This window comes from Eucyclogobius newberryi, unplaced genomic scaffold (genome assembly GCF_026437365.1).
Source record: "Eucyclogobius newberryi isolate DKJ021-1_F unplaced genomic scaffold, fEucNew1.0.hap1 SCAF_10, whole genome shotgun sequence".
NCBI classification, from domain to species: domain Eukaryota; kingdom Metazoa; phylum Chordata; class Actinopteri; order Gobiiformes; family Gobiidae; genus Eucyclogobius; species Eucyclogobius newberryi.
The window spans coordinates 26,626,910-26,836,603 of record NW_027315724.1 but is presented as its reverse complement, the minus strand read 5'-3'; the positions used below and the strand labels follow the sequence as shown (position 1 = coordinate 26,836,603).

Below are 209,694 nucleotides of genomic sequence, written 5' to 3'. Positions count from 1 at the left end.
GTGCGCGTCTGCTCTCTCTCTCTCACTGCGTCTTCCACACACGCATCTTTCAAGCCAGTGTCGAGTTGCTCAGCAAATCATGGCAGCGCCGGGGCTGGTCGTCAAAGCAGGAATGTCCCTCCCTTGCCTGCCCCACGGATCCCGGACAGGGGAGGGAGGGGGACACGCGGGGGTGTTGCCCAGAGACGCTGCATTAACAACTTTTTTTTTACATCTATAACAAGGAGAGAGGCGTCCTGTTCTACTCCGACCCGCATGACAAATCGAGCAATAACGAGTCTCAAGAAAAAGACCAGTTTTTGCTGTAGCAGACTTCATTATAGCCTGCAAGACAGACAAAGAAAGGAATAGCATAACATATGACCAAAAAAACTGTAATTCTATGCACAGTAAATCAATAGATTTTGCTTTTATTAATGGGACTGATCATTTATTTGATTTTGCACAAATAAAACGATCTGATTCATGCACCTCAGTCGGCTTCAGCTGGCACTAAAAGTCGTGCATGCATCTCAACTGAGTGGCTTTTAAATTATTGTGTGTTTATTTTTATTATAATTTACATGTGCATGACAAATCGAGCAATAACGAGTCTCAAGAACAGGCCAGTTTTTGCTGTAGCAGACTTCCTTATAGCCTGCAATACAGACAAAGAAAGGAATAGCATAACATTATGACCAAAAAAACTGTAATTCTATGCACAGTAGATCAATAGATTTTGCTTTTATTAATGGGACTGATCATCTATTTGATTTTGCACAAATAAAACGATCTGATTCATGCACCTCAGTCGGCTTCAGCTGGCACTAAAAGTCGTGCATGCATCTCAACTAAGTGGCTTTTAAATTATTGTGCGTTTATTTGTATTATAATTTACAGATGTTTGTTCCATCCCTGTGTCCCGGGGCTGTATAAAGCATATGTTCTGGTGATGGCAGTGCCAGCCTCGCAGGTGCAGCTCACCATCTGACAGCTGAGCACGTCCAAGTCTCCTCAGGCAACTCAGTCCAAAACGAGCCGAAGCCAACACAGCAGAGAGCGAAGGAGAGGATGAAGACAGACCAGAGCTGTGCCAGGACTATTATAGCTCATTGTAATGACTGTGTGTTTGTGTTTGCTTGTTGGCATCTGAAAGTCAATCAAGTAATCATCGACGTACCAATTTTAACACCTCGAATGGAAAACCTCACACCATTTGTGCTTGTAAAATGTGATGGAGCTCATCCCCTCCTTATCTCAAAGTGTGATTTTGCTTTTATTAAATTGAACATTTTGTTACTTTGACATAAACATTACTCGATCAAATTTGGCTCCTCTGCCCAACAATGTTTGCCATTTGACCATATGAAAGTGTGTGAGTGTCCCTGTACTTGTGTCTGCTTGTAGGAGGTGGTCAGAGCTGGAGACGAGGCCCAGGGTTCAGAGGGGGGTGAGCCGGGGATTGGACACAGTCGCATGTGAAAGGCCACTGAGCGGTGAGTCTACAGGGAGCTGGGCCGGCACACAAAAGCCCAGGGAGGGGCAGGTTGGAGGTATGAGAGGGCTGGGGGGCTCGCTGGGAACCAAAGCTGACAGGAGAGACACTTCTCATCCGCGGAGCACTGGGCTGTCTCTGGCCCCCTGTGGTCCGGACTGTTGAGCTTCAAAAGGCGCTCACACGAAGGAGCAGCAGTGGTAACATTAGGCCCCGCACAAAGCCCCACTGACCCCTGGCCCACATTTTAGGACAGCTTTTGTGTCCTGGAAAGATCAGGTACGGTATCGACAGGTCACAATATAGAACCACATTCACAGTGACTTAAAACTGTCCTCTGATGTTTGAAGTCTAAAATATAATTCACTCTAACCGCAAATGCCCAGTGTTCTTTTTAAAAGTGCAGTGACTGTGAACCTCAGGGCAGCTGTGGCTTCAGAAGACCAACCCTGAGTGTGGGGAATGTGTATGTTGAACAAAATTGTAACGTTTTGTGGCTTGAACTGCTGCTCCAACAATCTGAAACTGAGACTTTTGATGACTAATAATCAATGATCTTTGCCAGTTCATAACACGGCCACTAACACTACAGATGATAATATTATGCTTAGTGACACCACAAGGGAAAAACTGAAAGGGAAGCAGATTTCTTGTGTGACGTCATACTACCAGGGCTTTTCAGATCTTCAGCTGGGATTGTTTGCATTAGGGGCGTCCGGGCTGCTGTCCTGTGCTCTTCAGGACTTTAATCCTTGTCCCACTGTCAACAAAGTGTTTATGACCTGCAAAGCAGAGCACTGTTTTATTGACTCTGTCAGCAGGGGCCCAGGGGGTGCCTGACTCCCAAAGCTATTAAAAGACACTTCAGATAAGACCAGGAGGATCTTAGTAGTTGAGCTGCTCTGGTTTTGTGGATTGGGCTGGAGCTTCACTAATTACTAGACTTGAGTGTAATAAATAGTTCAGTGTGAGTACATTTTCCATACTGGAAACAGTGGATTGGCGTGTAGAGCGAGCGGTTCCCGTTTGACAGGCAGTTCAGTACAGTAGGTTTTTGGACGATGCTGATTAAGTTGTCACTTCTTTATTTTACCTATGCCATTCCTCCCTGTGTCTATCCGTGTGTCTATATTTTCTATGCCATTCATTATTAATGACAGCCTGAGACATTTGTGTTTAACTTTTCATAATCCATTATAAACATAGAAAACATTGGGGAGGGAAACACATACACAAGTGAGAAAAATCACAATATTTTAGAGGGCAGACTAAAAGGATTTCCCCTTGGAGGACTGTATATCTCTACGCAGGACAGGTGTGTGTGTCTAGTCCACCATTGTTGCTGTCTCTAAGCTGCAGCTGTGTGTCTGTTCACCGATGTGTAATGAAGGAGGGGAAGCAGCAATGTACCGGCACCCCTCTCCATCTGGTTTGTGCATCAGCGTGGTGGGATCAAATTATCCATCGTGGGCTCTCTGGGAATTTCATCGGTCTGTAACATCTCACTCATTCACACATACTGGCCGACTTGAACATACATCTATCCCGAGTGCCCCTCTTGACATGACGTTGACCCTGCACATCCTCTGTCCCGCTTTACAGTGCAGCTCATCTGATATGTCTCCTCTGGCAGACCTGTACGGGGCATAAAGCTGTCAGGAGTTTGCTTTCACACGCTCGCTGTTAGGCCTCAGCTGCGCTCCAGGTTTCAACACAACTACTGCTTTGTACATCAGCAGAAAAAATATCCATGATGAACAATAAGGGAGAGACATTATGTTAAATAATGTAATGTAATATCTTTGAGTAACCATGCATTGACCTGCATTTGTCTCGTGTACCCCCCAAATAATGTGGTTACTATCTCTGCCCCCTGCTCTGTACTTACTTGTGGATATTTAAAAGACTACATACAGTATGTGTAGGGTCAAAATGTCACAGCCAACTATAGTAAGTAAAAAAAATGTAAGTGACAATACACCGCTTGCTATGGTGAAATGCCACAAAGAGGTGGGACAGTTCTGCAGCTTTGAACAGGAAGTCATTGAAACTGTTTCTATTATTGAGCCATTTTAGATCATTTTCATTACAACGAAAAAAAAAGCAAAAATAATGACCTTTTTTAATTTAATACGTAAAAAGGGAAAACAAGCATAATATGTCTTCTGTAATTATCAATTTAAAGATCGAATTTCTTCTATATCTACCTCTGTATCTACCTGCGTTGCATCAATGAAATTTCCCCATGTGGGACAATAAAGGATTATCTTATCTTATCTTATACTAACTTACATTGATTGCTTGAAGATGTACTTGTTCTAAAATAAATACACATTATTTTAAGATAATTTGTAAGAAACTACTGGACTATAAATACAAATCATTAGTTCCTTTTCTGACTCCTGCTGGCTGTTGTGAGAAATAGTGGGTCTGTCTAACAATCCGTCAATGTCGCGAAACAAATGGCTCACTATCTTAAGATGTGGAAAAATAGGTTGGTTATAGATGTGACTACAATCTATAGTGCGTTGTGGTTTAGACTAAAATACTATTCATTGTATAACATTTAAATTCAACTTATGTTGCACCAAAATATATCAGAACAAATTGGCATTGGCCCATAATTGCGTTCATAATTCTACCGAGAGTCTCTTTTAGTAGACTTCCTGTCATGTACATAAATATGAATGACTTTGGGTCCAGTATATCACTTGACCTGGGATTTTTAAGAGTTTCCCAGATTGTCCGGGGATGGTCTTCCGATCTTATTCAGCCTGTGATGTGGAGTTGTCACAATAAAGAATCCGGGAGCTGGTCGTTGTGGGCAGCTGGGGAATAGTGAGCAGGAAGGAGACTCGAGTGAAATATCTATTACGGCTTCACACTGATGTCTCCTTTAGTCCCTGTGGCTCACTGCGACCTTGTGATTTATGAAGGGGCTTTAGAGCAGGGGATCAAAATTCAGCTGGCCCAAAACATGTGTACACCAGAACTAACATTTATCTTCTACGCACAATATTAGAGGAGATTTAAAGCTTCACTAGTGCTTTCAAGTGTTTTCATGATTTTCTAATTATTATTTTGCTTGGTGGGATACCGGTGGTAAATATTCCTTAGTTTTGCACCAACCAAGTCGCAGTTTATGAATTAAATGTAAATTAAAAAGTAAATAAAGTTGTTGTTGTCTATTTACGCAATGTTGTTCTAAAAATAAATCCCTCTATTTTGTCATTAAAGCACAAAATTAAATAAAGAATTCAAGACAGTGGTGCCCACATGATTTACTGAATGTCTTCCCCAATAAATTATAAGGGCAACAAATTATTTCACACACCAAAAAAATGTATTTAAAAAATCAGACAATTTCACACACAAGAAACAGTTTGACAGTTTAAGCGCTCATTTTACAAATTAAAGTTATGTATATATTTTTTTAATTAATATTTTTTTTAGATTAATGTGTAAATTATTGTTTGGTAGCAGTTATGGATTTACCTATACGGTACTTTATGTCACAGCTGCTCCTCATCCTGAAAGTGAAATAAAGTTATAAATGTGTTAAACTAGCAAAATGTTAAATACAATCACGTTTACTAAGTTTGAGTAAAAGTTTAGTCATGCATACTTTAACTTTTCTTCTGTCTCGGTTCTTGCTTCTAGGGGTGAAAGCAGACAAATGTAAACTCCAAATTATATGCATTAAATCCACTTGTCAGATTTTTTTTAAGCTTTCAGTTCTTGTAAAAAATAATTGTCACAGTCTTATGCCGTTTCTGATACAAACTTCTTGGAAAGAAAAAACACTTTGGATGCTGTTGTTAACCTCTCTACGCCTTAAATTTAAAACATGGCGGACAAACATTTCTATAGAAAAGGAGTACATAAGTTTGCACTTCCTACTCCTTTTTGAGCACAAATACACATGCAGCTCAAAAAAATACATTAAAATAAAAAAATGAAACACTTTCAAATAAACAACTCAACACTGTGTAGCTAAAACACTTATCTTATTACATGTGTACCGATATAACATCAAATAAAAACGTGCCGTTGAAAACAAAAATCAAATTTCAAAAGATCAAATTGATCAAATTAATCAAAAGTCAAATTTGTTCATCTAAGTCTGATTTCTGCACCAAGCCACACTGGCTCTCAGTAATTAACCTCTTGATTAATAAAACCCAGGCATCATTGACAACTATAAATTACATAATCCTTATCTGGATTAAATGTGATTAATTGTGCTTTCCCATGTTATGAAAAGAGGTCAGATCTTTACGAAACAATGGGCCTATCTTGTACTGGCAATGATGTAGTGTTGCCATTTCCTCTTAAATTTCAAAGGTAAAAGAGATATCACTTCCCCAGATCATGTGCGCAAACGGGATAAAACTTTCCTCCTCTCTTTGTCCGCCTTAATCTTCAAGCAGCTCTTATCTGGCTATTATTCCCAAAAGAAAAGCACTTATTAACAACATTTCTCAAAGGAAATCCTTGGATTAAGCATCATAACATCTTAAGCTCAACACTGGCTTTTCCAGCTCAATTTGAATGGCATGAAGTGATGTAGAAAATCAGCCAGATGAAGAGGATTCGAACATCTCGTGTAGCACCAGAGCGTAGCCATGGAAACAGGAAGTACGAGGCAAGCGTTCAAGATGGCCACCCGTTTGTGAATGGGTGCATTCCTCAACAGCAGGGCGTCAGCGTTCGGGAGAAGGGGCGAGCCAGTGTTTACTCTGAAAAGGGACTATATAAATACTTACTGCTGCTGTTTTAAGGACTTCCTGTCACTAGGTATTCCATAAAACAGTAGTTAAATAAACAATCAGTTTCCCATTGGGGCATGCCCTATCCATATACTGCTGTCAGGGTTCATGCCGGGATCCCCAGTCTGCAGTGAGTGGATTTAAAAGGGCCCAGACTGAAGTCATGGAGCTGTTACAGGTCACCACACTCTCTTTCACTCGCATCCGTCTGGTCGTATAACCTCCGCACACGCTAACCCGCCACGGAGAGCCTCATTCAGCATGTTATTCTCAGCTCTAAAGGACTTCCCACTGACTCTTCAATGAGCCTTTGAAACACTTTTTGGTCTGAGCGGTCAAGAATTGAGCAGACAAGAGTGATCTGAGTGGGGCATCCCTGTTCAGAATATTAGCTGGGTTGGAGAATGTGGTAGAAAAAGAACCCCTGTACTGAGATATGTCGTAATGTTGTTGACCTATTACACGTACCCACCATTTTTAAAAGTAAGTATTAGGAATGTGAAGTGAAAGTAAAAAGTACTACTGTTATAATTGCTGCAGCTTGTACCACAAATCTGTTAAATGTTACATAAATGCAGTAGTTGATGCTCAATTATCTGACAAATGTAAGAACTATGTAAAATTAATCACAGAAGTGCAGAATTATCACCATATACCCTTATTTACGAGTTTGCAACATACACATTTTGTCACTTTTATTTAATTTGTTTTCAATTTTAATTTCCAAAGCAGCATTCACAATATTATCAAAATTTCTATATATTGCCTACCTTTAATTAGTACTAATACAAGCTATTGTGACAAATTGATTGATTTAGAGTCAAAATGGTGGATTTTGTACTTTATAGAGTCTCAATGGTGTTACAGATGGGTAAAATGAGCAATTTGCATCAAATTGCTTGGTGATAAATAGCATCTTGTTCATGGCATGTACAGCTGCACATTTTTCTTAGAAACACTATATGGTTGTTTTGGCTTCTGAATGTGGGCTGTGGTGGACAGACCCAAGATTTGCTGGTCCAAACCCCTCAGGAGCGACGCTTCCCGGAACAGGATGAACTGGGAAATGTCCGGCAGATGTGAAGTGAAGGCACTGATGTCTTCATAATCATGTGTGTTTTCATGCTGCTATCTCCCAGGCTCTGCCCCGTCGTCGCCTCGCTCTCCTTCATGCCAGAGATATGACTAGATCTATAAACAATCTCCAACCATCCCACAGGCCACTCTGCTCTCTGCGCCCCATAAATCTCTCCTCTCTGGGGACATAGACACTGCACAGGGAAGGATAGAGCTGTCTCAACTTCCAAGGACAAAACTCTTCAAAACATTGTCCAGAACTTTTTACACCTTATCATATTTTTTTCTGAGAAATGCTGCACATGTTAATGCAGTAGCTGTGCTTTTAATCGAGATTGAGATTCAATAATGTCTTTATATATATATATATTTTTTTTTTTTTTAAATCAATTTGTATTTGTTTTTCATAAGACAAAGTCTATTTTTATTGGAAAGTGAGATAAATCAACAATTATTGATTTATGTATTTATTTATTTTAGGGCCATTTATTGGCAGGACTTGCTGTGGCCATATCAGGCTATATTTGAGACTCTTAAACGAACTGTGTATCTTCACCATGAATGTTCCAGATGAGCTTGTATAGGTCAGTGCAGATAATGTTCTCTGAAGGAAATGGGGCGCAGTGAGACAGGGAAGTCAAATGTCCTGAATCCAAACATGGAATTTTAGGTTTACAATCTGAGAGAGGTTTCTTCACAGTGGACTTCTTTTGTTTGGTCTTCTCCTTTCTACTGATTTTGACAAATCTCGGAGATTGTGCACCTTTAACATTTAATTATAACAACATTTGAATGAAAACACAAATTAAATATGGTAAAATAGTTATAGCTGTGGCTCAGATTGTAGAGTTAAGTATAAGGATAATGGTTTGAGTCCAGCTCCCACCAGAGAATTCTGTTGTAACTTTGCTAGTATGTGAGAAAGTAGATTGTCATGGCCCCTTTTTATTGTTTTTATATATTAAAAAAAACAAAAAAACATAACAGACACAGAGAGTGAAAATGCAAAAAGAAAAAAACAATTTCAATAGAAAGTCTGTAAAAAAATATGGCCCTTTTGTACCTCTCCCATTTGTGTTAAATGTCCAACAAATTTACTGCAATAGTTTTTCCGTTTTGTGAATATTCAATGTTTCCTTTCCTAGTTATTGTTTTTTTGGTCCAACAAAAGTACATTCCACAGGTATCCATCAATCATTTCCTTTGTTGAAGTTTTACATCCATCCGAGATTGTTTTACATAGTTTTAATGTTTAAAACTATTTGATATTGACACTGTTGCATCCACTGGCCCCTTTTTTCTTTACCACAAACACTCTTTCATGTCGCTGGGGAGGTGTCCAGTGCCGAGTTGAGTTCCTGTGCCTGAGGGCATCTCTAAGCAGCTGTCCGTCATGTTAAGGGACAAGCGGTTTGTTCACACCTGCATGCAACTTGGGTGATCCTCAACAACAGGTAAAGCTCTTGCACATCATTTCACACCTGGCTCCGGCTGTGTCCTCCGTGACCACTGAAACGTCTGACTCTGTGTGCGAGTAAACATGCAGTTATGCCAGGCGTGCAGTAAGCTCCTGTTACCTGTAAGTAAGGTCAGGCAACGTTTACGCATAGTTTGGACGGTATTCACAACTCACATTGTGACATCCATATCATGATTTGTTTGTGGTTTTGATTAGCAGGAACGTTCAGGAATTTAACCAATCACAGTAAAGTGTGAACTCTCAGAAGCAGCACTTTGGTTACCACTGAATTGCAGTATAAAGTTGGTAAAAAAATGCAAAAATGCATTGTGATCTGGCGGAAGAAAATGTTAATATTAATTTAATGTTATCGTCCATCTCTATTTGAGAAGGTTTAGGCTTATTGGATTGCGCTGTTAGACCTGAGCTTGAAATGTCCAATTCTAGGCATTCATTTCCAATTGCTAGTAAAGCTATGAGTCAATGTCATGTTATGAAACAAACTAATAACACATTTTGAATGCGCTGTGTGCCTCAACTTTGCTCTGAAGAATTTCTCTAATAGCACATCATTGCGTTAATCTGCTGTGTTCAATCATCCTGATGGATATTAGAAGCAGGTCGTTCGGGTCTGGTCCCATCACCTTTGACCCTGGCTGTAATCCGCCTCCCCATCAGCTCATTAAGACCCGGGACTTCACACCTCACCCCATGTTGGCCGCAGCTGTGTACCCCCGGTGCCAAGGTCCGGTCCAGGGTGTCAGGCGGGCTCCTTCAAGTCGGGCTCCTCTGATCTCTGCCTTAAAACGTTATAAATCACAGAACTGAGGTGATGGTCCAAAGTGCTCATTAAAAAAGGTCATTATAATATACGTGCAGAGAAGGAAAGGGCCTCAGTCTACCTGTCAGCCTGTCGCTCATAATGAGACTAGCCTGGTGCAGTCCGCTAATGGCCCGTGATTAGGAAAAGTCTAGATGGGGTGTTAACAAACGTTTAACTACACGGGCAGCAGTCATAAAGATTTCACAGCCATAATAAGCTCCATAATAGCATGTAAAAAGTGCGTTGATGCATCCTGTGTTTTTAGTTATGTTTTTGCAGACCCTAAAATGCCCACCACTGTTCTTTCTTTGAAGCAAGTTTATCTATTATTGTATATGACAAGTAAATCTTTATGTTCATACTTAGCTCCTCCAAAGAAGGTTGTTGTTGCAGTGTTCTTTTTCCAGCATGATTCTTCCACTTTATAAATATGTACTGTTTTTCTTGACTAGGGATAGAGCTGCGTTCAAATGTTTCCGTGCCTGCATTTGCTTAGTTGCCAAAGATGTCTTCTTTTTAATGTACGTTTAATTGCACTCCACAAATGTATGTATTATTAGATTTATATTAGCTTTTTTATCATTTAAATCAAGAGAAAGAAAAAGAGTACATCTATCACTCAAGATGAAAACTCACATATACACTCACATAAAGCTGCCAAGAAAATAGTTCACCACTTGAACTCAATGAATGTTGAAAATTCATAAGGGTATAGACTTTCAACTAAAGAAAAAAATGTAATAAACCCATCATACATTTGTATATACTGTGATGAATTGTTGATGTTAGTTGTTCAGCTGAAAGTTATAGTGGTCATTTGTGATGATTTGATGTTTTGCTTTTGATGATGATGTTTTGCTTTAGAAGTTAATTTGTATATTTAAAAAAGTGAAAATGTTATCTTTTCTTTTATTGGATTCTACTTTGCTTATGGCGTAGGATGAGTTAGTTCTGTTATACAATTTTGTACAGTGTGTCTAAACTATAACACACTTTTCAAGCTTTCAAGTTTTGTTTTGCACTCATTTATTTACCCGTAGTGATAGATTCAGTCTGAAAACAAAAAAGCACAAGCCCAACCAGCCGGTCTTTATCTTCTATCATCCCTGTCCAGCCATTTGATGTCAAAAACCTTAAAAATCAGTTTGAATAAAAGCCGGACACCAGGCAAAAGAAAAAAAGGAGAGAAGTTTGGTCTTGACTGGATTAGCAGAGGTCTGTTTTCCCTCTTCGTGTCAGTGCTCTCTGCTCTGGGATGGATAGATAGTGACGGACTGCCAGTTGGTTTTCATTACGTCCTGTGCACTTCAGACCTATACATAAAAAATGGCATCCCTCCCTCTTTTCCTCTGTGCCCCCCTTCTCTGAGCGTACTTTTCCCTCTGAAGAAAAAGGTACAAAATTGGTCCTGAACAGAGTTGCCAGAGGGGACTTTTTCCAATGTATTTTTCTAATATCCTCTTCAGACTCGCAGTCTCCCCATGTGCATGCCTCTTTACTTTTAAGTAAAACCCTGTCATCTACCCTGTGGGGGCTACACTGGAATTCTCCTTCAATATACGATCTGTACCTATGCTCACAGGGGAGAGGAAGGCCAGTACAGGGCGGAGGGCATATGGGAACCAGTAAGAACCTTGCTTTGTTTGTTGCCCCGTCCTGCATACCGACTTCAAAATTGACCAGCAATAAAACAAGGTACAGATGTGCATTACCGGCTCAGACTTCAATTGTCCGCAAACCTGGGTGGAGGCACGGTCAGATGTTATTAAGCAGTGAACTGTCTGACTCCGTAGGGCAAGTTTATCTCGACAGTATGTTGCACTGTTGGATACCAGAATAATATAAGTACAAGCTGAACAGGGCGCTGTTAACCCCGCTCTGCCGCAGTCACGCAATCATACACCGCTCACAAAAGAAGCAGGCAAGTTGATCCTCAGTGGATAAGACAACCAAATGTCTGTTGGTTGACCCCTTTGACTTCTGGACTGATAATCCTCGACTGTTCATTATTTAAATCAATAAGGCATTCTTTCCTATGTGCACCTCCTGTTGTAAATCACCAGTACTCGCTTTTAAGAGCACAAACCAGTCTGGATACTAAATCAAAATGTCCAACAATGGAATTTTGAATCAAAATTTTCAACAGTCAAGCGGTTCAATGTATCGTTGAACACGTATTAAAAGTAAATGCTAATGGTAAAAGTAGTTTAAACATTTATACTACCACCCCGATCATGTCACACTAAGATTATGCTGCAAAACTACTCCTACTTTTACCACTTCATTCATTACAGCTTAGCAATATGCTGATTTGCAAATTACTTGTTTAAGCTTGTTTGTTGTAGCTGCATGGATTCCCACTATTAGTAAACTATATTTCTACTATTACTACAAACCACCCGTCATGTGCCTATTGGTTTCACTCTAATCAAGTGGGATAATTCAAGCACATAAACCCAGTTTTGAATATGTTGTTAAGCCTGAAGGGGAATTATTCAGAGAAATTACAGAAATGACACGTCCTTGTTTTTTATATTTTACTTTCATTATAATATATGTATATTTTGCGTACAATCTGGATAGTTTAAAGTGGGCCTTTAATGCTGGCTATGGGAACAGTTCTGCTGTGTTGAGTTGTGAGTTGTGCTCCCAGACCCTGCAGATTTCCACAGATATCTTATCAGCTGCACTTACTCTGCCAGATGGTTGTGTGGGACCCAGAGTCCTCAGCAGCATCAGTCTGTAGTGATGCAAAGCAGAGCAATTGCAATCTCTGGACAAGTTGTTGCCTTTTCAAAAGAACGGTTTGTAAGATTAGAAAGGCTGTTATTTATAATGAAGTTATTTTGCTGTTGTCACAGAGGCAAAGAACTACAAGACAATGATAATCTGTAATCTAAACAAATTTGTTCTAAGTATTCTATGTCACACAGTGCTAGTCTTTTACTGATGCTACTTCACTGAAGTTCAGATAACGTGTACATCAATCCAATGATCAAAGTCACAAATAAATAAAACAAATACAATTTCCAACCATCATTTCACAAAGATAACCTGTTTAACGGATTGTAAACTTAATTTTGAATATGGTGGCAGGAAAACCTCTCAAAGCTACATATTTGAGACAAGGACAACAAAAGGTCATAAAGACGAAACATTGCACATAATATAACAGTTAAGCACTGATAAAACATACCGGTAGTTAAGTAAAAGTCACATTAAAAGAAGCTCTGCATTTGTAGTTGCTTTACCTCTGCCTGAACGTTAGTTTTCTTTGAAGAATAATGATTGAGATTTATTCTTAATCCAAAGGTAGTGCGGTGAATAAAACAGGCATCAGGTTACAGCATGTTGAAAATAGAACCTGTAGTTACCAGGATTTATCTGGTATAAGGGGCAGATGTAAATCCATGTTAATTACACTTTGTATTCTTCAGTAGGAGTGAAACTGTGACCCCGAGACAAGATGTTTAGCTAACCAAGAGTGGTTTGTTTCATGGTCATTAAGCATGCATAATGCATTCCTCGAGCAAACATCGTTCAGAGGAAGAGCGCTGGTGTGTTTGTGTCTTTGGGAGTCAGACGAGTGGTGCTGTGTGATACAGGCTTGTGATCTGCTGCTGTGTGACCCGTGTGAGAGAGAAAGTGGAGCTGGACAAGTCCTCGCCCCCCACTGCACCTCAAACATCTGCCCACAGACACCACCAATCACAACACAGCACTACAGGAGCCGTGACCAATTGCCTGTTCACTGATCTTTTCAGGAGATCCTGGTGCAGGGCGAGGAACAAAAAGCCAACCCCCGCCAATATGAAGCCCCTGGCTCCATCCACCCGCTCCATCCTCCCCGCGGTCCTATGGCTTTGATATGTTAGACCCCTGCATAGAGGGGTAGCCTCCATGGCTCTCACTCACACACACCCACCGCCTGATAATAAGCACATGGGTTTGATGGGAAAATGATGATGGTTAGAGTGTACTGGCACGGCACTCACTGACATGGATCTCTGCAAACCCTCATGTTTTACCTTCACAAGATTCACTTTGTTGGGTTCAGAGACAGCGCCCGATCAAGCATCTTATATCAGATGTGGTCAATTATAACTATAGAAGCATTTATAGTTATATTTCGTCTTTGGGATCTAATTACAGTGACAAATAGAAGTAAAAAACAGCAGCCAGAATGTGACTTCTTTTTGGGTTCTTCTATGTTGAGTGTAGTTTTCAACATATCTTGCTGAATGGGCCTATGCGTTTTAGTTCATGACAGGTTAGCTTAAATCAGGGGTGTCCAAACTTTTTTCACCAAGGGCTGCATTTTGAAACTTAAACGGGGCAGAGGGCCACAAACAACTTGACAATGTCAAATTTGTAGAATGACAAAGTGACTCATTCAAAATTTTGCATTTGATGTCATTGCGATGATCCTCCACACCTTTAAATATACGTAGAACATGAATTAGGTCGGTATAACATCAATATGCCTGAATTTTCCCAATTTCACAGTAAAAAGTACTACTTTTTGTTGTTTGGGCCAACATAGCCGAAGCCGGATGGCCAACAAAAATTGGTCTGAGGGCCGCAATTGGCCCCCGGGCCCTAGTTTGGACATGCCTGGCTTAAATGATAGAGTCAGCAATTTTACCTTTGAGAGTTAATATCTTTGACATAATTGAGAAGGACTATTGTTTTATTTTGTCTCTTTTGCAGACACACTTGGGTCAGTGGTGATACAAGTTCACTCGGCCACTGCTTTTGGACGGCAGCAGACTGTCCAGACAGTCAATCCCTTTGGCCCGATGGCCTCAGCGGGTAATGACATGGCTCTCTATGAACATCTGAGGGTCTGGCAGTGAGGCAAAGAGAGGATTGGGTTTACTGAGTGAAGAGCACAGTCATTATGGGATAGAGCAGACACAGGAGACACGGGGCACTTGAGAGGACGTGGCATTGTGCCCGTTGACACAAAGGGTACCCGCACTGGGATGACATCTTCTCATCCACTTGATAGGCCGTGACCAGCTCCAGTTACCCCCGTGCTGAAATATGCCCCCATGCACCTCGATGCAGGCTCATCTGATCTGCCCCTGTCTGAGGGCCAAGTTAGAAATCAAAGGAACAGCTGAAATGGACAAACACAGATCAATCATAAGACATAAATCTTTTTTTTTTAAACTTTTCAATGTTTCCCATAGTGCTTTTTTAATTAACCTTTTATAGCTACAATATTCCACAGGTGAAAGAGGGTCCAGCTGTAAAACTTCTTCCATATCTGGGGCCAGGTCACAGGTCCTGACAAGTAAGGTGCAGTTGTGGCTTTCTGGGCAGTGCTCTGGGGAAGACTGACTGAAACATAGCTGTCATAAAAAGTGTCTTTCCCAAAGCAGGTCACAATGTCAACGTTTATAGGCATCAATGCAGTTCTTACTTAGCACGATAAATTCATGCAATATTGTGAGAAACACCCAAGCATCCATTCTCTCATGCTGTTGTGTTTGAGCAGAAATAGAGACTGTTTTTTTTGAAAAAAGAATAGAGGATGTAGAACTCCAGATCCTACATTAATTACATTAAGAGACCGCAACCTGCCAACCCATGTGAATCCTCTCTTCACAAGACACTATCTATTTTATAGTGACTTTTTGTCCCAACCATCACTCAAATTTATCAAATCATACTCATTAAGTACTATGAGCTATGTTACACTACAAACACAATTCCCACTTTGTTCTGGTGTCAGGCTGCAGTAACATTAGATTCTGTCTGATCCTTTCATCTCACTTTGATGCGGTTGTCATCAAATAAACACAGAGACTTCGATGCTAATTGTAGCTCTGGTTTCGCGGCAGATGTGGCCTGTATCAGGGATCACCAGGTGAAGTCTGGGCCTCCTGCCACAACAGGTGTCTAATGGCTATAAAACTTCATCTGCTCATCCATTTCCACTTTGAGAATCTGTGTATTGGTCAGTTCTCTTCTTTCATCCTCAACTCTGTCACTTCTTATTTATCTAATTGAAGCTACTGAAGAGGTACTGACCCGCCAACCTCCGCTCCGCCCCCCCACTGCGGCCCCCTCTGCTGTTAGACCTCATGTCTCCGGCGTCATACATGCAAAGCCACAGCCTTTATGCACTTCTGCACATTGAACTCTGGTTCACCCTCGCCGGTGATGAGCTCAGGATCATCACTACTGACAGATCAGACAGAGCTGACCATCTCACTGCTGAGAGACCCAGGGGCCCCGAACCTTTGGACTCCAAAGGAAACTCCACATAGTTCATTTGTATTCATGCTGTTCGAATGTATATAAATGTCAAAGGACTGAGGTCATTCACATTCAGTCAGTGGGTATCTTTTACTATGTTTTACTGTATTTATATAATACAGATGACAGAATGTAAATAATCCTTATGGACTGTTTCAAATTGTGAGCTGTTGTGAGCTGAGACTTAAATCTTTTGTATTGGTATTACAGTAGCAAATATTAGATCCTTCATGTAATATACGTTGATTATTTTCCGCTCAGTTTAACAAGCAATTGCTTTCGGAATTGCACAAAGCTAAACAAAACTCTAACTTGTAACACATTCATCCTTTCAAGTTCATCCTTATTTCCCTCGTATTGTATTTATACATTTAAATGCAGTATATGCTTAAATGGCACATATATTCTAATTGTGTTATAACAGTGCCACCTCCTTATTAACTTACGCCCACTGCCCTTTACTTACTCGCTATTATTCACAAGATTCAGGCTCTGGATCATACATGAGTTCTAAAATGTCACATGTTTTTTCAATATTGCAGCTTTTTTACAGTGGAAAAAAAGTTAAATAATGATTCACGTATGTTAAATAAATACTAAATTACCAAAAAAAGCACAACATATCTTCTTTAACTCAACTTAGATGGACTATGAACCATTATTACTCTTTGTAATTGTAATCATTACAGAAGCGCAGGCACTTTCACATCTATGGTTTGATCAAGATCATTGACAGACATGACAGGTAGACAGGAAGTAAGGAAGAGCAAGCGGAAGCACCGGCCTAACTCCACCATGTCAACACTGGAGGGAGCTTCAAATGGTTAAAGCAGAGACATGAGCCGCGGCAGCCAGCGGAGGGAGGGGAGGAGTCGGGTCAATGGCCTGAGAAACCAAAACAGGCCTAGTGAAAGAAAGAGTTTCAGTCAGGAAGGCACAGTGGCTGCTGGGTAATTTATAGCACAGAAAGGCTTGTAGGGTGAAAAACATTATTTTAGCGGCCCCCACATCCTAATAGAAACCAGATGTGGAGGGATTAACAAAGACCGTTCCCCCTTCTCCTCCACCCGCTCCAGCTCAGGTCCCCTCTGTCTCATTTTCCTCTCTTTTCATACTCAATCTAAAGCTTTGCTCTGCCACCATTGCATATTTTTCCTTCAGAGTGCGATGTGCTTTGGGAATACGAGGCCAGTCAACACCTCAGTCTTTGAGGTGAGACGTTGGAGAGCGTCGCCGAGCCTTTACAAACAGATCCTGTGTGTCTGCTGGATGTAGTAACAGAAGCTTGTGGTTGATAATGTCACCTTATAGCCCAGAGGTTGGACTAAATGCTGCTGCACCACACGTGAGCGGGCACCAAAGCAGGCTGGCACCAATAATACTACTCACTACAATTAACGTGGCAGTGTGTTACCTTGAATTGCTATTTTGACTGTGGAGCTGTTATTATTTAAAGTTATTGTAGTTGCAGTTGACTGAACATGCTGCTGAATAATGCCCCTGCCTAAAAAGTTACAATGACAAAGGTTATGATTGACTTTTGGAGTCAGATTAGATGTAAAGTAAGGATGTCAGGAGTATTCGGTAATTGATAAATGTGATTATTCAGGTCACAATTTTAGAAGCATGAAAAGTAATTTAAATTCAGTCTATTCTACAAAAAGTAAACCTAAATAAATTGAAGGGTGCACTTAGGTCTTCAATGCTGGCCCTAAACTTATCCCTTGCATTTATTCAATTGGAGGTGTTTGTATTGCATATAAATACCTTGATAAACATACATTCTAACGACTCTCCGTTACCTGAAGTATCACAAAAGCACACACAGCACCTGCCAGGCCCGAAAAAGAAGTGATTCACCCCAAAGTCCACATGCTCAGCCAATAGGATCTCCTCTTGAGAGTCACGTGACAAAGAGAGGCAGACGTTTGAAGGTTGTTTGAAAGCATTAATGACTAAAATGTATGAGCCAAAAGGAGCAATGAAAAACTTCTGCATTCCTTCCAGAAGATTTGTATCAGTTCCAGTGTCAACACATTATGTAAATTGCACAAGATTACTTTCATTCTTCCTTCGACGCTTACATCATCACCTGGGAATAACAGTTAGATGTTTCAGCTTCAGAAACCATTCATCTCTGCAAGGCATTTGGTATCAAGGGAACTTCCAGGAGAAAATTTAAATGTTTCAAGAGAAAAACAATGCACATTGGCAACGATTAAGGTTTTGCTCAAGTGCAAGTTATAAATTAGTGTAATTTCCTATAATGTAAAATTTTCCTGAGAACGATCAGCAATTCATAGGACTTAACAGGAATGTATTATAAATCATGGTAAATAATGGGAATGAACCTGAAACACTTTTAAAGGGTTTATCTTAATACATTTGACATACAAAATCTTAAAAGCCGGAATCTATGCAAATACACTCAAATATATGTGTTTCACAATAAACCCAATGCCAGATGTGATTACCAGCTTTATGAGGCCTCCATTTCACAAGTACGGCATTTAAGCAGACATAGACTTGTCACACAGAGTGTCCATGTCAACTGATATCCTATTGTTGTTGTCTCCAGCAGCCTCAAACTGATGAAGATCACAAAGTATAATTTATTTGAGATCAAACAAAACAGAAGCAGCACTGAACTTATTTAGGCGACCCTAATTAAAAGTAATGCGTTTTGGACTGAAGTCACTGAGATCTGACAAAGTTCAAACACACGGCAAACAATCATAACAATCCAGCTTCAAAACACTTTAAGAATGTTGTTTTGTATAGTTAAGGTGGAAGGGGGCACTTATTGTGTTCACTGTATGAATATGTCCAAAAACATATTTACTTGTTCAAATAAGCATCTTGGTAGCACTTTCATGGTATTTTTTATTTTAATGTTTTTTTTTTTATTTTTATTTCTACCTCCAGCTTTGAAGTAGACAATTTTTGTTTCAAATTCTGCATCACAAGACATTCAGAAACAAAGAAAGGAATTCCATCAAAAGCTCTGAGCATCAACCAAAGTCAATCTGAAGCGTTTTGTGGACAACAGTACTGTCCAGATGGTGAGCGGTCTGACGGGTGATGTCACATTGATCTTGTGTTGAAGTTGATGCTTTTTCTCTTTGTGAATGTGCGATCGCACCAGGGGCAGATCCTCTCAGAGTGACAGGGCAGTTGTGGCGGCGGCAGCGCTGAAGCCTCTGATCTGGAGCGTCCTGCCTCCCAGCTGTCACTGAGCCGCTGGCATGCCACTTGGCCCACTCCCGCCCCCATCACGCCTCCATCCTGCCCCCGTCCAGCTCTGTCTGAAGACCACTGCCCAGGAAATTGAAAACTGAAAGACAAGAATGAAGAGAATATTTCTGCAAAAAATAGATCAAAAGCAGCAGCCATTTGTTTGAAAAATGGTTGGATTAATATAGAGTTAAACTGACAATACATTTACGAAAAAAGCACTGTATGAAAATGTGTCCATATCTAAAGCAAAACATTAGATTATTGCGTAGTTAATTAGTTATGCTGCCTCCTTTCACAGTCTAAAAGTCAAACTACTTCACAGATTTCTATTAAACAAAGGAGAAGTTAAGGCAGAGATCAAAGATCAAACTGTATAATCTTTGTTGCAGATCTATAAATATATTTAATGATTTTACCTCCTGGAAAAGACAGTCTTTAAATGTTTCAAATGGTGATTCGTTACCTTTGACAACTTCTGTCCATAAACTTTGTGAAACAATGATGTAGTGCTTTTCCCGGTTTATAAGTCTTCTTCTAAAAGCATTAGCCTGTAACTCCTAAGGATTGTTTCTTATGTCACATTCTTACGATGGGCTTGTTGCTGTTGATCCAATTTATGTGTTGATTCTGAGTAGTCTATATTAGTTTGGTTCTAATAACATTGCATAAATATATAGACCATAACAAATTTTGGTTGCCCCATTGCCCTTTCCATGAACATTTAATAGACAGTTGGATGAACAGGTGGGTGTCACAAGGGCAAGAGCAGCAGAAGATCATCCGCAGCCGTTTCTTGGCTCTGAGGCTGATGTGAGCGGTGGGCCAACAATAATGTCCGCCTCATTTGCTCTCCGTACCACAAGCCTGACCAGCTGTCCCAAGGAGGAGAGCTTATGAGGTGCTCCTGCTCGCCACTGTAAAGTTTACAAATGCAAGCACCGGTTAACACACTCTTAAATCACTGCACTGGGAGCTTGAGTTACTACGGTGAGGAAGTGACAGCAGAAAGCACCAGTCTGAAATATGCATAAGTATGCTCTAGATTTAAATGACAGGGGCTACTTAGACTCTTATAACATTTTTACAATAAAAACATGACAAATCGATATTGGTATAATTGTTGTTACACTATAGCCTGCTGCAACTCATTTTTGTCCATAGCATGAGAGCCTATAGCTATGAATGTGGCACTGACCTTTGCACTGCTCATAGTCTCTTTTTGTATCCCTATAAAAACCTATGGAGCTATGCAACTAAGGCAGGGATTTGGGCAGAAGCCAGGTGACACACAACAAACATGGCAACACTGATTTATGGTGGTTGACTTCACTGAAATACAAAATGTATTTTTGGAACAACATGAAGAAGAATGTGCATTTGAGAACTGGAAAGATTGGAAAGATAAAGTAGATTTGCATAGATTTTTGGACTGACCGTTCTGCCTTTTCTCTACCGCATTCTATGAGCGCAATCCCAGACCGATAATGTTAACGTGACTGTTGAGTTCTGCACACACTGGCTTTTGCCTGGTTAAGACTTCCACAAAGAGACCTGTGTCTATTGTTCTCATTTGTAAATAAGTACCAGTACTGTTTTTGAAGACAAAAGAACTCTATGGCATAATCTTACAGTGCTTTGATAGGTTATATTTGGAATAGGACTAGTATAACTTTATTACTAATCTACAAATGTTGTGGTTTGTCCAAATACAGACCATGTGGAGCCACACAGAGAAACATTAGTACAGCTTTACTCATGAAATATGTCCAACATGTGCAGTAAAAGCCTTAGGTTTTCCATTTCCTGGCTGTAACATGAAAAGAAAGATATCATTGCTTGTAAAGAGGGAGTTTTTCTTGTTGTTTGTATTATTCTAAAATATTGAGATAGTTCTCCCAGGTTTCAGTGGATTGTAAAAACATTTGGCAGCAGGGGATTCAAGATTTGGGTTCAAGACTGGCAACTAATCCTAAATATGACACGTATTATTACTACTTGGATCTTCTCCAAGGAGCTTTTCAGCCCATTTTAAGGAACGAGGACAGAGTTCTGATACTGTTACACTGTAGCGCCAGTAGGACCCAAATATTTGCAAATGTAAACCAGAACACAGTGAGATAAAACGTCTAACCGTGTAATTATGTAGTTATAGAGCCTTAAGGTCTGAGGGGTTAAATCACAGCCCAGGACTTCTCTTCTTTCAAACTACTTGCCGCCATTGAATAAGCCATATTTGCGTTTTTATGACATCTTGAACGGGAGTATTATGAAAAGGAAAAATTTAACTGGCTGATTTCGCTGTGGCCATCAGATGTGCCACATAAAACATATGGAGGTGTGTGCAGACAGCTAACAGTGTAACTCTGGCTCCCACAAAAGGTGACAAGTTCATAACCTGCTCTTATCACCTTCATGTGTGTACAAGCTATGTGTACAACTTGGAAACCATAGAAACCAGTCTCCATTGTAAAATATATGGCCATATTTGACAAAAGGGATTATACAAGGAAAGATTATAGCATACATATCTTTACGGCAAGACATCACTGTATTTTCAGGTGTTATATATACTGTAATATTGTGGGATAGGGCCATAGACAGGTTACGATTTCTACCACAAAAGTTTATGTTGGTCTGTAGCAATTGTGGCTCTCATCTTATTTTTCTTAAATCAAGAAGTAAAGGAAGTCAAAAACATAGCTTTCATGAGGCAGGTATTAGGTAAATTCATTGCATTTATTTTCAGCTGTAAATTCTAGTTGTATTTTATAGAAAAGTAACTAATAAGCATTTTAAAGGTGGCGTGTTTTACAGACCTCGGATTTAAAAGTGAGCCATAAATTAATGCTGGACAGTTCTTTGGCATTTACAAGTGGTTTTGTTGCAGAGCCTCTCGTGATGCTTCTATCCATAATAACCGTACTGAAAACTTTCAAATAAAAGGTCCATGCGTGCACATTTAAATAACGTTAGCTTTGCAGTTGCATGTTTGTTTGTACCTGCTTCAAAGTGAGGGGTGCAAGATTTGTGCCCTGATCCCAGGTGTGGAGGTGAGGGTCACGGTTTTATGGCCGAGCAGCTGGGGGTCACGACCTCTGCTCCGAGGAATCTGGATGTCACCATAGCGATCACAATGGAGCGGTGAGAAAGACAGGTATCCCCCGGGCTGTAAATAACTGATATGCTCTCATACTTCAGGAGGGGAGGCAGAAGGCAGCTCAAAGCCTGCTGTAGCCCACAACAGGAAATGAGAATGAGAGGGACAGACAGGGAAAACAAAAACAGACAAATGGGAAACATAATTGCATTTCTGAAGTAGAGGAATGCTATGAGCTGAAAGATAGTAACGTGTATCCTGTAAACATGGAAAAGGTAAAAGGCTTGTGATAAGTGACAGGAAATGTACCAGTTGTTCTTATATCTACAGATTAGTCAAACTAGAATTAAGGTTAGTAACATAAAACCACTTCTTAGGGAGACCTGATTCAAATGAGCTTTTAAACCCCTATTCCCAAATCCAGGCAATTTTAAGTTGATTTGATGTTTTCAGCGTAAAGAAGAAACATGTCTGCCTAAAAACAAGTAATGTAACCAAAGCTCCTTGTTGTCTCGACTTGAGTAGGACCATGAAGAAAAGGGGCTACAACAAATCGATTCTTTTTGCGTGATTGTACTTTTTTACTTTAATAGAATCATAATTGTACATTTTAGTGGATTTTTAAACATATACTTGAATTTGTAAATTACTAAAATTCCATGTAATTGCAAAATCGTACATTACAGAGAACAGAAAAGTCCCAATCATTTCAATCCTCTGTTGCCTTTTATATCCCACAAACACACACAACGGCACTGCACCTGATTGGCCAAAGCCCAGAGAAAATACAGATTGCTGTTTAAAACAATTTAATTCAGCTTTAAAAAGTTGAATTGATCAAGTTTTGTGCAACAGATTGATGAAAATGATCCTAAAACTGTGTTAAAATGTAACAATATATTTATTTTCTTTGTTCATGCATACTTTTTACTTGCATTAGTTACAGTTTTTCAATGATACCTATAAAATGTGAAAGCCTCATCTTCACTGAAACTCTTTGGAGTGGCCGGCAGTGCTATAGATCTGTGTTCCAAAATGTGCTGGAAACATGAACCGGACGACTCTGTGCTCTCAGTGCATCCGGGGAAGAAAAGGGACTCAGGTGTATACAAAATAAAGAAATGGGGAGAAGGGGCATCTTTAAAGGGGAGGGAGTCCTTCATCCACCCCCGGGGTAGGTCACAGTCCCTGACCTCTGAACCCACTCTGAAAGAAGTGAATGCTGGGAAGGCAGAGTGAAGCATGTCTGAGCAGAGCAAGAACGAGAGCAGCTCGGCGAACAAAGACACAAGTTTATTTTTAACCATGAATCACAGAAAACAGGTGTGGTAGGAAAAGATAAAGTAAAGTAGAGGTAATTTTATTCTTGTTCAGAGGAGGGTCAGATAAGAAATCATTTACTGTATGTGTAATGGCAAATTGGAGGTTTACCTGAAAATCCAGGGGTGGTCTACTTTTTTTGAGGTATTGGCAGAAATACAAACTTTTAAAGATAAAGTATTTATTTGTTGGTATGTTTTCTTTAGATGTGACGTTCTGAAGTGGAATGGATTAGTCTTAGTATTGGATAAGTGTGTAATCGTAAACTTGCCCTGTCTCACATATGATGCTGGTTTGAGTGTGACTTCATGCTGTCCGGCCTTGGATCCACTTAAGAGTTTGTTCATCTCTGTTGTTCCTCACGTTTGACTTTGGGCTACATCTAAGGGCCCATGCAACCTCTGACCCCTCCCACATCTGTCTCTGCTGCCATGTGCCTTCCAGATGTGGCCCTCATCCACAGCTTAAATGAAGCAATGCACTGAGGCAGCTGTAGGTGGCAGCACGATTTTTAGTGATTTTTGTAGTGATCTTTTTTTAAATATTTAAGGTGGGTGTTATTGCTTTGCTTGGAATGTTCGTAGTATGGCAATTAAGGTAACTATTGTGCGTTTATGTAATCACAGGGGTTATTATCGATCAAAAAGAACTTTAGAACCATGCATTTGTTATTGTTAGCTGGTTCGCCACTCCACAGAAGTGGCCTGTATCTTGCCCTGGTGGTGTCACCTGCCTGTCTCCATGGAGATGGATTAGTTTAATGTCATGCTGTGGAACATTTCAGTCAAAGCAATAAGAGCTATTAAGTGTAGATTCATGTTTTGTATTTATTTTAGTTTTTTGTTTTGTTGCTGCTATTGTTTCTTTTGCTTTTTTTAACAGGACATAACTTAACAAGAATATAAAAAAATAATGCAAGAAAAAGAAAAGCTACATCATATTTTTCTATAGAAACCTTTGCCCAAAAAAGAAAACAAATGCACTATATTGATTGAATATGAATTTCCCATTTGGACAGATCGACGACATTATATTTCTCAACTCAAGTTATCCAGTTAGTTTTGACTGATGTGGAACGTGACCTACAAACCTACAAGCTTCACTCAGAATGACATTTGCTTGTACAGTCCTACGGTGGCGCTCCCATCCTCCCTGTTTCTGTTGTAACCTGTCTGTTCTGGAGCTGGTGTCAAGCCCAATGCACCGAGCTATTCTCTCTGACACACGTGAGGAATTTCAGACCTTACACATGAGCAAACATAACATTCTTAACATTTAACCTGTACACGTCTCCACTCTAGATTTTAGAGCTAGTTTAGATTATTTTTGGAACGTTTAGACATTAAAACAACTAGATTATTCCTAGCTATTTCCATCCGTAATCCCTAAATTGCAGGAATAAATTATACAATGCAATTATCGTACACCCAGTCAACAAAAAGAAAAAATTACTATGTCTTCTCTCTGACCCAAACACATCACACAACATTAGACATGAACAATACAACCACACATACAGTTTCAATCAGCTATAAGCATTATGCATTTGTCTTATAAAATACGCATTTACCTTTACTATATTACATAAGTTCATATATTGTATACCAATCTATATCAAATATACCATACATTTACATATTTCACAATGTCATTACACAATGCATCACTCTAAAAAACATAAATCCACAAAATGTTGTGTCTAAGAAAATCAGCACTTAAAGGTCAGCTAGAGAAGTATTGTAGTGAAGGCAATTTGAGTGTAAAAATTATAAAAGCTATTTTGACCATTGCAAGATAGGAGCAGTGACTTGGTAGAGACTTTGTTTTATTTTTATTTTACTTTGTCATATTCTGTACAGATTGTTGTTGTTGTTGTTGTTGTTGTTGTTGTTGTTGTTGTTGTTGTTGTTGTTCTTCTTCTTCTTCTTCTTCTTCTTCTTCTTCTTCTTCTTCTTCTTCTTCTTCTTCTTCTTCTTCTTCTTCTTCTTCTTCTTCTTCTGGGTTTTATGGCGGTTGGTATCCAAGTGTTACGCAGTTACTCACATTAAAGAAGCCTTTGTTGCTGAAAATGAGTACTCGGTCAATTATAGATGCGCTGTCAGTACATTTTCAAGTGAAGTGACCTCAAACCCTAATCCCATTGCAACTATATGACTTACACTCACATACGATAGCTTAGCACGTCTGAGCAAACTGTTGCACTTCTAAAGCTGCTTACGGCTTTGTCACAGCGCACCTAGGTACTGACCCAGAACACTCCTGCTTTTGGACCATTTTTTCCAGTCCCCAACCCCTGGCTCCGGGTTCCTCGACCTGAGCCAGCGAGGTAAGAGTGCCAGAGAGAGGGCCCTGTCTTGTTGGAGGGGGAATGTTGAGAACAAGCCAGTCTGAGAAAGGAGGCCATTGTAGGGGGCTGGACCGGGGACAAGTCACCCATTCAGATGCGGCCAGCCATGTACAATGGCTAAACTAACATCACTGACATTTGGAGTTGCCCATGCTTTAGAGCGAGAGGAAAAGGGAGGAGTAATAAGGCAAAGGTAAGAATGGCACATAATCAAGATGGAAGGGAAGATACACTACCCAAAAAATGAATTTCAGTGAATACCGTGCAGCGTTCATGTTTGAGGACACATAAGAAAATAAAGTGGAGATGGTCATTGGTAATGGGGTGCTTTCTTTTCTATGTCCCAGTGGAGCAGAGGCTATACACACAGGGCAGAGCAGGCAGATGCTGGATCAAAGCTCTCAGATAGCACAGTTATACACCGGCATTTAGTGACACGAGGCTTTGATTAATGACAACACAAGCAGCTGAGTGGCCTCTATGGCAGCTACTAATGACTCTCTCAACTCCGTCTGACTGATATAAATGAGGTCTGGTGCCAGGAACTGCTACAAACATGCCTGGAGTGGACATTATTTATTGAAGAAAATTATGCATGAAAGCTATGGTATTAAAACTATGACCAGATTTGCTGTGATGCATCAATAAAAAAAATAATTAAAAAAACACATTGACAAGTTGCTGAGTAATGTGTATAGGCAAGGCAAGGCCAGTTTATTTGTAGAACACAGTTTGTAGACAGGGCAATTCAAAGTGTTCCACACAACAGGAAAAATGCATTAAAATCACAGAGACATTAAAGAAATCACAAAACAGTTTAAGACATAATCTTAGATTTTTATCTTAGATTGGAACATTGCTAGATTAGAGGCTTGTCTCACATCTTTAGGAAGACTGTTCCAGATTTTACCTCCAAAAAACTGAAATGCAGATTCCCCATGTTTAGTCCTGACTCTGGGCACCAGCAGGAGGCCGGTCCCTGAGGTCCTCAGAGTCTGAGATGGTTCATACGGCACTAACATGTCCAAGATGTTCTTTGGTGCTAGGCCATGGAGAGACTTGTACACAAGCAGAGCTGCTTTAAAGTCTATTCTCTGAGCCACAGGGAGCCAGTGCAGAGACCTGAGAACAGGACTAATGTGATCATACTTCCTGGTTCTAGTCAGGACCCGAGCAGCAGCGTTCTGGATGTACTGCAGCTGTTTTACAACTCGTTTGGAGAGACCAGTGAGCAGGCCGTTACAGTAGTCTAATCTACTGGAGACAAATGCATGGATAAGTCTCTTCAAGTCTGATTTAGACACTATATTTTTGATTTTGGCAATGTTTTTAGATGGTAAAAAGCTGCTGATGTTATTGATTTGATGTGGCTGTTAAAGTTCAAGTCTGAGTCCAATAGTGACCCCAGATTTCTAACTTGATTTGTAGGTTTCAGAGCGAGACTCTGGAGGTAACCACTAATACTTTCTCTTTGTTTCAGTCTTGTTGAGTTCAGCTGGTTAAAAAGTTGTTTTGCATCAACACACTGATCTGTTGGATGCCGTGAACCACTGGTCAATATATACTCCATGACCCAAATTTTTTTTGATTTAGGAACACTTTGCGCTTTGATGATTATGGTGTTTATCTAATCCTGCATCTAATTTTCCCAAATATAACATTTGCCTTGTGCTTTTTTATCGTATTTATTAAATATCAGTCAATGTACAAATAATTTGGGCTGGAACGAGTGAATCTATTAACTACAACTGATACATTATTGAAATAATAAATAATTTAGTACACAAAATGATTGTTTTCTGAACTATACACACAAGAGGGTTTATGATTCATAAAAAACCTTATGCTTCATCCAAGGCAAATTTAGTAAAAATCGTATTCATGGGCCTTTTGCGATCTAAACAATTCATCGATTAACTGAAAGTAAATAATCTACAGATGAACCAATTCCCATTCCCAATAATCGTTAGTTACAGCCCTGCAAATCATTTTATTCTCGCGTCACTTAAATACCTGGGTGGATAAACTGATAAATTGTCTCTTTTTTCTCAGTCAAAATGTTTACTTCCTTTGTTCTAATTCATCCATGCTGTGTTTACATTTTTAGCACAAATCTGTATCCATCCACACTATTCTACAGCTGATAATGAGGTTTGACTTCCAATACTATTAGATCAATTGCAGTTATGACGTTGTTTTGCCTCCTTTTTGGCCCAGTGTTCCTCAGGTCAAACAGCTGCGAGCGTGGAGCCTACACAGGTCGGTGTGCTCCTTGCTTAGGCCACATCAACACCCGGCTGCCTGATGACGTCCACAGTCAGGAGAAGCTTATGTAGGCAGCCGCACTGTATAAACACACATATGCTGCAGCTGGAGGGGTAAACAGGCCCGGACCACCAGGCCTGTCGAGCCTATGCTGCCAGTTTGAGTCGCCTGGCACTGAGACTGACGAGTCCTGGCATTACATGGTGTAGTGCGGGGTACAGGCCATGCCCTCTTTTCTGTAACACCCCACTACTCAGGTTTTTAAAGTGCAAAGGGATAGTTAAGTTTTCTCACTGTTTTGGTTGATTTTTATCTCCCATCATTTACCATTGTCACATGAGTTAACAAAAATGCTAATGCGTTTAAATGGAAAGAAAGAAAAAAAATCTGTAAATTATCATTTCAAGCACAATACAGTAGTTATTTAAAGAATAAAGTATGAAATACACATTTGTTATGGTTGTCAGAATAAAACTTCTGAGGCCTCTGAGAACCTGAGTGAGAGACCCAAACCTATACTACGTTGCTTTAAATCTAGTAACAGCTGCTAAATCAACAAACTGTGAACTTGAAATACGCTCTTCCTCCGCAGGACTGACCCGTGCCATGAATCAGTGCGGGACAGAAGGGACTTCGGTCTCTTTGCAGCAACAGATGAATTAGTGCCAACACGTGTTTCAGAAGGATGAAAAATTACAATAGCATTTAACAATTTAAACTAGATATTATATCTTTTGAAAGGGGAAAAATCCTCGCAATGTTGCTTATAACAGGAAGTTGGAAACCAACTGGTCCAATTATTTTCTTCAACTGATACCAGTATCCAATATTTGACCGATAATCGATATTTGCTGATACTGATTTAAGATTTTAAAATCCATAGCAAATTCAATTATCACCTTTATAAAAATAGTATGCATAATTGCATACAAAATTGTTATTTGGACTCACTATAGTCTGTTGTAGGCATCTGATGATGATGCACACAAGCCAACCCTGATTCAGCTATTTTGGGTCAAAATGTTTTCTAGTTGCAGAGCGAATGCTTCTGGTTTGATTAAATGCAGATGAGGTTGATCTGGCTTAGAAATTACATTGTTGCTGCGCAATGTTGTATTTGTTTTTGAATACAGTTTTTCCTCTGTGGTTCAGTATTTGTTCAGTAATGTATCACAATAACAATGTTCCAGACTGATGACTGATACTGTATATTTATTTCATTATGCAAAGAAAAACAGATGGCTCGAATAAACATTGACTCATTACACTGTGTGAGGATTATATCATATTTGCTCCTTTTTTGCTGGCTTAAATAAATCAAACCCCTCCCCATATTTTGGTAGGCCTAAGATTCAAGTATGTCGGTGTAATCCCTCATTCGTCCAGGCGTGTTCCATAGTAGAAAAAGCTTCAGTTGTAGTCATCTGGACTCAGTTAGAAAAAAATAGACGTTTCGACTCTCATCCAAGAGTCATTGTCAATAACGATTGATTATGATTATTGACAATGACTCTTGGATGAGAGTCGAAACGTCTATTTTTTTCTAACTGAGTCCAGATGACTACAACTGAAGCTTTCTCTACTAAGATTCAAGTAATGTTTTTTTTTGAGTATTTTGGCTAATTCAACTTTTTGCCTTTTATTTTTCACAAATTAACGTGACTTGGTTGGAGTTTTTTTAAGTCATGGCTTGAGAAAAGGTGGCCTGAGTCGGGTTTGTTTTGTGGGTTTTTGTGCTACTGTGATCACTTTACCTTGAATATGCAAGTCTGTGTAAAACCAAACTTGATTTAATTGATTCTGGTGCTCTGCCTTCAACATGGGAGACCACTGGAATTAGGGGGCTCAAACTTGATTCAAACATGTTACAAGTGACTCAAACTTTTGATGCACACATTTCCAGTACCATGATATGACTTGACTCCATTTGGAACTGTCTTGAGAAACTCATGTGGAGGCTCAAGTTTAGAGCTTCTGTATTAAAATACAAGGGTTTGGTCTTGTACCAAATATGCCAAAGAATACACTGTTTAACTCTTTATTAAATAATCATTTCAAAAAGCTTAACATAACAACTGAGTCAGACAGAAAAGACCAAAGATAACAGGCAACTGAATAAGATATAGAAGCATTCATAGAGATCTGAAGCCACCACTATCACCTCAAAAGTGTGATCCTGCCTCCTTCAGGCCGTCATATACATAAACATACATTACCAGGATGCACTTCTCCTGTCAGCAGAGGCGGGGCTCGTCTACACCACAAGTGCCCATGTGATTATGACTGTGTTAAGATAAGGAACCACACAGGTTGTCTGGGTGGACAAAGGCGGGCCTGTCCCTGCTGCCCCGGAGAGGCTGACACAACCCCAACTGGAACACACTGCACATTTACCTGGGCTTGGCTCCAGCTCACCTTCTGTGTCCCGGAGGTGAGGGGCGCAGCGATGTTCCCCTTGGCCAAACGTGGACGTGGCAGTCCCACTGATACACACACACTGCACAGTCCAGCTCATAGTAGGTGCTGCAATGGCCACCCCCTGAGCAAGGCCACCCAAAGGACCATTGATTGGAAATTTCAAATGTTAAAACGTTTTTCCACTTGTTGTTGTTTGCGATCCGTGCGTCCCCCTCAGGATTTGAATGTGCATTTTCAATTGGATATTACAGTGTGTATGGAGGGAAATGAGTAAAACATACTTATCCTTCAGAGATAAACTGAAAACATATCTTGCCAACACGTAATTTTATCTGGCATTGACATACAGCAGTAAAACTTGCCTAAAGAAATTAAATAAAAAGAAACCTTTCAGCCCATGATAATCTTCTGGAAGAATATAATGCTCTGTGTCTCCTGCAACATTTTGATGTCATAGAGAGGAAGGAAGTCCAGCCTCCAAACGGCAATTTCACTGCTAGGCGTATATTCGGTGTCTAATTTTTTTTTAAATATATATTTATATACTTGGCCACGCTAGAGCATCAGGTGTGAATGTCTATATAGCATTAAAACTCCAGAAAGTGCAGCATGGTTTACCTCTTTGCACATTCAGGCCTGTGGGTTTTATGGCTACATCTGTTGAGGACTGAAGCCGTAAAACCGTTTATATTAAGCCTTCATACTTTAGTGACTTTGAGAGCCAAATAAACGTTGGCAACATTCCTGATTTCAAGGGTAACATACAGCGTGAGTGTGGACAACAAGTTTATCATGTTTAATTTACTGTTTTTTAGGATATAGTGTAGTTGCAGCAAAAAGTTATGGATATTCAATGCTCTGGAACATGACGTTTACGTATAAAGTGTGAATTATTTATAGTTAGGAAATTCTCTTCGATATTTATTGATCATCAAGCTTTATTTATGAAAAATGTTGTTTTATTTAGTCAGCTCTGTCAGAGTTTACGTTACTATACGCTATGTTAAAAATAAAAAAACTTCTTTAGGACTATTTTACCACCTTCGTTAACTGAAATTTGCCCCAAACGTTTTCGTCTGTCGATTTTTCTCTCGATCTCAATCAATGCCGCTATTATATATTATTCCCAGATATTTTTTCTCCGTCCACTCTCTCCCAACAACATAGCTCAATTGTCTTTTTATCCAGTGGCGAATGAATACGCTCAATAGTAAATCACTGATGTAGCGTGTCATCCTTGGACCGTGGTGAGGCCAAGACGACTCCCTGAGAGCTGGGAGGAGAGTGCGTGGCTCCTCTCTCCATCGCTGCCTGGTGCAAATCAAAATGCAATCCTCTCTGAAAGGCCAAGCATGTGCTCAAGTCATTTGAGACCCTGAGAGGAACAGGGGAAAATACAACTCCCAGTCACATCTATAAATTTACAAACAAATAAAAAGTGTCCTGTTGTCAGTTCAAGGCTGCATTTGGTCTTCAGACTTGCACAAGATGTGGTACGGCAGTATTTACTCGGAAAAGCTTCAAGTACGTTTGTCAGTTTGTACAGAGAAATAAGGTGTTGAAAAATGAGAAAAGAAACAATGCAATGCTTTGTGTATTGCAAAGGTGTGTGACAGTCGGCAGACAAAATATGAATTAAAAGACAGCATTTATCATCATTATTATTCATCATTGTGCCGTTCCGTAAAAGTTTCTCAGTATTGGTATGTCCTTTTGAGGCTTTGGATGGGTGGCATAACGCCTGTGGTAAATATGATCATAATTTTACATCAATCAAGTTACAGTTTGTGATAAATTCAAAAAGAAAAGTTGAAAATTACAGGAAGCAGTGCTCAGTTACAAAACAGAATCCCTCTGTCACTCCAAAATTCAAATCCACAATGAAGGTTTTATCGGGTATTATTATTTGTCAAATCATAACTTTTGTGTAAATTAAATGGATTTTGGCCCTTGTTTACAGTAAGTTTGTTACGTAACAATTATCTGCGCTCAGGTCTGGAGAAAAATAGGCAACATTTTCAGAGGAATCTTAAATATAATCACGTTCACAGCATTTCAATTATTTCTGTCGTATAACTCGTCATATGCACTTGAGGGCAAAACGATGGGTAGACGGTGAGTGCCTGAAGTTGGAAGAACATCCAGTGAGAACGTGCAAACTACAATAAAAGACTTGAGCAATGTGACTTCCTTCCTGCAGCGCTATAACCACTTACCCTACTTGCCTGATAAAGCAAAACAGACAATAAAATATATCCTTACTTACAGTGCACCTGCTGTGATGCTTCCAACATCAATCCGGATGATGCGTGCCGACATAAACCTATTAATGTTGCCCCATTATGATAGCTCTGTTTGTAAGTCTGCATGCATATTTGTTTAAACGCCGACTATGTGTCAGAAACAGATGCAAGTGTTTTGGTTGGATAAATAAAGCGGTGGGAATTTTCATGAGCTACATTAGACAAACAGCTGTGTTACAGGTGGAAACACACACACATACACGCACGCACACACTTATTATTGTGCAAATTGGACTTTAGGGGGCAGTACTTTTTGATATGACAAACTGAGCACAGCATTTTAATGGATACGACATAAAACTAAATAATTGCAAGTAATGGCAAAAAGGGATTTGCTTTTGATCTGCTTTTGGTCATGGCTTTTGCATCTTCAGTGCGCTTGGATAAACTGTGTCCGTTTCATTCACCATTGTTTGAAGATATATACCATTATGAAAGAAAGATGTACACAGATCAATTACCTCAACTCCTGGCTGTGCTCTTAATGAAAACCAAACTGTTTCCTTCAAGTGAACAAACATGACAGGCGCTGAGCAGAGGAGCGTTTTTGTTTTTTTCACTCTTGCCAAAATATTAAGTGACTACAGGTGCTCTAGGAATGTCTCTGAGCGTGGGGGTAATGCAAAGCTTGACCTTTATCTCTCTCTCTCTCTTTCTCTCTCTCTCCCCCCCTCTTTCTCTCTCCCCCTCTCTCTCTGTGTGCATGCCAGACTTTATATGTGTGTTTATTTATGCATTTGCACATGTGTTTCCTCCAAACGCTAACTATTTTCACGCTTGCTTTGGTTGCACGAAAGAAGCACCCTGAAGTTTGTCTAAGCAGCCGATGCTACAGCTTGAAGAGGAGGAAAGAGAGAGAGAGAGAGAGAGAGAGAGAGAGAGAGAGAGAGAGAGAAAAAAAAATGAGCAAAAATAAAAATGATTGTTGCATTATTCAGGAGAGGCTAAAAAAAGGGGGGCTCTAAACAGCACCAGATGCAGGAGTCTTGAGACAGACCGAGGAGCACCATCAGAGCTTCAGAAAGTGATCTGCAGAGGCAACACTGGGCACTTCGTGCAATATTTGATGCAAAACCAATTCAAGTTCTCTTCTTTATGTTATTCAATGCTTTTAATTATATTTTGTAACTCAATTCTACCTGAAAACTTAGTAATTCCACACAACCGCCACTTTGTATTGGTGGATATGATGGCAGATATCATCAAAATATTTGGGGTTTAGTAGTAAAAGTTTCTGGTCCCAGAAATGTCATGACCTGGCTCTGAGGCCACAACAGCAAACAAACAAACAAACTCAAAGTGACACAAACAAACTAATCTCATTGGGTCAAGATCAGTGCTTTATTTGTGCATATTTTTGCAAGGTCCAAGCTTTTACGATGTGATTTAATATTTATTATATCAAAGTGTCTGTTTCATGTATATGCAAATTTGCGACGGGTCTTGTTTTTGTCTTCTTTACAAACAAGGACAAACGTCTCCAACGAATCTGATTGAAGTGAAAGCTTTTATTTGTCACATCTCTGACAAAACCTCAACATGACAAGGCAATTAAGGCAAGTTTATTTGTAAAGCACAATTAAGAAATTCTAAGTTCTTCCCATAACAGGAAAAGATGCATTAAAACAATATATTCTAAGGGCAGACACATTTTTGATCACTTTTGCCTCAATAAAATGACAGATCAGTGATTTAACCTGTACATGGAGCTGATCCAGGACCTGAAGCCTGCACCCCTTTGGCCTTTGGTGCAACTGCAGGATTGGTCACATCTGCCTCTCACATTCCTCCTGAGTGGCTCCGTGCAGGGTTAGGCGTCTTGGCACAGCGCTGACGGGGAATTTTCCACCGGCCGACAGTGAGAGGGGCACACAGGCGCACCTTTGTCTCTGCCCACTCGCTGCCCTCCGCCTGCAGGACAGCTCATTGGGCACAGTCAAGGAGTCAGCGAAGACAATAAACCATTTTACACAGGGTGGAACTGGCTCAGGTGACAAAGTGGTACCATAAACCTTGCTGGTTAAAATCTTTCTCCAATCCATTCTATATAACTGGGTGAGCGATATTTACAAAAATAATATATTTTAATATTTTCTTTGGACTTCCTGATAACGTTATTCTGACGATATTATGTCAATCCAACAAAAATGTGTTAAAACACGTAGTTGCGGTTTAATGATCAGATACATTCTGTCAAATTAATCACATTTTGAATTGTCAAGAGATGCTATTTTACTTAAAATTATTTTATGCATGCGCGCTGTTATTTTTTTCCAGTATTGTTTTAAAAATATATATATATCACAAAAGTACAAAAATATCACCTTACACCTTTCACTTTTGTTTCATTTTTATCTTTAATTTAATATTAATATTTTTGTTTCATTTTTAATATAATACAAAATGTTGGTATATTGATATAAATTTTGATATATTGCCCACTCCTATAATACAACCATAATACTAAAGTTTCAACTTTTAGAGTTTAGACAAAAGATTGAGAAGTTCAAATACATTCAGAACAAATCTCACTTTAGTCTGCATAAAAAGTTCCAGGGATTTATTTTTCCATAAACCCACAGAGGTATTCTCCCACTGCCCGCTTGTTACCCGCTGGGTCAGAGGGAGGCCTCCTGGTGGTGGGGTAATTAAAGTACCATAGCTCAACCAAGCTGCAGTAACTCTCCCAAATCCAGAAAGAATGACCGGAGCTGTGGGTGCTCCTAATCCTGTTTGCGGCCATCGGGAACCACTCCAGTCCCAGCCGGAAGACGGGCAGGTTTAGCACAGTGGACAAAGGCACAACAGTGGGACAGCAGTGGGACAGGGAGGGGAGGGGCTGTGGTAGGAGACTCCAAACCTTCAATCTACGCACCAACACATGTACGGCCCTGTTTATTTGATTTGTAACACACTTTGCAGGCCATAATGTAATTGATTTTTTTAAAAGTTCACAGTGAATTTGAAAAGCAATGTAATACACTTCTTGCATGAGACACAATTTTACTGAGTATGAGTAGGTTACATTTTGTTTTCCTGATACAGTATAAAAGCAGCACTTTGTGGCTAAATCAGACCACTGTGCGCTATTATATCATCATCATTTTATCGTCTGCAAACCCGGAAGCAATAGAAACACTCTAATTGGCTGAGTTTTGGCAGTCCGCCTCATTTTCACTTTGTTGTCCGGAAAAGCTGTTCCAAAGATGTGAGCGTTTGTGAGAGTTAGGAACTGGATTCAAATGCAAACTTTCTCCTATTGCGGTTTGAAAATCAGGCATCCCAGCTTCAGATTTGAATTTCCACATCTGACCTACAGATTACACTTTTGGCCTTCACATTGAGAATATTTGTAGCCTCGCATGATCTGCTCTTTATCTAAATCATTCGAGCTCATGAAACACTCTTGGTCTCAAAGTGACAATAATCCTTGCCTTGGGAACACACTTTTGGAGAGAAAAGGGCACAGTGGTAATCCGGTCCGCAGGTCTGCCCCCTCGTATCCTCTCTCCTCTGGGGGTGTCCCGCGCCCCACCCCAGTCCCTGATGCCCCAGCGCCAACCCAAAAAAAACATTTGAAACCTTCATTAACAGACACAGCAGGAGGCGTCCGAACAGCAGCTAAGGCCTGCACATACACACATGACGTGCACCTGTGTGTCGCCCCATAGTGAGGTGTAGAGAGGAGGGGGGTGTCCAAGTCTAACTCCAGTTTGTTGACTCATTTTTGCCCAAAGAAAAAGCTCACAGTCCCATACAGCATTAGCTTAATTTGTGTTTTCCATGATGTTATGCCCCAGGTGGATGGGTATGACACTGTTTACCGTGGCACGCCGTTACAGCGAGCAAAGTGCCTCACTTTTGCTCTCATCAGACTCAGTGGTTGATGCAAAGAATTACATAGAGGTACATGGGTAAGAGCATATGACATGTTTTTATAGTTTTCTAATCATTTCCTTGCTTGAGAGGAGAGAACCTGTGGTAAATATTTATCAGATTGTTTTATATCAGTCACGTATGACAGGAAATAGAGTTGAGTTTGAAAAAAAAAAAATCCATGTCACCAATACACAAAATTCCATCCAAAATGCAGAAACAATTGAAGGATTTTCTGGTGATCTGCACATGAACTTTATGGCAATATCAAGTTGTTAAATAAGAACTAACGGGTAAATTAGACTTTGGCCCTTTTTTACAGCATGTTTGCTGGGTAACAATAGATTTACCTATATGTTTGTCATGTCTAACTAATAAGTGAAATTATGAACTTCACCATAATTGTCAAATTGTCAAGATTTTTTGTTAAATCTTGAATATATTTCAGTTAACGACATTTTAGTGGTCAGTTCTAAATGCTTCCCGCACCTTCCCCCTCTGAAAGTGTGACTTTGACTGGATGGGACACCAGGGCTGTGTCAGTGCAAACTGCCTCTGTTTTACTCTTCCAAACGTCCACATTCCTAAAAAAAAACAGCAGAATCAACAGGCATAAAATTCATTTTTCACATGGTCACATCTGCGCCTCCTAATCATAACCTGCTCTGACGTTTCAATCCCGCACTCCACCGAGCGCCGTGTCTTCCCCACAACCTCATCTCCCCCTCCGACCTCTGTGCTTCATTACACCCACCAAAAAAAACAATTAACAATGCCAGCTATAATTACTGTAATGGCCTTAAGAGAACCAGTGACCTGCTTCCCTTGTTGCAAGGTATGGGGTGCACACTGGTTTGGGGCGGGGAGCGGGACCGGACATGGTGTCGGGATGTCTGAGCTGAGCTGACTAATGGCTGGTCCGGGCAGTGATTAGCCTGTGAGAAGGTGGAGGAGAGGAGTGGGGGGTCCGGTTTGTCCCCCAGTGAGCAACACACAGCCTAATTCATCATCCATGGCCAAGACAAGTACAGAAGTGATGAATGTGTAAAGTCAGGTAAATGACTGAATTAGAGTAATGGCTGATTACAGCAATTTGGCCCGAGCAGTGCCAGAAATATTACATTCCAGGGCACAGCAGCTCACGGTCCGGGCTAATCCCAGATGTCTGAGCCTGTATGTGAAGGAGGGAGGGACAGGATGCAGGTTCTGGCCAGTGAGGGCCCAGCAGAAACTTAAGCAAACTACACATGTATCTGAAAGATTTTATATAAACAGGATGAATGAAAGGTATAGTCATAGCCACCTAAAAAATAAATAAAATATTGGATGTATCAAGACAAGTACTAGACAAATGTAAAGCGGCCCAAACAACTGGTAGAGCAAATCAAACTTGAACTTCTCTGTAAAGAAAGAATCTATACGCAGCCTGAATATGGTGACCACCTTCCCCTCTCTTGGTTGTTCTGCACAGCCATTTAGGCCAATTCTCCTCATCCCACTAATTTAGAGAATGTCCCACTTTTTCATACAGACTTTTTCTGTACTGTTTTTTAGGTTGTAATAAGTTTGCACTTATTGGTATTCATAACTCTCTATGTGCGTTATACCATTGATAAAAACGGAACATTTGGAATTGTTATTACACCATAAAATTTGCTTATGGTATATTTCCTGAGTCCGCACCTCCAGGTCTCACTATATTCAACAGCTTGTCCCTCTTTACAATTTGAGGTGGTCACCCTAAGACTGAAGCATCGTTTGAGAACCATTCGTACAGAAAGAAAGATAAACTCTCGATTGCATTGTAAATGTTTGGGTCTGGGTTAGCTTTAGCTTCTCTCTGAGTGTCTGACTGAGGAATATATTTGGGATGCTTAGCTTTTGTTTACGGAGCAATCTTTGGGAGGAATTGCACCGCCAAAATTACCGTCCACTTTTGATGACTCAAGTGAAAAGACGCACTTGTGAGAGAGCTGAGCTAATTAAAGTCAGTCGACTTGTTTTTGATAAATAGCTGTCTTCGCCATATGCCTCCCTTAGCGTCCTCCCCTTTTCTGTTCTTTAGACCTCCCACGAAACTTACTACTGACACAAAACAGAGTGGAGCAGGTAAAATGGCTCAGAAAGCTCCTGAGAAGTAGTCGAGGCACGAGTAGAAATCATTGCTTCTCAAAGGGTCAGCGCAAAAGGAAAAGCAAGAAAAAAAGACCATTTTTTTTGTGATGGAGGAACAGTAGAAGTTAGAAGGTCTCTCTCTCCCTCATTCTCTACCGCTCTCTCTCCCTCACAGGTTCCTACTCAGCCGCTCCTTGTGTGGTCCGTGGCTCGAAGTCATTCCCAAACAATCGGCATTAATCCAGGGAGCGAGAGGCCTGGAGCACAGCGCTGCCAGAGGAGCTGATGTACAGTACTGCGCACACACTGTGGCTAATCACTCTCAATGCAACCACACAGCCACATCATGCAGCCAGCGCCAGCTTGGTCCACGTGGAAAATATAATGCATGTAAAGAAGTAGTACTATTATTAAAACGTTTGAAAAGATGCAGTTGCGCTCTACTTCTTGAACGGGTGGCTTTAGAATGAGAAATATTCCTGGATATTTACTTAAAGGGCATATGACAAGTGATCATGCTTTTCAAATTTTTAGTTTGTTGGGATATTGAATGAGATGAATATGTATCAGTCAAGTTGCAGTTTATGAGGAAAATATTTGAAATGAAGTTGACCATTATAGGGAGTAGAGCCGGGTCCAGAAATAAAATCCCTCTCTCTATAATTCAGGGGTCACCAATGCTGTGACCTTTTGGGGCTGTCTCTGTCGCCCGTGTGGACCTGTTCTAAATTTAGAACAGCTCCGCCAAAGTCTTATTGTTTCGCCAAAAACGTTGTTAGGCCTGTTTACATGAGAGCTGGACATGTGGAGACGGCAACAGGCGAGATAACCAGCTCCATGTCACTTTTTATTTTTTCATCCGTGAGAGAAGCCATGTCGAAAGCATCCTACAAGTGTGCAGGGACTGCGCTGGATCTGTGGCGCGACGCGCGGGAAAGAGCTGTATTTAGATTGTGTCAGCAATGTTTTAATTTAAAGACAAGCAAAAAACAGACAAATTGTGCACAATATCTTTGTGGATGTTAGGAGTAGGCTGTTTCAGAGAGCAGAGGAGGAGCTGTCAGCGCAGGGCAGGACCACTATCAGCACAGGACACACGCAGAACTAAACCAGGTCTAACATGCAAAGTTCAAGTTTAAATCAAGACCACTATCAAACCAGGACCAACCCAGAACTAAACCAGGTCCAACCCAAAGCAGGACCAACCCAGAACTAAACCAGGTCCAACCCAAAGCAGGACTCACACAGGACTGAACCAGGTCTAACCCAAACCAGGACTCACACTGGACTAAACCAGGTCTAACCCAAACCAGGACTCACACGGGACTGAACCAGGTCTAACCCAAACCAGGACTCACACGGGACTGAACCAGGTCCAACCCAAACCAGGACTCACACAGGACTGAACCAGGTCTAACACAAACCAGGACTCACACAGGACTGAACCAGGTCTAACACAAAGCAGGACTCACACAGGACTGAACCAGGTCTAACACAAAGCAGGACTCACACAGGACTGAACCAGGTCTAACACAAACCAGGACTCACACAGGACTGAACCAGGTCTAACACAAAGCAGGACTCACACAGGACTGAACCAGGTCTAACACAAAGCAGGACTCACACAGGACTGAACCAGGTCTAACCCAAAGCAGGACTCACACAGGACTGAACCAGGTCTAACACAAAGCAGGACTCACACAGGACTGAACCAGGTCTAACCCAAACCAGGACTCACACGGGACTGAACCAGGTCTAACCCAAAGCAGGACTCACACAGGACTGAACCAGGTCTAACCCAAAGCAGGACTCACACAGGACTGAACCAGGTCTAACCCAAAGCAGGACTCACACAGGACTGAACCAGGTCTAACACAAAGCAGGACTCACACAGGACTGAACCAGGTCTAACCCAAAGCAGGACTCACACAGGACTGAACCAGGTCTAACACAAAGCAGGACTCACACAGGACTGAACCAGGTCTAACCCAAAGCAGGACTCACACAGGACTGAACCAGGTCTAACACAAAGCAGGACTCACACAGGACTGAACCAGGTCTAACCCAAACCAAGACTCACACGGGACTGAACCAGGTCTAACCCAAACCAGGACTCACACGGGACTGAACCAGGTCTAACCCAAACCAGGACTCACACGGGACTGAACCAGGTCTAACCCAAACCAGGACTCACACGGGACTGAACCAGGTCTAACCCAAAGCAGGACTCACACAGGACTGAACCAGGTCTAACACAAAGCAGGACTCACACAGGACTGAACCAGGTCTAACCCAAAGCAGGACTCACACAGGACTGAACCAGGTCTAACACAAAGCAGGACTCACACAGGACTGAACCAGGTCTAACCCAAACCAGGACTCACACGGGACTGAACCAGGTCTAACCCAAAGCAGGACTCACACAGGACTGAACCAGGTCTAACACAAAGCAGGACTCACACAGGACTGAACCAGGTCTAACCCAAACCAGGACTCACACGGGACTGAACCAGGTCTAACCCAAAGCAGGACTCACACAGGACTGAACCAGGTCTAACACAAAGCAGGACTCACACAGGACTGAACCAGGTCTAACCCAAACCAGGACTCACACAGGACTGAACCAGGTCTAACCCAAACCAGGACTCACACGGGACTGAACCAGGTCTAACCCAAAGCAGGACTCACACAGGACTGAACCAGGTCTAACCCAAAGCAGGACTCACACAGGACTGAACCAGGTCTAACCCAAACCAGGACTTGCACGGGACTGAACCAGGTCTAAACAGAGCCTCAGGAGGAGAAACTGTTGGAGGTTAAGGTTAAATCTACAAAATTAAATTAAGACTACGGTATGTTTTTCTTATATTTGCTTTGCACTTCTGCTTGTATTCTGAAATAACATTAATTCACTCATGGAATGAGTTAGTGCAAGGTTCAATACAAAGTTTTTAAACTGCTATTTTGTTCTTATCACTCACTGATTTGAATATTTTCTCAAATATTTACTCATTGTTTCATAGTTATGTGAAATGGTTATGAATGTAATTAAAGGCCCATTTAGGCTAATCGAACAGGTGGCCCTCGACCAAGTCGTGCTCATAAAGTAGCACTCGACCCTAAAAAGGTTGGGGACCCCTGCTCTGTATCATCTATAAGAAACATCTAAATCATTTCATCTAAATTTCATCTAAATGCAGGGGCAATTTACACACAACCGACACCATTTCATGACAGTTTAAAATGTTTAAATGTAAAATATTAATGATTTTAGATTCTTATTTTGAGGCTTTGTTGCATGAATCTGATCTGAGTACACAGTAGTAGGGTGAGATAGGGGGTAGGTATAAACAGACATTTTCTGAGCATTCAAGTCTTGAATAAAGGACTATATTAGATTATATCACTCAAACATGCAGGAATCAATCAAAATGTTGAGTACATTAATGATGCGGAATACTGTTCAAAGCTCATTAAAGTAAAATACAGGCAGTAAAGGATATTTAAATGTAACACAATTAAGCCCAAAAGACTATCTATTTCATTTTAACCCATGATTCAACTTTTTATATGGACTATGTTATGATTTATAGTTAATTCCTTAATGAGAATTGAGTCAAGTCTTGTGTCAGTCAATATGCCAAACTTGAAAAGACATTGCATTTAAATAGTTTTCGTTAGCGGTGTGGTGAGGTCAGGTTTCATTGTGTCAAGTTCAAGTCGAGGTTTGGGTCCAATACTGAAAAGCTCTTTCAAATACCTCAGACTCCGAATAGTTTTAAGCCTCATATCGGCATTCTTGAAACATATTGAATAGCACATGTTCGTCCTTACGCCTGCATTGTGGATGTTATTTTAACCCACTCTGCAGTAAAAGACATCCTGCCAGAGAAAGGCAAAGTTAGACTTTGTTGTCTTTGTAAAGAAAAAAACACTGTTTATATTATTATAATGTCGAAATATCAGAAGGTTTCAGATATTTTAAGAAAAGATAAGAATTTGTTTAAATGTTTAATTGATGTTATTGCCACATGATAGCAGAGATTAAAGGTGCACTGTGTAACTTCAGTGAGGGTGAGGGGTCCTTAAGAAAAGCATGGAATTAAACATATCAATCTATTATTCAGTTACATGTTTGCTTTATTTCTCAATGAATATGTAAATAAATAGATAATGGTCCCAATGGCGTCACCTGCTTGTCACCATAGAGATACTGGAGTTAATGCTATACTTCAGAAATGTTTTCATCTCAACAAAACATTATGGCGCCACTATTGATCCCAAATTTCTACCAAGGCCAGAAATGTCACAGATATTTCTTTTAGAGTATTACGTATGATGACCATGTGCTTAAAATGGATATCAGAAAAACCAGGCGAAAGCTAGAGTTTTTAGATACCTAGAACCCACTTGTCTAGTCATCTCTATTACTCAAATCATAGTCTTTGGCCAAACTCTCTACCTCTAATACAAAATGTCCACAAAATAACCGCTCTGTTACCAAGGTACAGGATGAAGAAACTTCCCTTGTCAGTGTGTATGTTCCGGCTGTGGAACTGTGGACTCAGCACCAGTGTCCTCAGGTGGGACAGTGACAGGCCCGAGCTGAACGTAGAGCTGAGTCCGGAGCTGGCACCAGACTGACAGCTGTGTTTGTGGAACGGCTGAGTCTGAGCAGCCCAGATGCTGACAGTGACTCGATAGTGTTCATGTGGGAGTGCCGCATAAATCAAACTGTTGTTATTCCTCGTGTATTAAAACCAAAGAGGAAAAGACCAATGTGGACGCAAAGTAAGCAAATAGAATGTAAGTATTTCCCAAGAGATACGGATTTGCGCAAATGGAACCAACGTCACACCTCGGTTTGATTATGACGTCTCATGGATCACTCCCCGTCAATATGAACCAGTCCAGCTGCATTTGGAATAGGCCCCAAAAAGCTAACGGCCCTGCTGGGACTTTATATATATGGTATTATTATTTTTATTTTTTTAATAATCAGAAACACTAGTCAATTGTATTTAAATGTCTTTATGTAAATCAAAATGTATTTAAAATAAAGTGTTCTCACTTCAACATGGTTAAAACAGTTATTAAAAGGAGACTTAGCATAGGGATTACTTTGGTGGACTTTCATATACACATAAGCCACATGTAAGGACCAGTCACGTGTAATGTTGTCTCTGGTTAAGGGTCACAGTTGGAGTTAATTTAAGACTTCAGGAAATGAATGCATGCAATGGAAAAACTGTGCATAACTGAGCGGTCAGATACTTCATGTAGAGTAGCTTTATGTCAAAAAGCTTGTACATTTAAGAGGCCATGTGCACTTATTAAAATATAAAAGTAAATGAACCCTTCTGCCAAATGCCATGACTAATAAAGTGGACATAGGGACATTAGTTTCATGAGTCAGCATTAGGTGGAAAATCAGGTGCTGTTTAGCTGGTCCAGAATATGACAATATTCTAAATCACCTGTAATCATAGGAGTGTGCTGTGCTGACTGAAGTTTTGATTAAACTATTATCCCACTAATTATGTCACTTCCATTACTTTTCAGGTTATTAATGTTGTAACCCAAGTGCTTCTATTTTTACAAATGTTTATATTGCATTTGTTTTGAGCATGTCACATTTGTCCTGTTTTACTCTTTTCCTATAGATTCAGTCATGCCTCCCCTTTGTCCACAGTCAGAACACACCCCGTTACACCATAGGCCGGCTCGGTCCGAAGCAGCTGCCAAGAATAAGACAGGTTGATGTGAGGGCCCCAGGGGGAGGCCCCGCGCTGCCGGGCCAGTGCTGCTCCAGCCCCGCGCTCACTCTCAGTCAGGCCACTTGACTGTGTTTATTTAATATTCAGTCAGCTGTGGGGACTGGGGTTAGCCGCAGCTTATAAAACTCAGTCAGCATGACCAAGACATAACCCCCTCCCTCCTCTTTTCTGCAGTCACACGTGCACAAGACACACACAAACATATACATACACAGAGATGTAACTCCAGCAACATGATGCACTTTTATGTCCACACATGCCCTTTCAAGATGCAAAGTCTTCCCATCACAAAGGGGCATCTGAGAGCATTATAATGTAACAGATCTCAAATTAATATCAAATCCTCACAGTCAAGATGATGAAGAGGTCTCAGAAAGAAAAAAATCAATGTGCTGTAATTTTTTAATACCATCATAACTCTTTACTTTACTTTACTTTACTTTACTCTACTCATTAAGCTAGAAAACGGTCTTTTAAGTGAAGTTGCAACCTATACATCTACAATTCGATAATTCAAGCTCAGTTTATATATATATATATATCAAGCTAGGAATATATATCAGTTAGAAGAAATATGGTCTAGCGACCATAGAAAGGCAAATTCAAAAAGAGCCAGTGTCAACAGTCAAAACAATGTAAGGTTTACATTAACTTGAGTCAACCTAACCTATAAGACTGGTTCAGATACATTTTTCCTGCTTTACATTTGATGTCATAATATTGATTTACCCACATTTGAAGTGATGACGTTACTAAACTAAAATAAACTATTTGGATCCTATGTAAACTATCACACTTCTAGTTGTGATCAAAGCAGGACTCTGGGATGTAAAGGAGCTTATTCGACTGACTGGGTTTGAAGTGACAGGGCAGGGAAAGAGCAGGAAGTCAAGGCCCAACAAGTGAGCGGTGGGTTCAGAGTAGCATGAATATAGATTGAGTATGTGGAAGAGAAGTGTAGGGGGAAGGGTGGCTTAATATTTCCAACAGGAGCCTGTATTGAGTCCGTCCCGCTGCGCGCAATCCCAGGATGCCCCTGTGTCCCTCGACAGGAAGGCTCCATGGAAACCTCTGGGGTCACAGGTCGCGGGGAAAGGTTGCTTTTATCTGCTAATGAGGTCGGTACCTGGGGCTGTGTGTGTCTCTGCTGCTCCGTGGAGGCAGGGGGCAAGCGGGCCCTCAATGCAAGTGTCTGACACTGATGCCATCCTCACTCATCTCCACTCTTTCATTGCGGAGAGTGAGGGGCAACCAAGTATTAGTTTCTGCCCTGTAGGGAAGATAACAAACGGCTCAGAAATTGCTGTCACCCAGTCTGGCTCCTCATTGTGCAAAGCGTTCACATGCAAATCGAGCAATCGCCCCACAAGAATACAGCAGAAGGCCGTCCCCATAACTTCATTTGAGGAGTGTGATGGATGGGCCGTACCGCAAGATGGTGTGTGAAGCTACTGTTAAAGAGGTAGATTAATGTCAGGCTATACGAGCTTCTTTTTGTACACAAATCTGCTCGGATAAAAGACCAATGACAGAAAAGTCCAACATTATGCGATTAACACAGACTGTTTCCTTTCACTGACCATTTGGAAAGGGTAAACTTGGAAATATTGCCTCCTAGAATAAATGTTATTTAGATAGAGTTAAAGTTAATGTGGCACATTTTCCAATTTCAATCACCCTTCAATGCTTGTTAACAAACACTCAAGAAATTTGGTATTTCGTCTGAGGAGAAGCATTATTCTTGTTGTTTTCTTCTAAATGTTCTTTGAATTAGTGGTTATGCTAGAAAGATCATCACTTTTAATTTAAATAAGATTAGGGCTAAGATTGGGGTGAAATATAGGAACGGGACTCGGCATGTTTCAAAAGGCCAAATATAAACCAAATGAACTGTTCCTAAACCTAACTCTAATTCTAACTCTAATTCTAATAAATAAACATTTGCTGGTAACATTTGAAAGAATTTGAACCCTAAACTAATATAAAATGATGAATATTTAGGGAATAGTGCTTTTAGAATTTAAAAGGTCATCTTGTTTGCCTAAATGTTATTTAGACTATTGTGTTTTGTCTTCCTCAAAATCTTAAATTATAATAGAAATAAGGTTGGCTTGGATTATCTGTCATGATTTAGCTTTAAATATTTATCCAACTTAAGTGAAGGCTAAATATTGCTTTAATTAAGGTGATTGACAGGTGTTAGCTTCTATATATACATACATCTGCTGTAGTGAAAGAGCAGTGACAGAATTAGTCAAACACATTTACTGTAATTAACATTTTCATTCACAAAGCCGACACTAAGACGGGGTTTGCTGTGACTTGTGGACTTTTAAAACAAATGTTAGCTGAATGAGACAAGCTAATGCGACTCAAACACACTTCCCTTGCCAGTCAGCCACACTACATCACATAAGACTCTTTGGCCCATGTGCCCTGTGAATGGAAGTGGTAGAACATGCACCCTCGCCAGCCCCAGTCCCTCACACACCCCTTTACGCTCATACACACGCCCCCTGTCATGTTCGCAGCACTGCAAAAGAAGTCCATTAACTCTGATTTAGTGGCAGTGTCATGCGGTCCCCTTTTGTGAGGCGGTGACATCCAGTGAATGGGAATCAGCGCTGTCTCCCCTCCTTCTCCTCCATCTTGCCTGGCTCCTGGCTCTGCTCTCGGGACAGGGGCGGGAGGAGTATATGTGCGTGGCTGGAGTGGGACAGGGGGTTTGGTGGAGGGACATTTTCTCGGAGTGGCAGGGCTCTTTGTGCGGGGGCCAGCCTGTTTGTTTAGCCTTTCCTTTACAAAGCAGCTTCACACATCAGGGCTTTAAACTGATCTGAACTGACACCTTCGAGGTACTGGAATGTTGGGGGAAATATGTTGCTATATTTAAAAAAGCATCGTCAAGGAACTCGTATTCAAGTATTCCTATAATTTTTCGTCTTTTCAAATTATTACACAACTTGGCTGGTCTTTTAACTCATGTCAGTTTATTATAAAATGCAGTGCGCAAGATAACTTGGAGTGTATTTCTCAATAACAACAAAAAAAGCTTAAAAATAGCATGAGCCAGAGTTTAAATATAAAAGGGAACATTGCATAGCCAAGTAAAAACGTACGATTGGTGTATAAAATGGTCTGCTGACAGTGCAAAGTCATTAAAACTATTATGTTCATGTTCATGGTCAGGGAAAAGATGTAATCAAGGAAGTTACAGTAATGTCAGTAAACAGATTTTCCTAATATATATATTTTTATATTTTCCTAATCATATAACAGGCAAATTTAGACTCATATAACAGGCATATTTAGACTAGAATTTGTCAATGGCCACTGGTTGTTGAAAGTTTTATTTTACATATTTATTTTTCTTTTGTTTTCAGTTGATGTTATTATCTGTCATGCGCGTGCCATGTTTAAAAATCGCCACTGACCCTAAAGACAAACAATGGCGTGAAGGCTTGAAGGAGTGTGCTGGTCAAACAATAAAAGGTTTATTAGACATTCCTTTGAGTGACATGTGGCCGTTAACAGGTAACACACCGTCTCATGTTTCCACAGATAAACATAGAAAATATATTCATTTGGGCAGTTTTGGCATTGATTAAAACTGAAAATAGACCATAGAGAGTCTCAAAATAGTTTAGTTTTATTAATTATTGGATGAATGTAGTATTCTATTTATTTTAAATAATTCGACCTATATCAAGAGTTAAATCTGTTTTTTTTTATTGTGGGTCATTCACTATGTTAAATACTTAGTCATGTTCGCAATAATTTATGTTTTTTAAGTTGAATTTTGTTGAAACCTGTTTGTATAAAGTGTATATAGATTTGCCAGTGAACATTATACACATGTATGATCATCACCATGAAAAGTCATCTGTGTTTGTTAAGAGGTTTGTCAGTGTGTCAAACCTTTTCTTAACACAATTTGACCCGCTGGGAGATTGAAGGACTTGCTGAAGTTTTAAGGATATTATCGGAAAAAAAAAAATAGTGTTGAAAGATATATTGAAGTGTTTGCGTTTCCAAAAAGCCCAGAGCTCCAGGAGGGAGGAAAGCTTTACACTTCAAACTCAAATATGTTCCTTCACATTACATTAAATCAAGCAGTACTTTAATCTGATTTAAAACCGTGCTAAAGGTCATGCAGTCCTTGACAGAGCAATGTCTAAGCCAGGCACAGCTGTTTGCTATTGGTATCAATAGCTGTCCCTTTGACCTTTACAGAAGGGTCCGCGCTCCAGAAAACGCTCAGTGGCTCTGTCTCAGTGTTCAGGCACAAGGTGAACCAGGTCCACCGAGCGTCCCGTCAGGAAACAGGGGGTCAGCAGGGTCAGCCATGATTGTTGTAGCCTGTCCTCTAGGAAAACAAAATAAGCAAATATTTACACCAACAGGAAGCGCAACACTAATGACATTTAAGTGATGCGCTGTCAATCACAGCTGTGTATGCAAAATAACAAAGTAAATGTATTTATAGAGGATTATTTTTACTTTAACAATTAAATCACCTTTCTATTTAAAAACAAAACGTTTTTAGTTAGCAATTGTATTCAATTTAACTAGCAATATTATATTTCTAAAGCAGAGATGATTACCGGTAATATACATCTATAGTTTCAACAAGCGTCATAGCATCTGTTACAATAATATAATAATTAAATGTCATTGATTGGTTGCTCACAGTCTGAGATAATGATTGATGAGCAAATAGAAAAGTCTGTAAATCTTTAAGATGACTTGGTAATGGTTTAATAGTGTGATAATCAATGTCAAAATGTCATAAATTCTCATTTGATCATCTAATAATCCCATACTGAAGTTCATTTTATGAAACCTTAGTTTATATAAGCTGAGTGTGACGCACCACATTGCAACTGAGGTCATCCCTAGCCTCTGCGATAGTGCATCTTGCAATTAGAATTTCCTGCAGCAAAATACAATTATTTCCAAGATCCACTCCTCAACAGGAGATATCAGTTCATGCCACACACATGACCTGTATGCCACTGGCCGCCATCCCAGTCGCCAATGCAAGCAATTGCAAACCCCAAAAGAAATCTGCCCAAACTGCTGAAACAACAGAACAGTCCCAATCTGCACCTTCAGCTGCAGCCAATATCTGTACAATTCACACAACTGCAGCTCAGAATGCCAACCTGGCTTTGTTGTGGGGAGCCATGCACCAAATGCCAATCAATGACCAGCACAATGGACTCCAAGAAATCCACCAACAACGGAAACATGGCCTGCATGTGTCCGAAACCCCCTGGGTGCATGGCAACAGTGTACCAAATATCAAGAATGTCCCTGCCAGTTCCAAGTCAGTGGAAATCTGCAGAAAAGCTGCTCAAAAGCTGAAAACAGAAAGCTGCAGAGAGACACTTTCACCCTGGTCATCCAAAAAACAAAAGCAGCATATGATCAGGTCATTTGCATGAGAGAGATCACTCTGAACAGCCTAAACATGCCTGGCAAGAATTTGAGTTTTTTTTTTTTTTTAAAGTTGCAAATATTTTAAGAGATAGACAATTAATTTATCATTGTTAATTTTTTTATGTTGCACCAAATCACCAAAGCAAGTTCCCATGCTTGTGAATTCTGTTCAATGACAATGGCAATAAACCTTTTCTGATTCTGATTCTGCTACTGATGCAATGATATACCATCAGGAAGAACTACAGTTACTAAAAAGGAAGTCCAAAACTGAGCAGATAAGAGAGAAAGAGGCCTGCCAAAATATGGAACGGGAGTAAGAGGTGCTGCCCGGAGGTCGAGTGGTTGGGGTATGCCGGCCGCGGTGACGTGGGTCCCGACTTCGACGGTTTGCTGCATGTCCTCCCTTCGCTCTCCTCCTACATTTCTCCCCTTTCTTGTCTGATAAAGCCTATGGGCCAAAAAATCTTTTTTTTTTTTTTAAAGAATGGGAGAAGGAGAAGTTGGCTTTCAAGAACACCATCAAATATCTCAATGAGACCATGAAGTGGAAATATGTGGTCTTTAACTCTTTAGCTTTAAGCCATTGTGGAGCAGAGAAGGAGCAGAGCAATGGAAGGCAAAATTACAGATCTAATGGCGAAGGTGGACCAGATGGAGGCAGAAGGAGCCCAGAAGTCCACTGCCTGGAAGGAGGAGATAGGTGGCTTGAGGGTACAGTTGAGAGGAACACAGGAAGAAAATGACAGGAGGAAAAGGTCCATTTTTTGGAGCAGATGAGAGCCAAAGAAGCTCAGAAGTCATGAAAGCAGAAGGAAAAGATGATCTCTCTGAAGGAGGAGCTGAGAAGAGAGCAGAAGAAAACACAACTCATGTGGAAGGTTCAACTTTTGGAGCAGAGAAAAAAAAGTGGTTCAAGAGGCTTTTTTCACACTTCTCACAGACCTCCGCTTAACCGTATCACACGCAGTTACAAAAAAAAAAAAAAGATTGTGGATGCAAGTGGGTGAAATGAGTTTCCTCTGCAGGGTGGCAGGGCACTCCCTTATAAATAGGATCAGTCACATGGGAGGAACTCGGAGTAGAGGCACTGTTCCGGGCAAGTCCCATCTATCAATAACGGGGAGGTTAATGTATTTGCCTAGCTATCAGTCTTATTGTTTAATCAATGTTAAACATAATATGTTTATAATGGAGGAATTCTTCCCTCCAGAGACCCGTACCTCTGGACCAGTGTGCTGAAAAGAATGAGGCATTTCCTAAAAGGTGAAGTAAATGAGAAATTCCATTTGAGTGCCGACTTCGAAAATACATGGGGGAGTTGTGCATTTGAAAAGATTGTGTCAAATGGGAGTGTGTTTACAACATGGCGATAAGGAGTTGGTGACTGTCAGAGTTTTCCACGAGGCTGTCAAAGACTTGGAAGTAGTTTTGTTTTTTGATTGATATGGGTAAGGATCAGCTAAAGGTGTGTTTTGGCATTGATTCTGTTCTAAAACTACCCCCAATATACTATAGCGTAGATGTATAGATATTGTAGTTGAGTTGCTAGAAAATAGTGAGGTGCTTCATGTTGCTTACCATTTTTGTAATGTTGACAGTGAGATCCAACAGAATTGAGTAGTTATGGAATTGATGATTTGAACCAGTTGTAAGTTGGAGATGTTGAGATCATGGACAATAAATAAGTGATTAGTTAATAGTATTTTCATCTTTACAGCAGTTATTCTTCCAATTAGTGTCAGGGGTAACTTTTTACAACAGCTTAGATTGTCTTCTATTTGTAATAGTAATAGGATGGAGCTGAGGTAGAAAAGCGAATTGAGTTAGTGGGATTATTATGGATTTTGACAAGTTGTTTGTATAATTGGAAAAGGGTGCGGAAATCATTGATAACGGAGAAGATTTTGTCCTAATTGCAGTTGCAAGTGGTTCATAAATAGTGAAGAGTGACGGCGTGAGAGGGCATCCCTGTGGCATTCCTTGGTGGAGTGTGAAGCTGTAGGTTATATAATCTCATTTGTGGTTATTGCAGCCCTGGGTGACATGTATAGTGTTTGTATTCAATAGATGAAGGACTCTCCCAAACCAAACCTTTGCAACCTTTTAAACCAAAGCTTACCTTGTCAAAATTGGGCTGGAAATTGTATTCTTAATTTATTCTTTATTTAATGTCTTTCAGTTCTTTTCCTTTGCTTTTAGCCAGTAAATTAAATATTTTTACCGGTAATCGGTAAAATGAGTTTAGGTATTATGTAATTATGGTTTGTTAGTGACATAAAACCATTAAACGAGTAAAATATTGAGTAATCTTCCCCCCAAAAAATATAATACTTAGTTGTTACATCAAGGATATATAGTTTGAAAGCATATTTTAAAAAAGAGGATTCAAATATACTTTCATTAAACATTTTCCGTGATTACTGTGTGTATATATTAGAAATTGAGTCTTCCCTCCAGCCTTCTGTTTGTTTACAGTCAGTATATATCTCTATATAGATTAAACATGAAAGGTTTTGAGGCTTTTTGAACGTTATAACTAAATGCAGCATGCAGGAATTTTCTTGAACCAACTCAAAGCTCATTAATGTTGATTGGCTTCCCTCCAGCCATGTTAGATCAAGCACAATAACTTGTGAGTTTATGGACCTTTGCTCCCCAAATGTCTACCATGTTGCTAATTGCGTACATCTGAGGCTAGTGTTTTGATGTTTTGTCTAAATGTGCAGCTGTCCATTTGCTTTCCAACAGCCTCTGGTTAAAAGTGGCCTGTCCGAGTGCTATCAGTGCCCAGCTTTTAATAGCAGTCATTTGAGGGGGTTTTATCATGCATCTGGGGGCCATCACTTTGTTACAAATCTTAATCTTAAAACTTACACAAGCCAGTTTGATGTCTAATGACTGAAAAGCAGCATGTGTGTTACAAAAATACAATAACAAAAAGCAAATATTTTCAAGTTTTTGTAAACATGTATATTTTTGAACAAGCAAGTTACACTGTTGTTCTTCATTTATCTATGTAAATAAATATAAACATTTACATACAAAGCCAGGTTTAGACAGTCCACTAATTTTAGCTTTTAATTGTTATTAAGTTCTAAATGATTATGTTTGCTTAACACATCATTTACCATAGATCAACTGAACTGGTCTCTTAAACCTGCTGCAACAGTCCAGTGGTTTGTTTGGATCAGATTGCGGCTGTCTTTACTATGTGCTGTAGTGTCATCACACGAAGGATCAGTGTAAATGTGCGCTCTGTGGAAATCAGTGAAACACGATCTTGAGTAATTGTTGGGATAAAACGAGGGATTGACCTCTGCCATTAACCGTATTTTGTGAAACAACACACACTTGAGCTGGCTTTGAAATGTCTCTCCTTCAGCACTGCTGCAGCCTTTGGAAAGTCATCAGATGTTAAGAGTAACTTACCAAAAGCCCTGCTAATGTGAGAAATACAGGGTTCATTTGGACTGCACTGAGATGCTGTCCAAATACTTGCTTTTTCATTTAAATGCAAAAACATCTACCCTTTTTTGGACCTTGTTGTTCCGTTACTGAACTTAGTAAAACCAAACATTTGTTGCATGTGGCTATTGTTATTTCATGCCTACATTCAATGCATTTCTTTTTGGTGAATTGAAAACCAAGCCAGAAAGGTCATCCATATTCATGTCTGAACAGATTTCTGTGGCATAAGCAAGCTTTTGTCAGTTTCTTCATGTGAGCAAACACACGGCAATGTCTGGTGTGTCACACGTGTTTGTGTGGAGCTGTTGTGATAGTTTGGACCCTGCAGGGAACATTCCTTTTATCCAGGCTGTGGCCCACCTCTCCCTGTCCCTGCCCCGGTGTGAGGAGGGCAAACAGATGCAGCTATGGCAGATGGCGCCTAAGTCAAATCAAGTCCATACTTCAAGTCCAATGTCCACTGGCCCAGAGCCTGTCCCCTAGCACAGTAATTGAGTTTAGATCAAAGTCATTTGTGCCTTACTAAAGGTCTAAGTCTGCTCAGATTTGAGTAATAACACAAACCCGCCACCTTCCTCTCCCGCCAAACCCCAGCATCCAAACCTGCCTTTAAGGCTTAAATCGTCACTCACTCAGTCATAAACTCAGGATGAAACTTTACTAACATGGAAACATTCCCTTATTCACAGGAAGACAAACATAAAATGCATTTATATGTAGCCCCATGTAGATTTTTTAAATCAGTCTAACTTTAGCAACAATATACATTATCAAAACAAAATGTACCACCTTCTATAAAAGTAAATCAAATATTTATTAAAAAACAAAATACATATGCACTAAAAATAATGCCATAGGGAATGAATCTTCATTATTCATATTTTGGTAAGGGGCGCCCCCTTGTGTTCATGAAATGTAAACTTTCTTTATGAAACTGAAAGTGTTCTGGAGTCCGTGAAATAGAAAGGCAGCAGACTGTAAAAAGTTCAGTCACTATTAAATATAGTCCAAATAAATAATTACTTCCTCCTCCATGATTTGTTCAGTCGTCCGAAGGTGGTGAAGGGCAGAGCTGAGCGTTCACACAGAGACTGTCGAGTGTCCTCATTGTTGTCCTCATCCACATTAGCAGAGGATAAGGACAAAGAGGAGGTGTCACTCAAAGACTCACTCTGGACCTGAGGACAGTCCGGCAGAGATGCTGTTGACAGAGAGGTCTCACTCTCCTCACTGTCTCTGCTCAGCCCCTCCAGATGAGCCTGGAAGGACATGGTCTGCTGCTCCACATTCACAAAACCCTCCTGCAACTTGTCAAACTGAGCAAAAGAGAAATATTTTTAATCGTTGTACTCCAAAAAATGTATTGAATGAACCGCAACTAGTATAGTGCTACTATCACTACTAGAATATTCACCCATGTAAAGTGGTTAGGTTGTTATATTCTGTTTAAGCCAATTCAATTCTGCTGTGTATAAAACAAACCTGTTCAATGTTGGACTGAAGCAGCTTCTCCGGCCACACAGACTCAATACTGCTATTCACAGTTTGGCTCACATTAGTATGGCTCCATGTCAGATCCTTGAGACAGACAGGGCATTAGCCAAGTCTTTCAATAAATAATGTTTTTATCGTCACAAAAGACTACACCTGCAACACTCTAATGGTGTCTTCTAGATGAGACTGGCAGCGCTGGAGTTTGCTCCTGTACTCATCCACATCTCTCAGCATAATCTGTGGAAAAGAAGCATTACCGGCAATTAAGTTGACAAGCAATATCACAGGCAGACAGAGCCCTGTAACTTCAATACTAGTCATTTATAGTTTCTATAATATTCTGCATGGTTTATTTGAAATGGTAAATTATTCCCCACAGGCCTGCATCCATCTGGTCCATCTGGTCCACATGGTTAATGGCAATTATTTAGTTTCATAAGTGCACCTCCGGCCCCTAAGGAGCACTTTGGTGTAGCTGTGAGACATGGAAACCCCAAGAATAAAGAGGGCAGAAAATTGGCAACAGGCAGTTGCAGATGCATATGGTTTTTGAATGTGTAATGAATTCCATTATTGTTATTATGGAAAATGAGAGACAAATAAACACATTTTAACAACTGAACCTAGCTTCATGGAAGACATACATGCTTTAAGATTTCAATATACTTTCAACCTGTACTAGCTATTTGCTTGGAGCAAATTAGTCTCCTCACTATCATAATTTAAGACTATTGAGTCCCCAATGTTTCCCTGCTTCACAAACTTCCTAGTGGAAGAAATGTACTGCTTATTTGAAACCTAATTCTAATCTTTCAGTTTCATAGATTGCAGGCCTTTATAATTTTAACCTTTAACCTTTATAATAGCTATAAGGGTATGCTTATGTGATGTGTTACCTTGACATCTGCCTGGGCGGATGGCAGCTCTCTGCATTCCTGGACCCTCTTCTTGGAGAGTGTGACCCCAGTGTGCATCTCTTCCAGCTGAGCCCACAGTCTGTTCAGACCCTGCTGCACATCACAGACACTGGACTCCAGACTGGACTGAGCCGCCACCAGCTCACTCAACAACAGTACCCTGACAATACAGCAGAGGGTTAGGATTGAACCTGCCTAGTCATAACATTTACAGACAAAACTCACCTCTGCTGGAGATAGCTGGAGATGAGCCTCACCTTCTCCACGAGAGTAAAATCAACCTTCTCTACTGTTTCTTCTGGGTGAGTGTCAGCCTTCTCAAGAGTTTGAGAAACTAACTGAAAGTTGAATGAGTTGGAAGATTACATTTTACATTAAGTACTTGCCAAGAGATACAGCACTGGTACTTCAGTGACATTCAAACATTAACACTCTCTTTCACTGGAGGCGACTGAGATTGACAAATGAAATCATAAGATTTACAGAGTTATTTGATGTCTTTTCATGTTCATGATTGCACTAACAATTGGCTAAAAACAGGAATTCTTACAACATTAATTTAAATACTGTCAAGGAAGTGTGTTTTGTGGAAGAGGCTCTAAGACACTCAAATGCTTAAACCACCAACAGAAAACATAACTTGTGACAGAAGTCATGCCTCTGCTCTACATGAATGAATGAATGGAGATGACAGGTGTAATAACCCTGGGGAGGACAAGTATTGCAGAATGTATTTGATGTCTGCTTCAGGCTTAGCAATATGCAATGGATGTATTTTAGTTGTGAGTGGGGCGGACCCTCTCACCTGCACACCGCTGAGGAGAACCTGAATATGGGCCACAGAGGGGCCGTCCAGTGGCTCCTGCAGTACACACAGAAGCAGAGAGTCACAGAGGGCCACAGCAAGAGGCCCTGATGTGCTCCTCAATCCAGGTCTGGAATACAAAACATCAAAACACATCAGAATGTGTACATGAACCGAAAGAAATTGCTCTTATATGGATGCAAGAGAACTATATAAAACAAAACTGGTAATGTGAAATGGAAAAAAATATCATGTTTTACCGTAAACCAAAATGACAAACTTCCCCTTGTATTTGTTGAGAATGTTCTTCCTTGAAGAATGCAAATGAGTTGAAAGGTTGTGTTTAATCAGAACAAATTGTGAATCCAGAACAAATCCTATTATCATATTGCATTTACTTTTAAGGGGCCGTTTTGTAGGTGTTTTTTGAGGGCATGGGCCCCAGCAGCCAGTAGCATCCACACCAAGCAGATCCATAGAAGACCACTGACAGAAAGGTACTCTTGCGCCTCCACCTGGCAAACGGACCACACTACAACAACTGCTACAACCTTCCAGAGGTTTTTGCAGGGGAGAAGAGCCCTATGAGCGCGCACCCAAGAGGAAAACTGGGACTGAGCTGCCTCCACAGTCTGAGTCCACCACCTAAAAATAATTCAACCTTTTTAGATATGTTTATGTTATGTATCATTATTTATTCGGGCTGGTCAATTGTTTTTCATACATATTTATCTGAAGGTTTTTTATGTCAGAATGGCATAAAAACAAGTTTAATTTATTAATAGAACATTTCTATATTTTGTCCAAACCACAACTATGGACTATATATATTATATAGCAATAATAACAAGCTATAGCGTTGCAGCTGTAGCCCGAGAGCTGCCACTCAAACACACAAGTCACAAAACAGAACTTACCCACTCATTTCAGTTTCCTGTTCCTCCTTCTCCATCCATTTGTAGTAATAGTCCCAATTTACAGCAGTTGTACTTTGTTCATCGTAGTGTATTAAATGAACAATGGTCAGCTAAGACTCGGTAACACAATAGTCATGAGAGTAAAGTACAACATTAATGTAGGTGTGAAGCTTGTCAGACAGGTTGTACTGGAAAACTACATTTCTGGGCAAGACCTTTTTCTCCTTACTGCATTGTCAACACTCACAGGAATGTCTTAATCAAACTGGTGACAATTGTATTAAGAATCAGCCCTGCCCCTCCCCCCATAAACACAACAGCCAAAACACACCCCAACCAACTCCTGGGAATGAATGACAAGTTATTTTTAGTTTCAAACTATTTGGAATACGCATCTTATAATGCTTTAGTCAGTTGAAATCTATTAGTACAAGATTCTCCAATATTTATTTGCTGGTACCGGTAGTCTTTACGCTATTCCCAATCCTGGATAATAAATGGGGATATAAGCATTAGCAAAATAGAATAAGTCAAGCAAAAACAAAGTCTAAATTGTGTCAATTGCATGGACAATTTAATTTAGCCAACACATGAACATAAAAAGACAAAATAAGCTGCAAATATGACAAGTCTCTGTACATGATTACTTTATACATTGTACGTTTTGTTAGAGTTAAAAGCTGTCGTAAACCAAGAAATACGGCAGAACTTCATTTAAAATAAGAGTCATAGAGAGCGAAAACCATTCTTACTAATGATTAGGCAAGCAGTTCATTGTACTTCAGCTTCCATTACTGTAAAACACATATACAAATACACTGAATAACAAAAGGCCCAATTGTAGTTATGGAAATCTACAATGTAATGTGTGCGTGTGAGTGTGCGTATATATACGAGTTCTGGAGGTAAGGTGCTGATACAGAGATTTATATTTATTTTCTGTCAGTTTTAGTCGTTTTTTTTTTTTTTTACATAGCAGAGCAAACTCTGCTATATTTATCTAGTGAAGTACATACAGTACAGCAGAATGTGTAGCAGACTAATGCTGTAAACTCCAAATAACATTTCAGACATATATTTGCTGTTGTTGAAGATAAGTTTATCTTGTGCAATCCTAGAGTAGTTAAATTAAAACCATAAATAACACAATCATACAGAGAATACTTCAGTGTGGTCCAGCAGACTTCACTTTAAAAATCTCCCACCAACCAAACAAACGTGAATTAATGTTGAATTTCCTTGCCTCAATGAAATATAAATTATCAAATTAAATTACCATAACATGATACATACAATGTAATCTTTTTGTGCTTTAACAAAAACATGATCCCCTTGCGGTAGTGTGTGTCACAATTGATTCAAGGGCAGTTTATCTGTGCTGAGTCTCAAGGGTTGCGTTTATATTAGGGTTTTGTGATGTGCACTTCACTGGCGCCGCTGCCATTGGTAGTTGTCGTTATGATGTACTGCGTCGTAGCCTGCTGATTGGTTGATTGCTGCTCGAGATGTTCAGTGTGGCTCTGGGATGCCGTTTGGGGCACGGCCTGTTTGTTGTCCAGCTCGGTTTGACCCTCCGAGATAACATAGTGTGTCTAAAAGAAACACATAAAAGTATGGAAACTAATTATACTATGATGAAGTAGAGTGAAGTAGTTCAAGTACTAGTCTAAATACATGTAGAACGTTTGGATTAACTGAATACCAAAAGTTTGTAACTGATGTTTTACATTTATTCATATGGTAACAAAGTGTTACAACAATTAAGACATATTTGAATAATAAACAGTTTAGCCATAGTTTAATGATACACCTGAATCAATGCAAAAAAAAAAAAAAAAAAGTTGGAAGAGTTGGTTCTTGCTTAATTAGTTTGATACATATTACATCATTATTTTTCTTACCGTTTTGACCTGGTTACTGTTCACACCTGATACAGGCGTGCTGGCCTCAGCAATTACATACTGAGTATGAGGTAGTGCCATCATCTGGATCTCAGACGCTACAACAGGTAAAAAAGTAAATATGAGTTTTGGACATATAGGTAATACATGGTAATAACTTATTAGTACAAAAATAGGACTTTTCTATAATAACATAGACAAGTAAACAGTACATGCAGTCAGGGTAACAAGGATATTATACAATTCAACAATAATGAATATAAGAAAACACAAAAGAAAATTACAATAACGCTAACAGGACTTACAATATCCCCTGTAGTTCCAGTTGCCCGGTAAATATGCATGTTGCACTGCCCCCTGCTGCTGAGACTGTGTACTGCTAGTGGAGAGACTTTGAGACTGGGCTAATGTCACTGGGGTCAGCTGAGATGGACTCAACTCCTGGTTGGTCTGTTGGGAGGAGGGGCTTGGAGGCTGACCGGAGACCTTGATGTAAACAAAAAAGATGGACAATTTATGTACCACACAATCACCTCACTGCTCGCTGGGGGGGAAAGCGCCTGAGCTTGTGCAGAAGCTTGTATGGGAGGTTGATCGGTACAGACTAGATATAGTCAGCCTCACCTCCACGCACAGTTCGGGCTCTGGAACCCATCTCCTCGAGAGGGGCTGGAGGCTCTACTTCTCTGGTGGTGCCCGCGTGTAGGTCTGGGCTTGCTTATAGCCCCACAGCTCAGGCGCCACGTGTTTGAGTTCACACTAGTGAACGAGAGGGTTGCCTTCGGGTTCGGGAGAGCTCTCTCACTGTTGTGTCGGCCTACAGGCAGGTATCAGCGGGCCTGCGGTACGCCTGAGAGGCTAAGTCTCTTGATTAGGAGGCAAAAACCTGGGCCTCAAAAGGAGTTCAATGAGGCCATGAAGGAGGGCAATCGGTCGGCCCCAAAGAAATTCTGGCAAATCTCAGGAGGGGGAAGCTTCACCAACACCAGTCATGATGCAGGTGGAGACCCGCCGACCTCAACTGGGGATGTCGTTGGACGGTGGGAGGAATACTTTGAGTACCTCCTTAATCCCACTATCACGTCTTCCAAAGAGGAAGCAGAGACTGAGGACTCGGAGGCTCACTCGTCCATGACCCAAGATGAAGTCTCTGCAACATCGCGTGGCGGTCAGGAACAGTGCCTCTGGACTGGCAGACCAGGGTGGTAGTCCCACTGTTCAAGAAAGGGGGCCGGAGGGTGTGTTCCAACTACAGAGGGATCACACTCCTCAGCTTCCCTGGTAAGTCTATTTCAGGGTACTGGAGAGGAAAATCCGACCAATAGTCGAACCTCGGATTCAGGAGGAGCAGAGTGGCTTTTGTCCTGGTCGTGGAACACTGGACCAGCTCATACTCGCCATCGGGTGCTCGAGGGTTCATGAGAGTTTGCTAGTCCACATGTGCTTTGTGGATTTGGAGAAGGCTTTCGACCGTGTCCCTCGGGTGTCCTTTGAGGGGTGCTCAGGGAGTATGGGGTCTGGGGCGCTTTGCCTAGAGCTATCCGATCCCTGTATAAGCGATTGAAATGAGTTTCCTCCGCAGGGCAGCTGGGCGTTCCCTTAGAGATAGGGTGAGGAGATCAGTCACACGAGGAGCTCGCCAGCTGAGGTGGCTCAGGCATCAGTTCCGGATGCCTCCTGGGCGCCTCCCTGGGGAGGTGTTTCAGGCATGTCCCACTGGGAAGAGGCCACCAGGGAAGACCCAGGACACACTGGAGGGACTATGTCTCTCGGCTGGCCTGGGAACGCCTCGGGATCCCCCCGGAGGAGTTGGAGAAAGTGTCTGGGGAGTGAGAAATCTGGGAGTTGCTACTTAAACTGATGCCCCCACGACCCAGCCCAGGATGAACACAAGCAGATGGATGGATGGACAATTATTCTCACTCACATCATAATATCTATTAAGATGCTGAAGACAAACAAAAGGTCTCACCTGTGTGGCAGTTTGTCCATTGCCCGACGGCTCTGTAACCTGAATGTGTTGCACTTGGATTGAATGCTGACTGTAGCCATGAGGGTCATGCAGCTGGTTTACGTCAACAGCCTGATGCTGAGAATGTGGGGAAGATACCTGTGAAAAAATATACATCATTTATTAGAAAAAATCTGTGTAATCCCTCATTCGTTCAGGAGTTGTATCATCTGGACTCGGGTTTTTAGAAAAACATAACATTTCGACCCTAATCCTAGAGTCATTCTCAATCCGCAAATCGAGTCTGGGAGCTCAGGTTTTACATCCTACTCTGTGTAAACCCTTCCCACCGGGCAGGACCTCTTGATAAAGGGAGTTTTTGGAGACAGCTCTTTTTAACAGCCCTGTAATGGGCTATCTACATTGTAACCCTACTTTCGCTCCCTCTTCACTAGTACCTGAGTACCTGATTTGCATCGAGGCATTCTGATGCTAGGGCAGGGCTAACATAGAATAGGATATAAAAACTGAGTTCCCAGACTCGATTCACAGATTGAGAATAACTCTTGGATAAGAGTCGAAACGTTTTGTTTTTCTAAAACAGATTCCAGAATATGATACAACTGAATTTTATGTTACAATCATTTATCAGGTTCATATTGTGTCTTAAACATTCTGATAAAGAATCTTAAACAATTGGATTGCTTACCGGGGCTACCTGCACAACTTGTAGCTGAATGTGCTGAGGTTGGGCTCCAGCTTGAGAAACTGGGATATATTGGATTCTTTGGTAATCTCCCTGCGCTGTTCTGTAATCTGTGGTCAACGTCTGGGACAGCTCTGTCATAGCTTGTGTCAGCAGATCTGTGGTCTGTAGAAAATATAAACAAAATAGAATGATGTAATTACATTCATGTTGTGTTTAGAAGGGATGTAACAATATCTCTTTGTACTACATTATCACAAAATGCATCTCATGGTACGCAACAGAACAGAATTGTAGATATGTCACTTTTTCCTTTTCAAATGCCTGGATAAAGCTTTGGTACGAATAATATCTGTCATATTCCAAAGTCTTAAAATGTAAACGTACTAAAAACAATAATGTCTTTATGTTGTCTGCACTGAAACAGAGCAAAGTATCAAGGTCTATGTTGTTCCTACTGTTTTGTTATTGTTGTTGTTGCCGCTATAAAATTATGCATTTAAGCAACAGAGCTTGTAATTTGTATTAATATAAAATAAGATAATCCTTTATTGTCCACATATGGGAAAATTTCGTTGTTACAACGCAGTAGATACAGGGGGAAAGGACAGATAACTTATAGTGTGACAGCCCACAATATTATTGTGAGACTTTGATGATACAACATCACAATATTTATTTATTTTTTATTCCAGTATTGTATAGTTTTTTCCTACCACTACGGCCTCAGCTGTAGTTCCATCTGTGCTGATGACTGCAGGAGTACTACTAATAACGGCTGTGGCCAGTGGAGCCTGGATGGTGCTGGCAAGCTGGACAAACTCTGGGTGTTTTTTACGTATGTGCTGCACCATTTTTGTCTAGGACACAGAAAAGCTTGTTAGATGTTGGCTTATGAGAGGTCTATTACACATGTATAGATCTACCTTGCTGCTGTACTGTTTGGCGCAGTGGGGGCAGCAGACAGGAGCGGTGGCTATAGTCCCCGTCAGCTGGGTGTGCGTACTCAACATAGGATCTGGTTCTCCGGGAACAGCAGGACGCAACTTTCGAATACTTGGGGGTAACGCTGCTCCTGGGTGGTTTTTCAGGATATGAGCTTTCCTCTTGCTGGCACTTTTGTAAATCTGTGAAATACATTTATATTCATAATTAAAGATTTGGAAAAAGGCATTACCGTAATCTTTGAGTACAAAATATATTACCTTGTCACAATATTGACAGAAGTAGTCTCTGTTGGGCTTGATAATTGGCAAAGTAAGCTCAGGCACATCATCAATCCTCATCTCAGGATGGCGCTTAGACAAATGATTGACCTAAAGCCATAACATACTGTTTATTACATATTAAAGGTGCACTATATAACTTTTCTCCTGAAGGGTGAAGATGTACAGAGAATGTTCCACAGTATGGCATTAAACTAATATATCTCTACAGGCATAAGAAGATGACATTAGAGCAATAAAAACACCTGTAATTAAATAAACACAAGAGAGACAAATTTCATGCTACACTGTGGAACAATTCATACAAAGCAATATCAATGGTGACAAGCAGGTGGCAAAATAGGTGTTAGATAGCATATGTTAAAGTTTTTCTTTGGGGCTTGCTCTCACCAGCATCCCTCTCCGTCTGAAGCCCATCATGCACAATCTGCATTTGAACATGAAGCTTTCGAAGTCCGTGGTGGGTACTTTCATTTTAAGAGCTTTGGATCGGTGGATTTTATCTGCCTTCTTGGCTTCCCTGTCTGGATTATGCATCCGCTGCATGTGCTCACGAAGTTTATCTTTCCTCTTTAAAACATAAACAAATATTTAATACAGATTTTTGAATAGAGAGGACACAATGTTTTATTAAAGCCATTTTTCATACCTTGAACTGTTTGCCGCATGTTGAGCACAGAAAGTCCTTGCGGTCCGAGTGGCGCAACATGTGCAAGCGTAGTTTGTCCGGCCTACAAAATGCCTTCTCGCAATCTGGGCACTGGAAGATCTTCTCTGAATGAAAGCAGCGTATGTGCTTCTTCAACTGTCAAGTGAAAATTAATAAATACATATAAGAAAGCATTTATTATATCTTAGGTATGGCAACCTAATTTTAGATGACAATAAGTTAATATTAAAGCCGCAGAGCGGCAATGATGGCTCTCGCCACCCGCGCGACCGCCTTTCCGTGCAACCGCCCCACTTGTCCAGAGGACTTACACCAATTTGAGGCCAGTGGGCGTAACGCCCTAGGAGGAGTTTGATAAAGTTTACCGTGAACCAAATTGCTGACTGAGCGTCTTTTCATTATCAAAGGATAAAAAACTCGACAAAGTGAAGTCAGTCCACATGCTTTGGGAAGTCAGTTGTGATGTCTCGTTGTTGAATTGTAGTTAGTCTGGGGGTGTGGTCACAATAATATTTTTGTTTAACATCAGAAATAAAACATAGGACTTTTAACAAGTTCTTTAGGCTCTGTCACTGTCAGGCTATGTCAAAAATAAAACTCCTTCTGTATCTGTAAAACACAGAGGCCTTTATTTTGTAAGTGCCACAGGCGATCCAGGCACCTTCTGCACTGACCTGAGCAGGGAAAAAGGGAGAGAGAGAGAGAGCCTCGGTGACCTGGCTGCACCCCCTCCTCCCTGTACCTCCGTCACCTAGCAACAGAGACCCGCCGCTAATGCAAACTCTAATGCTAATGCTAAGACTGCGGCATGAGAGGAAATGTCCCATAAAAATAGAAGAGGAAGAGGAAGTGAAGGCATTCATTGCGCCTCTGCTGGCCAATTGTGAAAATACAAAATATCTGCAATGCACTTTTTTCATGGCGTCTCGAGGAGAATATAATCCATGAGTTTCAAACAAATCAGACAATGCTGAGTTTTTCACACAATGGGTAGGGGGCGCTATAGAGTCAATTTGTTACATGGGTATTAATTATTTCCAATCAGACCATAAAAACGCATTAGTGAGTAAAATATGAGCTCCGCAGATCAATTCCAAAAGGCGTGACTTGTCCTTGAAAAAACAGGAAATTAAGCCTTTTTTGAGGGCGTGTTACGCAGAGACCATAAAGAATATCAACATTCTTTTGAATATCTATTAAATTTCAATGTCTTTAGATGCAAAAGGTGTCATTTTGAGCTCGATCAGACAAAAAACCTAGGACAAGTACAATTTTGGAAAAGAAAAGTCAAACGTGGCGGTGCCACTTTGATTCGACATGGCTGACTTCCTGTTTATCATAGAGCGATGCTGCCAGGTGCGTTTTACTCGTCAAAGATCAGAGGTCAAAGGTAGCTCTATCACTGTCCCAAGTTTCATGTGCCTAGGCCAAAGATTAAGCGTTTCATGTTTTTTCTTTTTTGAACTAGTCGGCACTGTTGCGACGGGCGTTCTCGCAACCGCCATTTTATTCGAGTTTGGGCCGAGCTGATCGGGTCTATGTCCCCATGTGCGACATTCATCAATGTTCAGGGGGTCAAAAATGCCCGAGTTGTGGCAAAATGACCATGCAAGAGCTATAATAATAATAATAATAATAATAATAATAATAATAATAATAAACATGGCAAGAACAAAGACTCGTCGCATTCCATTCCATGGAATGGCTCGAGCCAATAATAATAAAATAAGAAGAAATTTGAACTTGGTGGGTGCTATTGCTGCTTACCCATAATATTTTTTTTTAATTATAAATGTTAAAGTAGTAGTTTTATATGCATTTTCTGATTGCTTTTAAAACAAGTATTCATGTTGTTTTGCATTACTGACCTGGATAAAGTCGTTAAAATTCTTTTTACAGGAGGGGCAGGTGAAATAGCCATCGACTGCATGGACTCCTACATGATCCTTGAGCAGATCCAGCTTTTCAAAGGTCTCTGGGCACAGGAGACAGGAGTAGGAGCGATTCTCTGTGTGCACCAGAAGATGTTCCTCCAGCGAAGAGTCAGTCATGAAGCTTTTTGTGCAAATGTGGCAGGAAAAGGTGTAGGCTTCCCGACCGTGAACCCTCAGGTGCTGGTCAAGTTTGTCCTTTTCACGAAAAGCTTTGCCACAATGAGTGCATTTGTAAGGACGGAAACTCTTTCTGATGTAAAGGTGTTGCAGTGCTGCATTCTGTAAACATAAATGAAGTAAAATAATATTAGCTTATTTCAAGTTAATTAAAAGATCCAACATGTAAAGCTGATGCAAAGTATGGGTGGGTCTTGCAAGGCATAATGTACACAGCGAAACAAATTGTATATTTTCTGCCATCCTTACAATCGCACCTACCTGCACATCCCCCTTTACAGGCAGCACGCATTGAGGAAAAGAGACACAATGGTGTAAATACGGTCTCTGTAGTGCTAACCCTTGAGGACATGGTGACTAAGTTTGCATGCATAACCTTAAAACAATACATTTATGTTTCAATATTAACAACTAATTGTCTAACCATCCAACAAGTAATGCAATAAACCCAAATAGCACAAGATACTGCATTGTTGTGGATGCACTACTTCTGTACAGAGAAGCCTAATCAGCAATAACATGACATTTCTTACTCGTATCCTCTTGGCACGCCGCATGTCCTGAGATGTGAGGTGGGCATCTGACTCGCGGCACTGTGAGGGGTCTTCTTTCAGAACGACAGGGAGCTCCATGTTTGTGGATGGTGAGGCAGATTCTAGGACCGGTGCCTCTACAGCTGATGCGAGTTCCCCTTCTGCCTCGGTCCCAGGCTCTGTCTCCAGTTCTGGTTTCAGCCCATTTTGAACCCCCTCTAACTCCTCTTCATTGTCCTGCTTTTCACTCAGTTCAAGCATCTCCTGCTAAACAAACAAATCCTAATTTCAAAAGGCTGACTTTAATCATTTTCAATTACACATTGCATGTTGATGCAATTTGATGTTTGGTTAAGTTGGAACAAATATAGTTTTCGAAAATCTGTGCATTTACAGTCTGTTCAATGTCATCTTCCACTGCAGTTAAGCGAATGAATTTGGCAGGACGTCCTGGTCTTCTTCCATGTCTCTTTTTGCCCCTTCCTCGACCCCGCCCTCTTGGCCTGCAGTTCAAAAAATGTTGATGTTTAATGAACATTGTTTTAAACTTGAGATAAAGAAAAATGCAGCAATACCAATACCTAGTAGCTGTGATTAACTTGTCGTCATGCATGTTCAGATGATGCTGTAATTGCTCAGAACTTACGAATCGTTTGTTACACTCATAACAAGGCCAGTTCCGTTCCAACTCCCGTAGAGCTGGTAAACCACAAGAAATAATCACTAAAAGTAATTTAACAACAAAGGTTTTGACATTTGTTATAGCATACAGTGTAAAATACCTTTTCTTTCTTCTTCTGTTACACTGTGGATCTTCTGACTAGCAAATTCCGCATACGATGCAGCATACCACACCTACAGACATAACTCAACATCTTCAAATGAACCTCTTCTAAAATATCTTGCAGCAATTGTAAGTATTTACTATTTTACATCACTGACCTTTAGTTCCTGTTTTGGTTGGATATTCTTGATAGTTGTGAAAAATATTTCAGGACCATATTGGTAGGCCACAATATTCTGCTCCAGATGGTTCTGAGCTGGTCTCACAAACATCATCCAGTTACAGCTGTCCTCTTCTGACAGGTCAAACCACATGTCACTCGACTTCTCTGCTTCTTTTTCACCATCCAGTAAGCACAACTAAAAGAATATCAAGAGTTTTTAAGAGCCCTTGGCAGTGGATGGCGGTAACAAATAGTAACAGGAGGTTGAAAGTTTATGTTGTGAGAGACATTGCTGCCCTACTTTAAGGTGAATGTAGTTGTCCTGGAGTTTGCTCTGAGGGATGAGAGGGGCTTCCAAAGGCCCAAACTGTGTGCGCTTTGGGATGCGCCTTTTGGAAAACACACCACCAAGAAATCTGTCAATATAGAGGACTTGAGGAAGGCTGGCTCGGGCTTTGGACAACACTGGTCTGTTTGGAACGGGATGCAGAGGACCATGTTTTAGGCAGACCGAATGATTCGACCCATTGCACTCCTCACACCCTGCAAGAGAGAAAAAACACATAGTTTGTAGTCACAGGACAACTATTTTCAAAGTATTTTCTTGAAACAAACATTTGACCTACAGAGTTTGTGGGGGTTAAAGTCTTCATGCTCAGAAGGGGGTTCCCAGTCATCTATCTCTGAAAAGTCTGCTTCATCTTCAGAGTCATCAGTAGAGTCTGTAGCACCAAGAGGACTAGACGGGGGCTCAGCTATATCTGTTATAGATGTGAGCTGATTGGACACAGAGAGCTGCTCCTTAAAAAGAGATTATAAACCTTATACTTCACATTACACGATACATTACACAATCAGGGAAGTTCTAACCTGTGGAACAGGTTCAAGGAGGGCTTGTGGGGCTTCTGCTACATTACTGAGAACATGTAGATTAGCTGCATTCATGTTTTGGCCACTGGGAAGCAAAACAACCTAAAACCCAGAGAAAATTACCAAGTTAGTACTTTTGGAAAAATAACTAAATGTCTTCAAAACGTTGTTACACACATACTTGTTGCGTTGCCCCATCCTGCTGAATGTAAGCCACCTGTGGCTGGTCTGCAAAGACAGTCTGCGAAAAAATGAAGAAGATATAAGCAAACCCCAAAATTACATACTTAAGTCTTCAAATTCCCTTAATTACCTGCGAGCCATCCGCTGGATGTATGTAGACTAACGTGTGCTCGGCTGACTCCACAGATGTGTAGGAGCTTCCGTCTGCTGTGTACACTACTTGTTGTTGTCGGTCCACCTGATCATCACTATACACAATCTGAGCAACGGTTGCTTCTTCAAAATGTACCTGCAACAAAGCAAAAATGTATCTGATGTAAAACATAAGTTAATCCCCAAGGCCCATTTGTTGACAAGCTGTGTGTTCAAATTTGTTTAAAATGTCAGAATCAGAACCAGATTCTAACTTAAGTTTAAATTACTTTAATCTTTAAACCCTTTCTTTAGAGTTCATATAACCTCAGCCCAAGCGTCTGTGATCAATAATACATCCATGCCTCAGATGGTGCAGACCTGTGTGCTGGAGTCGCTGTCCTGAGCCCACTCTGTAGAGGCCTCCTGCTTGGGTTCCATGGCAGTGCAGTCCAGGCTGGTCACCTGTAAACAATGAGACTCTGAGGACTCCTGCAACAAACATAATCAAAGGTTTGGGAACTGTAGTTAAAGCTTAATATTAAATATAATTCTGTATGTTGTATGGCATGAATGTATATAACAAAAGAATGCACGCAAACAGATGGTTTATTAAGTAAATATTTATGTTATGTTATGCACTCTATTTTTAAGGGACATTGCTACCAAACAATGAACCACATCCATGGGGTGACCAAATTTGAGCAATGTGGCATTTGTAAATTTGGGCAATGTGGCATTTGTAAAAGTGTCTCTTGTGTGACAGATCCGGACAGGACAGATCACGTCAAAATACCATGGTTTGTGCCATGGTTTGTGCGCCCGATGGCACAGGGCTCAGCGGAGGAACGAGGGGAAAGGAGGCCTAGGTTTGTTCAACAAGGCCGCCGTAAAATGGTGCCAGTAAAGTCCTTTGACGTTCAAAAGCCCAACTGAATAATGATCACTCGATGGACTGATTCTTAAAGGCTAGTTGGTAGAATCGATAATTGTTTCATTCCCCCCTATTTTAACCCTGCAGGTTGTCGGTCCCAAACGGACCATACCACAAAAGCGTGGCCCAAACAAACCCGGGCATCACAATCCTCTAACATTAGCATTACAGACACATACAGCCACATAAAGGGCAACAGGCAGGGCAAATATCACTGATAAAACTCTGTCACGCCGGTACAATATTGAAGTTTAATATGTGAGGGATTATTGTGCGGCAAATGGACCGTAATCTCCAGCAAACCCACCCGTGCCCCGGTATAGTTGAGCTCAGCCCTTCAGCTGCGCTGAACAAGGAAGATCAGGCTCCATTTTGGGTGGGACTAACAACAACAGCCCCGCGCAGAGACACACGGTGCACAAAACACATGCTCCAGCTCAACAAAACCGCACAACAAACACACACGGAGGACAGGGGTGACCAGAGGAGCTTCTAATAAATCCACCCGCGTTTACTTTATTGTAACACTTGTCCTAAAAGGTTGATTTCGTGGAAACATAGAAGCCGGTCTTACCTCTGAATGGTAGCTGCAGAGATGGCCGCATTGCATAAATTAACATAAACTTCCTAGTAACCATCAGGCTGAGCTGTGATTGGCTGTTTATTTAGCCAGCGCTAAATAAAATACTTAGTGACGTAAAATACAATAGTATCGCGAACTCATTTGAAGTTGTGTACATATGTAAGCAATAATAAACAATAGGGTTTTTTTTTCAACCTAAATGTTATTTTTCCAATGTAAAATACATTTAATGAGCTATTTTATAACGTTTTTATATAACAAATTCTTCCCAAAAAGTAGGCCTACACATTAGACAAAGAATGTGGTTCATGTTGTTCAAAATTATGTTTGAAATAAAACATTGAAAAAACATTAAAATAATCGCCAATGCCACCGCAAGATGGCAGTAAACAACTTTGTAAACATCCGATTATTGTTGCGCAGACTTTCTTTTAATTTTAGACTTCGACAAACTTTACAGATTCTCAAGGGAAATTACTTGAATAGAGTAGATCACGATGTAAAAGAGCAAATAAATAAATGGTCACAAATTAATATAAATAAAAAGTGAAATTAATAAAATTGCACGTGTGGAAAGTCACCTATGATAATCCATGGAAATAGAAAGTTAAAAGATTCTTCATGTAGCCTATATATTTAAATTGTATGTAACACTGTGGAATATTACGGCTGAAAAGTAACGTACTATGACTTTGCAAAAAATAGCAAGGCACAAATTACCAACATATTTGTATAGGTAGAAAAAGTAGAATAAAATAAAATATAGTAGACATAAACTGACATTCAATTCTTGTTATGCTTTCTTCTCAGAATAAACCAAATAAAACGAACCCACAAAGTACAACTCTTCTGAAACTTTTAAAGATAGACCAACAACACATTTCAAGTGGAGATTTGTCCTGGCCGCAAGGTGTCGTAGTGTGTTTCTTTCCCGGGGCAGGACTAGAGGGACACGGATCAGTGGGAACAGGGGAGGGAAAGAGGGGGGAAAGAGGGAGGAAAGGAGGAGGAGGCACTGGCTGCACATTCCCAGGTCGAGCCACACACTACAGTCGCTTTCTCTGGAGCTCGGCTACAAAACAAGCGGAGCAGGACTCGTCCCGCTCACACACTTTGGTCAATTATTGCCAGGACGATCGGCTCTTTCTTCTCACCATCGTCAGCCTCCAAACGCTCAAAGGATATAACTTATTCAGAGCAAGAACGCCTCTCAACATGGGTCCAGTCCCAGCGATATCTGTCCTGTTTTTGGGCATCGTGGTTCCTTCCTTTGCCGCCTACATTGAGGTACGTAACCTAAATATGTAACCTTTTTTACATTGTGCCATGCTGCTGTTATTGCCTTGTAAATCAGAGCATTGACTGTTCTTCTACAAAGAAACCAAGGGCCTGGGCAATCGTCTTCTTCTTTAAGATATGGGGCGCCTTAAACCCGTTTTCAACATTTTTTGTATATAGATTATTTATTTAATGTGGGTCCATTTCTATGCATGTGTAATTACTAGACAATAACAAAGTATTTACTCCGAGATTTCATAGGAACAGTTGCTCAGCGCGTGCCCTGGTGCCGCAGCCCGTTTGTAGGACTTGTACAATGTGGGCCCCTGAAGGTGCTCTGAGTGCCAGACCCACGATGGGGTGTGAGGCTGCTGCAGGAATCAAATGGAAGACAACAGGTGCTTTTGTCGTGTGTTAAAGGAGATCCGAGACCCCTGCACTGCAACACAAGGGTTCCAGAATAAGGTGCTGGACTGGGTCTGTTGAATAAAAGTTCTGATGATGTGTGAAAATGACCAATACTCAGAGGGATCAGTCAGTTCATTGTGCAATAATATTATGTCGAGGCTGGAGAAATGTACTGGCCGTGTTAGAGAGGGTTTTTAACTCTGCTGTGAGTGAGGGTCAACTCGAGCTTCTAGTCACCTGCCATTAAGTCATTATCAGTGCAGACTCTGACCTTTTGCATTAGAATCAAGCCTTCTCTAGTCAAGTTGAAATAAAGGACCCCCATCGTGTGCTATTCACTTGTCCTGATTTCTTTTGGCTCACCGTTTGTTGTCCTTGATACTTTTGCCTCACCTGTTTCTGTCTCAGAAACCCCAAAGGCGAGCAGCAGTTTCACAGGAGCAGTGTTGATTATTTTTGCCAAAGCTGGGCAACGTGACAATTGGTGTGCAATTTGAAGGATGATTTTCACAAACTGAAAGTGCATTTTAGTATGCCACAGACGTTTAATCTAATGGATTTAATAGTCGTGTGGTTTTAGATTCCAAAATAAGTCTGTGTATTGAATTATTGCAGCCCCACATAGGTTAAAACACATTATATTAGCCAATTTTTTTTTTTTTCCTCAAGGACACTGTGAAGGATTATTGTGAAGTTTTATGTGACCTGTTTTGTGCACTTGTTTTTAACCTCATAGGCTTTATCAAGTGTTCCCTCCAAGGTTGTGGACAAGTACTGAGGCTTAACCATGAACGTTTGTAGGCCTACATCCCGGTAGACACTGACCACACATGCTTTTCCCATTGTTCCTCATGTCATTGACCCATTTGTTTCGCACTTCCTTCGCTTGGGACGTTACCTCAGCTGTGTACACGCCTGTGTTTAGCCAGATAACTGAGTTTGCCTGATTACAAGCTTGTGTTTCCTCAGCTGTGATTCCCCCTATCACTTTGCAACTCCGCAGTGATTCCTTTATGAAAATCCGAATCACCTCGCTTCTTAGTCTATTCTACTGATTGTATCTGAGTGTAAAAGAAGTGTGATTCTGTGCTTGTGTTTGCTTTTAGGTGTTCTAAGCGGTGGTGGTTTGTTCCGGACCATTTAGCAACAGTGCACAAGCCCCATGCAGTTGTAAACCAGTGAATTGCATCAACCGTGAGGCATTTGCTGCTGCTGATATGGGTCCCTTTGGATTAATGGAATACGGAATATGCAGAGCACTTAACGCATTGGGACATTTTATTCTCTGCTGCCAACATAAGCACATAATCTCTACCCAAGCAAAATGTTATGCAACTCAACTTTGTAAGATGCTAGTTTGTTTGTTTTTGTCAATGTACTCAACATTGTGAACAAGATTGCGCTTGCCATATGATAAAGCAAATGTTACAACGCCGATGCCGGTTGTTAAAAGTACTGCTCAGTTCTTATTGCAGTTGTATTGCAGCAGAAATGTCCTCTTATCATGGCGTGTGCATGCCTAAGTGTGAGTGCAAATAGGCCAGCAGCAGTGACATTAAAGTCCACTTCTTTGTGTGTATTCTGTGCAGACGGGGAACAATCGCATATGAATTCACCCAGACTTCTGTTATTGTCGGGTTAGGGGACACTAGAGCTGGCATTTAAGCATTTAAGGGGCCACAATATAATTCCCCATGTGGGTTCTTTGTCTTTTTCTGAATAGGGGAGCCATTACCATACAAGACTTTTTTTTAGCCCGTAAAAGGACCAAAACAATGACTGCCACTTGCATGTGATAATGATCTCGCTATTCTATTGTGGTGAAGCATACTGTATTGGCTGGAAAGCAGAGTCTCACTTTGGCCTTTTGACCTCCACTGTCTGCTGTTCGCGCAAATTAAAGGCATCATCCATATGCGCACAATCAACTGAGGTAGATTGTTCCCTGAATTTGTAGATTAGCCTGTAAACGCATGCTTTCAATTGTTGGGACAGCCCGGTGTCCCAGTGAATCCTCTTAGCAACAAGAATCACAAGGTCTGCCGTTTACAGAAAGCGATAATCCTCAGCTCTGCACCCGTCGTTGTCGGCTCATACTTGATCCCATCTCACACACACACACTCTTCATTTGCTCACCTGCACGAGCAACTGATCCCGAAGACCCGCTGAGCTGAGTCACACACCTCTGTGGCTCCTCACACTTTGTTCCAGGATTGGATTAGCCCCTCAAAAGAATTGTGTCCATTTCTTTTTGTTCTATTTGTGCGACATATAGTTTTGATTTTGTGATTTTGTGTGTTTTCATAATTATTAAGTAGTTTGAAGTAAAAGTACTTAATTTAGCCTCTAAAATAGCCCCAATTATTATGTTTGAGTTCGTAGTATTATATTGTGGCCTGAATAATCACGATTGTTGATTAACCGAACAATTTTAACATCCCTAGTCATAATACTTTTGTGAGGAAAGGTAATGGCACATAATTTTCAACAAAGCATAATAGTTGCTTTTCTTTAATTACAATTTGATCTTGTACTAGCTCTGATATTGATCAAACCATTCTAAAACATTAAGAGAATATCCGTAATTGTACTTTTTATGCAATTCCTTCAATGATCAATCCAGTTTTGAGGCTTGTTTTATCTTTTTTTTTGTGCAAATTCTGTCAATCTTCTAGACACATGGCCTGCATTCAGTAATACAAATCAATACAGCATATTAAGATAGAATAGCAAATGTTGAACTGTAGTGTGCATATCCTAAAGAGAAAAATTGGAGAAAGTATAAGACACAACTGTTTTTTGTTGTTGTTCAAGGCTTCTTTGACATGGCCTTATCAGTATAGGCAAGTCTCAACACCATAATACATTCAGTGTCAAGTCAGAGTTGCACAATATGTATTTGACGCACCACAGTCTTGCTTTGTTTACTTGGCCTTGATCAGCATAGCGTGTCCCCTTTTGCATCTGGAGAGTTGTTTCGTTTTTGTGTTCTCTGTGTGTCGGCTTCTCAGCCCTCTCGGCTCATCACATATTTAATCAACTCCTCTCAGTGAAGGATGCCATGTGCCTGTGTGAGCCAGTTCAAACCCTAACACTCATGAATACACATCGCTGAGCATTGCCCCAGCCTTCTTCCATATGTAGGCCAGTCCGCACCACCCCGAAGACATGTGTCCAAATGTAGTTAAGGTCAGTGCTCCCGAGTAGAGCCGCCTCTACCGGAATCTGTAGCCTCCAGTGCCATTTCTCTTCTCTATTGTGCTCTTGTCCCATTACTGAAACTGCTCTCTCAAAACATAATCTCTTTGAAAATTTGATGCATTTTGGGATTGCAGTACTTTCTGTTCCAGAGTGAGGGCATTTGATGTAAGGTATAAACCCAGTCACCCTCATTCAACTCTTGTGTCCCTTGCTGTGAGTCACTCTTTCTTCCCATAAATAACATATTGGCTGTGCTGTTATAGTGAACGGGGTCTGTATGGCACGCCCCTCCTGCCCATCCCGCCAGTTCCGCCGCACCACTGTTCGTCCAGTGAGAAGGACTTTTGTCTTCTTGGCATAAAGATCAACAAGCCAGTGGAACTACTTTTTTATTTTTTACTTCCTATTTGGTTTTTGAAAAAAGTGCTTGCTTTTGGTGATTCAAACTGTTCTTTGCTTCAATAAGTGGTGCTGTTGATTGAATAATTCTCACCAACGCCCATAAAAAGTCCAGCATTCAACAAATACATCTTCTACTCCCTCATGAAAGAAAAATGAACCCAATTTTAAAAGAAAGCATTCTGAAATGACAATAAAAATTCATGACGCATGATGTTAAACGAGGTGAAGATGATGGGTAGCGCAAGTTTCCATGTAATATTAGGAGGTGCACATAATTGAGTTTTAAATTTGTTCACAAAATAAAAACATAAAAGCACTTTGCAATCACTAGTGGGGTTTGAAACTCTACATAACTTTAAAAGAACTACAAGAACATGTTGCTGTATTGCTGCATGCAATGCTGCTGAATCTAGCCACTGTAGACACAGCCATTTTGACTTAAAGTCGCAATGGACGATTTTTCGGCGATTTGCGAACGCAGGCGGAAGTGCGCATGCGCACTCCCCCGTGTGGATTGATACAACACACACGTGCGTTTGTTTATTAGCGCGACGCATCGCATCTCTTGTCTCCCGCAGATTTCCGTCTTCTTCTGAGTCAGCTCGAACTGTCTTTCACCGTCTTCATTTTGTCCCGTACACTGAGGGAACTATATTATGATAGATCAATGCGCTTAGACACGTGGAAAAAGGGGGCCAATCTGACGCGGCTGCAGGTGAGTTCTATGATTGATACGTGGCAGGACTAATCGGCCGTCCACGCCACGAGGAAATATGACTTAGATTTGGGCCAAAAAAATCGTCCATTCAACCTTTAACACAATAACGCTCATAAGTATTTCAAATTTAGCACACTCGTTGAGACTTTGGCAGAAAAAGTTTTACTTTACAAATATAAATCTTTGTTGTTTAACCGCAACCTTTTCATGTTGTGCTTTTAGGTGCAAAAATAGAGCAACCTTATACGATTTTACATTTCGTTTTCTAGGTCCTGGCAGAGTGTAAACAGACTGGCATACTTTGATTGCCAAAGCAGGAAAGAGTAGGAGTCCTCTACGCTGCCTTGATGAGCCTCTTGCTTGGCTTAGTGCCTTGTTGATGTAGTTTGGTGGGAAAAGAGTGCCAGCTTCCTCTTCCTTGACCATCTTCCTGGCTACTCAGGTCCTCCTGTATCTTCCCCTTCACCGTATTATTTTGCAAGTGATGCCATCCATGTGATATTCTCAGAACAAACTGGACTTCAAGTTGTTCTTTATTATATATATATTTTTTTTCTCTGGAGAGAGAGGAGAAATGAAAATGTCAGAGCGGTAAGCGATAGAAGCAATGCAGTGTAAGTCTATATTCCCATAGAGAGGCGTGTGCTGCTGCTGTACCGCCGGCTCCGGCTCTGTGAAGACCGCTGAGCCTGATACAGCACTTTTCAAGGACACACTGTCGACCAGAGCCCAATGGGATAACACTTAACACATATCACACACCTATAAAGCGTGACCGTGGCTGTGGAGCAGGACAGAATATGGACCAATGGAACTGGTTCAAGGACAATTATTTTTTGTTCAGTTTGTTTGCATTTTTATTTTACGAGCTCTGTTAATAATACAGAAACATTTTGCATTGAGTAATTGAATGACTAAAACTACAAATCTTAAACTGGATTTCATTATGTTTTTGGCTTTAACTGCAATAGTCTTCTTTTACAAATATCTCAGAGGCAATGATGATATACTCAATAATGGCATGATACTCAATAAAAAAAATGAAATACTACAAGGATGATGAAAAAACATGGTTTTATAGACCAACAAATATCATTTTCGGCACAACATAGTACCATAGTTTCTTTTATATCACCAGGTAGTCTGAGATCAAGACCACTGTAGCTCGAGTCAGAGCTAAGTCAAAAGTCTATATTTGTCCTGTTTACGTGGTCTTTTGTCTGTATTGATACTTGTTCAAATGAGTATCTTGAATCCGTACACATCTGGGCATTTTTACTTTCATCAACCCTAGTCTTGCTATCACATTGTAGTATCAAATCACACAGTTAACCTTGAACTATATCAAGAACAATCAAATTGAAATGTCAGTTCCTCAAGGCTGAACTCAACTTGGTTAAAATGTTTCCTTGTTGTTGGTATCATTTTTGTTTGTTACATTTTAAGATTAGCAGGTGTTCCTAAGTATTGCTATCAGTTCCTTTGTAATTCTAGATGAGCTTTGATCCTTGAAAGTCCTTGAAAATGCACTGATTTCTTTACCTCATTGTTTAATGGTCTCATTATTTGCGGAAGAACTGCTGCAAGCTCATTTATGATTCTGCACCGGGTTTTCGAGTCAAGGAGCTGACTCTGATATCTACCGTAGTAATTATTTTCTTGAGACTAGCGAGGACTATGCACTATAGCTTCAAAAGCCACTCCTAAGTGTTTATACTTACTGTGCCAAACCTATGCCTGAATAAATGGTGCATGAGGATGGCATCAAATGTAAACCCTCATAAGTTATGCATTGTGAAAGGAAATAAGTGTGGTTGTATTCAGCCCGAGATGTAGCTGTAGGGGTCCTTCTTTAATTCTTGGATGCCACGCATACTGTCTGTATCTATAAGTCTATGATGCAGCAGTTCCCTGAAAAGGCAGTGTTCTTGAGGAAAGTGCAGCTCATGAAAAGTGCAGCTGTGCAGTCCAATCAGCTTTCATGATCTGAGACAAAAAACAATCAGCCACTCCAGAGAATTCCATTAGTTTGATGAGATACGAATTTAGCTCTGGGCACACATGAGAAATAGGCTGCTGTTTTCAGACAAAACCATTAAAAGTCATTTGATCTCCAGTGGCTAATTATAGTTTGCAGCTAGTCATCTCCATAGTGCTCACCTTATCAGATTGTCCAGCGACTGCCCTGCCCTGACTATCGGTGTGTTTCACATGCCACTCCCTTTAGTTTCAGCAGTTAACCTGCTGCTGTTGGAGGCTGACAGGCATGAAGTCCAGTCCACTCATGCAAGAACAAGCATTTATCAGCCTTTAGTTGTAGATAGAAATTTCTCTGGTGCGTGGAGCTTCTTCATGGCAGCAAGAAATTCCGAGTTATAGTTTTGAATGTCAAAGAAGCGGACAATTTATGGCTACATGGTGCATATGGAAATACTCACCTGGTTGGCCAATTATTAGTTTTTGTGCCATATTTTCTTTTGATTTTGTTATCACATACAGTAGGTTGCAATTATTTATTTAAAAAAATAAAATAAAAAGGGACCTTCTTGACATTCCAGACCGAGGAAGACGGCTTACACATAATAACAAACCAGTAGATCAATGTTACAGCTGAGAGGTCTCATGAAGACTGATTAGCCGCTCGCCTCAGAACGTCTCTCTAGATTGATGTGATTGAAATCCCTGGTCCTGAGAGGTGGCAAAGCAAGGTCACCAAGGTGGATCATAATATACAAGTCTGTCTACGTTAGATTAATCTTTTCCCATTTTAAAGATGGTCTGTCACCCGTAGCATGGCAGTGTGATGTTCTATTCTATATGTCCTACATTGCCAACATTGGACAAGTAAAAAAAGAGTAAATACATAGTGGGCTGGAAGAATTTAAAAACAAGTCATTGTCCATGCGGAGGGGGGGAAATCTAAAACTAAACATGTACAACCAGTCTAATGCATATACCGTAATTATAATAGTAGGGCCTTTTAAACTATGAATCATCAACGGCTGGTTCTCTGACATCAAAAGCATGTGTTTTTGGAGCCAAGTTCAACTACTAACTAGTTTAATTATAATCATTTGATTTCAATGTGGAAAAAAAATAATAAATTGTATAATTATCAGAATCAGAAAAGGTATATTGCCATTGCTAATTAACAGAAGTCTCAAACAAACACATTCAAAATAACCATTCAAAAAGAAAAGCAATTTAAATGTAGGATAAAAATAGGCTTGCTATGTACAGTTAAATTTACAGTTGTAGATACAAGTACAGTTGCAGTACTTGAAGACATTTATATATGATTTATCAATACAAGTAAACTGTATTAGTTCTTGTATAATTTAACAGTGGCCGAAATGAGTAACTGTTGGCCTACAGTTCTTTCTGTTTTTATCTACTTTACTTTGTTACACTTATCCAGGCGCTAAACATTTATTTGTCCACGTCTGTGTAATGTATAAAGTCATAAATGGTCAGTATATATTCAGCGTTTACATGTTATACAGGCTTTGTTGTCTGTCCTTGATCCAGTCGTGTCTGGTCTGTTGGGATTTTCTGCTTGTGGCCTCTGTAGAAGCCTTGTAGCAAGCAACTGTGATATTTCCATGTCCTTGAAAAAGCTTTCTTCCCACCTGCCCTCAATGTCATCTCTTCTATGCAGCCTTTTTGTTCTGCCTCTTTTGATTATAGTGTCCTTTTTTCTTTTTTATGACCCGACTTGATCATGGATGTCACTGTCCAAAGCATGACAAATGGATATCTTTTCTTTGTTCGCAAGACTACGTTGTCCATCCTGCCCCCTTTGTCCTATTCCAAAGCTAGTTTTCTATGCCCTGAATGTGATTTGCTCTTTTCTCCTTTGCTGGCTCAACTTGCTGCTCAGTGCTGCTGATTAAGTGCAGGACGGCGAAGGAGCAACGTCGGTGACAAGTTGAGGTTTTGCTAAGGTGCCCCGCTTCCCTGCTCTCTCTATTGACAAGTCTGCCTCCCGCCTGTCTGTCTGCCAGCCTGCTGCCGCCGCTGCTGCTGCTGCATGCTGATGAGGACTCCGTCACCTAGCACGAAAACTGGGCAATATAAGAGAAGATTGCAAGTGGTATTTCCCTTCAGCACAAAGGGTCAATGAGAAGTGATGTGAGTTGTGGTCATTTCCCCTACTCCTCAGTGCAGTACAGATTAGGTTTTAGTCAGAGTGGAGAGGTGCACTGCTGTGTCTAATCCTACCTCTTTTAAACTGCTGAGAGTGCAGTACAAAGTAGGGGAAAGAGTCACCCCACATAAAACATCCTGTGGAAAACATAGCCTCGTAGTTCAAAACAAACTGAGCCCCCTGTAACAATCGCCTAAGCTTATACTCTCCTTGCTGATGCCAAGAGCGGAACACATGACTCTTCTTTATCTCTGCACACCAGCGTCTCACTGACAAACCAAAGCTTGCATTGTGTCCTATATAGAATTTCAACTCCATTTTTAAACGAACCTCGAATATGCTGTGTTGCCGAATGTAATCTATCCATTGTCCTCTTCACATTGATATCTAAAGTTCATTGGTAAAGCCTTAGCCCAACTTTACAATAATGTCTTTGATCTATTGCACATAACTTGTCCCATTGGAGCCATTGAGTTTCCACTCTATTTGAATGAATTTGAATCTCTGGTCAATGTTAAAGGAATAATAGAGGATTTTTCGCCGATTTGAGAACTCAAGCGACAGTTAGTCCCTTTTTTAAAGATGCTGCATGGGCACACTCACCCCCCACCCTCCTGACGCCTACCATCAAACCTCGTCAAACTACCATCAAACCTCGTTCGTAAGCACGCAACAGCCCCGCTGCTACACTTGCGTTTGTTTATTAGCACGACAGATCGCATCAAATCTCGTCTCCTCAGATTTCTCTTCTGAGCTCTTCTGAGTCTTTCTCTGTCGTCTTTTTTTGCACTGTACACTGAAAGAACTCGCTAAACACGCACGGCATATCAACCATGCATGCGCAGCCTGAGAAACGTGCTGCTATCCTGGGAACGAGGCGAGCGAATAGCACGCAAGGAATGATTGAGATGTGGGAGAACTACTCGGCTGTCCATGCCACGAGGAAATGAGACTCAGATTGCTCGGCAAAAATCCTCTATTATTCCTTTAATAGAAGGTATTGTACTTGGGGCTTATTTTGCTAATCAACTTTCTCTGGAGAGCATTGGAGGAACAAGTTGGAGAGCGCAATGAGGACAAAGCCGGCCTTGTTCTGACCCATGGAGTTCTGACCCCCCCCCCCCCCCCCCCCCCCCGAGTCATGCTGAATTGTTTGGTTCAACGTGAATAGAATGGTTGAGTTGGATGGCTTGCTAGTTTTGTCTATTTTAGTGGTAAACACTGGTGCAGTGATGTCAAGAATGTAATCGGCTTTGGTCCACGTGAAGTGTAAGCCTGCACAGAGAGGAGCGAGGGTCAAATTCAATCCAAGGGGCAGGTGAGAAGGAAAACTGTATACTGTGCCGGTCGTAAAAAGAATAGTGGTGCTCAAAGTGGGAAGAGATGAAAGGCGATCGATGGAGGACAGAAGGGCTTGTTCATGCAGAGACCTTTTAGTGGGAGAGGAAAACGTGCTGGTTTAGTCTAACAACAACCCTGCAGCAGGAGACACCAAGTTCACCTATAGCAGAAAGCATACAAAATGCGCTGTTCAATTCTACTCCATAAAAAATCCTTTTGCAATGCTTGTACTTTACACTACACTACACTATATTGAATTTACTTTGTATCCTGCTTAAATGCATCATCATAATCCCAATCCCTCTCCTAATAAACGGCTATTATCTCACAATAGTTTTAACTCTACAGCGCATCATGCAATTCTGCACCTGTGTAGCTTAGCAACTAAACAAGGCGCTCTGGGTGAAAGCCTGAGTCTAATTATTACTGCATCATTTTGACAGACTTTAACACCGATATCCGCAAAGCCTGCATTGAGAACCACTCTAAATAACTGCGCTCAAACCCAGACAGCTGTATTATTAAGTTCCCCACCTGAGTCGTTTTTAGGGGGCCTATAATGGCTTATCACGACGAGTAGGATGGAAATTGACTGAAGATTATTGTTCCAGTTGTGTAGTTCTGAAAAAGTTTTATAAAATTGTGTTTGATTGAATTGGATTGGACATGATTCTAGATGTCACCCCAAGCACGCAGATTTGTCTTTGACCTTACAAAGATGGGGTCTTCTTGCATTTATGTCACAAAAAAAAGATCAATAATAGAAAAGGAGACTGGATTTTGAATTTTGTTCTAAGTAACGTTTGGGGATTCCAGGTTCTCCCCAACAGCAATTTGTTAATGCTGGACCTACACTACAGTACTCTATTTTTTTTTTTAGATAGAGCCTGACAGTGATTGGCCCCTTGATTTTCTCCAGTTTTGGCAGCACAATCCTCAGTGTTATAATATTCCTCAGCTGGACAGAAACGAACTTTATGGCGCTCATTTTTATTGAAACATTAATTCAGGCAGAACACAATTTATTATTGGGAGCCCACCTCATTTCACGTCATGGCAACGTTTAATATAGACGGGCACTAGTATTTCTGCAAGATACAGCTCAGATTTGTGTCAAATGTGGCAGGAAAATGACTCTTTGGTTCCTCTCTGGTTCGCCTTGCCACAGGCTCTGCTGGTCGGCCCATCCCTATACAGGAAACTGTAATGAAACGTACAAGAAGAACTCCAATGTCACATCACACGTCGGTGCCAAATCCACAGCCCAGTGTGACTTTTAGGCTCAGAGAAAAGGCCTGACAAATTCAAAGAGAAGGGATTAGAAGGAGCCGGGACTGACTTAAGTCTCTGGACCAAAGCACTTTTCCCATGACTGTCTGCCTCTCAGTCATTTGGACTTGGGCTGTGTTTGAACTCGAACTCGGTGGATCCTGGTTTGAAACTTTCAAACGTCTCAGCCTTATTTAAACCAACTAATGATTACACCAGTTTTGTACCTTGCATACATTTTTTTAGGTGCAGTCATTAAGTCGCATGCTATCTGCAGTTCAGCAGCCTTGGCCATGGTTTCTTGGTGGGAATGAATAATGTATAATGCCTTTAATTAACGTGACACAGGTTATGCTGCACTAGCTATGTTTTGTAGTGGGTATTTACTTGTCCCTTTTGAAATGGGCTTCAATGACCTGGACAGGCTAACCCCCCTCTTCTGACACAATTGTAAATAACTTGGGGTTACACCTCCTAAGCGAAGGGCCACTAAAGGGGAAAAAAAGTAATTTGTGCTAATTGAAGCTTATTTCTCCTCCTGGCATGGTGTATCGCTCTACTTTACATTTTTATGGCCAACTTTTAGCTGACACTCTTGTCCGAAACCACTTGAGCTAATTGCTACACGACAATGCACCCATCAAGAGCACAAGCTTTAGATGGAAACCTGACAATGCCCTTTAACTAATTCAGAAGCGTTTTGAGCAAAAGTGGCAGAATTGATCGTCAAGGCCTGTCAGCCTTTTATATTTCCTGGAAAGATGATGGATACTGCAGGCGGAGGCTATGTTGAGGTTCTTCTTAGATAAATGTTCAAGATTTTGACAGAAGCGGCAGAGTGACTATGCAGAGCTGACTGCCAGATAATAACATGGTCCCAGGAAGCTGTGGGAAACTCAATTCCAGCGGAGCCAACAATTATAGTCTGCAGATGCATATGAGCCACTCTGAGCTATTTTCCCTCCTGCAGATGGGGTTTCAAAGGGGAACAGTAATGAGCAAAACCTCACAGCAACACTTTAGTCAACAAAATTGGACGGAATTTAAAAAGGGGAACTTATGCCACAGCATATTTTATTTGGCACAACAGCCTAATTGTACTTACTCCATTCCCAATCTTCCTCTGGGGGGATTTAAATAAAATTATATATCCACTGTATAAATTATGTTTCATTCATATATTTTGTGTAGTTATTGTCTTTACACTACTGCATTGTTGTCATAGTTTTACATTTAAATCATTTAAAACATTTTGTCAAACCCGACCCAGCCTGACTAACTTATGTTTACCTCTCTGGCGTGTCCCGACCTGTGATTGACTGTATTGAGAACCCAGAGGCAGTTTACTGTCTGCTCATTACTGGGACAAGAGACATTGCTGCACACACGGCTGCACACTGCCATGGCAATGGGCCGTGTTATTTTTCAGCACAAAAGAGCTGAGCACAGACATGGCTTTGTTCCACTGTGCATGTGCGACAGCGGAGTGATGTGTGGACTTATGGAGCGCCGGGTCACTCCAGTATTTTTGTACACAAGGACTGTGGCAATGAATGTAGCAAAGCAGTTGTTACTGCGCGAGATGCATCCCGCGTGTCATTCACAGCATCCTCACTCAAATGCCGGTCTCCACAGCTTTGCCCTCATTTTCTCTGTTTTCATGATGTTTTCTCCATCAATCCCCCTGCCTTTTTTCTTATTTTTTTTTCATCTCCACTGCTTCAAGCTTCTCGTCATCCATCTCCAGCTTGTTTCCCTGCTCCACTTAACGGGTTGTGTTCGCCGTTATATCATAATAACATTCTGTGGGCCCTTCGGAGATCGAGATGGAAGAAGTTTAAAGCCATTTCAAAATGTAGGCTATAGCTTCATGCTGTTTATATCCACATTGATTTTGCTTTTTTTTTGCCACCAACATGAACGCAAACAAAACAACAACAAAACCCATTTATACTGTTATTTTGCACAAATTGCCCAATGAAATTACATCTGACTAGAACTATATAGTTTCACAGGTCAGTATGGTTCTTTACAAGAGCTGAGTTGAGACATGACACCAGTAATGAGTGACATGCAAAATTAACCTGTCAATGCTCATAAGAAGCACTCTGCTTTAGTAAACTCTTTAAAGGCAATATAAAACAACAAAAGACATTCTATTGACTCTATGAGAATCGTAATTGGACAATATATCAATCTATAATGATAATTGATAATATTGTTAATGTTGTTTTGAAAATATTGCTTAAAAACATTACTTTTGGATTGACATAATATTGTCTGATTTTTTTCAATATTACCCAGCTCTAATCCAGTCCATTCCAACTTTATATAGCACATTTTACCAACACAAAGTCTCCAAAGTGCTGCAAAGAGTACAAAACAAGCACAGTGAAAAATGTTATGAAATATAAATAAATGATAATATTATTTATTCTTTGAGATGATAACCATCCTTATGACCCAAATAGTTATAGTGAATATAATAATACTGTCCACACAGTGACCGCACTAGATTCTAATACATGCCCTTATCCAATCTGTTTTTCTCCTCTCATCTCTCCTGTTTGTGCCTCCACTGCTCCAGTCTGCTCCTGTGTGAATAGCTGGGATACTTTTGTAGCAGGTTTCCATAGTGACGGGCCATTTGAACAAGTCGTCATTGACGTGGGTTTCACTCTGAGCTGGAGGGAAGCCATGTTATCTCCCCCTTACACGCAGGCAGACCTATGCCACTCAAAATACCGCACGGTTTCACAGAACGCAGCCAGAACTTAATTACGGAGGCACATCCTGCACCGCGTCTCAAACCAGCAGCGACGCTTTGTTAGATCAAGTTTCAGCTCTGTCTCTAAGTGCAGTAGCATTTAATGGAAACCGCAACAAGTTGTGTAATAGCACGCGTTAATAATTAATATGTGAAAATGAAAGCTGTTGTTTACTTGTAGTCCAACATGCATTGTGGTGTTTCTGCTGTACATTTACAATCAGTGCAGCACTCAAAGAGCAGCTGCCAATAGCATTCAGAAGGCCATATAGAATGTTGATTGCAAAAACAAAAAAAAACCTGAAGACCTGAAACAAATGTTGTCTCTCCTCCTTTGTTTTGGGTCTTTCCCATAAGGTTTAATTGGCTTCTTAGGGAGTCTCATTACAATGCTATTTTGAGCTGCCTTTGTTACTTACCTGTAGGGAGCTTTCTTTGTTTTGTATTTGAATCTTGTATTATGTTAGTGATACAGTATTGGTAAAAATGTATATATTGCACAAGTCAGTTTGCAATACTATCCATTTTCTATATCTCCTAAAATTCGAGTCTCTGGCACCTTTCAGCCTTTGAAAGCTCATAGTTCAAAGTTCACTAAAACATAACTCTCTAATCATATTGAGATCAGTTGCTTTGACCAGGCGATCTTAACTTTTCAGACTGGGACCCCAAAACAACTTGCAGCCGACCCGGGACCCCCACTGCAAAATTAAAACTACTCATTTAAATTGGCAAAACATTTAGAATTATGTTTTTATTTTAGGATTCATTTTAAAACTCTTTTATTTACTTTTAAAGCCTTAAATGGTCTTGCCCCTGCTTACCTCTCCGAGCTGCTACACCCCTACACTCCCAGCCGTTCCCTCAGGTCAACTGACCAGCTACTCCTTGCAGTGCCACGGGCTAGGCTAAAGCTCAGAGGTGAACGAGCCTTTGCAGTGGCAGCTCAAACTGTGGAACAAACTGCCACTCCTCATAAGAAAAGCCTCCTTACTGCCTATTTTTAAATCACTTCTTAAAACCATCTGTTTTCTCTGGCTTTTAACTCCATGTTGTGTGTTGATATGTTGTATGTTTTATATGTGTTGGGAGGGCAGCACCTTTTTATTTATTTTATTTTGTTTATTTTTATTCCATTGATTTTAGTGTGTTTGTTTGATTTAATTTTCTATTTTGATTTTGTTTTTATATCTTATTTTATCACTTTTATCCTATTTATGCCTCTGTAGTCTTTTACCTTGCTGTGAAGCACTTTGGAACCCTACACTTATTCCTCCTTATTCCTACACCCAGGGGTCACGACAACCACTTTGGGGTAATAAGTTCCGTTAGACTTAATTTTATGAAGTTAATAAAGGTGTACTGGTACTATAGACTGTACATTTGTTACTACTGGTGCAATCTGTGTCTGCTTTCTTACTGTGTCTGACATTTGTGTGAATATAAACATAAAACATGGAAACTAATTTGACATTTCAGGGCAGATAATAATTCACTCATGTCTTGTTTGTACAAATGATAATGAACTGCCCAGATAGGGTAAATTTTACAACTCCTGGGGACAAGAATATTTCCATTAGAGGAGATATTGGATATAGTGAGTCATTGAGCATAAATTTCCAGTTGCGTCGAGACACTTGATACAAAAGGCCAGTTCATAAAGTTGGAGAGGCTCATTTGCATTGGAGTCAGTGTCTGAATGTGACACACTTCAATAGATTTTGTGTTTTGTGTCTGTTTCTGTCCTTTCCTTTTGAATGACGGGTGATGAAAACTAAAGCGGATGCAACCGAACGGATCAACAGAACATCTGAACGAGGATAATAAATGGTAGAAGTTCATGCTTATTTTAGAATTTTAAAATACTGTCCATGGCACTTCAGGTTCAGGTTATTTGTGTTAAGTGCAGGAACCATCCAAAACCAAGTATATTTTTATTTTATTTTGTTTTATTTTTATAATTAGAAAAAGAAGCACAGAATTATCATAGAAATGTTACAAAACCTTCTGATATTATGTCAAGTGAGTCGGTTGCAGAAAATTAGTAAGTACAAAGTGTAGCAGTGGTAGTTGTAGTGGTAATAAGCAGTGGATAAAGTAGTGGCAAAATGCCTAAACATTCAAATTGGTGATCTGTTTCTGTTTATCTATCCGTTCCTCTGTGTGGGGCTTTCTCACTAGTGCCTAACTTGTTTAGTGTTATCACCACAGGGAGGGATTAGCTGGATTAACGATGCCTGGCGTTTCAGTCACATGGACAGTATTTAAGCACTCTGAGAACCTGGAGGTCCTCGTTGGCTTGAGCTGTTTTCATAAACCCAGGGCGGACAAATTTAGAACTTGCTCCAGAGAGACTGTGTTTTATCGAGCAGCCAACACCAGAGCTGGCTGCATGTGGTGCCACACTAACCACATTTAACAGTAATTGTGTGTCAGAAATGTCACCTAGTGGTTAAAGATCATTACCCTTTTACTTGTCCTCCTGTCCAAAGTTTTACACACAAGACTGCACTCGGACCACACACGCTGCCAGACAAGCTACAGAATTTTTCCTTTTTTAGCAAACATTTCATTTCCTCATGAAGTAGTGGCATGTTGTTGTTGTTTTGCTCTAATTCTTCGGTCTAAGGACATTAGGACACTGATCCTGGCATTACTTTAACTGCCTGGCACCTGCTTGTCTCCATGGAGATGTTATTGCTTTGCCTGGAATGTTGCACAGTATGGGATTAAGCTTCGCTTATCTCCATGGGGACAACCAGGTGACGCCACCAGGCCAAGTTACAGGTCGGGTCTGTGGAGAAGTCCGCACACAGTCAAAATACACTTTTTTCAATGTATTATTGAGCAGTAAATATATGCAGTGGAATAAATGCAGGACCAATAACAGAGAAGCAGAGTCTCGTTCTTTTGGATGACATTTCAATATGCTTATCATCCATGAAAGATGGGGCAAGGGGAAAAAGTTCACATATTAATTGACATTTGCAAGTAATAAATAATGTACTAGGCCACTTGTGAAACCTTTTTAGTGAGTGAAATATATGGTTAACTGCCTTCATTTATACTGTTATGTGTTTTCCAGTCATGCTTTAGCTTGTTTTGTGTGAGATCCAATAAAATGTGGTTTGTTTGCTGGAGGCAGACAGAGACAGCGGCCACAGTCTGGTGGAAAAGGCTGCAAACGAGCTCCATGATGTTTTTGACAGGCGTATGTGGCGGCAGCCCTGTCTCCTATGCCATCATGCCACCTCTGGTTTCTCTATTACATTACTGTTGTGTCCACATTCATTTGAGAAACGTATGTCAAGCTAAGATGTGTGACCCAATCAGCACCAGCTCCAGACTTCTGTCATCTCCCTCTGTTTGCTTAGCGACCCATGTCCGCTCTTCCACGTTTGTCTATGACTTAATATAATCTTGGAATTCACGCTTATACAGGATATGACTGCTCCCGGTGAGTCACTTATGACAGATAGCAGCTCAATGTTTACGCTCATTAGGTGTGGTGGGTTGCAATTCTGTTCCTGTCAGTAATACTTGGCCACCAGTGCTTCATAAATTTAATACAAATAGAACATGACAGAATGCTGAAGATATCTTCTAGAGAAGTCAGAAGCGCACTCACTTCTTTTAAGTTTCACCACCATGAATTAAAATGAGCTATTACGGAAAACAAAAACGTCTGACAATATTCCATTAATTTTATGTGCAGTTTTCATTACTTTGGATTTATTGATTGCAGGGACTAGACCTGCCGAGGTAATACATTTTGAAGTGCGATATATTGCTGAAGAAAATATAGACTATAAATGATTATATATATATAGAGAGAGAGTAATCTATGCCACTGCCACAATAACCCTAAGTATGATTATCCCCATATGGTTGAAAACATGAGCAACAATATATCAATTTCAAAATGAAGCACTTAAGTCCCATGTTATTTATCCAACTGTCTAGAAGAATAGTATAGAAAAAGAAAAAGTCCCTCATAACGTCAAAGGAAAGGTACCCATTGAAAATATTGACGCTCAAAAATTATTGTTCCATCTATCGTCTATTGAATTATACAGTGACAGGCCTAAGTGAGTCCACTCTTGCTCATATGGAGGTAGTGTTGTGCACAATGCCAAAATTTCAACTTAATTTACTACAAAGAAAAACGCTTAATCAATTTAGATGCCGAAGGGGAAAAACACACATTTTAATTAGCCTATGATGTGCTTTCATGCTCTGAAATCCAATCTGTTTTGCAGTATTATTGTCATAAGTTTATACAATATAATGTAATTTTAACCCAGAATAATAATAGTTGATTTGATTGCACCATTTCGTAATACTACTACAGAAAGTGAAGTGTTCAAATGGGTATCTTGTTGTAGTATGTGGACAGGCATCAGTTGTCATTATCCTTTTGACCGCCACAAGTTGGAGATGTATAATATCATCCATCCATCCATCCATCCATCCATCTTCTGCCGCTTTATCCGGGGCCGGGTCGCGGGGGCAGCAGTCTGAGCAGGGACTCCCAGACTTCCTTCTCCCCAGACACTTCCTCTAACTCCTCCGGGGGGATCCCGAGGCGTTCCCAGGCCAGCCGAGAGACATAGTCTCTCCAGCGTGTCCTGGGTCTTCCCCGGGGCCTCTTCCCGGTGGGACATGCCTGAAACACCTCCCGAGGGAGGCGCCCAGGAGGCATCCGGAACAGATGCCCGAGCCACCTCAGCTGGCTCCTCTCGACGTGGAGGAGCAGCGGCTCTACTCCGAGCTCCCTCCGTGTGGCCGAGCTCCTCACCTTATCTCTAAGGGAGCGCCTGGCCACACGGCGGAGGAAACTCATTTCGACCGCTTGTATCCGCGATCTTGTTCTTTCGGTCACTACCCAAAGCTCATGACCATAGGTGAGGGTAGGAACGTAGACCGACCGGTAAATCGAGAGCTTTGCCTTTCGGCTCAGCTCCCTCTTCACCACAACGGTCCGATGCAGCGACTGCATCACTGCAGCCGCTGCACCGATCCGCCTGTCGATCTCACGCTCCATCCTTCCCTCACTCGTGAACAAGACCCCGAGATACTTGAACTCCTCCACTTGGGGCAAGGACACCCCACCCACCTCGAGAGGGCAAGCCACCTTTTTCCGGTCGAGAACCATGGCCTCGGATTTGGAGGTGCTGATTTTCATCCCAGCCGCTTCACACTCGGCTGCAAACCGTCCCAGTGCATGTTGCAGGTCCGGGTTTGATGGAGCCATCAGGACAACATCGTCTGCAAACAGCAGAGATGAGACCCTGTGGTCCCCAAACCAGACACCCTCCGACCCCTGACTGCGCCTAGAAATTCTGTCCATAAAAATTATGAACAGAACCGGTGACAAAGGGCAGCCCTGGCGGAGTCCAACATGCACTGGGAACAGGTCTGACTTACTGCCGGCAATGCGAACACAGCTCCTGCTCCGGTCATACAGGGACCGGACAGCCCTGAGCAAAGGGCCCCGGACCCCGTACTCCCGAAGCACCCCCCAAAGGACACCCCGAGGGACACGGTCGAAAGCCTTCTCCAGATCCACAAAGCACATGTAGACTGGTTGGGCAAACTCCCATGAACCCTCGAGCACCCGATGGAGGGTATAGAGCTGGTCCAGTGTTCCACGACCGGGACGAAAACCACTCTGCTCCTCCTGAATCCGAGGTTCGACTATCGGTCGGATTCTCCTCTCCAGTACCTTGGAATAGACCTTACCTGGGAGGCTGAGGAGTGTGATCCCTCTGTAGTTGGAACACACCCTCCGGTCCCCCTTCTTGAACAGAGGGACCACCACCCCGGTCTGCCAGTCCAGAGGCACGGTCCCCGAACGCCACGCGATGTTGCAGAGACGTGTCAACCAAGACAGTCCTACAACATCCAGATACTTTAGGTACTCAGGGCGGATCTCATCCACCCCCGGAGCCCTGCCACCGAGGAGTTTGCGAACAACCTCAGTGACTTCAGCTTGGGTGATGGATGAGCCAGCCTCCGAGTCCCCGGTCTCTACTTCACTTCGGAAGACGTGACTGAGGGATTAAGGAGATCCTCAAAGTATTCCTTCCACCGTCCGACGACATCCCCAGTCGAGGTCAGCAGGCCTCCACCCGCACCGTAAACGGTGTTGGTGAGACACTGCTTCCCCCTCCTGAGGCGCCGGACGGTTTGCCAGAATTTCTTTGGTGCCGACCGATAGTCCTCCTCCATGGCCTCCCCGAACTCCTCCCAGGCCCGGGTTTTTGCCTCTGCGACAGCACGAGCCGCGGCTCGCTTGGCCTGCCGATACCCCTCGATGACCTCCGGAGACCTACAAGCCAGAGTGGCCTGATAGGCCTCCTTCTTCAGTCTGACGGCATCCCTTACTTCCGGTGTCCACCACCGGGTTCGGGGGTTGCCGCCACGACAGGCACCGGAGACCTTGCGACCACAGCTCCGCGCAGCCGCATCAACAATGGAGGCGGAGAACATGGTCCACTCGGACTCAATGTCCCCAGCCTCCCCCGGGACATGGGAGAAGCTCTCCCGGAGGTGCGAGTTGAATACCCTACTGACAGAGGGCTCCACTAGACGTTCCCAACAGACCCTCACAATGCGCTTGGGTCTGCCAAGTCTGTCCGGCTTCCTCCTCCGCCAGCGGATCCAACTCACCACCAGGTGGTGATCGGTTGACAACTCTGCCCCTCTCTTCACCCGAGTGTCCAAGACACGCGGCCGGAGGTCTGATGACACGACAACAAAGTCGATCATTGACCTCCGGCCTAGGGTGTCCTGGTGCCATGTGCACTGATGAACACCCTTGTGCTTGAACATGGTGTTCGTTATGGACAATCCGTGGCTAGCACAGAAGTCCAATAACTGAACACCGCTCGGGTTCAGATCGGGGAAGCCGTTCTTCCCGATCACCCCTCTCCAGGTGTCACTGTCATTGCCCACGTGGGCGTTGAAGTCCCCCAGTAGAACAACGGAGTCCCCGGTCGGTGCACTGTCCAGTACCCCTCCCAAGGACTCCAAGAAGGCCGGGTACTCTGCACTGCTGTTCGGCCCGTAGGCCGCCACAACAGTGAGAGACCTGTCCCCCACCCGAAGGCGGAGGGACGCGACCCTCTCGTTCACCGGGGTAAACTCCAACACGTGGCGGCTGAGCTGAGGGGCTATCAGCAAGCCCACACCAGCCCGTCGCCTCTCCCCGCGGGCAACACCAGAGAAGTTGAGCGTCCAGCCCCTCTCGAGGAGATGGGTTCCAGAGCCCAAACTGTGCGTGGAGGTGAGGCCGACTATATCTAGTCGGTATCGCTCAACCTCCCGCACAAGCTCAGGCTCTTTCCCCCCCAGCGAGGTGACATTCCATGTCCCCAGAGTTAGTCTCTGTGTCTGGAGATCTGGTCGCCGAGGCCCCTGCCGTCGACTGCCGCCCAGATCTCTCTGCACCGGCCCCTTATGGATCCTCCTGCGGGTGGTGGGCCCACGGGAGGGCGGCCCCACGTCGCTCTTTCGGGCTGTGCCCGGCCGGGCCCCGTGGGGTAAGACCCGGCCACCAGGCGCTCGCCATGGAGCACCCATCCCAGGCCTGGCTCCAGGATGGGGCCCCGGTGACGCCGATCCGGGCGACGTAAACTGCCTTGTTCGTGTTGTCATCATAAGAGGCTTCTGAACCGATCTTTGTCTGACCCGTCACCTAGGACCTGTTTGCCTTGGGAGACCCTACCAGGGGCATGAAGCCCCCGACAACATAGCTCCCGGGATCATTCGGGCACTCAAACCCCTCCACCACGTTAAGGTGTCGGTTCAAGGAGAGTATAATATCAGGTTAAGTTATTATCTGGTTGATGTCTTGTTTTTTTTCGCAGGCCTCCGAGGAAAACATTTGTCTGTAGGGATGCAAAATATTTGTGTATGATATTTGTGGTGTGCTGCTTTTTTATACACCCTTGTAACCCTTTGTTTTTTATAATATATCCTTGCAGCAAATACTGCATTCTGTGCTGTGAAGTTTGTATTAATTTGGCATAATGTTTGCCTTACAGTATTTGTCTGTGGTTGGTACTACGGCTGGGTATTGCCTGTATCCCGTGTTTTAATTAAGTAGGCTAATTTGGCCATGTGACTACAATGCCAGATTGTAGGCCCATGGCTACGTCAATTATTTCAATAAACTATCAACTTATTTCAAAATTTTGATTAACTCGTTGCAGCCCTAGTTTATTCATATTTTAGGTAATCTGGGTGACCATATAAAGGTGAAATGAATTGAGAAGCCACACCAGGAAACACCATGTGACCTATCAACTTACCGGTATTTTGTTTACTAAGCAAATGGGGTAAATGTTTAACTATCCTCCCTAGATTGTTTGTAATATTATTCTGAAACGGACTGACTGAATGAAGAAAGAATATCATTTCGTTTTAATTTCTAACTTTCCTGTTTTTGTCTAATATCAGAAACCTTGAGAGAGAAGAATCAGATACCAATGTCTAGATCAGTCTGTGCTCACATTATCGTTTGAAGTATTGCTTTGATTCAGTTAAATTTATTTTTCCACACTATCTGGCCACAGTAACACCCTGTGCTCAGGACACAGATGTCTCTCGTGCTACATTAGAGTCGGTCTTCTGGAGGAGTGAGCAGGAATGAGGGGGAGGAGAGCAAACAGGCGTGTGGTCGATACAGAGGTGTGGAGCTGGACCAGGTCATTGGACAGGAAAAAGCTTGGGTAATGCCACGTACTATGGCTGTAGGAGGAATGACGATGTAATCATCTAATTGTAACTATTTGACATGGTTACAATTAGATGGCAATCATGCAAACAATAGATATAAATATTGTTTTGTACACCTACATTGTTTTGTACTATAGATAGACCTGCAACGATTAGCTGAATGATTGTGACTTGTCACTTTTAAAATGTGCACTTTGAACATTATCCTGCAAAAATGTAATTAGAATGATTTTACCAAAATCATGCAGCCCTGGATCAGTGTTTGCCAGAAGAATCTAAATCATGCTGCTATAATTACTGGACTCGTACGCCTGTATACCAAGTCATTTAGCCTCCTTAGACAAACAGAATGTGGCTGCAAGCAGTTATTGTGAATATTGTATGAAGCTGAGTGTGTTTGGTCTGTCTGTGCCTCTGTGGCAGGTCGCACACTGCAGCCAACGTCTGATTACACAGCACTTGTTTTGTTCAGCTCCACTCTGTTCTGCCCCTTTTATCAGCCCGCGAGCTGTGCACTTTTAGATGGCAAGCTTTGTTGAACACTGTGTCGCTGGTGTTGCCTCTTCAGCTGTTTTTGTATGGTATCTTCATGCTGCTCACTGACTGCGCTTCGGGCATTGGAGCAGGAAAACACTGCATCAATTTGGTTTCTCTATCTCGCTCTCAGAGCACAGCCTGTTTATTCAGCCTGATGTTGTTATGACAATCGAGAAAATATCTGTCCCGGTCCACTTCCTGTCCAGAGACTCCCTGGTGTAAGTGCAGGGAGTTTTGCTTGCTTTGTCTGCATTGTTGTAACCTAGCTATGACTGTCTGAATAAGTTATTGCAATTAACAAATTCAAAATATTGACTGTATTATTCTTGAATGAAATGAAGAAACTTTATTTCATTTATTTTAAAGATTTTTCACCTGGATGCTTTATTAGATGGGAAAGCACAGCGTGAAATGGGAATGAGACTGCTGAATGGCATGAAGTACATTATCGAGAGCCGGATACAAAGTCACAACGCTGCGGTCTGCCCCACACCAACATGTTTTCAGTTGTATTTCTCTTGTATATTGGGATTTTTTAATGCATTTTAGAGCATTGTAATATTTTGTCCAGCTAATGAATATTAAAATGGTCAACTTATTATTTTAAGCGTTGATTAGTCATAATTATAATAATTATTATAAGTAGCCCAATACTGGAACCTTTTAAGTGAAACCCAGCCTTACAAATGTTTCTTTCCAATGATTTGGAAGGATCACTTTATCATTACAAGGACAAGACCACAACAGAAATAACACCATTTTATACCATTTTGTCAAACGATTGGGCCGTACACAAATATATTTCGTGATGGATTGTGATGTCGATGTGATGATTTGTGCGGCGTCTCGGTTGAACTTCTTGTTTACATTGAGTAATATATTATCTGGAGGACTGAATGAGCAAAGCTTCACCCTCTGCTTGGAATGTCCTGCTTGGTGAGGCATGACGGCTGCAGCTCTGCCTCTGATGCTCTGTGCGTACGTCTCCGAGTCTAAAGGGCAGTGGGGCTCAAACACAAATCTAATCCGAACCAGGCTTGTTTAACAATTCACCTGCTCAAACAGTTCCAAGAGGCAATTAATTTGTGTCCTGTCTTTCTTTCTAAGGTGAAGTGTTGAGTTTCTGTAGCAACAAAAGGTTCACTGAGGTTGTTCCATCACTACACAAATTAAATTTATCTAGTGTACAATTGAATCTATTAAGCTAGAAAAGGTTTTAATTTGAAACTTGTATTCTAACAGCAACATTGTCAATTCACTGATGAAACTTGCACCACAGTGCTGCCCGGTGGTCGAGCAGTTAAGGCTCAGCACACGTATGTCAGGCTCCTAGTGCAGCCGGCCGCAGGGTCGTGAGTTGGATTCCCAATTCCGACAATTTACTGCATGTCCTCCTTCTCTCTTATCCCCAATTTCACTCTGAACCTTCCTGTCAATATAGCCTACGAGCCAATCTTTAAAAAAAAAAAAAAAACTGGTGCAGTGGATGGAGTTTATTAAGTTGAATTTCATTGGACTTGGAAAATGTTGTTCAAGACTAATCCACCCATTTGTCTTGTTCTACAGGCACTAGCAGCCAATGCCGGCATAGGGTTTGCCGTGGCTGAACCGCAGGTGGCCATGTTCTGTGGAAAGCTCAACATGCACATCAACGTACAGACCGGCCGCTGGGAGCCTGACCCCTCGGGCACCAAGAGCTGTGTAGGAACCAAAGAGGCCGTTCTGCAGTACTGTCAGGAGGTGAGTGTACACAGACTACCTTTTCTGATTCTGATTCTGACTGCAACAGGACTGAGAAAGTTACAGCTAAATGATTTCTTCCTCTTAGAACCTGTAAGTGGATGGTATCTTGCCTGCCCAGCCAAGACTCTGACTTTGCAATACTTACAAATACTATTTATAGTCTCCTCAATTTTCAATAAGCATAATTGACAGTGTGTGCGTCACAACAAACACGATGACGATGAATAAAAAAAATAGATCACAATCCGAGAAATAGCACAGATTTCTAAAGAGTCAACAAGCAAAGCACAAAATTCGGTAAATCTGAGGTGCACATTTTGCATCCAATGATAGGAGAATATTCAAGAGATATGTGACATGTGCTACAAATGAATGAATTTTTAGGTGCAAGTGGACATTTTACGTTCAAACCTGTTGGCATGCTAGAAGAAAATATACAAGGATTTTGGCAAGGACAAAATTGTGATGGCTACATTAGCTGGTCACGGCATATCCAAAGCTGCAGCTATTGTGGGATGTGCGCATTTGCAAAGTGGTTTAGGTCATGCATTTATCTTGAGAAAACGGGTTCCGTTAGCAGTATGAAATTAGTTTATTACACATGTTGCTGCATATTACCGGCAGGGATGAAAGTATGTCATGGATAACATACATTCTTCCTCCCTCATTACGTTTGAGAAGACTACAGATACTTTAATATTTTCCCGCATTTGTTCCTTCCTTGCTATTAGATTGCCAGCATTAGTGTCATGTTTATTACCCCGGCTATCTAAGAAAAAAAGACAAAGCTTACATTTTCATGCAGCTTCCCCGACAGCTTAAGATGCATTTGTTGATGACATTTTGATGGCATTCAGGCAGAGCGTGAATTGCATGCTCTTTCATGGATGAGCAGATGGCATCTAGAGAGTATACTGTGTGGATTAAAATGATCCCATTCAAGCCCTACTCACAGTTTGCAGTGTGTCTCCATTCGCAACACTCATATTACAGTTTCTGCTTCCTTCCTCCAACAGATGTATCCTGAGCTCCAAATCACTAATGTGGTTGAAGCCAACCAGCCAATCCGCATCGAGAACTGGTGCAAGAAGGACAAGAAAGTGTGCAAAGGACATGCCCATATTGTGGTGCCTTACAAATGTTTAGGTAAGCTTCAACACCAAATCACTGCTGGTTCAAGGACAGTGTGACTCTATGGTCCTCATCCTTCAACATTAGATTATGATGCATTTTAGCCATCAGAGAGGAAGAAGTGCAGGAATAGGGTCGTGAGATCCGGTTGGCTTATCCTGGCCTTGAGCGGCACATTGAGAAGGCCCAAGAAGGATGAAAGCTAAGCGATGGCTTTGGGGCAAGCCATTATTGCAGGAGAGGCTTGTTGAGCAATAAAGCACAATCTTATTTTCTCCCCCAGACAGTAGCCATAAACTGCACAGACACACAGGGTCAGAGAGGGAGGGAGGTGGGCTGTGTTGTCATACGCTCACTGTGAGCTTCGGGGTCTGCGGTATCACAAGAGGGAGAAGTGGCCACAGGGCTACATTCTACTTTATTAAATCTTAGACTTTTGCAAGCTTCACAGTTATGCACACCGGTTTACAGATATACAACCCACTTCTTTTTCATGGGTACCCCCTTAAAACACAACACAAAATAAACAACAAACATAGGATACTAAAACACAATTAAAACATTCAATAAAATTAACTAATACATAAAAAACACATTTACACATACAATATGAGATCAAATTATTTAAAACAAGTGCATCGGCACTGCAGGTAGTCCTGAGCAGTTCTTTGAAATCATTAAAAGGCATCAAATGATTTAATTAAAAAGGTTTTGGTGTTTTGTTCCACATGGAGGGAACAAAGTTGTTGAAAGCCATTTTCCTGTCTCAGTTTGACACGATTGGGATTGTAAGATAAAAATGTCCTGAGACCTCAAACGGTGAATAACTGAACTGATGTGCAATAAACTTGATAAATAATCAGGCAAAATGCCAACTAGAGTCTTATACACAAACAAAAGGCAGCGCTGTTCTCTTCTTGCTTCCAACGATTGCCATTCTACTTTAGAACATAATTCACAGTGATGAGTTCTGTCTCCTTCTCCTGTAATGAACCTCAAAGCTAAATGATAATCAATCAATCAAACTTATTTATAGAGCACAATTCGTACAAAGCGCAATTCAAAGTGCTTTACAATGTTAAGACACATTTAAAAAATAAAAACACTATGCAGTTTATAAGAATATAAAACAGTGTATGTCAAAATAAATAAATAAAACTGAATGATACACTGTTGCTGTAGAATAGTACTATGCCCTGGTCTAAATCCAGACTGGTAGCTATTTAAAATGGAATATTTGATTAAGAAAGCACTCAGGTGGTTACTTATAAGCTTCTCCAAGAGTTTTGCTAGGCAGGATAGTTTGAGATTGGACGGAAATTATTCAAATATTTTTTCTGGCCTCCGTTGTGCAAAAGCAGTTTTCCATAGTAATGGGATACTTTCAGTGTGAATTGTGAGATTAAAAGCACAAGTTAAACAATTTACTATTAGTGTGGCTGATAACAAATCAGGGTGTCGGCTCCAGTGGACTTTTTTAGATCTATAGAGAGCAGAATATTTAATACTGTGTAAAGGGCTTAAGGGAAAATACTTGATCATCTGGTCTATTCTCATATATTGGGGTAACAGCAACAGATGGAGTGGCAGCATCAAAGATATTTGAGTCAGAGTCCATAAAGTTCTGATTAAACGCATCTCAAATATCTTTTCAAATAACTATATCAGTTAATTGAATCTTTAATAATTTAATTTGGTTAAGAGGGAGTCGAATTTTGCGATAGAGATAATTGTTTGCCAAAATTTTACAGAATTGCCATGTAATTCTGTGAAAGTTCTGACGTAGTAAGATGTTTTGGCTTTAAGAACCGTAGAGACATATTTATTGCGCTTGTGCTGATTTGGTTGCCCTGGTTTCTGAATACTGATACTGATACTGATAGAATACTCGTGGCAAAACCAATGTCACTATAGTACAGATCAGACAGAAATGCTTGTTCATTAAAATGTTTATAGGACCTTTTAACAGTTATATTTGATTTGGCTTTGATACATTTTGGGACAGTGGTCACTAAAATCAAGAGGAGAGACACTACTATAATGGTAATTCTGAGGCTTGTTGAAATGGTGCTTTTCCACCTATTTTGAAACTGAACTTTCTGACAGACAAAATATAGTTAGATATGACAAAACAGCCAGATAAAAAGTTCTTTACATTTTGGTAGACTTTTTGGACAATATATTGAGCAAAAATACTTAATTTTGCTTATTATTATTTGTTGGTTCTTACGATTATATTGTGACCTGAATAATCACGATAATCAATCAACCTTATAATCTTGACATCCCTACAATGGGGTCAAAACCTAATTGTATAATTCTGGGTAGAGGCGTTCTACACCCACTCACAAAAACGTACATTTATTGTATTTTACTTTGGGAGCAGGGATATATTGAAATTGATGTTTATTCACATTATTTAACTTCATACTGTATGTGTTTTGGACACTGCTGGATCCACACCAACACAACTGGCCTCTCGTCTGAGTAGATTTGAGATGTGCCAAATCAGCGTCCTCCTCACTAATGCATTGGCCATGAGGTTGTCTGTCTCAGCCTTATTTGTTTTATCCGGCACCACATCTTTTTTATGAATCAGCACAGTAGCATAGTCGTTTAATTAAATCAACCCCATTAGTTCATCAGGAATAATTAACCACCCTTGTTTCCTTCCGTTGTTGCACATTTTGTCATCACTGGTAAATATCTATAGTTTTAGGTTTCCCTGAACAATGAAAAATGTCTCTGCTATTCTTGGTAGAGAAAGCAGCGTGGTCCATGTAGTTGGGGGTTGGGGAATCTTTTTAGAGGCTTTTGAATTGTTATGTAATGGGGCATGTTTATTGGGGGTGTGGGAGGTTCAATCATATGGTACGAGCCACAACAAATGTTTATGCACTTCTGTCATCTCTTGTTACCTTCACATAAAAGTGCTATTATATGGGCTGTTAAGTAATAAATGTTTTACATAAAAAAATGTCAGTTTTAGTACTGATAGAATTGTATTTCAGTGTAATTGAGGTGGTTCAAGCATTTGTCTGAGCACAAACTCAGGCAAGATACACCCATTGTCCTCTCGAGTTACAGGCTAAAGGCCAAATCATGTGTGAATGGTTTGCTCAAGCAAACAAAATGGAACTGGAAAACAAACAACAATCTATGTAAAATGTATTATTTGTCATGGTTCATTGTATTTCATAATAATTTCCTCATGATGAAAGATAAGTTTCACTTGCTGGGTCATTACAGGTATAGCAAATTGCTTCAGACTGTAAAGTTGCAGTTAATCTTTTTACTGAGTTATATTTGCTTGTGAGATCTGGCTACTGTGCCTTGATTTTGATGTCGATTTAACCTTCCGGTTTGTATTGTTACAATAATGACACTTGGGTGAGACCACTTGGGGTTAAATTAGAATATAATTGTATTATTGGTATCATAAGCACATGTTAACTAATTGTCTTCTTAAATAAGACATCTTGAATTTCATTAATTATTTCACTTTTTTAACTGAACTATTTTGATATTCAATATATTAAGGCCACTGATGAACATAACTTACGGTAAGTTAAATGCGCTAATGAAAAGCACATTTGCATTTATGTCAATTTTATAGCGTTATAATAATTATGTAAAATTCTAAGAAATTAGCTCAGTAAAGGTATATTATTATTTGCGTATTTTTGTGCAATAGCTCAGCAGCACAATCCCTCTGTCCTCACACAAAGCAGGACAAATGAATGTGATTTCTGTTCTGTGACAGCCTAATCCCTGCAGCATGATGTCTTTGTCAAACAGCGGAGGATTATTTTCCAGACTTTTTATGATTGTGGCTCAAACGGTGAGAGCAGTCAGTGGTAAATGTACGGCTGGGTGTGGTTTGTGCAAAGAGAAGCCTTTCACAGATTGAATTATGGGTAAACACAACATAAAACCCAAGACAATAGTTTCAAGTGGGTATTAGCAGAATATGAACAAATGGAAAAACATAATGTTAAATAAAATACATAGAATAAAATAATGAATATAAAATCATCAGCCGTGTGATGGCTAACATAGTGGAAATTATTGCTTTTTATAGAAAATGTATTGCTGTTGTTAAAGTTGAGCTTTGAAAGCATAACAAACTCTCAAATTAGTCATAAATAATGATTTGCTTACTTTTGTTTGTGTATTTAGATGTAATGATGATTACATTGCATTAATACATGGGGCTCCTGTTTTGAGACCCTTGAGAGATAATAAGCATACTGTCGACAGGCAGATCGTAAAGTGGAGTTTAATTAAATTCTCCAGCTCCCAGTGCTCGAGCTATCATTGGTTTAGTGAGTGTAGTCATACCTCTTCACTACTTACTCGAGCGTGCTGCATGAGAAGAGAAATGGAGGGTGTTTCATCTGTGGATAGACGAAAGGTTACAGGAAAGTCAAATAGAGTAGAGTGGATGAAGGAGGCGTCAAAGAGAAGGGACAAACGCAATACTGCACACAGAAATGTACAGAGTAAAGCGCGTGTAGGGCTCACAGCTGCTGCCTGAACAGTGTCATCCATCACCCACTGCAGCATGACACCTACTGTACAACCAAAACATGCTGTGGATGTGTGTGCGGAGATGAAAGGAAGACAATGTGAATGAATCCGTTTTGCTGCTGGTTCCGGAAGAGTTGATGAGGAGAAATGATAAGGCCATTTCCTGTCCAGCTTTGACTGAAGATTTATGGAAGGTTTTACATGGTTAGCATTAGTACAAAGCAAGTTAGACAAGTATTTTATAAGGTTATGCTATTTGATTCCAAGTCTAAATTGATTTATAGAGGATGACGTCTAAAGCAAAGAACTAGTGCATCAGTGGTACAGAAACTCTTAAAAGACATGTCAGTCAGTGGTTTCTTACATTTATGTATATGATTGTCACTGCTTTTAAAGATATTCTATTATATTCTATAACAATGGTACAAACTGTAAGAATTTACAAATTCTATGACGCATTATATGACGCAAGTACTGCATAAGTCATCATTTTAGGACGATGCCAAAATCATATTTTCATTACCAGCACAAAACATTAAATTATGAGAACACTATTTCCTTTATAATCTCATTGGTAAATATTTTTGACACATGCCCCAAAAGTGTGTCTAAATGTTGTTGTGGAGGTACAGGTCTTTGTGGCCAGGGAGAAATCAAATAGTGGTGCGCTGTTAAAAGGGTGTTACTCTACCTCCTGGGCGGGGATGAACAGAGCAGCTGCAAAGGCCTCTGCTATTTACAGTTCTCTTCCTGTCCAACCCTCTTATTTTCCAAAACACTGCGCCGACGGTCTGGCTTTGCTTCAGCGTATTGACTCCTGACGGTGGGGTGGCGTCAAAGCACCAAATGAGCGGTTAGGACAGATCCCGGCCCTCCCCGTCAAACCTTGAGACCCTCATTTCAGTCTGCAAATTCCTCAGACCCTCCGGCATCATGACCTTTACTTTAGTTTGTTCTGAGCATATATTATTGTTGATGGCTTTGTTTGCTGGCGAATACTTTGCATCTGCTTTGTTCGACAAGTTCTTCCATTATATGCTATGTGAACTTTTCTTTTTCACTTTAGTCAATGTTATTTCTTTTTAGCCTAGTTGGAAATTCTAGTAGTCATTGTTAAATTTGTAAAATAATTAAAATGTCTATTGTTAAAAACTGTATTTTAAGTATCTGTGGTTGGTAATCAGATTTTAAATAGTAATAGCAGTAGTTTGCCATAGTCACAGTAAAACAAAATACTGAAATAGAATAGTGTTAATTAGCGTTAATCGCTAAAGTATAGATTGCTTTGGTTTTCTTTTAAATCTACACACCTCCCAGTCAAATTTGAGTGTGTATTTTAAGTAATTATTGAATTTTGTGAAATTTAATTTGCTCTACGGCTGTGACATTAATACAAATCCGCCTAGATATTGGATCTATAAATCGTTCATCCCATTTAAAATCCAATTTAATTAAGTTGTCAGCAATCTAATATCTTGTTTTTCCAGCTGCCATTTTGATTGGAAAAGTAATATGTCCTTTGTCAGAAACTGGCAAAGTTTGAGTGTTTTTGACATGTAGCAAATAAAGTATTTTATAATGGGTTTTGCTTGTGTCTGGCACATTTTTGACTCTTTTTCGGTCCTACTTGCTTCCTTTTTATGAGCACTGACCAGTCCAGCAGGCAGGAGTTTAGCGGTAAGCAGATTGGGGCCTGACTAACGGCCCATTTGTGTGGTTTCTGTTACAGTGGGTGAATTTGTGAGTGATGTACTTCTGGTTCCAGAGAAGTGCAAGTTCTTCCACAAAGAGAATATGGACATGTGTGTGAGCCACCAGCAGTGGCACGGCGTGGCCAAGGAGGTAAGAAACACGAAAGCTAATGCCACAACATATTTATAACATTGTGGAAAATTAGCAGGTAATATCTGCCATATTTTGTGGTGGATGCCAATTCCATAATTTAAATGAATTGTCAATAGTTTATTCACAGTGTCAGTATGCGCAGCATCAATTTGAATGGTCCTTGTTTCAGACCCTAATCACATTACTGTCAAGGCAATGCAGTTAATCCCAAGAGAAGACGCACAGATGTCCTTGAAGTTGACCTTATAGCTTTTATTCGCAGCTAACATAGACCTCTCAAAGCACTCGAGTATCAGATGAGACTTTGATTCAAAAACGCCTTTTGATCTTTAAAGCATCGAGCATTTTAATACATTTTTGCTCTTCTCGTTCTAGGCATGTGTCAAGAGCTCCATGGTGCTCCACAGTTATGGCATGCTCCTGCCCTGTGGCATCGACAAGTTCCACGGCACTGAATATGTCTGCTGCCCCGCCACACGATCGGAGGAGGCTGCCGCTCCACCCCAGCCCGCTCAGGAGGAGGACGCAGATGAGGAAATCGAGGATGAAGAGATTGATATGGTTGACCTAGATGAAGATGAGGTGGTTGAAGAAACGTGAGTGAAAATAATCTCAAAATGATAGAAATTACTTTGTAAGACATTTTTCTTTTGCTTAGAAAAAATCATTGTGCTTTCCACATGGCCCATAGTTGAAAGGTTTATCCTAACAGCTTTCTATATACAGTATGTGTGAGTGGCTGAAAATGGCTATAAAACTTGTCACGTTGTTTCGGCGAAGGGCGGATATTAAGGCCATCTGGATGAATTAAAGCCCTGTGACATTGACCTATGGGGAGTGCTCAGCCTTGTTTGATAAATCACACATGCTTTTGGCCAACGCCCCTCCACTCAATCATTCTCTTCTCCGTTTCACAGTGAGGCGCCTGCTGCCGAACTGCCCACACAGAAGGGGGAGTCTGCTCTAGAGGAGGAGGATGAGGAGGAAGAAGAAGAGGAGGACGAGGAGGAGTACCACTACGTCTATGAGGATGAAGATGTAGAGAAGGAAGAATCGGACAAGAAAGAAAACAGCCGCATGTCTCAAGATGACAAGATTCTGGAAGAGGTCAAAGGTTTGTTAAAGACGTGTTTAATGGAGAAGTATCTTGGTCAACATCGACGAAATGGTCACAAAAAGTTACATTTTGGAGGGCGACTATATTGAACCAAAAATAACCATTTCAGTTAGAGCAGTAGACGAACAATTAATAGTTGCTCAGTGGGAATGGTTGTATGCCTATGTTTCACCCACGAAGGAAGATTAAGGCACTGATGTCTCAATTGAATGTGCTTTTTGGATAGACGTTGACACCAGATTGTCCTTGTAGTTATTTGCTTCTCCTTTTAAACAAATCACATTTCTTATATCTGAGTTTTGACTATTGAAAGTTGTTAGTTAGATTTGAGTGACGTCCTCAATGGCCGGTTGACTAACTGGCTGTCCCCTGGCAGCCGTGTGCACCTTGGAGGCAGAGACTGGTCCCTGCCGTGCCTCCATGCCTCGCTGGCACTTCGACATGAGTCAGAGGAAGTGTGTGCGCTTCACATACGGGGGCTGCGCCGGAAACCGCAACAATTTCGACTCAGAGGAGTACTGCATGTCCGTGTGCAAGCGCCTCAGTAAGTCTCTCCTCAGACTGGGACCAGCTTTACTAACCCTCTCCAATCTTTACGTTTCTCCTGTAGACTCCATCCATTCCATTTTCTACCGCTTGTTCCCTTTCGGGGTCGCGGGTGACTGGAGCCTATCCCAGTGACTTTGGGCCTTAGGCGGGGTACACCCTGGACAGTGGCCAACTTGTCGCAGGGCCAACACAGAGACATAGACATAGACACGCAGATAACCATACTTCACTCTCACATTCATTCACTAGGGCCAATTTAGAGTCACCAATTTTGCCCAACACATGCATGTCTTTGGACGGTGGGAGGAAGCCGGAGAACCCGGAGAGAACCCACGGTAACACGGGGAGAACATGCAGACTCCACCCAGAGAGATCATGTGATGTTTGTCTGGTCCGGGAATCGAACCCATGATCTCCTTCTTGGGAAGCAAGAAGGAGGCTAACCGCCTTTGCCACCGTGCACGTTTAAATGTAAACATCATTCACACCAACAATTTTACATTTAATATATGTGAATCACTTTGTTTTTTGAACAAGCCCCTATCCAATTTAAAACTACGCTGCCAAATGACGTGACATTTTAGAACAGTTTTTTATATCACCAGCATGAAATCCAATCTTATTAAATCAAGATGTTGTTGCACCAAAATGTCAGGCCGACAGAATTTCTGTCAAAACATTTTATTGCAGAACTTGGGCAATACATTTTCCAACTAAATTTAATTAATTTGATATCCACGTTCTGAATAACTAAATAAATTGTCACATCAAATCCAGTATTGCATAAAGAGACTGCTCAGACTGTGACAGAGCAGATATGTATTTATTCATTCAAAAGCAAATCTGGTTAATGCCCTGCAATTATTATTTTTAACCATGTGCGACAAACCTAATCTAAGTTTTTCTATGAAACATTTGTTATAAAGAAGCACTTTACTTTGCATCATTCATTCACTCCTACTGATGCCCAGCTGCTATTGTAGCCACAGCTGCCCCGGGTAGACTGACGGTAGCGAGGCAATTAATTGGCCCCTCTGACCACCCCCAATCACTCTATCACACACCATATTCATTCATATTTTTAAACCACTTTTTATAACGGCAGAGCGAAACTTCTAAGCAAGCACAATCTTTCATGGTAGAAATGTGTGTTTGTGTATCCATCTGTATGCCTCGTTTTCTGTTGTTCTCTGTTGTGCGTCTGTGCCATTTTATTTTTCAAACTGTCAGTCTCTCACAGATCACTACTGTCATTTGTCATAAAGCTAACCTCGGATATAAGCTACATTTTTTGTTTCAAACAGACTTGCAATGTTAAGCTGAAGGAGCTTTTTATATTCAGCTCAGAAAGAGGCCATTGTCTGAATATTTGAGAGGGGGAGTCCTGTGTGAACCCACTGACCAAAATCCTCTGGTCTTACTTAACCTAAGACCTGAGAGACATGAAAGACAACGATGTAAATTCCACAGTATCTAAAGAGCATGGCAATGAGGGGAGTCGTTTTGTGACAGTCTGTAGTTTCTTTCTCCTCTGCTCATTCCTGTCAACTCTAGCGTACTTGTCTGAATCAGTTGGGTGACGTTTGCCATTATGATCATCAGCTTTTATCTTTATATTGCAGTCCTGCCCCCAACTCCTCAACCCACAGACGATGTAGACATCTACTTTGAAACCCCAGCTGATGACAAGGAGCACAGTCGCTTCCAGAAAGCCAAGGAGCAGCTTGAAATCAGGCACCGCAACCGCATGGACAGGGTGAGTAAGCAGGTGTTTGCCGCCCTAAATTTTTGTTGTTCAAAAATGTCTATTCCTTGCAGACGGAACAAATCCCTCGTAAAACAAATGAGCTGTAGTTGTTTGTTATTTCTATAATTCAGCTATTAGTCTCATCGAATCTGTGCAAGTCATAAAAAAGTTGTGCCTTTCTATTTAAATGTCAAATAATTGGAACAATGTCCAGTCTAGTGTAGTTTTTTTTTTTTTTTTTATATAAACCTGCCTTTTCCAAATCACTTCTTCACCTTCTGCCTGGCACTCATTTCCAGGTTCGAAAGGAGTGGGAAGAGGCTGATCGTCAGGCTAAAAACTTGCCTAAAGCCGAGAGGCAGACATTGATCCAGGTAAGACACAGATCCTTCGGCTGGGACTGCCTCTTTGTCCCTTATTATCACTTACACCCCACAGTCGGCTGCTGACTGTGCTATTAAAGATAGCTTCTCCTTGGCTGCTCTATCTTTATCACTGTGAGGCTAAACCAGGACATGCTGTGAATTAAGGACCTCTAAATGAGTAACGTTTGATGGCAGTGGTACAATGAATGAGCCAATCTTTTATGTTATAGTTCAAGCTGACATTTAAAATGGGACTAAACACCTAAACTTGACCCACAGCCTCACTCCAAATGAGCTGTTAAACTGGGCAGTGCCGATGAACTACATTCCAAGATTTATATTGACTCGTTATTGAATTCTGTACTGTATTTGAGTAAGATTTTAGACAAGCTGTGATGATTTAACAGTGGGGCCAGAGCATTATTCCCAATTGCAACACTTAATGTTTTATCTGTTGTGTTGTTAGAAGAAAAAACAGAACTTTGGTTGGCAACGTTTACCATTCAAATCATTAACTTTTATCTGTTGGTCATAATGTCATAGATTGGACTATGTTACAGTGCAAATGTACTGTATAAAGGTTGGTTGGCTTGGCTCTGGGTAATTAGTATTGTTTTATGTATGTTTTGTATGTGTTGTTCAGCATTTCCAGGCCATGGTGGAGTCTCTGGAGGAGGAAGCAGCCAGTGAGAAGCAGCAACTGGTGGAGACTCACCTCGCTCGGGTGGAGGCCATGCTCAACGACCGTAGACGTCTGGCCTTAGAGAACTACCTGGCCGCTCTGCAAGCCGACCCACCCAGGGTATATGCCACAAACTGACCCACAGGATAACAAACAGTCTGTCTCTTCTTAATCCGTAGAGTTATTTTGTTCTTGACCCTTTTCTGCCTGGAAATATAATTGGACTGGCTAATCTCAAATGCCGTAAAATGACCTTATGCCAAGTTGCTCTTCATGACGAGATGCGAATTCCACTGCCACTGTCAAATTTTTTGTCAGTCACATTTAAAATCAAATGTTATTATGCCTTCTCTGACTTTCTGCTGTGTTTCCTATTATTCTCTTTTATTCTTATCAATATTCAGCAAATTGTCATATGCCAATAACTGCAATAGTCCCAGACACCTCTAAAGACAGTGTTTTTGAACAAATTAAAGAAATCAACACAGATTAACTACAGCTAAAATGAATATTCTTCTTCTTCTTTTTCATCCCCAGCCTCATCGCATCCTCCAGGCCCTGAGACGTTACGTTAGAGCTGAGAACAAGGACCGGCAGCACACCATTCGTCACTACCAACACGTCCTGGCTGTGGATCCGGAGAAGGCTGCTCAGATGAAGTCACAGGTCAGTGTTTTCAATAATTCGTCATGTTTACAATGTATTGATGTGAGTATTGTCTGCTTTTTTGAAATATTAACAAATGCATAGTAAAATCCCCTTATGGTATTTTTACTATAACCATCCAGTTTAAACTCTACAGTGCTCCACATCAATACATTTTCTTGGCTGAAGCTTTGCCATTTTGCATCCGCCTCAGTACTTCTGAAACATCCTGCTGTGCTCTTCTCCGGTTCTTCCTGTTGGAGATGTAATGATCCCCGTGGTCTCGGCCTCTCTGTACTCCGCGTGTAGGAGTTGGGAGCGTGTCTGTCTTTGAGTTTGAGTCCAGGAGAAGCAAAGAGGCCAGACTGGTCACTTACTCTTGAGCTGCAGATTAGCTTTGTACCAGTCTTGTATTAAAGGGCTGTTGGATGTGTTTGAGTCGCTGCTCTTTTAGCACATTTATAGTCGCTGTAATCCCTCATTCATCCAGGAGCGCTCCATCGTACAAAAAAAAATGCTAACCTTTTTCTACGATACCCCATTTATAGTTACTACACTATTTCACATAAACCGACTAATAGAATAAGATATGTACTGTTACAGCACGCAGCAAATGAGTCTTAGGTTATGATCATTTGTCTGCTCCCAAAGATGTAGTTTAGGTTTACTGTTGTTCTGGAGCTCATTGTCAAAATTATGGTAATGATGTGTCCTCAAAACAGACATTTGCTGCTAAAGTGTCAGACATGGGGCTACACAATATTGGACAAAATTGCTATATGCAATGCAGCTTTTAATGGTTTTGACAATGTAGAAGTAATTGTTTGAAATAATCATGATCACAATTATAGGCCAAGTAATCCTGATCGAGCAGCCCTACCGTATCCTAAAGATTTTCAGCTTAATTGTCAGGTACGATTTAGATATTGCTTGCTGCGTGTCTATAATGAGTCTGGACAGTTCTGTGCGAGCTCAATTGGAGAGGCGGTGTTGCCATCTGTTGCTGACCATCGAGCACTACAGGTCTTTAGTAGTAGGACACAAACGGCTCGGCCCTGCCAGGAGCCGGTCAGGCCTGTCTGCAGCAGTGCTTTATGTTGTGCCAACCCCCTCTGGCAGCAGCACTGTGGAAATTTGGTATTGTCCTTTCCTAAACATCATATTGCTGAATAGCGTTTGAACTGTGTCAGTGCAGAGAGGGTGTTACATTTGTGTTCAGTTCTGACACGGCAGTCTGTGGAAGCTGCCAAATCTTTTCAAAGCTTCAACTATCATTTGAATACTGCAGCGTTGTTCGTGTTAGTGGAAAAGTTTGAGAAAGTCTTGCTTATTACAGAGTTGTTTTTTATATGAATTTTAACTTTTGGTACTCATAATGAATGACTGACGACTGACTTTCTGATTGTTGGTTGCTGATGTATTAATTAACAGCTTTTAGAGTGATGAAAAATGGAAGATTTTTTCTTTTCTGTCACAATATAGTATAGTTCTCCAAAATAAATCCACCCATCTTCTTCCATTTATCCAGATGAATAAACCCCAAAAGTTCATTGCCAATTGCATATGTCATCCATAATTTTATAACAGTAACAGTATATCAGATCAGAAGGTATTCATAGTGAATTAAAGTTACAGCAACATTAGAATAAGTAAATGAATGGGAGATTTTATTTATAGGAGATCTTCTACTGAAAGTGTTTTTCAGACTTCCTATAAGTGATCTGTTCTTCTGTATCTACCTCTGTATCTACCTGCGTTGCACCAATGAAATTTCCCCATGTGGGACAATAAAGGAATATCTTATCTTATGAATAAATGATTGAAATCAAACAAATTAAACTGTTGGTTTCAGGTGATGACCCACTTGCGTGTGATTGAAGAGAGAATGAACCAGAGCCTGTCTCTGCTCTACAAGGTCCCATATGTGGCAGAGGAGATTCAAGATGAAATTGGTGAGTCTGCAGGCATTTGTGCCCAAATAACAGGATATTCTTAGCACAAATCTAGGTATTGTCTCTTGGCTTTGTTTGCAAACATTACAATGACATTTTTGTTCAATAATCCATTTCTTCATCAATTTTAGTCACATGTAGCACATTTTCATATTTGTTTCATTTTTAGTTCAACAAAGGAGCGGTAGCCACTCTTGTGGCATAGATTAAAGTGCAGCGTGTGTGTGGTGACAGAACTGGGTCACATCCCAATGCATCCTGTTGGGATATGCGCACATTTCCGCACAAAGCACTCAGGAAAATACAATTGTAATTGGTGTTCAGCAAGATTGGGGACAACCTTGTTTTATTGCCGGCACCAACAAAAGCTAAATTAATTAATTGGAGCAAATTATTTAAATGCCTCTAATGTTGTCACAGTATCAACAGTGGTCGCCGGTGGTGCAGTGGTTTAAGGTGTTGCTCATACTGAGGAAAAAGCCTGATTCCATTACGAAATAGATGCCTCACTTCACACTTTAATTAAATGATTTTGTCGTAGTTGTGATTTATTTATTTATTTTTCAATATCAATACTGCATTTAAATAAGTACCAGTATCTAGTTTTGTCAATAAGTATCCGGGTATGGATTTTTTTCACAACCCTAATCGCCTCATGCATTAGGTTGGTAGATATTTGACTACATCGTATAAACTGACTATTTCTTTGTGTTGCAGATGAGTTGCTACAGGAGCAGAAGGCAGACATGGATCAGTTCCTTTCTTCAATCTCAGAATCCCAACCAGACATCACAGTATCGTCTGAGGAGAGCGTGGAGGTCCCTGTGTCAGAGATCATTAAACCTTACCGCCCCATTCAGGTCAACACCCTGGGGTCCCGACCAGAGCCTGAGGGTGAGCCTGCTACTCATGTGTTTTCATACATTTACCCGTAGAAACCAAATTCAAGACGGTGTATGCTTTTGTTTCATCCTTTTTATGTCATGTGGCAGTTGAAAAAAAGTGTTGTTGTTTAATTGATTAACTAGGCAATAGTGTCTTACGGCTTCTTCACACTAGAGGATTTTTTGCCAGATTTTAAACCCACTCTGTGAATAACGTTTGTAGCGGCTCCGCCAAAGTAATTTCCGGTTCAGTTTGTCAGGCTTTTCAGCAATGTCTCCTGAAACTTAAAATTCCATAAATTTGATGTATTTCTTGGCAACATTGTTACTTCTGGAGTGCTAGCAACCTGGTAACAAGTAGCCAGATGAGATGAGCAGTGGAATGCCGGACTAGAAAGGAGCAGCCGTTATGCACAGAGTGAATTTGCCTCTCCACAAGTTCGGCGAGGCAGTGATTCTCTTAATTTGTCATGGCACTCTTCATGTCTGTGTGGTCAATGTTATTCTGTTACGGCTATTTGTCAGGTCGCAGCTCGCAAACCTCAAACTGTGGTTCCTAGTGACAACTGTTGAAATGGCACGAATGAAACCAGCAGTTTGTGCAAACATTTTCATAATTCATCTGTGCTACAGTGACTGTAACAGGATCCTTACCTCCAATGAATATAGCACTCTCCTGGGTTCATTTATAAGCAGGGTTTAATTCAGACATGTTTCTTCTTTTTATTTTATTTTCACTCTAAAAAGGACTGCATGGAAAAGCAGCTCACACTCGCCTCGTATCCTCATGCATTTGTTTTCATTACACAACCCATTTGATAACATGACGCTTGCGTTCTCCTCCGCTTGTAACACATCTTTTCCTGTGTGTTGTGTGGCGGTGCTTCATGTGAGTGCGAGACAAATAATAGTTGCAAAATGTTTTCATGTGCGTGGTCTGCAAACTTTGTGTTACGGCTTAACATCGCAGACGATTTTAAAACCCTCTAATGTGCAGCCGGACTAAATCTACACATTTTTCATTAGTGAACTAATTATTTGATCAGGATTATAAGAATATATAGGCACAACAGCAGAAAGAAGAACACTTTTAGTGAGTAAGCTTGAGCCTTGAGAGTGATTGGACAGTTTAATCTTTTTACCACATAAAATGATTAGGAGCTCATGCAAAATAACTATGTACACAGAGAAGCATAGAATCTTCATGAGCTTTTGTCTGTGCCATGGTCCGCACCATTTAATGGATGCACTGGGCATGTCTTTAGTCGATCATGAATAAGGGCTGCTAATTATGAAATATATATATATTATTATCATAATTGGAATCTCAATTAGTCAAACAATGATTTGCTTAGAGAGAATGCAGGGCATCAATGCGCCAAGAATTAAGAGTGATTAAATGAAAGTAGGTGACAAATATCACACTTTTCCATTTAAAGAGATGCATACATGCACATTGAACGCTTAAATTATTTCTTTCTTAATCTTAATTGCACAGCCCTACTAAGAATTATTTTATTTTGTCAACTACAGCCCTGAACACTAATGTAATTCCTGTATGACACTTGATTTGGATTGGTTTGTGCACAGTAATCAATGGCCCAGTCCGAGTGTGACAGAGAGGCCCCAGGTGCGGGTGTATTTTGAGAAAATGAGCAGTTATCATCTTCATCATTATTCTGTGATAAATGAGTTTTGAAAAAAGTACTTGGTGTGAGTGGGCTTCTAACAATAAATCCACAGAGAACATTTCCTGCACACATCAGCACCCTGCAGGCCACAATGTAGAACTTTCTAACCCAAATGAAAGGGCTTCCTTTTTTGAGTTATCTGTAAAATTAACTCGCCTCCATGCGTGGCTCCTTTTCCTAATCAATTAACACAGCTTGACGATGCTGCCTTTCTCTGCTCACCTACGTTTTCTCTGTTCTCTCCTTCCCCTCTTTTGTTCCTCTCTTTTTCTGTTGCTCATTTTGAATGCCAAGGAGATCTATCCGATTCCCCACGTGCCTTCAAGAAAGGTTGGTGCCTTTGCTGCATCTTGTTTTTCCCTGGCTCCTCCTGTCTCTTCAGCTCCCACGCCATTTACAGCTCCTGTTTTCTTACTCTCCCTCCCCTTCGGTGCAGTTTGACATACTTCACCATCACATTGTATTAGAAACCATTTGCTAGTTTATTTTTACTCATTTTCTTTTTTGTAACTCATGAGCGGAGTGGTTGGATTTAAATTTCTAAGATTGAAATTTAAGTTTGTCAGTAGTGAAAATGTAAAAGCCCAGTCCCCTTCCAATAAATTACTTGCTGTAGATATCCCAAAGTATTCAAGTATCATGTTGCTATTAGATACTGTGCAAATTGTTGATATAGTGTGAATAGAACACCAAAATATTTTTGCCTTATTCTTGCCTTAACTCTTGCCTTATCACCTCACGCCTAACCAAATGTTTTATTTATATAAATTATTGTTGGATTCTGCGTTCGGTTTCAACATATGTGTGCTATTGTGTAATGTTATAACTGTTTCTTTTTACTTGTCCAAATTCAGTCCATCCGGCCATTATATTAGGGCTGGGCGATGTGACAAATGGCTAAATGATATGTTTTGTTTGTTCTGTATATTATTTAATCTTAAATTGTCTTGAAAATAGGAAAACTATACATAAAGTATAAAGAGTATAAATTCAATTTTCCATTATTAATGTACATTTATGGCCTGCTCTTGATACAGTAATTACTTCATTCCCATTCTGCTGTACTGTGCTGCTGCATGCACACTGCAGAGACATGGCTGATGTCATTGAGCCTGTGAGCACACTGCATTGTTCTTTATTTAATGCAACGCTCTTGAACTCCACAGCAGCAGACTGCAATAACTCTAGAGCAGCCTATATTGTTTAGGGGACGTCCGTGGCTGCCGCGCACTCGCTCCCCTCAGCTTGTTATTTATTTATGGCAGATCTGGCGGGCTGTGTATTAATAGCTCTTATGCCTTTTTCAGTCTTACATTGTAGCCTAGTTTTACCTCAAAACTAATTAATAACTTTCACTCTCAGTTAATCACGTAAATTGATTTTTATGAATACAATAAATAGTGGTCGAATTTCAGCTCAGTTTTTATGGAAAACTGAGTTGCTGCACAGAGCTGCCTATGTAAGCTGTATCAAATAAAGGCCTTTGTTTTCAGAGATGCCCAGTAGAGATGAGGCGACGGGGTTGTATGCCTCTGTTCCACTGCCCCCCACCATCCTGCTTTGTGGTTATTTGTCTTGCCCTGGTATTGACTGTGCTGCTTACCTCCTGCAGGCTCCGCGATGGCAGGTTTGGACGGGCTTATTGGTGCTGAGGAGAGGATCATCAACAGCAAGCCCAAAATCAACAGCAATGTGGTAAGACACCCATCGATCTGTCAGTTTGCTGTTCAAGCATTTGCTTTCCTACATGCTTCATGGTTTGGCTTTGTTCAGTGGAGTAAAATTGTTCAAATAAATACAAATTTGAACTCTGTATTTAAGATCTTCATAATTTAACCCTTTTGCCTCATTGCAATATTGGTATTAAATGTGAACAAAGATTCCCATAATGATTCACTTTAATGGTGAGGTTGTCTTATGAATTAAAATATTCTGTTTTGAAGCATCAGGGTTAAAGTGTAGCCAAATGAATGGGTTCACGCTCTGTAACTGACATTTTAGTTTTGACATTTTTTATAAATAAGTATAAGTATTATAAGTACAATTAACTATGTTGTCATAGTTACAAATCTCTACAGCGTGTGTCCTTCCTTGGCAAGACAATCCTTATTCAAATCAACTTTAGGCTCTGTTCTTGCATGAGCTTTACCTGTCCTGAATCACTCCCCCCATAGTATGCAAACAGTTGAGTGTTTTTGTTTTGCATGTTTATCAAACATTAACTACATGTTACTTTGCAAGTTTGTGACTGCATGTTTGTCTTTGTAATTTTTGAAATGCTCTTTTATTTTTTTTAGATTTAACCAATCTGGGGTTTTATAGCACACAGCAGTGATATGTCTCTAGACAGCTCCGTCTCTAAAGCAGATTTCGTTCTGCCTCTGAACACTCACTTCACTTGCAGTGCTTCACATCATTTAAATTAGAGCTTTAGCGGCTTCAGTCCGTTAAAAAGACATCCTAAGGGTCTATGGATGCCTGCAATCCCTTCCCTCTTGTCTTCTAGATTGTACAAGATGGCTCCAAATGTACCATCATACTGACAGTGTTCCTGTTAGCTTAGCTCCTGCACATTGATATGGCTCTCTTCAGCTCCTCACTTATGATGCACTCAGTTTCACACACACATTGTAGTGGGTGTAACCTGGACTCCCTGTCTGTGTTGACAGGTGATTGATGAGTCTCTGGATGTTAAAGAAGTGCTTTACAGTGCAGAGAGAGTCAGCGTTATGCATGGTGATGAGCTGATGGTGAGTACAGCGGCGCCCTCTGCTGACCTCTCTGGAGAACTGTACTATTCTACATTGGGAGATAAACAGCAAGGAATGCGATCTAGCATATCCAATAACATGCAGCTGAAATCTGCATTAGCAATACTTTAGCATCGTTACTCCAGTTTTGAAATATTTCTGTACATTTTGCTTATTTCTGCATGAGTGCATGTGAAATGTGATGTTTCTGAATGCAACAGTGAAAGTGGGTGTGAATCCACACAAACTGGGCATTCGCAGTTTTTGTGTGAAAACAAGTGGGAATATACTCATATGATCAGATTGAATCATATGTGATACATTACTTTGTGAAAATGGGTGCAGTGATTGTGGTTTGGTGGAAAAAGTTCAGTATTACACAAGCCTCCACTAAGACACATTTATTGCATGTAATTGTTAAGGCGTGTCTCCTCAGTAGGTTTATGAAATATAATTAATCCAACTACTACTAATAGTGAAACTGCAATATATCTATAGATTTTTAGAGTAATTTCTGGCCTACTGTGCAAGCCTACCTTGTATTGTTCTTTTACAAGTTGGATGGGTTTGTTATTGTGGCGCAGTCATAATCTAAATTGGTCTCCTGTCTTCTTGTCAGGAGCCATACCGGCCCTTGGGAGCAGACTTCAGCTTCGGGAGCAGTGCTCTTATTGGCCTGTTGGTAATCGCTGTAGCTATTGCAACCGTGATTGTGATCAGCCTGGTGCTTTTGAGGAAGAGGCAGTATGGCACCATCAGCCACGGCATTGTAGAGGTGAGTCAGCTGCCACAAATTAAAAGGTTTGTTATGATATTGTAATACATAAATGTCTGAACATCTTTGTTTTTTAGGTTGACCCTATGCTGACGCCAGAGGAGCGCCACCTCAACAAGATGCAGAACCATGGCTATGAAAACCCCACCTACAAATACCTGGAGCAAATGCAGATCTAACACAGGCCACTGGGGGCACTGGTGTTGCACCAGAGGAGGAACACATGCGTACTACTGACCAAGAACATATGTTGCTAATGTTATAATATGTTTGCATATAGCCAAACTCCATTTTCTGGTTTTGAAACAATCCGTAAATAAGGCTACTACTACTTCTACTACTGCTACTATTGTATCATAGAGCTTGTTTTGATCATGTATTTTTAAACAGGTAAAAATGTGATTCTGCAAAAGTTTCTGTAATAACCAGGATGTAAATCTTTATTCAGATGTTTTCTTCAAAAGTTGACAACTCAAGACAAAAAATACTTGTTTTGAATCACCATCTTTGACTGCAAACCCAATTCCTCCATGAATTGTTAATTATACAGTTTTTGATGGTTTTATGGTTTTACTATCAGTAGACTGCTTGTATATGAATGGTCTTTGTACCAACTGAATAGCAAAATGTCAAAAGAGCAGAACTGAAACCATTTTTGTTTGTTTTATGATGACAAAAGAAATATACAGTATAAATATATATAAGAGTAGATGTTTTTAATCCATCTTTTTCCAAGGAAGAGGTTGTGAGTTGCAAGCACGCTTTTGAGTGCAGAAAGTGTGAACAGGCTCCCAGCTCAAAATGGGAGACACTGAACCAACTACATGAATGCTATTGTAGCCCAGTTATATTTTGACACCTGTAATCAGAAGAATGACAACATATGAAGTAATGCATATTGACTAGACTGTGCCGAGAATGTATGATGAAATGGTAGAAAGAAATTTCCACTGTCCTGCTGTAAAAAAGAGAAAAAAAGAAGAAAAAAAAACAGGTGTGTCTGACTAATATACTAAAGCAAATTTGTATTGTTGGCTTTGCTGGTTCTAAAGCCCAAAGCTCTGTGATGTTCATTTGTAGCATAATTAGACCACGTTTGTTCTCAGTCAAATGTGTCGTCAAATTTGGGGTTAGTTTGTGAAGGGGTCCTAAAGGAGGCTTTGGCTGGCCCTGGATCTGCTGGAGGGCTGTGCAGACAGACACACAGAGAACAAAGGGGCTTGAAGAGCTGGTTTCTGAATAAAAAGCTAACTTGTAATTGTATTTTTACAGATGGAGAATGATAAAAATAATGTCTACCCAATGACCCTCTTAACTCTTAGTATTGTCTTTGTATGCCTGTATAGTTGATGTTGCAATCATGGCTTTTCCAGAGGACCTTCTGTGACGTGCATTGTTCTTATATGAAATTCTATATATTTCTAAGTTGCTTTTTTTTTTTTTTTTTTTTCTATTCGTTTCTCTTTCTGTGACAGTATCTCTGTATGTGACTGTCTCACTATGCACCCAAACAGCTTTGATCTTGTAACTGCCTGCTTGATTGTGGGGCGAGAACTAATATAATATACATATTAGTGATTTTAAAATATTGATTGTCACCAATGGAAACCGATTTATGAATACAAAGGGGATACACTTCAATAAACTCACAACTTCCAATTGTTTGTTTGGTTTCTTTCTGATGCAAAGCTTAATCGTATCAATGTAAAAACCTTTAAGTGGAAAAGTCACAGTGTCTCTGGTGGTCTCGTCCCTTTTTCTAAGCTCGGGTCCTCTACCAGAGGCCTGGGAGCCTGAGGGTTCTGCGCAGTATGTTTGTATGTTTCCACGCCTTCTCCAGCTCTTGTCTGAGCCCTTGGTATTTCTATGGGTTCTTATGTTTCTTTTTCCTGATGTCATTACAAGAGATTGTTTATTTTTTAGGTTATAAAGACAAATGTTAGACATTAGTTGACAGACTAACTATTACAGGTTAATGTTTAGTTTTAGTAGAGTTATTGCGCTGAATGCTGTTTCTTCATCTGGGTGGTAAAATCGTGTTGTACAGTAGTCCTACAGGTTATTTTGTGGCACAACCAAGTTTCAAAATTATGTGTGTAATGGTGATAATATATTGCCTGGCATCTTACTGAGTCTGTATATTCAATGTAGTGCCATAGGCTACAAGATCTCACGTCTTTGTAAAGTATTAGTGTGTATTCTTGGTTGGCTTGGCAAGATAATATGGATTTCTGATATGGGAGAAGTAGTTTTGTCTGAAACTTGTGTCTCATTTTGATTAGTCCCTTGGGTGAATCACTGTGAGTCACCTGTCATTTCTACTGCCCCCATACAACCACGTGACTGATACTACGGTTGGTGTAATTATAATTATAACATAACTAGTATAACTGCCCCTGAAAAGGTGGCAAATAATTTGTTGTTTTTTTGTTTTAAGTCTAACATGTAGGTTTGTGGGCAAACAATATAACAAGTTAAACGATATAAAGAGACTGGCTGTAAGGCAAATTTCAAACTGGATTTCAAAGGCCATTATCTTCCTGTATGTTCATCTTAATGTTTTAAATGTCTTTACGCTACATTTCTATGAGTTTCTACTGCGTCAAGTAAACAGGAAGTGTCTTCAGGTACACGGGGCGGAGCCACGCCCATTGAAACCTCAGGTACCCGGAACAGTCCGCTTTTCTCCGCGCAGGGCGACATGTTGAAAACAGACGTATGCGTGAAAACACCTCGATCAAAGTGAAACCATTTCAAGGACCTAAGACGCACAGTTTGTGGACTTATTTTTGCGTTATTTGCAAACTTCTTATTCGGACGATTTAGTTCCGGGTTCGTAGTCCCACTGTACGTTTACCGAGAAGGTTTTGTGTTTTCAAAGTCAGAGCGGAGGACGCGTCTGAGTCAAACAGGTTTTGCTTTTGATGCTTTGATCTCGGATGGAGTACATGGACAGTGGACTGAGATACACCCCCAAAAAGGTAAGGAAGTTGGTCTTCTGTTGTGAGTAGAACCCCCTTTGCATTCACGATGAGTGCTGCTCACTTTGATGAATGGATGTTTGTTTGCTGGTGTGCTTGGGTGTTGTCTCACCACACTCTAATGTCAAGCGGATGTAGACACGGGGTAATCAAACGTGAATCAACTATTTGGCTTGTTTAAAATCTTGAATGATTTCTTCGACTACCTCCTTCTAAATTGGGTCAATCCAAAAGTCAATGACAACCTCAGAAAGGCCAATGGTCACATGAATATACAAACACACTTTGGTCATTAAATATGGGCCTAATAATATGTAAGGACTTTAGAGAGCAATAACTTTGGTGTAGATTTGAATGAAATTTGTTTTAATCCTCTAAACGCATCTTGACTAACAGGTTTCTTAGATCTCAATTGTGGCTCATATTACGTTTGTGGCTTTTCTGAGAAAGTAAATTATTCTCATTTAAGCAAGTATCAATAGAACAAAATAAAAGCATCAACAGGACAAAACTGGACTTTTCCTGAGCTTGATCATAATAAGACCACATTATTCAGAGTTGAAAATGACCAAGGAGTTGTACACTTGACATTACAACATTTTAATCATAGTTAAAATTTGAGAATTTGCTGTTTAACTGTCAGAATACTTGTTGACCTGGTTTACGGTTCATATCGCTGTCATCATCGCTGTAACCGAGCCTATCCACATGAAACAGAAACTGGCACAAAGTTCATAGTCTTTTCTGCCAGCATAAATAAACAAAGTGACTTTTTTTTTTACAATAGCCGAAGAAATTGGTGCCATTATTCAACTTCAAAGGTGGGACTGTCATTTTAAATTAATTCAATGAAACAATATTGAGGATTTGTATAGCCAATCACAAACATTATCATATGGCTCAATATTTTTAATACAATATTACTTTCATTCAGTTGATTACAAGTGTTTAAAAAAAAAAATCCTTCTTACTGTGAGCAAAGCGGCCTCTCCACAGACCGGATTTTTAAATTGCCCTGGTGTTGTCACTGTGACTTGCTTGATGAACCCTCCACTGGAAAAGTAATTTATGCTTGTCCAGGACCTAGTTGGTCAGCGTGAGCCAGAGGACCAATCTGACAGTGCCTAACTTCCTGCAGGATCCTCTGCCCTGTTGTGACATGTTGACTTGAGTCATTCTCCTCACTCTTTGGGTTGCCACTTATTCAGAACTGCACCACATTAAGGTCGCACAACTAAACAAATCCATTATTATTTTTACACATTTAAACTGCTTTGGAGGGATCATAATAATGCTTTGGATTTATGTTGTGCCTTCCATGACTCCCAAAATCCTATATTTTGCTTTAGTTATTCACTCTACATTCGGTGTGGAGCTGCCATTGCTTCCCTCGGCCGGACTGTGCCAAGTGTCTTGCCTTTGGACAGAGCAGTAGCAAGCACGAGAACTACTGCAGCTCCACTGAAGCTGTTGTACCAGGCCAAACTATGCATATCTTCTGCTCCTCAGTTGGAGAATGGCTTGAGCCAGTTTGACAAGATTTTACAAGGTGAAACCTTTGTTCGTCCCCTCCCCCTCATGACTCAAGCTCTCAAGCTATTATTTTTAGATTTTGCTTGTAATGACGTTTACGTACAACGTAAACGTCATTACAAGCAAAATTACAAGCCTATTTTTCATCTTATTTTTTATCCCATAGCAGGTTTGAATTGTTTTTCTTTTTGACCTTTTATTTGTTCATTGTTTTATGTTGCACCGAATCACCAAAGCAAGTTCCTATGTTTATGAATTCTGTTCATTGACAATTGCAATAAACCCTTTCGGATTCTGATTCTAGTCAGTGGAGTAAATTCTGATTTTAAAAAACACTTAGATAATTTGATAAATGGGTTGTGTTGTTGCATTTAGAAGCAGGTGGTCAACTCTCCTACAGAAAAGTTACATGGTACACCTTTAAATGTCTTAAAAATGTTGTGATGTACACTCACACATCAATAAAAAACAGATTTTACTTGTACAACAGATGAGATTTGTAGTCTTTTTTTCTTTTTTTTTTAAGTCCCTATGGGAGTAGAAGACGACATGCAGGAAATAATGTGTGGTTGTAATGGCAGTAGACACTTTTACACCGTACAGATTTTATTATCTATTTCTCAAAATGTATAGTGATTGTGATTACCTCAATGTTTCGGTTTCAAATCAAATATCACAATATTTACTAGGAATTCTCCAGTGACATCTCATTCAATTGTTTTCAGGAGCCAGAATGGGAGGCCGCAGACCAGTTCTTGCCAGCATACGATAACAAAAAATTTGAGAAGAAGAAGGGTCCAGGAAAAGTGGGGGCTGTGATCGGCGTGGTCATCTTTTTAGCAGTCGTGGCTCTTATGGCCGGTCTGCTGGTCTGGCACTTCCACTGTAAGTTTACAAAGAGCTTCTTAACAAAAACAACAGTGCGCACCAGCATTGTCCCATGTTTTGACTGACGGGTGCTTCTTTGTTTGGCCTGGCAGTTCGTAAAGACCTCAAAGTCAAGAGAATGTACACAGGCTCCTTGAAAATCACCAATCAGGTTTTTGAAGATGCCTATGAGAACTCCAGCACTCCTGAATTTATCGCCTTGGCCAAGCAGGTCACCACACAGGTAAGAGCAAGAACAAAACTAGAAATCTATTCATCATGAGTATAGTAGTGACTTGGGTCAAGTATATTTGATCATATGGATGAATATATTTTATCGTATTTTGTAAAACTGTTTTGCAACTACTTTTTTAGCTCAAAAATGTCTACACCAAAGTGCCACAACTGAAAAAATACTACGTTGGTTCTACAGTTCAGGCATTCAGGTATCTATTTTCTTTTCTTTCCTACAACACCTGTGGGAAATAATGATTGATTTGCCAAAGTTACTGAGCAATCTGCGTGTTTTGTAATTCAAAAAAACATTTCCTGCCTCTGCATAAACTACAGTATATGTATATAAACTACAAATGTGACCTTTCTGTGTCTAGTGAAGGCAGCGTGATCGCCTACTATTTGTCTGAATTCGAAGTGCCTGCGGGTCAAGAGGCTGCTGTTGACAGTGCAATGACTGCAATCAACCAGCAGGTGAACAAGGAGCGCAGTTCATATAACAGACCGGGCAACGCTCTAGTGCTCGATGATGTGGTGTCCTCAGGTGCAGTCTTTTGTATTTTGCGTGATGATTTACAATTATTTATTTATTTTTGCTCCTTCTAATATTTGCGTCGTCTTTTTTTTTGTACAGCACTTGACGCCCGAATGCTTTCAAGATCATTCAACCGTAAGTGTATTTAAAAGGTGCACTATGTAAAATGTATGGTGAAGGGTCCGCCACCTGTGCTCCATGGAGAAGTTAATGCTCTACCTGGAATGTTCCACAGTAGGGCATCAAATAGACTCATTTTAAAGAGTGTTTATTGCTTCAAAAAAAAAAAAAGCCTTGAAAAACATGCATTCTTACTGTGAGCGGGGTCGCCTCGCCACAGATCTGACCTGTAACTTGGCCTGGTAGTGTCACCTGCTTGTGGCTCGAAGTCTTTATTAGACAGGACAGTTTTAGCATGAAATGGGGATGAGAGATGTGTGCACATGTGCTGCCGCCTTAAAACCACTTGACTACCGGGCAGCCGTTCTCATGGAGAACACACTGCGCCTTAATTAACTGATTGTGTGTACTGATATAATTGTACAGTGAATCGTAACATCTTAACTGTAAATCTCTTTACGATCAAGATTTTTTTCAAATTGCCTACATTGTGTTACAGAATTCCTGAAGTATTCCGAACATACAAGAACAAGCTACATTGGCAAAATTGAGTCTCCTGGTTTTCCTGACCGACCGTACCCCGCAAACACATTTATCCAGTGGCAACTGAGAGCTGATCCCGGGTATCAGGTCCAGCTGGACTTTGACACCATGAACCTGGAGGAAAACTGCAAAAATGACTTTGTTAAAATCTATGATTCTCTCGTGGCTATTGAGAGCAGAGTTCTGGAAGAGTGAGTAAAATGTTGTTCAATTGGCAATACACCCTTTACACCCGGTGTACACTGACTGCGAGGTGGATGCGGTTCAAGACTTTGAAAGTGATTTAAATTCAATGTTTCTTATTACTCTGACCTCAGAGAACTTGTATACACATTGTCTGCATATCTTGTTTAGGAGTGTCACTAAGGAGGGAATAAATCATCTAGAAATAGTTGGATCTAGAAAGATAGCGTATATACATTGTGCATTGTTATGTTTGTGTTGTAGTAGGACAAAAATAACAATTATTAAGCCATATCTAATGATTATATGGTCTTGACAGGTTGTGTGGTTATTACTCTCCAAGTGAACCGATGACTTTCCTCTCCTCTGGTAATGTCATGTTGGTGACAATGGCAACAAATGAAAAAAGAAACTATCCAGGATTTAGAGCACAAGTCTCTCAAGTCAAGCGTGGCAGTAAAGGTAATTCTTGTGTTTTTAAAAGTTAAATGGCTTTAGTACTACAGAAAGATTTGTTGTCGTTTCTAAGTTTGGTGTGTTATATTTTACAGGGACAACATGTGGAGGTCAACTCACAGGCAAAAAGGGTTCTTTTACTTCTCCAAATTTCCCCAATTATTATCCACCGGACACTTTGTGTCAATGGACAATTACGGTATTTGCTTAATCACTAAAATGTATTTAACCTTCACCAATTGTTTGTTCTCTTGTCTGAACATTGCGTTTGGTCTCTTTTTAAATCCAAGGTACCTCAAGGAAAGTCCGTGAAGGTGACCTTCAATACGTTTCTTTTGGGAGAGCCTGGAGAGGAAAAGAGCAAGACTTGTCGTAAAGATTATGTGGACATCGATGGGGAAAAGTGAGTAAAATATATATTTAGGTATGTCGGTGTAATCCCTCATTCGTCCAGGCGTGTTCCATAGTAGAAAAAGCTTCAGTTGTAGTCATCTGGACTCGGTTTGAAAAACAAAGGCTGGAAAAAGAGGAAGCGATAGACCGGCCTCTGTATCCTGGTGAAGCCATGCCTTGCATTTATGGCCTTCCAAAAATACACAAAAAGGATGTTCCACTCAGACCCATAGTGTGCAGCACAGATTCCATCACTTACAATATGGCCAAGCATTTAAAAACTATATTGGCTCCGCTTGTGGGGAATTCGGAACATCATGTGGAAAACACGCACAACTTTGTGGATAAAGTGAAACGTCTCCAACTGGACCCAGATGACCTCATGGTTTCATATGATGTTGTGTCCCTGTTCACCTGCATCCCGACCTCTGATGCAGTAGCAGCAGTGAGGATCAGACTGCAGGAAGACACCACCCTACAGGAAAGGACCAAACTGACACCTGAACACATATGTAAACTGTTGGACATCTGTCTGAACACCACCTACTTTCAATTCCGGGGACAATTTTACAGACAGATTCATGGCTGTAGCATGGGCTCGCCCGTCTCTCCCATAGTGGCCAACCTGTACATGGAGCACTTTGAGAAGAAGGCACTGGCCTCATTCTCAGGCATAGCCCCAAAACTGTGGCTTCGCTATGTCGATGATACGTTTGTAACAATCAAGGAACAAGAGCTGGAAACCTTCTCTGATCACATCAATGCTGTGGACCCACATATCAGGTTTACAAGAGAAGACGCTAAGGAGAATCGCTTGGCCTTTCTTGATTGTGCCACGATCAGAGGAGAGGACGGGAAACTCCAAATAGAAGTATATAGGAAACCTACACACACGGACCAGTATCTGCTCTTTGGCTCCAACCACCCACTACAGCACAAGCTGGGTGTGATCAGAACCTTACAACACAGAGCTCAAGGTGTGCCCACCAGCTCAGAGGGCAAGAAGAAAGAGGAAAAACATGTCCGAAATGCCCTCTCAGCCTGTGGTTACCCCGCTTGGGCTCTCAACAGAGTGAAGAGAACCAAGAAGCAGGACAAAAGGGAAACTGAACAGAGAAGGAAGGGTGTTTCTATCCCTTATGTGTCTGGCCTGTCGGAAAAACTGCAGAGAATTTTTAGACAACACGAAGTCCCTGTTTATTTTAAACCAGGAAACACTTTAAGACAAAAACTGGTTCATCCTAAGGACAAGTTGCCGACTCAAAAACAGAGCAATGTAGTTTATTCGATCCAATGCAGTGAAGAAAGCTGTAAAGAACGTTACATAGGTGAGACGAAACAGCCTCTACACAAGAGGCTTTATCAGCACAGAAGAAATACAAGTTCAGGACCTCAGAGTGCCGTGCATCTCCATCTTGAAGCCTCTAATCACTCGTTTGAAGACGGTGAGGTGAAGGTTTTAAGCAGGGAGAAAAGATGGTTTGAAAGAGGGGTCAAGGAAGCTATTTTTGTTAAAAAAGAAAGACCTTCTTTAAACAGAAATGGAGGGCTCAGATTCTATCTTCCTGGTATCTATAATGGAATACTGAACCCCTGGAAAGGTAGAGGACCAGGACCAGGGAATTTAAATGCTAATCAGGTACTCAGGGTGGTTGAGCCAGGGTCTCACAAAGACAAAGAGGATTCTAATAGCCCATTAAGATTCTGAATAGGCTAGCTCGGTAGATACAAGGGGGGAGTTTCTGTTGAAACAAACAACTCTTTCTACTTCAGAAAGGCTCCTCCCAATGGGCGGGTCTTACCACAGAACAGTATTAATATCGGAGTTCTCGATCTAAATTCTTTTATTGACAATGACTCTTGGATGAGAGTCGAAACGTCTATTTTTTCAAACTGAGTCCAGATGACTACAACTGAAGCTTTTTCTACTATATATTTAGGTAAAAAAACACCACACATGCCATTATAGACGTGTTTATTTCTGTCACACAGAGTGTGTGGAGAAAAGCCAAAGAGAACGGTAACTCAAACCAGCAAAAACAATAAGATGACTATCACCTTTTACTCTGATAAATCTTATGTGGACCGAGGTTTTGATGCAGAGTATGAGGACGTTGACATGACAGATCGTAAGTTATATTCTATTGGTATGTATTCTATATGGCAACAGATTAATATCAAGGCCAACTGTACCCACAGCTTGCCCAAAGGAGTTCCAGTGCAAAAACCAGCGCTGCATCAGTTCTAAGCTCAAGTGTGATGGATGGAATGATTGTGGCGACATGAGCGACGAGCTTGGTTGCAGTAAGTGCAACATACTATTTTTCAAGTCAGAAACTCTTTTTCACGCTTCAAACTTCCTCTGCGTTTGTGAGCAGAGAAAAAACACTTTTTTTTTTTTATAAATCCATGCCATACACACTCCTCTGCCATTATACTCTCAGTTTCCCTTCCTTTACCCATTATTATTACAGCATCTACCAAAACTAATGTGACAAAATGTCCAATTCTTTGTTTGTTATTTAATTTCTCTCAGCTTGTAAAGCAACTGATATCAGCTGCAAGAATGGTTTTTGTAAGCCGCCATTCTGGAAATGTGATGGCATCGATGATTGTGGAGATGGCACAGATGAACTTAACTGCGGTAAGTGAACGCTCTCCGATGCTTCCAGACTCTGGTTTTATGAGATAGCAGGAGCCTCTTAGTTATGCATACATTGTGAATACTTTATTACAGGTGGATGCCCATCTGGACACGTCACATGTAATAACAAAAAGTGTATTTCCGAGAAGTTGCGTTGCGATGGCATAGATGACTGTGGTGATGGCACAGATGAGCGTCAGTGTAACAGAGGTCAGGATTTATAAATGTAATTGATTCTGTTGAATTCTGTTTTTTAACCATTCAAAAAATATATCATAATTTGTTGTTGTGAATTGTTAGATGCCATGTCAACAGTGCTAATTTTTCATCACTCTGAAACTCATGAATGTGATTGTTTTCAATCCGAAATAAAGCAATATTGTTTGTGTGTTTTTCAGGCTCTGGAATCACATGCACAGAAACTACCTATAAATGTAAAAATGGCAAGTGCATCTCCAAAGTTAACCCTGAATGTGACGGGGAGAAGGATTGTGACGATGTCTCTGATGAGGCAGAGTGTGGTATGTTATTCGACCACAGGGCAATAACTCTGGTGGTTCAATGGTTTTGTCCATCATAATTGCTTTTTTTTCTTTTCTCCCCCCCCCAATTAAAACATGGTGTATTTGCGTATGTACAGATTGCGGTCAGAGTTCATTCAAGACGTCGCGCATTGTGGGCGGTCAGGATGCAGAGGAAGGAGAGTTTCCGTGGCAGGTCAGTTTACACGTCAAGGGCGGCCATGTGTGCGGAGCGTCCATCATTCATCCCAAATGGCTGGTCACTGCTGCCCACTGTGTGCAAGATGACGGCAAAACAAGGTACCAACTACAAAAATGAACTAAAATGCACTATACAACTGATAGTTGCCTTTTGAAATAAGACCATTATCTTAATTTAAATAATGCATCCACAGATTTTCTCAGCCTGAGACTTGGGAAGCATACCTTGGCCTCCACAAGCAAAGACAGATTGGCAGCATGGTGCAAAAGAGGACCCTTAAAAGGATTATCCCCCACCCGTACTACAATCACTACACCTTTGATAACGATATTGCACTGATGGAGCTAGAGAGTCCTGTCACGTTCTCTGACTACATTAAACCCATCTGTTTGCCTTCTCCACAATACGTCTTCCCCACTGGCAGCACCGTGTGGATCACTGGATGGGGTGCCACTCGAGAAGGAGGTGAAATAGAAAATAATACTTAAGTTTTGTCTGTCTAGTATCCAATAATCACATAATCATGGTGCTGATTTAATTTTCTACTGCCAACGGTTAGGTTTCCGTGGCAATGTAAGTTCACTGACTTAGTTTTCATATTGTTTTAGGATTTGCAGCCTCTGTCTTGCAAAAGGCCCAGGTGAGAACGATCAACGATGATGTGTGTAACAAGCTGATGTCGGGACAGCTAACATCCCGAATGCTGTGCGCTGGAATACTCAGTGGAGGAGTGGATGCTTGTCAGGTATTATAGCTTAACATCTATATATTAGTGCCCAGAGGTGGTGTAAAAAAGTAGATTTTTTTGTTGTGTTCGAGCGCATTGTTGTTGAGCACATGTGTGAGATCATTGTTGAGTGTGTTCAGGAGAATGACCAGACTTTAGCTCCTCCGGTATAAAAGCTTTGTGGAAGGATCATATTAATCAGAGTGCAGTTGTCAGGCTTTCCTTTTATAATCGTTAACAAGCTAAAATGTATACACTCTGATTATTAACATACCACTATACCTTTTTACCACTTGATTAAAGTCTAATTAATTGTAAAGAATGAATTTGAAGCCCATAATCTTTTTTTTAACAGTTACTGAAATTCCTTTACTTGAATAGTGAACTTCAGGACTTTTGTCACCTCTGTTAGGGCCCAAGTTCAAAAGTGAGTCTGTGTTAAAAGAATTTACATAATTCTCAGGGTGTGGTCTAGGGCTCCAACAAGTTAATCGATTAAAGTATTTAATTATTAGTTGACAATTGTTTCAATAATATTGAAATAATTGTCAACTAATTTTGTATAAATCGCATAATTGCTAACTGGTTTATACACAGGTTCCAAAACATGCCTTTATTTCCTTTATGACTGAAATTGAGCCATAATTCCATGAAACTTATGTAGAAAATGTATTATGTAGAATATTTGAGGAAAACAATTTTTGTCCATAAATGTGCTCCACCAGGATCCTCAAACGGCTTCACTTCAGCTTCATCTGGGTAAAATTTTGTGAATGTATTTTCATCACGTGACTTTTGCATTCTAAACAACTAATTGATTAATTTAAAGAATTAACAAATCGGCTATTTTGATAATGGCATAACAATCCTTCTAACCTTGTCAAACATTGTTGGATTGGACGGATCCAATGGAGCAGTTGTGTATTCAAATTATTTCGACATAATTATGTGTGAATTAGACTTCTATATTTAAAGGCGGTATTGACGATTTTTCGGCGATTTGAGAACGCAGGCGGAAGTGCGCATGCGCACTCCCCCGTGCGGACTGATACAACACACACGTGCGTTTGTTTATTAGCGCAACGGAGCGCATCGCATCTCTCGTCTCCCGTAGATTTCTGTCCACTTCTGCGTCAGCTCGAACTGTCTTTCTCCGTCTTCATTTTGCCCCGTACACTGAGGGAACTATATTATGATAGATCCATGCGCTTAGGCACGCGGAAACGTGGGGACGAGCCTGACGCGGCTGCAGGTGAGCGGTAGGTGCGTTTTATGATTGATACTTGGCAGGACAAATGATTTATCCACGCCACGAGGAAATATGATACAAAATTTGCTGAAAAAAATCGTCCATACCACCTTTTAAAAAAGCTCTCCTCTGCCCCTAGCAAAAAAAATAATGGGACAGAAACATTTATATCCAATGTGCATTTTTGAATCATATGTCACGCCAGGGTTAATATGCAGCCCTCCCACTGAAGTTTGCCTTTTGCCAGTTGCGAGGGCCTTTTATCACTGCTTGCAGTTTTAACTATTATTGCTTTTCTTTCAGAAATACAGCAATTTGTTGAAACTTTATCTACAGGACAAAAGGAAAAAATATTTTGTCTCTATACCGGCATACTAACAGGTTAATCTATTTATTTTTTGTGTCTCAGGGAGACTCTGGTGGTCCTTTGTCCTTTCCAACCGGCAGTCGAATGTTCTTGGCCGGTGTTGTCAGCTGGGGTGATGGCTGTGCCCGAAGAAATAAACCTGGCATTTACACAACAGTCACAAAGTTTAGAGGTTGGATAGAAGAGAATACAGGAGTGTAGAGCACCACACTGTGGCCACATATTGTCATGGACTTTACACAGCACACAGATATGGGGTAACAACTGGACTAATGGCTGGATTCCCAGTCATTGCAGTGGAAAAAGCACTGTCCTCTAAGATTTAGCAAGCTATGGTTTGTGAAATGTAAATATTTTGTTTTGTGTGTTCTTTTTAAACGTTTGTTCCTGTTACTGTTTATTTTTGATGGAGCCAGATTTTATTTTCAGTATACAACAAGAAATATTTTTCACTTGCCACATACGATTTACCCGTTTAATCCTAGTTTTTTAGTTTTAGATGTGTATATAACCATGTGAACTGATTAAATAGGCATACCGTAAGTGGTGAGACTTGACAAGTGAAGGAATTATCATTTCATTGTTGATGATGGGGATTAAAATAATGTTTTAATGAAATTTTAATAAAGCCAATATTTTTAACAAAGCCAACAATATGAATTCAAGCACAAATAGTTTATGTTTAGTTTATATATGAACTGCTATGCTTTATCAAAATGCCAAGTGTTTCTTGTTAAATATGTGTGAATATGTTTTATAGTAAAGGTTTTTAAATAAAATATTTGAAAAACAAAATGTTTTAATACATGAATTACTTGTTTTTTTATAGAATAAATCCATGTTAACTTAACTTTGCTTCTCCCATGGAACTATACTTCCATGCTATAGAGCTATGGCTTCTACGGACATTATTTAGCCATGGACCGGAAGTGGTCCGCCTATGTTTTTGTTCCGCACTGGGTTTGCGTCAGTGTGTCAGACGTTGGCGCTGTTGTGTCTAACCTATAGATTATTAATGTGAAACAAAGCTTTTAGAAGAACCTGAACGCATTAGCCTACTCCTGTAATATAGAACTATACATTGTGAACTATTACGTTGGATCGATGCAATACTGTGCCCTATAGCCTTATCAATGGATTCTTCAGGGCGAAGGAAAGAGAGACGGGACTGGGACTGGGACAACCCTCGGTGCCGAGCGGAGTTGGACGAGATCTTCTTCAGACAACATGACTACATTCAGAGTGGGACTCAGGAGCATAAGGACTTTTGGAGTTTCTTTGAGCGTTTCCAGAGATTCCAAACAAAAAGGGAGATGTTGGGACATTGCAGCGCAGAAAATGAGATGGTCAAGAGAAGCAAAAAAAGTGGAAACGGGGAAGTGGACTTGGGGCTTCCTACTGACTACGATGCTCGGTATAAAATCAATGTGTCTGTGTGCACAAAAGACATCGAGGAGCGCCTGGGAAAGCAACATAAAGGTCGGACTTCTTCAGGACCGGGACGTGAAGAGATTGCTGAGTGCCGCCTCTCTTATCTGCATTTTTTAGACTTCACGCAGAAACAGAGCTTTAGCAAACTCGCCAAACTGCGACGGGACCAGAAGAACTTACCGATTTTCCAGTACAAGGACCGGATAATCGAGCTAGTGAGACGCCACCCTGTGGTTGTGGTAGCGGGTGACACAGGCTGTGGAAAGTCCACTCAGGTCCCTCAGTATCTTCTCTCTGCAGGCTTCACGCAGATCGCCTGCACTCAGCCACGAAGAATAGCATGTATATCTCTGGCCAAGAGGGTCAGCTTTGAAAGTCTAAACCAGTATGGCTCAAAGGTTCGCCTTAAAATTTGCAACTTTCATTATTTTTATTCTAAACAGACTAATAATCTACTCTTGTGTGCAGGTGGGCTACCAAATACGCTTTGAGACAACGAGGACAAAAGCTACTAAACTGATTTTCCTGACAGAGGGGCTGCTGCTGCGTCAGATTCAACAGGCTGGAGAGCTGTCCCAGTACCAGGTCCTGATCGTAGACGAGGTCCACGAGAGGCATCTCCACTGCGACTTTCTCCTTGGAGTTCTGCGTTCTCTATTAGAAAACCGTTCAGACCTTCGCCTCATCCTCATGTCAGCCACCATCAATATCAAACTCTTCTCAAGTTATTTCAATAGTGCCCCAGTGCTGCAGGTGCCAGGGAGGTTGTTCCCCATACAGGTAGAGCTTTCATTTTACAGACAAAATATAATCACAAATTTGGCATGTCTTTTGATGAGTATCAAACTATAGTACTTTTCCAAAATGGATAAAAGTCTTCATTCTTAAAGTGTGTCTGGAGTGCTACTAGTTTATGCTTTAAAACAGACATTAACACATACAATTGCAAACTATTTTAGCATATCAAAAGGCAAATAATGAATAAGGTAAGTATAACCCCTTCTTTTTTAAAATCACCTTTTCAGGTGACTTACAGACCTATTCCACCAGAAGAACAGGCGTCCCGCTCTGAGAAACTTGACCCTCGGCCATACCTCCGCATTCTCCAGGGCATTGACCAGCGATATCCCCCAGAAGAACGCGGAGACCTCCTCATCTTTCTAAGTGGTGTGACTGAGATTTCCACAATCCAAGAGGCCTGTCAGGTTTATGCTACACACACACAGCGATGGATCATTTTACCTCTTCACAGCACTCTGTCTCTGGCCCAGCAGGATAAGGTACTTCCTTCTTGGACATTTATACTTCCTGGCTTCATACTATACTTGAAGAGACTGAATCATTTTCTGTTTTTTCAGGTGTTTGACATTGCACCTCCTGGGGTCAGAAAGTGCATAATTTCTACAAATATAGCTGAGACATCAGTTACGATTGATGGAGTGCGTTTTGTTGCTGACTCCGGTAACACAAGATTGTTATTATTGTTTAAAGCAAAATATATCTTTTATAAATATACATTAACAACACCAAGTATTTCAATATTTTTGTTCTTGTCATGTTTATAGGAAAAGTGAAAGAAATGAGTTATGATCCTAAAGCCAAAATGCAGCGTTTGCAGGAATTTTGGATCAGTAGAGCCAGCTCTGAACAGAGAAAAGGTCGAGCTGGTCGTACAGGCCCTGGAGTGTGTTATCGCCTATATGCTGAATCTGATTATGATGCTTTCGCTCCGTATCCTGTGCCAGAAATTCACAGAGTGGCCTTGGATTCATTAGTTCTTCAAGTAAGTAACTGCAGATGTAGTATCACAGTCAGCATCTGTACTGCCCATTTTTTTTTTCCACAGATGAAAAGCATGGGTCTTGGAGATCCGCTTAGTTTTGTCTTCATTGATCCTCCACCTGCAGCAAGCATCCAGACTGCAGTGACCTACCTCAAAGACCAGGGTGCGCTGGACAGTCGAGGTGATCTAACCACTATTGGGACATTACTGGCACAACTACCAGTAGACGTGGTCATAGGTGAGATTTCCTACATGTGATTCAAGCAGTTTGGTTGTTATGGAGGTAATCTGCTACACACACCCGTGTATTTTCAGGGAAGATGTTGGTTTTGGGCTCTGTGTTTAACCTTGTGGAGCCTGTGTTGACCATAGCTGCAGCTCTCAGTGTTCAGTCGCCTTTTCTACGCAGTTCCCAACACAACCCAGACTGTGCCACTGCTCGCCAGCCTTTGCACAGCAACCAGGGAGACCCCCTTACTTTGCTCAATACCTTCAATGCCTGGGTGGAGGTAAAATGATTATTGGGCTATAAAACCAACGATGATTGTGCCTTAAAACATAAAAATGTTTTGTAAAGGTGAAGGGAGAGCGGGGCGGCGGGTCGAGGAAGTGGTGTCGTAGAAGAGGTCTGGAGGAGCAACGGCTTTATGAGATGGTCAACTTACGCAGGCAATTCAAGGCATGCTACTGTTTATACATTATTTTTTATTTGTTTTAATATGAACACCTAACATGGAACATGACACAGAGAGTACACTACACACTACTACTATGCATCAATGCAACAATACAAAAAGTAATTATATAAAATGACCACATGCCCTGTCCTACAAATGTGTCCTTATACATTACATTTTATCAATAAAATATATATAAATGTATATATTTCATTGACTTATTCAATAGGAATTGTTGAAAAGCAATAGTCTGCTGGAATCTGAAGACGGTGCCTCCTCTAGTGGCCATCGAGGACAGCGCATGGAGCGGTTGTCAGAGAGAAAAAAGCTGCATCAATTTAAGAGAGATCACGAGCAGCAAGAAAGTAACAAACGTAAAGTCCTGCGACTGGAGGAAGGCCAAGAGGATTCCTCAGGATCAGACACTGAGGACAGAGGAACAAGAAAGAAGGACAAAGAGAGAGCAGGCCATAATTTGGACATACAGGTAAACATGCTGTATATCTACATCATTCAAAAGATTTAATTTAGTCATTTGGACTTTTTTTAATTCTAAAAATCGTTTGCATGGCCAGAACAGTTTAATCTTTCACATACTAATTGTTAACATGTATAAAAATGTGTGTAATAACGGCCTAATGTTTTGCTGCATCAGGAAGTGAAGTTCAAGTTGCGTCACAATGTGTCTGAGCTGCAGGATGCAGTGAGCGCCTGTCGGGACCTGTCCTCCAGAAAACAGGCGCTTCTAAAACTGCTGGTTTGCCGAGGCCTTTATCCACAACTGGCTTTACCAGATGAACACAACACCGCCCGCAAGGACTCTGACCAGGTCAGGCACCAAAAAATACATTTAGATGATGTAATATTAATATTATTATTTGGCATTTTGTAATAACCTTAATGTTCCTATCATCATTTCAGGTGTTTCACACAAAGAATAAGCATGGAGTGGTGATCCATCCCACAAGTGTTTTTGCCAGTGATCCAGAGGTGTTGCATGTTCCTGAAGATGACGGTAGAGAGGGTAAACTGGAAACATGATATGATTTAGTCAAAGATAAAGAAATATTAGCATTATTCATATTTCTGCTTGTTCTTCATGCATGCAGGGCCTACTAAGAAAGGCAGCAGCAAACATCAGCTTCTTGCCTATGTCACTCTGCTGGAGACTAACAAACCCTATTTGACAAACTGTGTTCGAGTTCCAGCCCTGCAGGTACTCCACCCACATAATGTGAAGCCTTATTGCCTTTATTAAATTACCTTTCATGCATTTATGTGTAAGACCCAAAATGTCTAAAAGCTAGTGTGTTTTAAAACAAAACTACTAACATGAAATGAAATAAACAAATATTTATCTTTTGTCTATTGTGTTGTCCCAGATTTTGCTGCTCGTAGCCAACACAGTGGACAGCAATGCTGACTGCAGTCGTCTTGTAGTGGACGGTTGGCTGGAGCTGGAGTTCAAAATGCCAGACGAAGCGCTAAAGATCCTGTCCACAGCTCTTTCCCTCAGAGTAGAGTGGGAGCGCCTCCTTCTCCAGCAGCTGGGCCAAGGATCATCGGTGGATTCATCAACCAGTGGAGTGTCCCGAAAAGACTTGCTGAAATTAAGTGATGGCCTGGTTCGCTTTCTGCTTTACACCGAGGTGCACTATTTGCTTTAATCTGTGTCAATTTAGCGCAAAATGTTTTTGTTTTCTAATTTACTTCTTGGCTTCCGCAGGTCAGCTATAGCATCCGTAGAATGACAGCTTTACAAACACAGAACCTGTACATAGGCCCACAGTCTGAGGAAACCACATCTTCGGGTGTAAATCCTCTTTTTCCGGGAGTTGAGGCCAAACCGGATCCTGTTAAAGGAGGCCTTTGTGTCACCAGCTTTTTCAACTACAACTGTCTGTCTGTAAGTCACTGTGTTAAAATAAGCTATTTAAATGATGAGTTATGAGTTGAGATATTCCCAATATATTTTCACATAGGGTATTTATTTGCATCTACCGACCAATTTACCAATCCCAGGCGGAGGTGTTAACGCGTCACACTGAGATACGGAAGTAGCTCTTCACCCCCGTTCCAAAACATTCAAGATGGCGGACCCGGCTCGTGACCGCGTGTTCATTTCTGCTCTCGCTTCGGTTTGAACAATCAGGAAAGTCCGCTCTACTCGCCGTGATGAACGTGCGTTAGATGCGGTTATACGAATGGCGTCGTCGCGATTCAGGAGACATTTTCTGCGTTCGGGGACGGATAACGCGGAACACGCCTTGTTGACATGGGCTACGTAGTATCCGGTTAAGCGCGTCGCATTTTTGCGTCACTTCTGGGTTTATGTGATTGGTTCCGTCTCTGCTCTAAACTCCGCCCTAGAAATTGAAACGGAGCGGTCGAGCCCCAGACACATAGACAGTTTTGATAAGTAGTTTGCCAAAACGTGTTGGGAATGGCTGGTCAGGCAAGACGATCTCATTGGCTATTGACGACTCCCGAGTCCAGACCGAGACGCATTCGAAATGAATGTGGGCGAGTCAGGCAAGGTATTTATAGTAAAGGGCAAATAATATGTCTACTTTCCACAACTGTCTTTTTGAATCGTCATTGATACATAGCATAATGCATTTATGCTAACTCTAACTCTATGTATCAATGACTTATCCCAGATACTCAAAGACAAAATATATGTTTGTGTCTTGTAGGACTCCAGGGATCTGTACAGTGATTGTCTGCGCGCTTTCTGGACCTGTCCATACTGTGACCTATACATGCCTCTCACTCCACTGGAGCGCATGCAGCACGAGGCCACCTGCAGGCCGCCAGAAGAACAAGAGCAGTCGGAGGAAGGTCAGTTTTTTGTTACTTGAGCTCTCCTGTGACCTCATCATACTGGAGTGGAGTGGAAACATTACTAATCTGATGCGTTTGTGTTTCAGAATCTGTGAGTTCTAAAACAAACTCATCCATGTCCAGTTTGACAAGAGTTTACCACTGTGACATATGTGATAAAGATCTGACTCTTACGTCAACTGAGATCCTCAAGCACAAGCGGCAGCACATGTATTCTGCCAAATAACCAATGTCAATTACAGCAATTTTATTAACCAAGATATAAATTTTTTTTCCACTTGAAAGGTTGAATAAATTGTGTAAACCTATCTGCCTCATTGTTTCTGTGAAGAGATGAGAAGACAATAATTTAAAATATAGAGTGAGGGTTTAATAATGATACAAACCCACGATATGTAACACCTCAAAGCAGCACATTGGCACAAAGTCAGAAGTAAGACAGCACGGAAGATAAAAACCTGTCTCAAAAAAATAAAGAATCAGAATAAATATCTCAATAAATAAATAAACAGGTAATATTTCAAGAATTACTTTGAAACATAAATAAATACATACAGTTAAAAATATGCACATTGGCAAAAATCAATAACCCAAAATGTAAAGAGTACTTAATACAGAGTTACTTAGAAATTATAAGTTATTGATTAATCAAATCAAAAGGCACATTTATTAAGATGTAAGAATGGGGCCTGCAGGTGTGATTGCATGACTGTCAGTGCTGCCCTCTCCTCTAACACTAAATATGAACCAGAAGTAGCAAACGGTGTGCAATGGCTTTACTAGTTGTGTCTGCACCATTGAGTGAACATGTGCGTCAGTGTGCAGGATTCGCACTGCAGAATTGTGGGGAGTGGGTGTGTGTGGGTGAGACGGGTAATTCAAGATGAGAAAATGGCAGTCTCGTGACCAGCTAGGTTTGTGTTCCCCGCCATTTTGACAAGATATCTTCTTCACTGTTGGCAGAAGGGCCTGGACTTAACCGTGTCAGAGATCGTGACTGCCTGCTGCCTGTTTACTCACATTAAGTCACTTTGGATAACAGTTCTTGGCTAAACCTAAATGTAAGTTTGATGAAGCTTCTGAAAGGTTCATTCTGCCATAAACCGGGAAGTCCAGGCACCACATTATGTCCACACAACACTGTAATAGCCATTACATACTCTAAAAGGAATTGCCTCACATATTTTAGTACAGATTTGATTTTACACTGATTTTCTGCAAACAGCCTGTGCGTTCTTTTTTATTTTTGTATTTTGTTATTAAAATACACTGTGATTGCTAAATGTATAATATCCAGGATTTTTTAAATGTATGTAATCCACAATAACTATAACTCTATTAAAAAACATATTTAAACAAATGTACATAGAGCTAGAACAGAACAATCATATAGCTTCAAAGATCAGTATACAACATAAAATTGGTATGGAGACAAGGCTTGTTTACATACAAGGAATCCTGAATATTATACTGTTCAGCACTGTTCATGGTTTGTTTGTTTTTTCACATAAAAGGTGCACTGTGCAGGATTTAGTACCGCCAAATGAGGATTTTCTTTTCAAATTCCATATAAAGACAACTATACTGATAAACGATGAAGAGAAAGGAAGCGCATTATTGAATAAAAACATGGTCTGAAACAGGGCAATGAAAGGGAAAAAAATTTGAATGTTTCAAATCCTATACACTGCACCTTTATACATTCCAATAAAGCAGAGTACATAAAGGTACAACAGCTTTATCTCAATAATCCAAGCTGATAAAAGTCTTTCTTACAGTGTTTTTAGTGACTTGGGTCAAACCAGAATTTAGAAAAGATTTGGATGTTGTTGCACCACTTTGCAGGTCTGCATGAGGGCAAAATAGCAGCGTTTCAATTTATATTTAAAGCAACATTCAACATATCCTCAACTGTTCTCCAACAAAGAATTCAGTTCATTACCATTTTTTTAAAGTTTCGCAATTGCGCCGCTATTGTCATTTCTGTTTTGTTATTCAACATAATATATTTGAGCAATAACTCCTTACTTTAACTCTATTGTCATATACTGAGTATATACCATAGATTCTTTTATTGTTCATTGCACTTATTTTTTGGTAGTGTTTACATTAAAGGCCCAAACACATCTATAAATTTGTCACCACAGGGTCCTGCGTCTTTGGGACTATAACGGTTGTATACATTAGGTAGAATAAACTCAATCAGAGGCCTCAGTTGTAAGCACCTTGACTGATTCAACAAGTATGGTGGTAAGATGTGATGACTTATATGTGTAATATTTTACAAATACATAGATAAATTAAATAATCAATGTGAGTTTAATGATTGACACAGATTTTGGGTTTTATGATTACAAAAAATCTCCATTTTATGGTTACCAAGGACCAAGATGAATAACATTTTTGACTTTTAGTCTGAGTGGTTGTCATTGCAACTTCCCTTAATATCGCTCAATCACATCTGAAAAGTGTTTGTGGTAATCTACTACTCAATCAAAAGACAACAAAGAAGGGGCCTCTCCGTACTTTGACTTCTTTACCTGGGGATCTGAGGTAAAATCAGAGGTAAAGGGTGATATCTGCTTATCTGATGGATAAACAGGCAAGCACAAAACATTTTTGATTACTTCACCACCATGTTTCGAATGTGTGTGCCACTGGGGGGTTCTGTCAATATGTTTAACATGTATTAAAATATACTAATTAAATTATACAATTATATATATAAACATCTTTAGTTTTTGTGTTTTTCGTTCTAAATAAAAAGAAACAAAACATTTGAAACAGTGTACACATTATCTTCTCTTACGGGTATCTGAAGATTGCCAACTCTGCAAATCCACTATGAAGGCTTAAGATGACACCCACAGATCCTTGTGAGCGCAGTGCACCTTCAGCAGGCAGGGGCCAGGAGGTAGGCCCCGGGTTGCACAGACAAAGAGCAGGAATGCTGTGAAAGGCCATAGGGCTTTGGAGGGCCTCCATTTAGAGGTCTGGATCTGCTGAGAACACTGTAAGCCACTTGCTCCATGTGGTGTGTGCCTATACGTGCTCTCTAATCTCAACATCCAAACCACATTTGGTCCAGGGAACCCCTCCCACCCCTGCGCCTGGTCTCATCGCACCGCTTTGTGCTTTCCTCCACAGCAGCCACACCTCTCTCCACAGCGCAGGCAGGCGCGCAAAGGCAGGTAGCAGCACATGCAGGGCACAAAGACTGACAGGGCAAGGAGAGCCAGCCAGCGCGCACAGCACAGAGGGTGCGGATGGCCCCCCAGTGAGTCATCACACGAACACGGCTCCCAAAACTCTCCTTCAGAGTCCGACATGCAGTGGTAGAGCAAACTCTCTGCGCACCACACACATGTCCACTGGCGCAGGCAGTGCAGGGCCGGGTCAGGGGCGTCTCTACAACGCCCCCTCCCGTTCTCAGAGGCGCTAAACACAGAACGGCAGTACACACAGCGGGATGAGCACGACGATGAGGCCTGGGGACAGGGGCTGTCATCATCTGGGGAAATCACCCCTGGGTCACCACTACTGCTAGCCCCTCCCCCTCTCTTACGAGTCCGTGATCTAGGTGTAGCCAATGACGCGTGTATGCAGCAAGGAGAGGGAGACCCTTTACCTGTGTCCTGGGGTGAGCCGCCTCCCGAGGACATCCCGGAGACGGCATTGGACATGGAAATACAAGTTGGGGAGGATGAGGACAGACGTTGAGACGCTTTACTGTCCAAACTAACTGTCACATCACAGCCTGTTGACCCTACTCCTGCCAGCTCCTTCTCGAATCGTACCACACACAGCTCAGACTTGTCCTGCAAACTAACTCCACTGCCCACAACTACACCTCCTGTCAGGCCCCCGACCATAGTCCTGGTAGCACCGGCTCGGCGGTAGTCCTCATAGCCCCTGGAGCCCCACAAGTCTTTGCAGGGGTCAACGCTGCGCAGATCTCCCTCCTCAAGCAGCGAAATGGTGGGAGAGAGTGGCGATAGAGGAGAAGATGCAGGAGGACCAGGCGTCGGGGGAGCAGGTGGAGGAGGCGGAGGAGTAGGGGGATTCAAAACAGCTGACATTTGTGAAAGCTGGTGCTGTCCTGGCCGGGTGTGGATCTGAGGAAAGGGCAGAAGATTACTGAATGAGCCAAGAACAATGTGAACACTAGAAGTACACACAACGTTATCACCTAAAGGGGGCCTGAAATAGATGGGTGGTTGACTTAATGTTCTCGACAAATTGCCTGCATATTAACTTGGATAATTCTACACCACAAAATACCAAAAGACAATGTTTGATATAGCCATGGCCTGGAGTATTTACCTGAGCAGGAGTTTGAGTGGTGACAGCATGACTGGAACCAAAGCCAAATTCCTCTGTTCGTACAAAACAGGTTGAGGACGATTCACTGGTGACGATGGTGATGGGTTTGGGAAGCATTTCCTTCCTACTGTTCGATGATGATTCACTTCCTGTATGGGACTAATAAGTCACAAAGTCATTCCACAAGCGACTAAAATGTTAGCACACCAAGACCAACCAAACTGCTTTGAAACTTACTGCTTGTCCATCATCTTCAGTGTCAGCGTCTTCAGGGGTTGAGGATGAGGGGGAGTCTGAGCCTTTTCAAAAGCAAATAAACTGAATTTAAGAACTGAATGATCATTTGTGTGCATGATAGAAATTGCTGGAGTGAAAATTGCAAAATACGTGTTACTACCTCGGTCAAGTTTGTCTATGACAGCCTGCAGCCCTTTTTCAAAGGAGATGGCATCTGCAGGGCTCTGGAAAGTTAGGCCAAACTTGCGATCTTCAACTCTCCAGTGATGGAAGATGGGGTTGACCTTGTTGTACACCAATCCTCTTTGTACTGCACACTCCAGCACCGGCTAAAGACAAAGCCAATCCAAAACAAACCACAGACTTAGCAAAAAGAGGACCATGTGTGAAGACAACATACACCAAACAATATCCATGCCACAAAACTCAGGAAGACCACACAGCCATGACTCACTGCTCGATCTCGCAGCCGTTCTCCTCGTATGATGTACTCCCGCCGTCCTCGGCCTTCATGACTCCGCCCTTTACATATGACCACATGACTAAGGCCGCCACCTCCCAGGGGCACCCAACCGCCACTGGAGTCATCACGTGTCATCACTACTGCACGAACACGCACACTGGGAATTCAAAGAAAGAATAGCCAGGTTAGAAGAACATGAAATAACATAATCATATAAATAATATAAATTAGAAAGGCCAGGCAATACTACAAAATGACACAAAAATAACAATGTAACTACCACATAATGTCAAACTTCTTTAAATATAAATGTCAACAGGTGTTTAAGTATACTGTGTATAAAATGATTTTCAGATTTTTTTGCAAGCCTCAAATGCATAGAGTAGGCCAATGATCTATGAGATAAAATGTATATTTATTCAAAATAAAATATCATATCCAAAATAATGTTGTGGTGTAAATCTAATGATGCTATAGAAATATTTCATACCATTAAGAATCCGTATGAAAATTACAATCAATAAATAAATATCCTAAATGAATGAATTCCTACATTATGGAACAAGCAATCCTTCTGAGGTAACTGCTATTTTATTGAGTATTATGCTGTTAACATGAGAGGCATTGAGGAAGTCTCTTGTGTTAGCAGCAGCCTCAAAAAGCAATTCAAACTGTGATTCAATGTGAAACTCGATAAGAAAGGAAATGTGGATGAACCAAGCGAAAGCAGCGCCGAGGAGGTGAGAATGGCCAAACAGGCGGAGGGAGGGAGAATGAGAGTTTCCCACATAGATGTATCAATGAACGCACCCATTCGCCATCCGAGGCCCGGCCTTCACTGTCTTCGACGATTACGGAATCAACAACCACATAGAATGGCTTTGATATTCTCTGATGTTATATGTTGGTCAAATGATGTTGGGTTTGTTGCAATCTTTGGCCAGATGCAGCTTGTTTTTCACCCTAACGCCCAGCGCGCTCATTAATGCAGGCCTATATGATCCTAGATTTTTTGTGAATGAAACGCAACCAGCCTGACTTCGACATCGCCCAGTCCCTTACATATTTCGCCGGAAATGTTAGGTCTAAATAAAATCGCGTGTGAAAAAGAGAGCGAGTGGGAGAGAGGTTGGGGAGGAAACAAGAGATGGGGGAGGGGGCCATTAGAGAAGGGAAGGAGGAGAGGAAAGGGTGAGGAGGGAGCGCGAGAGAGGGAAAAAAAATCACATTTCATTCATAAAGTTTGGCTTTAAAAATCATAATGAAAGCCCGAGACACGTTGATAAAAAAACAAACGCATTCATCCTTCCCTTCTATAAGTGAAGCCACGTCTTTTTAGACGCGATACTGGCCTCGCCATATTTTGCCTTTTCCCACATTTTACACATTGGCTGATTTCGTGACTGTTTTTACCATTTGCTAAGCACGCAATGACTTTGGAGAAGAGCGGCGCTTATGTCGCTTGTTTAACGTGTCACCCATTTCCAGTCTTTTGGACATTATGAGCCAGTCGTCCAAGTCCACACGGCGCTGCGTTTACCCTGATCACATATTGGCTCGGATCTATGGGAAATGGGCCGTATAATGTTGCCTGGGGACTACGTAATGGTGTTTTTATCCTCGGCTGCCAGCTAAACTGAAGTGCACCGCTTGTGACAATACAGTCAGTGTGTGTTGCTGGCTTATTGGAGGTACATCCATGGCGCTGCTGTTCGTTCTGTCAGTTGGCTGGATGGCTTGACAAATGTCTGATTGCAATGTTAGAAATGAAAATGTAAGGACTTACTCGCCCTCCATGGCTCGTTGTAGCCCGCCGCTTGCAGCAGCCCACTCCAGGGTCTCCTCACTTTATATCCTCCTTTCAGGAAAGACTCGCTCACATCCTCGCTTTTTCGGCTCTCATTTTGCTAATCTTCCGCTGCCTTTCTCTGGTGCTCCGACTCCCTCTCTCTCCCCACCTTTATGTCGTTTCGGTGTATCAGGATAGGTTTGAGGTTGCAGCAGCCATTTTCCGCTGGCAGCATCCTCCCTCCCTTCCTGCCTCTCTCTTTCTTCAAATCACTCCCTCGCTTCGCCTCTTCCCTTTCTCACTCTACCTGCCCTGTACCAACACTGCACTCAACGCTGACTGCATCGTGCCCCTCTCTGTAGGGTGTTTCACTGGGGCCATGTGATTGCAAATGAGTGAAATGTAGCTCTCAGTTGATGATAGACGTGGTGACGTGGGTGGTAGGCCTATGCATCAAGCTGGAAAAAACATCAATGACCTCCAGTTTAACAACAATATGCCTTTAAAAAAACTCCAACAGTAAAGTGTGAAACTTAATGGATGGTGCATGTATTTATCATTGTTTCCACGGTACTCGGAAATAGACTACTGTTTGACGCTCCGTGGTTCATTGTGTCCTGTGGTAAAGTTCAGCACCACGGACAGCGTCAGTGCAAAGTGCTGCGCGGCCAATCCAAGTTTAACCCGTTTAACTCGTTCATTCGTATTCATCCAAATCGCACTTTCTTTTCAACTCTAGAGGTACACTTATTATGAGCCTATGATTTACACACCGTTTCCAAGTCCATGAAGCATTATCTTATAACAAGCAAATTAATCGCCTACAGTTTTTCGCAACTGTCCCAATTAGCCACACAAACGCACAGAACATTGAATGAAACTGAATGACTTCATGAGTTTCAGCTTCCTGTTACATGCAACATGTTGATTACTTTTTTCCATTCTAAAGAGAAAGGGTTTTGTTTTAAATTGTGTATCGCTATGGCAACGGTCCTAATCGTTCTAAAACCCATGGATAGCCAAATTAACTAAGCTATAATATCGTTTTCTGTTGGAGGGTCTCATGAAAAAGTTATTAACTTACCTGGAAGGTTCCAAACAAGTATTGTATTACTGAGGCATACAGATAAAAAAAAATAACATGAAAAACTGAAATAATCTTCACATATAAACCATCAGATAGTATTTAAATTCAAATGGTTGTTTATTTTGTGTTTTACGTTTGAGTAAAAGTTGACATTAGCTGTGAGAAACTTAGCCAACTGCTGCTGTGCACAAATGTGTTTCTGAAGTCTAAAAGTCACCACGTGTTTAGACGCACATTGTTTGTGTTCAAATTAATAAGCGCGCCTGAAGAAGTCTGAAAACAGCAAATTGACAAAAGTGTGACACAAAAACAAGTGAGTAGCCGAAATAACATGTATTCACAATGTCTAATGTTGAATCTAAAGAAATAATGTCTGCTGAAGTTGTTGTTGATGTTTTATTGGCTAGCTAGGCTTATCAACATTAATGAAGGGTTGTTGTCTTGGTTTCTTCAACAGTATTGTTTGTGTTCAACAGCACTACCGTTATTACTGTTAATAAAATGGGTGGTGGGCCGTCTAGAGAAAATAAAGGCAAAAACATCAAAAGAAACCAGTTGCATAAAAACCCCAGCATCTAAACATAACCGTACCTGGGAACTTAACATTAATTTTCTCTGATGAAGTTTTGGCAAACAGCTCCACCCCTTGACTCTGCCGTCAAACCTGATGTGAATGCTCCACAGGAAAACAAGGACTTCTCCACATCTCCACACAGAAAGCCATATCATAATAATAATAATAATTCATTTATTTATATACGGTCCAGAAATAAAATAGATGGATAAAACACAAGCCTCTGCGACCCATTTAATATAAAAATAAATATAAAAAAAACTCGACAATAGGCCAAACCATTCAAAGAGAAACAAAAATCAATGCCAACAATGTCAGAACCAGTATCAGAAAAGGTTTATTGCCATTGCTAATGAACAGAATTCACAAACATAGGAACTTGCTTTGGTGATTCGGTACAACATAAAACAATGAACAATGATAAAACAAGCTATATGAAATTAAAAGGGAATGCATTAAAGAAAAAATATTTAAATCTGCTATAGGATAAAAATAGAATTAGGCTTACTATGTACACAAAATGTACAGTTACATGTTTCAGATGTGGTGCAGAAAGTGAACAGTGCAGTGAGTGATTGATTAAATCAATTAAAGTGACAAAGAAGTGTTCATGAGTCCAATAGCAGAGGGAAATAAACTGTTCTTGTGGCGGGAGGGTCTGGCCTGGAGGGACCGTAGCCTCTTGCCTGAGGGGAGTGGCTCAAATAGTGTCCAGGGTGGTCACATCAAACTTACAGTAGAAGGTGTTGAGTTGCTCAGCCAGTTTCCGGTCATCTGCAACATGGGGGACTCTGGGCTTGTAGTGGGTCAGAACCCGGAGCCCACTCCACAGAGGCAGGGTTGCTGTCAGAGAACTGCGAGCGCGTGCTGTGCCTCCTGCACGTTCGTGCTTGGTGGAATGAATGTGGCCAGAATGAATGTGAAAAACTCACATGGAGAGTAGAATGATCTACAGTTAATTTATAGATATTCCAGAGCAGGAGAGCAGCCATCCAGCTGTACGGCTCAGCCCGGGACCGACTAGCTGAGCCATGCTTCCGTGAAGCACAAAACAGGAGATGAAAAAAAGTATTGTCTCATCAGCAGTGCCAGTTCGTCCAGTTTGTTGGGTAGTGAGTTCACGTTAGAAAGGAAAATCCCAGGTAAGGGCGTACGTATGCCGCATTACCTAAGGTGCACGAGGGCCCCCGTCCATTTTCCTCTAATTTCATCTGCGGAGTCTTACTTTTTTTGGCCAAAAGAAGGACTAATTCTGCAGCAGATGCTCAAAAAACTGGAACTAGATCAGTAGGGGTTGTAGTTCTATGGATGGATAAGAGCTTTTCACTGGTGTAAGAGCACGTTGTCACACAATTTACAAACAAAAACAGACAAAACAAAGTGCACCGAAACACCAGGGCATCCGTCTGTGGCGCCATCTTGGTTGATCTTTTGCTATGTCTGTCTTTCTGACAAAGAGCAGAATGATTTAGAGGACTAAATCAAGACATCATTTTTAATACTAGTGCACCTACTAAACACACATAAGTCTCTGATCAACCAGAAGATGGCAGTAAAAACTCTCAACACACCTAGACCAGGGCCACAATTCAGAGCACATCACAGCAGCCTGCAGAGACTGGCAAAGGAGAATAAAGAAACACCTCGCACTCAGTTCAACAAACCAAGGACACATGAAAGGTCAGGAAAACCGCAACGTCACAGCTCTTAGAAGTCATAAATGCTACATCACCCGCTCAATGCCAAGTACCAGGAGACTCAACTCCAAATGCCCTGTTGCTAAACACAAAAACAGTTTCAGGCCAGGACACACTTTTTGAAACTAAATATAAGTAAATAAGCCAACCAAACATGATGAGGCAGAGATTCAAGCCACTAAGGACTCTGGAAAAATGTGGCACCTATTGGTAAGAACCCAACAAACAAGTCTCACTGCAGACTCAACTCTGGAGGCCCATCACCCAATATCAGAAAGGGGTAAGTGAGGGTTTGTAAGGACTACTTTGTTACTCAAATTACTTAAGTATTTTCTCATATAGGTTTGAGGAAGGCCACAACTACCCATCTAAGCATCTTGGATTACCACAGCAAAAGTGACATCCTTTGTGGCATTGAGGAAGAACATAGACATGAAAAAGCAAATGTCTAAATAAAAAGAGGCGCAGTGTAAATCTTTTTAATTCAAAGATTTATTTGATCATTTATTTTAGACAAGGGTTATAAAACATCAAGAAAAGAGTAACTGTTATCTGAACAAATTCAGATCAGAACTACAGAACAGTTAAATCTATTTGAAATGTATTGTACTTTTGTCAAATTCTAATGTCAAATTCTAAAACAGAATGAGAGCAAGAATGGGTTTACTTTCATTTTTATTATATTTGGAATCGGTTTCCATGGGCTCAAGTAAAGAAAAAACACCAACATTTAGAGAATAGATTCCTTAAGTTTCAAATTACAAAAATGTTTCTGTAATAACACGGATTACACAATCATTTCCAGCTGCCTTGCGTATTCAATGACCTGCTGTGCCAGTTCTGTAGATGGGATGTTCACGTCCTCCGTGCGCTGCTGCTGAGTGGTAAAAGAATAATATCCATCGGGACTCAAGGTCCATTTCCTCTGTAATAAAAGGTTTTAATACATGTTAAAAACTTTAATCACCTTCCAGCTGTTTTTTTTTAATTTTTTTTTATTATACTAATTCATACCTTTTTGGCATAGTCTGTCATTTTTTTGGGAGAGCTAAAGAAGAGTACCCGTGTGGCTTCACTGAACTGGATTTGTTCGTATGCCTTCTCTATGCAGCCCGCAATTTCATCGCTGAAATGTATATAAAAAAATAAACATTGTCATTACAAATTACTTTCAATACATTTTCAACAAGTCGAGTGACGGACCAATGCAATAAACTAAGTCTGAGCTTCTCAAAGTGTGGGGCGAGCCCGTTCGGGGGCTCCCCTCACCTTTCCCCTCCCCATAAAAAAGTTACAAATGTAAGGTTTCGCTTTTATTTTTGGTTAACTTCCTGTGTCACATTTGTCATGGGGAAAACACTGAGAAGAGAAGAAACTACAAAACTAAAGAATAATGATGGCGGTAAATACACCTTTGCAAAAGAATAAAGTCTAAAGTCAACTGTGGGTGGGGGGGGAGAAGTCTAAAGAATAAAGTCTAAAAGAATAAAGTCTAAAGACGTGCACAGCTGCAGTGGCCGTAACGTAACACTTTGATACCAACTGCCATAAAACACTATGAAGACAAAAGGTTTTGTTTTTTTCCCTTTCTTTCTCTCCTTGTTTTTTTCTTCTTTTTCAACAGTATAGCGTAAAACACATCCTTTGTGGTAAATGCACTTTTTCAGTTGACTGCTAACCGCCATTAAATGCAACACAACAGCAACCGACAGAAAGCAGTCTGTGTGTGACGGTCGTGGACCCACTGTGGTAACAGTGATCCACACTGACGAGAAGAAACGCAAGTGCGTCTTCTCTCTGAAATGCTGTATTTACGGCAGTGAAAAGCAAATTCTGCGCCGTCCCAGAGGCTTTAGATACTTTTTTTTAATCTCCCAAGGGGGACGCGCCAGAAAAAAGGTTGAGAAGCTCTGAACTAAGCAATTGTTACAAAAAGCCAAAAATAATAACTGGAATACAAGATTGGTCCTTACCGAATTGTGTCAAGGAGAATATCAATGAAGAAGGTGTAGCTCTCAGCAGGTATGTTACCCTTTGCAAGAAATACTTTGTTATAACTTCCTTCCATCAGGTACTATACAAAACAAAAAAACAGTAGAAACATTAGACTGGAAAATAAAGAAAACAGCTCCCCTGACAGGGTGTATATAATTTGTATATACATAAAGGAAAAGGTGTCAACCTGCTCCAAAGACACGGGGTGCCTGATGTACACATTAGTCTGAATATCTTTCGCACTGAGCCTCTCAAGTTCAGTATGAAACTCTGAGACTCGATTCTGTGACAAAAGGAACAACAGGTTCAACCCAAGCAACTGGTGCATGTAGGCAGCCTCCGGTAGTTCATCTCTAAAAAACAATACTTGTTAAAAAGTAGTAGTTTATTATACAGGATAAACCCCAGAAGAATCATAATTACATATAGTCAAAGTAGTAACACTTTAACTGTGCCATGTATCTTTCAAAAGAGGGTATGTCCTTTTTGAGAATGCTCCATAAAGCTCCAATCTCCAGGACATCGCCTACAAAACATGAATAAATAGCGTTAACACAATACAGAAATTCCATATGCTGTTACTGCTGTTATGTTACTACTACTACTTACGTGCCAATATGAGCTGCTGCTTGGTAAGTGAAGACCCAGTTGTAGGTAAAAAGTTCAATTCGATTAATGAAACCTGTATCGAAAAAGGCAACAAATCAGTAAGCTAACAAATAGCTAAAGTAAATACCATCTAAATATCGACATCGTCACAAACGCGTAATAGAGCTGTAATCGGTAAATGTGTGTTGTTGCGTGACAGATTAGTTTATCAATTTAACTATTCAAACTAAACACTGGGAAAGTCCATATCTGGATGTAAACATCCTATCGTGATTAGCAAAGGTTAGCTTTCCGAGTAGTTGGCTAGCTACCGTGACTAACGAGACATTTTTTATGCTATGCAGACTCCAGTGAACAGCGTAGATAGACAGCCAAAGAGTTGACATTTATTTTACCTTCAATTTGCTCAGAAGCTCTCCACATTTACTCAGATTTGGGTTTTTCTTGTTCCATTCCGTTTTTAGAGTCTCGTACAATCCTGCAGTCTCTTTCAGCGCCATGGTGATTCTGCAGAAAGTACGGCACCGGCATCGGAATACGTTAAAGAACTGTCGTAAAAACTGACGTTTCATCCGCTATTGGCAGTTCAAGATGGCGGCAATCAATACGGAACTGTGGCGAAATTATCTACCAAATCATTCAATCTTCACCAAAACTCGTGGAAATCTTCTGCCAGAAGCAAACGGGAATGAGAGAAGTATTGCCAAAAATCTCGCCTTTTGTTTCGGTGCGGACTTTTTTCTGTGGGATGAGGTCGCACGCGTTTTTCACACGACCAATCTGCGACAGCTAAACTTGTCAGACCCCATTGACAACGACGGCGGGAGTTACCAGACTCTAATGTGCATCAATCCTCCATTTTTTGAGGTAAATCAAGTGCTGCTCAGTCCAACTCGGCAACACGTGGCGCTCATTGGAAGTCGTGGCGTCTCCGTGCTGGAGCTCCCTCAGCGATGGGGTAAAAAGTCTGAGTTTGAAGGTGGAAAGAGCGTAATAAACTGCAGGACCATCCCCGTGTCGGAACGTTTCTTCACCAGCTCCCCATCTGTGAGTCTACGTCAAGCAGCTTGGTTTCCCACCGAGACGGAAGAACCTTACTTGGCGTTACTTATGTCAGATAACACCATCAGGTTTTACAGCTTGAGCTCCCCCCAGACGCCCTCTAAGGTCCTTTCACTTTCACAGTCAGACGATGACAGCGCAGCCCATCAGCCTGTGCGCTCCTTTGCTGCGTCTTTGGGGGAAATTGCAGTGGCGTTTGACTTTGGGCCCGTTTGCTCTGCTCCCAGAAAATTGGCAGCGCAACGATCCAAGGAGCAACCCCTCTACCCCCTGTATGTCCTCTATGAAAACGGAGAGACGTACCTGAGCTACACGAGCCAAAGCAACGGGATCACTTTGAGCAAGCTGGCTGGACCTCTCCCTATGTATCCCGCTGCGGAGGATAACTACGGGTACGACGCCTGTGCCATCCTGTGCCTCCCATCTGAGCCCAGCATCTTGATCATTGCCACTGAAACAGGCACTCTGTATCACTGTGTGGTGCTGGAGTCTGAAGAAGAGGAAGAGTCCTTGGAAAAGTGGATCGACAGCTCGGATGCTGTGCCAGCCCTCTATGTGTTTGAGTGTGTGGAGTTGGAGCTCACCCTCAAAGTGGCGACTGGAGAAGAGGAGCCCCAGGAGTTCGACATCACTTGCCCCATTCGTTTGCACAGAGACCCGCTGTGCCAGTCTAGATATCATTGCACCCACGAGGCTGGGGTACACAGCGTGGGGCTCATCTGGATGAACAAGCTGCAAAAGTTTCTTGGCTCGGGTGAGGAGGATAAGGACAGCCTTCAAGAGCTGGCGGCTGAGAAGCGCTGCATTGTGGAGCACATCCTATGTACTAGGCCTCTCCAAACAAGTGAGTTGGCCCCTGTACGTGGCTTTGTGATTTTGTCTGACCTTTCTCTTGGGGCTACACTGATTTGCATCGCTAGCAGCTATGAGTGCATCCTGTTGCCCCTCCTGAGTTCCATCCGCCCTCCCTCTCCTCCCCTGCTCTGTTCGCACCCCGGAGCAGGCTTGGGCAGTTCACCCCTGCGTGCAGTTGCTGATGATTCCTTTGAGCTGCATATACGTAATATTTTGATACGCAGCTCAACCAATCCCCTTGTTCTGAAAGCTGGGGACAAAAACGCATCCCCTCCACCTCAGGAGTGCCTTCAACTCCTCAGCAGAGCTACTCAGGTGTTTAGGGAGGAGTACATCCTGAAACAGGATATGGCCCGTGAAGAGCTGCAAAAGAGGGTGAAGCTGCTCACAGGTCAGAAGAACAAGCAGCTGGAGGAGCTGGTTCTGTGCAGAGAGGAGAAGAAGAGTCTCAGGGAGGCAGCAGAGAGGTTGGCTGACAAGTACGAGGATGCAAAGTATCGGCAGGAGACCATAATGAATCGTGTTAAAAAGGTGCTTGGTAGCCTTCAAAACCAACTGCCAATTTTGTCAAGTAGTGAAAAAGACATGAAAAAAGAGCTTCAGTCTATCGGTGATCAACTGAAAAATCTGGATAACAGCATCAAGCAGGTGAACATGAAGATGGAATACCAGAAAACACAAGTCGGGAAAGACCAGGCTGCAGCGAAAACCCCAGTGCAGCTGAATGCCCAACAGAAGAAAGTTGTGCAGGATGTTCTCAAAGAGCACGGACAGCAGATCGGAGACATGATGAAGCAGGTCAAAGACATTAAAAACCACTTCAGTTTCTAAGCACTGGTCATCTTGTTTTTGGCAATGTTGCCAAGTGTTTCTGTCTGTTTTGTATCAAACATTCTCTCATCTCTTTTGAAATAATATTATTACACTTGAAAGCTTTTTTCTTTTGCTCTGAGAAATAAATGTTAAAAAGACCTGCCACGTTTGCGTATTTATTACAAGTTTGCTGAAGTTTAACACAATTGAATAATTACAGTTAGGATTGTGATTGTTCTCGCAGCTTGCATGTGCGTGGTTGCTCCCACTGCGGCTTCATTTGCAGAATGTCTATACTTTCACTTCCCCCAACTGCCCTGTCAAATAAAGCCTTCTGCCCGGAAAAATCTTTTATATTTTTAAATTAATAATTGTATTATTATTATTCCCTACTCCATAGCACCTGCTGGAATTATGTTTACATTGACTTGTAGTCAATTTACAGCCACAACATTGCAGCAACTGTCCATTTTGTCCACCAGATGTCACCCTCGCGCTTTATCAAATCCATGTTTTGAGAGTAGGAGTAGTTTTGCTGAGGAATTCCCCACGTAAACACAGTGACGCAAACGGAGACCCCAGTTTCCTCGAGTCAGGCTGATGTAGGGGTGATTTACCGTGTGAAGGGGTCCCCTCCTGTGCCCTGTGCAGCACCTCGGCCCAAAACACCGCGTCCCTATTATGGAATGCTGTAGCTATGTTATTCTTGTTTAATAATTATTGTTATTATACTCACCACCACAATGAAAAACCAGCAGTAGAATACATGTGTAGTGAGGGATTCATTAGAGCTGGGAAAGGGTGTGGTGTTGACTGCATGTTTCGCTAAATGATGCGTCCAAATAAGGCAGTATGTGTATGTTTTTTCCACAAAGGTATAATGTCTAGCTTCTGTCCTCGCGCCTTAGGAAACTTAGCGGACCCTAGGAAAGGAGATATTAATAACTTCTAGGCCAGCCCTCTACATTCTTCACATGTGAGTCACCGAGGCAGCAGCGAGCAGGCGAGGGGAGAAGTGGATTGCCTGTTTCTCATTTGTGTTTCTTTCCATGGGGGAGTGGAAAGACCCAGGAAGGCCGCCCCTCTTTCTGCGAATGCCCATGGCCTTATGAGACTCACGGAGGCTACGGGATAGATGTTTGTACATACAGTGCAGTAGTGTTTACTCAGCCTGACCCGACGGAAAGATGTACAAATAGTCCAAATGAATGGCCTGTATGCAGCATTAGAGAGGTTGGTAGGGAAGGAGTGAGGAGATTGGAAAAAGTAGTGGTCTTTGGCAAGGGAGAGAGTGAGTCACTGTTTTTTGGTTTCCAAGTAACCAAACGAGCTTGATAAAAAAAAAAAAAAAAAAAAAAGATGGGGAGGGAAACGAAAAACTTTCTGCAAACTGTTTTATCCAACAAAATGTTACACAGAGGCAATCCACAGTCAGATCTTTATTTGTTTAGGATCTTAACATCTGGTGAGAAGGTGCACAGTAGTCAGTATATTCAGTCTAGTTCCAAAGTTTCAGCACGTTACATTCAAAGCATTTGCAACGATATAAAAAATAATGTGTGTTTGAAAGGGTTAGCACAGAGAAGTGACAGATTACATTTGCAACTCATTAGGTAAAACAAATGCCATTGGTTAAAATAATCATGTAACTACTAAATGAGTAAGTCAAGTCTAATCACTGAAGGAATGTTCAGTGAAAGTATGTTTATCTTTAGATTATATTAAATAATAGCTCTCTCAGAGGGCGTCAAACTTCTGCTTACCAAACAGACATTTTTAGAATTGATTACTCACAAGCAAACCTCACGGCCAAGCAGAAGATACAAGCACTGTTCTCTTTAAAACACAGCTATTTGTGAAATATTTGCCAAAGGTGCACTTAAATAAAAAGACAAAGAAGAAATTTCATCCAGCAGCTCAAGCATCTCAGCATGGATAAAAAGAAACAGTAGCATAAGTGAAGTGAAATAACTGCGAGTCTTCATGCGTCTGAACCCTTTTGTCTGCGTTTGGATGGGGGCACGAGCTTAGAGGGCAGCTGAGGGGGCAGACCATGGCCATCCAGTTTGACCTCTATCAGGTGACTTGCCAGAGCGAATTCTTCGTCATCCAACATGCCATCACGGTCCACATCAGACAGCTTCCAGATGCGGCCCAGCACCGAGTTGGGAAGACGGGAGCTCACCATCCAGTCCTTGGCCTTGGTGCCGCTGAGTTTACCCTCATCAGGAGCCAGGTTGTAGAAGATCTCGTCATATTTTGGTTTGTCTTTGGTCACTACCCAAGAATCCTCCTCTTCCACCTCTCCATTCTCCTCAGCAAATGGGTCTCCCTCACAGAAGGGTCCAGCGCGAGTTCCCATGAACGCCCCTCCCTGTACCCCAGGCTGGTCCCCTGCCTCCAGCTCCTCTTGTCGTAGAAGGGGCATCAATTTGGCAATATCATTGGACAGCAGCTCATCTAGGGCGACCATCAGATTTGGTTTCAGGGTTTTGAATTTGGTGAAGTCATGGACCATTAGTAGTTCCTGCAGAAAAGTAGTGTTAGTTTTACCTTAGAGCTGGATGTTATATCAATTTCAATAACATACATTTGTCACAAACCTGCATTTTAGCACAGTCTGGAAAGTCTCCTGGTGAAATGTTGTGCTGCAGTTGGATTTTGGAGAAAATGACTGGAAGTTGGTAGATCAAATTCTTCTTTTTATTATCTTTCCTGAAGACGGAAGGCATCTCCTGTTTCAAGTAGCTGATAATATGTGCGTGGACCTAGATGTCAAAAAAACATGATAGGTGTTAAAGGACACCTTTCAGGGTTTCATTATTTAGCAAATGTTTGTTTGGTGTACTGACCCTGACCAGTCGTGCCCTCTTCACCAGGTCATTGAGCTTACGCAGCGCTGCATTACGAGGAAGGTTCTGGATGTCATTAAACAGATCCTCCTCTTCCAGCTCAAACAGTTTACGGTTGTCTGCGACCATCAGGGGCTCGGACCAGAAAGACCCAATGTAGACCCTCAAAACCTCAGGCGTCCCAAAGACCTTTCCCAGGGACCACATCAGAGCGCCATAGACTCTCATGAGCTGCTGTGTGCCCACCATGTCAGCCTTGTTCAGCACAACACGCAGCTTGTCTTCGTTGCCTTTCAGTGCACCAATGGCTTCAGAGAACTCATCGGAGATTTCTAGTTTATGTGCGTCAAACAGCAAGATGATGCGATCCACGCGCTCAGCAAACCAGCGTAGCACTGCTGGGAAGTCATAGCCTGTATGTATGGATAAAAAATAAATAAGTACCACTAATAACATGTAATTGAGCAGGAGAGGAGTTGAGGTAAACACAGGCACAACCCATTTATGTATACATCTAGAGCTACTGAATACACTGAAAACAGTAGAATTTAGCACAGGCCTATATGTCTTAAACTTTATTTACTTTGGAGTAAATGAATAATTCAATTAAATCAATTAATTAAATCATTGCTTTTTAAAACAAGATAGTTGTTTACTCCAGTCCCAACAATAAGAACTGTAACAGCATTCCTCTGCGCCACTGGCAACTGGACAGGAACCAACCACATCTTTATGCCTACCATCTGTGAGTTGTTTTACTTTTTTCGTTTCTCAAGTATGTTAGTTAATCATGCACGTATGATCATATGTTACTTAAAGCATGGAGATATGAGCCGACGTTATAAACCACAGTGGTATGAGGGATGGTACTCATCAGTATTCTCAGTATCTGCATCGGTTCTGCTATTGATTATAGATGCTGAGTACACTGCTGAGAGAGGCGTTCTCGATCTGCTGCCAAGAAGAATTGTGACACTGGGGCCGGTCCCGTTAGTTAGAGATGCAGAGATGGCTTGGAAAAGTTTGGGATGCGTCTGTGAGAACCCCTCGCTCCCTCCTCACCTTTGTGGTCTCTCTCACCTCGACTCACTCTCTGCTTAGCCCCAGACAGGATTCCAGGCGTGTCAATAATGCTGATGCTCTCCAGGACCTGGTTGTTCATCTGGGCACACTGGAACCTGGTATTGCCAGCAACAAACAGAAATACTGAACGTTAACTTTTAAGATCAAAACAGAGAGAGAATCTAAATTATCTTGTGGCAAAAGGGATGTGATGCAAGGACCGAGGATATTGAACACTGCCTGCTCTACCTACTCCCCCTTTCCCCCCACAGACCATTGTATGGAAGCAGGCCTCTCAATGCTCATGGTTTCCTGAAGGAAAATTACCACTAGAGCCAAAATCAAACAATAAGGCGTGCTAACAGTTTGAACCTAAAACAACAACATGGCTTCCTGTAGTTTGTGAACTTAATGAGCCCACCGGCTCCAGTTCAGGAAGTCAAAGAAAAAAGAGAGACGCAAGTACATTCACAAACACACCCTGCTAAGGGACAGAGAGGGCCCCTGTTGAAAAACCATCATCACCGTTACACTGGTCCTGTGTTAACAGGAGGCGCTTTGGGTTTCTGTCACATTTTGGATTTTTCAGGCGTCAAAATATTTCCATTGCATCAAATAAAACTGTTTTTGTTAGTGTTTTATAATCGTTAGCCATCTCACTGTATATTGCTGGTGACCTCACATATTTGTCTTTGCCCAAAGGGGCTGCCGAGCTTTGACCTCATCTTTGAACTTTGCACATTGCAGTTTATCTGAGTACATTAGCCGTCATCACCCTCTCTGGTGATATTGCTCCCTTTCTCAGATTTTCCACAAATAAGGCAAGTGCCTCCCTCCTCTGACATTTGGCACGAGATCTAGAAATTCCAACAGGCCCCTTTTGTTGTCTTTGCCTCACTCTCTCCATCTAATTGTGTTCCTATATTTCTGACAATATAAATAAAACGCTTTTCACCTGTTGAGAAATGTGTTTCCAAAAGGGTTGAGTTTCCGAAAAGGTTTGTTGGGGTCTACAATAAGAGCATTCCCAGGAATTACTCCCTCCACATCCCCATGCATGATGGCTGTGAAACAGTCAGTGGTGGGTTCAGGTCCCACCCGACTTCCAGGAATGTCCTGCTCCAACAGGTACCTGTCAATATGTATGGACAGTGAGATTTCATAAACATATCCCCTTTTGATTTTAGTTAGATAAGGAAATACTTACTTGATGAATGTGGTCTTTCCAGTTGAGTATTGTCCAACAACCAGCACCATAGGTTTGTTATCAAAGTCTGCATCCTCCAGGCTGGGAGAGTGGAAGTCATGGAAGCCATAGTACTGCTCCAGTGGAAGCAGTTTCTGGCGGTACAGAGACTTGAGCCCATCGGTCACAGTGCGGATCACTTCAGGTGCCTTCTTCACATTCTTTTTCCCCCAACGAGACATACTTTATTTTCAAGAAAACCTTAAGTGTGCGTATGTTTGGAGATGTGTTTCCTGTGACAGATGCAGGGAAAGCTTCAGGAGTTTCCTGTATTTATTCTGCAGCTTCTCACTTGTCCTTGGATAACTTTGAGCACACTCCTGAGAACTGTGATACGGCTTTTGCTGGTGCTCAAAACATCTGTTAAAGCAGTCTGTTGAGTTAAAATAACCCGAAGTTTACCTGAAAAGTAAAATAAAATGTACTTGTTAACAGTAATAAGAAAAAAACAATTATAAGACAATCACCCAATGACTATTAAGAATTGTCAGTGCATGTATGAAACATTTTCAAGCAGAATGGAAAACATGTAAACCCAACGCTGCATCAGGAAGGATTTACTCATGTCCTCAAGTGAAATGAGTAAGACATTCCTTTTGACCCCAGCAGTTAGCGGATCAGGCTTCACACGCACAAATAAATCACTTGCAAGAAAAGCTGGCATATAGAAATTGTCCATATATGGGAAAAAGAACCCTCTTATACAAGTATCAACAAAGCTGATTGTATACATTGCCAAAAGAGACTAATTCAGGACATCGACAGAAATCATCTGTAGAAATCTTTTTTTAATATTCACTGACCCATTTGGGACATAACAAATCAAGCATGACTTGTCACAAGACCAAAATGTTGGGAAAACAGTTTTCTATGGTCATCATTCACAAGAATTGTACAGAACAGATTAAGAACCTTCTTGTAGAAAATGTGTCTATGCTTACGGACATACAAAGCTGTAAGCTATAATGTTTATCATTTCTCGGCAGTGGAGAAAGTAACATAACCTGAGGGCTCAATGTGGCCTTGAATGAACTACATTGACATGCAAATAATATACTTCAAATAAAGAAAACCAAAGAAATACTTACCAAACTGCCAGAGCACTACTCCAGGATCTTTCAGCTTTTCTCGCAACTGGAGTTTGGAAAATATTTGTTCTCATAGGACCAAATGGAGGAGCTGCTGCTGCAGTTATGGGTGTTCCTTTTACAGCAAATAGAATCCGAGATTACAGAGGATGGTTCTTCTCCAGGGTTTAATGTATTTCAGATGTAGACCTGGCATGAATCCTCCCTATGCCTGTTGAAACAAGCACAGGCAGATACAAGCAGAACACTTCTGATAACTTATTCTCTTGTCTCACTCTATTCTGCACCTCCTCTTCAAGGGCACAGACGCAGGCAACACTAAAATTCAGATGGGTTGTGGTCAAAGGGCGTGGACCTGGAGGAGGGACACTGGATAACTCATTTAACTGGAGACAAAAGGAATTGTTTCTATACTAAATCATGTTAAATTATAGTAAAAACACCAATATATATTTCATGGAGATTAACCTCATACGACTCAATTTGAACAAAACTTTCACTTGTGCTGTTCGCTCCTCCCAGACTAAAAAGAGAGGCTCCAAAATATTCAAAGTAGGAGTTCTTGCTCATGCACCACCAACCGGCCAATACGTTCATGTACAGCGTTATTTCCTCCACACAAAACTCCAAATATATCCAATACCAAGAGTGACAAAAGACAAACAAAAATTCTACATTTCATAAGAAGCAATGTTTAATTTACAGTTTTACTAAATGTACATTTCTTTTTTTAAAAAGTGTCATTATACACAATAAATACAAAATTATTCTGTAATACTATACTTCAAATTCTTTTTGTACATTATTATTGTTCCTTTTTTCTCCATTTTCACTGTGATGTTTGTTTTTGAATTGTCCATCAGAAGTAGGCAGACACAAAGGAGGGAGAAAAGATGAAAGACTTGAGACTGCACACACACTGAACAGGTAGAAATTAAGAAATGACCTGCCCCCTTCTGGACAAATCTGTGACTTTAAGCAGCCAGAATGAGAAAGCATCGATTTCAGTTGAAATTTAGCCTTTGAGGGAAAAAAAAATAAGTCACGTTGAACTCCAAGAATAACACAGTAATGGTTTTACCAAAATGTAGTAAATCTCTTAGTAATAATATCATACGGCCAATATATATTGTGATTCTTCAATGTCAAAACTGTATTTGCAGTGAAAGAGGACAAATTAAAGCACAAATGTTGACATGTTACAGTTAATTTTTGGGGTCGTCTATACAGTAATAAGTGCAGAATATAGAATTCCTTATATACCCAAATATTGTGACGGAATGTAGAAATACTAGATGAAAAGAAAGAGATATAGAGAATAGGGAACTCTGCACTATTTGACCATTTTGTTTGACTGAGAATCCCCAAAAAATCCAGGCATATTAATATACATGAAAATAGCGTTCCACAATTCACACGTGTACCTTAAACAGTAAAGACAGAAATGTCTGGACAATTCAAATGAACAAATCAAGCCATCACATCTCGGCAGAGTATACAGTGATACCGTTTTACCCACTTCCACGCACTCTCACGTTAGTCCCCAGTGTCAGTGGTTGAGGGCCTGTTATCTGCTCTGAGTCTGGGGCACCAGGCTGCCATTGTGGCCTCTGCCACGGACCTGAGGGTGCTGGGCCAGGGAGGACGATGAGGCGGACGGCAAGACAGAGTGAGACTGTCTGTGAGACAGAGGGGTTGAGACCCCCTGTAGGTGGTGGTCGTGGTGAGGTCTACTTTTAATGTGAGAGCCGTGGCCAGTGGGCTCCTGCTGCAGGTTTAGGATGCTGTCAATTGCGCATTGCAAGTGCTCATTCAAAGAGTCATCGGGGGGACTGCCACTAGAGAAACTGGCATTATCCATATCCGGAGAGTCCGACTTGCAGCGTTTAGCGGGAAGCAGAGAGTCTCGGGTGAAAGACTCTGGGGACGGGGGTCCAGGGGCGTGCTGGTCCATTCGAAATGTCCCACCTGCCCTTTGTCTGTTTTTCATCTTTTTGTATTTACTCTCACCAGTTTCAAAATCTGTATGCTCACCCTGCCTCTCTTTGGAACAGTCCCTGTCCGAAAGCTGTGGCACATTACGTTGTGAGGTTTTAAGACCGCGACTGAAGACCTCATCTACGTGGTCCAACCCATGCATTGCACTTTCTAATCGGCCCACATTATTACTAGATTCTCTATACACATGCTCTTTGTGGTCTCTCTTTTCTACCTTCACACTGGCAATGACTGTCCTTTCTGAGGGAGAAGATTTGTGACTGGATGGTGAACCTGTGGTTCGGGGATAACCCTCATCGCCTCCTCCTGGTATGCCAGGGCGAACACGAGGACTGACATTTTCACGGTAGGTTTTTCTAAGGGGCAGACGACAAGTGGTCTGTGATGAAGTGCTAGAGGCAGCAGGGTTGGGTTTGACTCCGCCTGCACTGTGATGTTCCATTGTCCCATTCATTTGAACAGAGGGGTTGTACAAAGTAGAGGGAGATTTTTTGCTGAAAGGATGACTTCTCGAAGGATGAAGCTCTGGTTTAGACTGAGCTGTGCTTACTGAGGGGAGATATGTTGAGGAACCACTAGTGCAAACAGGTGTCTGAGTCCGAATGACAGTAGTTGCAGAGGTGGACGAAGGGGGGCATTTTGGGTCTAGTACAGCAGAGTTTGGCTTATTTGACGGTGGCTGTGTGGACTGACTGCTGCGCTGAGCTTGAGGTGTGTGCACAGGATCTAAGGCAGTGTTGTGGACCACCTTACTGAAGCCTGCCTGATCCTGCTTGATTTTGAGCTTCAAGCCAATCCTCCTGCGAGCTTCGTAGGTCTTTATGGGTGGTTTACTAGTCCGCTGCAATAAAGTGTCGTCGTCATCAGATGCTTTAGAGTTGAACGGAGAAGAAGAAAAATGAGAGGATGAAGCAGCAGAGGCCCGATTGAGAGAGGAGGTTGGAGTCACCGTGGGCTCTGCGGTTGGTTTTGTAGCGTCAATGGGAGGTGTGGGGCAACTACTGGACCACGACACCGAAGCTCCGCTGCCTCCCTGTTTTATGACCAGTTTGGTTGAAGGGAAAGGAGAGGCAGAAGGTGCAGAGGCAGCAGGGGGCACTGCAGCACGAGTTGTAGTAGGGATATGAGAAGGGGCTGGTACTGAAATAGTAGGGACAGGAGCTGGGGTGGAAACGGGTGGGACGGGAGGAGGGACGAGAAGAGGGGCTGGTGCTGGTGGAGTAGGAGGTTTTGGGGTCACATTTGGTGTAGGAGCAGAGGCAAGAACTAAACCGAGAGAAGCAGCAGCCTCTTGACTTCCTGACGTGGCTTCAGGGGAAGGAGAAGACTTCTCTGAGGAAAACGCAGCACTCTCCCATTTCTGCACATTTGCCAAAAACTCCTCTGCAAGAAAACAGTAAAAATCAGCAATCAAAAAATATATACTGTGAAATGTATCAATCTAGAAAAAAAATATGGCTAATTTGAAAATGCATCCAGATAAGTCTCTCAAAATAGACCCCTTATTTATTAAAGAATTAAAAATTAAAATCAGGTTGGATTCGAATCTAATTTAATTACAAAAAAACTTTGGGAATTACTTTATTGCCTCGTTGATTTATTTAATTTAGATATTGAATTAAAGTGTGAATGTGTGGCACAGGAACCACTTGTGGGGCGTGTTTCAAACAGAGCTTGTTTCCACACGGCGCCTGAAGCAACTAAAGCACAAGCGGGTAGAGTGCGGGATATTATATAAACGTACAAGGGTGGCTGAAGTGTACTTTTGTTGTGTGCGAGCACGGAGGACCGCAAATAAAAAATCCACAATAACGAGGCGAAGACATGGGAGGCTAAACTGAACAGCACGCAGAGCAGTGAAGAATCATCTGCAGAGCTGGAGAGTTACAGCACTCAAAACACAAGGTAAACAAACACATGTAGATCGACTACTCTTATCTTAGCTGAAGTGATGCAATATAAAATGCAAATTAATTAATAGCTACTGTAATTGTTTAATTGTTTGTCAGATTTAGTCTGATATATTTATAGTCTGGTGACATGTTAATTTCTAGTTCTTTGTATATATTTGAACAGAATAATAAATGCAGTGTCATTTTTCTTTCTTTTCTGTGGAAGATTGAAATGAATCCCTTTTCACGGCTTCAACACAATATCAAAGAGACTGAAATGTGGCAGATGCACTCATTATGGACAGTTGGTCCGGTGAAGTGAAATGTTGCAGTTTTAATTTTAAAAAAAGAAAAGTTTTAATATGCTTTAAAAAATAGTTACGGAATGTTTAGAAAAAATACAAAAAATTGCTCGTAGGCTTTATTCGACAGGACGGTGCAGCATGAAATGGGAATGAGACCAGGGAATGACGTGCAGCAAATTGTCGAGACGCTGCAACCTGCCCCACACAGCAGACATGTGTGCTATCCATTTGACCACAAGTAGCACAAAGAAAATAAAGATTACTAAATAAAATAATCAATAGCTGCAGCCCATTCCCAAATTTTTCTATAACTTTGCTATAATGCCTACAAGTATGTAGTAAAAAAATACCTGGTCTCTCCTTGGCCAAAATTCTATCTTGACTTATTGCAACCTTCTCTTCCTGGATGAACATGCGGTCAATCATCACCATCTCCGCGGAGGGACCCAGCCTCTGCTAAAATACAAGCAGAAAAACAATTCAAAATCTGATCACAAATACAATGAAAATCTTTGCTTTGGGAAGGTACCTTGGATTCTGAAAAAAGCAAATGTCTGTATTTATCCACCATAGCCTGTGTCCGCATCTGAAGCATGGAGGATACCCTCTCAAATTCTTCATCCACTGCAACCAAAACATAACAAAATCAAACTATATATTGTATAAAGTGGATAGCATAAAATTATACAGTACAGAGAAAGACTTTAACCAAAAATAAACCAAAAGAACAAGTTGTAACCTTTCTCATAATCCTCTGAGGAGTGTACAGTTCCTTGGTAGAGATGATAAGGCAGTAGTCTATGCAGTGTGTCCTCAAATGTGTTAAAAGGAGCACCGTAGTTTGGATGAAGCGCTGAACCCTGTTGTTTTCTTAGCTGTTCTAGAAACCTAAAGTGAAATTCTTTGATTCAGTCATACAAGAAATGAACCATGATTTGAAATTCAAATGATCCTGACACTTACCTTGCTTCCTTGCTTGGCTCTGCAGTAAAAGGCATCTTCATTGTTGTCTGCAAATGTGTTGTAAACAAGTGAATAAAACGAATTATGATCCTGTAATAGAGATATTGCGTTTTCTCACATGGGTTTGTACAGCAGCAGGTGGTTGTGGAGCAGGCATTGGAGTCAGACTAGTTCCTAATACTTGTAGTTGCACCCCTCCTTTACCCAGGGTCAGTCCTCCAACTGAGCTAATCACCCCTGGCTTTGGCTGAACCTGGTGAGAACATGAGTTACATTTTATTTACCGAATTGATTTAATGGCATGGCAGAGACCACATGCATACCTGTGCAGGCTGGTTAAGGCAGGTAGGAGTGACAGCTGGTCCTTGGGCTCCTGAGAAAACTTGTAAGTCACTTGCTCCTAAGACAAATAATTATCACAAAAATGAAAAAAAACATATTGTGGGTGTCATGGCATATTATTAAATGACAGGTTTGCATATTATTAAATGACAGGTTTCTCACCTGTTGCAGCGGTTTTCACAACTACTGACGTTGGCTGCAGCACTGAGCTGATCTGAGCAGGCAGACCAGCACTCGATGTCACTTTGTCAAGAGGCACATCTTGCTGGGAGCCAAAATGAGTCATTGCTTGAGGTTGTATTTTAGGCTGAGAGAGCTGCTTTGACTGCAGCACAATGTTATGATGAACCTACAGAACATAAGCAAGATTTATTTAAAAAAAAGAAACGTTGATATTTGGCTTTTTGGCACAAGCAGATTGGTCATTTAATACCTGGTGAAGCTTTTCCAGCAGTTGTTTTTGCTGAGGTGAGGGCTGGGCAATAGTTGACAACGTCTGGATTTGCGCCGTTATCAATTGCAGGTGGTGCTGCTGTTCTGTCGAGAGGCCCAAAACAGGAACTTGGGCTTTCACTACTCCACTAGACACTGCGTTTATGGTGGATGTGCTGAACTGATGCTGTGCAGAGGCAGGTTTTGGGGACTGCGACAAAGGCATTTCTTGCTGATGGACAGGGTGAGAGGTGGGCTGGGGTTGGGGCTGAAGCTGAACTTGAATAGTGGTCTGTGGCTGTGACGTTGGCTGAGGGGATTCTACACTTTGGTTATGAATTATAAATAGTGGAGGGTGTGATGGTGTGCAGGAACGAGAAGGAGTCTGATTCTGGGGCTGAGGTTGGGAGGGCGGTCTGGATTGTTGGTGGTGTGGGGACTGTATGTGTTGACTTAAAGTGAGTGGAGACGGACAGGGCTGGGGGCTTTCGGAAACACGTTGTGCAGTGGGGTGAGTGGGCAAGACAGGTGAAGGGCACATGTTCTGGATCTTCAAAGGTTGCTGATGTCCGGTAGAAGGAACCTATGGAAATATAATCATGAGAAATACAGTCTGAATTACAGAGAAATCGTTATCAATTTCCACACATCAATGTCAAACATTGAGAAAGCGTACAAAGTTGTACAAAAACAATAATTGAGCAAGCCCACAGTGATTCTGATTGGACACAAAGATACACAAGGAAATAAGAGAAGCACAATAACGCTGATTAGGGCTGAACAATTTTGAGAACATTTTGCATTTCATGTGTATTTAAAGAGTTTGTTTTGATTTATTTGATTAGGACTGTGTATGTCAATGAACAGAAACCGAACTATGAATATAAACGCAACAGGCAAATTTAATACATTCAGAAGAACAAATATTTGAGCGGTTACGTCTAAAAAGGATGATTAATTTTAGGAAGTTATAGAGTTTATGGTGGTCTCATCCACAGAGGGACGCAAGACCGAGATTTAGTATATTGCATTATTATGCCTTTGAAGCCTTAGCTAATTGCAACCAAATGGCAATTAAAATCAAATTAATTGTTTAGCCCCAATGTTGATGTAGAAATTATATAATTGTAAACAATGTCTTTGTGCAAATTGAAGAAATCAAATTGAAAAAATAAAAACAGAACCTAAAAGTAAGTAGTGTATGTTTGGATGTGTTGCCTGGCCAGCCAAGACAAGACTTTCCCTTTTCTATATAAAATGCTATCGTCTGGAACATGATCTAAGTAGTTCATCGGGGAGATTTATTCCAGGACGGAGTTTGTCCAGGCAACAGGTTTGAGTTCAGGTGCTTTATGTTGAATCTTGAGACCTTCTATTTTGAGCCAAAAGACATTTCTGAAGTTGCTTAAAGTAGATATCCCAAACTTAAAGTTTGCACAATACCAGAGCTACTCTTCAATGGCAAAAATCTTTAGGTTACCTTCATAACCCCAGTTCTCTGAGAGATTTCTCACTATAGCATACGCCCATTATCTTATATATTTGGCTCATAATTATTTCAAACAGTTAATTCAATACAGTCAAAATTGACCTGTAGAGAAAGTATAGCACCAATATATTTTATAAGTAATATTGTTTACACTCTTATTTTTAAAATATGATAAGAAAAGTGGTTTCGCTCAAGGTTTTGGGCAGAGTGAGGGCACATTCCGAAAATAAGTAAGTTAAGAGTAATAATTTAAATCACAATTATAAAAAATGTATACACAATATCTTACAATCCATTTCAGTTGTGAACTCTAAACCCAATCAAACGCAACCCACAATCCAAAAGTCCATACGATTTATCCGACATCACATAAAAGCGTCATTATCTTTGTTTGATGAGGTATTTACAAAAGGATTAACCAGAGAAATGCATGGTCCATTGTTTCAAAACATTGTATCGGAGTATCTGCCATTATAACAGGTGCAATATTAATAATAACAGTTGAAAAAAAGATGTGGTGCAATGAATGAATGAATGAATGAATGAATGTGAATATGAATATATATGACAGGACCGCTGCAAAAACCTGACAAAATTGTTTGCTGAAAAAGGGTTGTGTAGTATTTGGGGAAGGTTTTTCCTCATTTTTGTATGGATATTGACGTTTAGGGGGATATGGGCGGATTTACATAGATCAGATCAGGCAAAAGATGTTACTAAACATGCAAATTACAGTTATTATAAATTATTATACTTTGTGCAACTAATGTTGACCTTTTTAGATTTAGTTAATTGGCCTTTTTAAAAAGGGATTTGCAGTAAAACGGCATTATGTGTTATGTACAGTTGTAAAAATACTATTATGTTAAAGAATTGTCAAAGGAGTGCATGATTAAGAGAAGCATAAAAGGAGGATTAGAAAAGAGAAATACAAAGCGGTGATGGGGGGAAAGGGTAAGAAATCCTAACAGCAGCAGCGACAGGTGGGTGGGGCTTAATATAAAGGGCTTTTCTACCTGCTTTACCACTGCAGTCAAGTGGGAGGGGCCAAGGGAGGGGCTCTGAGTGACCCAAGACTCTGTTAACTGGCTGTTATGGACAGAAGGGGCCGGAGCATGGATGTTGTGGCTGCTGACGATTACAGATGCTGGCACTCCCACAGAGGGGGTAGACTCTTTCTCTTTTTGATGCTGCCGTTCCTGATAGGAGTACATTTACCATTCACGGGTGTCAAAAAGGAAGCGAGATTGAGGCAATGTGGAATGAGATAATCACCAAAAAAATCAAAACCAAAATCAGACCCATTATCTATTCAAGACGGTTATGCAGGGAAAAAAATAAAATGCCTATTGAGAAGATGCAAAACATACCTGTTGAAGGAACATTTGTAGAGACTCTTGGCTCAGGATCATGCTGGATCCCTGGTTGGTAAACACAAGTCGTCCTGGATTTTGCTGAGTTTGATGGGGTACCAGCCCCATTGTTGTCATGGTGGAAGAGGTGGAGACTGAGATGGACGGAGATGACGATGGTATGGGAGTGGCTGAAGAGGCGCTGGGAGTTGGCTGCATGGCTACAACTGAAGGCTGTTGTACATGTAACTGTGTGGGATGAGAGGTCTGCTCTGTGGAACTTCCCAAAACCGTGACACACTCCGGCTGCCCCTGGGCCGTGATCCCTGCTGTAATACTACTGCTGTTGCCACTGCTTGGTATTCCACCCGTTTGTGGCTGTATGTTTGTCTGAAGACTAACTGCCGGGCTAAGCCCTTCCACCTGACTCAACATCAGGGGGTTCTGGATGGGCATGCCCTGTATGACTGTCTGTGCGTGGCCTGCAACTGTGTGTGTCTGGGCCTGATTATGAGTTTGAGCCAAAGTAACTGGCATCTGAAAGAGGTGTGTGCCCATCTGACCAGATTGGAGTTGGATGGGACCAGAAAGAATGTGTGCTGCTCCAGAAGGACCCTGTGACGTCAAGACTTGCCCAAGGTTGATGTTCTGATTTGTTGTTAAAATCTGGTTTGCAATGATCTGTCCTCCTGGACCCTGGCTGGTTATGATGTGGCCTCCCGGATGGTGCGTGAGGATTTGACCCCCAGCCTGCAACTGAACAAACTGAGGATTCTGACCTTGGAGAACAGTCTGAGAAGGAAATACAATGCTTCCAGATTGGTTTAATAAATGTACACTGAGAGGTTTGCCAGATGCTTGTGCTCCTTGTTGTTTGAATAGCGTTTGTTGAAACTGTGAGGCTTGTGATGGGGCTTGGGTGCTTAGGACCACATTAGAGCCAGTTTTTCCTGCCAGGAAGGCTACATTTTGAGCTGCAGAGACAGGAATCTGCTGTAGCCCTAGACCCTTGTGAGCTTCATTTTGATGGGCCTGAGGTGTGGGTTGTGGCTGTTGCTGTTTGTAAAGTTTTGGCTGGATGGCTCCACCCTGAGGTGGTTTGGGCTGAATTGGTGTTGGTGTGCGTTGGATGATAACGTTCTGCATGATTTGACTTTGTGTCTGTGATGTCATTCCTGAAGCCAGAGGGGTGTTGCTAAATCCCACAATCCCAGCAGTGGCAGTTACTGTACTGCCACTGCTGCTACTGTTGGTGCTGCTGACACAAACGGCAGGTCCATTTAAAGCTGGGGATCCTAACGTGGCTTTGTTACCTTGGATCAGAAGCCCACTTCCTGAGCTTCCAAGGCTAGCTTGAGAGCCACCTCCTGAAATCTCAGGTGCAGACTGGTGAAGCTGATAACCACCCATTGCTTTTGCTAAAATTGGCTGCCCAGACTGATTGATGGTCATAACTGTAGGCTGACCGACAACTTGAATTTGTCCAATTCCTAACCCAGACTGACTGCCATTGGGAAGTGTATGGAGACTTGAAATGGGCTGAAGGGTTACATTTCCAAGGCCTACGGGCTGCATGAAAGGCTGCACACTTATGGCCTTGTTCATTACTTGGGGTTGAAGCTGAAGGCCCTGTTGAGCAAGAACTGAGCCCAGCATATCAGCTGCAGAATTGGGGGGAGTTGCAGTAGAACTTGGGCCTGCTCCAGTGAAAATAGTTCCTGACCCGCCAACACCTATTCCTACACCAACAGTGCCTCCTGCCCCAGTGAGGCTGGCATCAGGCAGCGTCTGAACCACTTGAGTAAGTCCTGGGATACCAAAGGATCCCAGGTCCAGCTCTGCCTCTGCCTCTTGAAGGCTTTGCTCTGTGATGTTTGCTTCAGCCAAGCTCTGCTGGAGGATGTCGCAGGGCTCATGATTTGTCCCAATACCATTGCTCCCACTTTCACCGCCTGGAGATCCACCCAGAATGTCATCATCTTCCAAGAAATCCAAGTCAACGCTGACTCTGGGCAGGCCTGCCGGCTCATTTGCAGAGAGCTGCACTGTGGGCTGAACTTCAGATACATGGCCCTTAATCAAAAACAAAATAATTTGTGACACATTACACAACAAAACTGCACATACATTAACACAAGTTTACAGAGTGGCTGCGCTTGCAGTGTTAGTGGAAAGGAAGAACATGAGGAGGAGATGAACAGATGAAGGAGAATGGGGGATTTTACTCACCCCTGCGGCAGAGAAGAACGAACTGGAGGGATCACTCGAACCATCCAAAAGGTCATCAGTGTCCAACTACAGAGACACCCACCAAGAGCAAGATAGACAGAAAGCCCAAGGCACCCAAAGCAGCAGTCAAAAGCCACCAGGACAGGAAAGAGGAAAAATCAGGAGAGGGGCAAGTACACAGAACCATGTTAGAACCAACAACTGAAAGGAGCTACAGAGGAATATTTATTAGGTTTCAAATAAGGGGATTTAAAAAGGCAGTTTTATTTTATTATTTAATTATTTTGAGGACTCCATTTGATGTTCACAGATGATAATAGGGAGAAGAGTGCCATCAGAACATTGAATAGCTAGGGGTTGAAAGAATGTTGGGAAAGGGCAAAAAGCATCTGAGTAAGAGCGAAAGTAAACAAGTGTTTGTACAGAATATAAAAAGTGTAATACCACTTAAAAATAATAACCAGAATTCAGACAAATACTTACGTGGGTTTCAGAGCCATGGAGAAAGTCATTTAGAGCTTCTGGGTCACTACAATTTAACAGAATGGGAAGATATCAGTATGTTACATTTTAAAATAATGCAAAGCGTTGTAAAGGTATAGCTTACCAAATTACATCGAGAAGGCACCTGCCGTCTTCATCATCCATGACAACTGTATTATTATAAAATGTGGTTAGGTCTACATCATGAATAGTCCACAAAACTCCGTAAATGTCCAGTAAAAATATATTTTTTTTACTTTATACAAATGTGGTGCAGCGACTGACGGCAAACAACAAACCAAAAACGCGCGGTTTTAACCAGGTGAGAAGCTGTGTAAAGGTTTGGCTTTTGCAATATTGTAACGTCAAACATGTAATGCTGCACACTTTACAAACCCTGACTTTAAACTATAGTTTAACAATTGCATACGCCACTTCTATTACTAAAAGGCAAAGGATTGTGGCCATTACTCGGTGAGCAGAGAAGGTGCGCAGGATATGAATGGAGAGCGGCTACATGCTAGTCCGTGTTTTTTTGTGTGTTTTTTTTTTTAAAAACAATGATTTGCATGAAGACTTTGAATGTTTGTCAGGCTTAGCCTTTTTGGTAAACCAATACACCTTTGTAAATGAGAGTAAAATATAGTTTTTAGGCGTGTAATTTTTGTAATAGTTTGTATTTAAAAGTATTAAACTGACTAGCTGTCGCTAGCCAAGCTAACTAGCCTTCTTAGCAAACCAGCCATCAACAATATTGAGAGGTCCAGCTAGCCACAGCCTTTGACATTCAAAACAAACCACCGATGGATGCGATTTCGATCCTTAAGCACTAAATCGAGTCTATTGCTTAACCAAAACACACCAATAGTACTTGCATATACAAACAAACATAATTAGGCAGCGAGCAATCACTCCCCTTGCAAGTAAAATATGAGTTAATGTTGGAGACTCTTGGATGAGGGGCTATGCTTGGGAATTCGGTGTAAAATGACCGGGTAACAGCGCCTTGAGGGATCGTAATTTTGGATTATAGTCGTGGTGCAATCCGAGCCTTTTCCGCGCCTCTAACATTCTGCATCTTTCAAGCAGTTATTCGGATTAATTGAGAAATATCTACATTGTAAGAAACTCACCCGAGACGAAAGAGGTGCAGGCTGCGCGGGGTCTCCAGGACGGCCTCGCACGGGCTGCAGTTCAGGACCCAATTACAGCAGGAAACAGGCGTCCAGCCCGCTGCCGGAGTCAATGTGCGGGATTATACCATGGATCTATTATAATATGGATTATACCATGGATCTATTCAATACCATGGGGATTATATCATTTTAATAGATCCATGGATCATACCCATCTGGGTCTGCTCTGGCTGCTCTGTCAGGTACACTACTGCCAAGTACACCCAGGGATATGTGTCCTGAGGAGGGGGGTCTCAATCTCAAACACATTAACTGCAAAACACACACAATTTAAAACACATTAAAAATAATAATAATAATAATAATAATAATAATAATAATATGATTATAAGAAGATTTCTAAACTGGGAATATAGCGCCCTGTATTCAAAACATTTTTTGAGCTTTGTTAGGGTCTAACAAACGTGGGAACACAGAGTTGACCCTATTGACAGAAGCTGCAAACGAAATATGTTCAACAGGATTTAAAGTATAATTTTCTATCTGGAACTTAATAGTTTATATGTCAAGATATTATCCAGTACAGTGTCTGAGTAAAGATTACCATGGTTCATCTTTTTTACATGAAGAGTGTCGTAACAGCCGAGTTTCAATATGTGTGTAATGAAAACTAGAGGGACATGTAACCTATAGTAACCAACGTCCAGTCCCGGCAGCCATGTTCTGACTGGAAAATTATTCAAATTCTATCACACATTCTAGAATCCATTTTTTGTATCCTCTGTCTCGTGTCCCAGAAAATGTTCCCAAAGCCAATTATTTGTCTCAGTTTTATAAAAGACATGTCCCAGTTGTCCTGATTTTTGACAACTTTAATAACGGCCGACAGTAAAGAGAGGCATATATTGTAGTTAATTTAGCCAAAATAGAGAAAACTGTGCTCGAAAATTACCACAAAAAATGCAATGTTCCAGAATTCTCTCTGATTAAATACTCACAAGTGAGCCGTGTAAAAGATTGAACGATTGAGCCATGAATGCCCAGGTGGGTCCCAGTTTTTAATTTATAAAATCTGGTCACCCAAGGTTAATACCTCTGTAATGACAGGGTCTGTATATGTGATACAACTGGCACAACGTTTAAAGTATTCTCTGTCAGCAAAAAAAACTTTAGTCCAACAAGTTCAAAAGTTGGTCTTGCGACGGCAATGACACATGAGCACAGCGGCACTTGGACAGAAGAGAGAGAAGAAGAATAAAGTCTAAAGAATAAGTCTAAAGAATAAAGCCTAAAGACTTAAGCCTAAACCACGGCAAAGTACCAAAGAAGAAGAGTCAGCTCTGGAATAAAGTCTACAGAATAAAGTCTGACGGTAATGTAACGCTTGGATACCAGCCGCCATAAAACACCAAAGAAGAAGAACGCAGTCTGTGTGTGACGGTCATGGACCTGCAGTGGCAAAAGTGATCCACAGTGACAAGAAGTAACTTGAGTGTGTCTTCTCCTTGAAACTCTATTTACAGCAGTGAAGTGCTAATTCTGCGTTGTCCCAGAGGTGGCTATCTCCCAAGGTGGGTGCACCAGAAAAAGTTTGAGAAGCTCTACTTTAACAAATAATGGTTTAAGATTGGGTTTTGAGTTTGGCCATTTCGAAATTATTCAAAATATTTCAAAAACAGAACATCTCCCATGTATCCCTCTCTTTCTCTCTCTGTTCCTCTTTCTCTATTTCTCTCTGTTTCTCTCCTTTTTTTGGTATAGCACATACTTTGAAGACTTACAACTGCATTAGGTGACGGTAAATGCACCTTTCCACCTTTTTTGAGAAAAAAATGCAAAGTGTCCGTTGCATTACTAGGACCACAAATATACCATTATGTCATGTAAACCCTTTAAAAGGGACACATGATGTAATATTAACTTCAATTACCTTTTAACTTTGTTACAACAGTATTTCCTATTCATTGTTTACTCAAGTTGATTCCTGCACCTGTTTTCTCCATCTCCCTATCCCATATCCTTTTGCTTAGTTGAGATTATTTTTTTAAATTGTAGAGTAGACATGTAGAGTTCTAAAATGTCACATAGCCACTTTTCCACAAATAAAATGGTGAAATGCCGCCACAAAGAGCATAATCTGTCTCTTTTAATTCGTCTGACTCTGTTTTACAGGTGTTACCTACAGTTGCAGGTTCCACAGAAAAAGAAAAAGAAATCTGTTAACTGGACAAAAGAGTTGTAAGAGTGAAGACGAAAGACCACTCATTCACATAACTTCATAGGTTCGTGTGACACGTGTAGGGTCGTCACTATCGCTATGGCAACCGAGTCCGTGATCCCTCTAGTGTGTTTACAGCCCTTATAGGCTGTGGACCTTGTGTCACATGACTGGGACGGTCTCTGCGCTGCTGCTGATGTGACAGAGCGGCACAGCGGCACAGGCTACTGCTAACTGTTATCGTGTAGGTTTGTTGTCATCTGTCTCTAATCCTTTTGAGAAGTGGTGGCAAAATGGACAACAGTGCCAAAGAAAAAGAGGCGACGGCCCTAATGGCTGAGGCGGAAAAGAAAATGAAATCTTCACAATCATTTTTTGGATCGATGTTTGGGTGAGTGTTTACGCTAGCTCTGTTGAACGTAGCGTCTCCTTAGCAGCCCATGCTAAAGGCCAAAAGGTTGGTTCAGTCGATACAAGTACACACATCCAAACCATTTAAATACATTGTATCATCGCTTGTTTTTACTTTTAAGAAGTGGGGTTAATGTTTACCAAACCGTGAAGTGATCTTGTTCAGAATGTTAACACGGCCAGTAGTTCTGACGTCTGTTCCATTAGTGACCTAAACTTATTGGAATGAGAGGTACTATCTCCCGGGACATTCGTTTCACCGTGGTGCTATTGTTTTGGTCAGTTCATTACCATATTGCAGCTGTATGATGATAATGTGTTAAATTGTGTGTGCGTGTGTGTGTGTGTGTGTGTGTCTGTCTGTAATAACCCTTCGTGTCTGTCTGTAATAACCCTTCGTGTGTGTCTGTAATAACCCTTCGTGTCCGTCTGTAATAACCCTTCGTGTGTGTCTGTAATAACCCTTCGTGTGTGTGTCTGTAATAACCCTTTGTGTGTGTGTAATAACCCTTCATTGTGTGTGTGTGTGTGTGTTAAATAACCCTTCATCTTGTGTGTGTAGGTGTGAGTGTTCTATTTATTGTTGAGAATTAAAATAAAATTACCTTTATTTGTCCCACAATTCGGAAATTCCAGTGTTGCAACACAGATTAGGTACAGAAACAGATTAGACACAGAAGTAAATAATTAAAAAAAAAAACATAACTTTTTAAAAACACTCTTATTTACAGCTGTTATATTAACAGAAAATATTGCACCAGGATGATTGACATATTTACTTCTATGTTCCCATTACAGACTGACTGTAGTAGAAATGCATTATTGTTGACAGGTTTAATGCGGTCTTAAATCTTCTCGTACACAGGGGCTCGTCCAAGTTGGAGGAAGCATGTGACATGTATGTGAGGGCAGCAAACATGTATAAAATGGCCAAAAACTGGTGTGGTAAGATGTTTTGTCCATCCTAAGCTTTATGTTTGGATTGGTGTGAGACACATTTAATAAGATCTCTTGTTTATTGTCTCCACAGCTGCAGGGAATGCTTTCTCTCAAGCTGCACGGCTCCACCTGCAGATGCAAAGCAAACATGATGCTGCAACAAATTACATCGATGCTGGAAATGCCTTCAAAAAAGCAGATCCACAAGGTACATTTTCTGCTCCTGTCAATCCCTAGTATCGCTAACCGGATAATTAATTATGTGTTTATAATTTGTGTCCACAGAGGCAATTAACTGTCTAAACAGAGCAATAGAAATCTACACAGATATGGTGAGTCTCTATCTGCATTTTAGAATAATATAGTTCATCAACTGACGCAGCCTGTGTTTTGTCTTTCCTGTACAGGGACGTTTTACAATTGCTGCAAAACATCACATCACCATAGCCGAAATATACGAGACGGAGTTGGTGGACATTGATAAGGTTTGATCAGAGCACATTTTTATGGCTGATACACCACTTTCTATGTGACTATAATTAGCCTAAAATCATGTTTCAAATGCTGATTTTTCATTCTAGGCAGTTGCACATTATGAACAAGCAGCAGATTATTACAAAGGTGAAGAGTCCACAAGGTGATTGCATATGTTGGATAAAATGTACATCCAGTACTGGTAACGTTACACATTTCCTATAATTTTGGTCTTGATTCTTAATTTTTTTTAGTTCAGCTAACAAGTGCCTTCTGAAAGTTGCAACCTATGCTGCTCAGTTGGAGCAGTATCCAAAAGCTATCGAGATCTATGAACAGGTGTGTTCTTGCCTATTGTCCGACTACAAACAAACTTTTTATGTTATGTATTAAGCATTTTCTCCCTCTTGAAGATTGGGACACATGCAATGGACAGCACGCTTCTGAAATACAGTGCCAAGGATCACTTTTTTAAGGCGGCTCTCTGTCACTTCTGTGTAGACATGCTAAATGCAACGGTGAATTGAACTTGTACTGTTCAGAAATATTAGACACAATTGTGCAAATGTTTAAATGTTTTTGTTATTTCACAAAGATTGCTGTGCAGAAGTATGAGGACATGTTTCCAGCCTTTTCAGACTCTCGAGAATGCAAACTGCTGAAGGTATGGTTTGTTCTTTTGTATTGTAAATACTTTGTTTCAGTGTTTAATACTAATTTAATTTGACTGTGTGCCATTATCTGTCTTTTCTAATTCATTCAGAAACTCTTCGATGCATGTGAAGAGCAGAATGTGGATGCCTATACTGATTCGGTAAAGATAATAGATTTTTTTTATTTGTGTACAATTATATTATGTTTTTTCTTGAATTAAATATTGTGATTATTATAATGTGTCCTTTGTCTCAGGTAAAGGAGTTTGACACCATTTCACGGTTGGACCAGTGGTTCACGACGATGCTTCTTCGGATCAAGAAGACAATACAGGCCGAAGATGAACTGCGTTGAACCCAGTTCTCCTCAAATATCCGTTTAACTTTTAACCTCTGGCCTATGTTTTTTGCAGATAATTCTGATGACCAATATGTAACATTTTCTTTTACTTTTACTTTTCTCGTACACATTAAACCTTTTTAAATATGTAAAATGTGTTACATTTAGAGTATAAACACTATTCCTTATATCAATTATGTTAAGGCTCTATTTTAAACAACTGAAATGCAGGTGATCATGCCAGCTAATATAAAATAAACTTTTATTATTTGTGTAATTGCAAGAGAGTCACAACACATTAATGAATGCATCCCATATATTTTATATTTGTAATGTGAGTAGAGTTAATTTTGCTTAAACAATATAAAATATAAAATAGTTTGGAGTTTTGACTAGATCTTATCCCTGAAAGTTATTGGTTGAAGATGAGTCTGTTTCTGTCATTTTAAGTTTACTTTTTTGTTACCGAGATGAGGAAAGGTGTTTTATATATCAAGAACAATTGTGCAGTGCCGCCCCCTAGGGGCACATAGGTGCAACACATGTATAATATCGTTCAACAGTATCATCTGCAAAATAGACACTTTATTTTACCCAAGGACTCTGCCTTATTTTGCCTGATTCTCAGGATGTGCACAGCTAGATTTGATGAAAAAGTGCACACAGCTTTAACTTGAACTTTTAATTTTTGAAACGTTAGTGCATGATTTGAGTGAAAAACAAAAAAATGTTCCTCTAGTATATATTTGTATAGTATAATGCTCTATTCTACATTATTGTCTCATTGTTGTTTAGTCTTAAGGCAGGCTCGATTTGTTAAAGCCTGTGCATGGTGAAAATGCAAAATCCCATCAAGCACCTATCTGATCCAAACACTGCAAATTTCCTTCTGTATTCACTTTTTGTTCGGTTTTTCTACTGCTTGTTCCTGTCAGGGTCTCGGGTAACTGCAGCCTATCCCAGTGACTTTGGGCCTTAGATGGTCTTTGTCTGTTTAATGCCTTCTTAGATTTCTATAAGGCTTATCAGTCATGTGAATTTTGAATAAAAACGACTTCCTAAATAATTCAATGTGTCTGTTGGGCGTGGCTTGACTTCACCTGTTCCTCTCTCCGCCCCGCGCGTGGCAGAGCTGCTGTGTGCGCCTCACTGTGCGGATGATCGAGGAGTTTCTTCTTTTACCTGGGGTCCCATTTGTCTCTTTTTGTAAGTATTTTTTCCACAAATTAGGGTTAATACAATGATAGTATAAAAACTAATGTGTTTTTGCCTATAAGTCCAATCTGTAGCAATGGGCTAATTAAAGCACCTGCTCCTGAAGACGTCGTCTCGTGTGAAACATTCAGACCTGAATTTGTTTTGTTTTTCCTAAGTTAAGTGGTGGTCACTTTGTGAAAACTTAAATAATTTTAAATCTATTATTGTCACTGTTTATTTCCCCTTGAGGGTTTGCTCTGTTATTTGAACATAGCCGGCTGGTTTAGTCTTAATTATGCTCTGGAGACACGCACCCTTAACTACTTTGTCCCCTGGCCATTTACCTTAACTACTCGGTGAATGTAAGAGCACTTCGCCATTCCCATTACTGCGGACTATCCTATGTAAGGTTAATGTTTTGTTTTAGAAATTAAAGTGATATGCTGTGGAAGTCTGCAAATGCATCAGTGTGTGATCAAAATGTGTTTTCTTTATTTCACAGTGGTGGACTGCAAGCCAGTCAAACCTCTCCACTGCTGGTTTCCAAGACTTTCTCCATGAAATATGAACCACCTTTGACAAACAAAGCACTAGGTAGCATAACTTGTTCAGAACTAATGAGGGGGTTTCAAAGCTTAATTGCTATGATTTTACTGACTACATTGTTCCTCGTCTTCCTCTCAAGCTTACACCTAGAGAAGACCCATAGTCACAAACTAGAACAGAAAGATGTCAGGAAGATCATTCAAGTAGCAGTAAAACCTAATGCAACCCTTTCACCATTGTCCAAGCAGGCGCGAAATACTAAGGCGCTCACTATTTCAAGTGGTCTGAGAAAAGCCATCCCTCAAAACCAAGCCTACTGGAATCGACTGCTTTACTCTGCTCTAGGACGGGTGGATAAAAAAAACTTGGAGCATCATCAACTGTGGTCTCACTGTAGGGATGTCGACCAAGAACTCCTGAAAACCAATATTCATGACTTCACTTCATACCCTTCCATGTTTCAGGAGTTTCTAATGACAATGAATTGTAAGTCTCCTCCTCTCCTGGTAAACCAGCCGTACAAATGTCTGAGCAGTGAAGGTGGGCCACCCTTCATATTTTTTGCAGTCAAGTCGAGACCTGGAAATTTTGAGCAGAGACAGTCTGTGCGCGAGACCTGGGGAAGAGAGGGAGTGTTTCAGAATGGTTTGCGAGTGCGCACCCTATTTCTATTGGGCAACCCATCAACAAATGAGCCCGATCTTAGTGCCTTGATGTCATTTGAAGCTAAAACCTTCAAGGACATCCTTCAATGGGACTTTAAAGAGACCCTCCTGAACTTAACGCTCAAAATGGATGCATTTCTCCACTGGACATTGAAGTATTGTCCACAGGTGTCTTTTATATTTAGTGGGGATGATGATGTTTTTGTGAACACACCAGCGTTACTAAGCTACCTGCAGTCACTTGAGCCTTCAAAATCTGCCCAGCTCTTTGTGGGTCATCTTATAAGCACAGCTGCTCCACTCAGGGACACTAAAAGCAAATACTATATTCCTCTGAGTTTCTACGATGGCCCATACCCTCCTTATATTGGAGGAGGTGGCTTTCTGATTTCTGGATCGTTACTGCAAAGACTTCATTCAATTTCACACGTTATTCCATTCTACCCAATTGATGATGTGTATATTGGGATGTGTTTAAATGCCTTGGGGATAGCTCCTGTGGCACATTCTGGTTTTCACACATTTGATGTCAGTGAACAGGACCGCGAGAACTTGTGTGTGCATAAAGGTCTCATACTAATTCACAAGCGCTCCCCCACAGAATTAAAGAAACTGTGGAAAGGAATTCATAGCCCAATTCTGACATGTTAAATAGATTTTTTTCCTTTAGTGAATGTCTGTTCCATAATGTTTTTTTCTCCCCAGATGGTAGATAAAATATAAAAATGCAATTTAAAAAGGCCAATTACCATGTTAATTTTATTTTTATTGATTTTTTTCCCCCCACAAAAACAAACATGTAATAAACAAAAACATTGTACAGTTTATTGTAACAGTATACACTACCATAAAAAGGTGCTATATATATATATATAGCACCTTTTTATATATATATGAAAAGTTATATATATACTGTATAAAATAACTAAAAGACAGAACAAAGACACTATGAAAGTGATGCACAAAAATAAACTTAACACCTGACCAGTACATGATTCAAATATTTAAACTAGAGGTTTACCACACCGTCATCATACAAGTGATGTCTGCCTTCTTCTGTTTACAGTGAATGAAAATAAGGCACCAAAACAACTCTTACGAAGTACAATTGTAACAGTTGTGAATGCTCACATATTTTGTTAATAAAAGGAAGAATACATTTCATATCAAATCTGTCTACAACTCAATTTTGTGCAATTCTTTAACCAGGTCACAGTCAGCTAGTGGATATTATGTTAATAGAATCACTTGTCAGTTATTTTTCAAATAGATCAACAGGGTAATGCTCCTTGTACTGGTCAACATGCCTCCATAGAGCCTTCCTCTGCTTTTCCAGCTGTGGCGTAATCTCATCATACACATCACTGAAAAGCAGATCTGGGTTTGGCTTCAAACGCTTCTCTGCCTTCTCGAAAGCCTCCATCACAGTCTTGCGGGACTGTTTCCGCCAGCTCCTTTCATCATCTTCACTCCACCAGCCCCGAGTCGTCATGTAGTGTCTGAGTCGAGAGATGGGATGGTCCTGTTTGTCCCAATAGTTCACCTCATCCACTGAACGATAAGCTGAGCTGTCATCACTTGTACTGTGGTGACCAATTCTACAGAGTAAAAAATACATTGTTGTTTATATCAAGTTCAGAAGATTTATTGTGACTTGCTATTACAGGTGTTTTTTTTAACTGACTATAAGTTATACATTTTCATTAAGGATGTTTAAACTTAACTAACCTGTAAGTCATTGCCTCAATAAGAAAAGGTTGGTTTTCTGCTACAGCCCTTCTGCGTGCTTCCTTGGTTGCATTGTATACAGCAAAGACGTCATTTCCATCCACTCGTATTGACAACATGCCATAACCAGGTCCTCGAGCAGCTGTTGGGAGAATGAGAGAAGCCTCAGCAATTGTTGGTCTAATACATTTTCAACTTAAATTTATAAAATAAATTAAATAAAAACATCTTACCAATTCCATCACCCCTGTACTGTTCATTAGTAGGGGTGGAAATCGCATAGCCATTGTTGCGACAGAAGAATATCAAAGGGCACTCAAGTGTGGCAGAGAAGTTAAAACCAGCATGTGCGTCTCCTTCACTAGCTGCTCCCTCTCCAAAGTAACAGATCACAGCACGATTCATGTTTTCTCTCTTAACAGCATAAGCTGCTCCGGCCGCTATAAAAATGAAAGACTTTGTTAGAACATTTACAATTGAGATGGTGCTGATGAGAGGGCAGCACTCACCCTGGGGAATCTGTGTAGCCAGAGGTGAAGAGATGGTGACAAAGTTTAGCTCTTTGGAACCATAGTGAACGGGCATCTGACGACCTTTACCCAGGTCATCCGCATTGGCGTAGCACTGAGCCATGAAGTGGTCCAAAGCAAAACCACGGTACATCAGCACTCCTGTATGATCACATCTATCAATTAGCTGCGTAGTTTTGTAGAAGACAATGCTTTATTCTTAATACTTAATCAGTGAAAACAAGAAATATGCCAAAAAGTTAAAGTATCATTTTGACATTACATACTCCGGGGAGGCGTTCAGTTACACATTCAGAAGGTTTCTTTTTTAAGTTTTACAGCACATTCCTTTGCCGGGAAAAATGTCTTTAGTCTTACCCGCTTCTCGGTACTGGCCAAACACAATGTCACTTGGATCAAGAGCAGCAGCACTTCCAATGTGTGTGCCCTCTTCCCCATAGTTGGTCATGTAAAAAGAGATGCGACCCTAAACAGATGTCATGTTAAATATCAACTGAAAATTATACAAACATACAGACTATAGAAATAATTACCTGTCTCTGAGATTCATAAAGAATGCGATCCATTGTGTTCAGCAGAGTCATCTTCTGATAAAAGTTTAAAACGGTCTCCTTTGAAAGCTGAAAATCAAAATGTCAGACAAAAGGGCCATTGGAGTGTCATTTTTGGGACAAAAATGATGAACATACTTGTGGGTCTTGGGAGGGGTTGATAATGTTGCCCTGGCGGTCCATCACTCGGTAAATCGGGATCCCCGAGATGACATTGGGCTCGATGAACTCGAGGTGGTCCACAAACTCAGCAGAGGCTCCGGGGAACTGTGGTTTCTCCAGCGTTGAATCAGCCGACTTTTGGTTACCCAGACAGAGATATGAAAGCAGGAAAACAACATTTGATATTTAATGGGCTAAAGTAAAACAAAACAAAAAACAGGTGTCTTGTATTTGATAACCACTTAAGTCGTTGTAATACATCCATGGCACTGCTGTTGAGGAGAGCTCTCAACCCTCGCACTTAGTGGTTATTAAATACAGGACTACATTGACCTTATCATTTTATATGGACAGCAGAAATGACCAGTGATTTGAACCATTTAATTTGTGTCAAAAATTTAATTTAAATGTTGTCACCAGTCCAAAAGACACCTAGTCCTGCCTTGCATCTTGTATGAATGCCTTGTTTGTTTTTAATCACAAAACTGAACTAGTCATCCTTTGTCATTGCCCGCGTTAAATAAAAAAAAAAAATATACTACCATAATTGAGCTTACGTGAATTCAGTTTCATACTAAATTTATTGTACAACAATTTTGGCTGATAATCACACAACTGCAAATATTTTATTTCGCAGTCGCTGATACTGATTGTACATCTCAGTGAATTAAAGTCTAATTTAATAATAAAGATATCTATCAGGTGTCAATTTGACCGTCACACTGTATCTAGTTGTTTTTTCACAATATGATCTTGAACTACTTTGGGAAACAACAACGAGGAAGTTCACGCCTCTTTGGTCAACCAATAGAAATCAAGCAGGCATAAACATATCGAAAATAAAACTCAAAACTGGAAGACAACAAACTGTAAAAATATGTTTCTTCTGAATGCTACATGGGCTACAAAATAGACCTGAATAATGTTTGCGAAAGGTTGTTGTTGCTCAGTGTAATTTAAAGTCTCGCGATGCCTTGACATGTTTCTGTTATTCGTCTAAGTTCTCGCGGTATCTGTGCACGGTGCTAGCAAGGGCATATTTCAACAAAACAAAACAAAACACCATTTGAAAAGTTACAGTTTTCTTGACATTGGGTCTCGTTGTTAATGTTGTTAAGCTATGACAATGTTTTTCTTTCAGTTAGACTTTTAACACCGACATTTGTCTCTAATCAGAGCATTGCACCGAATACCTACATATTGGATAATTTCAGTGCTATAATTCAAGATGTTCAGCAGTTCCAAAACACATTTAACTCACAGATAACCTGAAGGCTCTACGTTGGAGCAGCTTGAATGATTTTGTTCGTGCAGTTAGATGAGCAGCGCGGAAACACAGCCTATGCATCTTGTTCATGTTTGCCACCGGTAAGAACCGTAAAGTGAAACGATAAAACAAACGAACGGAGGGCTGGACGGATATACAATGCACACCACGTCTGCATAAAAATGTTGTGTCTTATCCACAAAAAAACGCAACTGCGACTGAGTTGATCAAGTCTGTCAGTGCAAGGCTTATCCAAGTGGGATATCCGGTTCACATTTCAGAGTAATGCACATAATACACTACAGAACTACCGACAAAAGACAATATTTCAGTATGATCCCAATTATATAAATCATAACACAAGCACAAGAAGTCAATTTCAAGCTCGTTTTAAATATAAATAATAATAAGACTAATCACGATAAAAATAAATAAATAGGTGACGTCATTTTCTTGCGACAAACAGACCACCGACCCAGCGCACGATATCGCAATGGAGGTTTGCAACGCTACAGAACATTCTTTGAGAGAATTTGGCTGCGAACAAAACCTTCTGTCGCGGCCAGACGGCTCGGCTTCATTTATTCAAGGTCTGTACATCAACAAACATGTCATTTGTGGGGGAGAAACCTCATCACAAGCGAATTAAGACGCATCAGTGTCATGGAAGTGAAAAGATCCGTGAGTGTATGGCCTTCACATCGATCATGTGTCATAATAGTTCAATTGAAATGGATGTCTGGCCATGTGCCTGACAGCCACTAACTTATTCAATAATTAATTTATCACAGATCAGTGTGGATGAGTTTATATATTTACATTAGAACAGACTTGAATATGAGTGTGTTCACGTTACACTTCGTGCACAAAAAAGCCTACACATTCACGATGTAAAAGTCTGATGTCATCCTTTTATGATCAAATAATTACGTTAGATGAGATGTATTGCTTCAGATACAAGACGAACACTAGAGGTCGGTATTACCGTTTTATTACACTAGTGTAACATTTTGTATAGTAGGTAGGTGTAATGTTATAACAATATGTTAGAACAACTCATTAATGTTTTTTCTTGTATCATTAGGAGACACAAGCGTCTTGGCTGGAATGTACGGTCCAGCAGAGGTCAAAGTCAGCAAGGAAATCTATGACCGTGCAACACTGGAAGTTCTCATTCAACCCAAAGTCGGCCTGCCAAGTAAGTTTTGATCAGAATATAAAACTCAAAAGTCTCACATATTATTTCACTATCATTTTATCTTTTGTTTTTAGGTGTGCGAGAACGATCACTAGAGCAGTGTGTGCGAGAAACTTGTGAGGCATCTTTGCTTTCTTTCCTTCATCCTCGGTCATCACTGACTCTTATTCTTCAGGTGGTACATGACGATGGTTCAGTATCCTTTCATTTTGCCATATAATACATATTTTACTTTTTCAGGTATTTAACATGCATGGATCTTATATGTTGTTCATTGTAAACCGAAATATTCGTCTAATAAGGCATAATAGTAACCAGCCGTAGATTTTCAATTATGTATTGTTTCTATAGTTGAACATTTTTAATGTGACATTTTTTAACCATAGATGTAAGTCCGGAGTCATCTGAATTTTTTAATAATATTAAGTAGGCACAGAGCAGTGGGTTGAGATTGGGAGTAGGTGAAAATAGCAATTTTCTGCACACTCACTGTGTAAAACAATCTATATACAACTCAGAGGAAACGAATGATGAGGGAACACCATTATAATTAAAAGGTCATAAATGTTTATTTTACATAATATGTCTCCTTTTTAAGATTTAATGGAAAATGGTGTTTATAAAGAAAGTTGCTGTGTTCGCTTCCTTAAGTTGTTTTTCAGCTCCTTTCCTGTTTGCTGAATTCTGCCTGCATGGCTTTAATGGATGCAGGTTTTCCTATGAGCTGTCTCTTCTGTGGAGTGACTTGTGCCATAAACTCAGATGGTCAAATAATTACAGATCCCTCTGCTGTTCAAGAAAAGGTGCGTTTTGCATATCTTACAAAAGCATTTTTTCATTCCTGTCTTCCATATATTATTGCTTTGGCAAATGTTCTTGATCTAAGTGCAACACTTAATATTGATGAATTTTTTTTATTTTTACAGGAATGCAGAGCAATACTAACCTTCGCTATTGACAGCACCGACCATAAAGTAATGATGTCTTCTACTCGAGGATCATTTTCAGTCCATGAGGCAAGTAAAAAAAACACTTTTTTTAATCAATATATGTAATATTTCTTGGTGCTCTTATATATGTCTCTTAACTTATGGCTGGGCGATAAAATTAAGCAACTTTTTTTTTCTCATATTGATTGATTTCTGATAAATATTATTATATTGGCTTATTAAAAAACAAATAAAATGGCTTTCAATAATATTTTCCTGAACATAAACAATACAGACTTTCAATAATTGCCATTTGAAACAAAAACATTGTTAAATGTCTTCTTACAAAGGCTAAACTCTGCTCCAAACCACATGCTTTTGGTGACCGAGGATTGGCTGTAGGCGTCTCAGATTAAAAATACCCAATCATATCATTGACGATTAGAAATGACTGAATTTCGGTCTCCATTAAAATTATTTTTAAATTGCACAGCCTTAACTCATGAATTTTGCTTTTTTTTTTTTTCTCTGCAGCTACAACAGTGTATAGCAGTGTGCCAAAAAGCTTCAGAGAAGATCTTTCAATTCTACAGAGACTCGGTTCAACGCAAATACTCTAAAACCCTATGAGAAACAATCAGCCTTATGAATAAATTACTTTTTTATACATTTTCTCCCATGTTGTAATAAAATATTCATAACCACTTTGTTACCTTACTTCAGTTGTTGATGAGTTTCTGTGTCTTTTCATGGCATGAGCTTTTGTGAGTGGTAATATGAGATTGGATAACTATTAAATATATTGACCAAAAAAGTTCAACTCTTAGGATTTATTTCTTTATTTTACAGACAAATTTACAAGTATGGACTCTAAAGGTAAATAATATAATTTACAGCATGTGTAATACATAACCTTTAGCAGCAGTTGGCACATATATTCACTGCATTCAATAATTGACTATACAAAATAAACCAAGTCTGACCATAAGCTGTCAAGCAATGTCAACTGTCTAACCAAAGGCAATTTACATCAAATGCCTTTGTACAAAACAAAAATGTTTAAAACTACGACAAAAGCAACAAATAGCCCATTGAAGAAAAGTGAAGGATTGTCTTGGATTTTGTAATTGTAATATAGTTGGAGGTTACCATGTGCTCACCCGTGGTACTTGACTGTAATCTGTTTTTATGGACAAATTCCAATCCAGAATTTCAGTTCTGTAGTGGACCTAAAAAACTATTTACAATATATAAATAGAAAATGTTTACCATAACCTTTAAAATACTTGGGGATTCATTTCTTCACAGTTTCATGGATGGCACACTTTGCTCAAACCAATATGGTTGAGTATTTCTTGTTTACATTTGCTTTTTTGCAGTTATTGAACACCACATAACATGATACAAATGTCAAGCCTGAAATAGGCTTGATTGGCAAAAGTCACCATGCAGTTTGCATTCTGACCAAAATAGATATTTTTACTGAGATGTAAACCTTATCCCTCTTTCATTCTCCTTCTGCTGCATTGTGTTTTTCTGCAGAGTTCACAGTATTATATTTCAGGTTCCAACAATAAGTCATCTCTGCGCTGTAGCTAAACTTGGACAAAAGTTGCAGAGATGGTGTCTTCTATTATTAGAATAGCTCATGACAGTTTCTTCCACATCTTTTCTGCACTTGGAGTCTTAACTTTGCTTTGTCTGCACCTGTCAGTACTCCGTACAAAGATCCCTATATACATTTTTCTGAGTGTGTTTATTTTTAAAGCAGAAAATGCCCCAGAGTTCTTGTGTTGGCATAATATTTATGTACCTACACATCTTACAGAGTGCCACACACCACAGATCAAAACAGATTTTGGCTTAATAGCAGAAGACTTATCAAAATAATACAATTTCAGTCATTATAAAGGGTTGGAGATTAAAAGGTGAACCCTTGCAGTTGTGGCGCAACCCTTAGAGCTTTTTGAACCTGGAATTATTATAGTCAGGCTCTCAAATCAATATAAAAGCAAAGGCAACAGCACATGTATGGCTCTTTCTTTTTTTTTTTTTTTTTTACAAAACATTTAATAAAACTTGCAGTAATTCTTTCTTTTTCTCTATCCGACTACATTAATCTTTTGGTTTTGGACGGATTGCATGTGTACTATGGAAAACTAAATATGTACCGTAAACATAAATGACACTATTACTGACTATTGGTCTCAATACTTTCATTTTGTACATTTTTAACTTTTCCAACTTGAGATAGAGAAATCACAATGATGACAAGACATGGTATAGGGAAAGAAGGTAGTTATCTTACATCTACAGGCTGTATGAATGTTGATTTAGGAGATTCTTGTATTGACCTGCAGTTGTGTCTTTTTAAGTTCAGATGATTCATATTTAAGGTGGTTTCCCAGACAGGTAGGAGATGAGGGCAGCGATGGCACAAGTATACGTGATGATCCCAAACACGATGGACAGGACGGAAAGCCACAGGGCCTGACGGGAAGCAGCAGTGGCCCCCTGGAAGTCCCCCTGAGCTGATGCCTTGTTGGTCTAAAAACAGCAATAGGACAGTGAGGTAAGAACAGAAGAAAAAACATAATTATTATTATTACTAATAACTGCACAATATGTGAAAAAATATGTGCAATTTGATGATACTGATCGGATGAAAACAGAGCTCTCTTTTAAGGCTCACTTACAAAATTTGGTTTATAAATGAAAGATAAAGCTTGGGTTTTACTATTGGAATCCTGTTTTACACCCCAAGCACAAAAATGTCTACAAATAAATAGAAATATGAAGCGCAACGTGGGTACTTAAATGTCCAAAAAACAGTCATGTTAAAACATGTGCTCAATTGGAGAGCGGGGGATTCGTTGCATGAAAAAACAGTCTATTCGGGTATAAATTGTGGCAAAATATATATAAACATATAGGTATTCCCAAAGACAAGAAAAACCATAGCACTCTGTTAATTTACAAAAAAATGTTTAAAAAGCTTTTATTGTAGCATGGCTTTTAGCTTAAAAAATGAAACGTGAGGGAAGTTGCGAAGAGCGCTACATAGGTGAGACTAAACATCCTTTTAACAAAAGGCTGTATCAACGCAGAAGGCACGCAAATTGGGGATTGTGCTCTGCATATTCATCAAGCCACAAACCACTCGTTTGAAGACAGTGAGGTGAAGATTCTCAGAAAAAAGTCAGAAAACAATAGGATTGTTATGGCCCAGTACTGGGACACAAATAGATTAACAAGACAGGCTATTATCAGGAAGCCCCTCCCAGAGGGCAGGCCTTACGCAGCTCGGAGTAGGATAAACATCAGAGTTCTCAGATCAGGTCCGCAGATTAAATTAAATAAAATGTATTTTTGTAACGCCCAAAACCACAACAGCAGTTCCCTCGAGAGGCGACAGTGAAAAACAGATTAAAGAATGTTCATAGTGACTAGACAATGTCCCATCATCCCGTGCCCTTAGACAAATGTCTCAAGCTCCCCTGTCCTTAGACCCTCCTTCTCAGCCAGAAAAAAACTACAAAACCTCCTTTTGGAGGAGTTCCATAGTGAAGGAGAGCTCCAACTCCCTCAGTCAGACAGTGGAACTGGACTCACTCAGGAGGAGTGTTCTTCGAGGCCGATGAAGAACCGTTCATATGTGGTACAGAGAGATTGAGAATTACTTTTGAAAGAAAGTCAAAACGGTGATTGTAGATGTATGTAACACTGAATTGTACTGTTTCTGGACCACATCCTGCACGCAGAACGGTGCATTTGTCTTGCTTCTTTCGCTCACCCCTTGAGTCTGAGTAGCTCTAGATTATATTGGAAATCTATCACCTTGGGTCATCTTGTTATGACTCTAATTAAACCTTAACAAAGTCCATTGATCGGGTCAAAAAGCCTTTCCCGTTTACTGGCATTTAGATTCGAGCAAAATAGCAAATTGGATTTTATTCTCTTAATTTGCTGCAGAGAAGCCTATCAGAAGTTATCCGTTGACTACTACAGGAGGCTAGTGACGAGTGTGTTAAAATAGGTCTGTCACAAATATGAAGTACAAAATGTGATAACCAAACAATTACATTTTATAAATAGTACCTTTTGTGACAAGTAGAAGGCAGCAATTCCCAGTGGCCAAAAGCAGCAGAGCATAGAGAAGAAGGCCAGACCCAAGTAGTCCTGTGGTATCATTAGAGGGAAGTTGCTCTCACTGTCTGTGTCTGTATAGTCTTCAATAGATGAATCCTGTGAGTACCAAACACACAATGTCACAGCATCAACTTTGCATTACATTTCCAAAAACTCATAATAATCTTTAAGGTGGCTGGTTCACTGGATTCTATAATTGCGGCTATAATTGCGGCCTACACTAGACGAATCCTTTAATTGCGGCCAATTCTATAATTGTGGCCTACACTAGACGAATCCTGTGAGTACCAAACACACAATGTCACAGCATCAACTTTGCATTACATTTCCAAAAACTCATAATAATCTTTACGGTGGCTGGTTCACTGGATTCTATAATTGCGGCCTACACTAGAATTAGAAGACATGGTATGCATATTATTGCTGTTAAATTGTTAGATTTTTTTGTTAATGTTTCCCCTTTATTAACAGGGGGATAGGGACCTCAAATGTCATACAACAGCTAGCGTATATGTTTTGTTTTTTTTGTGAATGAGTTTTCTTACATCTGAGTCTGGGAGCAGGTCATCCTCATCATCCAGGCTGTAGGTACTATGGTAGTCCTGAGCCTCAGCCATCAGCTTTCTCTCTAGTGTTGAGCCAGGCCGTATGTCCACAAAGGTCGTCTCCAGATAGTCCTTTCTGAGAAGTGAGTCTGTGTGCCCCCACAAAGGCCCACCAGGGTAGTAGGATTCCAGGGTGCGAGGCAGGGCACAGGGGTCCAAGACCTGTTGCTGTTGGATCTCAGGAGGATGTCCGCAGTAACTACTCCAAGCCAGTGGAGGGTAGACTTGGTCCTCCTCACACTTTACTAAGACACCTTTAAACCGTTCACCAGGGGAATATGTGGACACGGGCCCAGAGACAAACCCGGGTCCTGACATGCTTTTATTATTTGTTCCCTCTCCTAGAAGAGGATGCTCCAACTCATCCACTTTTTCCATTCTGCTCAGTTAATGCCAAAAACATTAACAGCAAGTTATAAATCAATCAGTACATGCCTTTACCTGGAAGTTGTGCCAAGTAATAAAAGGAAGATCCTTTGCCTTTGTGATAGTGATAGTCTTGTCCCAACATTCACTCATTGACGATATGTGTATACATAGTACTGGGAGCTTGTGTTTAATGTGTCTTTATTGTGCACATGTCATAATCCATTTGTTTCAGGGTTGTATGGCTCAGTCCAATGGCCTTCTATTAAGAAAAAGTGCACACGGAAGCCCCAGGAGATGATGACAAGACTGACTCACAAGATGTTGAAGGCAGGACAGGCACAACTGTTGGCAGCAGTCAAACTAGTGGCAAATGAACAGATCGGGGTCATATTGGAGGGCAACTAATCTCTGAGAGCAATGAGGTGCCAGAAATAGCATGCTTTGGTGTATGAAGTTGGGTCAGCAGCCTAACAACACCCTTGTCCCTGTGTTGCTACAGTGGAATTTAATGGACAGTTGAAGCACCACAGTTGTGATTTATGGCTTTGAGTTACTATGGGCACTGCTAGGCTCCTATGGGAACTTGGTCAGTACCGCACTTCATTTTACATAAGGGTAGAAATCCAAGTGAAGGGCTCTCACCAGTCATTTCTGTTTGGGAAAAAAAGAACAAAGGTGGCTTAGTGATGCTATCTACTACATATTTCAATTTAAACTTGTACCAGTTACAGTACCGTAATACAATAACCTCTTCATGAGTCAGTTTCATTCTAAAGAAAGTGTTCTCTTACTCTAAAACTAAATCCAATACCATATTATAAGCATTTAATTGAACAAGATAGGAGACCAAGTAACTTAATTTTAATTGAGTTTTAATTAAACAAGTTTTATCTAGATTTCTGCGCAGCAAGTGGTCTAATCTGTCATTGTACAATGTGCTGTCTGACCTTAGAGATAAAGGTGGCAGAGATGATGAAAAGCAGTCGGTCTCTATTATATGATGTAATAGAGGATTATTGGAGATCAGATCATTTCTGCAGAACATTATTCTCAATAGCATTGCTGCCACAAAATATAATGATAGCTGTGTTGATATTATTATATTCATCTGATCCTGTTATGCGTACAAAAAGTCAAGTGACATTTGACTTTTTTAAATAACAAGGATTAATAAGTATTTATTGTGCGCTGCACAGCACTTTACTGACTGGCAATCAATGCACTGACTCATTGTTTTCCCAGCATGCCTTGCAGGAAAATGGGGAGTAATTGGGTATCAGTGGGAATAGTTTTCCTTCAAACACTGCTTGGCCAATCAAAACCCTACATTGTAAAGTCCATTCAGTCCATTATGAAAGATTAGCTTTTAACCACACAAAAGCTTGACCAACAAGTCTAATGGAGCAGTAGCCTGTAAACAGTAATTCCAGAAACATCATTATAAAGAACCAGACATCGTCATGTTGTGTTTGTCATAGGTTGTTCCTGTAGAGTACTCAAAAGGTTGGATAATGTATCCTTATATGTTAAATGAGGTTTAATGCTGACCAGAAAGAGTAAACATCATTAGACCTGACCCGAACAAATCAAAGCAAGGTCTTACTCATCCCCAGTACCTTTTTAAAACTGTATGTTTTTGATTAGCCCACATAGTGATGCCAAACCTGTTTTTGATATCTAAATGTAATCCCTTCACTATACCCTAAAACACATACACATAGTGTATACATTTGTAATTATGAAAGGTTAAATCACTGATTTTTCAGGCAGATCTTCCTCCTGGGGCTCAATTGGATGATATCATAATGAGGTGAATGGTTCTCAGTGAGGTGTGTCCTGGAATGACAACCAGGGTTGGCTCACCTCTTGCTTCATTCAAGTAGATATGCACTCTGCTTTATTACACCCCGCCCAGCTGCTCCTCGGGCCTGTATCCCCCATAAAAAGTCTTCAGTCAGCTGTATTATAAACCAGCCTCCCTCCAATTCTGCCTCTTCCATAAAGTATCCAGTCAGGTGGATGATAAGTTGCAAGGGTGTAGCTGCAAATCATCACCGACACTTTTACAAGAGCTCGCCTTGCTGTGCTTGCTGTCTGCTTCTTAGTCAGCTGCTGTGTCATACAAAAACAGCATAACCGTTCACCTCCCTCTGATATATCCCATCTTCTTTTGCTTCGTGCTTGACTAGATTACCTGTTTTAAATCCCAGCACTCAGCAAAACCACTGTACTAAAGCCTCTGGTGCAATGATGGCGTTCCACTTCCCCCATAGATAGAAATGTGCAATTAACTGAAATGTTGCCTTTCAGCCTTGCCACAAAGGAGCTGCTGAATTCCACACACATTTTAATGTGCACTCTGCAGTTTTGCCACTGTAATGGTGTCTCTTCTTCACTAGCACAGGGAACTGAGTACATAATTGCTGTGATATTTCAGCAGATAAAGCGATTCTGTAAGTATAATGGAGAAAAAAAAATTACCTATATATTATATATATGGCTATTAGATTTGTGCATACAAAGTAGGATTCTGCTCAAAATGCTAATTTCAAACCTGGCCAAGAATATTAACATTTGAGAAAAGAGTTTGAACTACTAAACTAATTCAATAATTCTATTAATTTCAGAACATGTTTGCAGAGGTCTAAAAACTAAAGAGTCAGCAGTATTTTTTCAATAACTGTTTGTTGTACAGTGGAGTACAGTTTTTGCAATTAGATAATTGCACCTACTCAAATTGTGATTTCGGTCCAATTGCAGATATTGTGCAGACCTGGAGCAGGGGTTGTAAGGCTTGCAGGCTTGTTTCTTGATTGATCAAAATGCATCATTGGGATGTTGCACTGAATAAAAAAACGAAATACGAAAGTGGCCCTTTAATGATCTTATTGATTCGCTTTCTCATGTACCCTGCTCTCAGTCTCATAGAGAAGCAGGAAAGATATGCAACAAACTGGAGTGCATAGCGCAGCAGCTTGTGAAGCCCAGAGTAACATCTTGTTCCTATGGAAACACATTCACAGTGGAGTGGAGAGCGTGCTGCAGGATAAATGAAGCAGAGGCTAATTTGCCATTTCACTTCTATTCCTCTGCTCAGCTTGATAATAACTGGATGGGATCATTCCAGCTCACCAACCTTCCCAGTAAGAATGTGTTACTGTCACATTACACTCCGAGGAATTTCGGCAGAGCCACCCTATTAACATCAAATTAGAGCAGTCACGGCACACGCCAGTTGACTTGAATCCTAGTGTGCAAAATGTGTGTGGCAGTCTTGTTAATCAGTGCACGGTATATGGCCCCTGCTAACCCTAGAGACACACATGTTTTACATAACTACACTTGTTCACAAACACAACACACACGTCCTGCATCATAACGCTCCAAATCACACACAAAGCAAATGAAGCATGTGAAGTGTGCAGTTCTGCCTCCTACATGCTCACACAAATACACAGCCAGTGTTCACAGATGCTGCAAATAGGGCACTCCATATGTTTTCATCTTGTTTACCTCAGCATTTGGAGCTCTTTGTTACCCATCAGCTTGCAATTGATTTATAAGTGAGTAAAATATATGTGGTGTCTGTTCTTTCATCAATATTCTGTGTGCTGCCTATAAGATTCCATTGTTAGTTGAGAATTCCTATTGTGAATTGCAATGACAATTCATGGACATCAGCCTTTGTTTACCTGAGCCCAGGGACATTACAATGACCTGTATGGGAGAGACAAAGATAATCTGAAAAACCTGCTTCAATCTGTTGACACATTCTGCTGCGGCCTGTTTGACTTTGGGGACAAAAGGCTTATCAATCTCATACAATTATTGATAAACAGTTGTGTTGGATGGACCAAGTTTAGAATAACACATGCACATGACCAACAACACAAAATGCATAAGGCCCCACCTGCTAAAATATTTCAATATTTATACATTTCACCAATTATTTCTGCACAGAACAATGTGTACACACAGTAGAGGCACAGCTATGAATCGTTTGGGCCCACACTTACATTGTCTTTTGTAAACAAAGATGAATCTGCAGAGGAATGGCTCAATTATTGTGTAATATATTACCATAAAAGACACACTGTTTTGCGTTTTTCCTTCCACTCTTACGCCTTTAAGACACACATTTTCCACCCAAACCGTAGGCTATATGCACATGCACCACATACACAGCATAGAAAAAACCTTTATGCCCGCAGTGACGGCTTCGCCCTTATAGATGAAGAGGATTGTATCTCACCACTGTATTTCAGCTGCTCTTGTGCTGTTTGTTCAGGATGATTCCAGTGCATTGAGTCCTTGTCACTTCACAAACGTGCCTTACACCAACCTCCAGGAGGTCTGTAGAATATTGAGCTTCGGGTGCGCTTTTTTTACGCACAGCTCGTGTATCCCGCACGGGTTGAGGTCAAGAGAAGAGATAAACACAGGTGCGCCTTTTGCACTTGTCCAGGTAAACCCGTGTGTCACACTGCCCCCGTCTCCTCTGGGTCTGTTTAAAAAGCTTCGCTCAAAATTCCTTTAATGTATCAGCGCATCAACTTTTCTCCGTCCTCTCTCTGGCACATTGTCGCTGCCGCAGCCTTCTCCTCCGCATCCTCTCCGCCTCTGCTCTGCCTCCGATTTACTGCTGACCAGCGCTACACCGCGGGGTCCTAAAGCCTGCCCTAAACCATGCTCAAATAATACATAATAAAGCTTTCTCACGTCCTAGCACAGACCTGAGAGAGCGTCGTGCATATGGCATTGCTGCTCATTTCAAATAGCCTATTATTGAGATTATATTTTGTAATTATCCAATATGTTACTAGTTGACAAAACACCCTTAATCCATAATCACTTGGGTGTTCTTTATAGGCTACTACACAGTTGGGTTAAACCCACCAGAACGTAATAATTGAGGTTTTATATCTGGAGAAATTAAATTACCGTTGTATAACCCATAGTTTTTCACAGCTTTGCTCACAGGTGGCTCATATTTACTTAACACTACGTGGTTTAGTAGTGTATAGCAAGTGCACTATTGTTAAACAAAAAAAAGGAGAAAATTATAGGGCACACACAGCATCAAGTCTCATCTGTTCATATTAGAGAGGTGAATTGGTCCAATGTCTGCATACAAACTATCCATCCATACATCTTCCTCCGCTTATCCGGGGCCGGGTCACGGGGGCCGCAGTCTAAGCAGGGACTCTCAGACTTCATCTCCGCAGACACTTCCCCTCCCCAGGGAGGCGCCCAGGAGGCACCGGGAACAGATACCCGAGCCACCTCAGCTGGCTCCTCTCGATGTGGAGGAGCAGGAGCTCTACGCCGAGCTCCTCCCGTGTTCCTCACCCTATCGGTAAGGGAGTGCCCAGCCACACTGCGGAGGATACTCATTTCAACTGCTTGTACTTGCAATCAATTCAATTCCATTTATTTTTGTAATGCCCAAGATCACAATAGCGGTTGTCTCAGAGGGCGAGACCCAAAGCTCATGATCATAGTTACATAGATACGTACAACTGAATATATAGAAAAAATATATAATTTACTGGCAACCTCCTTTGACATTCAGAAACAGCCATTCAAGTGACAAACAGAATCTCTTAAATATACAAGTGTAACCATAAAGATTTGTCAAAACAATTTTGAGAAAAACCATATCCCCTTTTACTGCCATAAAGAAATAAATTGCTTTTTTTTATACATATCTGTGACTTGTTCTTGTTTTTTGTATTTGTCTAAAAAAGCATGCACACGCATAAGTCACCATTTAGTCTTTTCTTACTTTTTGAAAGAGGATTACTGACCGGGACTGGATTTTAGATTGGAATTAAGACTGTGGGTTAACATTCAGCAGGGATGTAGCCCCTGCAGCACAAACAGGTGTAAAGAAAGCATAGAAAGTAAGTTTTTCCCACGTTTTTCCAGTGCAATCTTCAGCAGCTCTGGACTTTGAGATGTCCCTTCCGCTGCTGAAATAATAGAAGGTTGGGTTGACAGACTTTTCTTAAAAACAGTTTCAGTCAATTTAGCTTCATCAACATGCAATACATCCACTGTAAGCACAGTGCTGCTGATAAAAGGTACTGATTAATTTAAAACATGTTTACAAAAATAAAACAGTTCTTTATAGATATAGTTGTATTATTATCCTAACATTTGTCTTGTTGATTGAGTTGATTTAAAAAAAAAATACTTACCAATTACTTGTTTTAACCATGTTCATTGTGTAGAAGATGGTTAAAACGAGTACTTAAACCCAATTGGGTAAAATCTTCCTTCAACTATTGGTTTAAATTAAACCCAATTTGGGGTAGGAACAATTGGGTTAAAGTTGTGTTATTTTAACCCAACATTTTGAAATTTGTATAAGTGGTGCAAGGTGTCAAATGAAAATCCACAGCTTGGAATTGTCGCATGACGTAAATATGAAAATACTATTGTCCAAGGAGCGATGGAGAAGTGGTGCAGAGTAATTTGGTGGTTCTGCTGCAGAGAGGAGAGATGCCCCAGGCCAGGCTGACTTCACTTTGTATCAGGCATCACCCTCTGACCCACTTAAAGCAGCACAGGCCACTCTGTATTATAAGACCCAGTCAGGACGGATTGGAATTAAGATGCACTAACAACAGCAGTCACATGCTCATTTTAGGGACCGCCACTGGGATCACGTTTGGCTACCAACAATCAATGAAATCCACAGGGCTTTGGCTGAGTATTTAATGAAGAGCGCTCCCCTCCCCCTCAAATACTTTAACCTTTTGGCTATTTTTTGTTGTTGTTTGGTCCAGTGCAGTCACAAATCTCTTACTGAATGCCCCATTTGTCTTATGCTGCAGCTCAGTCTATGTTGAAGAAGGGATCAATATTAATTTTTAGTCCATGCACATCCTCAAATTCATTTTCTATTTTTTCACATTTTTCTGATGTTGGGCATCATTCTCTCTCATCTCGTTCTGTGTGTCCCTTTTTATTTATTGGAAGCAGCCCAAGGAGTAGAGGACAGAGAAGGAGACTGGGGGGTAGTGGAGACGAGGGCACTAACGATATTGCATTTGGTCGGACCCATGTAACACTTTGTTCATGTCAGTCCAGCATCGACTTAGCACACATGTTTAGCATGCACCCAAAGGTTCCTTCAATACATTCTCTTCTCATTATACAAGGCATGGTTTTAAATAAAGGATTAGCATTGATCAAGGTGCAGAATAAACACTGAACATTTAAATGCATCCTAACTTAAACACAATACGATGTAAATCATTTTAAACCAGGACTGATTAATCCAAGAATGTGCATTCCTTTTTAGACTGTTTCTTAATTTATATTTCTGCTTGCCCCACCCCTGCTATCAATTTGCCATCACCCTTTTCAGGCTCAATGTTAAAAAACACTGGTTTCAACCCTTAATTACAAAAAGGTGTGCCGTGTGCTGTTGTGTTTTTTCCTTTTGCCCCAGGTCACCCTTGAAAAAGAGGTCTTGATCTCAAAAGGTTAATAAATACATAATGGGAAACATTAGGAATTGAACCAAACCTTAATCAATCCCTTACCAAATCCCACTACCACTGTCACCCAGCTCTATATAGTTTTTTTTAAATGTTGCTGTTATCGATCCATTGAAGAACGACATTTATACATATTTATTTTGTAATGCCATGTGCCAAAGACATTGATTCGTGTCAGCAGGTCATATAGCTCTAAAATGGCCCCCGGGCTTGTCTTAGCTGATTGAAGAATGATGATTTAAAGACGGATTGGGAAAGACAACAGTACGAATGCAGAGACCGCAGGGGAAGGACATGACAAATGAACACATTCTGCAGCAGAGGGCTTGTGTTAACATTATCAATGAGATGAGAAGTGCTGTGGGCATTAGAACTTCAATGTAAGAATCTGTTTATGCTGTAGGAACGCTGTGGCAGCACTGGAGACGAGTACATCAGCAAAGAGTCTAGAGACTTGCATTAGCAAAAAGCCTTTGGTGCTATGTAGCTCAATGTTGAAAACACTAATCCAATTCAAAGTAAACTAGCAAATATATGCCAGACAGCCCTTCCACCTTGAAAAGGCCCGATCTCCTTGCTGTAGACTTAATAGAAGTAACCCGAGGGTTGAAAGAAGAGGGATGTAGCTGGAGTTCTAACACTGGAGAAGCTTTTTCCCCCATCAGTACGAGACCCAGGGCCTGGAGACATGAACCCTAAGACATTGCGATTTTGGGCATCCCAGTCTGATCTAGTCCAGTCTGGCTATGCGTCGGCCGTAGGGGGTAGTGTGCTAAGTAGTAATGGTGCTGGTTAGTCCTGGAAAACCCAGGCTCCACAGTGGTGTAGTAGTGGGTCCAATTCTCCAAGTGGCAAGAAAGGAGATTTGATGTATGCGTGAGTGATTGGTGGTGGTTGGAGGAGCTGATGGCATAGACACAAATGTTAAACCATACAACTTCAACAATTGTGTCTATCTCGTCACGCACCTTTATTTATCTTGAAGCTACAAATCTGCCTTTCAAATCATAGAGCTAGGTCTATGTCAATGCTGTAAAAGTTGTTCATGGAATTCCGGTCCTGAAAAAGATCTAATGTCCACAGAAAAATACCAACACCTGCATGTTGGTACTAGAACAACATGCCCTTTTGCATTATATGATATCTACCTCGCTCTCATTCTGCACTGAGCTGATGCGGCCTGAATTAAGCATGTGCAGGGCAGAGACACAGTCCAACAAAGAAAATGCTTCACATTGCACTAGAAAAATCTACACCCTTGTATATTCTCTATCTCTGTTCTTGGGAAGTTAAATATTTATCCTACACAAAGAGAGAGTTGCAGAGGGAAACAGGCACAATGAAATGAAGATAGCTCAGTGTGAGATTTACACAAACGCCCACACACGAACACAGCACAAGCATCTCACTATCCACAATTTGAATATAAAACAGCACATGTATTAACCATGGGGGTTTAAATAATAGCGTACAATAACAAAGTTGGTCTGTCGGTATTTAAAACGATTGTTTTACAGGGCTGTGTTGAGTGAGAGCGTGGGATACTGGGGATTGAACTGAAAATTGCAGGGAAAATTAATTGATAAAAATAGATGTGTCAACATTATTTCAACATTTTATTACATATTTTTTCTGTCTTTGCCAAGTTACAGTATATGTTATGATTACATTTAATATTTGAATTGTATCCATGTCTTGTTTTACCTAGATGTACTGCACACATTGACAAAATACAATTTTGAGTCTTAAAATTATTCACTTGATTTGAAATGTACTTAAACCTTTAACATAAGTGTACCATAAAATCAAAACAAACAAGAAGTAGAACACTTTTTTTATATATTTGAATTGAGATCAAAATGGGTTCATCACTTACAACAAAACAAAACAAAACAACAAAATGCCTGTCGCTTGATATTGGATTATAGAATACTAATAACCATCTATATGTTTTTATATGAACTAGTGCTATTGTTTACAAATGATGTAATAGTGTAATGTGACCAAATGAATACATCTTACTACATGAGTGTAAAAATGCTCTCCACACTTGCCCACACAGACTGACAATTAATAATAAAATAAAGGCTTAAGTGGCCCTTTAAATCCCTGCGTGAGTCCTGAGAGAAGCTCGACTTGAGTTGTTAATGCCATGGGACAGAAACGTGTTAGTCAGGCAGATGAGAGCTGCTGGACTGGACAAGGGTCTGTGGCTTTTCAGCATTTACAGTGATTAATACCCCTTCACTGATGAGGAATGAACTGTGGAATCGTGGGTAATACAGTCCAATCAGGAAGAACTGTCGTGGCACTGTGAGTCTACATGCACCTTTTGGAGGTTGGTATTTATAAGAATTTATATCTGCCTTTGAAAATGTGTGAAATAGAAATACCAGTATTGAGGGCATTGTCAATGAAAACGATAAAATAAAATAAAAAACAAAGGTATAGTGTTATATTTGTGCAAATTTATTTTTAATGTCCATCTGACTGATGAATTGCAAAATATCGTCACATCAGATTTGAGATATACCTTCTTATCAGTTTTGCCCACAACACTTTCCGACCTGTGAGCTTTATTGGACCGTGGACCTATAGAGAATTTAATCCTGAATAACTTTATCCTTCAGGAAATTCCACCCTTTTGGCTTTTGATTTCACAGCGTTATGTCCACAAATACACACACTGTTAAGCTGTCTGACTTTCCCTTTAAATGTTACATCAGGCAGAATTCATCTAAACAAGCAAAAGCCAAACACACAGCAGAGCCCGCTCATGACCCCATGGCCAAACTGACTCGAGGGATAGGCTGCATTTTTCAGTTGGATGGGTCTCGAGTTAAAATGATCTGAATGCTGAGTCTTTCATGTAGTCCAAACCCAAAGGCACCTTGACTATTTGATGTAGTAGTATATATTTTGACTAGAAAGAGCAGAAAATAAGTGTTTTCATTCCCAAAGTAAATTGCTTGCTAAACACTTCTCACAAACAGAAAATATTTTTTTCAAGGGACATTGAGAGGGTATTGTGCATGGGGCTGTGATCAAGCTGAGTCTTTGTGGTTCTGTTTGGGTGTTTTATTTTCAACATAAAGAGTTGACTAATGCTTTTGACTTTAATGTTATTTAAAAGGGATTTGTTTTACAATACAAATCAGATAACTTGTTGTAGTTCCATTGCAAATCAATCAGGTTGTATTAAAACAAAGCTCAGAGTATAGTACCCGAGCTTCAGACAGGGCAGTGCCTCCAGTTAGCTTCACCTTCCCCAATAAATGTTAATGACTTCACTTAAAAAGGTACAGGTGGACAAGCAAAAGATACGCTACCTTCCAGTTTAAAATCCAACCTAAGGAGGACAAAAACATGGCAGGCTTTAAAGCAGCTTGGCCCTACTTAGTGTGAGCTGACGGGCTTGTCGACTTGAAAGGCGGAATGATTTATTAAAGTGAGGAGTGGCAAAGAGGAGGACGACCAGGCGAGCTCAGATTAACTAGGCAAGCGTACAAGGACAACTTCTATTATTCATTACTCCACAGGAACGGAGGACCGGCCACAATGACAGCCCAGAAACTTATACTTATAAATATAGAGGAATATCTGGGATTATTTTGCTTATTTTTGTTTTTGCCAGTAAAGCAGAATAGGTGCACATGTTTTTTGAAGACTACCTCCTACAGCATCACAGAGGCCATGGTGACGAGAGGAAGACTGCACTGTAAAAAATAGCAATGGTGGATTTGCTCTGTTCAACGGGATGGAGACAAATTTTTGCTTTTGTTTATGCTGTCTACAATTGTTGATTTGCCAAAGCATTATGACCATTAACATGACACAGGTTTTCTCTTCACTGTGTTATGATTGTTGTTGTTTGTATGTTTGGCAAACCTTTGGAAAAAAAGCACTGTCACAGATAAAGATGACGTTGCGTTGAGTAGCAAACTTGACAAGTCCATATTACGACAGCTGGCTGGTCCAGAGTATAACTAAAACTTCGGATTGTGGTGTTTGTTTTTTGTCAAATTAGATATTGTGGATAAATTAAAATATCCAAACTATTTTTGCTGTATAGCTATGTTTTTGCATTTTTTGTTTTGTATAGTAGTATCATTGAGCATGTGAAATTGTTCATTCAGTAAATCAGAGCAAGAGATAGAATCTAACCCTTTGCTCTAAAGTGTACAGTTGCGGTTACAGTTGTTTTGTATTCTCTAAATTATGAAAATACGAGATAGCTGAGATCACATTTTAAAGACCTCCTCTGGCACAGATCTAAAACAACTCATCTCTGAAGTGCAAGTGACACCACATTCACATTTAATAACCAGTGGGTTTAGTCTTATCCTCAGAATGACTTTGTATTTATATGTGTCTTTGCATATTCCAGGGTCAGTTTTATATCGTGTTTGTATGATATGCTTGAGTAGAAAAAAACAACAACACAGAACAAGAATCTTAATAAATTTCCATCTCTGTATTTATGTTGAAGATCAAGTCTTCTTCAGCCAAAAGTGAACCATAAAATTAAAAACAAAATGGGAAAGATATCGCTATACTCTTGTTTGGAGAGCACTTTAGACATTTCTGTCTCTTTTTGAGGTTATTTCTACTTGCACCAGAAAGGTTAAATTACGCACAATACAGTAATCAAGCACAATGTGTAAATAGAAATTGTACCGTACCATTTCTTTTTGTGCTTTTGAATCAATAACTAACATAAGCACACATTTTTCACTTTTAGAAATTATTTTCAGTTTATTTATTTCAGCTTTATTATAAGTTTTCTTACTGTAACTTCATGATTTCGACTTTCTGGTTTAAAATGTGTCTGTGCCTCTGCCGTCTTCTTTTAGTGCTTATTTTTGTTTATTTGACCTGATCTGGCTGTCCTGTGGTGTCAGGTGGATTTGTTCGACAGGCACAGACAGCAAAAGCAGTGGTCAGCACGAATGTGGCAGTTTGCTGCTTTGTGAGAAGCTAAAACTGTGAGAGCAGGGAGCAGAGTGGGCAAGTCATTGGTTCTGAACATATATGTCAAGAACAGCTCATTCTATTTTGACTATAATGGGCTTTCAATGAGCCATACAATGTGTTCTGGTCAGAAAGACATGCTAATCAGCACAAACAACTGTACTCCTGTAAAAGTATGTCACTCTTAAAGGTGCGCTATATAATATCTGTTCCACAGTATGGCATTTAACATATGTTGCATTCATTCTGCATTATACTTCTTTAACTGATGTTTTAACATGCACTCTTTTCGTGGTGGGCTCACCTCTCCACAGACCTGACTTGTAACTCTCCACACAGTGGAATATTCCAGATAAATAAATACATTATATATAGTGTCTGTATGGTCACTCCGAGCTCAGACATTCATTAACTTTGTGACTACTCTACACAGAGACCCCTTTTCACTATTATCTACAATATAAGCACAAAGAAGAGCAGTAGTGTCCTTCAAACATTGGCGCTAATCTTCCTGTGGAATTGTGATGTGTTGGTGTGCATTTAATTCCATTGGTGGGAAACTTCTTCAGATCAAAAGGCCTTCAGTCTGCCTACATTAAAACAATTATAGTCATGAGTACAGTTCTAAATACTTTGAGCGTCAAATTGATTATTAAAAATCAAAAGCAATACTGAAATAGTCTGATAGGGGAAGAAGTCATATGAGTAAACAGACCTTCAAATAATAAAAAGAAATATGACATTTTAATAAAAGCTTTAATAGAAAGCCAATACAAAGATCAGTCTTTTTACACAAAGCAATACTGTGGCTTTTCAACACAAGTGCAGTGTTATACCTAATGCATACTGCCACCTGTTGGTCAGTAATGAACATTTCACTTAAAAAAAACAAGTATCATATTCCTAAAAAAGCTAATCAAGAAGGTGCTAAAGTGTTGTCCAATTATCTCTGGCTCACATTACAAGCAGGAAAGAAAGTTTTCAAATGTTTACAGTTGTTCACTAACACATGTATATTCCTCATTTGTAGTACAACCTACACACAGAGTATATAGGAAACAAAGACACTCCACTTAATATGACACAAAATATAATTCTATATAGTTCTCTCTCTCTAGTAAAATATTAAGCTCCATCATATACTATATCTCCAACACAAATTTTAGTAGGTTTTTCCAGTTACCGTTCATGTCAACAGGTTCTTCAGTTGTTCTTGATGACGCATAAGGAAATATAACGCTGGTAAGTGATAGGCACCCCTTTGTTGTCAATGCTTAAATCAAAGCCTACTGGGATGTAATCTAAGGTTCTTAAACATAGAATCCCCAAATAATAGTTATTGTTTTTATTGTTAATGTTTTTTTAAGCTGTTACTGTATACAATATTGTTAACATGTAAACAAGAAATAGGTTGACAGCAGATCTTGTACACGTTCGCTAATCTTCCAGCAAAGTACTCCTGACCTGGGTGTTAGTCCCGCTTGCTGATCTGTGGATCGTTCACTATTGGTCTAGGCAGATATTCCCAGCGGCATTGATGACAGGTACAAGCACGGGAACAAATTTCCCTATGGGCACAATAAATATTGTTGTCAGTGAGCCCAATATTTTATGATAAATAGCATTATTCCTATAATATATAAAGACAAATTACAGTCCATACCAAATAGTTTGGCAGCTTTTCAGCAAATAGTTTTTGGTCGCACCTTTGGAAATAACTAGAAAAAAACAAAAAACAGAAACGTTATGCACTTCAACATCACTTGTTGTGATGCATAAATTCCATTTTTGTAGATTACCCCAAAGTAGTTGTTAGGCACAAATCCTTCTCTTCCACAAAGTGAAGCCCACCACCAGTCAGAGCCCTCTTGTTTTTGTAGGATTGTAACCATATCTCCATCCTTAAAGTTTAACTCATCAGGAGCTTGGGCTGGGTAAGTCCAAAGACCATATAGAACACCACTGTTATCCACTCCCATCGCCTCCTCCACTCCTGTAAGAAGATTATTGGACATCATTATAATAGTTTTCAACAGTAGTAGGTAGGTGCAATATATAGTATTCTACTTCAACTATATTATTGCTTCATTTAAAGTAAGGAGGTAGTTGTACAACGGTTGTGAGTGATTGTGCAAAAATAAACATGTTGCTACATGTTCAGACCGAGTTGAAAATCTTGATTGACTAAATTATGCTTATGACTAAAAATGGCTGAACTCACCTCTCAGGAAATTTTCACACTCCTCAAATCCAACAGCATACGGATCACACTTTTGAGAAGCAGTTGCACCGTCGCTTTCTGTTACGGCCATAACAGCTGCTCCATTTCTCACCAAATATTCACAAAGATTCCTGTCATTACATGAAGCTGCACAATGCAGCGGTGTCCTACAAGCAACAAATGAAATACATTTCATAATTCACAAGCACGTTTTTCCATTTACTAATATAAAAAATATATAAATACTATGTACCATCCATGGCTGTCAGGAGCGCTGACATTTGCTCCAATACGGACCAAGAAGTCCACAACATTGTAATGGCCTCCACAAATTGCATTGTGAAGAGCAGTGATACCTTCATCATTAGGTTGGCTAGGATCATTCATCTATATAACATGACATGACATTCTTTAGCAAGTTTTTTAATTCAACACCCATCACATATACTATAGTAGATCCAGACACACACCTCCTGCATGGCCCGCAGCACTGTGTCCAGTTCACCCACTAATGCCCCATCCAGAGCCAACACCAGGGGGTTCAGACGAGCTCGCCTCCCAGATGTCTTATGCTCTCTGGGCTTACGCAGTATTGAATGATAACTCTGCACAAAATTAAACACATTCGGGTCATAACATTTATAACATTTCTCATTGAATCATTTATGATTCTTACCTTGTATCCATGAGGTGGCATTGTAGCTGTAGGTAGAGAGGGAGGCATGGCACATTCTTCTTCATCAGAAGAGCTGCCGTTTTCACTACCTGGCTCCCCTTTAGAATGCCGTTCCTTTTTACGAAAGAGCTTGCTGATGAGATGCTTATACTGGTTAGGCTCATAATGGGATGCTGACTTTAAAGGGCGAGAGTGGTCCATGGACCCTCTTCTCTTCAGAGCACGGGGGATCTCAGCTCGAATGGCCAACAGCTCCTCCAGGTCTGGCATCTCTTGCACCTGAGTCTCAGGGGCCACCACCGGCTGAAGTCTGGTGGGGCTGAGGGGTCGGGGTGCAGGCTGAGCACTCCGGTCTTTGATGGGGTCAACTATAGAGTTTTCATCAATTACAGTCAGGTGACGGGTCACCTCAATACGCTCCAACTCAGCATCAACATCAGATGAGTTTAGAGCTGTCAAGACACAGACATTGGTGTGTTAAAGAGTAAGATTTGGAGTTTCACAAATATCCCCTTAAATGTTTTACCATCACTGTACACAGGTGGCTGTCTAAGCTCCGGAGGCCTTTGTTGAGGTTGCTGTGCAGGTGAGAAGAAGTACTCCCTTGGGTGGGGCACAGTGGTGTGATAGGTGGACAGGTGTGGGTTCTGCAGTTGCATGATGACAGACAGAGGAATGGGTCGGCGCTGACGAGGCTGGGCTGAAGAGGGAGGAATGGAGATACGGGAGATGATAGGTTGAGGTTGGTACGGTGAATATGCCTGTGAAGGAGAATCTGGAGGAACAGAGATGCGTGTGGTACGAGGAAGGGAGCCGTATGACTGATGAGGCAGAGAGCGAAACTCCTACAAAAAAAAAAATAACCAGGAGGAAGATTGCTTTCAGTGACAGTAGTATTAAAAAAAACACATATATTATATACACATGTTATTTTATTTCAACCTTTTTGGGCTTGAGAGGCCCATCCAGATTTGATTCCCTCCAGCTGCTGCTTGGCACTGCATGCCGCAGCCACTCTGTTTCTGGGGGACAGAGGAGGTCATAGCTATTTAACATGTTTTCACACTTATTTTTTGCAAAACATTGCTTAATTATTGCTTGATTAAAAAAATTAACTAACTGTCATGGGTTTGGTGAGGTTTCCTCTCATAGGACATGTCAAGATCGGTCTCAATCCACTTGCTCTGCCGTTGCACATTTTCTTCTACATGAAACATTTTAAATTGCAATTAATATAAACACAACATTTATTGTAAATTGACAATATACCTGCTAGTCTTAAGTTCCGAGGTAATGTGCTGGATATAGTGTGATTGAAAGCCAGTGGTGAGGGGCTTCTGTCAATTCTTGGAGATCTTCGTCCCATCTGGGTATTATCATAAGGGCTGAGCGTGCTGGAGGAAGAGTACGAGGAGGAGGAGGTGCGTGGTGATGGAGGGAGAGTTGAAGAAATGGGAGAAATGCTTCTCTCCATGTAACTGGTTGGAACATGTAAGTTCCTGACAGGGGAATTTCTTCTCTGGCTTTTTGGAGACTGTGTGGGGCTCTCTACTCTGAAAGAAGTAGACTCCCGCTTAATTTTGGGAGATGAAAGTTTGGTGGAAGACAAGACAGTTGATGGTGGTTGGTTTTTATTGTTTGATAGTACAGAGTCCAGAGATCGATTAGTGGTTGGGCTTTGGTAAAATGGTTTGCTGATGTAGCTGTCAGCGCTGCTGCCACTTTCCCAAATAGATGTGTTAGACATGCGACTGGACTGCGGCCTCTCCCTGTAATCTGTAAATGTGGTCTGTGGAGAAAATACCAAACATGTCCCATCAGAATGTACTGTATTTTTCTGTACATTTTGAAATGGAGCGAATAGGTTTAACAATTGTGTGCTGTGTGATAAAAAGTATTATCATAAATTATCATATAATCATAAAGTACCTGTGACTTCGTGTCATTGCTGTCTGATGATGCTTCTTTGAGCAGAGAACTAAACTCTTTGGATAATTCATCGGCTGTGGCCAGTGATGCATTCAGGTCTTCATTTATGGAATCGACTGTACATCCATCACATAAAAAACAAAACAAAACTAAATTACTAAGATATTAAGCATGAGAGTACAAAAACTGTCACATAAACACAAACTTACATAGCATGCCACTGCCGTAGCTTGCCTGTGAGGTCATGGTTGCAGAATTCAGCTCCTGAAATTGAAACAATAAAATAAAATTAGACAAACTGCCTCACCGGCCTCAGCTTTCAAGCTTCATCTCATTCAATGATGCAATGTCTTACATCATGTCATGATCATTTGGTCTAGTAGTAGAAGAAGTACATATATTTTCAAAAGGTATAATAAGTGATCAATTCGATCTTACTAGTCCTTAAACAATAAAACCAGTCAAAATAAAATCCTAGCCAAATCATGAAACCATAACATAACTATGAATAAATGACATAAAATAGAATAAATAAATAAATAAATAAATAACAGAGGGCCACACAACTCAACTCAAGAGTAGGTTTAAAGTTACAGAGTTTAAGATCAACCACAAAGAAAGCCCTGTCACTCCCTGGTTTAAGCCTTGTAATAGGCACAACGAGCGGGAGTGGCGGGAGTGTAAATTTGGATGAAGTCCAAGATGTACTAAGGGACTAGTTTATTCAAAACTTTAAAAAACAAACAATAAAATCAACTCTTAAATTGTGCTTCAGTTCAGGCCAATTCTAAACATTATTAATTCTGTTACATACTGTTTTCATGTTTTAACAAGCCACTGTCCCTGCAAGCCCGGTGCATAAAAAAAGAGCAGCAGTTGGTCTAACCTCTACTCTCTGACTAATGCACTGTCTGTATTTCCAGGTGTTTCAGGGTGACATCACAACAATCTGTTCAAAGCCGCAGACAATAGCACCCACAACTCAACAAGCAGATTATACACTCTAGACAGCTTTGAGTGCCAACAAAACTATTAGTTTAATAGTATTCTGTCTTCTTAAAAAAATAAGTTGCAAAGCTGTGTGCAACAATTAAACCAAAGGGGACCTAGAACTTTTGAAAGTGATACAGCAAGATAGGCACACCCTAGAAGAGTTGAAAA

At 40.8% G+C, this 209,694-nt stretch overlaps 16 protein-coding genes and 1 long non-coding RNA gene across 29 annotated transcripts; 7 read left to right on the top strand and 10 right to left on the bottom strand.

Annotated features, from left to right (window-relative positions):
* Nucleotides 1-2,643: 2,643 nt before the first annotated feature.
* LOC140371436 (uncharacterized) lies at nt 2,644-4,400 on the bottom strand. Its single transcript, XR_011928469.1, has 2 exons — nt 4,191-4,400; nt 2,644-3,109 (listed from the first exon to the last, which is right to left on the bottom strand). It is a non-coding gene; the product is annotated as an uncharacterized lncRNA (long non-coding RNA).
* Nucleotides 4,401-54,425: 50,025 nt separating this feature from the next.
* Nucleotides 54,426-56,909, bottom strand: LOC140369872 (uncharacterized). The gene is made up of 6 exons (XM_072456978.1): nt 56,754-56,909; nt 56,174-56,286; nt 55,928-56,108; nt 55,185-55,268; nt 55,020-55,115; nt 54,426-54,853 (listed from the first exon to the last, which is right to left on the bottom strand). The coding sequence occupies exons 1-6, from the start codon at nt 56,907-56,909 to the stop codon at nt 54,557-54,559; spliced, it is 927 nt and encodes a 308-aa protein (XP_072313079.1). The 3' UTR covers nt 54,426-54,556.
* Nucleotides 56,910-58,618: 1,709 nt separating this feature from the next.
* prdm10 (PR domain containing 10) lies at nt 58,619-70,458 on the bottom strand. 4 transcript variants are annotated; one of them, XM_072452998.1, is made up of 23 exons: nt 70,409-70,458; nt 69,282-69,392; nt 68,899-69,057; nt 68,767-68,826; nt 68,586-68,687; nt 68,342-68,516; nt 68,017-68,258; nt 67,711-67,911; nt 67,551-67,623; nt 67,350-67,467; nt 67,163-67,271; nt 66,769-67,032; nt 65,993-66,337; nt 64,104-64,259; nt 63,845-64,024; nt 63,434-63,544; nt 63,155-63,355; nt 62,945-63,088; nt 62,232-62,393; nt 61,544-61,681; nt 59,877-60,057; nt 59,572-59,669; nt 58,619-59,262 (listed from the first exon to the last, which is right to left on the bottom strand). In XM_072452998.1, exons 1-23 carry the CDS (start codon nt 70,442-70,444, stop codon nt 59,074-59,076), a joined length of 3,555 nt encoding a protein of 1,184 aa, XP_072309099.1. In that variant the 5' UTR covers nt 70,445-70,458; the 3' UTR covers nt 58,619-59,073. The 4 variants fall into 4 exon arrangements, with proteins under 4 accessions (XP_072309099.1, XP_072309100.1, XP_072309101.1 ...); XM_072452999.1 differs by having other exon boundaries at nt 68,342-68,510; XM_072453000.1 differs by having other exon boundaries at nt 68,342-68,492.
* Nucleotides 70,459-71,412: 954 nt separating this feature from the next.
* On the top strand, nt 71,413-119,293 carry aplp2 (amyloid beta (A4) precursor-like protein 2). Of its 7 annotated transcripts, none has more exons than XM_072452992.1 (18): nt 71,413-71,704; nt 96,795-96,968; nt 97,988-98,117; nt 104,362-104,474; nt 104,853-105,073; nt 105,395-105,591; nt 105,971-106,138; nt 107,766-107,899; nt 108,199-108,264; nt 108,899-109,057; nt 109,475-109,603; nt 111,435-111,534; nt 112,252-112,428; nt 114,404-114,439; nt 115,722-115,804; nt 116,779-116,859; nt 117,479-117,634; nt 117,712-119,293. In XM_072452992.1, exons 1-18 carry the CDS (start codon nt 71,633-71,635, stop codon nt 117,811-117,813), a joined length of 2,298 nt encoding a protein of 765 aa, XP_072309093.1. In that variant the 5' UTR covers nt 71,413-71,632; the 3' UTR covers nt 117,814-119,293. The 7 variants fall into 7 exon arrangements, with proteins under 7 accessions (XP_072309093.1, XP_072309092.1, XP_072309098.1 ...); XM_072452991.1 differs by having other exon boundaries at nt 108,190-108,264; XM_072452997.1 differs by lacking the exon at nt 105,971-106,138.
* Nucleotides 119,294-120,316: 1,023 nt separating this feature from the next.
* st14a (ST14 transmembrane serine protease matriptase a) lies at nt 120,317-131,878 on the top strand. The gene is made up of 19 exons (XM_072452990.1): nt 120,317-120,615; nt 122,874-123,033; nt 123,129-123,259; nt 123,391-123,461; nt 123,627-123,793; nt 123,884-123,919; nt 124,404-124,638; nt 124,950-125,092; nt 125,182-125,285; nt 125,377-125,489; nt 127,472-127,608; nt 127,679-127,783; nt 128,016-128,123; nt 128,217-128,333; nt 128,522-128,644; nt 128,764-128,944; nt 129,040-129,311; nt 129,455-129,591; nt 131,232-131,878. Exons 1-19 carry the CDS (start codon nt 120,574-120,576, stop codon nt 131,388-131,390), a joined length of 2,541 nt encoding a protein of 846 aa, XP_072309091.1. The 5' UTR covers nt 120,317-120,573; the 3' UTR covers nt 131,391-131,878.
* Nucleotides 131,879-132,264: 386 nt separating this feature from the next.
* dhx34 (DEAH (Asp-Glu-Ala-His) box polypeptide 34) lies at nt 132,265-138,173 on the top strand. Its single transcript, XM_072452988.1, has 16 exons — nt 132,265-133,018; nt 133,089-133,400; nt 133,646-133,900; nt 133,979-134,081; nt 134,186-134,403; nt 134,467-134,641; nt 134,719-134,912; nt 134,981-135,082; nt 135,310-135,567; nt 135,736-135,909; nt 136,002-136,104; nt 136,190-136,296; nt 136,463-136,729; nt 136,807-136,986; nt 137,777-137,921; nt 138,011-138,173. Exons 1-16 carry the CDS (start codon nt 132,323-132,325, stop codon nt 138,148-138,150), a joined length of 3,429 nt encoding a protein of 1,142 aa, XP_072309089.1. The 5' UTR covers nt 132,265-132,322; the 3' UTR covers nt 138,151-138,173.
* A 99-nt stretch (nt 138,174-138,272) lies between these two features.
* spred3 (sprouty related EVH1 domain containing 3) lies at nt 138,273-145,155 on the bottom strand. The gene is made up of 6 exons (XM_072452987.1): nt 144,734-145,155; nt 142,939-143,104; nt 142,645-142,813; nt 142,485-142,546; nt 142,248-142,406; nt 138,273-142,039 (listed from the first exon to the last, which is right to left on the bottom strand). The coding sequence occupies exons 1-6, from the start codon at nt 144,742-144,744 to the stop codon at nt 141,041-141,043; spliced, it is 1,566 nt and encodes a 521-aa protein (XP_072309088.1). The 5' UTR covers nt 144,745-145,155; the 3' UTR covers nt 138,273-141,040.
* A 3,604-nt stretch (nt 145,156-148,759) lies between these two features.
* psmd8 (proteasome 26S subunit, non-ATPase 8) lies at nt 148,760-151,299 on the bottom strand. The gene is made up of 7 exons (XM_072452986.1): nt 151,094-151,299; nt 150,699-150,771; nt 150,513-150,615; nt 150,277-150,442; nt 150,068-150,168; nt 149,109-149,220; nt 148,760-149,019 (listed from the first exon to the last, which is right to left on the bottom strand). Exons 1-7 carry the CDS (start codon nt 151,268-151,270, stop codon nt 148,882-148,884), a joined length of 870 nt encoding a protein of 289 aa, XP_072309087.1. The 5' UTR covers nt 151,271-151,299; the 3' UTR covers nt 148,760-148,881.
* On the top strand, nt 151,290-153,584 carry nup88 (nucleoporin 88). Its single transcript, XM_072452982.1, has one exon. It carries the CDS (start codon nt 151,290-151,292, stop codon nt 153,444-153,446), a length of 2,157 nt encoding a protein of 718 aa, XP_072309083.1. The 3' UTR covers nt 153,447-153,584.
* A 1,270-nt stretch (nt 153,585-154,854) lies between these two features.
* ehd2b (EH-domain containing 2b) lies at nt 154,855-159,006 on the bottom strand. 2 transcript variants are annotated; one of them, XM_072452965.1, is made up of 6 exons: nt 158,550-159,006; nt 158,298-158,474; nt 157,343-157,458; nt 156,281-156,693; nt 156,032-156,196; nt 154,855-155,955 (listed from the first exon to the last, which is right to left on the bottom strand). In XM_072452965.1, exons 1-6 carry the CDS (start codon nt 158,768-158,770, stop codon nt 155,410-155,412), a joined length of 1,638 nt encoding a protein of 545 aa, XP_072309066.1. In that variant the 5' UTR covers nt 158,771-159,006; the 3' UTR covers nt 154,855-155,409. The 2 variants fall into 2 exon arrangements, with proteins under 2 accessions (XP_072309066.1, XP_072309072.1); XM_072452971.1 differs by having other exon boundaries at nt 157,361-157,458; nt 158,550-159,004.
* A 1,339-nt stretch (nt 159,007-160,345) lies between these two features.
* bicra (BRD4 interacting chromatin remodeling complex associated protein) lies at nt 160,346-172,437 on the bottom strand. Of its 3 annotated transcripts, XM_072452940.1 has the most exons (15): nt 172,295-172,437; nt 171,286-171,331; nt 171,162-171,207; nt 170,679-170,744; nt 168,468-170,522; nt 168,114-168,296; nt 165,610-166,191; nt 165,339-165,525; nt 165,158-165,234; nt 164,953-165,087; nt 164,835-164,881; nt 164,611-164,759; nt 164,401-164,495; nt 164,222-164,327; nt 160,346-163,057 (listed from the first exon to the last, which is right to left on the bottom strand). In XM_072452940.1, exons 2-15 carry the CDS (start codon nt 171,324-171,326, stop codon nt 161,244-161,246), a joined length of 5,583 nt encoding a protein of 1,860 aa, XP_072309041.1. In that variant the 5' UTR covers nt 171,327-171,331; nt 172,295-172,437; the 3' UTR covers nt 160,346-161,243. The 3 variants fall into 3 exon arrangements, with proteins under 3 accessions (XP_072309041.1, XP_072309056.1, XP_072309047.1); XM_072452955.1 differs by lacking the exon at nt 168,114-168,296; XM_072452946.1 differs by lacking the exon at nt 170,679-170,744.
* Nucleotides 172,438-174,682: 2,245 nt separating this feature from the next.
* Nucleotides 174,683-177,607, top strand: napab (N-ethylmaleimide-sensitive factor attachment protein, alpha b). The gene is made up of 11 exons (XM_072452930.1): nt 174,683-174,906; nt 175,792-175,871; nt 175,957-176,073; nt 176,151-176,197; nt 176,273-176,350; nt 176,447-176,502; nt 176,594-176,678; nt 176,753-176,857; nt 176,935-177,003; nt 177,103-177,153; nt 177,249-177,607. The coding sequence occupies exons 1-11, from the start codon at nt 174,809-174,811 to the stop codon at nt 177,345-177,347; spliced, it is 885 nt and encodes a 294-aa protein (XP_072309031.1). The 5' UTR covers nt 174,683-174,808; the 3' UTR covers nt 177,348-177,607.
* Nucleotides 177,608-179,088: 1,481 nt separating this feature from the next.
* On the top strand, nt 179,089-180,397 carry b3gnt2l (UDP-GlcNAc:betaGal beta-1,3-N-acetylglucosaminyltransferase 2, like). Its single transcript, XM_072458569.1, has one exon. It carries the CDS (start codon nt 179,147-179,149, stop codon nt 180,389-180,391), a length of 1,245 nt encoding a protein of 414 aa, XP_072314670.1. The 5' UTR covers nt 179,089-179,146; the 3' UTR covers nt 180,392-180,397.
* A 514-nt stretch (nt 180,398-180,911) lies between these two features.
* On the bottom strand, nt 180,912-184,242 carry bckdha (branched chain keto acid dehydrogenase E1 subunit alpha). The gene is made up of 8 exons (XM_072452919.1): nt 183,973-184,242; nt 182,688-182,846; nt 182,532-182,618; nt 182,356-182,464; nt 181,978-182,139; nt 181,702-181,908; nt 181,469-181,610; nt 180,912-181,338 (listed from the first exon to the last, which is right to left on the bottom strand). The coding sequence occupies exons 1-8, from the start codon at nt 184,066-184,068 to the stop codon at nt 180,996-180,998; spliced, it is 1,305 nt and encodes a 434-aa protein (XP_072309020.1). The 5' UTR covers nt 184,069-184,242; the 3' UTR covers nt 180,912-180,995.
* Nucleotides 184,243-184,438: 196 nt separating this feature from the next.
* On the top strand, nt 184,439-186,822 carry exosc5 (exosome component 5). The gene is made up of 6 exons (XM_072452911.1): nt 184,439-184,568; nt 185,063-185,176; nt 185,251-185,372; nt 185,839-185,979; nt 186,103-186,192; nt 186,640-186,822. Exons 1-6 carry the CDS (start codon nt 184,472-184,474, stop codon nt 186,733-186,735), a joined length of 660 nt encoding a protein of 219 aa, XP_072309012.1. The 5' UTR covers nt 184,439-184,471; the 3' UTR covers nt 186,736-186,822.
* A 106-nt stretch (nt 186,823-186,928) lies between these two features.
* Nucleotides 186,929-195,882, bottom strand: tmem91 (transmembrane protein 91). Its single transcript, XM_072452902.1, has 4 exons — nt 195,481-195,882; nt 190,800-191,879; nt 190,204-190,350; nt 186,929-188,652 (listed from the first exon to the last, which is right to left on the bottom strand). The coding sequence occupies exons 2-4, from the start codon at nt 191,235-191,237 to the stop codon at nt 188,497-188,499; spliced, it is 741 nt and encodes a 246-aa protein (XP_072309003.1). The 5' UTR covers nt 191,238-191,879; nt 195,481-195,882; the 3' UTR covers nt 186,929-188,496.
* An 8,562-nt stretch (nt 195,883-204,444) lies between these two features.
* On the bottom strand, nt 204,445-209,444 carry ppp1r13l (protein phosphatase 1, regulatory subunit 13 like). The gene is made up of 14 exons (XM_072452883.1): nt 209,420-209,444; nt 208,743-208,797; nt 208,534-208,649; nt 207,874-208,393; nt 207,725-207,808; nt 207,547-207,626; nt 207,131-207,449; nt 206,605-207,056; nt 206,399-206,533; nt 206,182-206,315; nt 205,929-206,095; nt 205,507-205,700; nt 205,371-205,425; nt 204,445-205,275 (listed from the first exon to the last, which is right to left on the bottom strand). Exons 2-13 carry the CDS (start codon nt 208,777-208,779, stop codon nt 205,390-205,392), a joined length of 2,274 nt encoding a protein of 757 aa, XP_072308984.1. The 5' UTR covers nt 208,780-208,797; nt 209,420-209,444; the 3' UTR covers nt 204,445-205,275; nt 205,371-205,389.
* Nucleotides 209,445-209,694: the final 250 nt, after the last annotated feature.

Bases quoted from the DNA above. Each gene is read 5' to 3' on its own strand.
- spred3 (XM_072452987.1), bottom strand. The intron at 142,814-142,938 runs GTGAGTCATGGC...CTTTGTCTTTAG, and splicing joins AACGGCTGCGAGATCGAGCA to CCGGTGCTGGAGTGTGCAGT. The intron at 142,547-142,644 runs GTAGTAACACGT...GCTTTTGAAAAG, and splicing joins CATAGACAAACTTGACCGAG to GCTCAGACTCCCCCTCATCC.
- prdm10 (XM_072452998.1), bottom strand. From the start codon at position 70,444: ATGCAATGCGGCCATCTCTGCAGCTACCATTCAGAG. The intron at 68,827-68,898 runs GTAATTAAGGGA...ATTTTTTCGCAG, and splicing joins ATCCAGCGGATGGCTCGCAG to ACTGTCTTTGCAGACCAGCC. The intron at 67,468-67,550 runs GTATTTTACACT...GTGGTTTACCAG, and splicing joins AACAGAAGAAGAAAGAAAAG to CTCTACGGGAGTTGGAACGG.
- tmem91 (XM_072452902.1), bottom strand. From the start codon at position 191,237: ATGGAAAAAGTGGATGAGTTGGAGCATCCTCTTCTAGGAGAGGGAACA. The intron at 190,351-190,799 runs GTAAGAAAACTC...TGGTACTCACAG, and splicing joins ACCTGCTCCCAGACTCAGAT to GATTCATCTATTGAAGACTA. The intron at 188,653-190,203 runs GTACTATTTATA...TGCTGTTTTTAG, and splicing joins CCTTCTACTTGTCACAAAAG to ACCAACAAGGCATCAGCTCA.
- st14a (XM_072452990.1), top strand. From the start codon at position 120,574: ATGGAGTACATGGACAGTGGACTGAGATACACCCCCAAAAAG. The intron at 125,093-125,181 runs GTAATTCTTGTG...TATATTTTACAG, and splicing joins AGTCAAGCGTGGCAGTAAAG to GGACAACATGTGGAGGTCAA. The intron at 129,312-129,454 runs GTGAAATAGAAA...ATATTGTTTTAG, and splicing joins GGGTGCCACTCGAGAAGGAG to GATTTGCAGCCTCTGTCTTG.
- ppp1r13l (XM_072452883.1), bottom strand. From the start codon at position 208,779: ATGACCTCACAGGCAAGCTACGGCAGTGGCATGCTAT. The intron at 208,394-208,533 runs GTACTTTATGAT...TTTTCTCCACAG, and splicing joins GCAATGACACGAAGTCACAG to ACCACATTTACAGATTACAG. The intron at 206,316-206,398 runs GTGTGTGTCTGG...CATGTTATATAG, and splicing joins TGCTGCGGGCCATGCAGGAG to ATGAATGATCCTAGCCAACC.
- bicra (XM_072452940.1), bottom strand. From the start codon at position 171,326: ATGGATGATGAAGACGGCAGGTGCCTTCTCGATGTAATTTG. The intron at 170,523-170,678 runs GTGAGTAAAATC...TTTTTGATTAAG, and splicing joins CGTTCTTCTCTGCCGCAGGG to GGCCATGTATCTGAAGTTCA. The intron at 163,058-164,221 runs GTATTTTTTTAC...GTTTTCTTGCAG, and splicing joins TTTGGCCAAGGAGAGACCAG to AGGAGTTTTTGGCAAATGTG.
- nup88 (XM_072452982.1), top strand. From the start codon at position 151,290: ATGGCGGCAATCAATACGGAACTGTGGCGAAATTATCTACCAAATCAT.
- aplp2 (XM_072452991.1), top strand. From the start codon at position 71,633: ATGGGTCCAGTCCCAGCGATATCTGTCCTGTTTTTGGGCATCGTGGTT. The intron at 71,705-96,794 runs GTACGTAACCTA...CTTGTTCTACAG, and splicing joins CCTTTGCCGCCTACATTGAG to GCACTAGCAGCCAATGCCGG. The intron at 107,900-108,189 runs GTGAGTAAGCAG...ACTCATTTCCAG, and splicing joins ACCGCAACCGCATGGACAGG to GTTCGAAAGGAGTGGGAAGA.
- LOC140369872 (XM_072456978.1), bottom strand. From the start codon at position 56,909: ATGTGTTTTGATGTTTTGTATTCCAGACCTGGATTGAGGAGCACATCA. The intron at 55,269-55,927 runs GTAACACATCAC...TCTTTTCCACAG, and splicing joins CCGCCCAGGCAGATGTCAAG to ATTATGCTGAGAGATGTGGA. The intron at 55,116-55,184 runs GTGTAGTCTTTT...GTCTGTCTCAAG, and splicing joins ACACCATTAGAGTGTTGCAG to GATCTGACATGGAGCCATAC.
- psmd8 (XM_072452986.1), bottom strand. From the start codon at position 151,270: ATGAAACGTCAGTTTTTACGACAGTTCTTTAACGTATTCCGATGCCGG. The intron at 150,616-150,698 runs GTAAGTAGTAGT...CATGTTTTGTAG, and splicing joins GCAGCAGCTCATATTGGCAC to GCGATGTCCTGGAGATTGGA. The intron at 149,020-149,108 runs GTATGAATTAGT...CTTTTATTACAG, and splicing joins TGACAGACTATGCCAAAAAG to AGGAAATGGACCTTGAGTCC.
- ehd2b (XM_072452965.1), bottom strand. From the start codon at position 158,770: ATGTCTCGTTGGGGGAAAAAGAATGTGAAGAAGGCACCTGAAGTGATC. The intron at 157,459-158,297 runs GTGAAAAGCGTT...TGGCAATACCAG, and splicing joins GGAAACACATTTCTCAACAG to GTTCCAGTGTGCCCAGATGA. The intron at 156,197-156,280 runs GTCAGTACACCA...TTTGACATCTAG, and splicing joins AGAGGGCACGACTGGTCAGG to GTCCACGCACATATTATCAG.
- bckdha (XM_072452919.1), bottom strand. From the start codon at position 184,068: ATGAACAAGATGCATAGGCTGTGTTTCCGCGCTGCTCATCTAACTGCA. The intron at 182,847-183,972 runs GTGAGTTAAATG...GGTAACCAAAAG, and splicing joins GTAGAGCCTTCAGGTTATCT to TCGGCTGATTCAACGCTGGA. The intron at 181,909-181,977 runs GTGAGTGCTGCC...TCATTTTTATAG, and splicing joins GGCTACACAGATTCCCCAGG to CGGCCGGAGCAGCTTATGCT.
- dhx34 (XM_072452988.1), top strand. From the start codon at position 132,323: ATGGATTCTTCAGGGCGAAGGAAAGAGAGACGGGACTGGGACTGGGAC. The intron at 133,401-133,645 runs GTAGAGCTTTCA...TCACCTTTTCAG, and splicing joins GGAGGTTGTTCCCCATACAG to GTGACTTACAGACCTATTCC. The intron at 134,642-134,718 runs GTGAGATTTCCT...GTGTATTTTCAG, and splicing joins ACCAGTAGACGTGGTCATAG to GGAAGATGTTGGTTTTGGGC.
- b3gnt2l (XM_072458569.1), top strand. From the start codon at position 179,147: ATGAGGGGGTTTCAAAGCTTAATTGCTATGATTTTACTGACTACATTG.
- exosc5 (XM_072452911.1), top strand. From the start codon at position 184,472: ATGGAGGTTTGCAACGCTACAGAACATTCTTTGAGAGAATTTGGCTGC. The intron at 185,177-185,250 runs GTAAGTTTTGAT...TTTTGTTTTTAG, and splicing joins ACCCAAAGTCGGCCTGCCAA to GTGTGCGAGAACGATCACTA. The intron at 185,980-186,102 runs GTGCGTTTTGCA...TTATTTTTACAG, and splicing joins CCTCTGCTGTTCAAGAAAAG to GAATGCAGAGCAATACTAAC.
- napab (XM_072452930.1), top strand. From the start codon at position 174,809: ATGGACAACAGTGCCAAAGAAAAAGAGGCGACGGCCCTAATGGCTGAG. The intron at 174,907-175,791 runs GTGAGTGTTTAC...TCTCGTACACAG, and splicing joins TTTTTTGGATCGATGTTTGG to GGGCTCGTCCAAGTTGGAGG. The intron at 176,679-176,752 runs GTGTGTTCTTGC...TCCCTCTTGAAG, and splicing joins CTATCGAGATCTATGAACAG to ATTGGGACACATGCAATGGA.